This window comes from Moschus berezovskii, chromosome 1 (genome assembly GCF_049115385.1).
Source record: "Moschus berezovskii isolate FMDL1 chromosome 1, NW_MosBer_1.0, whole genome shotgun sequence".
In the NCBI taxonomy this organism is placed as follows: Eukaryota; Metazoa; Chordata; class Mammalia; order Artiodactyla; family Moschidae; genus Moschus; species Moschus berezovskii.
In genome coordinates this window covers 127,634,101-127,922,458 of record NC_142460.1, presented here as the reverse complement: position 1 = coordinate 127,922,458, position 288,358 = coordinate 127,634,101, and positions in this window count along the sequence as shown.

The following is a 288,358-nucleotide window of genomic DNA, read 5'->3' as shown; positions in this document are numbered from 1 at the left end:
CTCAGATGTGTTGCTTTTTATAGCTGAGTAATATTCCATTGTATACAGGTACCACAACTTCCTTATACATTCATCTGTCAATGAATACCTAGGTTGCTTCCATGTCCTAGCTATTGTAAACAGACATTTATCTAAAGATATGCATATGGCTAATAAACACACAATGTCACTCATTTTTAGAGAAATGCAAATCAAAAATATAATAAGGTATCATATCACACTGGTAAGAATGGGCATCATCAAAAAATCTACAAGCAAGAAATGATGAAGAGCCTGTGGAGAAAAGGGAACTCCCTTTTACTGTTGGTAGGAATGCAAATTGATACAGCCACTATGGACAACAGTACAGAGAGTCCTTCAAAAACCTAGGACTAAAACCACCATATGACCCAATAATCCCACTATTGGGCATATATCCTGAGGAAACCATAATTGAAAAAGATGCAAGTACCCCTGTTTTCATTGCAACACTATTTGCAGACTTTTTGATGATGGCCATTCTGACGGATGTGAGGCGATATCTCTTTGTAGTTTTGGCTTGTATTTCTCTAATAATTAGTGATATTGAGCATCTTTTCATGTGATTCTTGGCCATCTGTATGTCTTCTTTGGAGAAATGCCTATTTAGGTCTTCTGTCCATTTTATTATTATTATTTTATATTGAGTTTTATGAACTTTCTGTATATTTTGGAAATTAATCTTTTGTTGGTCTTATCATTTCCAAGTATATTCTCCCATTCTGTGAGTTGTCATTTTGTTTTGATTATGGTTTCCTTTGTTGTGCAAAAGTTTTTAAGTTTGATTGGATCCTATTTGTTTATTTTTGGTTTCATTTTTACAGATCCAATATTGCTGTGATTTCTGTCCAAGTGTATTCTGCCTTTAGTTTCCTCTAGGAGTTTTATAGTATCTGGACTTACATTAAAGTCTGTAATATATTTTAGTTTTGTTTTTTTTTAATATGGTAAAAGAAAAGCTTTTTATTTTATTCTTTTACATATAGCTGTAGTGTTTTCCCAGCACCACTTAATTAAGAGACTTCTTTTTCTCCTTTGTATATTCTCGCCTCATTTATTATAGATTAGTTGGCCATAGTGTATGGGTGCATTTCTGGGCTTTCTGTTCAGTTCCTTTGATCTATGTGTCTGTTTTTGTGTCTGTACCATATTGTTTTTATTATGGTAGCTTTGTAGTAGAGTCTAAAGTCAGGGAATGTGATTCCTCCAGCTCTGTTTCTTCTCAAGATTATTTTGGCTATTCAGGATCTTTTGTGATTCTAAGAAAATTCTTAAGTTTAAGTATTTCTTTACTTTTTGCTGTTGATGACTCTTTGCAATCACATGGACTGCAGCATATCAGGCTTCCCTGTCCTTCACTATCTCCTGGAGTCTGCTCAAACTCATGTCCATTGAGTCAGTGATGCCTTTAATATTCTTTACTGTTATAGACATTTTTTAGGTATATTTTGCTGTACTCTATTAGTTTTGATGAAATACTTTCTCTTTATTGTTTTCTATATAAAGTGTAGCTTTCATTTTTAAAATATTCTTTGGTTCAAGGTATACTTAAGATTAAGTTACTTAATTTTCAGGCAGTTGAATGTTTGAGGTTAAAAGTTATTCTTTTTTTCTATATTTTTGGAATATTAAAATATATTTTAATATTTTTAAAGTATTTAATACTTCAAAAATGTTAGTATTCATGCTAATGTGTATTCCTTATTTAGTAGATTCATTAAATAGATTTTTAAAATTTTATTCACTTCCTCTATATCCTTGGTTAGTTTTAGCAGCTAATACTAACAGATTTTGGAATAGTTATTAAAATGTTGCAACTATTTTATAGTCATCGTATTCCAATTGCACTTGTAATAGTGTTTGAATTAATATATTGGGCAGTTATTTTAGTGCTATTTTTTTCTTACATTGTTTATTTTATTTGTGAATTGAGCATTTTACCACTATAGAATATCCCTGTTTATCATATTCAGTGTTTTTATATATTCTTGGTTTATTTGGTAGTTTTTCTCCTCCATCACTTCCTTTTTTGTTGCTGTTCTGTCACTCAGTCATATCCAACTCTTTGAAACTCCATGGACTACAGCATGCCAGGCTTGCCTGTCCTTCACCATCTCCCTGAGCTTGCTCAAACTCACATCCACTGAGTCAGTGATGCCATCCAACCATCTTGTCCTCTGTCGTCTCCTTCTCCTCCTGCCTTCAATCTTTCCCAGCATCAGGATGTTTTCCAATGAGTCGGCTTTTCATGTCAGGTGGTCAAAGTATTGGAACTTCAGCTTTAACGTCGGTCTTCCCAATGAATATTCACGATTGATTTCTTTTATTATTGATTGGTTTGTTTTCTTGCAGTCCCAGGGATTCTTAAGAGTCTTCTCCAACACCACTGTTGGAAAGCACCAGTTCTTCAGCTCTCAGCATTATATATGGCCCAACTCTCACATCCATACATGACTACTGAAATAAACCAGAGCTTTGACTATATGGAACTTTGTCAGCAAATAATGCTTCTGCCTTTAATATACTGTCTAGGTTTGTCACAGCTTTTCTTCAAGGAGCAAGCATCTTCTAGTAACATGGCTTTAATCACTATCTGCAGTGATTTTGGAGACCAAGAAAATAAAGTCTGTTACAGTTTCCATTGTTTCCCCATCTATTTGCCATGAAGTGATGGGACTGTATGCCATGATCTTAGTTTTCTGAATGTTGAGTTTTAAGCCAACTTTTTCACTCTCCTCTTTCACCTTCATCAAGAGGCTTTTTAGTTCTTTTTTTCTACCATTAGGGAGGATTTATCTGCATATCTGAGGTTGTTGATATTTCTCCTGGGAATCTTGATTCCAGTTTGTACTTCCTCCAGTCCAGCATTTCTCATGATGTACTCTGGTGGCTCAGAGGTTAAAGCATCTGCCTCCAATGCGGGATACCCGGGTTCGATCCCTGGGTCGGGAAGATCCCCTGGAGAAGGAAACGGTAACCCACTCTAGTATTCTTGCCTGGAGAATCCCATGGATGGAGAAGCCTGGTAGGCTACAGTCCACGGGGTCGCATAGAGTTGGACACGACTGAGCAACGGAACGGAACTCTACATATAAGTTACATAAGCATGGTGACAATATACAGCCTTTGCCCACTCCTTTCCTGATTTTGAACCAGTCTGTTGTTCCATGACCAGTTCTAACTGTTGCTTCTTGACCTGCATACAGATTTCTCAGGAGGCAGGTCAGGTGGTCTGGTATTCCCATTTCTTTGAGAATTTTCCAGAGTTTGTTGTGATCCACACAGTCAAAGACTTAATGTAGTCAGTTAAGGAGGTGCATGTTTTTCTGGAACTCATCCTTTTTCTATGGTCCAACAGATATTGGCACTTTGATCTCTGGTTCCTGTTCTAAATCCAATTTGTACATCTGGAAGTTCACAATTCATATCCTGTTGAAGCCTAGCTTGGAGGATTTTGAGCATTATTTTGCTAGCATGTGAAACAAGTGCAGTTGTGTGATTGTTTGAGCATTCCTTGGCATTGCCCTTCTTTAAGATTGGAAAGACCCCTTTTTTTAGTTTTGTTAATTTATTCCTCATTTCTCTCTGCAAAATCTTATCCTTCATAAATTTCAGCCCAGACTTTCAATCTCCCTGGGCCTATTAATTAGGTCTCAAACATGAGCATCCTCTTGTTCAATTCATCTCTGGAATATTTCAATTCAGAAACAATATTTTTAATTTTCATAAAGCATCATTTAATGCTGTAATTATTTTTTTGTTCAAGATGTTAACTGTCTATTCATGTAATTACATTCTATTTGGAGAGGCCTTTATGATTTGTCTGTCTGCTTGCTTCTCTAACATGAAATTCCTCAGTAGCTGATTTATCAGAGCACCTCCTGCAGAAGCTGTCACCCTGTAGCACTCTAGATTCAGGTGGAATCTGCTGAACTTTTCAGCTCTCTGAAGTTCTCCTGTAGCCAGATCACCCCAAAGATGCTAATAGTTATTTAGCTCCTTTTCCATTCAGAGTTAGATTACAATTTATAATCAGGTTTAATAAAGGAAAAGAAAAATCCAGGTCAAAATTCAGCACTTGTCCTTCTCCCCCAGGCTGCACAGCACTGGCCTGTGTGCACCTGAAAGAAGGGGTGCTTAGTGTTCCACACGAAGGACACCATCTGCTTACCAAGCTGTCTGCCCAGAGGAGTTGCCTTATTTCTAATCATTCATTTAAAATAGGCATACCTTTTCCTAGTTTCTCAAAGGCAGACTGTAGCAGAGGCCTTTCTTCTGGAATCCACAAATTGCCATATACAATATTCAATCAACTTCTTTCTCTCTTTCTCTTGTTCTTGCTCAAGTTCACACTAATCTTTGATTCGACTTCTCAACCGCAAGTCTCTTGACTCACTTTAGAATCTGGGACTAGAAGGAATGGAAATCCTTTACCGGTTCTTGCCTTCTTGGTTTTGTCAGGGTAGAAAATCTTGCTTGAGCTCTCCAAACCTCTTCCTTTAGACCCCAGGGACGGCTTAGTTCAGTAAAAGTAAACATTAAATTAGAGTTGGGCAGGTATATGTGCTTTTTGGAATGATATTGCCCCATAATGCCATGGAGATTCTTTGGATTTCAAATTCTCAAAAACTATCAGATATGACATAGTGTATTTGAGTAAGTGCTCCCCACTCCCCACTCCAGCCTCATCTAGCACATCTCTTGCTCTCTGCCAGTCCAGACCCTTTGACCTACTTCTAGTACCTCATGTGCTCTGGACTTTCTTAGATCCCAAAGCTCTTCACACATTAGCTCTTTGTTCATGTTAATCCCTCCTCGTCCTGCAAGGCTTAGACCCGAAAACTTCTTACAGACAGGCTTTCCTGAAGATTTTAGCCATTCGATTCTGGTCTATTTCCCCTGGTATCTACAGAACCTGAAGCAGTGCTTAATCATTAGGAACCAATAACATTCCTTGTATGAACGAAACCACTAAGGCATTAAATATGAGTGGCTGGAAAATAAGAAGACTCAGAGATGATTCCTCAGTCAGACTGCTGATGTTCATGTCTTGGCTCTATCATGTTACAAAATGATAGTGGTGGGCAAGTTACCACCTTCATGTGCTTCAGATTCTTCACCTGTGAAATGCAGGCAATAAATATTTCCTCCATCATTGTGTTGTTGGTAGATTTAGCATGTGGAAGTACGTAAATTTCTTAGAATAACACCTGGCATATAATAGGTTCTCAATAAAATGAGCTATCAGACTTAGGAACACATAGATTCAAATATCACTCTATCCTGCATGACTTTAGACAGTTATTCATCTTCTCTGAGTTTGTTTTCACATCAATAAAATGTGATTAATAAATATGTGCTTGCTCAGTCTCTAAGTTTTATCTGACTCTTTGCAATCCCATGAACTGTAGCCCACCAGGCTTCTCTGTCCATAGGATTCTCCAGCCAAGAATATTGGGGTGAGTTGCCATTTCCTCCTCCAGGAGATCTTTTCCACCCAGGAATTGAACCTCATCTCCTGGGTCTCCTGCATTGGCAGGTAGATTCTTTATCACTGAGCCACCTGGGAAGCCGATTAATAAATATACTAAAACATTAAATGATAATATTCAGGGTGCAGTACCTATCATAGAGTAAGTGCCCAATTGTTGTTCAAGTTGCATTTTTCATTCCAGTTTCCAATTGTAGAAAGGTATGGCAGATTGCATGCATTTTTTTAATATAGGAAGAAAATGCAAGAGATACTTCTATTTCAAATTAAAATTTTATTTATAAAAAAATAAATGATTCTTGAGCACATTGATGCCCTCAGTGATTGTCTTACTGGTTGCCAAAACCCAGACTTTTAGGAAACTCCGTCCCAGAGAAGCCTTAAATACTGGCCAGAAAGAATGGAATTAAGGGACGGTGGGTAACATTCCATTCTGTTTATGGCCACACCGTTCTCAATGCATGTGATCTCAGAAGCTAAGCAGGGTTGGCTCTGGTTAGTATTTGAATGGGAGACTATTCTGGTGTATTATTATCAATTTCACTCTATCTTTGCAGAAAAATATTGGGAATTAGATGTATTATTAAGATAGTATTATTCCAATTATTATTATTATTGTTTATGGAAGTCATGGGAGTGCTTTTTATTTCCATTCTTACTTTCCAAATAATGAATTACTTTAAAGTCATCTTACATAGCTGCTGTGTTTTTAAAAATTTGTATCTTTGCATAATTCTGCTGAAATTACTGTCTTTTATAGATCATATGAATTCTCCTCAATGTTATCCTGTATGTATTTAATCTCACTTGCAATTTTGGTAGAACTTCATAAAATTGTTGTGTTATATTTTGCCATTGGTGTCTATTAACAATAGGTTTATTTTTTCTTTAAACATAGGTTTTAAAACTGAGATATTAAAAAAGAAGGAAGAAAAGGGATGAAAAGCATTTTCAATGTTTTCTGTGCACATTTGCACTGTGAAATAACTTGTAACAGACCCACACAACTAATTAGCAGATCTTTATTTTACTGCATTTCTGGCCAAGTCAGTATGACAGTAAATGGGAAACCATACCAATTAACAGGCCTGAGCAAGCACCTCATTTGACAAACATTTAATAAGCAATAAAAAAGGAACTTGGAAATTCTGAAACTCACTGATGGGAAAAAAGAGAGAGAGCTCTGTTGCTTATCTGGAATGAAGAAGGAACTCAATTAAACTAACAAGATGCAAGCTGTAAAAAAAACATGTTTTTCAGGGTTGAGCTGAATTTTAGTTTACCCAGCAACTTCCAGAGGTCACCTCATCCTTCCTTTCCTTCCCACTCTATATGAAAGCACATTGTGCATCCCACTGCCTGCTTTCTTTCTGAGAACTCTTTCCTGGGGGTGGCTATGGTGGATTCCTATTTAAAATGCTAATGAAGATAATGGTATTTCAAAACTCAGTTTTTTAAATTTCTAGTGATCATCTTTTTAATAGCTGCAAGGGCTGAAACTGTCTGTGCCCTTCCCTGTTTTCTTCCTCGTCCAAGCTAAGTCACTTCAGTCGTACCCAACACTTTGCACTCCTATGGGTAGGCTCCCAGGCTCCCCTGTCCAAGGGATTCTCCAGGCAAGAATACTGTAGTGGGTTGCTATGCCCAGGAGATACTACTGACCCAGGGAATGAACCTGATCTGCCAATCCTGTTCCAGGCAGCTCGCCAAACCTGAAATGAATTCACACCATTTGTATATTCTCCAGGCACTTCCTTATGAACCAGGCTTTCGATCCATGCTTTATCATTCATATTTCCAAAAGTCAACAATTTAAAAATTTTCATCAAGACTTCTGTCTTAAATATTAATATGTTTGTAAGAAATCTTAATTTTTTAGATAAATTATTGATAATAAATTTATTGTTAAATAAATAAATTTATGACAATTTATTTTTGTCTATAATTGATGTACTTAAAAATTTTATTATAGGAAATCTGAACCTAGATGACAAAGTACAAGCTCATTTTTCATATTAAAGTTTATTTTCTATCTACTGGAGACACAAAGCATTTTTACTACAAAATTTTAGTGCATCTTAAATATCATTCAATTTATTTTAAAATATTTTTATTAAGGCCAATATAACTAAATGCAATTATAATCTTTATAGTTTAACTGAGGTGACACTAAATAAAGTGAAGATGAATCAATATGTGACATTTAACTGATTGAAAATTCATTTACTCATTCAAATGAATTCATTTATTCATTGTCTTCAAGAAAATTAGAGATACCAAGGGAACATTTCATGCAAAGATGGGTACAATAAAAGACAGAAACAGTATGGACCTAGTAGAAGCCGAAGATATTAAGAAGAGGTGGCAAGAATACACAGAAGAACTACAGAAAAAAATCTTAGTGACCCAGATAACCACAATGGTGTGATCACTCACCTAGAGCCAGACATCCTGGAATGTGAAGTCAAGTGGGCCTAGGGAGAAACATTATGAGCAAAGGTGATGGAGGGGAAGGAATTTCAGTAGAGCTATTTCAAATGCTAAAAGATGATGCTGTGAAAGTGCTACATTCAATATGCCAGCAAATTTGGAAAACTCAGCAGTCTCCACAGGACTGGAAAAGGTCAGTTTTCATTCCAGTCCCAAAGAAGGTCAATAGCAATGAATGTTCAAATTACCATACAATTGCACTCATCTCACACGTCACCGAAGTAACACTCAAAATTCGTCAAGCCAGGCTTCAACAGTAAGTGAACTGTGAACCTCCAGATGTTCAAGCTGGCTTTAGAAAAGGCAGAGAAACCAGAGATCAAATTGCCAACACAATTGGATCATTAAAAAAACAAGAGAGTGCCAGAAAAATATCTATTTCAGCTTTATTGATTATGCCAAAGCATTTGACTGTGTGGATCACAATAAACTGTGGAAGATTCTCAAAGAAATGGGAATACCAGACCACCTGACCTGCCTCTTGAGAAACCTATATACAGGTCAGGAAGCAACAGTTAGAACTGGACATGGAACAACAGACTAATTCCAAAACGGGAAAGGAATATGTCAAGGCTGTATAATTTCACCCTGCTTGTTTAACTTATATGCAGAGTACATCATGAGAAATGCTAGGCTGGATGAAGCACAAGCTGGAATCAAGATTGCTGGGAGAAATATCAATAACCTCAGATACACAGATGACAACACCCTTAAGAAAGCAAAGGACTAAGGAGCCTCTTGATGAAAGTGAAAGAGGAGGGTGAAAAAGTTGGCCTAAAACTCAATATTCAAAAAACTGAGATCATGGCATCCAGCCCCATCACTTCATGGCAAATAGATAGGATAACAGTGGAAACAGTGACATATTTTATTTTCTTGGGCTCCAAAATCACTGCAGATGGTGACTGCAGCCATTAAATTAAAAGATGCTTGCTCCTTGGAACAAAAGCTATGATCAGCCTAGACAGTATATTAAAAAGCAGAGACATTGCTTTGCCCACAAAGGTCAGTCTAGTCAAAGCTATGGTTTTTCCAGTAGTCATGCGTGGATGTGAGTGTTGGACCATCAAGAAAGCTAAGCACCAAAGAATTGATGCTTTTGAGCTGTGGTATTGGAGAAGACTCTTGAGACTCCCTTGGACTGCAAGAAGATCAAACCAGTCAATCCTAGAGGAAATCTGTCCTGAATATTCATTGGAAAGACTGATGCTGAAGCTGAAACTCCAATACTTTGGCCAGCTGATGTGAAGAACTGGTCCATTGGAAAAGACCCTGATGATGGGAAAGATTGAAGGCAGGAGGAGAAGGCGATGACAGAGGATGAGATAGTTGGATCACATCACTGACTCTATGGACATGAGTTTGAGCAAGTTTCTGGGAGTTGGTGATGGGCAGGGAAACCTGGTGTGCTGCAGTCCATGGGGTCACAAGGGGTCAGCCATGACTGAGCAACTGAACCAAGCTGATCCAATTTCATGCAATTTAATTGAAAAGATAAATTTAATGTGCAGAGATCTAAGTTAGACTTTTTATTAAGGATGCATAGATTAGCTAACATATGACTACTGCCCTCTTCATGCTTAGAAAGACATGTAAGAAAGTAATTTAAAAGTGGTAACTTTGAGCTGTAAGTTTTAGTACAAATTAATGCTCTTTGCTCTTAGGCTTTTTATTGATTTTCCAGGTGTGAAACTGATCTCAAATTCATTAACATTAATATGAGAGAAACTACCTTCCTAAAAATCAAAACAGTATTACATTTTGAAGGCAAGAAATTCTCTTTACAGTGGATTGGAAATATTCCCAGAGCAAAGGACTCCAAATTAAACATTTTTTTTTTTTAGTGGAGAATGTATTCCTTTACTTTTATAAATTTATACTATTCACTAAAACTGCAAGAAATTATCTGTTCAGGGCAGTGCTAGGAGTTTGCAATTGGAAAGTTTAGAAATGTGTATACATCTACCAGTATCGATAAAAACAATAATTCTATCTTGTGGTACATAAACTGAGGTTTTTTCTTCTCTTTTGTTTGTGATATTGTTTTTCCCTTGTAATTCTGTTATACGCTAAGCTCTAGTTTATTTGTTCATGTTCACTAATGTTAAATATAAAATAAGTTCCTTGTAAATAAATGACATTAATGATGTCAGAAAGGAACAAAGGAGGTGATTAAAAAGAAGGAAGTTCTGTGATTGTCGTGATTTTCTACAATGCATTGTCAGGTAAAATGAAAACAATGGCATGATCACGTCACAACAATCTAAAGGGTCATGTATACATGGTGATGAGGTAACCAGTCCACCACGGCCAGAATCACTAATGCTATGTGAGGCAGCATTAGGCTCAGGAGAGCCCCTGAACCACAGAGAACTTTTCTGTATCAGAATGCTCACCGTAAAATAAACATGGGTATTTAGTAGCCATTTGAAGTATAAAGTTGTTACAAGGTCGCAACAGAAACTGCTTTATCATTAGAATAACAATTTGTATAGCCAGTCATAGTTTCACTGGCATCAGGGCCTAAGCAAGAACTTCTGCATTTGTTATTTATACCATTTTGGTTGAGGACGAAGCTATTTTTTTTTTTTTTTCTACCAATATAGAGGAATATATCTGAGCATTCTAGAGTTTTCAATTTTCATCAGAATAGTCAGTTATAGTAGCAAGTCATCCAAAAACATGCTCCAACTCAGATCTACCTTAGAGAATTACATTCTCATTGAATTTCCCTGGTTGGCTCAGACAGTAAAGAATCTGCCTGCAATGCTGGAGACCTGGATTCTATCCCTGGGTTGGGAAGATCCCCTGGAGAAGGGAATGGCTACCCACTCCAGTATTCTTGCCTGGAGCATTCCGTGGACAGATAGCCTGGTGAGCTATAGTCCATGGGGTCACAAAGAGTCGGACAGTACTGAGAAATTAACACCTTCACTTCACTTTCAGTTGAAGTAAGAGAAGATACAGATGCTCATTACTAGAGACAGTTTATGTTAAACAAAGAACTACCAAAATTATTATATTCTCATTGTTTACAGCAGCTTTGCAGTTGTGTTAATAACGCTTATAAGGCAAGTATGAGCATAGTTTCCAACCTTTGGATAACAAGAGGAAATAAAATGTTCAGGGACATAGTTTTTAATAATGCATACTTACCATTAACTGTGATAGGTCATCTGAATTAGATTCCAAAATATTTTACAAAGTTATTCATAACAAATCAATAGTAATTTCAAAGGTAACAGACAATTTAAAAATAAAATTTCAGAAAGTATATGATTGAATTCTTTACTTCAACTTTATAAGTTGATGATCACTTATTTTAAACATATTCTAACTCAAGTGACATGCTCTGAGTTTTAATTTACATCCTGAGTAATCATAGCTACAGATTTGTGAGCAAGAATGACTCAGCATGGGTGAGATATCTAACACACACAGAAAGATGAGTAATTAAAAAAGAGACATCTTAAAAGGTTGAATATCATTACTGAAGCATTGCATACAGAGAGAAAAGAAGGCAGAAAGCTGAGAGTTTGTTTTCTGTGAGATCATGCTGAGCTTGCGAGAACTTTGAGCAAAGTAAGCAAACATTTTCCAGTTGTAGTTAATTTGAAGAGTTTAAAATTTAAGCAAAGCTGAAATTGAAGACACATATCTCTGCCAAGTCTCATTAAAAGACTTTGGGGTGGGGTTTGATTTAAAATACTAGGGTGATTATCTTCATATCATACATATACAGTATATTATATAGAGTACAAGTATGATATATGTATCATATATATACAGTATGTGGTATAAAATTGCAGTATATAATCATCACAAAAGTACAGCATTGTATTAAAATTTTTGAAGACTTTATTTTTAATTTTTAATAGTACAAATTTACAGTGTTACAGATGTATAGCAAAGTGATTCAGGTGTGTATATGTGTGTATGTGTGTATGTATGCTTTACTAGATTTTCTTCTATTATGGGATATTACAAGATTTTGAGTATAGTTGTGCATGCAGTAGGTCCTTGTTGTTTATCTATTTTATATATGTGTATTGCATTTTATTTTCTTTCAGACTCTTTTCCATAAAACAGTCATATATCCCGTTCCTCCAGGTCTTAGTTAATTTGCAAAAAATAATTCTTGGGATACCTTCCAATAGAGCTGTTGGGAGGATTAAGGGATTTATAAAACATTTTTTAATATCATAGAATCTTCATATATGTGAGTTACAACAACAGACTGGTTCCAAATATGGAAAGGAGTATGTCCAGGCTGTATATTGTCACCTTGCCTATTTGACTTCTATGCAGAGTACACCATGAGAAACGCTGGGCTGGAGGAAGCACAAACTGGGATCAAGACTGCCGGGAGAAATATCAATAACCTCAGATATGCAGATGACACCACCCTTATGGCAGAAAGTGAAGAAGAACTAAAGAGTCTTTTGATGAAAGTGAAAGAGGAGAGTGAAAAAGACTGCCTAAAGCTCAATATTCAGAAAATTAAGATCATAGCATCCAGTCCCATCACTTCATGGCAAATAGATGGGGAAACAGTGACAGAGTTTATTTTGGGGGGCTCCAAAATCACTGCAGATGGTGACTTCAGCCATGAAATAAAAAGATGCTTACTCCTTGGAAGAAAAGTTATGACCAACCTAGACAGCATATTAAAAAGCAGAGACATTACTTTGACAACAATGGTCTGTCTAGTCAAGGCTATGGTTTTTCCAGTAGTCACCTATGGATGTGAGAGTTGGACTATAAAGAAAGCTGAGTGCTGAAGAATGGATGCTTTTGAACTGTGGTGCTGGAGAAGACTCTTGAGAGTCCCTTGGACTGCAAGGAGATCCAACCAGTCCATCCTAAAGGAGATCAGTCCTGGGTGTTCATTGGAAGGACTGATGCTGAAGCTGAAACTCCAATACTTTGGCTACCTGATGCAAAAAACTGACTTATTTGAAAAGACCATGATGCTGGGAAAGATTGAAGGTGGGAGGAGAAGGGGATGACAGAGGATGTGATGGTTGGGTGGCATCACCAACTCAATGGACGTGAATTTGAGTAAACTCCCGGAGTTGGTGATAGACAGGGAGGCCTGGCATGTTGCAGTCCATGGGGTTGCAAAGAGTGGGACATGATTGAGTGACTGAACTGAACTGAAAATATAGTTATTATATTAATGTTTGCAAGTTTGAAAAGATTCTTTTGTGTATTTGGCTAAAATAGCCCATGGGGATTGTAAAAAATTAAACTCATGAGAAACCTACATGTCTAAAGCTAATTAGAGAATTTGAAAAGTATTTAAAACCTGTCTTCTCTTACACATGTGAATTTATTGTATAATTTCATATTTATAGAAAGCTTCAAAATATTATTCATTAAATGTATCAAAAAAGTAACTGGAAAAACTTCTAGGGTTGAAAAAAATCTCTATTGAATATGGAAAAAAAATGTAATATACAGACCTCATTTGATAAGGATAACAGTGTTTTTAGTTAAAATTTTTCACATTAAATAAAATAGTGTAATATTTGTGACATGGTGTGAATAATTATTATATTTCCTGATATGAAAGAAACACCATACAAGTCTTACACAGATGTGTTATTTTGCTAGAGATTCTATAATAAAGTACCAGAAACTGTGTCCCTTAAACAAAAAGAATTTATTGTCTCAGTGCCTGAGGCTAAAAATCCAAGATCAAGGAGTTGGTTCCTTCTGAGGACTGTGAGGGAAAATTTGTTTTGCTCCTACTCTTAGCTTACGGTGGTTAACTGGCAATCCTTCATTGTTCTTTGAGTTGTAGAAACATCACCCTGATCTCTGCCTTCATTTTCACATGGCATTCCCCCTGCATGTCATATTTGATATGGACATTGACCCTATTTAGATTAAAACCCACCATAATAACATTTAAACTCAATTGTTCCTGTAAAGACCCTGATGTCTGAATGGAGTCACATTCTGAGGTGCTAGGGTTAAGACTTCAGTGTAAGAATTTGGAAAGGGATTTAACCCATAACAGCAGATTGACAATTTAAGGAGATTTATAATACTATAAAGTATTTCTTGTTGTTGGTTTGTCACTAAGTCATGTCTGACTTTTTTGCGATCCTGTGGATTGTAGCCCGCCAGCCTCCTCTGTCAATGGGATTTCCCAGGCAATAATACTAGGGTGGGTTGCCATTTCCTTCTCCAGGGGATCTTTCTGACCCAAAGTTCAAATTCACATCTCCTGCATGGCAGGCAGATTCTTTACCACTGAGCCACCAGGGAAGACCACTATAAAATATAACCAACAGTAAAATCATTTAAAAGGAATTGCCAGGATTTATTCACACAGTGGGTTGGCAAGCACAGAAATTCTAAATATGCTATTTTTGTCATTTTTACTTCTGAAAATATTTATGATTCTCTTTTAGTTAAAAATATTTTTGAGCATTTGCTTTGTATCATGAACAGTTTTTCGTACTTTGTTGATGTTCATTGTTCAGTCACTAAGTCATAACTGACTCTCTGAATTCTTGGACTGCAGCATACCGGGATTCTTTTTCCTTCACTATCTTTCAGAAGTCTCTTAAATTCATGTGCATTGAGTCTCTGATGCCATCCAACCATCTTATTCTCCATTGCCCTCTTCTCTTCCTGCTTTCAATCTTTCCCAGCATCAGGGTCTTTTCCAATATGCTGACTCTTCACAACAGATCACTTAAGCAATGGAATTTCATCTTTAGCATCAGTTTATCCAATGAATATTTAGGATCGATTTCCTTTAGGATTGACTGGTTTGATGTCTTTGCTGTCCAAGGGACTCTCAGGAGTCTTCTCCAGCACCACAATTTGAAAGGATCAATTCTTCAGCACTCACCTTTCTTTATGGTCCAACTCTCATATCTGTATAAGACCTACTGGAAAAACCATAGCTTTGACTATGTACAACTTTGTCAGCAGAGTGATGTCTTGCTTTTACTATACTGTCTAGGTTTATCATAGATTTTCTTCCAAGAAGCAAACATCTTTTAATTTTGTGGTTACAGTCACCATCTGCAGTGATTTTGGAGCCCAAGAAAATAAAATCCACCACTGCTTCCACTTTTCCCCATCTATTTGCCATGAAGTGATGAGACCCTATGCCACCATCTTAGTTTAATGAGTGCTGAGTCAGCTTTTTCACTGTCCTCTTTCACCCTCATCAAGAGGCTCTTTAGTTCCTCTTCACCTTCTGCATTAGTGTGGTATCATCTTCACATCTGAGGTCATTGATATTTATCCCAGGAATCTTGATTCCAGTTGTGATTCATCCAATCTGGCACTTCACATGATATACTTTACATGTAAGTTAAATAAGCAGGATGACCATATACAGCCTTGATATACTGCTTTCCATATTTTTAACAAATCCCTTGTCCCATGTCCAGTTCTGCTGATTCATGTTCTGCATACAGGTATTTCAGGAGGCAGGTAAGGTGGTCTGGTATTCCCATCTATTTAAGACTTTTCCACGTTTTTTTTGTGATCCACAAGAAATTGTGGCTTTAACACAGTCAATGAAGAAGTAGTTTTTTTTTTTTTTAATTCCATTGCTTTTTTTATGATCCAGCACATATTGGCCATTTAATCTCTGATTCTTCTGCATTTTCTAAATCTAGATTGTACACCAGGAGGTTCTTGATTCACATACTGCTGAAACCCAGCTTGAAGAATTTTTAACATTATGTTGCTGGCATGTGAAATGAGTACAATTGTATGATAGTTTGAATATTCTATGGCATTGCCCTTCTTTGGGATTGGAATGAAAACCGACTTTTTCCAGTCCTGTGGCCACTGCTGAGTTTTCCAAATTTGCTGGCATATTGACTGCAGCACTTTAACAGCATTATCTTTTAGGATTTTAAGTAGCTCAACTGGAATTCCATCACCTCCACTCGCTTTGTTCATCGTAATGATTCCTAAACTTCCTAAACTTCACACTCCAGGATATCTGGCTCTAGGTGAGTGGCTACACCATTCTGGTTATCCAAGTCATTAAGAACTTTTTTGTACAGTTTTTATGTGTATTCTTGCCACCACTTTTTAATTTCTTCTGCTTCTGTTAGGTCCTTGCAGTTTCTGTCCTTTATTGTACCCATCTTTGCATGAAATGTACCCTTTGTATCTTCAGTTTTCTTAAAGAGATCTCTAATCTTTCCAATTCTATTGTTTTCCTCTATTTATCTGCATTATTCACTTAAGAAGGCTCTCTTATCTCTCCTTGCTGTTCTCTGGAACTCTGCATTTGGTTGAGTATATCTTTCCCTTTCTTCCTTGCTTTTCACTTCTCTTCCTTTCTCAACTTTTTGTAAGGCCTCCTCAGACAACCATTTTGCTTTCGTGCATTTCTTTTTGTTAGGTATGGTTTTGGTCTCTTCCCTCTGTACAATGTTATGAACCCCTGTCCATAGTTCTTTAGGCATTCTGTCTACCAGATCTAATCCCTTGAATTTATTTGTCAATTTCACTGTATAATTATAAGAGATTTTATTTAGGTTATATGTGAATGGTGTAGTGATTTTCTCTACTGTCTTCATTGTAAGCCTGAATTTTTCAGTAAGGAGCTGATGATCTGAGCCACAGATCTCAGCTCCATGTCTTGTTTTTACTGACTGTATAGAGCTTCTCCATCTTCAACTGCAAAGAATATAATCAATCTTATTTCGGTATTGACCATCTGGGAATGTTCATGTGTAGAGTGGTCTCTTGTGTTGTTAGAAGAGGATCACACACACGCTATGACCAGTGTGTTCTCTTGGCAAAACTCTGTTAACTTTTGCCCTGCTTCCTTTGGTACTCCAAGGCCACACTTGCCTGTTACTCTAGGTATCTTTTGACTTCCTACTTTTGCATTCCAATTCCCTATGAATAAAAGGACATCTTTTTTTGGCTGTTAGTTCTAGAAGGTCTTGTAGGTCTTCATAGAACTATTCGACTTCAGCTTCTTTGGCATTACTGTCTGGGGCGTAGACTTAGATTACTGTGATGGTAAATTGTTTGTCTTGGAAATGAACTGAGATCATTCTGTCATTTTTGAGATTTCACCCAAGTACCATATTTTGGACTCTTGTTGACTGCAATGGCTACTCCACCTCTTCTAAAGGATTCTTGCCCACAGTAATAGATATAATGATCATCTGAATTAAATTTGCCCATTCCCATCCATTTTAGTTCACTGATTCCTAAAATGTATGTTCAGTCTTGTCATCTCCTGCCTGATCATGTCCAATTATCTTGATTCATGGATATAATATTCAAGGTTGCTGTGCAATATTGTTCTTTATAAAGCATCAGAATTTACTTTCACCAAAAGGCACATCCACAACAGGGTGCCGTTTCCACTTTGGCCCAGCTACTGCATTCTTTCTGGAGCTATTTATGCACCCTTCCCCAGTAGCTTGATAGACACCTACCGACCTGGGGGTTCATCTTCTGGTATCATATCTTTTTGACTTTTCATAGTGTTCATGGAATTCTTGAGGGAAGAATATTGAAGTGGTTTGCCATTCTATTCTCCAATGGACCACATTTTGTCAGAGCTCTCCATCATGATCCATCCATCTTGGGTGGCCCTACATGGCATGGTTCACAGCTTCATTGAGTGACACAAGACTATGACCCATGTGATCATTCTGCTTAGCTTTCTGCGATTGTGGTTTTCATTTTGGAGGCTGTGAGATTGTAGTTCTTGCTTCTTCTGCCTGCACTCTGATGAATGAGGATAAGAGGTTTGTGCAAGCTTCTTGGTGGGAGGTACTTTGGGAAATACTGGGTCTTGCTCTGGTGGGCAGGGCCATACTCATACAGCTTTAATCCAGTTTTCTGCTAATGGGTCAGGCTGTGCTTAGTTGTTTGACCTGAGGTGGCCCAGTCCTGGAGTTGACAGGCTCTATGGTAGGGCTAAAGTGGCAAATAAAAAATGTTTTTACCCTTATGGATGTTACAGTATGGTAGCAAATATTTGTTCTAGTTTTGAAGCTTTGAAGTTTTGCTAAAATTGAAAAATATGTATGAATTTTAATGGGTTTAAGATACTGATGCTACAGATCAATTGCCCATGCTATTTTGCAACTGACACAAAGGATTTTTAGTACATATGCTGTTTAAGAAAATTATATTCAGTAGGATGTAAAATAATGAAAGATGTGCTCTAATAATTTAGTTCTGGATTTGGCGATTCTTCTCTTGCTTTTATATGTGTTTATTGTGGGTTTTTTTGCCTTGCAAATTGAAATTAGGAAAAAATAGTATGCCTTGTCAGATTATATATAAAGCCACTGCATGTAGTGTTTTGTTGAAACTTACTATCTGAACAGAGTCTTAGGCATTTACTCTTAAACCTAAGAAATAAATGTGGAATGCATTTTTAATTCCCTGGTGAAGTTTTTATAATATTTCCATTCCTGCCTTTATGGAGCCTTCAAAGATGTATTTCACCTCACAGGCAATGATGGAACTCTTAATATTTCCTTCTAGTGCTAAAGCTGAGGCAAGACGAGGTATAGTAAGCTGGGCTGCTTGGGGAAATAGCATCATAAAACATGGAGGCTCAACTCCTGTTCTAGTCTGTGGTATTTTGAAAGACTCTATTATTATAGCACAACATGGTTGTACTTAACAATACTGAAATTCAGAGACACAAAGGAAAGAATGTAGAAAACAGTCAACTGGGGGATAAGGTTACTTTTCACTTTGTCTCAGCCTTACACATACTTAAGTATCATCTCTTTTTTACTTAATCTTCACACAAATATGTTTTGAATGACAGAACAATTAGAAAGAAACCAGATTGCAGTATCTGTATCTGTCACTATAACTACCCCCTGGCAGACATAGATTCCCTGCTGATTTTGCTGCAGTGTATTATCTGAGAAATAAGCTAAATCTTAACCTAGTTTTTTTTTTTTTCTTTTCTTTCTTTTTTAAGTGCAGCAGTACATTGGAAGAAATGCCTTCTTCATTCCATTTTGAAGGTTGCATTTTTCCCTACTCTATGATAGATAATTGATGGATAAAATCTACTTTGTTTGTTACAGAAAGTTGCTGTAAAAATCATGTAGGATGGCTGACATAGGCAACTATGTGCTGCCCAGTGGACTGTGTGAAATTAACTAGGAGTATCCAGATAATTTCAGAAAAAAAAAAAAAAAATGAAGACCAGTTCTACAGGACCATGAAAATACCAGTGCTCTTCCTGGATCACTAGCCTCGGTCCAATTTCCAAAAGCAAGTGCTCCATTGGCTGTTGTTGCTACAATGATGCCAAAGTATATTTTTATCTGCTTACATAATAGTCTATCAGCCCTGTATAGAGTTAAATAAAATTTATCTTTGTACAAATATGCATAACTCCCAATCCACTGCCATTAAAATTAAGTCCGCACTTTTGCTTGAATTGTATTAGATACAAATTCAGAAACTTCTAGCTTCAGGAAATAAGATGACCTTTTTTGTGCCTTAATTAGGTGTTTTGAATTTGTCATAGGTTTTAAGGAAAAAGTCATCTTCCTTATTTAGTACTAGCATGTTCCTTTTCCACTTCTCATCATGCTACAAATTAAGGCTAGTTTGCTTTTATTACTGAAAGGTTAAAGATCGAGTACTTTTACAGATAGCAAGAGCTATGGGTATGAAGACTGTTCATTAGACACTAGTATACACAATGAACATTTTTGACCCTGGCAGTAGTATGCCTACAGCTAAAGAGCTTTTCCCAGCCATCCAATTAAGAAGGCAGTGATTGCTTATAATTATGTATATCTGATGCATCACCAACCCTTTTATTCTTTAGTTGAAAATATTTGTTGTCTTAATGTCTTTCTATTGCTGTGAATTGAATGAGCTCTTATAACCTTGATCAATATTGCCTACCCCTTTCCAGAAAATGGCAAATAGAATTCCCAGGCACTTTATCATGCTGCAGAGGTCTCAGCTATCAGCTACAGCAAGAACATTAGTGTTCAGTTAATTGGTACAGATGGTCACAGCACTGATTCTACTGTTTCATTCAGCACAAATCAGGAGACTGGGGCTAGAAAGCAGATGTCAGACCAGGGGCTTTGTTGGTATTTGGTGGTATCGGTTTCAAATGCCATTCTCTCTCTCTCTCTCTTGCTCTCCCTTCCTTCTTACCAATTTCCATTTCCCGGTTCTCATGGACCTTTCATAAATTAAAAATAAAGAACTAACATGCTTTGAGACATAGAAAAGATTCAGCATTTTTTAAAAAAATGTGCATTGATTTCTAAATCACTGTTTTTGTTTCCAAATATTCTAGGTACAATAAAAAGAAATCAAGCACTTACAACTTGAAAAACACTGTGAGGATTAGTAAAAAAGCCCAAGTTATAAAATAAATGACCCCTAATTTTGGATGATAGATGTTGTAACATGGAGATTAGGAATATATATCTTAAAAGTAATGAAATATTCCAAAATATTCATTAAAGTTTAGAGTCTGTAATGTAAAAAAAAAAGAGAGAGAGATAATCATGATACATGGCAAAATGTCATCTATGGAAAAAGCTTAAAAAAAAAAAATGGATGAGAGATGCACTCTGCCTGAAAGTGCAACACAGTGATTCAATAAAAGAATTTTGAATCAGAGATGGAGGAAAATGGTTTGAGTTTTCAGGGGCAGAAATAGAAGGGCGAACCCATTAGATTTGTGAGGACAATGACAGGCAGAACAACTTGTCGGGAGCTGCTAGTTAATGTCATAGGAGCAACAACTGGAAAGTTTGGTTAGTGTTAGATTTAGGAGTTTAAACTTTTCCCTAAAATCATTAATGTTCCGGTTATTGGAAAATACTAGAGAAATAGAGACAGATAGAAACAGAGATGGTGAAGGATGGGGCTTATAGAAAGACTAAAAATTATGATAGGAAGCTGTAATTTTTTTTGTTTGTTTGGCGAAATTGTTTGGTTCAATTAGAGTTTAGAGACAATTTTCTGTAAAAGGCCAAGTAATAAGTATTTTAGGCGCTGTAGGCCATATCATCTGTCACAGCTGCTCATCTCTGCTATTATGACATGAAAGCAGCTATAGGCGATGAAAAATAAATGTCTGTATCCAATAAAATTCTTATTTATGGACACTAACATTTGAATCTCATAAAATGTCCATGTGTCATGGAATATTTTCTTTTGGGGATTATTTCATTCACTTTAAAATTTCAAAACCACTCTTCATTCATGGGCTATGTTAAAACAGGCAATGGGCCATACATTGCTGACCTAGATCTAAACAATGAAATGTTTCTTTTCTACTACCATTGAAACCTAAACTTCTAAGAAAATATAAGCTTTCTTCTTTTATAATAAAGCATTATTCATATAAAGCATGTTTTGTAATAAATATTAAGCAAACTTCCCTGGTGGCTGAGTCAGTAAAGAATCCAGCTGCAATCCTGGAGACCTGGGTTCAATCCCTGGGTTGGGCAGATTCTCTGGAGAAGGGAACGGCTACCCACTCCAGTATTCTGGCCTGGAGAATTCCATAGACAGAGGAGCCTGGCAGGCTATAATCCCTGGTGTCACAAAGAGTTAGACATGACTGAGTGACTTTCACTTTCACTTTTTTCCAACTTCTGAGTAAACTAACTTCCTTCATGTCTTCAATTTTATTCAAGTACTTTTTGCATAACCTTCATAAAATTACCAACTTATTTTATTGAATTTGTTTTCTATGTTGCATGTAGCCTGCATATAAACATGCTTACAATGGATGTACATTTTATTAAGGAAAAATCATGCAGAATAAGCCAAGTATGATCTCAATTAACTTCTACCTAGAACATAGTACTTGTTTTATATAGAAAGGATCATAATCCTGTAAAATAGCAACACATAGTAAAGAAAGACTCATCCTCACACCACTAGTATTTGTGATGTAGTTGTAATTAGTGTCACTTTTGTTTCTTTACATGGTTCAATTCAGAAAATCTGAAATGAGTCAATGAAAACAAACAAATGGTCTTTAAATTAGTTGACCCAGCCACTCATCCAAACAGCTCAACTCCTGCTAATCTCATGGGATAATGCTGCCAGTGTCTTGAAAGCTATTCTTACACAGAATCACTTCCTTTGTCACTCTGTTGTCAACCCAGGTAGCTGATAGCATCTTAACCCAGGGACTTCTATCAGATCTCATGTCTGCTAGCTGTCTGAAGCTGGATGAATTACTTAAAGTTTCTTTTTCTTCATTTGTTAAAAGGGGTTCAAGGGGTTCCAAAATTACTGCAGCCATGAAATTAAAAGACACTTACTCCTTGGAAGGAAAGTTATGACCAACCTAGACAGCACATTAAAAAGCAGAGACATTACTTTGTCAACAAAGGTCCATCTAGTCATACTTTGTCAACAAAGGTCCATCTAGTCATACTTTGTCAACAAAGGTCCATCTAGTCAAGGCTATGGTTTTCCAGTCATCATGTATGGATGTGAGAGTTGGACTATAAAGAAAGCTGAGCTCAGAAGAATTGATGCTTTTGAACTGTGGTGTTGGAGAAGACTCTTGAGAGTCCCTTGGACTTCAAGGAGATCCAAAGTCCATCCTAAAGGAGATCAGTCCTGGGTGTTCATTAGAAGGACTGATGTTGAAGCGGAAACTCCAGTACTTTGGCCACCTGATGCGAAGAGCTGACTCATTTGAAAAGATCCTGATGCTGGGAAAGATTGAAGGTGGGAGGAGAAGGGGACAACAGGATGAGATGGTTGGATGGCATCACCAACTCAATGGACATGAGTTTGAGTAAACTCTGGGAGTTGGTGATGGACAAGGAGGCCTGGTGTGCTGCGGTTCATGGGGTTGCAAAGAGTTGGACACAACTTAGCAACTGAACTGAACTGAACTGAAAATGGGGTTATTAATGACTACTGCATTGTCATTTTAAGAATTAAATGAGATAATACGTGCAAGGTGCTGCTGCTACTAAGTCACTTCAGTCGTGTCCGACTCTGTGTGACCCCATAGACAGAAGCCCACCAGGGTCCCCTGTCCCTGGGATTCTCCAGGCAAGAACACTGGAGTGGGTTGCCATTTCCTTCTCCAATGTGTGAAAGTGAAAAGTGAAAGTGAAGTCGCTCAGTAGTGTCCGACCCTTAGTGACCCCATGGACTGCAGCCTACCAGGCTCCTCCATCCATGGGATTTTCTAGGCAAGAGTACTGGAGTGGCTTGCCATTGCCTTCTCCGGCAAGGTGCTAGGCCTGGTATTTAATATGTGGTAAACATATAATAATTCTTCTCTGTTATTCCCCTTTATTCTGTTGTTGCCACTTAAGTCCATACTGATCTTTCTTAATGGGCAGGGAAGCCTGGCGTGCTGCGGTCCATGGGGTCACAAAGAATCAGACATGACTGAGTGACTGAACTGAACTGAACTATGTGTTCAAATCAAGCACTTCAATTTTTGCCATTGCTTTATTCTGCATCTGAAAATCTTAGATGCCCAGGTGCTTTGGGAAAAAGGCTATTTTTATTATGAGATAATAAAAGTGTAGTCATTGTTCATGATCTTACAGCATATTAAAATTTAAATGAAAATCATATATTCAAACAAGTCAATGACACCTTGAGTGTAGGATCCTTGTGTACAGACTCTGGGCTCAAGTCATGGCTCTGACACTCACTGAGGGATAATTACTCTCTCAGTTTTCTTACTTTTTAAATGAAAATGCTGGCAATAATTTCCCTGTCACAGGCCTTTTTGCCATTAGTCCCCAAGAAAATGTGAAAATTTGCTAGGGCTGCATGTCTATTCATTGCTTTGTGGGTAAAGGATAGTTTTAAACCTCTTCATTTGGACTATCTCCTTCTTTTCAGACTGAATGCGTTTCTCTCTCCCTTCATGGATATTAATTTTATTTAAATGTAACTATATAAAATATATCCCCTCAAAACAAGGAGATATATGTGACTACTGGATTGTTCCAGAAGTGTATGTGTATATCTCTGTATATACACACAGAGATACATAAGTAATATCAGATATGTTCTCCAGATTGTAAAGGCCTCAAAAATTTTTCAGTGCCTCATTCTTATGAATATTAGCATAAAAATGAAATCACGACATGGATTATAGAGTGGGTGTTCAGATGTTGTATTGTGGTACTGATTGCCATCTACTATGATTCTAGATGTTTTCAGGGGTTAGTTTATAGTGTGTGCACAGCTAGAAAATTATCATTCAGAATGACTCATGTTTTTATTCGTAGGTTAGTGTGAATATGTGATTTACTTGTGATTCTTTATTTTCAAGTAAGGTGAAATAGTGAAGTCAGCTCTTGGCTGGGTTTTGCACAGCAGAAAAAGCCTGGGATTGGTGATTCCAACCTACCAGTAATAATAATTTCCTCATGAGCAGGCAAGGGAAGAAGGCACTTAAGTTCATTAAAGGAATTAAAGTTTTGTAAAAATGCATTGAGTTTCCCTTGTGGCTAAGTCAGTAAAAATCCACTTGCCATGCAGGAGACCCAGGTTCTATCCCTGGGTCAAGAAAATCCCCTGCAGAAGGGAATGGCAACACCCTCCACTATTCTTGCCTGGGAAATCCCATGGGCAGAGGAGCCTGGCGGGTTACAGTCCATGGGGTTGCAAATAATCAGACACGACTTAGCCACTAAACCACCACCACCAAAAATGCATTGTGTATCCTTTCATGCTGTCATTTTCTTAGGTGTGTGGGCAACGCCATCATGTTCTTTGAGACATATAAGCATGCACTGCATTATATGTGTGTTCCTCATTTAAGAAATCTGAGACAATTTGGTGCGCTGAAATTTGGTGCACTAGTCATCCCTTTGGGGTCTCTGACGTTAACTCCTAATGAATACATGGTCCTGATTTTTAAAATTACCTTTGTTCTGAAAAGGACCTGGCAATTCACATAAACTAAAAATCAACAAGGGAAGAGAAGGTAGGATTCCTTTTATTCCTCTCATTTTCCTGCAGAGAAATGTTGACACTGAGCCAGCAGTGGAATCTACATTCCACTGCAAGACCTGATCCCTGGCTCTGGTAGACTTAGAAAAAGACCTCCCAGGAGGTACCCGAATTAATTCCTTGAAACTCATGAATGTTAGTGTACTTGAAAAAAGGATCTCTGCTGATGTGTTTCAGTTCAGGATCCTGAGATGTGATAATCCTGGAATATAAGGGTGGGACTTAGATTCAATGGCAAGTACCCTTATTAGAGAAAGGTCGAGTGAAGTTTGATACAGTTAGGAATAGACACAGAAAAAGAAAAATACTCTGTGAAGAGAGAGGAAGAGATAGGAGAAAAGAGAGAGGAAGAGAAAGAGTGGCCACAAGCCAAAAAAAAAAAAACCAAGGAATGCTGACAGTTACCAGGAACTGAAAGAGGAAAGGAAACATGCTCCCCTGAAGCCTTCTGAGGGAGGACAGAGCTGCATGATTTCCTTGATTTCAGACTTCTGGTTCCATAAAATGATGGGAGAATACATTTCTTTCATTTAAAGCTGCCCCATTTGTAGTATTGTATTACGGCAGCAATAGGGATCTGATACACTTCCACTGCTTTCTAATCTAACCAAACAAACTTGAAAGTCAAGTTTCATGTGCTTAAACAGTAAGGGGATGGATTGAAAACTTTCTTGGTGCCAGGCTGCCTGATTAAGATGGATTATTTATAGCCTTTGTCTGGATATGTCTAATGCCACCTTCTCAGCCATGGTATTAATCCCTCCCTGACAAAGGAAGTTAAGCTTTGACACACCCTCTCCTGCAAGGGAAAGCTAAAGGAATAACAAGATAGAAGGAAGGAATCACTGATATCAATGCTTCTTGTTTTATTCTTATTTCTGAAATGTTCTATGTATTCCATTCAAGCAAATACTTGGGAGGAGCAGTGCTCATGGAATAATAGATCAAATACTAGGTAAATTTGTGACTGAGAGGAGATATTTTATCAGTGTTACTTCAGTAGCTTATACCCTTTCCACCTGGAAATGCCTACTATCATCTGAGAAAAGGCCAGAGATACAGTTAGAACCTGTGTTGAACATTTGCCTGTTTGCTCTCAAATCCACTCTTATCTTCCTCGGTGTCTGATCTCTGTATCCCCAAATACTGGGCAATGCACACTATCTTTCCCAGGCTTCTTTCTGGCTGATACCATTGAAGTCAGTAGCAAAGCATTGGAGGATGGGAGGAAAGAAAAAGCCAGGACAATTTTCCCTCTCTTGACTTGGATAGAATTTCTCAAATAGTTACATTTGCTCCTTGTCCCATCTTCTGTCAAAGAGTTTTGCTCTCTTATATCACAGGTTCTAATCAGGGAGGTGTCAGTTTTCTTTTCTTCCAGCTTTGTGACTGGATGCTCATACTAACTGCCTCTATTAACTTACTGGATTGTGAATGATAGGAAATCAAAGGGAACAAATCACATTGACTCACCTTTGGTTTGAATTTAAAGAGAAACCAATCAGTCCTGACTGGTCATTTAGTTGTTCCAGGTTAAGATAATGATCATCATGGATGACTTTTTGAAAGAAATTTGATTTGTTTGTTCAGGGTCCCAAAGAGAGAGGTTAGGACTCAGGTGTATTAAATGGTATGCCCAGTTAATACAGGGCATGTCCAGGCTCAAATCTAAGCTTACTGTCCTTCAACACTTTATTCTTTCCCTTAATCCATCAGAAATACATGCTCTTCTCCCTCTTGTCTCAAAGGTATAACAGGATTATGGTATTTTGATATTTTAAATACTGGTGAGTTTTACATCATGTTTCTGATCTCTAATGCAGAAGAAAGTCTTGTTCTCTAATAGTATACACTGAAAAAGAATGCATTGAATTCTTCATTGTTAAGACAGACATAAGCTATATATTTTATATTAAATAAAAGGATTTATGATGTACTGAAATAAAATGATTCAAAACAAGGAGGTATTCTAGAGTTTAGAAATCTGCATAAAAGCAATAGGTCCATGATTTGAGAGGATACAAAAATTATCATAGAATTTCAAGTTAATATTAAGGTTGAAATTAAAATGTGAATATTTATTCATTGTTTTGATTCCATAAATGTTCTCAATGCTTATATCATTTCCCTCAGAAGCTCTTAATTCATGTAAGAAGTTATATTTTGTTATATTCTTACACATATATTTTAATGTTCAGCACAGCTTACATTTTATTTAATATGTTTAGAGTTTATGTAGCATTGCTAATATTGAATATTTATATTATGTTTACTATTTGTCCTCAAGTAGTAAATATACACCTAATAGACTATTATAAAAATATGACTAAACCCTTGATTTTATTTTTTTAAAATTTAAATTTATTTATTTTAATTGGAGGCTAATTACTTTACAATATTGTATTGATTTTACCATACATTGACATGAATCTGCCCCGGGTGTACATGTGTTCCCCATCTTGAACCCCCCCTCCCACCTCCCTCCCCATCCCATCCCTCTGGTTCAATTCAAATACAATGGTGTTATTTACAAAGTTATATAAAATGTGAATAATAAGAAATAATAATAGCCGTAAAATTAATAGGCATGTATTTCAAGTCCTAAAACAATGCCTTTCTAGGCAATTAAAATAGAGCAAAAATTTGAAAACATAAAAAAGAAACATATTAATTGCCAATGGCTTAATATTTTTTAAGGCAGGATTTGGTAATTCAAAATATTTTCAGAAAATAAAGATGTATTCAGGTGTAGATAATGTTTAAATATTTTTAAAATCCTCATATATATTGCCATTAATTTTTAAAATCACCATTAAAATGCCTTTGGTTTGAAGAGTTTCAAGGAATGAAAAGATGACTTTCTTTAGATTCTTATCAGTAATGTGGTATATAAATTGTGCTCTTTCATTAACAAGGAATGCAATTGTACATTGAGGTACCATTTTTAAAAACATTGTCTGACTTTTGCAAAGTACTTTCTGATTACAATTCTGTTTTCTATTTGTATACATTTCTGAGAATATTAAAGATTATTATATGAAAATATTTTATACAGATGAGAATGTTATATGCTATGCAACATTTTCTCTGTGATAGAGATTTATATGTGTGTGTAAATCTGTGAAAGAGCAAGAGGGATAAATCAAAGAAAATTTTCCAGAATAGTCTATACAACTTTAAAGTTGGAAGCAAAAAAAAAAAAAAAAATTAACTCCAGACTTCTCATTCTAAAAGTGAGATAACTGAAGCAGCAGTCTGATGTGCAAATAAGAGAGAAAGTATTCAGATCTATACCCAGCTATTTTTCTTTGTATTTACTGCTAGCTTTCTAATAGGCTATAGCTTTCTCATCTCATTTTCAAATTCTTATTATCCTCTCAAGAAACCTATGAGGCAGTTATTATTACCATTTTACAATTTTGAAAACTGTTCAGCTTAAACTTTATCTTTCTTAAATAACACTCTGAAATAAATGTTGTTTTTTTTTAACACAGGTAATCATAGCTATTATATCTTCAGTGCTTTCTATAAACCACACCTTGTGCTAATTCCTTTATATAATATTTAATCCTACCAAAGGTGTGAGTTGGATTTTAAAGTTACCATTTTTAAAGATGAAAAAGCAACAACAACAGCAAGAACTGGAGTTTAGGGAGATTAAAGTGAATCCTCACCTATTGTAAATTACAGAGATGTTTGAAACTAGGTCAATCTGACCAGAGAGGAAAGCATGAGATTAGATCTATTTCTAAACACTCTTGTAAATCTCTGTAGTTCCCTATTCATTCTGCATAACTGGTAAAAGATAAATACTGTCAGTCCCAACATTAACTTCTTTTTCTGTTTTTCTGAGAACTGAGACCTTTCATTACTACAGATAGCAATTACTCAAGTTGAACAATCTTATTCTGATTTAAGAAACTGGATTTTTAGTAGAGTAGTAGGAAATGTATTTTAAAAATACTGTGTATATCTGATTTACTCTAAGAGGTCTATGGTCATGAGGGCCAGATCATTTGTCATAACCCTATTTTATTTCATGGAAATAGGTTGTACAGCTAAATTCAATTCATCTATTTAGTAAATGCCTGCACTTTATTAAGAATGTAAATGATTAACTTCCATTCATCTTTTTGACATGGGAAAAGCTCTGAAATACCTGTTGATGGCAGATTAATATTATTATGGCTACATATGAAAAACAGCGGTTAGTTTAAATAAGAGGCAAAACACTACCCATAGCCTAACTAAAATTTACGAATGCAATTACATAACAACAAATCTATCAATAGACACTGAAAAAAAAGTGTCATAAATAAAGATTTATGCCATTACCCACCTGAATACATACCGAAAAAAAGCAGCAAAAATATTGGACATAATATCGTGCATTTTGTAACTAAAAAAGGGTCCTGAGTGCATTACAGATAGCAAATTCTCACAGAAACACAAACTGAAAGGATTTGCATCAAACTGAAAGGGAGTTTGGGAGACATATAAAGAAGTTATGAGCACATTGCAGTGAAGGAGGAAGTGAGGTAACTCAGCTAGTCCCAGTAATTTTTATCAGTGTAGAGTGATGAGAATCGGTCATGCTTCCAGAAGGACAATGAACAGCCTATTTCAATCCCAACATTGATGACTGACAGAAAAATGGGCTGGAAAAGATAAATCTGTGTGTCAAGCAGAAGTTGGAGCACAGCTAACTGGGCATGCAGGTCTTTTGCTGTCTTTTCTCATAAAACTGACTTATAACAGTTGGAGAGTAGCCACCAAAAAGACATGGAAGAACATGACAGCCCTGCCTGTATAGTAAGCAGCCATAGTGCTTAAGTGTCAAGCTTTATTTGATATGGATAGCCTACTGAATAAAGGGAGACTTTCTTATAGGAACACTAGCATTTCCTCATTGTTCTGAGGATAGGGGTAAGGTTGTTCTGGGAAAACTGAACCAAAATCTGGAAGGTGACTGGAAAGCCCCATGTGAAAAGTGTTAGTCACCAGTAGTGTCCGACTCCTTGTTACCCAATGGACTGTAGCCTGCCTGTCTCCTCTGTTTTCACTTCTCAGTATTCTCCATGCAAGAATACTAAAGTGGGTAGCCATTCCCTTCTCCAGGAGATCATGCTGACCCAGGGATGGAACCTGTTTTTCTCGCATTGCAGACAGATCCTTTACCTTCTGAGTCACCAGGGAGGCCTGAAAAGCCCCATACTTGTGAGCAAATGCAATCACTCCATGCCTTTATATATATATATAAGCAAATAATAAACCCTTTTTGATCCTGCTTTTCAGTCGTGTCCAACTCTGTGTGACCCCACAGACGGAAGCCCACCAGGCTCCCCCGTCCCTGGGATTCCCCAGGCAAGAACATTGGAGTGGGTTGCCATTTCCTTCTCTTTGGACACGTGGTGATGGACAGGGAGGCCTGGCGTGCTGTGATTCATGGGGTCGCGGAGAGTCGGACACGACTGAGCGACTGAACTGAACTGAACTGAAGTGACTTAGCAGCAGCATATCCTGCTTTTTATTATTTTTATTACTGTTATATATAATGAAAATCAGCTGATATATTCTTTAGGCTATTTACCTCTGCAATTCTAAGTGAAGTTGACCTGTGAATTTTCTTCTTTATATTGATATTTTCCAAATCCACTTTGCTAATCAAAGTAACAGTAGGTTTATAAAATAAGTAGGGTAATTTTTGCTCTTTACTCTTTGTTTTACCAACTTATATAAGATAGAAATTCTCTATGCCTTATGCTTTCAGGAAAATTCACTAATAAAACTATATCTGGATATCTTTTTGGTGTGTGAAGTGATCTTTGTTTACCATTTCAATGTATGATTTATTAATCTAGTTCTTATTCTTTTATATTTGAAATTTTACACCTATTTTTTTCCATTTACTATTGATGTATCTAACATTTTAATGTTGATTTTATTCCTTAATTGAGGTATAATTTATATAGAATAGGTATATCCATTTCAAGTATATAGCTTAGTGAGATGTGATAAGCACATGTTAAACACACACATAACCCCCATATAAACCACTTTCACCTTCAAGAAACCCTCAAACCAAAAAAATTATCTTGCTCCCATCCTTAGTCAGACCTGAAAAGAAAGTGAAAGTGAGGTCGCTCAGTTGTGTCCGACTCTTTGTGACCCCATGGACTGTAGCCTACCGGGTTCCTAAGTCCGTGGGGTTTTCCAGGCAAGAGTACTGGAGTGGGTTGCCATTTCCTTCTCCAAAATTCTCCCACCTCACACCCCTACCTAGGCCCCAGGCAACCACTGAACTGTTTTCTATCCCTAGCAAATTCATTTGTTTTTACTAGAGTTTCATATCAATTGTATCATATAGTAGGTATTCTTCTGTGTTTGGCTTCTCTCTCAGCATAATGATTTTGAGACTTATCTAGGCTGTGTATGTATCTGTATTTTCTTTCATTTTATGACTAAGTATTCCATTGAATGGATATAGCACAATTTATTCACCCTTTCACTTGATGGGCATTTAGGGTGTTGTAGATTTTTGGTCTATTAGGAATAAAACTGCTGTGAACATTACTATATAAGGATTTGTGTGTATCTTAGTCAACTCAGACTGCTAAAATAAAACACTGCAGACTGGGTGGCTTTTAAACCACAGGCATTACTTTTCACAGTTCTAGGAGCTGAGAAGTCTAAGTTCAAGGTGCTGGCTGTTTTGGTAGGTTCTTCATTAGGACCCTCTTCCTGGCTTGTAGACAGCCACATTTTCACTATGTGCTCTCATGTCCTCTCCTTGGTGCTAATGTTTGGGAAGAGAGGAAGCTCTGGTGTGTTTCCACTTCTTTTAAAGGGTATTTACTCCATCATGAGAGCTCCACTCTCATCACCTCATCTAAACTTGTTAGAAACTTAATTACCTCCCAAAGGCCCCACCTCCTAGAAACTTCATGTTGGAAGTTAGGGCTTCAACAAGGGGACACATTTAGCTCATAACATCATAGATATGCATTTTAATTTGGGAGGATAAATATCTCAAAGTGGAATTGCTAGAGTGTATATATGTATTTATGCATATTGTGCATCATAAGCCTATGTTTAGCTTTTTAGAAACTGCCAAATTGTTTTTCAAGTAGATGACCATTTTATATGTCCCACCCTCATCAATGAATCAACATTTTAGTTTCCTTGCATTTTGAACAATAATTTTATATATTATATATACATATATATAATATATACTTATATATTATATATTTCATATTATATATACTTATATATAATATATATACTTATATATATTATATTTTATAACTCATATATAATGTATTATATATATTATATGCTGCTGCTGCTGCTGCTGAGTCACTTCAGTCGTGTCCGACTCTGTGTGACCCCTTAGACAGAAGCCCACCAGGCTCCCCCATCCCTGGGATTCTCCAGGCAAGAACACTGGAGTGGGTTGCCATTTCCTTCTTCAATGTGTGAAAGTGAAAAGTGAAAGTGAAGTCGCTCAGTCGTGTCCGACCCTTAGCGATCCCACGGACTGCAGCCTACCAGGCTCCTCCATCCATGGGATTTTCTAGGCAAGAGTACTGGAGTGGCTTGCCATTGCCTTCTCCGATATATATTATATATTATTTACTAATTCTATATTTAAAATATTGAAAGATAATGTGATATTTGTGGTTTAGTTTATCTGTCAAAAATATAAACATTTGCTTGTTAAAAAAGAAAGAAAGCATTCTTTGAGAATTTCTAGTAGGTTAAATAGTTTTCTTTTTTTTAACTTAATTAGTTACCAGTATTATTTTTGTTTTATCAATTCTAATGGTGCATATTTCATCTCTGCCTACTATCCAATTACAAAGCCATCCATGAAGTTTGGTATTTGTTATAGCAATACCCTACTTCCTACTAACAAAATCTGTGTTAATTTCCTGTGGCTTCCATTATAAATTGCCATACACTGATTGATTTAAAATAATCGAAATTAATTTCCTCACAGTTCTGGAAGCTAGAAATATACCAACAGGTTGAATGTGCTGAAACAAGATGTCAACAAGTCTACATTTTGATCGGAGACTTTAGGGAAGACTATATGTCTTACTTCTTCTAACTTCTGGTGACTTTACTTATGGCCAAGTCACTCCAATCTTTGACTATATCTTCATATTGCATTCTGCTTATGTATGCATAATGTCCCTCCACCTCTCTCTTATGAAGATACTTAGGATGGACTTAGGACCCACCTGGATAATCCAATATAATCTCTATATATCAGTATCTTTAAATACAGCTCTTAGTACAAAGTTTCTGTTTCATTATAAGGGAACAGGGCTCGTTGGGACTGGATATCTTTTGGTGGCCATTTTTCCTTTTACTAGATATGCCAAGTTCAGTTTGGCAAACTGGCTGTCTGGGGTTCTCATTTAATTAAACATCAGTCAGTTCAGTTCAGTTCAGTCACTTGGTTGTGTCCGACTCTTTGCGACCCCATGAACCACAGCACGCCAGGTCTCCCTGTCCATCACCAACTCCCGGAGTTCACTCAAAATCATGTCCATCGAGTCGGTGATGCCATCCAGCCATCTCATTCTCTGTCGTCCCCATCTCCTCCTACCCCCAATCCCTCCTAGCATCAGACTCTTTTCCAGTGAGTCAACTCGTCGGTGGCCAAAGTATTGGAGTTTCAGCTTTAGCATCAGTCCTCCCAATGAACACCCAGGATTGATCTCCTTTAGAATGGACTGGTTGGATTTCCTTGCAGTCCAAGGGACTCTCAAGAGTCTTCTCCAGCACCACAGTTCAAAAGCATCAATTCTTCGGCGACCAGCTTTCTTCACAGTCCAACTCTCACATCCATACATGACCATGGGAAAAACCATAGCCTTGACTAGATGGACCTTTGTTGGCAAAGTAATGTCTCTGCTTTTTAATATGCTATCTAGGCTGGTCATAACTTTCCTTCCAAGGAGTAAGCGTCTTTTAATTTCCTGGCTGCAATCAGCATCTGCAATGATTTTGGAGCCCCCAAAAATAAAGTCTGACACTGTTTCCATTGTTTCCCCATCTATTTCCCATGAAGTGATGGGACCAGATGCCGTAATCTTCGTTTTCTGAATGTTGAGCTTCAAGCCAACTTTTTCACTCTCCTCTTTCACTTTTATCAAGAGGCTTTTGAGTTCCTCTTCACTTTCTGCCATAAGAGTGGTGTCATCTGTATATCTGAGGTTATTGATATTTCTCCCGGCAATCTTGATTCCAGCTTGCATCCAGCCCAGCGTTCCTCATGATGTACTCTGCATAGAAGTTAAATAAGCAGGGTGACAATATACAACCTTGACATACTCCTTTTCCTATTTGGAAAAAGTCTGTTGTTCCATGTCCAGTTCTGACTGTTGCTTCCTGACCTGCATACAGGTTTCTCAATGGGCAGGTCAGGTGGTCTGGTATTCCCATCTCTTTCAGAATGTTCCACAGTTTATTGTGATCGACACAGTCAAGGCTTTGGCATAGTCAATGAATAGAAATAGATGTTTTTCTGGAACTCTCTTGCTTTCTCCATGATCCAGCGGATGCTGGCAATTTGATCTCTGGTGCCTCTGCCTTTTCTAAAACCAGCTTGAACATCTGGAAGTTCACGATTCACATATTGCTGAGGCCTAGCTTTGAGAATTTTGAGCATGACTTTACTAGCCTGTGAGATGAGTGCAATTGTGCGGTAGTTTGAGCATTCTTTGGCATTCCCTTTCTTTGGGATTGGGATGAAGACTGACCTCTTCCAGTCCTGTGGCCATTGCTGAGGTTTCCAAAACATAGACTATTATAAAAGGAGAAAGTATGCTCTCAGAATTTTTGGAATGTGCATCCTTATCATTGTGATTCAGTTCAGTTCAGTTCAGTCGCTCAGTCGTGTCCGACTCTCTGTGACCCCATGAATCACAGCACGCCAGGCCTCCCTGTCCATCACCAGTTCCCGGAGTTCACTCAAACTCATGTCCACAGAGTCGGTGATGCCATCCAGCCATCTCATTCTCCGTCGTCCCCTTCTCCTCCCACCCCCAACCTTTCCCAGCATCAGAGTCTTTTCCAGTGAGTCAACTCGTCGCATGAGGTGGCCAAAGTATTGCAGTTTCAGCTTTAGCATCAGTCCCTCCAATAAACATCCAGGATTGATCTCCCTTAGGATGGACTGGTTGGATCTCCTTGGAGTATAAGGGACTCTCAAGAGTCTTCTCCAACACCACAGTTCAAAAGCATCAATTCTTCGGCGATCAACCTTCTTCACAGTTCAACTCTCACATCCATACATGACCACGGGAAAAACCATTGCCTTGACTAGACGGACCTTGGTTGGCAAAGTAATGTCTCTGCTTTTTAATATACTATTAAGGTTGGTCATAACTTTCCTTCCAAGGAGCAAGCGTCTTTTAATTTCATGGCTGCAATCAGCATCTGCAGTGATTTTGGAGCCCAAAAAATAAAGTCTGACACTGTTTCCACTGTTTTTCCATCTATTTCCCATGAAGTGATGGGACCAGATGCCATGATCTTTGTTTTCTGAATGTTGAGCTTCAAGCCAACTTTTCACTCTCCTCTTTCACTTTCATCAAGAGGCTTTTGAGTTCCTCTTCACTTTCTGCCATAAGGGTAGTGTCATCTGCATATCTGAGGTTATTGATATTTCTCCCAGCAATCTTGATTCCAGCTTGTGCTTCTTCCAGCCCAGCGTTCCTCATGATGTACTCTGCATATAAGTTAAATAAGCAAGGTGACAATATACAACCTTGACGTACACCTTTTCCTGTTTGGAACCAGTCTGTTGTTCCATGTCCAGTTCTAACTGTTGCTTCCTGACCTGCATACAGGTTTCTCAAGAGGCAGGTCAGGTGGTCTGGGATTCCCATCTCTTTCAGAATGTTCCACAGTTTATTGTGATCCACACAGTCAAAGGCTTTGGCATAGTCAATGAAGCAGAAATAGATGTTTTTCTGAAACTCTCTTGCTTTCTCCATGATCCAGCGGATGTTGGCAATTTGATCTCTGGTGCCTCTGCCTTTTCTAAAACCTGCTTGAACATCTGGGAGTTCACGATTCACATATTGCTGAAGCCTGGCTTGGAGAATTTTGAGCATGACTTTACTAGCGTGTGAGATGAGTGCAATTGTGCGGTAGTTTGAGCATTCTTTGGCATTGCCTTTCTTTGGGATTGGAATGAAGACTGACCTCTTCCAGTCCTGTGGCCAGCGCTGAGTTTTCCAAATTTGCTGGCATATTGTGATTAGCATATAGTAAATTCTCAAAACTTATAGCTCATTTTAATTGTTGTTTTAGCCATCAATTGGCATCTCCAAATAAAAACTACTATAAGTTGTATCTAAAATAAATTTAACTCATCAGATTATTAAGAATACATTTAATTCAGTCCTTTTGTAAACACAGCTTTAAATTTTATATAGTACTGTCTTATATTTAAAAAAATTTTTTTCAGTACTCAAAGTTATATGTTCTATTACATTATCTATTGAAACAACTACAGGGTAATGAGTCTTAACACTTAGGCTGTAGAAATTCAGATTTCTCTAAAACTTCAGAGGTTCTTTCAAAGACCGTTTGACAATTATGCTTTTGATTAACTGTCAAAAATATAAGCATCTGCTTGTTAAAAAAGAAAGGAAAAAATCTTTGAGAATTTCTAGAAGTTAAATAGTTTTCTTTTTATTTTAAGATGACATTAGCTTTATAGTAGTATGGAAGAAAATATGAAATTTAAATTCAGAAATATTTAAGGTCAGTTTGAATTTATTTTTATTGTGTTTGATATTTTAAAACTTTCCATTAAAGCTGTGGACATGCACAATATGCTCATTATATTTTTTTCAGATTCTACACTGTCACTCACCAATAAAGTGCTAAAAGGATTAAGAAACTGCATTTCTCAAGCACAATTATATTTAATTGATTAAGTTTTCTGGAAATTGTGTCTCTAAAAAATATATAAAATTTATTGTTTCTATCATTTATACCCATCAAAATAATTAGATTATAGTGGGCGAATTTAAAAAATATGTTTGTACATTTTCTATCATATTATTTTAAAGATTTATTGTAATTCACAAATGTAAATGTATCAATTCAACAAATACTAACTTCATGTACTATGTTGTAGGTATTCGGGATATAGTAGAAAATCACATAGGATATGACCTGTATCCTTGTTGAACTGACATTCTAGAAAAGAAGAAACATCAACAAATTTAATAATATTAAAAATAGTCTATTTTAGATAATGATAACTGAAGGAGGAAACAGACAGAACAGGCTCCATCTTGAAAGCAGGACTCCATCTTGGGCTGGGCTGTGAACTTTGAGCTATATGCCGAGTATCTACGGAAATGACATACCAACCAGAAAAGCAGACCCCCCGGATGGGAGAGCCCCAGGGCTCATACCTAGACTCTGTCGCCTAGAAGAATACCCTAATTATCTGTGTAACCAAATAGAATCATAAATTCAATTATGCTTATTGGAGTATGACCACTGGCCTATTGATAATCATCCGCTGTTAACTACCTGGGCTTAAGGCATACGAATCAGGGGTTAACTTTGATTCTATCTTTCTTTTCCTTTGTTCAGACTAGTTTCAGAGAATTTGGGGAGGTGGGTTTGAGCACATACACTTAGGTTATATAAGGTTTTCACAAAAGCTGGTCAGGGTCCTTGACTAAGAGGAGACTTTGCCTTGGGCCCACCGGTGTAATAATCTGCACTCCGCTATCTGCATTGTCCTTCTGAGTGAGTTTGTTTCCTGGAATGTGTGGCTACAACATAAGTATATGAGGAAAAATAAAATAGAGAATAAGGATGTGTGGTGATGGGAGATGACACTGCAATTTTCCATAATATGGTCAGAATGAAAAGACCTGAAGGAGCTGAGGGACAGTCTTGTGCTTATCTATGGTAGCACATTTACCTAAAAGGAGACATGAAGAGTTGTGTTTGAGAAACAGTGATAATGCCAGTGTGTCCCAACAGAGTTACAAGAGGTCAAGGCAGTGGTTGAAGATAAGTTCCAAGAATGGGGTCATCTTTGTTGCCTCATGTAGACCACAGTAAGGGTTATGTATTTTTGATCATGAATGAGCAAGATTTCGTTGGAGGGTTTTAAGCAGAAGAGCAACTTGGTCAGACTACATTTTAGAAGGATTACTCCCTGTGGAGATTGAACTGATTTGGGCAAGGATTGGGGGTGGGAGGATTTTGGGAATGATTGACATGGCAGACAAGTAGAAATCATTTAGGAAAAAAATTAATCAAATCAATCTTCTAAAGATGCCTATGATGATGAGTAAAATCTATAATGAGTAAAATGCATTTCAAGACTGACACTCTAGTGAATATAGAATTGAAATTTACCTTTTTATTAAACAGTATTTACAAAACTTTCTAGGTAATTACAAATTGAGATGACTGTGAAATTTGTTACATGCTTTTGGGCTTGATTTGAGAAGAATTACCTGCGGATGCTGATTGCAACCATGAAATAAAAAGACATTTACTCCTTGGAAGGAAAGTTATGACCAACCTAGATAGTATATTAAAAAGCAGAGACATTACTTTGCCAACAAAGGTCCGTCTAGTCAAGGCTATGGTTTTTCCCATGGTCATGTATGGATGTGAGAGTTGGACTGTGAAGAAAGCTGATCGCCGAAGAATTGATGCTTTTGAACTGTGGTGTTGGAGAAGACTCTTGAGAGTCCCTTGGACTGCAAGGAGATCCAACCAGTCCATTCTAAAGGAGATCAATCCTGGGTGTTCATTGGAAGGACTGATGCTAAAACTGAAACTCCAATACTTTGGCCGCCTCACGTGAAGAGTTGACTCACTGGAAAAGACTCTGATGCTGGGAAGGACTGGGGGCGGGAAGAGATGGGGACAACAGAGAATGAGATGGCTTGATGGCATCACCGACTTGATGGACATGAGTCTGAGTGAACTCTGGGAGTTGGTGATGGACAGGGAGGCCTGGTGTGCTGTGACTCATGGGGTCGCAAAGAGTCGGACACGACTGAGCAACTGAACTGAACTGAAGCTTAAAAAAATAAAACTAGCTATATTAGGAGATGGTTGAGTTGTTAGCTAGTAGGGTTCTATATTTGACTCTATTCAAAGTTATTTCCCCAAATAAGTCTTGAATGCCGTTCTGATACCAAAAGTCTCATAAATGCTTCTATTGCATGGCTCTTTATAATATCATTCAGAAAGATAATCTTATTTCAAGACTGTTACTGGTTCTTCTTTTGGATTTACTTGTCTATATTTGGACTGTCCAGAAAAGTTGCCACTAGTCACATATGGCTCTCGAACACTTGAATGGGGTCTAGTCCGAATTAAGATCTGTTTTAAGTGTAAAATACTAGATCTTGAATATTTAGTATGAAAAAGAATTTAAAATATTTCACTAAAAATTATTTTTATATTTGATTACATTTTTAAATGTAATTAATTACAGGTGAAAACATTTTGAATATACTGAATTAAATGAAATATATTACCAAAATTAATATCACTAGCTCCTTTTAACCCTTTTTTATGAGGTTATTAGAAAATTTAAAGGTACATATGTAGGTCAGATATTATTTCTGTTGGACAGCTTTGGTCTAGATGCTGGATGAGCTCTATGGTAGTTTTCAAATTATAGTACTGCTGTGGCTGCTGCTGTTAAGTGTCTTCAGTCGTGCCTGACTCTGTGCGACCCAAAGGTGGCAGTCCACTAGTCTCCTACGTCCCTGGGATTCTCAAGGCTAGAATGCAGGAGCAGGTTGCCATTTCCTTCTCCAATGCATGTGAAACCCCATGAACAGCAGCCCACCAGGCTCCTCTGTCCATGGAATTCTTTAGGCAAGAGTAGTGGAGTGGGTTGCCTTTTCCTTCTCTAATGTAAGAATAATAAGTAGGAAGGATGAAGTAAAAATAGATTTACTATATTTAGGGACTATCTATCTTGTAATGAATGTGGAATAAACAATTCATCTTGGGAATAAGATAAATTGCTCAATTTGTGATGTAGTGGCAAATGGATAACTGTGTGTAAAAAATCCAAATCTTAATCTATGAGAATCAGAGTTCTTCATGGTATATCAACATTTATGAAAAAAGAAATTTAAGAATGTAATGTCCCCAAGAAAGAAACTTGAAAGCCTAGAAGAATTTGGACTGAGAATAATTCCAGTATAACCTATGGCTGCAACAAATTGTCTTTTTTTTTTCCTTGCAATTTCTTTAGTATAAATATGTATTTATTTTTAATGCTTCATAATTTTTAGAAGTTACATCAATTATTTCAAAAAGAAACCATTCTATTTAAAACTATATTTTTAAGTAAATTCAACATTATGGCCTGAATGGGTCAAAATGTTCTATTGTTTTCCTTCTGTTTCATTTAACAAAATATTTATTTAAATAAACTTTAATAATATTTAAGGCCTCTTACATATACATATATATGTTTAAGACTATATTTTTTTATCTGTGCACACAGCTCACTTTAAGGTACAGTTAAAGGGAAGATGGAATTGAAAAATAATAACAAGAAACACAGTGTTTTATTTCAATACCATTACATTACAAATTAATAGAAAGACTTTAAAATATTAACTCTGCTTCTTATGCTTTCCTCTCATTTATTATTGGTTAGAATTGACAGAATCATAAATCCAAATGGCAGTTTATTAGATGAAAATTGATACTGGTTAACAAAAGTTATACTTGTTTCTAAATGGACCAATCAGTGGTAGACCTAAATTCATTACATTGGAATGTTGTCGAAGTTGAGTTGGGACATGAAAGCCAAATTCTGTCCAGAATCTTATTCTTATCTTACACTGGAGTGTGTCCAGTTGTTCTCAGCTCCTCAATGTCCCCAGTGAAAGTTTCCCACAAATATTTCCTCCTGCTGAACTCTTAGGTTTTAGAAAATCCTGAGATTCTGACTTCTGAAGATGTTGTACTCATCCTTTGTGCTTCTTATAGAAGTTCTGATTTCTAGTCCTGCTTAATATGAATCAGCTACTTCTTCAATATCTGTCTTTGCCCAAAATACAGATTTCAAAGTATCTTCAAATTCTGCTTTATAGTTTAATGATGGCTTTGCTGGCTCCTAAGTTAAGGTTCAGTTCTTGAGAATTCAGCCTGTGAAGTGAGACCTCTAGAAACATAATTGTATCCAGAAGAGCCATGATTAGGAGAGCTTGGATGAGGAGAAATAAGACTACTGTTCAATAGTAGTGATTCACTGTGTTTGGATAGAATTTTATTATTATAAAATTTTTTCACCTCTTTTGTCTTACTTGCACATATGTTTTCCACAAGCCTGTGGTCTAAACAGTACAGATTTAATTTTATAACATAGAGAATTTAACAGTGAAGTCTCAGAGTAGTTAAGCCCAAAGTCAGAACAGTCTTTAGTGATATTCTCTGAACTTGAATCATCCTCTTAGACTCTTAATTTAGTACTGTGTTCATCCTCTATGCTGCTGCTGCTGCTGCTAAGTCACTTCAGTCGTGTCTGACTCTGTGTGACCCCGTAGACGGAAGCCCACCAGGCTCCCCCATCCCTGGGATTCTCCAGGCAAGAACACTGGAGTGGGTTGCCATTTCCTTCTCCAATGTGTGAAAGTGAAAAGTGAAAGTGAAGTCGCTCAGTCGTGTCCGACCCTTAGCGACCCCATGGACTACAGCCTACCAGGCTCCTCCATCCATGGGATTTTCTAGGCAATAGTACTGGAGTGGCTTGCCATTGCCTTGCTCTACCAAAAATAGAGATAATATATCAATTTTTATTGTTATCATAAAATATTTGAAAGTTTCTCTATATAATATGAGAGTTCCCCTGGCTCAGGCAGTAAAGAATCTGTCTACAATGCAGGAGACTCAAGTTCGATCTCTGAATTGGGAAGATCCCCTGGAGAAGGGAATGGCAACTCACTCCAGTATTCTTACCTGGAGAATCCCAAAGACAGAGGAGCCCAATGGGCTACAGTCCATAGGGTCACAAAGAGTTGGAAATGACTGGGTGTCCAGTTGGTTTTTGGCTGTATAATGTAGTCCAGTTTTTTCAGCCTGTTGAGTCTCATGTCTGTTATCAATATTCACATGTTAATTGAGAAGATTTTAGCTAAGTGGACTAGCATTTTGGGGGAATTCTTACCTGATCCAGACAGAACAGTTGGCCAAATTAGTCATAGCCAAAACAAAGTGGAGAAATACATTTTCTAAGTGAGTAATGGGAAGTGTAACACTACTTTCCATTACAAAATGAGAAAAATAACTTTCAAATGAAAGCAACAAAAACATCGTATCATTTTTTCCCCTCAGTGTTTTGTTCAGAAAGACTCTCCCTTGGGATGTGTGACCTGTTTTAATACAATAGAGCTAACTGGGGGGCAAGTTATTACATAGACATAACTGACGAAGAGGTGTCAGTCACAACTAAAGCATTGAATAAGCACAATATAAGCAGAAATGTGGATTAGTATTCCTATCACCTGTAGAATTTTATAGTACTACTAGTAGGCATTTTGAACACTTTCTAGGTAGATCATTCTATCCAATGGTACCATCAAGGATGACAACATTGAGAGTACACTTCATGTTTTATTTCCAACCAAAGAACAAATCCAGTGACAGCACTGATGAAATCATATCAAATTGTCCAACAGTCCATCTCACTGTACATGTGGATCCAGCACAAGTAAAGGAACACATCCTGTCTTAGAGTGTTTCCTTCAATATGTATGAGTCAGACACAGGGGAAAATTTTAAACATGCTAAGCACTTTCTTTTGGTTCACAAGTCTAGATTGTAAGATTGATACTAAGTGATAAAGTAGTGAAATGTTACTAGTACAAGAAGTCTTCTTTAATACCATTCATTTCATACTCTTCCAATATAATATGTGAGATTATCTAAATTTTGAACTGGAAAATTTTATCTTGTATCAAAAAAGAGAAGTCGATCAAAAATACAGGTCCAAATGAAATTTTTAGCTTTAAATTTGGTGCAATACATAACAGGACATAAAGGACTTGTTTTATAACAAAGACACATGTATATGATCTGAGTCTTCTCCAAAGTCACATTTAAAATTCATATGCAAAAAAAGTCACAGTTCCTGCATTTTGAAATTTCTGAGACTAAGCATTTGTTATTTTATAATATGATAAAACTGTTTACATTTACATAAATATTTGAATTCTAATGATTATTTGAAAAAGGTGATTAGAACATATGGATCCCTGGAATCATATTCTAATAGGGCCACATTCATCTGGAAATGAGTTGTGAAGCCCCTTTCAACTGGATGTGTACCTCTCTATCATAAGGATCTGTCTTCATTTTTCTTATTTGTGCTTGCTATGTTCACTTTATTTTTCCACTTGTATCATAACTAATCCAGAAATTATATAAGGAGATTCTCATCTTTCAATATGTTTGATTCATGAGGCTTTGGTTAAAACACATTGAAATCTATAATTTTATGCTTTTTTTCCTCAATAGCTAAAATGCTTTGAAACTGAAGACAAGTAAACCCCATGAAATACTTAAATTATAGTATTAAATGCATGACTTTAAAAGTCAATATTTGACTTTTAAAATGAATTGGGTGAAAGAGAATGAAGAAATAATTGATATTAATTTACATGCTGTGAATGCAATGTGTTACTACAAAGCTTTAAAAGGCTTAACTTTGTCTAGAAAATACAGCTAAAGTTTATCAAACTATTATAGATGTTTCATTTATTTATAAAAATGGTCTCCCATTTATGGAAAAGAAGGGAAAGTGTAACTAATTTGCATTGAACTCATTCAATTTATATGCTGACGCTATTAAACGTAGATTCTGTGTTATTATGGCCTTGTCCCCTGGTCCTCAGATGCATAATCTCTGTTCTCCTTTTCTTTCGCTATGCTCAACAGGCTAACACTTCAGATTATACCACCTGAGTACGTAGTTCAATCAGTTCAGTTCAGTCGTTCAGTTGTGTTGGACTCTTTGCGACCTCATTCACTGCAGCACGCCAGGCCTTCCTGTAAATCATCAACTCCTAGTGCTTGCTCAAACTCATGTCCATGGAGTCAGTGATGCCATCCAACCATCTCATCCATCCTCTGTTGTCCCCTTGTCCTCCTTCCTTCAATACCACCTGAGATATGTTGCAAACTCGCTTTCCAACTGCAGTCTATTATTTTTTATAAAGTTATTAAAGATAAGGAGAGCATCATATTATATTATGACATTTGTCAAAAGTCCAAAATTTAGGAAGCAACATATTCCATTGGAAAAATCATGAATGCAAATGTATTGAGTTGGCCCTCTGTATCTATAGTATCCACATCTGCAAGACTCAACCAACCTTCAATCAAAAATATTCAGAAAAAAAAAATCCAGGAATTTCCCAAAAGCTAACCTTGAATTTGCCTTGCTGCACAAAGGCAACTATTTACATAGCTTTTACATTATATTAGGTATTTTAAGTAATCAAAATACATTATTTAATAGAAAGGACTTGAGCATCCACTAATTTTGGTGTGTAAAGGGACCCTGGAACCCATCTCCTTGTATTTACCAAAAGACATGACTGTGTATTTGGTTTCTGGGTGGCGCTAGTGGCAAAGAGTCCACCTGCCAGTGCAGGAGACACAGTTTTGATCCCTGGGCCAGGAGGAAACCCTGAAGTAGGGAATGGCAAACCATTTCAGTATTCTTGCCTAGGAAATTCCATGGGCAGAGGAACTGGCAGGCTACAGTCCATGGAACCACAAAGAGTCAGACACAACTGAGAAACTGAGAATACACATACCTGGTTATTGTGTTTGTTTCCTAAGGTTGCTGTAACAAAGAACTACAAACTGGATAGCTTAAAAATAGAGAAATTTCTTGGCCGCCATTTCTGGAGACTGGTCATTTGAAATGAAAGTATAGGCAGGGACACACTGTCTCTGAAGGTTCTAGGGAAGGATACTTCCTAGATTGTGATGGTTGCGAGCAGCTGTCCAAGTTTCTTCATTGGTAGATGTATCTGCAGTCTCTGCCTTCATCTTCACTTCATGGTCTCCCTGTACATCTTCACATCACTTTCCCTCTGTGTATGTCTGTGTCCAAATTTCCTTTTTCTTATAGTGACAGAAATCATTGAATTAGGCAACAACAGTGTAAAGGATCTGCCTGCTAACGCGGGAGATGGGGATTTGATCCCTGGGTCAGGAAGATTCTCCTGGAAGAGGAGGTGAAAACCCTCTCCGATATTCTCACCAGGGAAATCCCGTGGACAAAGAAGCCTGGCAGGCTACAGTCCATGGGATCCCAAAAGAATTGGACATGACTGAGCAACTGAACACATACACACACAATGCTCTTATTCAATATAACCTCATCTTAATTTGATTATAACTGCAAAGACTTTTTAAAAATAAGATCATATTCATTGGTTCCATGTGTACATGAATTATTGTTTTTAGAGGGAGCACTATTTAAATTCAGTACAATTACTAAATATTTAACACTGGATTTAGATTTTATACCTTAAATGTCTTATCTATCAAATGGGAACTAAAAATAAATGTCCCCATTTTTTCCGAACCAAATCACAACATGCATTCAACTTACTCCCTGGAAAAAGTTTCATTGAAAGAATCTCTGGAGTTGACAGTCCAAAAAATCAAAATCTGGTTTTCACCCTGTTTAATTCGGCACCATGGCCAGGCCTATGCCCCATTTTAAAATATATTCAAATCCTTTTCCTTGTTTTTCCTTAATATAGTCCAAAACATAAAACCTTTCTAAAATAATTTACAAATTATTGTAACAAAAATGGTTAGAGAAAATTGAATAGCTTACAAATCAACACATTATATAAATAAACTTGCACCTGTTTCCTGAATTACCATAGTTCCTATCTGATTTATTTTAACTTCATCAGAATTTAACTCTTTTTTCCAGTTCTATTTTTCGTCTCCTCTAGGAAACTTGTTGGAGGAATCTTATTCTCTAACACATTTTAGAGATTCAGTGACATCACGTTAATTCTCAACACATGATTCAGTACAAAGTGGAAAGCCTAAGTTCAGTTAATTGATCAGATAAGTAGTTTGGCTAACTTAATAAAAATAGGTTTACACTCCTCTAGGTACTTTGCATAGAAACAATCTCAGAGATTTTTCCTCTGATGCCTGTGTATTATGGAGTAGTAGTTGACAAATTTTGCTTATGTTCTGACTTACAAATCCTTTCTCAATTTCTGGCAATTGTACTTTCAAATGAAGTAGATATATTAATAAACATTCTTAGGATTAGTATAAAAAACAATGATGAATACATTATAGATTATCTTGTAAAGTATAAAACTAAAACAAATCAATTCAAATGTTTAAGTAAATTAGTTAAACTGAGATTTTATAACAAGTTGGGTAGCAGTGATAAATGTTATTTCTCATTCTTTTGCTTCAATAAAATAACAATGTACATAATATAGTAAAAATTACAAATATACAAATAAAGATTAACAAAAAGGTCATAGGATTCTTTTGGCAAAGGTGTATTTGTGGTGTTGTGTGTGTGTGTTTCTGCACACACACCTATCAAAATTTGATTTTTAGTTCTTGAGAATAATTAATCGAGACTAAATTATAAATTTAAAAAGTAAAAATAACTCAATTTCATGGGACTTCATTTTCAAGCCTTTTTAATATGTGGGCAGTGTATATAACTCTAAAAACAAATTAGTTCAGCAGTTAGTGTACACACACACACACACATATACACTTGTTGCTGAAGGTGAAAAGCCATTTCACTAGTTGAAGTAGGATGAGGATTGGCTATAATTGGAATATTTATTCCATATGATATGATTTGATAAAATAAGTCTCAGCTACATTTAATACGCAAAAAATTATATAGCAATTTTTCCTTAATGTTTAATGTGTTTTGAAAAATTTAGTACTTTTGGAAACAAATACTTTTGGTAACAGTTACATGTTAAAGAATCTACATCACCAATCCATACTTAGGCTATTTAGATATGGCTTCCTTCTAGATATTTAGTTGTTTTAGAAGTGAGAATTAAGAATATCTGAAAATAATTTATTGTATTTAAATATAGGGATTGGGGAGAAACATTTTTAGCATTCAGAGTTTCTCATCGATACTCTCATTACATTCATAGGAATTCTCCCTCAAGAATACTTATTAAAAATTGTCTGAAGGAAGACAGGGCCAATAAATACTTCCTTAGAGTATTTATTGAAAAGTGTCTGAAGAAGGAAAAGGAAATATTTTAAAGTAAATATTGTATTACACCACCCACTATCATATATATGTACTCCAAACTTACCAAAGCAGACAATAATGCCCCTTTTGCCATGTTAAACCATAAGAAAAGTTACTGAAGACAAGAAAGAAAATTGTAAATGTTTATAGCATTGTGGTCAGTCATTAAAGATAGTTCCCCTTTTTTTAGAGCCTGGAAAATATTCTTCTGAAAAAAGAATGGTATGATCTGAATTCATTGAGTGATAGACATTTCTTTTGTTAAGTGAGATGAAAGGCTATTAAGAAAACAGGTTTCTCAAAAAGATCAAAGTTAAACTGTATGAAGTTTGAAGACTTACCTTAAAACCAGTTCTTTGTTTAAATTTTTTTTGTTTTCATTACTATCCCTTGGAAAGTCTTACTTCTTACACTCAGAAATGCAGTTGTACATCCTGTGTTTCTTTATCCTGGTTTAAAGAATTTGGCTAAACTTGTCAATTACCTTATAGGATGTTGATCTGTAGCATTGCAATTATTTTTTTCCCTCATATGAATTGCTGTACAACCCAAGCATAGGTCAAAAGAATGATCATTTTTCAGTTTTAAATGAGTAATTAAAAACTGGACTTTACTGGATAGCTGTGCCAGAGAAAGGAACAGCTGGATTGAAATAACATACCATGAAATTGATTAGACTAGATGGAGTTTGGAAGGTTCTGAGAGACTGAGAGAACTTGGAGGGACTGAAAACCTGGGAACCCTGTGAGGTTGAAGAGCAGGTCTTTAGGGGTGACTATAAGAATGACCAAAAAAGAAACAGCAGACAGTTTTTGAAAAGTGGTATTTTTAAATATAACTTTTCAGAAATGGAATAATTTAGAATTAGCTGAAGTGCTTTAGTGTGATCATGAGATTGGTGGATAAAAGGGAACAGAGGAAATCACAGGGTCATAAATTGAGAAATTTAAGAAGCTAAGGAAGTAGGCCATTGTTTGAGTCATATCTGAATGAGTAATAGAGCTGTAGTAGGAATGTTATGAGCTAGAGCTGGAAGTTCTCTGAAAGAGAAGGAATGATTAGGAGGTCATTAGTGACAGTGACGAAGTGGAGTTCAGGCTGTCCTCATTGTCAGTGGAGGAAGATTTTAATATGTCATGCCAGAAGAGTCTGGAAAAAGCACTCAGGAAAAGTAGAACACTGATCCTTTCTTTGAAACCTGAGTCAAATGGCATGAATGTCTCCACTCTGGGAAGCCCTGGGAAAATCAGTGGCCCTAGGAAGGGACCAGGATCCATTTACAGCAAGAAGGTGAAGAGGTGTTCTCAGTTAAATAGTCAAGGTGGGATTTTGTATTTTTAATTATAAAAAACATTTTTCTTACAAGGAAACAAACATTTTAGGGAGCACATTAAAGGTTTAGAAGAAATGAGATTAGGTTGGGGAGAAGGAACTATAGATTAGTTTGAGGATAAACTTTTAGGAGAAGACAAATGACTGGGGAAGTTTGTATTTTGGACCATGGCTAAGATCTGTTGCATTTAGTGTCTGGTAACTGACTGATAAAGAGTAATCTCAGAAATACTCTGATAGGTAGAATGTGGCATAGGTAGGGAGTGGTTTATCATAGGGTAGAGACGTGTATGAATGCTCAGTTGCTAAGTCATATCCAAATCTTTTTGACCCCATGGACTGTAGCCTGCCAGGCTCCTCTGTCCATGGAATTTTCCAGACAAGAATACTAGAGTGAATTGGCATTTCCTATGCCGGGGATCTTCCTGATCCAGGGACTGAACCTATGTCTCTTGCATCTCTGTCACTGGTAATCAAGAGCATAGGTGCTCCAGGCACAGAGGGTAGGTAAAGCCACTCAAGTTACTACATATTCTCTGTGATTTGGGGATACATTCTGGGACCTTGGCTGTCTTGGAACCAATAAAGGAATTAGCAGAAAACCTGATAATCAGCTTCCTACTATTGGCACTGAGGTGAATGAAGCACCTGAGTTCAGAGGGCAGAGATTCTCCTTTGTCAGTTAAGAAATCTGTTTGCAAATGAATGTCACGAGTTTCCAGATTGGCTCTAAGTGCTGCTGGAGATACTTCTAGAAAGATGAACACCAAAAACTCCTTATTTTTCACCTAAAGTGCTCATCGTCTTCATGAGGAGATTTAGAAAAGCCAAGCCACAGTATCCTTAAAGGACAAATTATACTCACATGGTTGGCCCAGAGCTAAAAGAACTAACCTTCAGCTGAACTTACATAGAAAAATAATTGAGAGGAATTATAAACTAAGAAGAGATTCTTTATGAACAACAAAAGCTAAGTGTTCTTTTGTCAAATTTTCAAGTTTATACATATACTTTATACTAAGTATCTAGGGATTCATAGCCATAGAGTGAGAAAAATAAAAGAAATACTTGCTTCCTCAAAGAGATATCTCAATGTACTTACTTATAAATTGAGTGTACATAGTCACGTATATCTGAGGCTTACTCTAGCTCTGAAATGAATGATTCTTTTTGTGGAAGAAAATCAGACACAGTACCATTAACATACATCTTTATTTGAAAATGCCAGGCGTGAAGCTGACAAAAGGGCTGAGGGTCTAATTTGGGGAACTATGGCTGACTAATTTACAGGGCTTCAATAGTAGGAAGCCAGGTAAGATTAGGCTAGTTTTGAGTCTCGTTGGTCAGAGATAGTACTCAGAAGAGGAAGAAATTTGTTTTGCACGTCAACAGCCATTGTTTAGCTCTTTATCAAGGGCAAGAGGAAGGGGGATTTTGAGGCTAAGGTTATGGGCTGTTGGGAGGTAAGGAACAGCCGGAGGGGACAAAGACAACCAAGCACCACAGTGGGTGTTTCTCAGTACTCAGAGTCTCTCATTATTTTCTATTGACATTTTATGTCATTAAATTTAAAAAATAAATCAGCAGCTTCCCAGATGGTGCTAGTAGTATAGAACCTGCCAGCCAGTGCAGGAGACCCAGTCCCTGGGTTAGGAAAATCCCCTGGAGGAAGATATGGCAACAATCCCGTGAACAGAGGAGCCTGGTGGGCTATAGTCCATAGGATCGCAAAGAGTCAGACATGACTGAAGTGACTTAGCATGCACTCATAGCCTCAGGAATACTATACACCAAATGTGAAATTTTGGATTTGAGGCCCATTTGGAATTCAGTTTTCTTTATATTCTGGAAATAAGCCTTTGCTCTTTTGTGTAGTGTAGGTTCAGTGTCTGAGTCAATTATTCATTCACTGATGCATTTTTCATCCATTTACAAATATTTTTTGGAGATGTTCTTTGTGCCAGTCGGTTCTAGGCACTCAGTACACAGTAGAGAGAGAAAGATGTCACATACTTATCTCAGGACTTAAAGAAGTTCAAGTTATTGATGGCTCATTGCAGAAAGAATTTGGTGAGAGACAAATGTTATAAATAAGAAGTAGATTTGTTTAGATAGTCCCAAGAGTGTGGGCCATCAAAGACTGCAAGAGCCGCACAAGAGTATGAAGTTGTGAATTTTAATAGGAGTGGGTAATTTCATAGGCTAATGAGTGGGAGGAGTGTTCCAGATATTTGGGGGCAGGAGTGGGGATTTCCAGGAATTGGGCCACCACCCATTTTTGACCTTAATGGTTGACCTTGGAACTGTCATGGTGCTGTTGATGTATCATTCAGCTTGCTGATATGTTATGATGAGCATAAACTGAGGCTCAGCGTCTAGGAGAAATTTATTTCTTTGCCCTCTTGGACCTATTTGATTCTAATCAGTTTATGTCCTGTGTTACAGGGCTATGTCATTCTTTACAAGGTTGTGCACTGCCCACCTTCCTTCCTGTTTCATAAAAAGCTGTGTTTTTAAACTATTAGTTAATATCCTGTCAAACACAACAACCTAATAATTATCAAGCTATAATAAATAGCCAAGCCTAACAACAATTTATTGATAAATTTCAAGCAAGAAAGGATCTACAAATATGTAATCTGTTTCATGTATCTCTTCTTACCTCAAGGAGAGACTTAAACATTATGGAGTCAATGAAGTTGTTCCCTATGAGCTCAGTGGTGGCCAATTCTTTGTGACCCCATGAGTTGCACTGAAAAAATTGCTTAGTTGCAATATGAGTAGTTGAAACATAAAATTTGTAGTAAACAGACTTTTTTTATACCATAAGATTCCCTTAGTTTTCAAAAAAAATCTAGCATGTTAAATTTTGTTCTTCAATAACAGCTTTGAAAGAAAGTATACACAAAATCTGGGAATTTGAATGAGAGAGTCAATGGACCCTACAACCCTTTCTAAAGGTCTTATTCATCTTAGGAAGAAGGGGAAAAATCTTGTAAAAGACTGAATAGGACTGAAGGAGCTTTAACTTCCATGATGGATGCTCACTGACCTTGGCTGTTTTATAGGGGGTCACATTTTATTTTTGTACAGATAAACTGCTAACCAATATCTGCAAAGAATTGGAAGAAAAAATATTTCTCTGCATTTATCATGCTACTATAACCTTCCTACCAATCCTTGTCCACTGATGTGTTCTTTTTTCAGCTTAGAGCAGGACAGAAGTTCAGTGAAAAATTAATCCTATTTACCATAAGCTAGAGATTTAACATGAGAAGGAAATGGCAACCCACTCCAGTGTTCTTGCCTGGAGAATCCCAGGGAAGGGGGAGCCTGGTGGGCTTCCATCTATGGGGTCACACAGAGTCGGACACGACTGAGGTGACTTAGCAGCAGCAGCAGCAGAGATTTAACACAATGCAGACGCGAGAGACGCCGGCCCCGGCGGCGCAGACGCCAGAGAGAGACGCCGGCCCCGGCGGCGCAGACGCCAGAGAGAGACGCCGGCCCCGGCGGCGCAGACGCCAGAGAGAGACGCCGGCCCCGGCGGCGCAGACGCCAGAGAGAGACGCCGGCCCCGGCGGCGCAGACGCCAGAGAGAGACGCCGGCCCCGGCGGCGCAGGCGCAACCACCCAGGCAAAGAGGCGCAGCCGAGAGGAGCTACCCCACGCCTGAGGCCAGGGCCAGCGGCCGAGAAGAGCTGTCCCACATCCAACAGGTGGTGGCTGCGCGGGCACAGGAGGGCCGAGAGGAGCTACTCCACATTCAAGATCAGGAGGGACAGCCTTGAGGAGATACCCCTAGTCCAAGGTAAGGTACAGCAGCTGCACTTTGCTGGAGCGGCTGTGAAGAGATTTTCCAAGACCAAGGTGAGAGAAACCCAAATAAGACAGTAGGTATTGCGAGGGGGCATCAGAGAGCAGACACACTGAAATCATAATCACAGGAAACTAGTTGATCTGATCACATGGTCCACAGCCGAATGTGGTCCACTGGAGAAGGGAATGGCAAACCACTTCAGTATACTTGCCTTGAGAACCCCATGAACAGTATCAAAGGGCAAAATGATAGGCTACTGAATGAGGAATTCCCCAGGTCGGTAGGTGCCCAGTATGCTACTGGAGATCAGTGGAGAAGTAACTCTAGAAAGAATAAAGGGACAGAGCAAAAGGAAAACCAATACCCAGTTGTGGATGTGACCGATGATAGAAGCAAGGTCCGGTGCTGTAAAGAGCAATATTGCATAGGAACCTGGAATGTGAGGTCCATGAATCAAGGCAAATTGGAAGTGGTCCAACAGGAAATGGCGAGTGAACATAGACATTCTAGGAATCAGTGAATTAAAATGGACTGGAATGGGTGAATTTAACTCAGATGACCATTATATCTACTACTGTGGGCAGGAATCCCTTAGAAAAAATGGAGTAGCCATCATGGTCAACAAAAGAGTCCAAAATGCAGTACTTAGATGCAATCTTAAAAACGACAGAATGATTTCTGTTCGTTTCCAAGGCAAACCATTCAATATTACAGTAATCCAGGCCTATGCCCGAACCAGTAATGCTGAAGAAGCCGAAGTTCTATGAAGACCTACAAGACCTCTTAGAACTAACACCCAAAAAAGATGTCCTTCTCATTATAGGGGACTGGAATGCAAAAGTAGGAAGTCAAGAAACACCTGGAATAACAGGCAAATTTGGCCTTGAGCACGGAATGAAGCAGGGCAAAGGCTGAAAGAGTTTTGCCAAGAGAACGCTCTGGTCATAGCAAACACCCTCTTCCAACAACACAAGCAAAGACTCTACACATGGACATCACCAGGTGGTCAACACCGAAATCAGATTGATTATATTCTTTGCAGCCAAAGATGGAGAAGCTGTATACAGTTAGCAAAAACAAGACCAGGAGCTGACTGTGGCTCAGATCATGAACTTCTTATTGCGAAATTCAGACTTAAATTGAAGAAAGTAGGGAAAACCCCTAGACCATTCAGATATGACCTAAATCAAATCCCTTATGATTATACAGTGGAAGTGAGGAATAGATTTAAGGGACTAGATCTGATAGATAGAGTGCCTGATGAACTCTGGATGGAGGTTCATGACACTGTAAAGGAGACAGGGACCAAGACCATCCCCATGGTAAAGAAATGCAAAAAAGCAAAATAGCTGTCTGAGGAGGCCTTACAAATAGCTGTGAAAAGAAAAGAAGCGAAAAGCAAAGGAGAAAAGGAAAGATATAAACATCTGAATGCAGAGTTCTAAAGAATAGCAAGGAGAGATAAGAAAGCCTTCTTCAGTGATCAATGCAAAGAAATAGAGGAAAACAACAGAATAGGAAAAACAAGAGATCTTTTCAAGAAAATTAGAGATTCTAAGGGAACATTTCATGCAAAGATGGGCTAGATAAAGGACAGATGGTAAGGGCCTAACAGAAGCAGAAGATATTAAGAAGAGGTGGCAAGAATACACAGAAGAACTGTACAAAAAAGATCTTCACAACCAAGATAGTCATGATAATGTGATCACTGACCTAGACCCAGACATCTTGGAATGTGAAGTCAAGTGGGCATTAGAAAGCATCACTACGAACAAAGCTAGTGGTGGTGATGGAACTCCAGTTGAGCTAATTCAAATCTTGAAAAATGATGCTGCGAAAGTGCTGCACTCAATATGCCAGCAAATTTGGAAAACTCAGCAGTGGCCACAGGACTGGAAAAGGTCAGTCTTCATTCCAATCCCAAAGAAAGTGAATGCCAAAGAATGCTCAAACTACCACACAATTGCACTCATCTCACACGCTAGCAAAGTGATTCTCAAAATTCTCCAAGCCAGGCTTCACCAATATGTGAACCGTGAACTCCCAGATGTTCAAGCAGTTTTTAGAAAAGGCAGAGGCACCAGAGATCAAATTGCCAACATCCGCTGGATCATGAAGAAAGCAAGAGAGTTCCAGAAGAGCATCTATTTCTGCTTCATTGACTATGCCAAAGCCTTTGACTATGTGGATCACAATAAACTGTGGAAAATTCTGAAAGAGATGGGAATCCCAGACCACCTGACCTGCCTCTTGAGAAACCTGTATGCAGGTCAGGAAGCAACAGTCAGAACTGGACATGGTACAACAGACTGGTTCCAAATAGGAAAAGGAGTACGTCAAGGCTGTCTATTGTCACCTTGCTTATTTAACTTATATGCAGAGTACATCATGAGGAATGCTGGGCTGGAAGAAGCACAAGCTGGAATCAAGATTGCTGGAAGAAATATCAATAATCTCAGATATGCAGATGACACTACCCTTATGGCAGAAAGTGAAGAGGAACTCAAAAGCCTCTTGATGAAAGTGAAAGAGGAGAGTGAAAAGGTTGCCTGAAGCTCAACATTCAGAAAACAAAGATCATGGCATCTGGTCCCATCCCTTCATGGGAAATAGATGGAAAAACAGTGGAAACAGACTTTATTTTTTGGGGCTCCAAAATCACTGCAGATGCTGATTGCAGCCATGAAATTAAAAGACGCTTACTCCTTGGAAGGAAAGTTATGACCAACCTTGATAATATATTAAAAGCAGAGACATTACTTTGCCAACAAAGGTCCATCTAGTCAAGGCTATGGTTTTTCCCGTGGTCATGTATGGATGTGAGAGTTGGACTGTGAAGAAAGCTGATGGCCGAGGAATTGATGCTTTTGAACTGTGGTGCTGGAGAAGACTCTTGAGAGTCCCTTGGACTGCAAGGAGATCCAACCAGTCCATTCTAAGGGAGATCAATCCTGGGCGTTCATTGGAAGGACTGATGCTAAAGCTGAAACTGCAATACTTTGGCCACCTCATGCGACGAGTTGACTCACTGGAAAAGACTCTGATGCTGGGAAAGGTTGGGGGCTGGAGGAGAAGGGGACGACAGAGAATTAGATGGCTGGATGGCATCACTGACTCTGTGGACATGAGTTTGAGTGAACTCTGGAAGTTGGTGATGGACAGGGAGGCCTGGCGTGCTGTGATTCATGGGGTCGCGGAGAGTCGGACACGATTGAGTGACTGAACTGAACTGAACTGAACTGGAAATCTTAACTCATTCTTGAACCTAAGAGAAAAGGGATTTACAACATGTTTAACACATCGTTTATATGTTTTATATCAAACTGCTTATAGTGAAAATAAAAATTATACTGAATATTGAATCATTTGTATCCTATTAGCACTAAAACATTCCATAGTGGCGTTTCCTATGTTCAGTGTCTTCCTTTTTTTCTCCTTACTCCCTTCCCCTTTTAACTAATTGAATATAATGATTCTACCCCCTCCACTACCCCATGGATGACTTTGGTTCCAAAATTTATTTTCCTAATAGAGAGATGTACAAACAAAGGGTACTTTCAGGTAACCAATAAGATTTTCACTTGGGAAGATACAAACTCGGTCACCCTCTGAAAGCATTTCTTAGGGCCTGCAGAAAAAAGGTAAAGAGATTTGCATTAAACTGTGCACAGCAGTCTCTAAAATCTACCGATCTTAATGGAGTGGGTAAATAATTTGGTCCCCAACATAATTTTGATGGGAAAAGTTTGGCTCCATTTTGTTTTCAGGGACCAGCATTAGCAATGCCAGGAGCTATAAGAATAATTATATAATGTTAAAGACACAATTTGTCTTCTGATTAACTGCCAGTTGAATTCTATTACTCTTTATTAACTCTCAGAGCCAGATTAGACCCGACCTCAATGTATTTCCCTTGTGCATCTGTACAATGATTTTTCAGTGCTTGGCATTTCTTGGGTTTTCAGTTATATGGTGGTAGTAGTCCTTTCATGCAAATTTTTTTTTTTTTTCCTAAGAAGATATAAGCATATATATACATGTAAGCTTATATATAATGCCATAACATTATATAAACTTTCTCCTCTTTATGTCTCCTGCATTAGCTGGAAGGTTCTGTACCACTAGTGCCACTTAGAAAGCACATAAACCTTACTTGTATTTAAAATGATATAAAGGTTGAAAGACATTGAATTTCTGTTTGTTTCTGCTTGTTATACACTTCTATTTTCTTGATCTTATATTCAAGTTAATCTCTTTATGATAGTTTGCTAGTTCTATTATTATGTTGACTGTATAAAATTGATTTTTTACTCAAAACTAGGATAAGGCTTAAAATTAATTTGACAAATAATTCTTTAAGAATATATGATTTATGATACCAATAATTATAATTCCTGGTGCCTTCATTAGTACTTTTTGTATAATTTTACATAATACACATCCATTGCTTCTGTTTTTCTGTGTAGCGTAAGAATGACAGAGGCAAGAAGCAATGAGAAATGAGATGGGTAGTAACTTATTTCTTATCATCTTAGAATAAAAGAGCTGTTGATTTCTCTTGTTTATGATGTATTTTTCACATTATTTTGAAGTAATATTACTTACTAATTTATCAGTTCAATACAATTAACATTTATTGACCATACACTGAGTGCCATGTTACTTGTATTATAAGGAATGGCAAGTTCAGAAGTTCATGATCCATTCAGCAATTCTACTTCTGAGTATACAGTATATTTAGTATACTTATATAGTATATTTCTTTTCAAAGTAGATGAAAACAGGGTCTCCAAGTGATATCTGCACTCCCATGTTCATTGTAACATTATTCATGATAGCCAAGATATGGAAACAACCTATGCGTCCATCCATGGGTGAATGAATAAATAAATAAAATATGACATTGGCACACACATCCCTCCCCTCCCCCCAACACAAAGGAATATTATTCAGCAGGAGAAAGAAGAAAATTCTGTTATTTGTGACAACTTGGATGGACTTTGAGGGCATTATGCTAAGTGAAATGGCAGATGATAGACAAATATTCTGTGATATCACTTATAAAAAGAATCTATAAAAAGCCAAATTCTAAACGCAGAAAAGAATGGTAGTTACCAGCATCTGGGGGGAGGGGGTAGAAATTGTGAAATATTAATCAAAAAGCATAAGCTTCCAGTTATGAGATGAATAAGTTCTATGGATCTAATCTATATCATGGTAATTATTGTTAATAATGCTATATTCTATACTTGAAACTTTCTAAGAGAATAGATCTTAAATTTTCTCACTGCAAAAAAGAATGGTAATTATGTGATGTGATGAAGATGTTAGACAATGTATAATATATGTATATTTATAATATATGTATATCAAATCACATTGTATACCATAAACTTATACAGTGTGTTATGTCAATTATATCTCAGCAAAGCTGGGGAAAAAATTTCATGAACCAGTGGGGGATAGAAACTGAAACATAAGTGTTCTGATTTAACATAGATATATCTCAGTGATGAGGAGAAACATAAAACTATATGAAAGTACTCTGTAGGAAAAACTGAATTTTGCCTGTCAAGATTCTTGGAAGGATTCACAAAGAAAGGGAGGTTCAAATTGCTCCATATTTTTCACCCAGCTTGCCATGTTCTTCTTCAGATTAAAGGGTTTCCCGGGTAGCTCAACCTGTAAAAAAAAATTCTCCTGCAATGCAAGAGAACCCGGTTCGATTCCTGGGTCAGGAAGATCCCCTGGCGAAGGGATAGGCTACCCACTCCACTATTCTTGGGCTTGCCTGGTGGCTAAGATGGTAAAGAATCCACCTAAGAGATCCCACTGTTAGTCATGGGTGATTTGTCCTTTCAGTAAACACATGTGTTTTCTAGAGTCCAGTGACACACTTCTAAGAATGGCGTAGTATGAAATCTCAGATTCCTAGGAAAGATGATAATTAACTAAATTCAGTACTTCTCTAGGACCTAGACCAATAAAATAACCCTGACATAGTTGAACTGTCAGTAAGAAAGGAGTTGGAGACAAAATTCTATTTAGGAAAAAAATGCAGAGGATGAAGAAACCATTCCTCAGAGCTGACTTGCTTATGGAAGGTTTATTCCATTCCATAACATAAAGGGACCTAAAATCTCTCTGCCATTTGCCCTCAAAAGACATAATTAATTCATCCTTGTGTTACAAGAGTGATTTACCTTTGATAGATTAAGTTGCAGGATATTATCCCCAAGCAGAACCTATAGCCCAAGGTAAAGAAGTTCAGAAGAGCCTGGCCAGCTAACACATGTAGATCAATATTGTCCGACAGGGGATTCATGTTAGAATAATGTATTGGAAGAATGGTGGATGGGGCAATATTATGGAAGCATTTAAAGAAACATATGCTTTATGCAATAGATAAAGACTTGAGTGTTTATTTAAGGCCTTTGGAGCAATGGAAGTTGAGGCACAGAGAGCATACATATTGTTTTGCCTGGGAACATCCAACATTATGCATGTGGTACTGATGTAATTACTAATAATGGCCTCTTCCATTCTCAGAAGTATTTTGGTTTGGAGGATTAATTTTATGGTCAGTCTAGTTAGAATACTTCTCCTTGGGAGGCTGTTCATTTCTTTACATTTGCCTGTGGGTCATTTATTTTAAAGTGTTTGTAGCTAGTTTTCTATATAAAATTACGCAAGCTAGGATTAATATGAATAGAGATATTTCTGAAGTTTGTGCTGTTAGTTTGGTTCCAACTGCTTTGATGTATTTACTGAAAATGCTTAATTTCAAAGCACACACTGGCTTGTAGACTGTTTCTCAGAATAATAATTAGTCAAATTTGGAGAATAAATGGCCTCATTAGTTACTCCTTTAAGTATTTGCAATACAAATATCTATTTGTATTATAGATTTTTTCTGCTGCTAATAAATTTGTAGTTGATAAAAGAGAGATGTATGCTTGTTAACAGCATTTTCTGCCCTTAAATAAATACACTGAAGTGTTGGTGGCCCGAGGCTGAATGGAAATAGCCTTCAATGTCACATGGATTACAAAGAATGTAGTACAGTTTCTTTTCTCACCATGTAACTTCCTAGTGTAGTCAGAGGCATTCTTTTGTTATGCAAATGCCCTATTTAAAGACAACATGTATACAAAGGAAAGTGGTAGAAGGTCATTTCTAAGACTGGACAGATGGATGAAAAATTCCACAGAGTGCTTTGCCATGCACCTGGCATTATATGAATGACAGCCGATGATTAGAATCACAAAGAACTTACATTATCACAGGTGACAGTATGACTAATTGAAGAGGTTGCTTATTATAGAATTGGTCAGTTTCCGTTTAGCTATGCTTAGGATCCAAGGGCTGCAAAAAATGAATACACAGCACACAGTGTTTTCTTAGGGGAACTAAATGAAGGTGGGAGGAAGTCTTGCTGAGGGTGTAACAACTCACAGCAGGCTGAAGATGATTGCTGCTGAGAAGATGCTCAGAGCGTTGTTTCTAAGTTGCAGAGGAAATAAGAGATAACGGACCCTTAAGATATATTTTTATGTCATTTTTCTAACAACACTCGACCGCAGCATTTTTTGAAAGTACAAAAAAATATCCCATGAATTTGGACTTCATTATGATATGTATCATGGTTTTCTAGATAATAACATGCCATCAGGCATCTTGGCTGAATATTTTAGAAAGTCAACAGTGCAGCATGTAAGTATCTGTCCCTCAATCAGAGTAGTCTGAGATGTCACATCTTTCAGAAGGGGTTTGCCAAAGGCTTCCCCAGGATGCAGTCACTGCTGCCTTCCCTCCCCTTTATACTTTATTGAATCTATTAGGAGACAAACACGTCTCTCAGTCATCAGACTTCTTGCTGACAACAGCTGTCAGTCTGTCACTCTACTTCAGAGGGAGATACTGTAGGGTGTCATTTGGCAGGATTAGAAAGAAAGCTGGAAGAAACATATCTAAGGTAATTATTCTCACAAAAGAAATGGTGGTACAGCTATTATTATTTGAAAATAAATTCAAGAACTACCCAGGAAGTAAAGACTAGGATGATTCTGTCATAAATACTAATCACTGGTATTAGAAACCATGATGGATTCTCAAATATAGTCAAGAAAGTTAAAAAAAAAAAAAGTGGTTTGGGTCAATAATTGAACAGATATCCTGTTTCAAAATCCATTTATATTTAAAGACCAACATTCTCTTATCAAGTTGGTAAGGCTAGAATATTAAATATTCGTGTGTGAAATGCTTTAGAAAAGTAATTGACTTCAGGAAAACTTTGAAAATTAATCTTATATAGTAATTTAAAGCTTGCTAAGTAATAGATATGTCCAAGAGTGATGATTTTTAAAACAGCATTTTCAGAGATTCCTGTTGCTGGTACTTTTTATTGGCTCATCTTCTATTTATTCAGTAAATAATAAAATCAATCTCGATATAGGGTGTCTTATCATATTACCTATAAATAAGAAAGAAATTACTTTTAAAATGTATGTAATTGAATTTCTAACTTTTGCAACTGACATTCCATAAAACCAAACCATCCTATAACCAGATAGCTTTAATGCCAAGACACACACAGATATTTTAAACTATTGTGTTTAATTCTTGCTGTTTACCTGTGTTTTGTTTTACTTTTTATGAATCTGGTTTAGACAGATGAAATAAATAGATTAAGAAATATTAATTTTTCACATATGACAAAACAGTTCCTCCTGTATGAATCATGAAGGGGAGAGTGGATTGTAGGTATTTCTCCCTTTATTCTCATGGTTAAGATTTTTTAATTTTCTAGTTTTTTTTTTCTTATTTTTCATGATAATATAAAAATCACCCATGACCCTCAACAAGTAAATAATGTAAATTAATGAAAATGAAACCAAAACATACTGTGAAATGTGACTTTTTTGAAATAACCTTAAGACGGTATTTCTCATGGAACTATTCCTAGTATTTATGGCTTGATTATGATTTGAATATTTGTTATTAATACTATATTTACCTCAAAATAGATAAAGTATCGCTATTAGATATATTTACTATATTTACCTCAAAATAGATAAAATATCGCTAATATCGCTATAAATCTCATCTTATAATTCTAATTATTTCCAAAATCAGAAAGTAATGCCTAAACTGCATCAAATTACACATTTATGCTTTTTTTTTTAACCACAAGTGACTATTAATTTGATCTAATTTATGAAAGAATATGTCTCTGAAGTTTTATATACTTTTCTTTATGGGTGTATCTCCATATGTATGGATATCTATATGAGTATTTTTTGTGTGTCTATATCTCCTTTTAATCTGTTGATTTTTGTTGTTGTTAAGAAGCTTCCTACAAGATGATAGTTATAATGATGATAGTAAATAGTTTTTAACTTCACATGAGACTTGAGATTCCCTTATTTGCTGTATGTTATAGCTCCTTATTAAAACAGTACCTGTCAAAAGAAATGCATTCATTTATTTCTGGGGAAATCCAAAGTTGCCCACTTGTCCTCAAAGTTCTGCCTTAAAGACATTCTTCAAAATCAATTTCATTCATATTATCTTTAAAATACATTTCAACAAGGAATGATTTTAATTGAAGAATAAAAATAAATAAAATTACCCCCTCAAAAAGCTCTAAATGAGTAAATCAGAAGTCAAAATCACAGGGAAAGTGACACAAAGTTGCTTTTTAAAAGACCCCAGCTAATTCTAATATAAACTAGTATTTTGGAACTACTGTTCTAAAGAATGTTGCTTTTTTGTTTAATGTAAACTTCACATCAAATATGTAGCTAATACATTCAGAAATGTAATTTTATACTCATATCTCCATTTCATCTTTTTATTTTCCCTTCTGGTTTCTAGTTTTTCCTTGTATTCTATCTTAATAATAGCTGGATTTTTGGTTTTGCATTTTTATAACTATTTTTCTAAAGTTACTTTTCTGAAAGAAATTTTCTAAGTAAATTTGTCTAAGTTCCTATATATACTCATTTTTTTTTTTTTTTTAAAATGTGTTTTACTGAAGGAGAGTTGATTTACAATGTTGTGTTAGTTTCTACTATACAGTAAAGTGATTGAGTTATACACACGCATACACACACACATACATACATACATATATATATGTGGGGGCTTCCCAGGTGGCACTAGTGGTAAAGACCCTACCTGTCAATACAGTAGATATAAGAGACACAGGTTCTATCCCTGAGTCAAGAAGATACCCTGGAGGAGGGTATGGCAACACACTCCAGTATTGTTACCTGGAAAATTCCGTGGAGCCTGGTGGGCTACAGTTCATAGGTTACAGATTCAGATAAAACTAAAGCAACTTAACATGCACACAGCCAAAAAAAAAAGAAAAGGCCTTTGGTGAAAAGGCATTTCTTTAAGGGCTTCCCAAGTGGCACTCATGGTAAATAACCTTCCTGTCAATGAATGAGACATGAGACATGGTTTCTAACCCTGGGTCAGGAAGATCCCTGGAGGAGGACATGGCAACCCACTCCAGTATTCTTGCCTGGAAAATCCCACTGCCAGAGGACCCTGCCAGGCTATAGTCCATAATGTTGTATAGAGTCAGACAAGACTGAAATGACTTAGCATGCATTCATATATATGTAGAATTGTTTCATTTCTTATGGTTGAGTAGTATTACCTTCAGAGAAGGCAATGGCACCCCACTCCAGTACTCTTACCTGGAGAATCCCATGGACGGAGGAGCCTGGTAGGCTACAGTCCATGGGGTCGCTAAGAGTCGGACACAACTGAGCGACTTCTCTTTCACTTTTCACTTTCATGCACTGGAGAAGGAAATGGCAACCCTCTCCAGTATTCTTGCCTGGAGAACCCCAGGGACAGAGGAGCCTGTTGGGCTGCTCTCTATGGGGTCACACAGAGTCGGACATGACTGAAGTGAGTTAGCAGCAGCAGCAGCAGCAGCAGTATTACCTTATATAAATATACCACATCTTCTTTATCTGTTTATCAGCTGATGGACACTTAGGTTACTTCCATGTCTTGGCTATTGTAAACAGTCCCTCTATGAGCATTTCAGTGCATGTATCTTTTCAAATTATAGTTTGTCCAGATATACCTTCAGGAATGAGATTGCTGGATCATATGGCAACTATATTTTTTTGTTTTCTGAGAGACATCTGTACCGTTTCCATAATGGCTGGACTAATTTGCATTCCCACCAACAGAGGAAGAGGTTTTCCTTTTTCTCCATATCGTCTACGACATTTGCTATTTGTAGATTTTTTGATGATGGCTATTTGGACCACTGTGAAATGGTACCTTATTGTGGTTTTGATTTGAATTTCTCTAATAATTAGCAATGATGAGCCTCTTTCCATATATATACAGGCATTCATTTTTAGAGAGACATCTTTCATTCATTATTTTTCTTTCCCTAGCCTCTAGCTAGAAACTACCTCTAGTTATTTCATGGCTCTGTCTTTGGGTATATACTTGCCAATTGGGCTGGAGACGTGACACAGGTGCTCACAGTATCCTTAAATTGAAGCTACAGGTGAATTTCCTCTAATCCTTTAGTCCAGGTACCCACCGCTGGTCTAGATCATCTGGGTGTTGATATGAACAACCTCAGCTAATTCCTGACATTGGACAATAGAAATGTTAGTTACTCAGTCATGTCCGACTCTTGCAACCCCATTGACCTAACCCTAACCCTAACCCTCCAGGCTCCTCTGTCCATGGAATTCTCCAGGCAGGATTACTGGAGTGGGAGCCTTCTCGAGGAGATCTTCCTGACTCAGGAATTGAACCCAGGTCTCCTATATTGCAGGTGTATTCTTTACTGTCTGTGCCACCAGAGGTGGCATATAATAGAAGGTCTCACATGTATTTGTAATGATCTAGATCATTTATTTGAAGTTGAATTTTATGGGATGCTTTGGAATTGAGAAGGTATACTTCTATTAACATCTTACAAAATACCTATCTAGCAAGACCAATAATACGCTTGTGAAATTTGAAGTGTATTTTATGGCACAAAATATTAGCGGTATCAAGATGTGAGTCAATCATAAGCTTTCACGCTAACATTTTGCCCAAGAAGTTGACTTAACAAGTTGGAAAACAAACCATGAAATAGTGTAGTATATAAGTAATTCTTATTATAACAAATTATTATTTTTTATTTTAGAGGTCTATTTTAGAAGTAATTTTTACAATGAGATGATGGCTGTTACCTGTTTACCTTAGCAAAGGGTTAGGATAATTATATTTAATACTTTATATATGAATGCAACTGATCATTTTTCAAATCTTTAATTACTTGACAGTACTAATATCTAAAAAAGATTTGAATTTTATTTTTCACATTCTTTAGTACCTTTGATCATGTTATTCACTCGATGAGTAGTTGATAACATATCATGGGGTAATGTTGAAGTTAGGATTGCAAAACAATCTAGAATAAGAAATCTGCTGCATGTTTGATGGCAAGCATGAAGAAAGTGTTTGAAAATGTGGTGGGAAAGATTATATTCACTTTTCATCTGGTGGAAGATTTTCTTATTTCTTCCTTGACAAATAATCTGTTCTTTAATGATTATGACACTAGGATGTTTTTAAGTTCCCCTTTAAGAGTGAGCTTCATAAAAAGTGATTCTGTCTTAGGGGAAAAATATGAAAATATGTATTTTCGTATACATATATATTTCAGAATGAGAAGCAGAAAGAGAGGTTGTCAGAGAAACAATATATGAGCTGAACATGACTTTCAAATAGAACTTTGCAGGAATACTAAGTGTACAGTAAGAAGGGAGATGCTACTAGCCATATTTCAGTTCAAATGACAGTATTAAAATAGAACTCTGATAATGCAATCTATTTTTTGGGAAAATATTCTTTTGTGTTTTTTTTTCCTAAAAAAAAATATATATGTATATATATAGACTGAAGAGTTGGATTTCACAGGGAGGCCATTTAACAAATGGGCAAAGGAAAACACATATATCTGTCGATTGGTTTTGTCAGTTCTAAACCTTAAAAAGGATTCAGACATCTTAAGTTACAAAATTCACTTTTTATAATTTCAAAAGGAAAAATTACTAGGAATACACACTCTGTTAACAGATCTAGCATTAAAACTTTCCTTCAAAGTTGCTATAACCTAAAAGTAGATCTTTGAACTGAGGTTAACTGCTCTTCTTGCCTGCAGAAATGCATCAGATCATTTTCATGAGAAATGATTCTAAGTGTTTATCTAGAAATCTGCTAAGCCCAGATGTTTACAAGTATTAGATAGAAGTTCTTCTAAGTTACTTCCAGTCATTTGAGGGAAGAAACTGTTGTGAAGAAATTTATTCTCAGTACTCGACTTGATATAAATTAGGTTATGACAGTTTTATGGGCCTCTATGTACCCTGTATTCTTTGTAGACATTTTATCACTATAGCTTCATGGAGCAGGTAGTGATGTGGGAACTTGTAATCTTCTGGCTGAAAAAAGAGTAAAAATAGTGAATGAAATCAAATGCCTTTAGAATTATGGACAGAGGTTCATGACATTGTACAGAAGGCAGTGATCAAGATCATCCCCAAGAAAAAGAAATGCAGAAAGGCACAGTGGTTGTCTGAGGAGGCCTTACAAATAGCTGAGAAAAGAAGAAAAGCAAAAGGCAAAGGAGAAAAGGAAAGTTATACCCATTTGAATTCAGAGTTCCGAAGAATGGCAAGGAGAGATAAGAAAGCCTTCCTCAGTGATCAGTGCAAAGAAATAGAGGAAAACAATAGAATGGGAAAGACTGCTGCTGCTGCTAAGTCACTTCAGTCGTGTCCGACTCTGTGTGACCCCATAGATGGAAGCCCACCAGGCTCCCCCATCCCTGGGATTCTCCAGGCAAGAACACTGGAGTGGGTTGCCATTTCCTTCTCCAATGTGTGAAAGTGAAAAGGGAAAGTGAAGTCGCTCAGTCGTGCTTAGCGACCCCACGGACTGCAGCCTACCGGGCTCCTCCATCCATGGGATTTTCTAGGCAATAGTACTGGAGTGGCTTGCCATTGCCTTCTCTGTGGGAAAGACTAGAGATCTCTTTAAGAAAATTAGAGATACCAAGGGAACATTTCATGCAAAGATGGGCACAATAAAGGACAGAAATGGTTTGGACCTAACAGGGGCAGAAAATATTAGGAAGAGGTGGCAAGAATACACAGAAGAACTATACAAAAAATATCTTCATGTCCCAGATAACCATGATGGTGTGATCATTCACCTAGAGCCAGACATTCTTGAATGCGAAGTCAAGTTGGCCTTAGGAAGCATCACTACTAACAAACCTAAGGGAGGTGGTGGAATTCCAGTTGAGCTATTTCACATCCTAAAAGATGATGCTGTGAAAGTGCTGCACTCAATATGCCAGCAAATTTGGAAATCTCAGCAGTGGCCACAGGACCAGAAAAGGTCAGTTTTCACTCCAGTCCCAAAGAAAGGCAATGGAAAGATGTTCAATCTACCACACAATGGCACTCATCTCACATGCTAGCAAAGTAACACTCAAAATTCTGCAAGCCAGGGTTCAACAGTATGTGAACTGTGAACTTCCAGATGTTGCAGCTGGATTTAGAAAAGGCAGAGGAACCAGAGATCAAATTGTCAAAATCCAATGGATCATAGAAAAAAACAAAAGAGCTCCAGATAAACATCTATTTCTGCTTTATAGACTAGTCCAAACATTTGACTGTGTGGATCACAATAGACTGTGGAAAATTCTTAAAAGAGATGGGACTACCAGATCACCTTACCTGTCTCCTACGAAATGTGTATGCAGGTCAAGAAGCAGCAGTTAGAACTGGACATGAAACAAGAGACTGGTTCCAAACCGGGAAAGGAGTGGGTCTGGTCACCTTGCTTATTTAACTTATATGTAGAGTACATCATGCCAAATGCTGGGCTGGATGAAGCACAAGCTGGAATCAAGATTGCCAGGAGAAATATCAATAACTTCAGATATGCAGATTGCACCACCCTTATATCAGAAAATGAAGAAGAACTAAAGAGCCTCTTGATGAAAGTGAATGAAGGGAGTGAAAAAGTTGGCTTAAAATTCAACATTCAGAAAACTAAGATTGTGACATCCAGTCCCATCAGTTCACTTCAGTTCATTTCAATCTCTCAGTTGTGTTGACTCTTTGCAACCCCATGGACTCTAGCACGCCAGGCCTCCTTGTCCATCACCAACTCCTGGAGCTTACTCAAACTCATGCCCATTGAGTCAGGGATGTCATCCCATCTCATCCTCTCTCATCCTCTTCTCCTCCCACCTTCAATCTTTCCCATCATCAGGGTCTTTTCAAATGATTCAACTCTTCATATCAGGTGGCAAATGTGTTGGAGTTTCAGCTTAAACATCAGTCCTTCCAATGAATATTCAGGAATGATTTCCTAAGGCAAATAGATGGGGAAACAATGGAAACAGTGACAGACCTTATTTTGGGGGGCTCCAAAAACACTGCAGATGGTGACTGCAGTGATGAAATTAAAAGACTCTTGCTCCTTTGAAGAAAAGCTATGGCCAATCTACATAGCATTTTGAAAAGTAGTGACATTATTTTATTGACAAAGGTCTGTCTAGTCAAAGCTATAGTTTTTCCAGTAGTCATGTATGTATGTGAGAGTTGGAGCATTAAGAAAGTTGAATGCCAAAGAATTCATGCTTTTGAACTGTGATGTTGAAGACTCTTGATCCCCTTGGACAGCAAAGAGATCAAACCAGTCAATCTTTAAGGAAATCAGTCCTGAATATTCATTTGAAGGACTGATGCTGAAGCTGAAACTCCAATACTTTGGCCACCTGGTGCCAAGAACTGACTCATTGGAAAAGACCCTGATGCTGGGAAAGATTGAATGCAGCGGGAGAAGGGGAACTAAGATTCACTATAAGGCCTTACTTTATACACTATAAGGCCCTACTTTATACCAGTGAGAAAACATAGTAAGAAAAAACAAATTAAACCAAAATTTATGATCTTGTGAAGATTAATGTTGGAATGACTGCACCAACCCCAATTACTTTTTACCTATATACCCAGTATTTCTGTTCTCCGAGACTATGCACATGAAGTTTCACTGGGTTTATTGGCCTAGCACTGCCCGCCTTTCCAATTGAATGACTCTTTCTTATTCTCATGGCTCAGCTCATATGACCTTTAGGGGACTCCTCTTTTTATGACTCACTGCACCTTCTCCTGACTGGAGAAACCATAATCTTTTTCTGCTCCCGGGGTCCCCTACCCAGTACTGTGAGCAGTGTGAAGGCAGAGATCTTGCTTACTCACCTTTCTATCTTGAATATCAAACTCAGTACCAGGCACATAATTGATGCCCATATAGTGGCCCCAGAAGGAGAGAGTGAATACATGCACAGAGGATGCTTCTCTGGCATGTACTCTCAGGGTGAGACACCATCCCAGTCTTCACAGGTCAGAAAGGAGCTTGCAACTATTGAGGGAAACTCAAAGCACACATCACACTTCTACAGTGACATCAGTCTTTCTGTGCCAGGCTTTCTTTTTTTAAGTTCACTTTGAAGCTTTGGGTTTATGTTTTCCCAATTTTAATGGGAAGAGAAGGAGAGCATATGTTGGTTCCAGTTGCCTTGGTAGAATTGTATCCAGAGGCAAGACGGGCAATGTTAGACAAGCACATCTTTTCTCTCATCTTTCAAGTGTATAGTTAAGTGATTTCACCTTTTTGTGTTAGAAATTTTAGAAGGGCAGACACTTTTTGCCTTGCAGTGGTTGGGATCAATTCAAAACCAATCATTTATAACATAGAAGCATGGGCATGTTAGAAATGGCATTCGTTTTCTATTTCTTTACTTTATGACCCTAGACATAGTCAGACATTCAATACATTGTATCATTGGTCCTTTTGAATAGAAGTGAATTAAATTAATCACATGTCCTTCCCCCCACCTTGTAGAAACTGCATCAGAAATATATATTTGAGTATGTATGTGTGAGTGTGAATCAAGGAAAAGTGAGTGAAAGCAAGGGAGGGGGAAAGAGAGCTTTCTTACTTTTTTCTAATAGAGAAACCTGGCTACCAAAAAAGATCAAATGGGTGGTCAGAACCTTTAAAAGCTCTGTAGACTTGAATGCCCTCCATAATGACCTGTCCTCAGGGATGACTGGAAGATGGAAAACTAAAAGTAGAATTTTTGAAATCTAAAAAAAGACATGACTTTTGTTCATTGAAATAGTGAGTTGCAACCAGATTTGCCATGGCTATCAAGGGCCCCCTGTCAAATAGAGACTTGAAGTCCATATGCCACTGAGATTCTCTCCTCACCTGCTGTACTGTTTGGAGTCTGTACTGTGTTGAATGTCTATTGGAAAGCCATATAGCAGTGTATATGGCTTGGCATGTAAATCTTTTTTTTTTTTTTCCTAAGACTTATAGGCTATGGATCCTGCAGTTGTGAGACAATACTCTCCATCTTTAATTTCACAAACACATCCCCCAAGAAAGATTGTACAAATGTGGAGGGGGAAAGAGGCAAAGGATATGGGCATGTCACAGATGAGATGAGAATGTTACCAGTGCTGTTTCTGGGGTCTTAAATATCACTAACATCACCACTCTAGCCACGGTCTTAGGTGTAGACATTGGACAGTGTGAGAGAAAGCAACCAAACCCAGTGAAAAGCCATTTTAATAATGGAGCAAAATAATGTTGAGAGACTCAGGGATGGCTGATGCCACTTAAATGTTCAGAGTAGGAGATATTGAACAGAAGGACCTAGTATAGCATTTCATTTAACTGTTAGGAAGAAATCGAAGAAAACCACTATGAGTATTTATATTCTGTAAGTTAAGCTACACAAGAGTCATATAAGTGTACCCTATTTATTTAAATGCTTCAGCACTTTTTAAATTTTTTATTTATTAAATATAGAACATATATTTTTATTTGTTTGCCATTGTTGTTGATAGCTCAGTTGAAAATATGGTTGTAACAGATGTAGCCAACTCTAATTAGCTATTTAATTTTGGTAAACTCTGAGGTTCTACCTTTCTGAACCTCAGTTGTACTAAAGATTGAATGAGATTTTTTTAAACACTCAATTGTATGATAGACATAGAATAAGTGCTTAATAAAGAGTTAATTATAAAAAATAAAATTATCTGATAAATCTTTAAGCAAAAGATATTGAGCACTATAGTGCACTATCATCACTATTATAATAATCTACATAGACCTTGTCACAACTCCTACAAATTCCAGTACTCAAAGGCTGGAGTGGGTTGCCATTTCCTTCTCCAGGGGATCTTCCAGACCTAGGGATCAAACCTGTATTTCCTTCTTGTCAGCCAGATCCTTTACCACCTTGCCGTCTAGGAAGCCAATTAAGAGCACACTGGTATCCAAAATTAAGGCTTAAATCCACACAAAGGATCAGTTAAATAATTAGTTTTCCTCTTGAAAAAGATAACAAAGATTAGGCTGTTTAGAAATTCATCAAATACTATTTATTTTTTGATGCACAAAAATGTCAAAAATAATATCAAGAATAGATCAGTATCTGTTCCTCTATATGATGCTTCCTTTCTATGGCTACTCCAAGGACTATTTTGTAAACAAAAGGAAAGCTGTTTCAAAGAGTTTAAATGTTATAAAATTTGGATAGAAAAAATATCACCAAGATAGTATACTTTTTAGTGGATCTGATTAGAAGTCATCCTTTTTGTTATCTTTTTCAAGAGGAAAACTAATTATTTAACTGATCCTTTGTGTGGATTTAAGCCTTAATTTTGGATACCAGTGTGCTCTTAATTGGCTTCCTAGACGGCAAGGTGGTAAAGGATCTGGCTGACAAGAAGGAAATACAGGTTTGATCCCTAGGTCTGGAAGATCCCCTGGAGAAGGAAATGGCAACCCACTCCAGTATTCTTACTTGGAAAATTCCATGGACAGAGGAACCTGGTGGGCTACAGTCCATTGTTATTGTGCTCAATTCTGTCTGGCTTTTTGCAACCCCATGCACTGCCCCATGCCAGGCTTCCCTGTCCTTCACTAATCTCCTGGAGTCCATGGGGTCACAAAGAGTCGGACATGACTTAGTGACTAAACAACAACTAAAAAAGTATTCTTAATTATGTGAGACTCTTTGAGATCACTGACCCCCAAATCAGTCTCTTCTGGACTTCCTTTTGATTTCACATTCCCTATAAACTAGTTTGTCTATTTAAATAACTGTTCTTTTGTCATAATTGAGATTATGTGGGGAGATGTTTTCCCATTCCAGATGTTGGACTGTGTTTTACAGTATAGTTTCATGGTTTCCACTACTTACTAAAGTTTGAAAATATGGTCTAGATTCTTTACTTTAAAAAATTTTCACCTATACATTATTAATTTAAGGAATTATAATATCAATACTTCGTGGATGATAACCCTACATGCTTTTAGCCTCGTGGCATTGTCAGCATGATAATACGATAAAACTTCTTGCCAGTCCCATGAGACAGCTTTTGAAAGCTGTCAGGCTAAATGCAGGAAACTATTTTGTTTGCTGCATGAAACTCCAGCAAATGCTGACTGTGCATTGGCAGCATAGTGTGTGCTGGCATTGGCCTTCCCTCCTGGGTACAATGTTTTGAGCATTGCTGCCATTTAAATTCTTGAAATAGAATGGATCAGTTCCAAGTAGCATGATTGCTACAGGCATTACAAGTTTATTAGAGAGACTGGGGTTTGCCCTCAGTCCTCAAAGAACTTACCTAAGTCTTAAGCAATCTTTACTTGCACATAAGAGAATGATGTCTGTAGTATCCATTTATGCTGATAGTACTGTAGTAGCAAGAGGCAGAAGGCAACAGCATGTGTGCAAAAGGCAGGATTTAAACTTCCCAAATGAAGCTTAACATGATATTGCTAACAAAACGAGACAAAACCAGATAATTTTTTTCTTAACATGTTCATGTTTAAGCAATATGATATTAAGGGTTTTGCATGCATTTGATATATCTCTATTGTATGAAAGTGATCATGTGTCTTGCTCAGATTTTAAAAAGGCCATATTGAGATGCTTCATTCTGGCACAAGATGGCACTTTAACTTCAGAGATCCAGCATGATCTCTATGAGCTCTCTCATCGCAAATGGAAAACATGCTGTAGCTCATCCTCTGAAGCAGAAATCAGAGCTATAAACAGGCAAAGAAAAGCAGAGAGTAGTTTTCCAATGGAGAAACTGTTTGTAATATGATACAACTGAGTGTGTGTTGCAGGGAATGCATTCAGGCAGGGAAACTGGTGCAAGGATCTTTTGTTTAATGAGTCTGAAAAATGAAAGGTAAGTTAATGTTGTCTTCTGTATGAAAGAAAAGTACTCACAGAATTTTTCTTTTTTCTCATCAATACAATCTTCTTGAAAATGTCTAATATGTTTTATTGAGAATCCAAAAATCCAATTATTATGTTTGTATCATAGTATCTAATCAGTTATTTGTAGTCTTACTGTGGCCACTACTGCTATTCCTACTCTAGGGAGTGTGTGTGTATGCGTGTGTGTGTGTTTTCTTTTTACAAGGAGAGACAATTCTGATTCCTAGCTGACTCCTCTGGGAGTTGACTGTTTTCATTTACATGCATGTAAAGTTTCTGTATCAATGCACCCTATTACTAGATATCTTCATTGTCTAATACTATTTAGGCATCCTCTTGGGAAGCAGAATAGATTGGTGCTGAATTGAAGATGCACAAGCCTGTCAGAGTCACTCTTGCCCTTCTCCCTTTCATAGTTGGCAGAAAGCATTGCTGGCTCAAGGCATTCCTTGTTCTTCATTTCACAGAACGATTTTAGACGTGACATGTAAAATTTGGGGGGGAGGAAATTTATCCTATTCCTATGTCCAATAGTCTCCATTACAAATTATCTAATATTAAAAAAGGAAATGGTAAGGTAAAAAAGTTTAAAACCCTAGAATAATTGGGATTTTAATAAAATCTGTTCAGATTTTTGTTTCATTGTTTTTAAGAAATACAAAAAGCAGAAGTACATTAGTATCACAGATTAGAATTATTGAAAGACATATAACAGCCCCACAAATGAGCACCATCTTCTATTTGCATGATATATGTAAGTTTACTGATCATTTTCCTATGTATCTTTTTTTAGCTTCACATTTTTAGATTAATAATCACAAATTTCAACAACTGAATTCACTCTTGCAAATTCAAGCACAAGCAGTTTTTTTGAACGGTTTTATGTCATGTTGTTTGATAACACACAGACCCTGCAATAGCTGGGGGAACTAGGCTGGAATGTTACCCTCAGGACAAAGTCCTCAGCAGTAGTGCCCACCACACCACAGGGCTGTCAACACCTGCTGAGATACAGGGGGGCTACTCTGGAAGAAGCCGATACTTTTGGACACTGCTTGCATAGAGGATGTTTTATTCACACAGCTGTTACCTCTTCTTGCTTCATCCTGCATCCACATTTCAAAAAGTCAACTGGTGCTGGTAAAACTCAGATTATGTGACTGCAACCTAGTCACAAGGGAATCTGGGAAATAGAGTAGTTTCTTTCTCCTCTGGAAAAGTGAGTACACAGTATGAGAGCTTCACACATTGTAGCAAGATGGTTCAGTGGATTTGGGACAGGTGTAAACTCTAGGTGGCTAGACAAGGCTTTTATTATTCTGTTGCTTCAGAAGAAAGTAATTGGAACTCAAATTTTGAGGGTCAGTTCTCATAAAGAACACCAGATTAGTCCTGTAATAGTTTATATATTTAAATATTTAAATTATCTGTATTGTTAAGATCTCTGGGGGAACCTCACTATTACTGAGTTTATTTTTACATATTAGAAATACTCATTTTAAAATGAGAAAACTCAGTTTCATTTTAGTAGAGATGTGCTCATTATGTATCCCTTAGGCTAGAAAAATTTCTGGCATGGAGGCAAAATCAGTTGGCTCTAGCACCAGCAAAAATAATAAAAAATCAAACTTCTTGCCAAGATATTGGCCCTGGCATTTCAGGAGGAAGTTTTATTTTAGGAAAATAATTATTTTATATTAGATCTTGTATAGAGAAAAATACAATAGCCTAAAGTATGGCACAATTAAAATTCAAATGTTCTCCAGTGCTACTTATGAATTTCGGTTATTGTATACAAATCTTAAATTGTTGCAAACGTCTTTCATGATCTCTTCTGTACTCCTGCACAGGAATGCTTACTCTTGTCTTTCCCTCGCTTCCTGTCTGTGTCTGTGATATCAGTGTATTTTCTATTGCATTGTTTTATAGTCTCCCTGTGGTGGTTTCTATTGGCTAATATGAAGAGAAGCTTAGGAGTTACTCCTTGAATATGGTCAGTCATCGTACCTTCAGTAAGTTATATACTTCTATGGAGTATATGTCAGTATTTTTTGCAGACACCTCCACCTCTGTTTGTTCCTTGCATGAAAGCTAAGTCACTTCAGGCTTGTCTGACTCTGAAATCTTATCGACCTTGGCCCACCAGGCTCCTTTGTCCATGGGATTCTCCAGGCAAGAATACTGGAGTGGGTTGCTGTTCCCTCTTCCAGGGGTTCTTCCCAACCCAGGGATGGAACTCGCTTCTCTTATGTCTCCTGCTTTAGCAGGCTAGTTCTTTACAACTAGCACCACCAGGGGAGCCCAGTATTTGTTCCTTAAATACTGAATTTTTATGATTGGCAGGAACCCAGTGCAACAAATTTATGCCAACAGGAAGTGTTCCAATTCATGAATCTGGGGAGAATGTGAGAGTAGCTCTCAGTAGAGAAAAGAGCCTTGAGGATTTGAACACGGGTTCAGTGCTGCCCTAAATCTTTCTTGTCTCCTCTTGAGTTAATTTTGTGTACAGTCACATGGCAGAAAAAGTGACAATTGGCAGTCTCAGCCTCATCTCAAGTAAGTGGTCCTAGAAGAAAAAGAGTGTCTAATTCCTGAAAGGCAGATTACCACCCTCAGAGCACAATGTCATTGAACACACCTGGGTTGCTTGGCAGTGGACCAAAAATTAACAACAGTCTGGGGTTTTAGGATTTTCTGAGTCTGTATCAAACGACCACTCCTTTAAAACATCCCTGGGAAAACAAATATTGTGACTGACAATCCTACTAGGACCACAAAAATTGGAGGGAGTCTTTCCGAAATATAGGACTACTGTTCAGAACACAAATAGGATGAGTATACTACCGAGTTACCCAGTAGTCTGCTCTGTACCGTCTTATTCTGTAGAGTCTGGTGAGACTCCTCATACAATAAGTACATGCTTCACAGTCTCTAGTGAATTCCAGCTTTCACCAGTCTGGGACAACAAAAAATATAATAAATAATGCACATTTCAATAACTTCAAGATTTTGCCTGTCAGCTCAGAAAGTGTCTTTTTTTCCTCCATAGTTTGTTCAGAAAGAGTTTATAAAGGTCAGAGAGAAGCCATGTGGGTTACAGTAATTGAATACCTGGTAGATCGAAAGAAACATCAGAAGTGATAAGAATTGATTCTATTTCTGCTGCATTTCTCTGACTGTCTCCATGATTTTAAAGGCAGTTTATACATAAACATTTTTAATGTATTTTTTATTTTTAATTGGAGGAAAATTGCTTTACAATGTTGTGTTGGTAGGCTCAAGAGAGAGGGTGACATATGCATAATTATGGCTGAATTGTGTTGTTGTAGAGATAAACATTTTATAGTTCCCTTTCTCACAAACACAAGATTATATCACGTCTCCTCTATGCTCTTGGGACTTCCCTGCTGGATCAGATGGTAAAGAATCTGCCTTCAATGCAAGAGACCCAAGTTCAATCCCTGGGTTGAGAAGATCTCCTGGAGAAGGGAATGGCAACCCACTCCAGTACTCTTGCCTGAAGAATTCCATGGACATAAGAGCCTGGCAGGCTATAAGTTCATGGGGTTGCAAAGAGTCAGAAACCAGTGAGCAACTAATACTTCCACTTTATTTTTTTCTTTCACTTTGTCTATACTCCCTGTGTATGTGTGTGTGTGCACTTAGTCAGTCAGTAATGTCTGACTCTTGCAAAGCCTTGTGCTCCCAGATCATCACTTTAATTATTACTTTGAGGAAGATGGAGAGAACTTAAAGTCCTTAATATTCATTGTGATGTTTAGCACCTCCCCCTTCTCACCTATATAACTGATGAAAATAAGCATTAAGTAAACCAAAGACCCTAAAATGAAGTTGAAAAATAAATCATCATATATTCTCCCTTATATGTAATAATGTGAAAAGAGGCTTCTCATGAATGTATTTTATTAGATATGGTGTTCTATAATGCAGAAACAGTGGAAGAAACTCTTCATGAACACTGTCTAAAACCTAGAAGTTATAGAGTTACCATAAAACTTCATTTAAGAATATCCTAAAGAGCGGAGTCTGAATGACTCTTTAAGTTGAATGGAAAGACCCCATCAATTCAACATGACTAAGGGTCTGTATTGTTTCAGTGCTACTATTTGACCTGAAGATTATAGGCAGTCTCAGATTATTTAAGGGGTAAAGTATTTGAATTTCATCTTTGGAATATTTTTAGAGGAGTGGGCAGGAGAGTCTAAAAACGCCGTTCTTCTACACATTTGGGCTTCCCTTGTGGCTCGGCTGGTAAAGAATCTGCCTGCTGTGCAGGAGACCTTGGTTCGATCCCTGGGTTGGGAATATCCCCTGAAGAAGGGAACAGCTACCCACTCCAGTATTCTGGCCTGGAGAAATCCATGGACTGTATAGTCTGTGGGGATCACAAAGAGTCAGACACATCTGAGCAACTTTCATTTCAAACACATTTACTAGACAAAATCTTAACAGCTCATCTTCACTCGGCACAGCCATTTAGACACCTGTCCCAGTCTCAAGATATTCCAAGACATCAGTGTTCAGTGGTTGGTTAACATTTGACAAATATCTGCTCGGATCATTTAAAAAAAAAATTAAGATAGTATGTGTATTTTTTAGAAGATCAATATTTAAAGTTTGTATGAAAAATTCAAAGATTATATGAAAAAATTTTTGTTTTTCTGTCACTCAGTCATGTCTGACTCTTTGTGACCCTATGGACTGCAGCATGCCAGGCCTCCCTGTCCTTCACCGAACCTAAGAGCAAGCTATTGCAACTTGTTCACCATTAAATTCTTATCACTGAGCATAATATCTAGACCATAGATGAGTAGGGTTTTAGTAAATGTTTACTGAATGAACACATTACTTATTTTTAGTACTCAGACTCAGGGGTAGTGACTTGTGTCTCTGTAGTCTTTGTACTACCACTGATGTAGTCTTTTAAGTAGGTTGAAGTGAAAACATTTTTATATGACTCTCAAAAGAGTTGTAATAATCTTTGAGTGTGTGCTAAGTCACTTCAGTCATATCTAGCTCTTTGTGACCCCATCAACTGTAGCCCACCAGGTCCCTCTGTCCATGGGATTCTCCAGGCAAGAGTATCAGAGTGGGTTGCCATTTCCTTCTCCAGGAGATCTTCCCAACTCAGGGATCAAACCCATGTCTTTTCTGTCTCTTTAATTGACAGTCAGGTTCTTTACCACTAGCACCACGTGGAAAGCCCTTGTAATAATTGTTAAGGAGGGAGTCTCAAAAACATTCTAGTTTTCCTTCTTCCAGATGCATTCAGTTCAGTTCAGTTCAGTTCAGTTGCTCAGTCGTGTCCGACTCTCCGCGACCCCATGAATCACAGCACACCAGGCCTCCCTGTCCATCACCAACTCCCGGAGTTAGATGCATAGTAGAACTTAATTTTTCTGACCCCTTAGAATATTCGTAAGAAGGTGAGACTTGTTTTGTAATAAAACATAAATATAAGTGATATGTGTTATTTCCAAATGGTGGCATTAAGAGTTGCTAGCTTAATTTACCACACTGTTTTCCAAGTTAAAATGAACTTTATTATAGAAGCAGTAAAAATGTGATAAATCACTAAAGAATATTGATAGAAGAGATTCAATTATGAGTCAGACTTAGAGAAATAGACTTTTCAGACACAGTATTTATTAAACTCAAAATCACAGTTTGAAGTTGCTAATGGACTTTGTTATTTTTGTGTTCAGACATGAAAGTGAAAGGCGCTCAGTGTGTCTGACTCTTCGCGACCCCATGGGTATAGTCCATGGAATTCTCTAGGCCAGAATACTGGAGTGGGTAGCCTTTTCCTTCTCCAGGGCCCTCTCGCAACCCAGAGATCAAACCCAGGTCTTCCGCATTGCAGGCAGATTCTTTAGCATCTGAGCCACAGGGGAAGTCCAAGAATACTGGAGTGTGTAGCCTATCCCTTCTCCAGCAATCTTCCCAACCCAGGAATCAAACTGGGGTCTCCTGCATTGCAGGCAGATTCTTTACCAACTGAGCTATCAATTCAGACACGAGGAGTTACTTATTCTAAGGTCACAACAGCTTTTTTTTCAAATTGTTAAGTATTATGTTTACCATTTTAGAGTAACTTAAATTGTTGCCAGATTATAGATGACTATTTCATTATTTATAACATTTACATTAGCCATCATTTATAAAAACCTGGTCTCTTGCTATAATTCCTTAAATTTACAGCTTTGCAGAATTTTTTGTCTTTTGCTGTGTTTCTGCTTCTTTTCACCAAAAGGGAATAGGAAAATCTTCTGTTAATCAGGGTACTTCTTCAATTCTATGATCTTCAACCTTCAATAAGAAAAGAATTATCTGTATAAGTTTAAGCATGGGTACTTTCTGTTAATATATCTTTTCATTAAGCTCTCTCCTAGTGGCACTTTGCTCTTTACAAATAAGTAATCTGTTGTCATATAATGAAAAGAAGTGAAAGTCACTCAGTCGTGTCTGACTCTTTGTGACCCATGGACTGTAGCCTACCAGGCCCCTCTGTCCATGGAATTCTCCAGACAAGAATCCACTGGAGTGGGTTGCCATTTCCTTCTCCAGGAGATCTTCCCAACCCAGAGATTGAACCCAGGTCTCCCACATTGCAGGCAGGCTCTTTACCAACTGAGCCACCAGGGAAGCCCACTGTCATATAATGCATTCTTTAAAAAAGAAGCCTGATGATGTTCAATATACTTATTTTTAAATACTACGATAGGATACTTAAGAAAAGATTGTCATAAAACCTGTAAACTCACTCACCTTCATGTGGATCTGTAGAAAATCTGTGATATCAGGATTTTTTAAAACAATTTCTTGCTCATATGTAGTTATAACATTTGTTCTTCCCATGTTAATTTTATGTCCCTGATTAGACAAATCTAGAAGAGACTACTTTCTATATAATTTATATAAACTATATAATCTATTTTTATCAACTATATATGTGTATATTTATCTGTGTGTGTGAGTGAGGAAAAAAAACATATAAAAAATTGTTTCTCTCTGGCATATAAGAATTTAGTTTATTTACTTTGCCAAGTCTCCTTGATAATAAACCTCAGATCCAATTTGTGCCATACACTTTAGTTTTTGTCTCCCTAAGAAGTCATACAGCCTAGAAATTGGGAAATAGTTTTAGCTGTTAATTTTTAAAATGTTCATATGAGTCTTCAGATGTTAATAGAGCTCTCAGAGCAGAATTGTAAAATGCTTTGGAGAATGATTAAGGCCTGATCACCTTTAACATATTTTGTTGGTTGGTCGCCAAGTTTATTTCCAGGTTTCAAGATACATTCAGAGGTCTCATAAGACACAGTGGGCAATCATACTCATGGCTACACCTTATTACAGTGAAAAGACACAATGGAGAAAGACAGCAAGGGAAAAAGGTACATAGGGAAAAGTCCTTGAGAAACCAGGAACAAACTGTCAAAAGTCCTTTCCCAGTGGAGTCATACAGGATGTGCTTACCTCCATGAACAGGTTGTGACAACACATATGAAGTGCTTTTGTTTGTTTTATTTGCCTGTGTTGGGTTTGTTGCAGCATGCAAGATCATTGATGTACACCGTCTTCTCTAGTGTTGGCATGCAGGCTTAGTTACCTCCTGTCATGTGGGATCTTAATTCCTGTACCAGGGATCAAACTGCATTCCCTGCATTGGAAGACAGATTCTTATCCACTGGACCACCTTGGAAGTCTCATATGAAGTGTTTTCTATCAGATAAGCTCATTAGAGAATCAGTTCTGAAAGTTTTATAGGGTATAGTAGATAATTTTGGCCTATCACCTACCAAAATTTCAGACTCTCTGAAGGAAATTAAGTGCCAGTATGAATCACAGTTTATAGAGTTTACCCACAGTGAGACCTCCATCATTTACAGAAAGTTTCAGTTCAGTGTGGGTGACTGTTTACCAGTTAAGTTCTCAGACACAAACCAAGGGCCAACCCTTGAAGCAGGCCTATTGACAATAGTAGTCTCAGGCCTGTGGTGTCAACTGTTTTCCATACACACATTGTGTCCCTTTCCCTGATGTCAATCTCTTGTTTTATTTCCTGCTATGTTTGAATCTATGAGTTTGTCCTAAATTATTATTTTTCTAATTTGCCACACTCAATTATTTTTTGTCCTTAAAAGATACCTTCTGGGTACAGAGTTTCTTTTCTTTTCTTTTTTTTTTTTTTGCTTTTTCTTTGGGAAGAGGCATAGGGCTTTTTTAGTTTTTTGTTTGTTGTAAAATATTTATTTATTTGACTGCACTGGGTCTTAGTTGAAATACAGAGGATCTTTATGTGGCATCTTTAGTTGTGGCATGTGGTATCTAGTTCCCTGACTGGAGATTGCACCTGGGCTGCCTGCATTGAGAGTACAGACCACCAGAGGAGTCACCAGAGTTTCTTTTATTGTGTAATAAAAATGTTCTGAAATTATTGGTGCTAACTGCACAACTATACTAAAATTCATTGAGTGGTACATCTTATAAAGGTGAATTTTATGTTGGTTGACTTGCGTCTTAAACAATTTTTTGAAGACAACTTTACCTTCACATCTATTTTAAAAGTTTCCTTGTTTGTTTGGTTGTTTGTTACAGCAGTGCTTTTTTTAAACACCATTAGACTTCAGTTTGCCTTCAGTTCAATTCACTTCAGTCACCCAGTCATGTCCAACTCTTTGCGACCCCATGAATCACAGCACGCCAGGCCTCCCTGTCCATCACCAGCTCCCGGAGTTCACTCAAACTCATGTCCACAGAGTCAGTGATGCCATCCAGCCATCTCATTCTCTGTCGTCCCCTTCTCCTCCCACCCCCAACCTTTCCCAGCATCAGAGTCTTTTCCAGTGAGTCAACTCGTCTCATGAGGTGGCCAAAGTATTGGAGTTTCTGCTTTAGCATCAGTCCTTCCAATGAACATCCAGGACTGATCTCCTTTAGAACGGACTGGTTGGATCTCCTTGCAGTCCAAGGGACTCTCAAAAGTCTTCTCCAACACCACAGTTCAAAAACATCCATTCTTTGGCAATCAGCTTCCTTCACAGTCCAACTCTCACATCCATACATGACCACGGGAAAAACCATAGCCTTGACTAGATGGACCTTGGTTGGCAAAGTAATGTCTCTGCTTTTTAATATGCTATCTAGGTTGGTCATAACTTTCCTTCCAAGGAGTAAAGTTCCAGACTAAATGATTTTCAGTCCAAGACATTTCAGAGTGAAACATCGCCATAAAAACTTGACAGTAGGGGTATCTTCTGTTTGGCATGTACTTTATGCTTCACAAAGGAAGTGTATATACATTATTTAACTTCATTCCCCTCAACCACTCTGTGTTCATTATGCAATTGGAGGATCACAGTATGATAACCCTTTAGTACCACAACAGTTTATTGACTAGAATTTGTCAGTTAGAGAGGTCTTCTTAGTCTGATGTCAGGACATGTCTGCAACTTTGTACAGATTTGTGTGAATTACTTTGAAAAAGCAGTTCAACATTCTTCCAGGTGGTACAAGGACCAGGTTGTCCAGGCTGGTGAAAATAACACCGTATCCTCTGTCATTGTTTTGGTTATTAGTTACTGTAATGATAAATTAATGACTTAAAATAACCATCTGTTATGTTAGCTTGTATTTTTTGTGGTCAGGCATTTGGAAAGGGCTTGACTGGGTGACACTTCTGTTCCACATGGCATGACAGAATAAACTCAATGCTATTCAGCTGACAGCTGGGCTATTCTGGAAGGTTCCTGTCAGTTTCACTCAAATGCCTGGCATCTTGGTGTGGACAGAACAAAGACTGGATTCATTTGAGCCCTTCTTCTTCATGTGGTCTCAGGACCTCTCCATCAGGGCGGACAGACTTTATGTGTTAGTTTAAAGCTCCTAAAGAACAAAACAGAAACTGTCAGTCCCCTTGAAAGGTTGGACCAAGATATTCATAAGTGTTGTTTGGATTGTGCTGTACCAGCTAAAGCAGTTCCAGCCAGCCTAGATTTGAGGGGAGAGGACAGCCATCACCTTGTAATGCAAAGAGTGTCAAAGAATGTGTGGTCATGTTAAACCCACCACAGTTACTCACAGCTGATTTTGTGTCTTTGATTATGCTTACATTTTGGGTTGAAACTTAATATCTTCTAGTTCCTCAAGCATTCAAAAGCAGAATGAAATTTGATAGCCTAGCACTTTTCTAGCATATCATTAGTAAATAACAGCACAAACTGGCCAAGAAATGCCCCTGCACAATAGCTTTAAAAAAACCTTTCAGATTACCCACTGCTATCCTTTGTTGTTTTACCTAAACAATTTCTACTAGGCATTCATGAAAATACTTAGTTAAAATTTACAATAAAAAATTTAATGAATTTTTGTTTATGCTTGGGTTAAATATTAGACAGTTATCAAAGATCAGGTAAAATATACCTATTGTATCCAGGAGTTGCTCTCTCATAGTGAGGGCACTGTAGTGAGTAAGGTTAACACGTGACCGCTTTGGAGCCACATAGAATTTATATGATAAAGGATGAATATATTTTAAAGATGTGAGAAAAGTAAAATGTAGAGATTTAAAATCCATTAAAATGAGGTTCAAAAGAGAGAAAGTAAGACTTAAGTTATGTGGTGAACGTGGCAGCTATTTGTATAGAAAATTGTTCCGAAAAGTAGGTGTTAGAAGAAAGACAAATTTCATTTACTTTATACCTTTAACTACCAAATTTTCTCTGTGTGGTCTGAGGTCAAATACTGTGAGTTATTAATACTTTAAATATTTACATTCTCTAACTATCATGCTTAGTAAGTAGTGATGTGATCTTCACTTCTGTCTGATTTTAGGAGTTTTGAAAGCCTCAAAATCAGTGAATATTGTAGCTTTTGATATAGTAGCTCTTGACTATAAAATATTCTACATGTTATTTAAATATTGCTCAGTATTGATTAGTTATATAACTTCTTTAATATATATTAAACACATTGTGTGCAAAGGCTTATAAAATTAAGTTGAAATTGGAAATTTACAATGACTGTGTTTGTCACATAAATTGTTATCTTCTTCTCCTTCATTATTTTCTTTCCTGCTCTTTATTTTTGAAATAGAATTAGTCTTTTACAAAATCTTTGACCTTCTTCAAATAGTTTCCCGTCCTTTGGAGAGACCTAGACTTCATAGCTGAAACCTGGGACTATGAAATATGCACTTGCCTAAGGTGCCAGAGCTACTGTCACGTAGTGTCTGTTAACATTTAAAAATAAACATTGTCATGTCCGAACTAGTGGAAAAAATAGCAACCCCTGCTGTACTTCCAGCTCTCTTCTCTGTTTGCTGTCCAGAAGCTCTGCCTGGGGTTGAAACGCTGAGTGGTTCTCAGATATGTCTAAATGCATTCCTTGCTGTGAAGCAGGATGGAAACTAGACGCCTCTTATGGTCTGAATTTCCTTGCAACGTTATTCATTTTTTCAACTTTTTCTCCCAAAGGCTATAATAGAAAGTAAGCAAAGAAATAAAGCACATCTTGGGACAGGCAGCATGCTATAGACTTTAGTTGTCATCTCATTCACTATAACTCCTAATGAATCTATGACAATACAGTCTTTCTTGAAAAGTGACTATGTTCCATCCAAGTCTGACTTCCTCAGATTCTATTGTGGAATTCTACTTCATGCTCTATGTACCACTATTAAAAGCATTTTTATCTCATCTTTGTTCCAAATTCTTAGAATCCACTGAATTACAGTTTTTGGTAGTTGGTTATCTAGAAAGCAGAGATGCAGAGATGACATTTTCCAAAGAACTATATTGTGCATTTCAATAAAACAGTTTCTGATGTAAAAATATGGGTATTTTCTAAAGACTAAAAAGAAAAACAACTCACCAAGAGAATTATATATACCTTAAAGTATGATAAAAATAATGAGGCAAGTGTTAAAGTAATTAAAATCTCCATGTGTAAATTCAAACATCAGTTTAGTACAATGATAATTAATGCTGTGAAAGACAAATGAGATTATTAAATGTCTGATGATTATTGTTTTCGTGATTCCTAGTCCAAAGAAACAGCAACATATTTGGAATTATTTGTAAATCTTGAGAGTGTAAATATAAATTGCAATGTGCTTATATACTACTTTAGATAAGATGTTGGAAATATAGAGAAAGATAAATTAAGGAAAAAAGTAAATTTTAAGAGGAAAAGTACTGGAGGTTAGAAGAGCAGGACTTCCTTTCTGAATCTACCCTCCCTCCTCTCCTGCAATACCCACAACCAAGTTCAAAAGGGTGTGTCAAAGCTCCAGTTAAATTTCAGGCATGCATCTATATATAAAGAAGTATCTAATTAAGGGGTTAGTCAGCAGTGTGACTTTATGATGCCTGGAAAATAGCAAGGCTCTTTATCAATGCAGAAAATGTTGCTTACTGAGGAAATCAATATGGTATGAAACAAAAGGGAATGAAAGCCAGGTAGAGTTGCCAAGGATATGAAATTGGGCTAAGGTTAAGAGTATTCATTTGAATTTCAGAAATACAGAGAATTGAAAACTCACAGATATACTAGAAGTACAATAATAACAATGGGTTATTTTCATTCATTTAAAACTTGGAATGTAATTATTGGGTCAGGCATTGTGGAAACAAAGCCCTCAGTTCAGTCAGACAGTTCAGTTGCTCAGTCATGTCCAACTCTTTGCGACCCCATGAATCACAGCACAACAGGCCTCCCTGTCCATCACCAACTGCTGGAGTTCACTCAAACTCATGTACATCGAGTCGGTGATGCCATCCAGCCATCTCATTTTCTGTCATCCCCTTCTCCTCTGTCCCCAGTCCTTCCCAGCATCAGAGTCTTTTCCAGTGAGTCAACTCGTCGCATGAGGTGACCAAAGTATTGGAGTTTCAGCTTTAGCATCAGTCCTTCCAATGAACACCCAGGATTGATTTCCTTTAGAATGGACTGGTTGGATCTCCTTGCAGTCCAAGGGACTCTCAAGAGTCTTCTCCAGCACCACAGTTCAAAAGCATCAATTCTTCGGCAATCAGCTTTCTTCACAGTCCAACTCTCACATCCATACATGACCACTGGAAAAACCATAGCCTTGACTAGATGGAACTTTGTTGGCAAAGTAATGTCTCTGCTTTTTAAAATGCTATCTAGGTTGGTCATAACTTTCCTTCCAAGGAGTAAGCGTCTTTTAATTTCAGGGCTGCAATCAGCATCTGCAGTGATTTTGGAGCCCCCAAAAATAAAGTCTGACACTGTTTCCACTCTTTTCCCATCTGTTTCCCATGAAATGATGGGACCAATGCCACGATCTTTGTTTTCTGAATGTTGAGCTTCAAGCCAACTTTTTCATTCTCCTCTTTCACTTTCGTCAAGATGCTTTTGAGTTCCTCTTCACTTTCTGCCATAAGGATGGTGTCATCTCATATCTGAGGTTATTGATATTTCTCCCAGCAATCTTGATTCCAGCTTGTGCTTCTTCCAGCCCAGTGTTCCTCATGATGTACTCTGCATATAAGTTAAATAAGTAGGGTGACAATATACAGCCTTGACGTACTCCTTTTCCTATTTGGAACCAGTTCCATGTACAGTTCTGACTGTTGCTTTCTGACCTGCATACAGGTTTCTCAAGAGGCAGGTCAGGTGGTCTGGTATTCCCCTCTCTTTCAGAATGTTCCACAGTTTATTTTGATCCACACAGTCAAAGGCTTTGGCATAGTCAATGAAGCAGAAATAGATGTTTTTCTGGAACTCTCTTGCTTTCTCCATGATCCCGCGGATGTTGGCAATTTGATCTCTGGTTCCTCTGCCTTTTCTAAAACTTGCTTGAAAATCTGGGAGTTCACGGTTCACATATTGCTGAAGCCTGGCTTGGAGAATTTTGAGCATGACTTTACCAGCATGTGAGATGAGTGCAATTGTGCGGTAGTTTGAGCATTCTTTGGCATTCCCTTTCTTTGGGATTGGAATGAAGACTGACCTTTCCAGTCCTGTGGCCACTGCTGAGTTTTCCAAATTTGCTGGCATATTGAGTGCAGCACTTTCACAGCATCATCTTTCAAGATTTGAAATAGCTCAACTGGAATTCCATCACCTCCACTAGCTTTGTTCGTAGTGATGCTTTCTAAGGCCCACTTGACTTCACTTTCCAAGATATCTGGCTCTAGGTCAGTGATCACATTATCGTGACTATCTTGGTCATGAAGATCTTTTTTGTACAGTTCTTCTGTGTATTCTTGCCACCTCTTCTTAATATCTTCTGCTTCTGTTAGGTCCTTACCATCTGTCCTTTATCTAGCCCATCTTTGCATGAAATGTTCCCTTGGAATCTCTAATTTTCTTGAAGAGATCTCTTGTTTTTCCTATTCTGTTGTTTTCCTCTATATCTTTGCATTGATCGCTGAAGAAGGCTTTCTTATCTCTCCTTGCTATTCTTTGGAACTCTGCATTCAGATGCCTAGATCTTTCCTTTTCTCCTTTGCTTTTCGCTTCTCTTCTTTTCACAGCTATTTGTAAGACCTCCTCCGACAGCCATTTTGCTTTTTTGCATTTCTTTTCCATGGGGATGGTCTTGATCCCTGTCTCCTGTACAATGTCACGAACCTGCGTCCAGAGTTCATCAGGCACTCTATTTATCAGATCTAGTCGCTTAAATCTATTTCTCACTTCCACTGTATAATCATAAGGGATTTGATTTAGGTCATATCTGAATGGTCTAGTGGTTTTCCCTACTTTCTTCAATTTAAGTGTGAATTTGGCAATAAGGAGTTCATGATCTGAGCCACAGTCAGCTCCTGGTCTTGTTTTTGCTAACTGTATAGAGCCTCTCCATTTTTGCTGCAAAGAGTATAGTCAATCTGATTTCGGTGTTGACCATCTGGTGATGTCCATGTGTAGAGTATTCTCTTGTGCTGTTGGAAGAGGGTGTTTGATGTGATCAGTGCATCCTCTTGGCAAAACTCTTTTAGCCTTTGCCCTGCTTCATTCCGTGTTCCAAATCCAAATTTGCCCCTTACACTGGTGCTTCTTGACTTCCTACTTTTGCATTCCAGTCCTCTATAATGAGAAGGACATATTTTTTGGGTGTTAGTTCTAAAAGGTCTTTTAGGTCTTCATAGAACCGTTCAACTTCGGCTTCTTCAGCGTTACTGGTTGGGGCATAGGTCTGGATTACTATAATATTGAATGGTTTGCCTTGGAAACGAACAGAAATCATTCTGTCATTTTTAAGATTGTATCCAAATACTGCATTCCAAATACTTTTGTTGACCATGATGGCTACTCCATTTCTTCTAAGGGATTCCTGCCCACAGTAGTAGATATAATGGTCATCTGAGTTAAATTCACCCATTCCAGTCCATTTTAGTTCACTGATCTCTAGAATGTCTATGTTCACTCTTGACATCTCCTGTTTGACCACTTCCAATTTGCCTTGATTCATGGACCTAACATTCCAGGTTCCTGTGCAATATTGCTCTTTACAGCATCTGACCTTGCCTCTATCACCAGTCACATCCACAGCTGGGTATTGGTTTTGCTTTGGCTCCATCCCTTCATTCCTTCTAGAGTTATTTCTCCACTGATCTCCAGTAGCATAATGGGCACCTACTGACCTGTGGAATTCCTCATTCAGTAGCCTATCATTTTGCCTTTTTTCATGGGGTTCTCAAGGCAAGTATACTGAAGTGGTTTGCCATTCCCTTCTCCAGTGGACCACAATCGGCTGTGGTCCATGTGATCAGATCGACTAGTTTTCTGTGATTATGATTTCAGTGTATCTGCCCTCTGATGCCCCCTCAGAATACCTACTGTCTTATTTGGGTTTCTCTTACCTTGGTCGTGTGATATCTCTTCACAGCTGCTCCAGCAAAGTGCTGCCACTGCACCTTACCTTGGACTAGGGGTATCTCCTCAAGGCCGCCCCTCCTGACCTTGAACATGGAGTAGCTCCTCTTGGCCCTTCTGTGCCCGTGCAGCCACCGCCTATTGGGCTTGGGGTAGCTCCTCTCATCCGCTGGCCCTGGCCTCGGGCGTGGGGTAGCTCCTCTCGGCAGCGCTTCTTTGCGATCGGTTGCGCCGGAGCCCGCGTCTCTCGCGTCTGCACCACCCTGCTGCTGCTGCTAAGTCGCTTCAGTCATGTCCGCCTCTGTGCGACCCTATAGACTGCAGGCGACCAACCCTAGGGATACAGTAATAAAACAAAAAATGGTCCCTCCTCACTGAATTTTCTTTCCTTATGGGGGAGATATGCTCTGAAAAAAATATGTCGGGAAAAGTTGTAATTTTAATATATAAGACAAAATATAACAAGTTGTCTGAGACCATAAGGGAAGATTAATTTTTCATTTAACTATGGAGTTGAATCCCAAATTGACCAACAAGGACCTACTGTATAGCACAGGGAGTTCTGCTCAATATTATTGTTGTTATTCAATTGCAAACTCAAGTCTGACTCTCTGAGACCCCATGGATGCCAGGCTTCTATGTCCTTCACTATCTCCCAGAGTTTTATCAAATTCATGTCCATTGGTTTGGTGATGCCATCTAACCATATCATCCTTTCTCCTGTCATCAACCTTTGCCAGCATCAGGGTCTTTTCCCATGAGTCAGCTGTTCGCATCAAGTGGGCAAAATATTGAAGCTTCAGCATTAGTCCTTCCAATGGATATTAAGGGTTGATTTCATTTAAAATTGAGTGTTTTGATCTCCTTGCTTCCCAAAGAACTCTCAAGAGTCTTCTCCAGCACCATAATTCAAAAACATCAATTCTCTGGCTCTCAGCTTTCTTTACAGTCTCTTACATCCATTCATGACTACTGAAAAACCATAGCATAGCTTTAACTATATAGACCTTTGCTGGCAAGGTGATGTCTCTGCTTTTTAACAAGCTGGCTAGGTTCAGTATTATCTGACAATCTAAATGGGAAAAGAATTTGAAAAGGAATAAAGACATGTGTATGTATAGTTGAATCACTTTTCTGTTTACCTGAAACTATCACAACATTGTTAACTATGCTGCTGCTGCTGCTGCTGCTGCTAAGTAGCTTCAGTCGTGTCCGACTCTGTGCAACCCTATAGACGGCAGCCCACCAGACTCCTCCATCCCTGGGATTCTCCAGGCAAGAACACTGGAGTGGGTTGCCATTTCCTTCTCCTTGTTAACTATACTCCAAAGTAAATAAAAAGTTAAGGAAAAAAACACGAAGTTGGGTAAGAGAAGGGAGAGAAGTCCCTAGTGCTAGGAAAGATTGAGGACAAAAGGAAAAGAGGATGTCAGAGGATGAGATGGCTGGATGGCATCACTGATGCAATGCACGTGAACTTGGGCAAACTCTGGGAGATGCTGAGGGACAGAGAGGCCTGGAGCACTGCAGTCCATGGGATCATGAAGAATTGGACATGAATAGCAGACTGAACAACAAGGGAAGGTGAACTAGATAGTACTTGCTAATGGTACAAATTATGGGTTCCTTGCCTTTCAGGTGACAATGTCAAGGCCTAAGTCACATCCAATTGTTTCCCAGCTCCTCTGTAGAGCTCTTGTGTCTCCAACCCAGGCTTCCTGAATTCTGGTGAGTTGATTGTCTGGTCACTTTTATATTTGCAACAGACTTAAGAATAAAAAGAACATTACATCGTTGCTTGAAACCACAAATAAAATGTTATTTTTAATGGAGAAAGCTTTTCCAAGATACAACATCTGACTGCAGTAGAGAGGTTTTAGAAGGCTGCTGTATTTTTCTTTGCCTACTTCCTCATTCCTGTGATAAATGGCTTACTAATAATCCATGTGCATTTAGAAAATATTCAAATGTTGCTATTAAAATGTCACAGACATTGTGGCCTTCTGTCAAAAGTTAATTTCTAAGACATTTTTAAGGTCAACACAGCTGTTAAATTGTTTAAATAACCATCATTGCCCTGTTATATTAATCTAAGGTGCTAGTTGGTATAACATACCACCTTTCCAGTGATGCCTACCTCTATTTAAATTGGTAAGGTAATAGGTTTGAGGGATTCTGTAATGTATCCTAGCCTATAGGTTAAATTTTTGAATTAAATTGTGTCAATATTTATATATTTCTCCCTTAATATTTGAATCTCAAGGTTTCCATCATTACAAACCATATTTTTATACTTCTCTTCAGTATGTGTGATTAACATTTCCAGCTCAAGTGGAAATAGGAAATGGTCATGGCTAAATTGCTTCTTGTTAAGTCAGTTTCCATTACAGACTCTGTGTAGTAAAATTGGTGTGCTCAGTCATCTGAAGAAACAAGAACCACTGTATGGTTTTCATTCATTCTCATTCAGAGTTTTGATTTGATTAATCTTAAAGTGCCTGCGCACTGGTTTCAAAGTTTTTCCAAAGCTGGTTATAGTATCTTATAAGTCAGTGTGGCATAGAAATAAAATACACACTTTCAGATTATTTTAAAATATAGCATACAGATTAAAAAAAAAAAAAAACAACTTCTGTGACATAATTACTATTTATGTCAAATTCAGACATCTCTAAAACCCACAAATAAATGTAGCTAGATTTCCAAGTCAAGGAAATCCTTTGAAATGCACTTCAGGTACTCATGCCTGAAATATATTTGTTATGTTCTAAAGCTTTATTACTTAAATATACAACCTGAAAAAGCTGTTCTACTAATATTTAATCAGATTTTTTTTTTTTTTTATTGTCCTGGGTCTTTGTTGCTGTGCAAGGACTTTCTCTAGTTGCACTGAGCAGGGGCTGCTCTCTAGTTGAAGTTCATGGGCTTCACTTGTTTCAGAGCACAGGCACCAGAGCACATGGCTTCAGTAGTTGTGGCATATAGGCTTAGCTGGCTTGCGGCATGTTCAATCTTCCTGAACCAGGGATACAACCCATGTCCCCAGGATTTGCAGGATTTCTTAACCACTGGAACTCCAGTGAAGTCCAGAATGGTTCTGATTTAGTTATACAACTACCCTTCTTATTTCATCCCTTACTCACATATTTCTGTAACTGTGGCCCAAGCGTCAGTTTGCTAAACTAGATTAGCCCCAGTTCTGCTTTCTCACTTTCACCTCAATAGCTAAATGACTTTAGGCATTAACCTCCCTGAACCTTGATTACTTCATCTGGATCAGGAAGGAGTTAGATTGGAAGTAATAGGGAAAACCAGTAGACCATTAAGATATGACCTACATCAAATCCCTTACGATTATACAGTGGAAGTGAGAAATAGATTCAAGGGATTAGATCTGATGGACAGAATGCATGAAGAACTATGGACAGAGGTTAGTGACATTGTACAGGAGGCAGGGATCAAGACCATCCCCAAGAAAAAGAAATGCACAAAGGCAAAATAGTCCTCAAAGGAGGTCTTACAATTAGCTGTGAATAGAAGAGAAACCAAGGGAAAGGACAAAAGGAAAGACACCCATTTGAATGCAGAGTTCCAAAGAATAACAAGGATAGATAAGAAAGCCTTCCTCAATGATCAGTACAAAGAAATAGAGGAAAACAATAGAATGGGAAAGACTAGAGATCTCTTCAAGAAAATTAGAGATACCAAGGGAACATTTCATGCAAAGACAGGCTTAATAAAGCTCAGAAATGATATGGACATAACAGAAGCAGAAGATATTAAAAAGAGGTGGCAAGAATACACAGAATAACTTCACGACCCAGATAATCATGGTGGTGTGGTCACTTACTTGGAACCAAACATTCTGGAATGTGAAGTCAAGTGAGCCTTAGGAAGCATAACTATGAGCAAAGCTAGTGGAGGTGATGGAATTCCAGTTGAGCTATTTCAAATCCTAAATGATGATGCTGTGAAAGTGCTGCACTCACTACGCCAGCAAATTTGGAAAACTCAGCAGTGGCCACAGTGGAAAAGGTCAGTTTTCATTCTAATCCCAAATAAAGGCAATGCCAAAGAAAGTTCAAACTAATGCACAATTACACTCATCTCACACGCTAGTAATGCTCAAAATTCTCCAAGCCACGCTTCAACAATATATGAACTGTGAACTTCCAGATGTTCCAGCTGGATTTAGAAAAGCCAGAGAAACTGGAGATCAAATTGCCAACATCCACTGGATCATGGAAAAAGCAAGAGAGTTCCAGAAAAACATCTATTTCTACTTTATCACAACAAACTGTTGAAAATTCTTAAAGACATGGGAATACCAGACTACCTGACCTTCCTCTTGAGAAACATGTATGCAGGTCGTGAAGCAACAGTTAGAACTGGACATGGAACAACGGACTGGTTTCAAATAGGAAAAAGAGTTTGTCAAGGCTGTATATTGTCACCCTGCTTATTTAACTTCTATGCAAAGTACATCATGAGAAACGCTTGGCTGGAGGAGGCACAAGATGCAATCAAGATTGCCAGGAGAAATATCAATAACCTCACATATGCAGGTGACACCACTCTTATGGCAGAAAGTGAAGAAGAACTAAAGAGGCTCTTGATGAAAGTGAAAGAGGAGAGTGAAAAAAGTGGCTTAAAACTCAACATTCAGAAAAATACGATCATGGCATCTGGTCCCATCATGTCATGGGAAATAGATGGGGAAACAGTGAAAACAATGGCAGACTTTATTTTTGGGAGCTCCAAAATCACTGCAGATGGTGATTGCAGCCATGAAATTAAAAGACACTTACTCCTTTGAAGGAAAGTTATGACCAATATAGACAGCATATTAAAAATAAAGACATTACTTTACAAACAATGGTCTGTCTAGTCAAGGCTGTGGTTTTTCCAGTAATCATGTATGGATGTGAGAGTTGGACTATAAGAAAAGCTGAGGCGTGAAGAATTGATGCTTTTGAACTGTGGTGATGGAGAACACTCTTGAGAGTCCTTTGGACTGCAAGGCGATCCAACCAGTCCATCCTCAAGGAAATCAGTCCTGACTATTCATTGGAAGGACTGATGCTGAAGCTGAAACTCCAATACTTTGACTACCTAATGTGAAAAACTGACTCATTGAAGAAGACCCTGATGCTGGGAAAGATTGAAGGCAGGAGAAGAAGGGGATGACAGAGAATCGTTGGGTGGCATCACAGACTCAATGGACATGAGTTTGAGTAACCTCTGGGAGTTGGAGATAGACAGGGAGGCCTGGCGTGCTGTATAGTCCATGGGGTCACAAAGAGTTGGACACGACTGAGCAACTGAACTGAACTGAATCTATATTCTAACCTAATACTTACACTCTACAATGAGTTGTGTCCTTTTGGCTAATAGTGAAACTGTCTCAGATTCTCATTCTAAACAGTTTTTCTACTCATTAATGTGCATAAAATGAACAGGATATGACTGCATTTTGTCCTCTACCTTATTAAGTAATGTGACATTTCTACATTCTGAATATAGAAAATTTATATTTTGTCCAATCAAAACAATCAACATGCTCATATAAAACTAATTTGTTCCCATGAGTGATGGGATACGTGGGGGAGCCTGGGATTTTTAGTGGCTTCCCTGGTGGTTCAGTCAGTAATGAATCTACCTGCAATGCAAGAGATCTGAGTTCGATCCTGGGGTAGGGAAGATGTTTTGGGGAAGAGAATAGCAACCCACTCCAGTATTCTTGCCGGGAAATCCCATGGACAAGGGATCCTGGTGGGCTACATTCCTTGGGGTCCCAAAGAGTTTGACATGACTGAATGACTAGCCATTCATTTGCCTTCTCTACTCCAGAGACCAGACAGTTGAGCAATATATTAAGGAGCTAAGTGTAAATTGAAATACTCTGAGCTCTTCATTGCTCGTAAAGCTCTATCTAAGGATTTGGTATGGACCTGAAGTGTTATGCTTTCTCCCCTGAAATGTAACCATTGCCAAGAAGGGTTCTTGGAGCTTACTTAGGCAGACATGCGGAGAATAATAACTTGCAATGTTCTGTCTTATATTGTAGAATAGCCTGTTCCCAATGACATTATAGAGTGAGGCAAGAGTAAAGAAAAAGTGTGTGTGTGTGAGAGAAAGGATGGAAGGAGAGGGGAAACTGATTGTGTTAAAAGAAAACTCTGAAAGAACAAGTGACATTTCTTTTCATAAAAGCAAGAAGATGTAAGAATGGGCTGACTGGTGCTAAATAAGATCTTGCACCTCACTCCCACAATCTCCTGCCCTTGTATTATCACTAATAGGTTTATCTCATAGGCCACAAGCATAGATACATATGGCCTTCTACTTTCTAGCCACTAAACCTACTTTCCCTTCACATGGAGATTCTTCCTAACCCTTTACAAAGAAAACAAAAATCTCAATGTGAAACACTACCAAGGAGTCAGTGTGATTCTGGGACTTGTGGATTTTGGCAGATATAGTCAAATAGAGAGTATTTCACTTTATTGAGGTTGTGGTTTATATAAAAAATAGAGAAGATGCATTTTGCAGTAAATTTTCATTGGGGATTTAGGATTTCAAGACTAATACTCTAGTCTGTCTTCTGATAAGTATCTTTGGGGAATGGGTTTGATCATTCTAAGCACTGTAGTAACTGGATTAAGGACATCATCTGATGTACCCTTGCCTTTGACATCTGACAGCCTCACCCTGTTCCTCAACAAAGGGGTTAGCAAGAAGGCATATGATCTATGACAGGGGTTGTGTATACTTCCATAGGAAGTAGGCATAGGCTGACCCAGTGTCTCCACAATTTAACTGATTTGTTGTACCATCTGTTGAACAAGTCTAGTGATAAGTGCTATCAGGTTACGTTGGAGAGAATTGTAGACTCAAGCCATAGGGCTCACTACTCTAGGAGGCCAACCTCATGATTCACCAGGCTAATAAACTCTCATTAACAAATCTGAGGCTGGGGAAACATTCTGTTGGACCCATTAGAAGTTGGAGCCCTAGTTTCATGAGGTTCTTTAGCTATGCAAATCATGACTTGATAGAATGGCCAAGGTAAAGTGAAGTTATATTCAATTATATTTCAATGAACAGTGTTGTAGCACACTTGCTTGCAACAATGCCTGGCAAGTAATTAATTATAAGTGGAATGGTTTGTTTAATAGTAATTTTATATTTATATTTAATATATATTTATATTAATATATGTTTAATTCCATACATGTTAAATACATTGTTACATATTTAACATTAAAATTGTGCATTAAATTAAGCACACACACTGAAATTAGGACCAGAATCTTCATTATAGTGTATTATTAAAGTTAATATGTACATTGGTACCCAGAAAATGGAGGCCACCCCAGTGGTCTCGTCATGTCACAAATCTAAACTTTAGTCTAAGTCTACACTGACAGGAAGCACCTGTCAAGGAAACCTAACATACACCAATTGTAGTCTCTATTTCAACTTTAGCTAACTTGCCTTACCTTTGAAAATAGGACCTGCTGGCCTTATAAGGAAATTCCCCATCTCCTAGTTAATCTTGTCCTGTTTCCACAGTGCCTTTTCTAAAGCTCTGTAAAAATCTCTCTTGCCCCAAATCTCTTATGAACAATGGTCAACTGTTTGTAAGGTACTGCATGCCCCATTCTATGGATTGTGTTTCTTTGAATAAAGGACATCAAATTCATTGCTAGATCACTTTAGTTTTGTGACTTGACAATGCAGTTGACTGTTGATTAATGTGAGGGTTGATCCTTGTATAACTTACAGTTGGCTGGCCCTCCATATCCCCTGTTCTTCCACATCTGAGAATTGATCCAACCACAGATCCTATAGTAATGTAGTATTTACTTTTGAAAAATATCTAAAAGTGAACCCAAGCTGTTCAAATCCATATTGTTCAGGAGTCAACCATATATATAATGTATTACAATATAAGTATACAGTACAGATAATATTATTACTGTTGCCTAGATTTTTGTGGTTATTTCATTTTGTTGGTTTTTTTGGAGGGGGAATGACTTAGTAGATTAACTTTTCAGCAGCCACACACTATACTGATATATATTCAATACATTTTAGGTTTCCCTGGTGGCTCAGATGGTAAAGAATCTGCCTGCAATGCAGGAGACCTTGATTTGATCCCTGGGTTGGAGAGATACCTGGAGAAGGAAATGACTACCTATTCCAATATTCTTGCATGGAGAATCCCATGGAGAAAGGAGCCTGGTGGGCTACAGTCCACAGGGTAGCAAAAAGTTAACACAACTGAACAACTTTCACTTTCACTTTTCACCTTCAACGTATTTAGTCCCTTTTTTCTTCCTGATTTTTTTTTTCCTCCCATTATCTCAAAAGGTGCCTGTTTTCCTTAATGATACACAAGTATCATTTTGTCACTTGAACTAAATCATTAATCCTTTGGACTAAGACTCTATTATATCCCTTACTTTCTTGATCTATATTGTTTGAGTCTAAGTTTCAATTCACCTGTAGATTTCTGTCACTCTGAGTTCTATTTTCTTTATCACATTAAGAAAACAGTAAATAGACAAGGTCTTGTGCTCAACTGAATTATATTCTGAGTTGATATGACCAACAACTATAAATACAGGAAATACTGGTTAATTTATCACTCTCTTCTGAGATTAAAGGCATTCTTTTCCATTCATATTTTAGGGGGAAAAATGTTTCCTTTGATCCAATCTTTAGGCTGTTGTTCAGTTCCTAAGTCATTTCCGACTCTTTGACATCCCGTGGACTGTAGCCCACCAGGTTCCTCAGTCCTTCACTATCTCCTTGAGTTTGCTCAAATTCACGTCCATTGAGTCAGTGATGCTGAAAGTGAAAGTTGTGTCTGGTTGTTTGCCACATCATGGACTGTAACCCCACCAGGCTCCTCTGTTCTTGGAATTCTGGTGGCAAGAATACCGAGCATGTATCCATTCCCTTCTCCAAGGGATCTTCCTGACACAGAATCGAACCCAAGTGTCCTGCATTTAGCTTGGTAAATTATTATTTTTTTAATTAAGTATGAAAATTTATGACTCTCGGGACATCTGTCAAATCAAGTAGTTGAAACATTTATCTGATACTCTTCTAAGGCCTTAAACTTTGTTATTGACTAGGGTAGTTATATCATCTATATTAAGGATGAATTAGTCGATGAATTATTTAATACCAGAAACAATCTATTTGAATAGTTTTTGAAAGGTAAACATTTTCTTAAAGTCCAAAGGAAAATATTAAAAAAGCAAATAGAATGCTGTCAGTAAGAAAAAAAAAATCCTTAAAAATGTTCTCTTAAAATCTTTATTGAATCAGCAGTAAAACAAAAGCAAATATACAATATATATATATATGTACAAAATAAAGATGATGCAATTATCAATTTAATTATTGAATTTACTACTACCAGAGCTTCCCTAGTGGCTCAGACAGTAAAGAATCTGCCTGCAATGCAGGAGATCCAGGTTCAATCCCTGGGTCAGGAAGATGCCCTGGAGAAGGGAATGGCTACCCACTCCAGTATTCTTGTCTGGAGAATACCATGGACAGAGGAGTGTCATTCTCTTAAAATCTTTATTGAATTAGCAGTAAAACAAAGACATATATATGTACCATATAATGATGACACAATTGCCAATTTAATTTTTGAATTTACTACTGCCAAGAAGTAATTAATGAGCTTAGCCCAGAAGCAATACTAGAAGACTACAAACTTGTAGAGATGACAAAACACAAGTGATATATATTATTTTGAAAGACCATATGTTTGCATTTTAGTGCCTCTTGAAGATTATACTAGAATGATAGTCACATATGTACACAAAATGTGGATCTAAAGAACAGTGTGAATTAACTATATTGTTACACAATTAAATTTAAAGGATCATTTTCAAAGTCAGTTTATGTGTAATCCTTAGAGTCTTTAATTAGAGTATTAATTAGAGTATTTAATTATAAATGCATTATAATGATCAGTTCTTGAGACTAGTTGACAATGGCACTTCCATTTAAAGAGAGAAACATTTCAGATTGTTGCTTCCAAAAATTCTTTAGTTCACCTAATCACTGTTTAAAAATTAGACATGTAGCAATATGTGAGAACCTAAATTATATCATACTGATTAAATGAACAACCTTCTCAGTTGTAAAGAACACTGATTTTATTTTAAAGTGAGAGTGATAGAAGAACAATCTCCTATGTGGTTACAAATATAACAAAATACTGTAAGGTTGCTCATAATATGCTTGAGTTCCTTCATGTTCTTTTTTCAAGTAGGATTTATAGTATCAAACTGCAAAGACTTTAAGAAAATGTAAATTATATATTTAAATTATTGGTTTAAATTAATAGACTTTATGTTGTATTGAAACTGTCTTGATAGCATTAAAAATAATTCTGATCACTTTCTGTTTTAATAGTAAAATAAATATAAGCTACTTGGAAAATGCCAAATGTTATTTGCAATTAAATTATATTTTGACAAAAATACACTTATACTGTGATAAATAATTCACAGAAAATTTAATATCCTCATAAACATTGACATAAATGGCATATCCTGGTTTGCTGACAGCTTAGCCTTCAGTTAGAAAAAAAATATTGTTCTATTCTAAGAAATCAGGAAAATTTCATCCTTGCCCTGTCATCTTTTTTTTTCTTTATCTAATAATAATAGCAGTACCATTGAAGGACACAGTGTGGACACACACCATTATTCCCATCAATTAGAACAATTTCCATTTTCCTAACTTGAACTTTCAGAATGTTAAATTTATTTCAAATTCAATTATAAATGGCATAAAGTTACTGACTACAGTGGTGGTTGTTTTTGCAAAGACTTTTTGGGTTAAGGGTGACAGAAGTGTAACAGTAATGTTATTTTGCTTTTAAAAATATATATGGATCATGTCTAATTTTTTTATTATTCCACATATATGCATTAATATAGGATATTAATTTTTCCTTTCTGACTTACTTCACTCTGTATGGTAGTCTCTAGGTTCATCTGCATCTTTACAAATGATTCAGTTTTAGTCCTTTTATGACTAATATTTCATTGTATATATGTATATCTTCTTTGTCCATCCATCTATTGAATATTTAGTTTGCTACCATGTCCAGTAAATAGTGCTGTAGTGAATACTGGGGAGCATGTTTCATTTTGAATTATGATTTTCTTTGGGTATATGCCCAGATGTGGGATTGCCAGGTTATAGGTTAGTTCTGCTTTTAGTTTTATAAGGAAACTTCATACCATTCTCCCTGTTTGCTGTATCAATTTATATTTCCACCAATAGTGTAAGAGGGTACCCTTTTCTCCACACCCTCTCTAGCATTTATTGTTTGTATATTTTTTGATGATGATCATTCTGATGCATGTGAAGTGATATATCATTGTAGTTTTGATTTGCATTTCTCTAACAATTAATGATTTTGAGCATTTTTTCATGTGTTTGTTGGCCATTTGTGTATCTTCTTTAGAGAAATGTCTATTTAAGTCTTCAGCCTATATTTTGATTGGGTCATTTGTGTTTTTGATATGATCTTATTTGCAAAACAGAAATAGAGAAATAGATGTAGAGAACAAACACATGGACACTAAAATGGGATGAATTGGGGGGTTGGAATTGACATATATACACTCTTGATACTATGTATAAAATAGATAACTGATGAGAACCTATTGTACAGCTCAGGGAATTCTACTCAGTGCTCTGTAGTGAACTAAATGGAAAGGGGATTCAAATTAATGGGATTTTGTTTTTATATATATGGTTGATTCACTTTGCTGTACAGGAGAAATTAACACAACACTGGGATCATTTCTAAAAGTAGGTGGAGAGACCTAATCCTTATGTCCTTGGTGGAGAAACAGGGCAAAAAGGTAGAAGCTCGGTGTACTGGGAAAGTTTCTTTGGGTTGAAAATTAGATCAAAAATCTCAGCTTAGTAAAGCTATAGAAAGTAATGTAAAGTGTTTTGAAGGCTTCAGAGCAATAGCTAAGGAGCTCAAGGGAAGCCATGTAGAAGGTCCCAATTATCTTTTGAGTTGTCCTGAAGTTTTACCCACATAAACCAGATGTAACACAACACACAGATGATTAAAAAATGTATTAAAGCAGGTGACATATGAAAAACCATTGTAGAGCATGTTGCATATGTGGAAAACTGTCTGATCTAACCTCTAGCTAATATAGAAAAAGGAAAATCAGTGCTGCAGTGATAAAACTGGCAGCAACTGGATGTGTACATGGAGTATTCAGATGAAGTGACCTGTGCTGGGACAGAAATCTTGCAACCCCATCAACTTTCAAAAATGTTAAATTCAGGACAGAGAGTCATAGTATTATCTTTTTAAGACCAAAAAGAGATTTAAGGAACATATATTAATAGTATTTTTATAGTATTAAAATTTAATTATAAATTAATATAATTTTAAAATAAGTCAGGTAAATATTCCCTTTCTTAAAAATTCTAGGTATATTTTGTTTTATTTAAAAAATATTAGTACTCTTCATTTGGTCATACTTTGTATCATCAAATTCATTATATTGTTGTTTACTCTTAGAGTGAGTCTGGGAGTATTATTTTTTTGCTTTTTGACTGAGGAACTTGAAATCCAATCACGTTGTTATTTTTCCATAGCTTATTTAGCAAGATTTGTGAATAAATGCTTAGACAGGACTTTTAACTTTGATAATCAATGGATATGGAGAGCATTTTTTTTTTCATAAGGATTATTTTATTAAGGTATAATCACTAAAACTGAGGTCTGAGATGTAATATGTAAAGTGAGGAGGTCACACTTTCTGTCTTCCACTTCTTCCTTCTCTGGTGGAATCTATAGTTGAGCATAGGAAGGGGGCCTGTGGCATAGCTGAGCCATACAGACAGGCCTGGGATAGTCCCAGACTACAGGGTAGGGAGGAATGATATAATGACTCCCTGGAACAGCCCAGAGAAGGCCACAGGCTTGTATGATGCTGGTCTAGGCTTGTCATTAAAATCAGCTAGATAATCTTTGAAAATACCAATGCTGGGTTTCCCATACACTGAAATTCTCATTTAGTTTTTCTAATGGTAAAGAATTGGCTTTGGTGGCTCAGAGGTTAAAGCGTCTGCCTCCAATGAGGGAGACCCGGGTTCGATCCCTGGGCCGGGAAGATCCCCTGGAGAAGGAAACGGTAACCCACTCCAGTATTCTTGCCTGGAGAATCCCATGGATGGAGAAGCCTGGTATGCTACAGTCCACGGGGTCGCAAAGAGTCGGACACGACTGAGCAACGGAATGGAACGGAAACGGAATGGTAAAGAATATAGTTAGATCAGTCTTAGACCATCTGGCAGTGGTTGGTGTCTTTTATCACCTCAGTGACTCTAATGACCAACCGGTTTTGAGAACCAGGACTCTGAGAGGAGCCTTGCAGTTGACCAGGTCCAATAAGAAAGGAATGAGAGAGTAGCAGTAGTGTGAAGTGATTGGCTGTAAGTTCCTAGTTGCCAGGATCCAGTGTGCAAAAATCCAAATGTTCCTGTGTGCCCTGGTCCCAGAGGGTGGAATTATTGGTCAGACTTCTGTTTCACAGAAGTCATTCAGAGGATCTGCTCAGGCAGGGTCCTGATGACTGTGAGAATTGGCATGGTAGGAAATGAGAAATAGATGACTTTAAGCATCAAAAAGCAGGAGGAGTGGATCATGGCTTGAAGAACCCAGTTCCAGGCACCCACTTCTACTCAGACATAAAGAATGACACATGTGGACCCTGACACCCAGTGAACATAATGCCCAATGTACATAGATTTAGATACTTTCATTGATCCCTAGATAGAAACTTGTCTAGGAAGTTCAACCATGGAATTTAATGTGTGTGTCTCCATTTGTATTGGAAAAAAACAATCCTTTAATAGAGAACCTTAGAACCTAGAAATGCTGAGATTCACAAATGTAAAGCTTGTCCAATTATAGCCCCCTTTTTCCCTCTAAGCAGAGGCTAAGAAGAGAGGTTAGAAAGAAAAAGCTATATTTTCTATTGTGTTATATATATAGCATAATTTTACACAGCCATATTCCAAAATATAATTACTATAAATATATTTTTAATCTTGGAGTTGAGATTTTCTTATTGATAAAATTGAATATAAAACATGCTGAATTTTAAGTGCTGACAACTGGAAATAAAATAATTTTGGAGCCAGAAAGTACATCCTAGCTCTGCCATCTGCCAGCTACAGGACTTCAGTTATGTCAAACCTAGTTTCTGCATTTGTAAAGTATGAATGAATATGTTTAGTTAACAATTTTTTTTTAAATTAAATGTGCTAATACATATTGTAAAGATACTTTTATCAAAAGGAGACAGTATGTAAATGTTTAAATGTTTAAATTCAGTTCAGTTCAGTTGCTCAGTCATGTCCAACTCTTTGCGACCCTATAGACTAAAGCATCCTTTAGTCTAGGCCTCCCTCTCCATCACCAACTCCTGGAGTTTACCCAAACTCATGTCCATTGAGTCAGTGATGCCATCCAACCATCTCATCCTCTGTCATGCGCTTCTCCTCCAGCCTTCAAAAGCTCCCAGCATTAGGGTCTTTTTAAATGAGTCAGTTCTTCGCATCAGGTGGCCAAAGTATTCGAGTTTCAGCTTCAGCATCAGTGTATACTCAGGACTCATCTCCTTTAGGATGGACTGGCTGGGTCTCCTTGCAGTCCAAGGGACTCTCAAAAGTCTTCTCCAATACCACAGTTCAAAGCCATCAGTTTTTTGGTGCTCGGTTTTCTTTATAGTCTAACTATCACATCCGTAATGACTACTGGAAAAACCATAGCCTTGACTAGATGGACCTTTGTTGGCAAAGTAATGTGTCTGCTTTTTAATATGCAGTCTAGGTTGGTCAAAACTTTCCTTCCAACGTGTAAATGTCTTTTAATTTCATGGCTGCAATCACCATCTGATTTTGGAAAATCAAAAGTCTTTCACTGTTTCCATTGTTTCCCCATCTATTTGCCATGAAGTGATGGGACTGGATGCTATGATCTTATAGTTTTCTGAATGTTGAGCTTCAAGCCTACCTTTTCACTCTCCTCTTTCACTTTCATCAAGAGGCTTTTGAGTTACTCTTCACTTTCTGCCATAAGGGTAGTGTCATCTGCATATCTGAGGTTATTGATATTTGTCCTGTCAATCTTGATTCCAGCTTGTGCTTCATCCAGTATGGCATTTCACATGATGTACTCTGCATATAAGTTAAATAAGTATGGTGACAATATACAGCCTTGACATACTCCTTTTCCTATTTGGAACCGGTCTGTTGTTCATGTCCAGTTCTAAATGTTGATTCCTGACCTGCACACAAGTTTCTCAAGAGGCAGGTCAGGTGGTCTGGTATTCCCCCCTTCTTTCAGAAATTCCAGTTTGTTGTGATCCACACTGTCAAAGGCTTTGGCATAATCAATAAAGTAGAAATAAATGTTTTTCTGTAACTCTCTTGTTTTTTCAGTGATTCAGTGGATATTGGCAATTTGATCTCTGTTTCCTCTGCCTTTTCTAAAACCAGCTTGAACATCTGGAAGGTCACAGTTCACATATTGTTGAAGCCTGGCTTGGAAATTTTTGAGCATTACTTTATTGGCGTGTGAGATGAGTGCAATTGTGTGGTAGTTTGAGCTTTCTTTGACATTGCCTTTCTTTGGGATTGGAATGAAAACTGATCTTTTCCAGTCCTGTGGCCACTGCTGAATTATCCAAATTTGCTAGCATATTGAGTGCAGCACTTTCACAGCATCATCTTTTAGGATTTGAAATAGCTCAACTGGAATTCCGTCACTTCCACTAGTTTTGTTCATAGTGATGCTTCCTAAGGCCCACTTGACTTCACATTCCAGAATGTCTGGCTCTAGGTGAGTCATCACACCATCATGATCATCTGGGTAGTGAAGATCTTTTTTGTACAGTTCTTCTGTGTAGTTTTGCCACCTCTTCCTAATATCTTCTGCTTCTGTTAGGTCCATACGATTTCTGTCCTTTATTGTGCTCATCTTTGCATGAAATGTTCCCTTGGTATCTCTAATTTTAGATCTCTAGTCTTTCCCATTCTATTGTTTTCCTCTATTTCTTTGCACTGATCATTGAGGAAGGCTTTCTTATCTCTCCTTGTTATTCTTTGGATCTCTGCATTCAAATGGGTATGTCTTTCCTTTTCTCCTTTGCTTTGGGTTGTCTTCTATTCACAGCTAGACCTCCTCAGGCCTCCTCAGGAGCCTCCTCAGACGGCCATTTTGCTTTTTTTGCATTTCTTTTTCTTGGGGATTGTCTTGATCCCTGTCTCCTGTACAGTGTTTAAATTTTGTCATATGAAATGTTGCTTTTTCTTGCCAAAGAATAGGAAATGGTATATACCATACAGTTGTTGGTAAATTTTTACATCTTGCTTTGTTTCAGTGTAGTAAAATTCAAACTTCAGTTATGACTCATTCTACTGACCATGTAAAAATCAATAAGGCAGTTTTCTCTGGCTAACTTCTTTTGTCAGTTCCTGTCCAATATCCATACATTCCCTCACTCTTATAATCTATTTTCAAAAAATATGAAAAACTTCAAGAGGAGAATAAATTTATAGTATTCTGTGCTTCAATTCTTGTATGAAGGTACAATTTTAAAAAGAGATCAAACTAAAGATGAAGCAGGTTTTGGTGATCAAAATGATTTAATGAGTTTTTTATGTGATGTATGAGTTAATCATTTCTGTTAGATATTAAATAATATTTCTTTAGATCTTAATCAATATGTTCTATAAGGGCATTGATTTTTAAAGTAGAGTATTTTCTTTCCATTTAAGGGAGGGAAAAAATAAAGCTCTCCATAGAGATTTTGCTTAGGCCAGTGCTCTTATGAATGTATCAAATATACAATTCTAGAAAACAGTTTCAATTGACTATACTTGCCCACTCTTCCTTGATTGCATTAATAATGGTGGGCTCAGTAGTGCTGTCCATTAAAATCCATGGATGTACAGGGAGATGAAGGCTGAAGCTAACAGATTTGACAGAATTACTGGCCTCATTCCATTCTGCAATTAGCATAGAGATAGTTTACATTCAGGGATTCCACCTTTCCTTTCTCTTCCTGTGTCATTTACCAAATGAGACTGTATTTCCTTTAAAAGGCAAAAGGAAAGTCCAAATATTACTCACATGTCTACTTTGCTGATTAGTGACAGATTGTTCCACTACGCACAAAATATCAGAACTGGATATTTTCACCTTTAGTGCCAGAAAATTTTAGGAGAAGGGGGAAGTTAGAAGATAAGTATATTCAGCTTCTATTTGAAATATTAACTGACCCTCCCAGGTAATAAAAACTAATCCCCTTCAATAAATTGGATTCTAAGCAAACCTATATTATGATAGTCATATTGAAATGAACCTAAGGCAGCTACAAAATTCTGATCATGCATCTTTAATTTTAGGCATAAAATAGGCTGCAAAGTTTTCAGGAAGATACAGGATAACTTCTAGAGAACCAGGTAAACTTTAGAGTAGAAAAAAGCAAGGCTTATTATTTCCTCATGATAGAATGTTGATTGTGAATATGAAAATTTCATACTCTTAAAATTTGATCTTGCAATGGTACTTGCAAGTTGCTCATTTCTTACACCAAGAAGTATAATATTTGCTATTTGTAGATATGGTATTATATTAGCTCACACAAAAATCAATAATTTTAACATTCCTGAATCTTTGTTTGTAGAAGTGAGATGAATTCAGTGTGTCTCATTAAGGATTTACTTTTTCAGAGGGAAGATTAGGTAAATGCTTAACAGATTTAGAAAAAAATGAAAGTTAAGTTTCAAGATTACAGTGACTCTATTCTAAGACATTTGTAGATGCATTCTCCATATTTACCAAAATAGAGTATGTCGTGTAAATTATTATGGAATCAAAGATATTAGAACTAATCAAAGATAATAGAGAAGATGTTTATATATGATTCTGCATAATCTCCTCATTTAACTGACAAGTAATTATAAGTAAAAGGGTGAAATGACTTCACCTTTTACAGAATTTATCAGTGACAGCATTACATTTACATATTTTTTCCCTCTATTAATCATGATCTGCCATTTGGTTCCCTAAAAGCTAAAATATAAGAAATAATTGCTGGTGGTTAAAGAGTTCTGTTTGGGTGAAGGGAGAGAGCTAGATTGAGGTCATTATCGAAAAATTTACAGTTCTTTATACTGTTGCTCTATCTGCATGTCTTTGAAAATAAGCATTTAAAACATTTTGATTGCAGAGAAACTCCTGATGTAAAAATCAGCTACTAGTATGTAGGCAAATTAGTTAGCTTTTGCATATATGCTATAAATATCCTTCCCTTCAGTCTACTCCCCATTCCCTTCAACCCAGTTCCCAACAGCCATTATTGATACTGTGAATTCTCTTCCTGCTGCAGATAGCTATGGCCATAATACTTGACTCACAGCACTATTATTAATTTTAGTTTTTTCCCAATTATGCATTTCTTTTAGTTTTCATGTGACAAAGTACTGGGTTCCCCTTGCCTTTAGAAGGGAAACCAAAGAAACTCCCAGTTTATGGCCCCTGTGAAACATTATTATGTCTTGTGATTTTATTCATTTGTTTGTACATATATTCATTCATTCAGTTATGTAAGTCAGTCAGTTCAGTCACTCAGTCATATCCAACTCTTTGCAATCCCATGGAATGCAGAACTCCATGGCTCCCTGTCCATTAGCAACTCTGGGTATTTACTCAAACCCATGTCCATTAAGTCGGTGATGCCATCCAACAGTCTTATCCTCTGGTGTCCCCTTCTCCTGCCCTCAATCTTTCCCAGCACCAGGATCTTTACAAATGAGTGAGTTCTTCTCATCAGGGGGCCAAGGTTTGGAGTTTCAGCTTCAGCATAAGTCCTTCCAATGAATATTCAGGACTGATTTCCTTAGAGATGGAATGGTTGGATCTCCTTGCAGTCCAAATGACTCTCAAGAGTCTTTTCCAACACCACAGTTCAAAAGCACCAATTTTTTTAGCACTCAGCTTTCTTTATAGTCCAAATCTCACATCCATACATGACTAGTGGAAAAACCATAGCCTTGACTAGACGGACCATTGTTGGCAAAGTAATGTCGCTGCTTTTTAATATACTGTCTAGGTTGGTCATAACTTTTCTTCCAAGGAGCAAATGTCTTTTAATTTCATGGTGGCAGTCAACATCTGCAGTGATTTTGGAGCCTCAAGAAAATAAGGTCTGTCACTGTTTTCACTGTTTCCCCATCTATCTGCCATGAAGTGATGGGACCAGATGCCATGATTTTTCTTCTGAATGTTGAGTTTCAAGCCAACTTTTTCACTCTCCTCTTTCATTTGAATCAAGAGGCTCTTTGGTTGTTCTTCACTTTCTGCCATAAGGGTGGTGTCATCTGTGTATTGGTGGTTATTGATATTTCTCCCAGACATCTTGATTCCAGCTGTACTTCATCCAGACAAGCATTTCTCTTGATGTACCCTGCATATAAGTTCTATAAGCAGGGTGACAATATACAGCCTTGATGTACTCCTCTCTCTATTTAGAACAAGTCTGTTCCATGTCCAGTTCTAAATGTTGCTTCCTGACCTGCACACAGATTGCTCAAGAGGCAGGTCAGGTGTTCTGGTATTCCCATCTCTTTCAGAATTTTCAAAAGTTTGTTGTGATCCACATAGTCAAAGGCTTTGGTGTAGTCCATAAAGCAGAAATAGATATTCTTCTGGAATTCTCTTGCTTTTTTGATGATCCATTGAATGTTGGCAATTTGATCTCTGGTTCCTCTGCCTTTTCTAAATCCGCCTGGCTTGGAGAATTTTGAGCATTACTTTGTTAACCTGTGAGATGAGTGCAATTGTATGGCAGTTAGAGCATTCTTTGGCATTGCCATTCTTTGAGATTGGAATGAAAACTGACCTTTTCCAGTCCTGTGGCCACTGCTGAGTTTTCCAAATTTGCTGGCATATTGAGTGCAGCACTTTCACACCATCATCTTTCAGGATTTGAAATAGCTCAACTGGAATTCCATCACCTCCACTAGCTTTGTTCGTAGTGATGCTTTCTAAGGTCCACTTGACTTCACATTCCAGGATATCTGGCTCCAGGTGAGTGATCACGCCATCGTGATTATCTTCGTCGTGAAGATCTTTTTTTGTACAGTTCTTCTGTGTATTCTTGCCACCTCTTCTTAATATCTTCTGCTTCTGTTAGGTCCATACCATTTCTGTCCTTTATTGTACCCATCTTTCGATTAAATTTTTCCTTGGTATCTCTAATTTTCTTGAAGAGATCTCTAGGCTTTCCCATTCTAATGTTTTCCTCTATTTCTTTGCATTGATCACTGAGGAAGGCTTTCTTATCTCTCCTTGATATTCTTTGGAACTCTGCATTAAAATGGGTATATCTTTCCTTTTCTCCTTTGCCTTTCCCTTCTCTTTTTTTCACAGTTATTTGTAAGGCCTCCTCAGATAAGCATTTTACCTTTTTGCATTTCTTTTTCATGGAGATGGTCTTGATTATTGCCTCCTGTACAATGTCAGGAACCTCTGTCCATAGTTCTTCAGGTACTCTATCATATCTATTGCCTTGAATCTATTTCTCACTTCCACTGTATAATCACAAAGGATTTGATTTAGGTCATACTTAAATGGTCTAGTGGTTTTCTCTAGTTTCTTCAATTTAAGTCTGAATTTGGCAATAAGGATTTTATTACTGAGCCTCAGTCACCTCCAAGCCTTGTTTTTGCTGACTGTATAGAGCTTCTTCATCTTTGGCTGCAAATAATATAATCAGTCTCATTTCAGTATTGACTTTCTGGTGATGTCCATATGTAGTCTTCTCTTGTGTTGTTGGAAGAGGGTGTTTGCTATGACCAGTGCATTTTCCTGGCAAAACTCTATCAGCGTTTGCCCTGCTTCACTCTATACTCCAAGGCCAAATTTGTCTGTTATTACAGGTATCTCTTGACTTCCTACTTTTGCATTCCAGTCCCCTATAATGAAAAGGACATCTTTTGGGGGTGTTAGTTCTAGAACGTCTTGTAGGTCTTCATATATCTGTTCAACTTCTCCTTCTTCAGCATTACTGGTCAGGGCATCAACTTGGATTACAGTGATATTGAATGGTTTGTCTTGGAAATGAACAGAGATCATTCTGTCATTTTTGAGACTGCATCCAAGTACTGCACTTCAGACTCTTTTGTTGACCATGACGGCTACTCCATTTCTTCTAAGGGATTCTTGCCCACAGTAGTAGATATAATGGTCATCTGAGTTAAATTCACCCATTCCAGTCCATTTTAGTTCACTGATTCCTAGAATATTGATGTTCATTCTTGCCATCACCTGTTTGACCACTTCCAATTTGCTTTGATTCTTGGACCTAACATTCCAGGTTCCTATGCAATATTGCTCTTTAGAGCATAGGACTTTACTTCCATCACCAGTCATATCATCACCTGGGTTTTGTTTTTGCTTTGGCTCCATCTCTTCTTCTTTCTTGAGTTATTTCTCCACTGATCTCCAGTAGCATATTGGGCACCTACCAACCTGGGGAGTTAATCTTTCAGGGTCCTATTTTTTCTCTTTTCCTATTCAGTTATATATTTATATTTAAAAGTGATTAAGGAATAGAACTTGGGTTCGATTCCTGGGTCGGGAAGATCCCCTGGAGAAGGAAACGGTAACCCACTCCAGTATTCTTGCCTGGAGAATCCCATGGACGGAGAAGCCTGGTAGGCTACAGTCCACGGGATCGCATAGAGTCGGACACAACTGAGCGACAGAACGGAATGGACGGAAGGAATAGAACTTATGGCAATTAGATGGGGAAATACTGGGAGCTATGACAGATTTTATTTTCTTGGGCTCCAAAATCACTGTGGGTGGGGCCTGAAGCAGGGAAATTAAAAGACATTTGTTCCTTGGAAGAAAAGCTATAACATACCTAGAGAACATATAAAAAGCAGAGACATCACTTTGCCGACAAAGGTCCATACAGTCACATACAGTAGTGAGAATTGGACTATAAAGAAGTTTTTTCAGTAGTCATGTACATATGTGACTGTTGGAGTATAAAGAAGATTGAGCTCTGAAGAATTGATGTTTTTGAACTGTGGTGCTGGAGAAGACTCTTGAGAGTTCCGTAGACTGCAAGGAGATCCAACTAGTCCATCCTAAAGGAAATCAGTCCTGAAAATTCATTAGAAGGACTGATGATGAAGCTGATACTCCAATACTTTGGCCATCTGATGTGAAGAACTAACACGTTGGAAAAGACCCTGATGTTGGGAAAGATTGAAGGCAGGAGAAGAAGGAGACAACAGAGAGTACAATGGTTGGATGGCATCAAGGCATCATTAACTCGCTGGACATAAGTTTGAGCAAACTCTGGGAAATAGTGAAGGACAGGGAAGTCTGGCATGCTGCAGTCGATGGTGTCATAAAGGGTCAGACACCACTGAGTGCCTGGAAGTCAATAACAAAGAAATAGGACACTGATATCACAAGGTCTTTGAAAATTTCCATGTAAAATTTGTACATAATCAGATCCCACAGATTTTAATTCAAGGACAATCTCTAATTTAAATGTTATTATCATTCCCTAGTGGCTCAGTGGTAAAGAATCCACCTGCCAAGTCAGGAGATGCGAGAGGCATATGTCAATACCTGGGTCAGGAAGATCCCTTGCAGTAGGAAATGGCAACCCGTTCTGGTATTCTTGCCTGGAAAATTCCGTGGACAGAGGAGCCTGGTGGGTTATGGTCCATGGGCTCACAAAAGAGTCAGACATGACTGAGTGCCTGAGCAGGCACACACCATTCTGTTGCTTTCCTTTATAGTTTACTACATGTTTGGACTTCCCTGGTGGCTCATATGGTAAAGAGTCTGTCTGCAGTGCAGCAGACCTGGGTTCAATCAATCCCTTAGGAAGATCCCCTGGAGAAAGGAAATGGCTACCCACTCCAGTATTCTTGCCTAGAGAATTCCAAGGACAGAGAAGCCTGGCAGGGCAACCATCTGTGGGGTTGCAGAGTTGGTCTTGACTGTGTGACTAACACTTTCAGGTACTACTTGTTTTTGATTAGAAAAACACATACTGTTTATTTTGCAAGTTTGAAACTTTATATGAGTAGTGGCATACATTTAGTATTCCTGTGAGACTTATTTTATCACTCAACATTGTATTTTTGAGATGCAATTGTAATGAAGTATAGGACATAATATGTTCATTTATAATACCACATAGTCTTCTGTTTGTGGATATACCACTATTTGTTCTTCCATTCATGTTTCAAAATACATTTCAGTTCCCAGGTTCTTGTCATTACAAGTACTGCTGCTGTGGTCATTCTTGTACAGGTCTTAACAAGAACAAGGGTTTCTCTAGGTTATAGACTTGGTGTGGATTTGCTGGCTCAAAGTCTAATCTTATTATGTTTTGCTAGGTAATATGAAATTGTTTCCAAAGTGACTGTATCAAAGTTCTCTTTCATCCACAATGAACGAAAGTTTCTGGTGTTAATCCTGGCCTCATCTTATCATTGTCTAACCTTTTAAATTTTCCAACCTGATGGGTTTGTGATGATTCATTACTGTTGTTTTAAATGACATTACACTAAATTCTAACAATATTAATCATTGTTTTTATTGGCAATTCATATTTTCTATTCTGTGAAATATCTGTGCTATTTCACTTTCCCTTTTCTATTATTTTATTTCCTATAGATATACATGAGTTATCTATTTGCTGAACAAATGTTTGTGTATATGTAGCAAATAGATTCTCCTTATTTTTTCCCTAATTTGCAGCATTTAAATGGACAAATGGATTTTTAAAAATCACTGTTTAAGAAATTCGATATGCATGAACCGTTCTTCAGTTCAGTTCAGTTCAGTCGCTCAGTCATGTCTGACTCTGCGACCCCGTGAATCACAGCACGACGGGCCTCCCTGTCCATCACCAATTCCCGGAGTTCACTCAAACTCACGTCCATCGAGTTGGTGATGCCATCCAGCCATCTCATTCTCTGTCGTCTCCTTCTCCTGCCCCCAATCCTTCCCAGCATCAGAGTCTTTTCCAGTGAGTCAACTCGTCGCATGAGGTGGCCAAAGTATTGGAGTTTCAGCTTTAGCATTCTTAAGTATGTATTATTTTAAAAAGTTTCATATACATTTGAAAATAAGGGTGATTTAAAAAGGAAATAAACATTATCTATAAGAAAGTCTGTATTGATATCTTAGGGACAGCTTGAAACAGTTAACATTAAAATGTTTCATTTTGATAATATTTAAAAATTTTTACATTAACTATGCTCAATGTTTTGCATATCTTCCATGTTTGAAAAATGAACAGTTCCTACAATATGTATGCAAGAAAATTGTAGCCACATTTTTCTCTATGAAAACAGTAGTTGATATTCACCTGCTCCTTAAAGCCCCCTTTAAATTTGACTGCATTCTGTTAACTTCTCTAATGAGAGCAAACATGTTGGAAGAATGAGGGAATCTCTGGTTTTAGAAAATATACAAATGAAAGATTTCCAAGTCTGCAGCAGTCTCTTTTTGGGTAAATTTAGCTTTTACTTATTTCCATTGTTGTATAGGATTTCTCTCCACTCCCATCCATTCCCCACCCCCAACACACACACACACACACGCGTGTGTGTGTGTATATATATATATATATATATTTAAATAGTGAAGAATTTTTTCTGTTATTCAAATATGGAACTCTTATTAATTATAAACATTTTTCTCTAGCTTTTAAGGAAACTTCTGTGGTTTTCAGAGGAAAATATCTGATCATCACTTTATCTTTTATTTTGTAACTAATGTTTTATACCCAGAGATAAAAATGCTAACTCTTACTGATTTGGGATAAAAAGTAAATAACAATAAGGACACATAGCTGTCAAAGGGTGGTGATTTTCAGTCAGTGTTAAGCTTAGAAAGAATCAAACTTGTGACCTGAAGATGATAAACTTGAGTTGCCTTCACCCAGAAGCAATCCCATGTGTTCATTTCTTTATCATTTGAGTGTCTTGAACTGAGTTAGAAACAATCTATCATCTTTAAGTCAAAATGTGTCTTTCTTTTTAACTTATAAACTAAGAAAAATATTTTCAAAAAATATTTCTTTTTGTAAACAAAACCTTTTATCAGTTGAATTTTAGCTTATTTAGTTACTGGTATTCATCATTGTCATAAATTAGATGTTCAGGAAAAATATTTTCTTTATGAAAACATAGGAAAATAAAAGGCATAATGATTCAATTCTGTGAATCAGATATATAGTATACAATCCTTTGGTTAGAACACTATTTCTTGAATGACCTAGACCTATATACAAATTTTGGCTCCCCACATATCACCTTGATGATCTTTGGAAATTATTTAATTTATCTGAGTCTTGTTTCCTAATCAATAAAATAGAGTTAATATGGAATATCTTGCAGAGTGCTTTGGTCCATTAAACAGATGTGAAAGAACTGGAAGCTCTGGGGCAAGGAAGTATCCACATTCTGAATCAGTGGAAGGCTATGATTTATAGTTGGCCAGGAAACAATTGGGAACAAACTAAATGTCCCTCAGTAAGGGAGTGCATATCTAAAATATCAAACATATGTGCTACCTGCCAGATAAAATGGGAGACATTATTTCATATTAACACTGCTGCTGCTGCTAAGTTGCTTCAGTCATGTCCGACTCTGTGCGACCCCATAGACAGCAGCCCATCAGGCTCCGCCATCCCTGGGATTCTCCAGGCAAGAAGACTGGAGTGGGTTGCCATTTCCTTCTCCATCATATTAACTCTAGAGGCAAAATATAATATTAGATAGAAAAGCAAGTTAATAAGAGGAGTCACACAGAAACATACTCACAAGTATTCTTATTGTTTCTGAATATATTCATATCTGGCAAAAATATAAAATGAGAAACTGAAAAGATGCATGTTATACTGGTTATGTTAGTTTTCTCAGGGATAATAATGAAGAAATGAAACTGGGATGAGTACAAATGAGATCTCAGGTTTTTATGTAACTTCTTTTTTGGCTTGAAAGGTTTGAATCAAAAAATAGATGTTTGTGTATACAAATATAGATAAACATATATACACTGTGTATATATATGCATATATTTTACATATATGCACATATGTGTGTACATATATGTATTTATATGAAATGAGGAATTCTCAGGTGGCACTAGTGTAAAGAATTGGCCTGCCAATGCAGGAGACATAGAGATGTGGGTTTGATCCTTGGGTCAGGAAGATCCGCTGGAGGAAGGCATGTAAACCCACTTCAGTATACTTACCTGAAGAATCCCATGGACAGAGGAGCCTGGTGGGCTAGTCCATGGGGTCCCAAAGAGCTGGACACAATTGAAGTGACATGGCACACGTATGAAATAAAAGCCATAGGATGAAATAAGTGATTTCTTGGTTAAAATCTAAAAGCAATATTCCTAAAAAAAAAAAAAAAGTTATAATCCTGTTTCCTCTTTTTCCTCCCTTCCTCTCACTCCTCCTCTCCCCATTTTATATTTTTATTTTATAACTTTCTTTTTCAAAAAGATGGCATATGTTACTCTGTTTCCTTACATATATTCTTTCTAATCCTTTCTCTTATTTTGGCTGTGCTAGCTCTTCATTGCTGTGTGGACTTTTCTCTGGTTGCGGCCAGTGGGGGCTGCTCTTTGTTGTGGTCCATGGGCTTCTCATTTTCATGGCTTCTCTTATTGAAGAGCGAAGGCTCTAGGGCACGCAGACTTCAGTAGCTGCAATTTCCGGGCTCTAGAGCACAAACTTGGTCGTTATGGCACATGGGTTTAGTTGCTTCTCTGGCATGTGGGTTCTTCCAAGATCAGGGATCAAACATGTGTCTCCTGCACTGGCAGGAGGATTCTTTAACATTGAGCCACCAGGGAAGCTCCTTGAATCCATTCCTCTTAAGTTTTGTATAACATACTCTCATGTGAATTTCCCTCAATTTATGTATACCTTCCCTTAATAATAGAATTTCACTCTTGTGTACTGTGGTGCAACTGCTATGCTTGCCCGTATCTCCTAGAGGTCAGGTGGAGAAAACATTATTCTCTTTATCTTATAGCCTCCTCAACCATGCTGATTTCTCTGATGTCTTTATATCAGAATTCCACAAGGAAGTTTCAGTTCTTCTCCCAGTCTATCTTGAACCAATTCTCAATAGGCATTTGTCTCCTCAGGTCTGTCAAAGACACTATTAATACTATCCAGGGCACCAAGGCCCTTAATTTGCTAAATGTAAGAATCTATTCCATTTCATCTTCCTTACCGGAAACATTTGACACAGGTGATCACAAATATTCCTTTCTACATTTGGTTTCCAGAATACCATATTTTCCTCATTTTCCTTCTACTGAGCTGGCTCTTCCTTTTTATTCATTGAATCCCCCACATTTCCCAAAACTCTTAACTTTTAAGGATCAAGGTGCAGTAATTTATCACTTACTATTATTCACTTATTTGTTGAGTTTGTCTATTTTTCTTCATTTTGTATATCATCTGTATGCTGATGACTAGAGAATTTACATATCCAGTCTTGTTCTCTACAGAATCCTAGATATATTTATCTAATAGTATGTTCACTATTTCCATGTGGATGTCTAAAATATATCTTAAACTTATTATGCCTGATATCAAGCCCCTTGTCTCCCCTTTAAACTTCTTCCTCTGGTCATTCTCTTCATCTCAGTGAATGTCTAATCTTCCCTTTCAGATATTCAGGTCAGAAAACTTACATTCATCTTTGACTCTTCTTTTTCTCTTAAAAATCACATCAGCTAACCTGTTGACTTTCCTTTAAAATATACTCAAAACCCAGCCACTTCTCACCTATTGACTCTGTGAAGTTCTGAAACGGTTATCCCTCCTTTTTTTTATAACTTGTTTTCTTAGTTTGTGCCCAATACCTTAGGCAGAATGTTCTCTTTTTAAACATAGGTCAAATCATAGTGGGCTTCCCTGGTGGCTCAGCTGGTAAAGAGTCCGCCTGCAATGTGGGAGACCTGGGTTCAATCCCTGGGTTGGGAAGATCCCTGGAGAAGGGAACAGCTACCCACTCCAGTATTCTGGCATCGAGAAGTCCATGAGGTCACAAAGATTCAGACAGGACTGAGTGACTTTCAATTTTACTTTTCATTTTCAAATCATAGTATGCCTCTCCACGAAACTCTCCAGTTGTTTCCCATGTGAAGCAGTCAGTCAAACTCATGACCTTCAGGCTCCCCATGATCATCCCTCTTTATTTCTGTAACCTCATGTTTGCAATTTTTTTTTTTTCTCTCAGTATAACATCCTCACAATTCCTTCCACTAAACATGGTCCTTATATGACACCTTTGCATCAATTTTTTCTATCTAAAATATCCTCCTTACAAAAGTCATAGTATCCATCATACCTCCTTTGATTATCCTATTTAAAACTGCATATTCCAATCATCTGCCTTAATTTTTCATTAATACTTATTATTGATTCTCTTTATATCTGTATTTCTATGTGTATATTTATTTATTTATATTTTATCTCAACTCAATAACATGTCAGTTTTGGTTGGGATAACATCACATATTAGAAATTCAAACTTTTTTAATGCATAAAGAAGTGTCTAAGAGGTACAAATCTATCGACTTGGTCTAATTCTCTATAGAAGTAGAAGCTTGTTTAAATTCAAGGGATAAGAATATGCAAATTATACTAAAAAGAAGTAATCACAGAAATTAAACTGAAAAAATTATGAAGTAGCAGTTTTTATTAATAAGCATGTAGGGAAAAGGGCACTCATATATTGCTTGTCTGAATGTAGAATATTATAGTCTTTTTGGAAATCAATCTTATAACATTAGCTAACTTTAAAACTACTCACTGAATGTACATTTGCAGGACAATTGAATAAAAATACATACTATAATGATTTTAAAAATATGATTTAATATTATATGAGAGCCTATATAGATATTTAATAGGATTACTGAGAAAAATATCAAGAAAAACTACAGATAATTACCTCAAAGTAAGTTTAGGTTAAATAGATAGGAAAATTTTATAAGCATGACCACTTCTAATAAAAAATATGTACATTGAAACATGTATATTATCACATGTGAAACAAATAGCCAGTCCAGGTTCGATGCATGATACAGGATGCTTGGGGCTGGTGCACTGGGATGACCCAGAGGGATGATATGGGGAGGGAGGTGGGAGAGGGGTTCAAGATGGGGAACACATGTGCACCCGGGGGTGGATTCATGTCAATGTATGGCAAAACCAATACAATATTGTAAAGTAATTAGCCTCCAATTAAAATAAACAAAAAACTAAAAAAACTATGTAATCAGCAATTTAATATGAATGACTTTCAGTAAAAATGCCAAATTTCTAAAATAAACTCACATTAGCACTTTATTTCTATTTTCTATATCAATTAAAATTAATCTTTATAATTAGATCTTCAGCTTTATTTCAAATTTGTTTTCAGGAATTGATACCATTTTTGGTTTCTGAATCATGCACCTTTTCTCTGAGGCTTAATATTTAATCAGTCAGTGCTTAATTATCTGGAATTCCTAGATATCTAGATTTTCATAAAAGTAGTATTGAAGTTCTGGTATATTTCTAAATATCAAATGGAAACAATAGGTTTAATAGTAAAAGATCTATACCAGGTAACTGACTTGACAAATGTTGCTTAGAGTTCTTTTCCCGATACAGTGTTATATCATTGGTATAATTTTATTTACCTCAAAGCTATTGTTGACAAGCATATTTATTGCTGATTAAAATAATGTGAAGCTATTTCCACCTTTCATATGCTGCTGCTGCTAAGTCACTTCAGTCGTGTCCGACTCTGTGTGACCCCATAGATGGAAGCCCACCAGGCTCCCCCGTCCCTGGGATTCTCCAGGCAAGAACACTGGAGTGGGTTGCCATTTCCTTCTCCAATGTGCGAAAGTGAAAAGTGAAAGTGAAGTCACTCAGTCGTGTCTGACCCTTAGCGACCCCACGGACTGCAGCCTACCAGGCTCCTCCATCCATGGGATTTTCTAGGCAAGAGTACTGGAGTGGCTTGCCATTGCCTTCTCCGTTTCATATGCTAGTTGTGTCATAAGCTTCAGTTTAGAAAAAAATCCATATAAAACTTTTCTGCTTATTACATGTATAACATATAGTAGATACATAAATATATTTATTTATTTTTGATTGCACTGGGTCTTCGTTGCTGTGTCCAGGCTTTTCTCTTGTGGCAAGCTGGGCTACTTTTCTTTGCCGTGCACAGACTTCTCATTGTGGTGGCTTCTCTTGTTGCAAAGCACAGGCTCTAGGTGCGCCGGATTCAGAAGTTGTAGTGCGTGGGCTTAGTACTCATGGTGCACAGGCTTATTTGCTCCACAGCATGTGGAATCTTCCCAGACCAGGGAGCAAACCTGTGTCCCCTGCATTGTCAGGAGGATTCTTATGCCCTGCACCACCAGGGAAGATGTGTGTGTGTGTGTGTGTGTGTGTATGATGCTTATTCTTAACCTGTGACTTCTGGAGTTTTAAGGATTATGTTTCATGATCTGCTTTACTGAGACTGTTTCTCCAATAACTCAAATATAAGCAGAGGATTGTTAACTTTAAATGCAGTTCAATATATTCAGAGGCTGCTAACACATCGTATTATCTCAAAAGCATGAGAAAATATTTCAGAAATGACGGACTGCATGATTCAGATGTGGCATGATTTCACTCATGATTCTGAGTTTACTCCTTAAGAAAATAAAATTTTTTGTCACTTTAAGGATGACAACCATAGGTTTGATTTTAGTGTAAATGGCATTACTTTATAGAATGATGTTAAAGGAAATTCAGCAAATTCATCATTTATGCCCTTTGTTTTTCTTATTTCTCATCAGTAACTAGGCATAAAGACTGAAATGAAATATATCCTCATCAATCTCTCCCTGACAGGCCACTTTTATCTGTTGCATGCTGTGCTTGTATGCAATAGATCAGAGTATGTGAACTTGACACTTTCATCACAGGGTATGACTCCTCTTGAAATGGTGTCTACTCCAGTCACGAAACCATATACTAAGATTACAGCAACAGCTCCAATTCTGTGAGTTCACTACAGAGATAATTAACAAAGCTTTGTTCACCTTCAAAAAGGAAATTCTATCAACATTTGGGATAGAGGGTGAAAAACAATAGCATGAAACTCAGTTTACTTGGCACTCTGATAAGGATGATAATCGTGCTCTTTTTTCTTTGGAGAAATTAAAAGTGAAGTGATGGGATAAGTAAACACCTATAAACACCAACTTTCTTCTAAGCAGCTTAAGGCTTTTTGGTACTCAGTTATATCAAGCTTTATTTTATTGATCATCTACTCACCAGAGACTGAAAGATTCTGGCATACAAATACAAATAAGACTTGCCCTCACCTTGAGAGACCTAATAGTCAGACATGATTGATATTTACACAGATATTAACAGTTAGTTATAATACATTTTTGACTGACTTCCCTGGTGGCTCAGATGGTAAAGCGTCTGTCTACAATGCGGGAGACCTGGGTTCAATCCCTGGGTCAGGAAGATTCCCTGGAGAAGGAAATGGCAACCCTCTCCAGTACCCTTGCCTAGAAAACTCCATGGATGGAGGAGCCTGGTGCAGGCTACTGTCCATGGGGTCACAAAGAGTCGGACACAACTGAGCGACTTCACTCACTGAGAGTTGAAGTATACCATGTATTCTAGTAGGTACAGATATTAAGGAGTGATCATGGAAGGTCTTCTGTGAGATAGGAAGATTAAAGAGACACCTGAAGAAATCTCTCTGAACACTTACAAGTATGGTGCTTATACATTTCTGAAGTACTTAAATTATACTAATTTGTGACATCTCTTCCTCTCCTCCTCCCTACTTGATTTTAAGTGGTTGGTTACTGACTCTATGCCTTCTATCACACTTATCTAAAACCCCTGGACATCACTTGCTTCTGAAAAGGGCTTTTGAGCACGTTTCTGTCGTTTTAATCCTGAGATAGAATGTGACCAATGTATATCTTGTGCAGAAACTGCTCTTTTACTCTTGCAAGAGCTAATTATCAAACATTTAGGAATTTAGCAATCCAGTTTTGGGGACCTTAAAGGTACCATGGCAGTCATTTACACTGTGGAAGTTTGTATATGCTGGTAATCAACCCTGTTGTCCTTTCCCACAACTTATTTACTCATGCACCATTATACCAAATGGGCCCCAAGTTAGTAGCCTAGGTAGATAACATTTTGACATTCATCCAAACCAGTATTCTTAATTTTTTCGACATTAATCCAGTGGAGTCACTGAGTGTTAGAGTGAAAGAGAGAAAAGAGGGAAAATAATGTGTTCTTGACAAACTTGAGCTCTTCTGTATACAAAGGAATTTGATACTTTTCCAGACTTCCTTATACTACTGAGGGAGAGGGAGAGATGGAAGGGAGCACAGCGCTGCTTGCCATTTTGAAGCTTTTTGAAAGACAGCAGCAGCAGCAGCAAAAGATAATTTAACAAAATCCATGGGATCTAAAGTAGATCTCAAATTTTTCCTCCTAATCATATGGTTTCCTCTCTGAACAGGGCTCTGACATAGAGATTTGTCTCTATATTATTCCATTTCTTCTCCTCTACTTACCATCCAGTGGTACTTTATTCCCTTTATAATGCTGACCACCAGAAGCTTCCAACCTGGCTTTCTATTTAATTTATCTTTGTTAGGAGGTGCCCAAAAGTAGGTAGTGAGTCATACGGCCTGTCTGTTGAAGTGTGTTAACTGCTGGTGGCCTATTTAACTGATAAATATTCCAAGATAATCCATAATCTTGACGTACCATTTACAGTCATTTACACCATAAAAGTTGGTAGATGCTAGAAATCAACCCTATTATCCTTTCCCACAATTAATTTACTAGTGCACCATTATACCGCATGTGCCCAGAATTGGTAGCCTAGGTAGATAATATTTTGACATTTATTCAAACCATTGAAATGCCTCTGTTATTTCACCTTTTCCACGCTTCTTCTTAAGTGTTGCCAGGTAAAATATAGCACAATATTATTTCTTGTTTATCTGAAATTAAATTTTTATTGGATGTACTATACTTTAATTTTTTAAAACTGACAACCCTACTTCTCTCTAAGTTTTAGCCTGATGTTCAGACAGACAACAGAATTTTGGAAAGATTATAAGCTTTTTAGATTTATAATCAAAGAAAGTGACAGTGAGAAGGGAATGATCTTTCTAATCTACTACTTCTCTGTGGAAAGTTACCGAGGCTTATAGGCTCACCTCTAAAAATCCTATTTCAGAATGTGTTTTTAGTACACTTTAAGTTTGGAAAAGGAGAAAAGTTTGAGTTGGAAAACATAAACGTCTTTCTCAGGAAGAAAAGATATATCATAAACTTTCTAAAAATAAACAAGCTTGAAAACTGAAATAACTTAAACCTATATAAGTGTTTTATTTAGAAAGAAATTTTCTAAGTCTAATGTGTAATTTTAAAAGAAAGCCCATATATACTACACCTTCAAGTAACTATTTGATGTTTCAGTGTGTGAGGTTTTAGAACTGAAAAACATCTATTTCAGTGTCTGTAAACCTTGTTCTATGGAGCTGGTACTTTGCAGTGATTAGATTGCAGGCTTTAGGTCTGGTCTACCTCAGTGTGAATTCTATCTTCATTTCCTCTCCACTATGTGCTTTTGTACAATTCCTTAATTTTCTGGGTCACAGTTTTGTCATTTCCAAAGTGGCAATAACCAAAGTACCTTACTCAAAGAATTGTAATAAGAGGATAGTGTATATAAAGCACTTAGAATACTGCCTGTCATGATATAGGTACTCAATACCCAATCAAATGTTATTATTATCACCAGTATAATCATATGATAAAGGAGAGAATGAACATCAAACAACCAGCTGTGAAAATGGTTAACAAAGAGTGATTTTAAATGTTTACTATGTTCAAACACAGTGTAGTTTTCATGGTTTATGACAGTATTTATGCAGTGTATTCATGAAATAAATTGGAAAAGTCAGTATAAAGTGTTCCAGCTGTCTGCCTCTGACAGCCTTTGTGAAGTTTATCTTTTGTACTGGTTGCTAATAAATTGATGGAAAGCTGAAAGAGTGTCCTTTTCATGTTAAAATTTATATTCTTGATCAAATCAGTTTTATATTATCCTTGTCCTGTGCTCATGCTCTGTTGTGTCCAACTCTTTGTGACTCTTTGGACTGTAGCCTTCCAGGCTCGTCTGTCCATGGAATTTCTCAGGCAAGAATACTAGAGTGGGTTCTTCCTCCAGGGGATATTCCTGACCCAGGGATTGAATCCACATCTCCTGTGTTTCTTTCACTTCAGGAGGATTCTTTACCTGCTGAGCCGTCATGGAGGGTTCTTTAAATTATTTCTAAGGATTTATTGAAATATCCTCGTAGCTCAGCATATTGTTCTATCTTTAATAATATATTTAGAGAAAAAAAATGGATAGCAGTCCATAATATCAATTGTTTGTTGATTAAGACTATTGAAATTTGCTGTCAAATATGAATCATAAATTGACATAAGGATCAAATGGAGACTTTTTAACTGACACTTAAATTCACTATTACTTTGAAAGAATGGCTTTATAGAAAGCTAGCAAAACTGCTTTTGTTTATTATAATTTTCTGCTTTTAGCTCATACACCTTTTTCAGTGAATCCATTTCTTGCAGAATATGGTGTTTCTTATTTTCTGTTAGTTCATATACACGGTATACAAGCAAATGGAATTTTTTGTTTTTCTAATGGTCAAGACACAATCTCAGTAGCTTCTTAAACAATGCTAACAACCACAGTGATGTCTTGCATGGACATAATTAAATAACAAGCAGAGTGATATTTAACATAGGCCCTTTTATAAAAATGTGCTTCCCTGGTGGCTCAGTTGATAAAAAAAAAATCTGCCTGCAATGCAGGAGACCTGGATTTGTTTCCTGGGTTGGGAAGATCCCCTGGAGAAGGGAATGGCTACCCACTCCAGTATTCTGGCCCAGAAAATTCCATGGAGTGTATAGTACCTGAGGTCACAAAGAGTTGGACACAACAGAGTGGCTTTCACATTGATAAAAAAGGATACCCTTCTTTGGTAATCACTGGAAATATTTCTCCATGAATTGTGGAGAATGGCAAATGTGGTCTAACGCTTGTTATTTAGAAAAAATTTAAGTGACCCAACCTAATTTATTAACTAATTGTTGTTTTTTGGGGGGGGCAAAAGGAAATAAACCAAAAAGAAAGAAAAAGTATTGTTTATTCTAGCCAAAAATTGAGTGACTGCATCATTCAAATAAAGTCTATTAATCTTTTAATTAGAGAAGGAAATGGCAACCCACTCCAGTATTCTTGTCTGGAGAATTGCATAGACAGAGGAGCCTGGTAGGCTATAGTCCATGGGGTTGCAAGAGTCAGACACAACTTAGCAACTAAAACCACCATACTTTTTAATGAAACATCTTGAGTCAGTATTTAACAAACAATGTTTATTTCAATGCTGGTTTTCATTAACTATTTCTGTGTCTTCTTCCCATATGGCACTTTCCCACTTTTCATCCTAATTCCATTTGCTTCAGGTCAAAAGTCTCTGGTGAAATTTTATTTTTACTAATATTTCCCTCATATTCCATGCCATAGAAAACATATTTGGCCAACTTTGGTTTCTTATGGAGAAAATGTTTTACTACTTGATTGCCTTTTGGATTATTTTAATTATCCTTGTTTTTAAGATGCTAGTAGAATATTAACTTTTTTTCTAGAATATTTTAATCTATTCAGTTTTTAAAAATATATTTATTGCTGTATCTAGAAGATTATCTATTAGATATATGTTTTATTCATTGCATTTGCTGAAACTATTGAGTAAAACTGTATTTTTTAATTTGAATTTTTATTAGAATTTAGTCAGTCAATGTTGTGTTAGAGTCAGGTGTACAGCAAAGTGAGTCTGTGATGCATATACATATATCTATTCTTTTTCAAATTCTTTTCCTATTTAGGTTATATCAGAATATTGAACAGAGTTCTGTGTGCTATAGAGTGGGTTCTTATTGGTTATCTGTTTCACATATATCACTGTGTACATGTCAGTCCCAAACTCCCAATCTGACACCAACCATTCTTCTCCCCTTTAACCATAGGCTCATTCTTTAAGTCCATGAGGTTGTTTCTGTTTTGTAAATGAGTTCATTTATCATTTTTTTAGATTCTGTGTGTGAGTAGTGTCAGACTTACTTTACTCAATATGGCAATCTCTAGATTTATCCATGACGCTGCAAATGGCTATATTTCATTCCTTTTAATGCCCAAGCAACATTCCATTGTATATATGTACCACTTCTTCTTCATCCATCTATCAGTGAACATCTGGGTTTCTTCCATGTCTTTCTTAGCTATTGTAAATAGTGCTTCATTGAACACTGAGGGTGGGGATAGGCATTATCTTTCAAACCATGATTTTCTCTGTCCAGCAATGGGATTGATGGATCATATGTTAGCTCTATTTTTAGTTTTTTTGAGGAACCTCCCATACTTTTCTCCAGGGTGGCTGTACCAATTTACATTCCCATCTAACTACTTTTATCTGTGTTTTCTTGGTTTCGATTCCCTATTGTATTGTTGCTGCTTAATTTTGATTCAGTTCCCAGCAGGTGATTTTACCTGTGGGGCTTTGTTACAACATTTGCTGGTGACATTGTGGAATTAGGGTATCTGACTGCTCTGGGTCCTTCAGAATTTACTGTGAAATTCTTGGAGTGTGTGAATCTCCTCCCCATCAGTTGCTATTCTCAGATTGATGATTCAGGCTTTGCAATGAGTACCTCTTGACTCATTTAGAACATAGTCAGTCAGATGCTCCACTGCTTCCACTCACATAGTTGTGAGCACAGAACAGTTCCTGCTGTTACCAGTGTTTGTTATTTTGAAGCTAACCCAGTCATCTGGCTTTCTTTTTTGATGCTGTTTATGAATTTTTGTTTTGCTATCCTTGTTTTTCTATTTTTAAATGAAGAGCTATAGATGAATGAAAAAAAATGCTGGTATCTTTTCATCCCCTCCTCACCAAATTTAGTATTAGGATATCTAAAATGCATTCTTGTGATTTAAGAGAAGAAAGGAATGAGTGTGATTTTACTATCATATGTATTTTTAAAATATTGTGAAAAGTCATACATAGAAAGGTATAAAGAGTAATAAGTTAATATTATAATAATTCTCATCTGAAGAAATATATATTATAACACAATAATATCATTCTTATTAATCTTATTTCTGGAAATACTGCTAGCTTGACTTTTTTGTCATTCCCAAGCATTTTTTAATCCTTTTAATTTTGTATAAATGTGATGGTGTTGTTTAAATTTTTCTGCAAATTGATTTTTTAGCTTACTCATGTTTTTATTTGCTTTTATTGCCATTCAGTCCAGTTCAGTTCAGTTCAGTTGCTCAGTCATGTCCGACTCTTTGTGACCCCATGAATCACAGCACGCCAGGCTTCCCTGTCCATCACCAACTCCTGGAGTTCATTCAAACTCACATCCATCGAGTCGGTGATGCCATCCAGCCATCTCATTCTCTGTCTTCCCATTCTCCTCCCTCCCCCAATCCTTCCCAGCATCAGAGTCTTTTCCAGCAAGTCAACTTGTCGCATGAAGTGGCCAAAGTATTCTAGTTTCAGCTTTAGCATTAGAGTTTCATTTTTTCTATATACTTCAAGATATTCATTTTCTTGTTAGGTTTATAGAACTTTCTAACATTTGTTTTCCACAAGCTTTTACTTATCTTTTCATCTTTTCAGTGTTTTTACTTGTCATTCAAAATACTTGAATTTTAATGTGATCAACTTTATCAGTCTTTTCCTTTAAGATATCATTTTAGAATTTATAATTTCTTCTGAGGGTCTACCTACCCAGATATCATACAAATAATTTCCTACATGTCTTTTAGAAGTTTTAAAATTCACTTTTCATATTTACTTTTAATGTATTTGGAGTCATTTGTTGCATAACAGAAGATTTTAATTTTTTTTCTCCTCTATGAGTAAACAATTGTTGAAGCAACATTTAAATGTTCACCACTGATCAGTAGTACCATATCTTTCACAATACAAGATTTCATGTATATGTAGATCTGTTTCTGTGGTATTTAATTAGGTCCATTCATCTATTTGTTTGCGTGACAGTGTTACAATGTCATAATTATGATAGCTTAATAATTTTTCATTGCATTGTAGCACAAGACATATAACCATATTCCTTTCCTTCTAATTTGACTTGCCTGTTATTGACACTTTGTTCAATCCCATAAATCTTAGATGTGCTTTGAAGTCCACATCAATATTCAAAATTTTTTTTTTATTTTGACTGTAATTACACTGAATAATTAATGCATGGAGGACTTTTTAGGATATTATAAAAAGTTGAGTGATCTAGACATCTATATTAAAAAACCAAAGGTTATGCCATCTGGTCCCATCACTTAATGGCAAATAGATGAAGAAAAAAATGAAAACAGTGACAGATTTTATTTTCTTGGGCTCAAAAATCAGTGCAGATGGTGACTGTAGCCATGAAATTAAAAGATGCTTGCTCCTTGAAGAAAAGCTATAACAAATGTAGGCAGCATATTAAAAGTAGAAGCATCACTTTACTAACAAAGGTCTGTCTGGTCCAAGCTATGATTTTTCTAGTGGTCATGTATGGATGTGAGAGTTGGATCATAAAGAACTGAACACTGGAGAACTGATGCTTTTGAATTGTGGTGTTGGAGAAGACTCTTTTTTTTATTATTTTTTTATTTTTTGGTAGTGATTTTTTTAAAATTTATTTTAATTGGAGGCTAATTACTTTACATTATTGTATTGGTTTTGCCATACATTGACATGAATCTGCCCCGGGTGTACATGTGTTCCACATCTTGAACTCCCCTCCCACCTCCCTCCCCATCCCATCCCTCTGGTTCTTGAGAGTCCCTTGGACGGCAAGGAGATCAAACCAGTCAATCCTAAAGGAAATCAACCCTGAATATTCACTGGAAGGACTGATGCTGAAGCTGAAGCTCCAGTACTTTGGCCACCTGATGGGAAGAGCCAACTCATTGGAAAACACCCTGGTGCTGGAAAAGATTGAGGGCAGCAGGAAAAGAGGGCAACATAGGACGAGATGGTTGGATGGCATCATCAACCCAATGGACAGGAGTTTGAGTAAACTCAGGGAAATGGTGAAGGATAGGGAAGTCTGAGGTGCTGCAGTCCATGGGGTCGCAAAGAGTCAGACATGACTGAGTGACTGAACAGCAACAAACACATTAACAAGGCATATTTTCAATATAGTTAAATTTGTTCACATTGTGCCAAGACTTATTCAACTCCTTCTTCTTAATGCCTAATTATTCTTAGGGTTTGCACACTTTCAATTATTTAACATGTTAAACTCAATATCTGTCTGCATTTTTGTGGAGCCTATTGTGGGTTGCATCGTGTCTCTCAAATAAGCATGTTGAAATCATAACCTTCTATACCTGTGGATGCAACTTTATTTGGAAACCGTGTCTTTGCAGATGTAAGCATATTATGGTGAGGTCGTGCTGGATATGGATGAACCCTAAATCTCAAGAGCCAGTGACAGATGTCTTTATAATAAGAGGAAAGCGCGGGAGATAAAGACACAGAAGGAAGATGGACCTTGAAGGAGGAGGGAGAAGACAACAAGCCAGCATTGCCAAGGATTACCGGCATCCACCAGAGGCTAGGAATAAGCCAGATAGGATTCTTTGCTAGAGCCTTCAAAAGGAGCACATCCTGCTAACACTTTGATTGTCAGAGTTCTAGCTTCCTGAGCTGTGAGAGAACAGATGCCTGTCGTTTAGACCTGCCTGGTTTGTGGTATTAAATAGTTACGGCAGACCTAGGAAGCTAACACAGAGTCCTTTTTTCTTTTGCTTTTATGACGGTAGCCTTTGACTTATTGTATTATAAAAATGCTATGATTAATAACAAAATAAATTTCCATTTCATATTATTATTATTATATTTAATTAAGAATACATATTATGTATGACAAAAAGTGAAAGAGCACTGATGATATTTTCTGTGTGCCTACTGTTTTTTAACATCTGTAATAAGTACTCTTCTTGGATTACTTAATTTGCTAGTCAAGCTACCTTCAGTTCAGTTCAGTCACTCAGTTGTGTCCGACTCTTTGTGACCCCATGAATCACAGCATGCCAGGCCTCTCTGTTCATCACCAACTCCCAGAGTTCACTCAAACTCATGTCCATCAAGTCGGTGATGCCATCCAGCCATCTCATTCTCTATCGTCCCCTTTTCCTCCTGCCCCCAATCCCTCCCAGCATCAGAGTCTCTTCTAGTGAGTCAACTCTTCGCATGAGGTGGCCAAAGTATTAGAGTTTCAGCTTTAGCATCAGTCCTTCCAGTGAACATCCAGGACTGATCTCCTTTAGAATGGACAGGTTGGATCTCCTTGCAGTCCAAGGGACTCTCAAGAGTCGTCTCCAGCACCACAGTTCAAAAGCATCAATTCTGAGGCATTAATTCTAACTTACATTAGACTGAGTTTTTAAACACTTTACAGTAACTGCATTATTGTTACTCATGCTTAAAAGTTTAAATATTTAAAGATTTTCCTATACCTACAATATGTGAAAGTGGGCAGAAGCTTCTGGAGCTCTGTTTGCATGTTGCCATGCCCTTGAAAACTCAGGTCTTTGCAAACATAGAGTTAAAACAGACTTAAGGAGTATAATCTGTAAAAATAGTGAATTACTATACTGTACACCTGAAATGAACATAATACTCTAAGCCAACTGTTCTTCAGCTAATAACACAGACATCTTCATTTTACTAATAAGGAGAATGACACTTGTGGAAACAAAGTGCTTGTCCATAAGCCTTGGATCAGATCCTGACAGAACTCAGATCAATAGGAGTCCTGCTGGGAAGGAGAAGACCAGCCAACACTTTTTACAGCATAATTGATGCAGGCCATCTGGGCTTCATGTTTTTCTTCTCATAGGTAAACTAGGAAGCCCAGGCATTACTAAACAAACTATCCTGCAGCTACTAAGCAGTGTCATGAAGCTGTAAGTAATGTGCATTTTATGAAATAATACAGATGTTCTGCATTATAAATATTACTGAGACATTAAATGCCATGTTAAATAAAGTTGTATTAAAAAGATGATAACTGACAGTGAGAACACATATCTTAGTTATGAATAAAACACATTGTCTTTTACATATTATTTATCAGACCTTGAAAAATGCAGATTTATTGAGTCTGATGAGGAAATAATGAATTTGAACCAATGACTGAAAATTTTCTTTTACTCTTTTTCCTTGTAGCTAATATATGGAGATATACATTGATCTTAGGTCAGCACAGGTAAATATTTCCAATTATTAAAAAAAATTAAAACTCCTATACACATAGAGGCTTCACTGGTATATCAGACGGTAAAGAATCCACCTGCAATGTGGGAGACCTGGGTTCTATCCCTGGGTTGGGAAGATCCTCTGGAGAAGGGAAAAGCTACCCCTCCAGAATTCTGGCCTGTAGAATTCCATGGACAGAGTGCCTTGCAAGTTACAGTCGATGAAGTGGCAAAGAGTCAGACATGACTGAGCAAGCTTCACTTTCATGCACACAGAGCATCACAGTCTTGATTGTGTAACCTGGCTTCCCTAAGATGCATCTTAGACCTTCCAGCGTCTATTGGTTATAAATTTAATAAACTTCCACCTGTCGGAAATACATTAGCTAGAATGAGCTCATAAATGTCAGAATATCCCCTGTGGTCATATTTCCTGGAAATATGTTTTGTATGATAAATGGCAAGAGAAGAGTTAAAAATAAACCTTGAATATTTTGTAAGAAAACAAAATAAAATCAGGATTTATTGAGATATATGTCCAAACATTGGTTGCATTTAATGCTATGAATATATCAATCAACTTACAATAAGAACCATTGATTGTTATAGTGTCAAACTAACTGATACAGAAACTTTGCCTCAATAATCTAGAGTCATTTATATGGTATTCAAACATGGCTTGGCACAGCAATAAAGTGTTAGGGGAAAACTTAAAAGGAGAACATCTTTGTGACATCAAAGTAGGCAAGAGTTATTTAACTGGACACAAAAAAATTAGCTATGAATGAAAAATATGAAGTTGGACTGTTTCAAAATTAATAATTCCTGTCGTCAGTAACCATTCAGTTCAGTCTCTCAGTCGTGTCCGACTCTCTGCGCCCCCATGAATCACAGCATGCCAGGCCTCCCTGTCCATCACCAACTCCCGGAGTTCACTCAAACTCATGTACATAGAGTCAGTGATGCCATCCAGCCATCTCATTCTCGGTCGTCCCCTTCTCCTCCGGCCCCCAACCTTTCCCAGCATCAGAGTCTTTTCCAGTGAGTCAAGGAAACCTTGTTGAGGTCGCATGAGGTGGCCAAAGTATTGCAGTTTCAGCTTTAGCATCAGTCCTTCCAGTGAACACCCAGGATCGATCTCCCTTTAGATGGTAAATATTAAGATGTACTAATAAGATGTAGAGGAGAAAATATTTATATGTATATGAAAAATAGGCTCATCTAGAATACTTGAGGAAGTTTTAATACATAAGAAGAAAGATTAATAACACAACAGCAAAATGAGACAAGTTGAAAACACAATAATAAAAAAAATCCAAGTATTTAATAAAGATATGATTAACATCATTAGTCATTCAGTTCAGTTCAGTTCAGTCACTCAGTCATATCCAACTCTTTGTGACCCCATGAATCACGGTACGCCAGGCCTTCCTGTCCATCACCAACTCCTGGAGTTCACTCAAACTCATGTCCATTGAGCCGGTGATGCCATCCAGCCATCTCACCCTCTGTTGTCCCCTTCTCCTCCTGCCCCTAATCCCTCCCAGCATCAGAGTCTTTTCCAGTGAGTCAACTCGTTGCATGAGGTGGCCAAAATATTGGAGTTTCAGCTTTAGCATCAGTCCTTCCAATGAAAGGACTGATATCCTTTAGGATGGACTGGATGGATCTCCTTACAGTCCAAGGGACTCTCAAGAGTCTTCTCCAACACCACAGTTCAAAAACATCAGTTCTTCAGCAATCAGCTTTCTTCACAGTCCAACTCTCACATCCACACATGACCACTGGAAAAACCATAGCCTTGACTAGATGGACCTTGGTTGGCAAAGTATGTCTCTGCTTTTTAATATGCTGTCTAAGTTGGTCATAACTTTCCTTCCAAGGAATAAGCGTCTTTTAATTTCATGGCTGCAATCAGCATCTGCAGTGATTTTGGAGCTCAAAAAAATAAATTCTGACACCGTTTCCACTGTTTCCCATCTATTTGCCATGAAGTGATGGGACCAGATTCCAAACTTCCAATGTGATACCATAAGAATGACTAAAATGAAACAGAGAGGAAAGTCAAGGGCAGTCAAGATGTATAGCCAGCACAATTTTTCTACAATCCTGTGGGTGTAAAAATTACTACAGTAACAAAGGAAAGCTGTTAATTAGCACTTATTAAATCTGAATTGAATACTTCATGATGTAGCAGTTCTATACCTAAGTGTATACTCAGAAGAAATATATCTGAAGGCTTATTTAAAGATATGAGGTAGGATATTTATAGCAGCACTATTAATAATTGCGTCAAACTAGAACATGACTGAAGCAACTTAGCAGCAGCAGCAGCAGCGGCAATTACCAAGGTGCAGAGTAAGAGAGTAGTAGGTAAATTGTAATATAGTGACACAGTGAACTATTATTCAGGAATGAGAATTAATGACCTACAACTATAGAGAAAAACCTGGATGAATATTACAAAATACTCTTGAGTCAGATAAGTCAGATGTAAAACTTATATCCTATATAATTTAACTTATAAAGGTGAAGAAACTTAGGCAAGACTAATTTATGCTTTTATGTTCAGGATAATGGGAACTTTGCAGAGATGGTAATGACAGGAAAGGATCATTAAAGAGGCATCTAAAGCCCTGCTGCTGCTGCTAAGTCACTTCAGTCTTGTCTGACTCTGTGTGACCCCATAGGGAAGCCCACCAGGCTCCCCCGTCCCTGGGATTCTCCAGGCAAGAACACTAGAGTGGGTTGCCATTATTACTCTATTTCTTATTTTGGGTCCTGATTACATCAGTTCAGTTCAGTTCAGTTCAGTTCAGTTCAGTTCAGTCTCTCAGTCGTGTCCGACTCTTTGCGACCCCATGAATCACAGCACGCCAGGCCTCCCTGTCCATCACCAACTCCTGGAGTTCACTCAAACTCACGTCCATCGAGTTGGTGATGCCATCCAGCCATCTCATTCTCTGTTGTCCCCGTCTCCTCCTGCCCCCAATCCCTCCTAGCATCAGAGTCTTTTCCAGTGAGTCAACTCGGATTACATAGGTATGTTTAATTTGTGAAAAGTTACCATGCTGACTCTTAACGATGTTTGTACTTTCATTTTACATTACAATATAAGAAAATGTTAAAAATAAATGCTTTTCAATTGTCAGGAACTTATAAGCAACTCATTTTTCTGCTCCTAAATCACTTCTTATTTTCCTGCCTAACTGGTGGTCTATCATGGGATCTGCTTCCATTTTAGCGCTTGAACAGTGTTTTGTTCTCAGAGGTCACACATGTTGCCTGGAGCTCCTGCCATCTCCATGCAGTTTCTTTTTTCACCTGGAGCTGAATCCTGCTTCTAATAAACCTTGAACATCAGAATGATGTGCTCCCTACCAACACTGACATAAAGCCTCTCCAGTTTTGGCAATCTCTACTGCTCCTTTTTGGATACATGGGCACTGAGGTCTGGACCAGGCATGGGTTTTCTATGCCCCATCAAGATTTAATGACTTGAGCTTCAAATGTCCCCAAGAAGGAGACTGAGGAGAAAAACATAATTCCTTGATGAGTTTATTCTAGTCCTATGGAAGTTGCCTCCACACAGACTCAATGTATATCAACTCTGTAAGATATACCTTACAGAGGTGTGAAACCTCTTTAAGAAGAGACCCACTAGGTTAGTTATGTATTTTTCTGAAAAGTTGTCTGGTTAAGTTATGTTTGAAATTTAAATTATTAAGGAGATATTACTGCTTCTTGTATTGTTATTTAAGAGAAATAAAGATTTATAATTTTTGTGAAGTGGTAATATTTAAAGTTTAATTAGTTTTATAGAAAATATTTCAAGGCAGTATCAGATCTGATAAGTTTTCTTTCACAGTTCACCATATTTCTCATTTAAGAGGTACTTAATAGGCAGTAATGAATAGTTATATGAGAAAATTATTTTTTCTTGCTACTTATTTCAAACATGCTTTATCACATGCTAATTTTCTATCCCATGGGACCTTGGGTAGATCCCATAACATTTTGTTTACTTCTAGACATTAAAAACAATAAAAAATACAATAATATAAAATAAAATATTTGTTTCTATTAATTCAAATTTGGGACAAGTATAAATCAAAGCTTTGCTCTCACATTTATTTTCACTCTTCTCCTTGAACTTCAGCTCAAGCCTGATCTTTTTTTCCAGGGCTGTAGGGGAGAATTCTGTGATCTGTTTCAGACCCTCCATGTTCCATTTTATTCCTTGCCTCAGCTCCTCATTCCCAGCTTCTGGCTCATTTAGACGTGGCCTGGTAAAGCAGGATGAGAAGAAGAATTGCATATACTTCTCTACTTAGCTGACCCCTGTGATTCAATATTAGCTGGTGAGAAATAGATGTTCTAGTACTGGCTTTTTTGTGTAGACTTATTGGTACATCTTTTCAAAACTGTGAAAAGCTTTCTGAATTTCACTGTTCCCTGACATGGTGATACAATCTCTGGCTGACTTTATATTAATCAACCTACAGCCATTAACCTGTAGTGGAACTCAAGACAGATTCTTCTGGAACCCCTTTGGCCCCAGTAGGTACTTCTCTTGGGTAGTAGCCTTTTAAGATATGTCAATTCCAGCTACCTTTGTGGTATCTATCTGGCCTTAGGGAACTGAAGAAATATCTCTCCCTCACCCACCACTGCAGTGCAACTTATTTCCATTATTGTTCTCTCTCTCTTCCCCCACTCCCACACACTGTTAAAGGAAGCCTCCTGTTGATACTATTTTGGAGGAAAGTCATTACAGGTAACTTTGCCCTACTCCTACCTCTATATAAAGATTCTCTCAATAGTGCTCTTGAATTTTGTCCACCCTGGACAAGCTGAAGAGTTTAAGCAGATCAGTCAGCATGTTTTCAGTAGTAAGCTATGTGGGTCCCTCCTGGCAAGCATCCACAAACTCTGAAAGAGCTCTCTTGGTGCCTTCTTCACTTGCCTTGAGGTGGGATAGAGAAGAGGGGCATCCCCATACTCTCCACTATAGGGATGAAGAGTATTTTATATTCAGTGTTCCATACTCCTGGCAATTCCTTCATAACCATTCCCCATATTCCAGTGACTACATCCTTATCATGCTTGATGTACATTGGAGACAGGTACTAGTTATTAAACCTGATTTCCTTATTCTTAGTCCTGCATTTGTTTCTACCTTTGCTATTTAGAATTGTGTGCATTTGTATCTTATTCACTTCCGCTTTGAATCTTTCACAAAACTCTAAAAAAGTCCCAATTGACATATTTTTATGTATCTAATACTCTAGATAATATATTAAAAAGCAGAGACATTACTTTGCCAACCAAGGTCCGTCTAGTTAAGGCTATGGTTTTTCCCGTGGTCATGTATGGATGTGAGAGTTGGACTGTGAAGAAAGCTGATCGCCGAAGAATCGATGCTTTTGAACTGTGGTGTTGGAGAAGACTCTTGAGAGTCCCTTATACTGCAAGGAGATCCAACCAGTCCATTCTAAAGGAGATCAATCCTGGATGTTCATTGGAGGGACTGATGCTAAAGCTGAAACTGCAATACTTTGGCCACCTCATGCGACGAGTTGACTCACTGGAAAAGACTCTGATGCTGGGAAAGGTTGGGGGTGGGAGGAGAAGGGGACGACGGAGAATGAGATGGCTGGATGGCATCACTGACTCTGTGGACATGAGTTTGAGTGTACTCCGGGAGTTGGTGATGGACAGGGAGGCCTGGCGTGCTGTGATTCATGGGGTCGCGGAGAGTCGGACACGACTGAGCGACTGAACTGAACTGAACTGAATTGAATACTCTAGTACATATTTAGAACATATATTCCCTTAAGTCTAAAAACTGCATCTATGATTTTATAGGCTATTGTAGTCTAATGTGAATATGGTGTAAGCCACAAATGATATTTAAATCTTTCTAGAAAATGATCAAAACATTAGAAATGGATGAAATTAACCTAATAATATGATATTTAACCCTGCATATTCCATATATAATCATCTCAACACATGGTCATTATAAAAATGTTAGTGAGATATTTTATGTACTTTTTAAAAGTGTTCGAGTATTTAAAATCTGGTGACTATCTTATACTTACATCACCTCTCATTCCTGAGTACCTGTATTTCAAGTGCACACTAGCCACGTGCCCTAGCAGCTATCATATCGGACAGTGCAAACATCGTCAACTAACTTCTTAGGGGACGATCTAGGTCTTATTAATCTCATTATGCACATGAAGTAAATTGTTAAATATAAGATGAATGAAGACATGGATTAATTTATGAGTACCTATGAGAAAAGTTGGCTTCCCTGGTGGCTCAGAGGTTAAAGCATCTGCCTCCAATGCGGGAGACCCGGGTTCGATCCCTGGGTTGGGAAGATCCCCTGGAGAAGGAAATGGAAACCCACTCCAGTATTCTTGCCTGGAGAGTCTCATGGACGGAGGAGCCTAGTAGGCTACAGTCCACGGGGTCACAAAGAGTCAGGCATGACTGAGCAACTCCACTTTAACTTTCATGAGAAAAGTTAAAATATGTTATTGTGAAGAAAATTATGAGAAATGTTCATCCAAGATTTGGGGGGTTTCATTAACATGATGCAAGATAAATGTTTAGCTATTCCTGCATTAAATAATTAAAAATTAAAAACAGGAGAAAATAACATTGAATTAGGAATTATTGGATAAAGTACAGAGGAGTTGGCAGTTCCTTAAAATATGATTAAGAGTTTGAATTGAGCCACTTAAAGATAAGTTATTTTTAAATAAAAAGCAAACCAAGTAGAATATCACAGTAGTTCCTGTTATGGGCTTTCCTGATGATTCAGACCATAAAGAATCTGCCTGCAGTACAGGAGACATGAGTTCGATCCCTGGGTTGGGAAGATCCCCAGAAGAAAGGAATGGCAACCCACTCCAGTATTCTTGCCTGGAGAATCCCTATGAACAGAGGATCCTGGCAGATTACAGTCCATGGGGTCTCAAAGAGTCAGACATGACTGAGCAACTAGTATGTTAAACATGTTAGTGGTGATCCTGGACCTTCCCAGGGTCAGGATCCTGAGGACATCAATGCACCATCCTTCCCCTGTTGTCAGGTCATGCTAATTCTAGGTCAGGTTACTAGGAGGGAAAATCCAATATTTTAATTTAGTCCACAAACAGAAATGAGAAGCACACGGTAATGTATACTAAAAGTGTTTTTGGTAAGAAGAGCAGGGCACGATTTGCTTTTTCTTTCTCAGATTTGCTTTTTATTGACACAACTCTTCAGGATAAGACTTCCACTGTTTATATATTCTATTTCTGTTTCACTTAGTGGAATTTCTGAGTTAAACATAAATGTAGTTAAGTTTTAGTGCCAGACAAGCCTACCCACAGACAGTATTGACATTTATATTCTATTGAATCTGCAGGGGGCTATAAATGTTTTTACTGCCTTCCAGTGAAACTTGAAGGTATCCTATTGATATCAAATCAGATAATTTATAAGAATAGTAGTAACTTATAACCAGAATGAGTATACTGACTATTTTGAAAGTCTCCTTTGTTTTATCCAGAATAAAAGAAAATATATTTGTACAGAAAACATGAGATTTGGAGACTGGTATTCCTAAATTCAAATCCTAGTTGAACTTGTATCACCTTTGGCAAACTACTTAAGTGTTCTAAAGTCCATTATGAAAAGCTGTTGCTAGAATTTAAAATAAAACAGCAAGTGTTAATTAACAGACAGGAGCTAACTCAGTTATTGGCCATTTTGCTTCTTAAATATATATTAGTTTTCATTTGAGGTGAGGTAGTGATTGGGAGAAGGCAATGGCAACCCATTCCAGTACTCTTGCCTGGAAAATCCCTTGGATGGAGGAACCTGGTAGACTGTAGTCCATGGGGTCGCTAAGAGTCGGACAGGACTGAAGGACTTCACTTTCACTTTTCACTTTCATGCATTGGAGAAGGAAATGGCAACTCACTCCAGTGTTCTTGCCTTGAGAATCCCAGTTCCAATGGCGGAACCTGGTGGGCTGCCATCTCCAGGGTCGCACAGAGTCGGACACGACTGAAGCGACTTAGCAGCAGCAGCAGCAGCAGCAGTGATTGGGAAGTTTCCATGTTGGTATTGGCATTTAAACTGGTCTTTAGAGAGGGCGAGGGTGGGATGATTTGGGAGAATGGCATTGAAACGTGTATATTATCATATGTGAAATGAATCGCCAGTCCAGGTTCAATGCATGATACAGGATGCTTGGGGCTGGTACACTGAGATGAACCAGAGGGATGATACGGGGAGGGAGGTGGGAGGGGGGTTCAAGATGGGGAACACATGTACACCTGGGGCAGATTCATGTCAATGTATGGCAAAACCAATACAATAATGTAAAATAAAAAAATAAATAAATAAAAAAGGCACTTAGTTTATGGGAAGAAAAGAGTATGTGTAACTGTGATAGGCTGAACATGGCAGAGGGAAAAAAACAAACAAATAGATCTATTAAAAATGTTCTTGCTGAAATTATAGACTGCCAAATTAAAAAACTTAAAAATTCAACTGAACCTATTTATTTCCTCTCTTGCTCCTTATCTTTCTTAACCCCTTCATTAGTGATTTCTCAGTATAAATCTTGAACCACTTGTGAACAAAGCAAACAACTTTTAGTCTGTTATTTTTGGATGGAAGATTGCCATTGAGATTACAAATGAAAATGTTAAAGTGTTTGTTTATATTTCCTTGTTAAGGCTTTAATGATGTTGCCCTAATATATTTTCTATCCTTTACTATATATTGTAATTTCTAGACATTCTAGCGGTGCATCCTTGGATGAATAAATTGTTGACATTAAAATTATATATATATATAAATTATATATATATTAACTTATAAATATATTATATATAATTATATATATATTAAATTGTATATATATAAAATTTTAACATCAACATATATAACATCAACACATATCTATATGACAGTTATCAAGTAAGCATTAATATTGAAATAAAGATTTGGAGAAAAAAGCAAGCATATTTCTCCTAAATTAGTGGTATAAACTACTGTGATCCTAGGTTTGAGCACAAACTGATTCTAAATATATGGATTGTAAGGTGAAGGACTAAGTTTTAAGATGTGATTTCATTATCAGAGGTTGTATTGCATTATTTTTTTCCTGTATATGTATGTAGCATTCTGATATACTTTTAAAGAATCATATGCCATGCTTGTAGAACTACATTTTAGTTGATCACTTTGGGTTTAAAAATTTAGATTTGACGTCCTAGTAGAAAAAAAATAATGAGACTAAAGGTATAATATAAACTTATAGCCTACTTCATCGTTCTATCTTGTAATGTATTTTTTGCAAGGTAATGAAAATAGAATATTTGGAATTAGAATATTAAACTCAGTAGAAAGTACAATAGATGAAAGAGTGTTCGTATTTCCGTGGAAAATTGCATATATGATCCATTATCTCCTACAACTCCTCCCTCATAGAGCACTCATTCAATGGATGTATTTTATAGTTTTGTAAAACTTTTTTAGACTATAAGGTGTTCTGATACAGGAAGCAACTCTAAAGCCTTAGGCTAGAGCAGGATTAAGGTTATTGAAAATGAAAGAGCTGTGTAATATTTTTGGCCTTTGGGAAATTTCCAGACATTATATTGGTGATTTTCTTTTTAAAAATTTAATACTTCACAAATATACTGGGAACAAAAACAAAACAAAAACTTCATGCATCAAATGGAACATGTATAGTAAAGAATGGTGCTTATTTCATTTTCCAGCCAGAGGTTAAATCATCAGTGTCATAATGTACCAACACAGGTTATTTTCTAGCCAAAATATCTAAAACGACAACTTCTGAAGTACTATATTCTTTCATTTTCCTAGGTTTCATGGTTTATTAAAATAGTTGCAGCACATGTTTAGGCTATTTGATTTGGAGTTATGGACGGGGTAAATCAGAGCTCTCAAATATTTTAAGTCAGTACTGAGTATGACCTTAACACTTTCATATGCATCAGTATTCTCCATCCAGGATTCATGTTAGGAAGTTGCTAGAAGGAAAAAGAAAAATAAAACCCTGAACCAAAACCCTTATTATTCCTTTGCTGCAGGCCTCATTGTCCATTTCATATCAATCAAAGAAAGAAACTGCAGTTTTTCTTGTTTCAAATGTCTCTTTACCTGAAGAGTTTCCTCTGGCTATGCCTGGTCTATTAATTCTCTTGAAGAACACACTTTACTCTTTGCAAAACCTTCCAATAAGTCCTCTGTCTCACTGATCATGTTTAAAGACTTTCAGCTTGGCAAGGAAACATTTCTTCAGTTTATGCAGCAGCCACACCTTCATCATTTCATGCATTTTCCTGGAATACATTTTGTGTTTTCCACTGAATTTTCTTTCCATGCTCCATTCTACTTCTATTCTTCCCCCTTTAAAAAAAACACTTCACTTTAAGATGCATACATTAATAAACATTTAGTTTATAAAGTGTAAGAATAAATGGCTAATACATCCAAAATCATACTATCAATAATAATATTGTTAACATTAGTTCAAACATTTCCCTAAGCATATTTAGAGAATGTTAGCTGGTCAGATGGGCAAGCAGAAAAAGAAAGTCATGTATACAGTGGGAAAAGTATTATAGCTCTCCGGAATTTTTCCATTCTATTTAACACTATTGTTAATGAAACAATGTTTAAATGAGTTTTAAAAATAACTTTTGGTTTATGAAAAATATATAGTTACATAGTTATTCAGGCTTAATGAAGATATTCAGGTAGTCTTACACATGAAAGGTCTCAAGAAATAGAGACTTCCTGAACCTGAATTAAAATAACACCTACAATGAAATTATTTGTAAAATGTAATTGTTTTCATTGCCTTAACTGGAAATGTTAAGAACCATTACATCTTCTACTAAAGAAACATTAATCTGAAGTTCATAAATTCCTGAAAAAAAGTCCTGTTAAATTCTAATACTTGTTCATACACTTATGTATAATACAGTCATAATTCTCAAAATAAGAGAAGATAAACAATGACTTGGAGAAATCTGTGAAATGATAGCTTCTCAATGGTTGGACAGCTAGAAAGATTATTTCACAAGAATAATGCATTTAGTTTTAATTTTAATTAAATTTAATAGCATATTTAGCCACTTATGACTTGGCTAGATTTCATCAAGTTGTTTTTTGGTCCATGTTGTTTCTTTTGATTTATTTTGTTTTGTGTTATTCCAGAAGAGCTCACCAGAGTTATATTACTGAATTCTTTTAATGGTGAGAATATTTATTATTTTTCTTTCTAGTTAATAGTAGTTTGGATGGGTATCATATTCTGAGGTCAACTTTTCACAATTTCAAAATTTTTAGGAAATTCTACAAATATCCACAGATTTTTATTAATAGTTTTCTGATGATGGATAAGACAACAGTCTCCATTCCTCTCCCATTCTCCCCAACTACTACTTGTAGTCAATTATTTAGTTCTTTTAATAACTTAGTTTTCTCTGACAATCTGAATATTTAGATTTTCTTTCATTTCAGGAACTTTTTTTCTGATATTTGTCTTCGAATAATTTTGATTGTATTTTCTATTCTCTACCTCATGGAGGCCAATTATTTTTACTAATTATTATATTTTATCTCTAATTGTTTCATTCTGTATTTCACTGTTATTTCAAAACTTGTTTCTAAGTTACTACTTGAATTTCAAGCTATTGTTATTCTCCTACTCATGGTTTCCAACTCATTTTACTGTGAAAAATAGACTTCTAGTTTCCATTCTGCAGTATCAGGATAGAGCTTGGAAGTTGCCACTCCATCCAAACAAAAAATAAAAGGCTGAGCAAACTAAAAAATCAATGCTTCTTACTAGATTTGTCAGAGAAGAAATGTTATGGGGCTACCTGCTGTTCCCAAAATCTGAGACACAAAATTAGAGAATGGATAGAGAGCATCACAACTTACTGAAACAAACCAATGAACAGACACTTCCGTGGGAATCAGTGCCAGGGAGAGGAGATCTAAACAGTAGTTGACAGATTGCTAGAGGCTCAATGTGGACTACTCTGAGAGTTAAAACCTCAAAGGCAATGCAGTCATCAAGGAACCCTTACTTCTGTTTTACCTTCAGGATTTATATTTATTTTGTGGATATCAACAAACTAAGTCTGAATTTTAAATGGAAAGGCAAAAAACCCACATGAGCCAACGGGATATTTGAGAAGAACAAAATCAGAGGATTGACAACATCTGACATCAAGATTTTCTGTAAAGAGACATCTTGGGAAATAACTATTTCCCAGATATCCTGAAAAAATGATATTATGGGTGTGATTTCAGATTAGACGCTGTGACCTAATATAGAACTTAATGCTCCTGTAATGCATTTTTGCTTCTGTACTTGGCTTGCTGCTTGTAAAACCAAAGTTACTCCATTTTAAGATAAGGTTGTTTTTAAGTAAAGATTCCTAAAATTGTTTTTGAAAAAATAAAAATTAAAACATAAAATAATCAAGATAGCATGGTATCACAATAGAACAGACATATAGATCAATGGACTAGAATAAAGAGCCCAGGAATAGACCCACTGATCAAGATAAACTTTTTAACAAATGGTGCTGGTACAACCGGGCAAAATAAAGAAAGACTACATGCAGAATTTAGATTCTTCACAAAGATTAACTCACAACTGATCACAGACCCAAATGTATTTTAATACAAAACTATAAAATTCTTAAAAGATAAAATAGGAGAAAATCTTAATGATCTTCAGCAAAGTATGACTTTTTCAATGTAACATAAAAGGCATGATACATGAGAAAACAAAAAATGTAGAGCTCATTAAAATTTAAAACTTTTTCCCTATGAGAGTCAATGTCAAGAGAATGAGAAGATAAACTGCAGACTGAGAGAATATTTGCAAGAGATATGTCTGATAAGGGACTGTTTGCCAAAATATACAAATAGTTCTTAAGCTCAACAATAACAAAGAACCCAACTAAAATGTGGGCAAAAGAACTGAAAAGACACCTCATCACAAAGTTATACAACTAAAAAAACAAACATACGAAAAGGTATTTAATGTCATATGCACCCCACTTCAGTACTCTTGCCTGGAAAATCCCATGGACGGAGGAGCCTGGTAGGCAGGAGTCCATGGGGTCGCAAAGAGTTGGACACGACTGAGCGACTTCACTTTCACTTTTCACTTTCATGCATTGGAGAAGGAAATGGCAACTCACTCCAGTGTTCTTGCCTGGAGAATCCCAGGGACGGGGGACTCTGGTGAGCTGCCGTCTATGGGGTCGCACAGAGTTGGACACGACTGAAGCGACTTAGCAGCAGCAACAGCCATTAAATTGAAAACCAAAACAACCTAAAAATAATACTATAGACCTATTAAAATGATTAAAATCCAGAACACTGATAGCACCAAATGCTGAGGAGGATGGACAGGAACTCTCATTCATTTCCAATGAGAATGAAAATGCCACTTCAGAGAACAGTTTGGCAGTCTCTCATAAAGCTAAATATACTGTAACCATATGACCCAGCAATCATGCTCCTTGGTATTTACCCAAATGAATCAATAGCTTATGTCCACATCAAAAACTACACATGGGTTTTTATGGCAGCTTTATTCACAGTTGCCAAACTGGAGGCAATCAAGATGTCCTTCAGTGGATGTATATAAACAAACTGTGGTACACTCAGACAATGGAGTATTATTCAGCACTAAAGAGACATGTGCTAAGAAGCCCTGAAAAGACATGGAGGAAACTTACATAATATTACTGCCTGAAATAAGCCAATCTGAAAAGCTATTCACTGTATGATTTCAAAGTACCTATGTTATCCCAGATGTGGCAAAACTATGGAGACAATAAATAAAAAATAAAAAAATAAAAGATTTGTCCAGGATTTTGGGAAGAAAGGTATGAATAGTAGAAAACAGAGAATTTTTATGTTAGTGAAAACTATTCTGTTTTATACTCTAATGGATGATATATGTTACTATATAGTTGTCAAAACCCGTATAAGAAACATCAAAAGTAAACTTTAATGTAGACCATGGACTTCAAGTGATAGAGACACATCAATGAGGATTCATCAGTTTTAACAGATTTGTCAGTGTTCCCTGGGACATCAGTAGTGGGTGAGTTTGTGTGTGTGTGTGTGTGTGCTTGGGAACACTGTAATTCCCAATCAGTTTTGCTATGAACCTAAAACGTCTCTAAAAAGGTTTATTAACTAAAAATACAGATGCAAATAAAAGCTGTTTTTGATACCCAGGAATTGGCCTGGCATTGCTGCTTATTCTTTGATATTTCTAGGCGCTAGACCTGTATTGTCTGGCCTTGGTTTCTGCTACTGAAATTGAGCAATTTCACAGAACACCTACACTAGACAAGGTCACTATGTGACCATAATGGATCAACACAAAATCAAGATTACTCTGTAATCACATCTGAATGAAGGTAAAACATGCACTTTATTCATACTATAAAAGTGGCTAAATGTTTTACTATTTTGCTTAATATAAATGACTGATGTTTCCTTTCAGTTACATCTTTAGTCTCACTTCACTCTTTCTGTCTTGCTGATAAAAATTATGAAGGTAGTCACTGAATTATCCTGCTTTCTGACAGCATCCAATCCAGAGTAAAGTCTTGCTTTATTGAAGCCATTCTCCCAAAATACAGAACACAGATCAAATCCTATAATAAGTTTCAACATTCTCTTCATGGGACAGCCCATGGTTGCTCAAGGTGTGAGATCTCCATCATTGAATTCAACTTTGTTCAGCTACAATTGTATCTATGGTCATCTTTGAATGAACATCAATAATTATTCTTTTAATAGTATAAATATGATTTTCTTAGACTTTCCATCCCTCCTTTCCACCCTCTCTATATTTTCCAATTGTGTCTGGGTTTTCCTTAAATTCAGTTCATTTTCATATTATCCTAGAGCATAAAACATTTTGGGAAAAGATATTCCTATTCCTAAATCTGTATCTTATTCCAGACTAGAGTGTTTTTTATTTTTATTTTTTTACTATCTACTATGTGTCTCTTTTACTTATTTTCCTATACTCTGCTAAATTTCCCTTGGCATCTGTTTTTCAAGTTGATTATACTTTAATTGTCAGGACTATGCAACATTTAATTTGTGTAGTTAACATGAGTAAGTTATTGTTACCACTCAACCCATCTCATCTGAGGAATGTTTTTCTTCTTCTCACAACTAGTTTGACCATGCATGTGCGTGCTAACTTGCTTCAATCGTGTCCAAATCCTTGTGATCCTGTGAACTGTAGGCCTCCAGGCTCCTCTGTCCATGGGATTCTCCAGCCAAGAACATGAGTTGGTTGCCATGCCCTCCTCTAGGGGATCTCCCTGACCCAGGATTTGAACCCTTATCTGTTATTTCTCCTGCATTGGCAAGCAGGTTCTTTACCACTGGAGCCACCTTGGAAGCTCCAATTTGATCAATGAGTACTGTTGTATTTACTTTGTTGGAGACAAAGCCTCTTGATGAAAGTGAAAGAGGAGAGTGAAAAGGTTGGCTTGAAGCTCAACATTCAGAATACTAAGATCATGGCATCTGGTCCCAGCACTTCATGGGAAATAGATGGGGAAACAGTGGAAACAGTGTCAGACTTTATTTTTTGGAGCTCCAAAATCACTTCGGATGCTGATTGCAGTCATGAAATTAAAAGACGCTTACTCCTTGGAAGGAAATTTATGACCAACATAGATAGCATATGAAAAAGCAGAGACATTACTTTGCCAACCAAGGTCCATCTAGTCAAGGCTATGGTTTTTCCAGTGGTCATGTATGGATATGAGAGTTGGACTGTGAAGAAAGCTGATCGCTGAAGAATTGATGATTTTGAACTGTGGTGTTGGAGAAGACTCTTGAGAGTCCTTTGGACTGCAAGGAGATCCATCCAGTCCATCCTAAAGGTGATCAATCCTGGATGTTCATTGGAAGGACTGATGTTGAAGGTAAAGCTCCAATCCTTTGGCCACCTGATGTGAAGATTGGGGGGTGGGAGGAGAAGGGGACGACAGAAAATGAGATGGCTGGATGGCATCACTGACTCGATGGACATGAGTTTGAGTGAACTCCGGGAGTTGATAATGGACAGGGAGGCCTGGCGTGCTGTAATTCATGGGGTCGCAAAGAGTCGGACATGACTGAGCCACTGAACTGAACTGGACTGAAGTGTAGTACAACTTTGACAGATCCTGTTGCCATGTAAGAGGTGTCATTACATATGTAAGTCAGAATCCATTTCACCTAGCTAGAGTTTATTGTGCCATTATGTAGAATATATCTGGGTTTTAGATAGAGGTCTCATTTTAATAGTGATTCTTTAAAAATAGAAATTCCTTGCATTTTCCCTTTTTTGCTAAAATTATAGCCATCTGCAATGGTTGTCAGTTTTTTTTTTTTTGAAATTAGATGATACTAAGTGAGAGATATTAGGAACTTTTTCATACAATCTCTTTTTCCATCTGGAATAGAAATAGAATAGAGCCAGCAGACACTGAATCGTGTCTGAATCTTTTATTTCTTTTTATTTTTCTTTTTGTTGTTTTCTTCTTAACTAATTCTTCCCATTTTTGTGGTGTGAGAATTTCTTCTGCAATTTCTTCTGAATATTCTTCTGTTCTGTGATTTGTTTCTAAATATTACCTCAATACTGAAGGAGGGGTTATCTGCGATTCAGCTGTATGTGTTTCTGCCGATATGTCTTTTTACCTTCTGTCTTACAAGTTCAAATGAAACTTCTGTTAATTCCAACTCACTAAAATATATTTTTATTCTCATATCCTTTAAAAGTTTGTCATCCATGAAAATTTCCTGATTTTAGCTGAAATAATTTTTTTGCTCTGAAATCTCTGGCATGATATTTAAACAATTGCCCAAATATGAATTCTTTAGGAAGAAATGACAGTATCTTATAGGTCTGTATATTAGGGAAAACTTGCAAAAGATATGTAGTATATAGGTTATTCCAGAAAAAGCATTTGAAAAAGAAATTAACAGTGTGAACAAAATTATCAGGGACACAATGCAACCACTGAAATTGTTTAAATAGATATGCATTTCCTGAAAACTTAATAGTCTTCTTTCCTATCCATTTTATACTTTCTATTTTCATGATATAGCAGTGTTGATGTCCCAGTTGATAGCTTCTACTATATTTCTCCACAGCCATATATAAAATACAAAGTATAAAAACATACAAACATATTCATCCCACTTTCTCATGAATTGTTTTCATTAAAAAGGATTATTCATCACAGTTTTGTGGGGTTTTTTTTTTGCAAACTGTCTTTCTTATTAATCAATGCATCATGACTTCCTTCCACCCACTCATCAGGTTTAATTGATTTTACTAAATAGTTTTAAAGTATTTTATTTAGTCAATGAATATCTATAAACATTTTATTTCTCCAACATATTTTCTAAAAGCAAAATTGTTAGATCAAAGGGCACACACATTCATAATTCTAAAAGATATTGCAAGGTTAAATTCTAAACAGCAGTAGAATTTCCATGATTAATATATCATCAACGTACAGTATTTCTAAATCTTTTAAATCTCATGGGTGAAAAGTTGACATGTTACTGTACTAATAGTTTCTATTTCACATGTTTATTGATTCTTTGAAGATTTTTATATTGGATTATTTTTATTTCTGCTTTTAAAATCAGTATAAACCTTCTGCCTTTGACCTGTTACTCCTGGTATCTCTTGAATTCCTACTTTTGCATTCCAATCCATAGGAATTCCACTCCATAGGAATGTGAGAGTTGGACTCTAAAGAAAGCTGAGCACTGAATAATTGATACCCTTGAACTTGGTGTTGGAGAAGACTCTTGAGAGTCCCTTGAACTGCAAGGACATCCAATCAGTCCATCCTAAAGGAAATCAGTTCTGAATATTCATTGGAAGGACTGATGCTGAAGCTGAAACACCAATACTTTGGCCACCTGGTGCCAAGAACTGACTCATTTGAAAAGACCATGATGCTAGGAAAGATTGCAAGCAGGAGGGAGGAGAAGGGGATAATAGAGGATGAGGTGGTTGGATGGCATCACCAACTCGATAGACATGAGTTTGAGCAAGCTCCAGAAGTTGATGGACAGGGAAGCCTGGCATGCTGCAGTCCACGGGGTCACAAAGAGTCGGACATGACTGAGTGACTGAACTGAACTGAAACCTTCTGCATATTAATGTTAACCTTTATTTCTTATGTATGTTGTCCATGTTTCCCCAAGGCCACTGTTAATCTTTTTGCTTTTGAAAATTCATATTTAAATTTACTTTGCTTTTTAATAGTTTGTGGGTTTCTGGATCGGATGTAGTTCTAAATTCTGCCCTAAAATTTATTATTTGTATTATGCTTAAAATTTAATTTATGTAGTCTTATAATAATTATATGTGATACCAGGAACAGTTGCATTCACTGTTTCTATCTGATGCATAATCTCCGGGACTAGCACTATTTGCTCAATATACTATTCTTTTCCTAATGCATTGAAATGCTGAGTTAATTACTAATTGCCTCTCTTATACTAACAATTCTTTGTGGAATATTCTTCCATTATACTGATCTATTATTATTTTTATTATTACAGTGACCCCATCTCAACTTTTGTTTCAGGAGTTCTGTGGTTATATGCTTTTAGGTCTAAGGCTTTTTCTTCCCCACAAAATTTTGATCATTTTTAGATGTTTAAGCATATTAGAGAATATTTGACCTACTTGGTTAGGCGTCAGTAAGGTGAGCTTCAGTCCCATGAGTTCCATCATTCATGACTTTTCCATGGAAAGAACCTCTAATTATAGCAGCAGTAGGACACACTTTCAACATACGACATACACACTGAAAAGAATGAAAATATTTGAATAAGAAGAAAAAGAGAAAAGAAAGATTGTCAAGTACAGTACTAATGTCCTCCATGTATTTTTTTTTTTTTTTGTAACTTCACTTTAGAAGATACTCTTTTCACTTTGTAGGTGAAAAGTGGGGTTCATGATAGTTTAGTATGAGCCAAGACAACAGGGTTGCTTTTATACTGTTACACTTGGTCTCTGTCAATATGCTCAAACATACAAGTCAAACAGGCCTGAATGGTGTTGCTCGGGAGAATTGTTTACCTTTGTTAAATAATTAAATCTTTGTTGTTATATGCCCTGGAATATGCTACCTTGAGTTGTATGTGTGAGAAGCAGCTGGATTGCATAACAGCCCTAGCAATTCTGAACATCTCCCTTTTGGGATTTTTAGTGTGAATTGATTTGAAAATTACATCTCTCCCCATTAGTGAATTTCATATACACCACATGCTTGCCTCCATCTTAAGTCATGCATTCCTGACAAATGGCTGGGGGAAAAAAAAATGCAATCTAATTTTTATGATAGAGTAACAGAAACAGAAAAAAATATATTTTTAGATAGTCTAGGATGTCATTGTGATGACACTATATTGAAAGTTTGAACATAGTGTGACAATTTGATACATATACTTTCACAAAAATGATAAAAATGTTAGTATTTACTATTGATGGCATTCTAGAATAGCTCAATATTCTCATTCAATTTGTTTTTAAAATTTTTTTGAGAAAGGATTTCCTTATCTATATAACACATTTAATTATTACTGTAATAAAGGATAGTTGCATCTGAGATTGGCAGATAAATACCTTCAGTTTGAATCTTGGGTTTACTTGTTTTTGAGAATTTAGGTTTATAGTGATTAAGTACACTTACCAGCAAAATGTAGAAATACTTCTTACTTATATAATTAGAATCCCAGCATGAAATTATGTTTCCTGAGACTAGTATGCACTTATTTTTTAATAACATTTATAATTTTGCATTGATTCATAATAAGTATTAATACATTTCTCTATAAATTGGGAAAGCCATAAAAGTAGAGATCTTATGTCTATTCTCATCCTTGTCTTATTGCTTTACATAGGTATGCCACATAATAAGACCTCAAAATTTTTATGTTAAATCAATGAAAAATATATGAAAAGGGATTAGTGCAAGGCCTGATACATGATCAGTTCAGTTCAGTTCAGTCGCTCAGTCGTGTCTGACTCTTTGCAACCCCATGAACTGCAGCATGCCAGGCCTCCCTGTCCAACACCAACTCCCGGAGTCCACCCAAACCCATGTCCATTGAGTCGGTGATGCCATCCAACAATCTCATCTTCTGTCATCCCCTTCTCCACCTGCCCTCAATCTTGACCCAGCATCAGGGTCTTTTCAAATGAGTCATTTCTTCGCATCAGGTGGCCAAAGTATTGGAGTTTCCACTTCAACATCAGTCCTTCCAATGAACACTCGGGACTAATCTCCTTTAGGATGGACTGGTTGGATCTCCTTGAAGTCCAAGAGACTCTCAAGAGTCTTCTCCAACACCACAGTTCAAAAGCATCAATCCTTGGTGTTCAGCTTTCTCTATAGTCCAACTCTCACATCCATACATGACCACTGGAAAAACCATAGCCTTGACTAGACGGACCTTGGTTGGCAAAGTAACGTCTCTGCTTTTTAATATGCTATCTAGGTTGGTCATAACTTTCCTTCTAAGGAGTAAGTGTCTTTTAATTGCATGGCTGGAATCACCATCTGCAGTGATTTTGGATCCCAGAAAAATAAAGTCAACCACTGTTTCCACTGTTTCCCCATCAATTTCCCATGAAGTGATGGGACCAGATGCCATGATCTTTGTTTTCTGAATGTTGAGCTTTAAGCCAATTTTTTCACTCTCCTCTTTCATTTTCATCAAGAGGCTCTTTAGTTCTTCTTCACTTTCTGCCATAAGGTTGGTGTCATCTGCATATCTGAGGTTATTGATATTTTTCCCGGCAATCTTGATTCCAGCTTGTGCTTCTTCCAGCCCAGCATTTCTCATGATGTATTCTGCATATAAGTTAAATAAGCAGGGTGACAATATACAGCCTTGACGTACTCCTTTTCCTATTTGGAACCAGTCTGTTGTTCCTTGTCCAGTTCTAATTGTTGCTTCTTGACCTCCATACAGGTTTCTCAAGAGGCAGGTCAGGTGGTCTGTTATTCCCATCTCTTTCAGAATTTTCTACAGTTTATTGTGATCCACACAGTCAAAGACTTTGGTTGATAAAGCAGAAATAGATGTTTTTCTGTAACTCTCTTGATTTTTTGATGATCCCATGGATGTTGGCAATTTGATCTCTGGTTCCTCTGCCTTTTGTATTACTTATTAAAGAGAGTTATTCATATTAAAATTGTTTATAGCTCATAATATATTAAAATTTTGTCATTGAGATTATACATGACAGTACTTACACTGTGGGGGCAAATTTCTTTTAAGTCTTAAAATTTCAACTGAACTTAAATGAATGATGTAAAATAGAAAATGTGGTTAACCTAAAAACTGGTTTACTAGATTTTAGCCTGAATCCCCAAGGAGATTTATTTTCAATCTAATTGAGTTAAGGTTATTAAAAATGGCATTGCTTACATGATACTCTTAGGCCATTAACTATAGAGGTGCTAGAAGTCTGCCCAATAATATAATAAATGAGATCAGTTGAATGTCATAAGTGGTCTTTCTTGATATGGATATTTTAAATCATTGCAAACATAGTGATAATTACATTTCCTGAGACTACAAACTAACTTTCTATACTGACATCTGAAAACAAATCTTATATTTTATAGCAAAGTGCCAAGTGGCACTTGTTCTGTAAGTGTTCCCTGGAATAAGTAGTTAAACAGTATAAAGGTAAAATTGCAATGTCAAAAGATGTTTATTTTCCAAATGTTCATTCCTTTCCAATGAACAAGTCACAGTGCTATACACTAAGGGAACTCACCATTTTTTGACACAGGAAAAATACCTGTACTTCATCATGATTTCTTTTATTTTTTTTTGATACCAAGTTTCTTTTCATTAAGAATTCAATCAAGTTTTGACATTTTGAATGTCTGGGTCATTCTGAATCTCTCCAGAGCTTCTGCCATGGAATGGCTAAGTAATTCCACTTTTCAAATAATTGTTGTCAAAAAATAAGCAGTTTAATAGATCATTATTACGCAAATCTTCCTCAACAAACTCCTACTGTGTAATAAGCATTGCATGGCATCCAATGTTTCTGTTTGATCAAAATTAGTACTGAGTGGTGTTTCCATGGCAAATGTGAAACTAAGATCAACTGAAATCAATCTCTGATTTGAACATGACTCAACTCTTACTTGGTGAGAGAAAGAAATTCTAGATTCTGGTTTCTCTGAATCAGGTCAGCCTAGATAATTTTCACTGTTTCATAAAAAAATTAAAATCTCTAACAGCACATTGCTCAGATAACTCAGTTGATGGCAGAGCCCAGGATGATATCCAGTTTTCTCTAGTTGTAGTCTATTGCTCTAATAAGTACACAGCAGAGATGCTATTAATTAGCAACCTGACTCAAGCTCTTTTGTCAAGACAAATTATTTAAGTCAGATGTTCTGCTTTAAATAAGTTTACATTTACCAATGAGATATCAACAAATGCATGTGCATTTTTAGTTTCCAAAATTTGATATTAATATATTCTCCTTCTGACCAAAAAACGTTTTCCTATTTTTGTGAACTTACTGAAATCATTAAATGATTAGATGGCATAATACAAGCACAAATTAAACCTAGACTTAATTATCTAGTTTCCTTTTCTATTTAAAATAACAAATGTGTAATTCCTAGACTAATACTAATAGTAAATAAATATATGAAGACAAATATTTAAATCCTTATTTTTATTTCCATATTGGCCACTTATTACAACTGTAGTTAATTAATCCATACTTTAACTGGATTACTGATTGTTGAACTTTGTTTTTTTTTTAAATGCATGTTCTAAATGATAAATAAAGTCAAAGCAAACATAGTACAAGTTATAAGAAAATGTCAATTCATTTTCAAATCATTTCTAATCATTTGTAATTTCAAAGTTTGCCCATTTAAGTTTCCTTCAAAACATTTTGATCATATGGAATTAATACTCTTCATCTGTTTCTTGTGCTAATTTTCTCTTCCCACTGGAACTTAGAATGTCAAAATTGCTAATTTATTAATTTTCCTTAAAATTAAAGCTTAGATGAATGTTCTGGGCGTATTGTGGTTCCCTCATCATATATTCATTTTGTTCAAAACGTACACTCTTTGAACTTAAAAGCAAGGCCAAGTTATAATGAAATGTTTGGGGAATAATAAACAAAAAAATACAACCAGAGGCACTTTTCCTGTGCCCATTGTCTCCCCAGTGCCATTATTTAGTTCAATAATACTGAGTTTGGAGAAACCATGAGATATAACTGATACATATTTACTTTTAAGCCTAAGGCACCCAATGATTTACAGTGATGGGTCTCTGCCCATAATATTGCCATTGCTATTTTTAAGATCTGGTGCCAAACCAGGCAGAGGTCTGACCCTGCAGCCCTCATGACCCTGCTTTTATATCCATTTCTCAGCATAGTTCCGCAATATCATGGTCATCCCTTCCTATTCTTTACCCCAGACACGAGCTAGAGATAGGAACAGCTACCAGAGATGATCAATATTCTTGTAAATCCATGGAAAATAAGACTAATTTATTTTCTTACAAAATATATTTAACTGTTTAGGCTTATTCTCAAGAATTTGAGAACCATTTGTGCTTTTCAAGTTTTAAAAGAATAGTGTGTTAAATTTCTTGGATGTGCTATTTATTTTGTAGCCCATGGAAATAACATCAATGAATAATACTAAAAAACAGTCTGGCTGGTGAAGCTTAAAATTAATCTAGTAAATGTGATGATAAAGCTCATGAAAAATATAAATCGATGCAGTACACAGCCAAGAAGTATAATCTTGAAGGTAGAACTCCTTGTTTTCTTTCTGCTCTTTCTTTCATTAGTGAGGATACCTTTGCGTAAACACTGATATTTTGTTCCAAGGGAATTCAGGTTATAATTAGCCATTCCAGTGTAACTAGGCAGATGAAGTCAGTCCTCATAGTGTAAGTATGTCATACGTAATCTCAAAGGGGAAATTTTAATATAGTGTGGACTATAATGTGTTAGTCTTTAGTACAGACCAGAACCTGGTGGACCAGAGTCGATGAAAAGAAAGAGATAAAAAGAGAGAGCAGTATCCCTCAGCTTACGTGGAAAACCAATAAAGCCCATGCACAGGACTTGTACTGCTCACGAAGGCACAGGGCGTCCTCTCAAGGAGGTGTTGAAAGCCTGGGTAAGAGAGAGAGCTCAGCAGGTTTCCACGCTCTGAAGAGAATGAAGACAGAAAGAAGGATGCGAGGGACCCAAGTCTCTAGTCTAGTAAGGGTATTTCATTAGCAGAAATGCATGCTTATATATCTTTAGTAAAATGATTACTCAGCCATTACAAAGGATGAAACTCCATCAGTTGCAACACAATGGATACAAGGTTGCTGACGCTGAAAAGAATCACTGAAGGGAGCTACTGAAAGGGAGATCCAAACAGGTACCCTTTCCCATGATCTCAGTCCTAAGAACTGCGTGCAGCTCTACTCGTTCCCAGAATAGGAACTGATAAGGAACAGAGAATTCTTGAGAAATGGCACACAAAGGAAGAAAAATGCAACATATTGGATTCTTTAAAGTTGAACGTCCCCTGACAATAATGCACATTATAATTTACTTTTTTCATTGTGTCTTTCCTATTCAAAATCTGTGTTATCCATATCTTCAAATATCATGCTAATGTACATCATTATCTCTGAGGTATATAGGCATTTTCCTTAGGGTGGATTATTAAAACAATTGACTGGCTCTTCATAAGTACACAAAATTGCTTTAGCTGTTTTACTGCTCAACTTATTTGGATTAAATATTAAGTACTGTATGATGTCTTTGATTTTCTCTCTGGTGTCACATTTTTATTCTTTGGATAATTTCCTCATTATTTTTGGACATTTCAGGAAAGGCCAGAATTTTTCCAGGAATATTGAAGTGGCTTAGAATACTTAGCTACACTGGCACAAAGTCAAAACTGATTCAGGACTTAAAAGATGTGTGTGTTGAGGGTACAGGTGCGGAAGTTATTCCCAGAGTTGTTGGCTCATAGCCACCCATGAAGACTGCCTATATGGTTTATACTTTCTATGAACTTCCCAGGTGGTACTCGTGATAAAGAATCTGTCTGGGTACCTAAGAGATGGGGGTTTGATCTCTGTGTCAGGAAGATCCTCTGGTGGAGGGCATGACCACCCACCCAGTATCAGAGGAAAATGACAGGCCCTAGTCCATGGGGCTGCATGGGCTACAGCAAAAGACTTGTGCAGGTTTTGTTATAACCACGTGCAGGTTTTCTCGACTCTCATGTCTGGGGGAGACATCAAGTTTATTGTCAGTAAAAAGGAGAAATTCTCATTCTTTTTCTTAAAGAAACCCCCTATACTTTTTAATTAGAAAATTGTTTCTTCTTGTGCAGATTATTAAAATACCACTCCATGTAACCATAACTACATTTTCTCTCTTTTATTCTGTTTTTAATCATATTGTTTTAATCCAATTCACAGCTTTGCAAATGTGTGCTACCTGCTGAGACAAACTCAAAAATGTTCCTTCTTCTGATCACTTAGTAACAATTTAGATTCCTGTCATCTCTGACATCAAACTTGCATACAGACACACTTGCATACACATTTAACTTCTCTTGTAGAGCTGTTTTTTGTTTGTTTTTTGTTTTTGGCTGGGGTTATGTGTCTAGTTAAAAAATTTAAACTCTAAATCAATATTCCTCTTTTCCTCTCTCTTTCCCTCTCCCACTCTCATTTAAAAATATGTATAATTGTGATTTAGAGATACCTAGAGTGTTGGACTGTGAAGAAAACTGATCACCGAAGAATTGATGCTTTTGAACTGTGGTGTTGGAGAAGACTCTTGAGAGTCCCTTGGACTGCAAGGAGATCCAACCAGTCCATTCTAAAGGAGATCAATCCTGGGTGTTCATTGGAAGGACTGATGCTAAAGCTGAAACTGCAATACTTTGGCCACCTCATGCAACGAGTTGACTCACTGGAAAAGACTCTGATGCTAGGAAAGGTTGGGGACGGGAGGAGAAGGGGATGACAGAGAATGAGATGGCTGGATGGCATCACCGACTCTGTGGACATGAGTTTGAGTGAACTCCGGTAATTGGTGATGGACAGGGAGGCCTGGCGTGCTGTGATTCATGGGGTCGCGGAGAGTCGGACACGACTGAGCGACTGAACTGAACTGAACTGAAGTTTGTCCAATGTCACATAATCATTAAGTGCTAGAGCTTAGATAACAAATCTACATCTTGATGGCTGTTTTATTACCTAGAACTGAAACTTCAGCAATGCTATAAATTTCACACAGCATTTTCATTGATCTCCCCCCATCTGAGTTTCTACAAACTGTGAGTTACCTTTTCAGATGAAATAGGGGAGAAACTGGGGGTCACAGGTCCTTGAGCTGAGAGGAAGAGAAATCCCAGGATCAGGGAGAGGATTTAGAAGCAATATCAAGATGCCCTTTTATGTAGAGGCTATAACAACTGAGGAATTCACTTCTGAGAGATTCTTGCTGTTACTAATCTATTAATGAACAAATAACAGGGCGGGAGACCCTAGATTATATTAACAATGTGGTTGTCTTCTTCATGTTGGTTTTATTTTGTGTATTCAACCCATGGTTGGTGGGCTCAACAATGAGAAAACCTAGCTGATGAGATTGTCCTGTCCTCCTCATCCATCACTTTCACTTTTTGATGCTTTCTACATAAGTCATGTTATACCATGCACATGCCCTGGACTCTTGCTTCCGCTGAGATGGTGATATTCTCTATTCAGACTGCCTTATAATTCAGTTCAGTTCAGTTCAGTTTAGTCACTCAGTCGTGACCGACTCTTTGCGATCCCATGAATCCCAGCACGCCAGGCCTCCCTGTTCATCACCAACTCCCGGAATTCACTCAAACTTATGTCCATAGAGTCGGTGATGCCATCCAGCCATCTCATTCTCTGTCGTCCCCGTCTCCTCCCGCCCCCAATCCTTCCCAGCGTCAGAATCTTTTCCAGTGAGTCAACTCGTCGCATGAGGTGGCCTTATAATTAGATCTGTTATTTTGTCCCAAACTCATTCTACATTCTTACTGTAATAAATTAGTGTAAAAATCTATTGTAACAAATATTGATTGGGTGATTGTCCTATAACAGCTTCAAATTAGAAAGAAATTCTAGGAAAAAATGTTGTTCAAAATAGCAAGATGATAATTGCAATCATTATAACTAATATTTCTCAGGCTGTGTGGTATCAGGCACTCTGCTAAGTACTTTAACATTATCTTCTTTCGTCCTCATAAAAGTTCCATGAGTTACGTGTCTCATTATCATTTTTCCCTTTTTTTAGATACATAAATTCTTTGATATTTAAAGAGTTAGCATTGCCTTAAGCAGCATAAGAAGTAGTGGAGAAACTAAGAGTGATTTGTTGGATATCAAAGTCTGTGTCTGAACCATTGTACTATATAGGGTGGCAGGCACTATATGGTGAGACTTTACCTTCACTCCTGCTATCCAGGCCCATTCCAACTTTGTGGGGGTCAACTCTAATTCATGGTAATTCTATGGACCTCTTGTTATTTAAACTGGAACCATTATTGGTAATGTCAGATGATTATTCCTGTATTTCATCTGGTGTTAGGCACATGTGTTTAAGGTGTGCAGACAGTTTAGATGAAAAAGCATCATCAGTACCAGCAGCCTGGGTGCAGGGTTGTAATAAAGCATGTAATCAAAGGCAGAGGCTGTGTCACTGATGGAAATTCTAAATAACCTTGCCTCTCAAAGGCAGAAAATAATCATCCCATTAAGGCAGTTTGGGCTGCTGCATAATCTTCAACCAGCATAAATATATTCTGTGCCCATAAGTGTTTAATCTTTAAACACATCCCAGCTGACATAGTCATCTCACCCACCAAAAATACAGAAACTACCTTAAGATGCCACAAAGACAGCATGGAAGAATCAACTCCTGGCCCTGGATGTATTGAGTTCTGCTTGGCTAGCCTACTGCTTGCTGAGTAAAACAGTAAATGGACAAATCTGGCTGCCTGTCCTGCCCTGCCTGAGACCTTGTGGAAGCACAGCCACCTGAGAGCTATCTTCTCTGTGCAGGATTAGATTCTTCCTCCATTTTCCTGTACCATCTCCTAAGAAGATATTCAGAATCAATCACCTCTACTGCAAAGCCCTTTAATCCCTGAGATCTTTGGTAACTGACAGTTGTATGACAAGAAATAGGAGATGTCTTTCCCTCGACTCTTACTGGCAGTGTCTTTCTGAAGCTCTCTCTGGCCCCTCCTTGCCCTAAGCTGTTCCAGATATCAACCAAGTGGCAGTAACAGCCAATGTTGGATTAACTGCTCTGAGACTTGGAAAAGCACCCTGGTTTCAGGCCATCGTTGCAATGGCATTATCTGAACCACAGGCCACTACGTTAGTCGCTTCTTTATCACACTTTGCTGTTGCTTTTTCAGTGCACTCATCAGCCTGTCAAATCTTATTTTCCTGGTTCTGATGATTGCTGAGCCAGATCCAGAAGACAAATATTCCTGGGATTCTGTATTTTAGGAGGAAGAAAGATCAGCCCTGATAGACTGGTTGTTTCTCACCCATGAGATCTAGCCATGACACATACCAAATGGTATGTGTCCAGGCAGCTGTTCTCCCACTTGAGGCCACTGTTTTCTGTTGTACCACTGCTCACAAAGGTTTCTGGGTGCAGTAACTCTTTTTAAATTGATTGATATGTCCTGGCATCAAATGAAAAGCTAAGCTCTGCTTCTGTGACCCTTGGAACAGGCCTGTGTTGCAAACAACCACAGAACTTCAAAGCAGGATTTGGTTTGATGACCTGCTGACACTTTGCAGATGCAGAATGTCTGTCAGACCTCTCTTTGCAGGGCTTGAGTAAATACTGTCACTTGATTCTCTGGGCATTTATACTTCCGTATATTTGTAGGATCATTACTCTGTTTGGGTTCACCGTTTCCTTGCCCAATATTTCAGTCTGAAAGAATTTGAAGAATATTTCAAGTTAAGCAAAAATATTTACTATTCTACTTTAATAGCAGAAAGAGAAAAATTGACTCTAAAATTGTAAATTTTAACTATAGTATGAATTAAATGGCAACCCACTCCAGTGTACTTGCCTGGAGAATCCTAGGGATGGGGAGCCTGGTGGGCTGCTGTCTATGGGGTCTCACAGCGTCAGAAAGGACTGAAGTGACTTGGCATAGCATAGCATAGCATGAATTAAAAATAAATCATTTCAAAGTTTGGAAACAAGGTTAGAAATCAAGAGGTATGTTTTTAACTGTCTATTTTATATACCAGAGATATGCTCCTCCAAAATGCATTGTGAAATTTAGATACTTTTTGAGTTTGTTTATCCAGAGAAGAGGGATATGATACATATGGTCAATAGCAACTTTGTAAATTCCTCTGATGTCTTAAGTAATGAAATACACTCTCATCTATGTCAGACAGGACCATGCCTGTGATAGAGGAATTACTCCTTAAAGTTTCAAATTCACAATATAGTGCTTTGTCGTAAGTCCAAAACCAAAATAGGAGCCAAGGTTTTTACCCTCTCTGAATTTACAGTTTATTAAAAATAAAACTAGATGTGCAATATTGATAGTGAGCATTGGCTTTTCTTAAAGTGAATGTGTGTGTTTTCACACTCCTACCTGTGGTTGGGCGTGCATAATTTCATTCATCCTGCCGTTTACAGCTCAAAGGTTTCCAGGGACTACCATCTGCTTCTTAGGTATTATGGAATAGTATTATCTGGACATCATTTCAGCACCTGCCAAGGGTCAGAAGACCTGAATTCCCTTTCTGATCCTGCTACTTAATAATTTTGTGACCTTGGCCATATTGCTAAATTTATTTTAGGCAGGTTAATTTCATTCATTTTCACTGAGAGGAATAATTATTCTCTTTCTTCCATCTCTCTGCTGCTGCTAAGTCGCTTCAGTCGTGTCCAACTCTGTGCGACCCCATAGATGGCAGCCGACCAGGCTCCGCCATCCCTGGGATTCTCCAGGCAAGAACACTGGAGTGGGTTGCCATTTCCTTCTCCAATGTGTGAAAGTGAAAGTGAAACTGAAAAGTGAAAGTGAAGTCGCTCAGTCGTGTCCGACTAGTAGCGACCCCATGGACTGCAGCCTACCAGGCTCCTCTGTCCATGAGATTTTCTAGGCAAGAGTACTGGAGTGGCTATAATCATTCTTAGTGTTTTAGTTTATAGCATTAAATATGCTTCTGTTCTTATAACTGGGCAGACAGCTAGAAGAGACATTCTTTGTCTTTCACCATCAGTGAAGCTATCAGCAAACTTATCCCACTAACTGCATTCTTTCTCCCTTGCACCCAAGTTTATTTCTAGATGTGTTACGACTCCACTTTTACTGCTTACCACCTCTGCATTCTGATTAGTCACACCACACTGGACTCAGTTTATGCATCTGGATAAATCAGTTTATGCACTGGATCTGTGAAAAGTAAAAGTGAAAGATCTGTGAACTTGGTTGCTTTTTGGCCACCGTACTTCTAGCAAGAATCTGCTCTTCTATTAGGTGAAAGCTAGGTTGTTGTTGCTGATGCACACTCTAAAGACCATGGGTTTTGCTTTGATGATTGCTCCCTGGTCCTCCCTGTCACATAAAGAAAAAAAAAAAACAAAACAGTAGTATGTAGTCCGATGCTTGCTTCATGTGCCTCCCACTTTTAGTTCTGGGGCTTTCCTGACAGAGTTTAGGCAATATAAACAGCAAGGGTGCTTGCCACCCACAAATCCCAGTTTATTTGTTATTTCATGTGTTCTATCCTGCCCAACTCTTTGCAACCCCATGGACTGTAGCCCCCCAGGCTCCTCTGTCCTTGATATTTTCCAGGCAAGAATACTTTGCCATTTTCTCCTTCAGGGGATCTTCCCAATCCATAGATTGAACCCACATCTCTTGCATCTCCTTCATTGGCAGGCAGATTCTTTACCACTGAGCCACAGGGGAAGCCCGTGATCCCACTGCAAGTCCATAAACCTTCAGGCAACAGGGGGCAGATAGGAACTTCACTGACTTGTGCAGGACCCTAGATGCTAATTTTACTGTGTTGGGCCCAGGCTTCTGCAACAGTGGTTTGGGGAAACTGGTACAATTCAGAATCTTGGGAGAGTTGAAGTCTTGAATAATAGGATACAGAAACCTACAGATACATTCTTCTCCTTCCCCTTCTTCAGACTAGATGGTGTATAGTTCCTCTATGACCTTTAGGAAGGTATACTTCAAAAAAAACAGAAAGGGGTGCTTGCCCTTGTGACTTAGCTAGTAATTTTGCTTCTCAGGTCTTCTCTTCCCCATTCCCTTTTCCTTTAGCTTCTTGCTGTCCTGAAATTTACTCTCAAATAACATACTCATATTTTTTTTCTGGTATCAGTTTTTTTGTGCACTTGGACTATGACATATATTAATTCTGATATTTTAAGCCTTAATTCCATTTTTTATGTCTTCTAGCTCATTTTTCAAATCCTTTGGTTTTACTATACACATTTCAGTAATCATGTTGTTTATAAGAAAAATACATATATTCAAATGACTAAATCTAGATTAACTACAATTAAATATAGTTGAAAAAGTATGTTTTCATATAAGGGTCATAGCTATTCATTTCTATTCATACAATGTTTATAAGAAGCTAAATAAAACAACAATCATAAATTCACAGGGAGTTAAATATTACATAGTTTATTTGAACCACTCTGTTACTTCCTATTATGGCTAGTGGTAAAGCATCTGACTGCCAATGCAGGAGACATGGATCCAGTCCCTGATCCAGGAAGATCCCCTAGAGGAGAACATGGCAACTCACTCTTGTATTCTTGCCTAGGAAATCCCATGGACGTAGGAGTCTGGCAGGTTACAGTGTGTGGGGTCACAAAGAGTCAGTCACAACTTAGCGACTGAACAACGACAGCAACAACAAAAAGCCATTTGACATTCTCAAATTGCTGTTTGAGCAACTTCTTTGAAGTGGAATTTACTATCATAAAAGGCATGTACATTCCATACTTGTGTATCTGTCATTTAAAAAATTAATTTGTTAATTCAAGCTTTTGTACCTCTGCTAAACACTCTGTTAAGCACATTAAATGAATAAAAAAGCTTGATATTTTCCCTCAAAGGAGAAAAGTAATTAAAATTCACTATACTACTGCTTAAATCCAATAGCACATCATTTTCTCTAATATTTAATTATATAAACAAATGCAGGGCTTCCATGGTGGCTCAGACGTTAAAGAGTCTGTCTATAATGCATGAGACCCGGGTTCGATCCCATGGTCAGGAAGATCCCCTGGAGAAGGGAATGGCTACCCACTCCATTATTCTTTCCTGGAGGACTCCATGGACAGAGGAGCCTGGCAGGCTGTAGTCCTTTTGATCACAGAGAGTCAGACACAGTTAAGTGACCAAGTTGGACACAACTGAGCAACAGCTAAGCACGCAACTAAATGTATGTATGTATTCTTATAAAATATACATATATAAAATCTCTATGTATATCATGTATGAATAAAAGATGATCTCTCTTATTTCAGATAAAATGTAAATTGAAATTCTACACGTGTGTGTGTATGTGGAACATATGGACACACACATACATAGTATAGTGGTTTGTGCCTATGTGGTGTGCCTTCAGTGACAGTAATTGTGAAAGGAATTAAAGTGTTTCTTGAAAAGGCCACAATCCTAATTTGTTTCTTCATGACTGTCAGAGTTTAACATAGTGCTCACATAAAGTAGATACTGAACAAATATTTGTTGTCTGACTGGGTTTCTCGCGAGAAAAGCTATTCAGGCAGAGGAGTTATATCAGAGATTCCCTGCTACACTGACACACATCGACACCTCAAGAAACTGAAGGTGAAAAATGTGAAGGTGATTTAAAGTTGCTATTTCTAGATTGATAATAGAGAATTCACTTGAATTTTTTCACAAAAGTCAAGATAATTGATGAAAGACTTTGTTCCTATCTGCTGTATATAATCTATTAGAGGAAAAATTACAATGTAATTTTTCTGTGCATTTTTTCCATTACTCTAAGGCTTTTTCTTAAATAAAATATTCATTTGTTTTTAGCTGTGCTGGATTTTTATTGTTGTGTTCAGGTTTTCTTTAGTTTCAGCAATTTGGGGCTCCTCTCTGCTTGTAGTGCAAGAGCTTCTCATCCCTGTGGCTTTTCCTGTTGTAGAGCACAAGCTCTAGGTGCATGGGCTTCAGTAATTGTGGCTGTCAGGCCCAGAGTATGAGCTCATTGGTTGTGGTGCACTGGCTTAGGCGCTTTGCAGCATGTGTGATCTTCCCAGACCAGGAATCAAACCACGATCCCCTGCACTGCAATGTGGATTCTTAACCACTGGACCAAGGCTTTGGATGAGAGTATTATAATTACTGATATGAGCAGCTCTAACTGGAATTTTTGTATCCAGGGAACAAAATATATATCTTTACTTAAAAAAAAATATAGTGGCTCTGTGAGCGTTTCTTTATTTATTATTAATTATTTTAGGGTTCTTTCTACAGAAATCATCAGATTTGAGCCTTTATGCACTCAGCCTATATGTCTTCTTAAATGGGCTTTATGCTTCTAATTATGTAGAATCCTTTCTTTTGTTTGGAATTCTCTTTAGGTAGATTATTTTAATCAGGGATATTCTTTAATATAAAAAATATTGATATCTCTTAAATGACTGGGGTGAATGGGAGGAGTGTATACACCAGACTAACATCAGAATCTCAAACATATACTTACATCAAATGACCACAGCAAGTGCTTTTTTAAGTGGTGATGGACACTACACTACATGTTTTCTGGTCTCTCTTTTCCTTGACACTCATTAAGATAATTTTGTTCTTTTTTTGAGAGAGAATATGTCTTAAGCTCTTTTTCTCTAAGACTGAAGAATTTCATTAAAAGGTAAATAGGGTCCCCTGTTATATTCTGTATTATAATATGTTTTCTTCAGATGCTGTGAATAATTTGCAACAGAGTAACCAAGTACTTATTAGAATTGCTCATTTTGAGACCTCTCACAAATGAACTAATGCCAACTCAGGATGAACCAACTATTAGGATTATCAAACATAAAGTTTAAAGCAGCTTTAACCATGCCCTGTAATGTAAAAGTATAATTTTTTTAAATAAGTGGCAAGACGTATTTTAGGAGGGAAATAGGAATTATAAAAGAGAAACAAATGACAGTTTTAGAACTGGAAAGCACAATCTCTGAAGTAAAGTTCATGCTGAAAGGGCTCAATAGCAGAGTAGCAGTAACAGAGAAAAGAGTAAACTTCACGATAAATCACCAGAAATCATCCAAGCTGGAGGATGGAGGGAAAAACAGACAACGAGTAAATAGAGCCTCAGTTACCACTGAGATAGTATACACATTTATAGTACTTTTATTCTTGGAGTTACAGAAGGAGAAAAGAAGAATATCAATACAGAAAAAAAAAAATTTAAGATAACAACTAACTCCTCCAAAGTTTTCCCAGGTGGCTCAGTGGTAAAGAATCAACCTGCAATGCAGGAGATGTGGGTTCAATTCTAGGGTCAGGAACATCCCCTGGAGAAGGAAATGGCAACCCATTCCAATATTCTTGCCTGGGGGATCCCACAGAGAGAGGATCCTGGTGGTCTACAGTCCATGGGGTTGCAAAGAGTCAGACACGACTTAGAGACTGAGCATATATGCACCCAACTCCTCCAAAATGACAAATTTCCACATTCAAGAAAATTAGTGAATATCTAACAAGATAAAATCAAAGAAAACCACTCAGATAAATCATATGCATACTATAAATCAAAGTTTAAGGGAAAAATCTTGAAAATAGTAAAAATATTTATACATTGGTACAACAATTCAAATGACTGAGGATTCTCATTAAAAATATCTATAGTAAAGCAACCTCTTCACAGTTTTGAAAGAAAAGAAGTGTGAATCCAGGATTCCATATACACCAAAAATATCCTTGAGTAATGATAGCCAGATAAAGATCTTGTACATGAAAGAAAATAAGAGAATTCAATGCTAGCATGTTCATTCTATTAGAAATGCTAAAGGAATTTATTCAAGTTGAAGGGACATTTCTTTTATACCAGAAGGATTCCACGGTGTCTCACAGGCTGTTCTTCTGGTTACTTTGCATATTTTGAGAGTGGATGACCACACTCCTCCATATTATATATTTCCTGACATATTCCATCTTGTCCCTTTTTTGAGTTCTCTATGTAAAGTACTTCTTTGCTAGGTCTGCATATTTACATAGGCTTTCCTTTAGGATTCACTGGTTTAATATCTTTGCAGTCCAAGGGGTATTACTAGGACTGAAATCCTTAGCACATATATAATACATGAATAAATGAATGAAATATTTCACCTAGACCTAGAACAAATGAGGACCAGGAGTAAACCAAATTTACAGTTGGGTTGTAGAGCAGCCATCAGAAAAGAAAGCTTAAAAAGGAGTGGTCTTGATTAATGAGTGTCAAGGAAAAGAGAGACCAGAAAACATCTATGTATCAGACATTGACTGGCTGCCTAGCTGTAATGAGCTAGGTTAGCAGTTAGCCCTCAATGTGTTTTGTTACAGTGTGCTCCAGTTTTTTATCTGAGGTCCCCTACTCATGGGTTGACCCCATTGAGTAAGATCCAGGAGATGGTTCAAGGGCCTTGGCTTTCATGCCCAAAAGGGATTTCCTCTAATGTGCAGTTTTTATTGTATCTTCCTAGGCAGGCAGCAGTGTCTTCAGGGCAGCATCTCAGTGGAACAGCACCTCTTTCCCAATACTGCTTCCTCTGTTTTCTTCTAAAATGCTTCTTCCCAATAAGCCCTCTGAGCTTCTAACTCTGTCTTAACATCTGCTTCTTACAGCACATGTTTAATTTGAATATACTTAGCAGATGCCAAGGATTAAATTCAACCCTGTTTTCTGAGTTTTACTTTTCCTAATTTCTCACCTCAGTTGCACCTTTGAATAATAATTTATTTGATCTAGTGCTCATTGATACTGCAATAGTTTGTTATGTGAAATTGTCACTCAAGTATGAAAGAAGGTGTTAAAGATATTTGGAAACAAATGACAGTGTAACATTTTAATAGCTTTTTGTGTTCTATATTTTCCTTCAATCTGCAGATAAGATATTACTTAGCATAACTTGAACTGTATTTTATTAAACAAGAAAAATTTTATTAAAATAGTATTTCCTCTTGAATATGGTAAGAAATTACCAGTTAAAATTTTTTTTAATGATATATGTGTGTGTGTATATATATATATAAATATACACATTAGCAATCAGAAAAAGTAGAAAAACAACTTTTTAGTTCAGTTTGGTTTAGTCGCTCAGTCGTTTCCAACTCTTTGTGACCCCATGAATCACAGCACGCCAGGCCTCCCTGTCCATCACCAACTCCCGGAGTTCACCCAAACTCATGTGCATCGAGTCGGTGATGCCATCAAGGCACCTCATCCTCTGTCATCCCCTTCTGCTCCTGTCCCCAGTCCCTCCCAGCATAAGGGTCTTTTCCAATGAGTCAACTCTTCGTATGAGGTGGCCAAAGTATTGGAGTTTCAGCTTCAGCATCAGTCCTTCCAATGAACACCCAGGACTGATCTCCTTTAGGGTGGACTGGTTGGACCTCCTTGCAGTCCAAGGGACTCTCAAAAGAGTTTTCTCCAACACCACAGTTCAAAAACATCAATTCTTTGGCTCTCAGCTTTCTTCACAGTCCAACTCTCACATCCATATATGACCCTTGTAAAAACCATAGCCTTGACTAAGTCAATGAAACTAAGCCATGCCGTGTGGGGCCACCCAAGACGGCAGGTCATGGTGGAGAGGTCTGACAGAATGTGGTCCACTGGAGAAGGGAATGGAAAACCACTTCAGTATTCTTGCCTTGAGAACCTCATGACCAGTATGAAAAGGGAAAAAGATAGGATACCGAAAGAGGAACTACCCAGGTCAGTAGGTGTGCAATATGCTACTAGAGATCAGTGGAGAAATAACTCCAGAAAGAATGAAGGGATGGAGCCAAAGCTAAAACAATACCCAGTTGTGGATGGGACTGGTGATAAAAGCAAGGTCCGGTGCTGTAAAGAGCAATATTGCATAGGAACCTGGAATGTTAGGTCCATGAATCAAGGCAAATTGGAAGTGGTGAAACAGGAGATGGCAAGAGTGAACGTCAACATTCTAGGAATCAGTGAACTAAAATGGATTGGAATGGGTGAATTTAACTCAGATGACCATTATATCTACTACTGTGGGCAAGTATACCTTAGAAGAAATAGAGTAGCCATAATGGTCAACAAAAGAGTCCAAAGCGCAGTACTTGGATGCAGTCTCAACAACGACAGAATGATCTCTGTTCGTTTCCAAGGCAAACCATTCATTATCATGGTAATCAAAGCCTATGCCCCAACCAGAAATGCTGAAGAAGCTGAAGTTGAACAGTTCTATGAAGACCTACAAGACCTTTTAGAACTAACACCCCCCCCAAAAAAAAAAACAAAAAACAACTTTTAGTGGATTTTATTTTCACATGAAATAGTAAACTAAATGTCAGGCTAGAAAATATTAAAAGCTCAAATACCACTAAATCAAAATTAAAACTGAGTCTAAAAATATTTGGAAAAAATAATAATCAACTAAAAAGTGCCTTTTTTAATCATTAAATAGATCTATTCATTTAGACATTTAATTTTTGTTAGTTTATCTATTAATATTATATAATTTATAATGTTTCCAAATTATGTTATGCATGTCAGATTTAGCAAATAATATGAATTGTCTCTCAATAAATATTACTGAACTAAAGCTTGATGAATACATGTATACTTGATTCAGGCTAGGAGATAAATAGCAAAATGTTTACAATTACATGAATATATAATAATTTCTCTGGATGTATTGGCTTATGCTACTTGCATTTAAAATGAAATATTTGCACTTTTAGGTCCCTGGTATTCAGATATTGATTATACTTTGAAGAGAGACTCTAGATAAAGAAATCATAAAGTTATTTTATTATAATTAAATAGAATTTTCTTTCAATTTTGAAATACCAAATTATTTAATATGCTAAAATTATGATATATGATAAACAAGTATTATTTAAATAATAGTTTTCAAAATGAATTAATCCATTTATAGTTTTTTTTTTTTAAATAACAAGGTACATTTGATGAATTTTGATTATCATTAAACACTTGATGAAATGTTATTGCTTTATAATACAATATATTGTCTCATAAAGGGGGATTATTTTAATGCATAAAAGTCTCTAAAAATAAAGTTTTATTCACTGTGCTAAATTTAATAAAATTAAATGCTTGCATACATCAAGACATTTAAAGCACTTTTCCCTTTATTTCAACCTCTTATATCTTACTTCATTGTATTTAGCACATTTACTTATGGTGAATTTGCTGTAACTACCACTGTATCCAGGAAAAAAATCTTAATTATCTGTGTATAATTATGCATTCTAAGTATGATTCTAAGCATTTTATTGGAGTTTTTAGACACAGTAGGATTTTAGAAAATTATGAGTTCAGGGTCATTTAACTTTTTGTTTTTGAACTCATTAACACCTTCCTAGAATTTGCCTTGAAAAATAGCCTTTCTTGGTCTAAAGCAAGGACACCCTGCCAGGTAAAGGTGTATGCATGTGTGTGCATGTACCCTTCTAATCACACACAAGCTAAAACTCACATTTTCCAAAATTTACACTGAATTATATGCATCATTATTTGGCTTTCTTAATGCTAAAGCCAAAGCCAAAAATTAGCTTTTGGTTAAATGTTAAGATTGAAGACAATATTCAACTCAGTTGCATTGTAAAATTTATATCTAAATGTAAGTTGCAGTCAAACTATTTGAATGACATTAATGTGAGAGTTATTCAATGAAACATGAATTTCTAAATTGCTTGGACACATGAAAATAAAACGAAATAGAAAGTATCAGAGAACAAGTTCCAGACTGGATAATGTCAGAAACAGTTACTTTATATTGTGGATTTTCTATTTTCCAGATATGATGTCAGGTACTTTTATACACTGTTCCTAATTATCCAAAATATTCCAAAATGCATATATGAGAATATATGAGAAAACTGAAGGTTACAAACTTTTATACTTGTTCAGGTCAGTTCAGTTCAGTCGCTCAGTCGTGTCCGACTCTTTGCCACCCCATGAATCACAGCATGCCAGTCCTCCCTGTCCATCACCAATTCCTAGAGTTCACTCAAACTCATGTCATTGAGTCGGTGATGCCATCCAGCCATCTCATCCTCCGTTGTCCCCTTCTCCTCCTGTCCCCAATCCCTCCCAGCATCAGAGTCTTTTCCAGTGAGTCAACTCTTCGCAGGAGGTGGCCAAGGTATTGGATTTTCAGCTTTAGTATCAGTCCTTCCAATGAACACCCAGGACTGATCTCCTTTAGGATGGACTGGCTGGATCTTCTTGTGGTCCAAGGGACTCTCAAGAGTCTTCTCCAACACCACAGTTCAAAAGCATCAATTCTTCGGTGATCAGCTTTCTTCTCAGTCCAACTCTCACATCCATACATGACCACTGGAAAAACCATAGCCTTGACTAGACGGACCTTTGTTGGCAAAGTAATGTCTCTGCTTTTTAATATGCTATCTAGGTTACATGGTCTAAATTTCACAAAATGGAAAAATCTCAAGTTCACATAAAATTGATTGTAAACTCCTTGTAATTCAGATGTGATAAAGCATTTAAAATTTAAGGATAAGAAGAAAGAATTTGGGGAAAAAAAACACAACAGAAGTAACCCCCATATCATCTTTTCCACTGAGCTCAGTTGAAAATGAAGAAGATCTGTTTAGTATCTCTGGGTCCATGATTTCTTCAAAAAGCCTTCAGGGGAGTTTGCTTCCTAGTCTCTTCTAGCATTTGAAGGCCCCAGACATTGCTTGGTTTATGGGAGAATTAACTCTAATCATCGCCTCTGTCTTCATATGGTTTTCTTCTCTCCATGTGTCTATTTTTCTCTCTGTCCACTCTGTTGACCTCATTGTAACCTTATTATACCTGCAAAGAGTCTGTTTCTAAATAAGATCATATTCATAAATACCTAGGTAGGGGAAGGGACAGGTCAGGATTTCAAAATATGTCTTTTGGGTGTACATTTTAACCCATAAAACTACTAAAATACAGGTCTCAATATGCACTTTCAAAAGCACAGACATTCACCATCCTCTCAACCAGTTATATATTTAAACAACTATAAAGAAAAATAGCACACAATGAATCTGCCCTTATTTTCAGTATTTCTAGAAAACATGAGAATGACTTTAAAATCTGACACATCAATCAAAATTACCTAGGGACCTTTTAAATGTGTGTGTCTCTGTGTGTGTGTGTGTGTGTGTGTGTGTATGTGTATCTGTCTTCCAGAAGACACTCTCTCTTTCTCTCTCTCTGACTGATTGATTGCTGAAATCACCACAGGATTTCTGATCAGGATTTCCAGATAGCAATATTATAAAGAAATTTCCCAGATGATTCGATTTGTCAAAACAGGTTTGAAATCCATAGCCTTAAAAGGACTTCAACTTATTTAAGGAGATGTGTGTCTTAAATGTAAGGCAAAGTGTAGCTTCTTTGATGTGTTCTTGAAATAACCCTGCTGAGCTGAAAGTGGTGAAACTGGATCACTGACTTCAGGCACAGTTGAGAGAGAACTAAAGATTGTTAAATGCAAATATCCTGCATCCTATGATTTCCAAGCTCCAGTTTTTCACAAATACATTTTACACAAATATCCTAGGAAAGTAGTAACACTGTTTGAAGAAATTAGAAATGCCAACTAAATAGATTTCTTCTTTCTTAAAATAGTTTAGAATCAATTTCATTATGAAGATTATTTTATTTGTTGTTGTTCAGTTGCAAAGTTGTGGCCCACTCTTTGCAATCCCTTGGATTGTTGCAAACAACACTTCCCTGTTCTTCACTCTCTTACAGAAGTTGCTCAAACTCATGTCCATTGAGTCAGTGATAGTATTCAACCATCTCATCCTCAGTCACCACCTTCTCCTCCTGTACTCAATCTTTCCCAGCATCAGGGACTTTTCCAATGAGTCAGCTCTTCGCATCAGGTGGCTGCAGTCTCAGAGCTTCAGCATCAGTCCTTCCAATGTATATTCAAGGATGCTTTCTTTTAGGATTGACTGGCTTGATTGCCTTGCAGTCCAAGGGACTCTCAAGAGTCTTCTTCAGCACTGAAATTCAAAACCATCAATTCTTTGGCACTCAGCCTTCCTTATGGTCCAGCTTTCACATGCATACACACTACTGGAAAAACTGTAGCTTTGACCATACGGTTCTTTGTTGGCAAAGTGATGTCTTTGCTTTTAAATACTCTCTCTAGGTTTGTCATAGCTTTCTTTCCAATGAGCAAGCATCTTTTAATTTCATAGCTGCAGTCACTGTCGGAGAAGGCAATGGCAACCCACTCTAGTACTCTTGCCTGGAAAATCCCATGGATGGAGGAGCCTGGTAGGCTGCAGTCCATGGGGTTGTGAAGAGTCAGACACGACTGAGCGACTTCAGTTTCATTTTTCACTTTCATGCATTGGAGAAGGAAATGGCAACCCACTCCAGTGTTCTTGCCTGGAGAATCCCTGGGACGGCGGAGCCTGGTGGGCTGCCGTCTATGGGGTCTCACAGAGTCGGACACGACTGAAGCGACTTAGCAGCAGCAGCAGTCACCCTCCATAGTGACTCATTTTAAATATTAATTATATAGAAATACATGAATGAAAATTTTTAAATCTCAAGAAAGAAGAGCTCACCTATAGATATATACTGTAATTGATACGATGTATCTATGTATCAATATATAGATATATATCAGTTCAGTTCAGTCGCTCATTTGTGTCCGACTCTTTGCCACCCCATGGACTGCAGCACACCAGGCTTCCCTGTCCATCACCAATGCCCAGAGCTTGCTCAAACTCATGTCCACTGAGTCAGTGATGCAAGCCAGCCATCTCATCCTTTGTCATCCCCTTCTCCTCCTGCCTTCAATCTTACCAGCATTAGGGTTTTTTCTAATGATTTGGCTCTTCACATCAGGTGGCCAAAGTACTGAAGCCTCAGCTTCAGCATCAGTCCTTCCAATGAATATTCAGGACTGATTTCCTGTAGGATGGACTGATTGGATCTCCTTGCAGTCCAAGGGACACTCAAGAGTCTTCTGCAACACCACAGTTCAAAAGTACCAATTCTTTAGTGCTCAGCTTTCTTTATAGTCCAACTCTCACATCCGTACATGACTACTGGAAAAACCATAGCTTTAACTAGAAGGACCTTTGTTGGCAAAGTGTTGTCTGTGCTTTTCAATATGCTGTCCAGGTTGGTCACAACTTTTCATCCAAGGAGTAAGCATCTTTTGATTTCACAGCTGCAGTCACTATCTGCAGTGATTTTGGAGCCCAAGAAAATAAAGTCTGTTACTGTTTCCATCGTTTCTCCATTTATTTGCCATAGAATGATGGGACTGGATGCCATGTTTTTAGTTTTTTGAATGTTGAGTACAAACTATATATTGTATATTTTTAAAGATTTTGAATACAATTTATATATTGTATATTTATATCTATAACTATAAATCTTTGAATAGTATAGATCTATATATGTCAATGAAAAGCTAATCTGTTGATCTAAGAAAGAAATAGAAAATTTTATTCAAGTCAAAATTGAGGATTATAATCCAGGAAGAGCATCTCAGAAAACTCTGAGAACTGTTCTGTGCATTAGAAGTCAAGTAAGTTTTTTGAGATAGAGGCCTGCATATCAAATGACATGTTATTGACAGTTTACATAATCCAAATCTGTGTCATCATGGTGGGTCATGTGACTCCTTACAAGATGAAGAAAGAATTCTATCTTTTTAAAAGTTGTCTTATTGATGCTAGGAGAATGTTGTTCTTTGTGGATGTGTTGGTATTCCTGCCCATGTGCAGATGGGGAGTTCTGTTTGATGTATAATGAAGATATACAGTGTACAGTGGGGAGCAGAGAGAGGAAGCCAAAGGAAAGTGGAGACTTTTTGTTTAAAAAATCTCTTTTTGTGTCATGAAATATGAATTTTATTGCCCATATCTATATCTGTAAATGTAAATATAAATATAAACATAGATATATACTATATATAGATACATTTATATGTGTGTGCGGTAGTTGTTCACACTAAGTAGGTAGTTGTGTGGTAGTCTGACTCTTTGCGACACCATGGACTATAGCTCACAAAGCTATTCTGTCCATGGTATTAGGCAAGAATACTAGAGTGGGTAGCCATTTCCTTCTTCAGGGGATCTTTCCAACCCAGGGATTGAACCTGAGTCTAATGCATGGCAGGTAGATTTTTTACCATCTAAGCAACAAGAGAAGCCCAGAGACATCTATTTCTATAAATAGATATAGTATTATATTTTACATATAGCTTTGATTATTTGCTTTAACTCTTAAAATGTGTCTTGGAGATCTTTCTAAATCTATTTAGATTTATTTCATTTGCTATAACCCCTTCCTAGTATTTCTTTAACCAGCTGATTACTTATACAATTTGCTCATAAAATAATGATGCTGTAATAAATTTTCTTGTGTTTCATGATACATAAATGTTAATATTTCTCTGTGCTATGTAAATTAGATATCAAAATTTTTGACCATTTTTAAATTTTAAGAAAAACTAATGTTTTACATTTAGTTTTATACTAGTTTTACATTTGGTTTCCCTGGTGGCTCAGATGGTAAAGTGTCTGCCTGAAATGAGGGAGACCCAGGTTCAATCCCTGGGTTGGGAAGATCCCCTGGAAAAGGAAATGGCAACCCTCTCAAGTACCCTTGCCTGGAAAATCCCATAGACAGAGGAGTCTGTTAGGTTACAGTCCATGGGGTCGCAAAGAATCGACACAACTGAAAGACTTCACTTTTTTAACGAAATGACTCCCTTCCAAGAATGTGATATCTCCAGTCACAGTTTCACAGGGTATGAGACTAGTGATTTCTTAAGAATTCACCAGTATTGGACATTATCAATTTATTTATTTTGACAATTTGAAAGTTAAAAAGCATATTTCCCCTAAACCTCACCTGTACTAGGTATTACCAACCTATTCAGTTTTGAAGCATGGGTGTGAAAAATATTTCATTGTCATTTTAGTATTCCTCATTTTTCTATGAAATAATGTTTTTGGTCATGTATGTTTCTCTACCATGAATTGATTGGCTTTTATCTTTTTCATATTTTTCTTAAACTCGTTAGTATTTCTTTATTAATTTTTAGATGTTCTTCATAAATTTTATTTTTTACCATATTTTGAGTAAGTATTGTAAATGCCCTCATAGTTTACTGCATCATTGTTAAAAATAAGTTAAATTTATTAATATTCATAATTTTTATTTCTGCATGAACTATAACTATAGAAAACTTAATCAGAATTAACTTTATTGAAGTTAAAAATATAAATGATTCTAGAAAAAAAGCAAATAAGATGACTATCCTAGAATAAATGAAAATAATATAAATAATTTTTGGCCTCAGACTAATTCAGGCCCTGGAAAGAATTTTCAGAGAATGGGACTGAGGCCCAAATGAATTTCAAGATAATTTGAACAGGTGTTTTTATACACCTGCTCTCATTTGTAATGGCCAAGAGACAAGACCTGTGATTCTAACTTTGCCTTGTAATTTATGCCCATTGGTCTTAGAGATGCAAATACATTGAACTCCCTCAAGTTGAAATTTAACAGTTCAAACATTCAAAGCAATTAAAACTTATAGTTTAAAAATAGCAGTAGTAAATAAGACCTGTAGTGATATTTAAATGGTTCTCTTAGGATTTAAATCACTGTGCACTTGGATTTTGAATAACCGATTTATATATGCTAAAAAATACATTTTTATCTTAAAACTCTTGTCCTCATTTGGAGAAGGCAATGGCAACCCACTCCAGTACTCTTGCCTGGAAAATCCCATGGAGGGAGGAGCCTGGTAGGCTGCAGTCCATGGGGTCATTAAAGAGTCAGACACGACTGAGCGACTTCACATTCACTTTTCACTTTCATGCATTGGAGAAGGAGATGGCAACCCACTCCTGTGTTCTTGCCTGGAGAATCCTAGTGACGGGGGAGCCTGGTGGGCTGCCATCTATGGGGTCGCACAGAGTTGGACACGACTGGAGCGACTTAGCAACAGCAGCAGCATGTGCATTGGTTGGTCAACCTGTGCTAATGTAATATAGAAGAGGAAATGTTCACTAAGATAACTGTATATTTTTATCTGAGATAACTGAGATAACTATTTAAAAAATATCCAGTGATTTTTTTAGGACTTTAAAAGAACTACAAATTATGGAACAAAAATTAATTTTCTTCATATTTAAAATTCAGCACTTTAGATAGAAATATGGTCTTGAGCAGAAATGGATATATTTTATGAATGCCAAATCTGCCATGTAAGCATTATTTAACTTTCTAAGTATTTTTCCCTTTATTTTAAAATGAAAATGATAATGACTTACAGTCTTGGGTAATTTTGATAATTTATTAAAAACAATGTTAAGCAATTAGAACAATGGCTGTTGATAAATACGTATTTATTGATCTCTTTCATAATTGATCATCATATTTTTCTGCTATAATAGTTAAAAGACAATTTACTTTGGAAACCATTTCCATTAATTAGAAAATTCTGTTTGGTCATTGACTGTCTTCTGATGAACCAAAGCTAAGGGTTAGGAACAACAACAAAAGCAAAAAAACTTGAACGTGATTGATTAAATTGATCTGAATTCTAAAATCAAGTATAATTTTTATAAGAGATAAATTCATGTTGCTTCATTTAGTTTTTATTCTGTTTCATTGGCTTTGGCAGAATTAAGATGCTTTACTTTGTTGTGTGTGTGTGTGTGTGCTCAGTTATGTCTGATTTTTTGCAACCCCATGGACTGTGACCTGCCAGGCTCCTCTGTCCATGGGATTTCTCAGGCAAGAATAGTGAAGTGGGTTGCCATTTCCTTCTCTACGTGATCTTCCCACCCAGGGATTGAACCTGCATCTCTTGAGTCTCCTCCATTGGCAGGCAGATTCTTTACCACTGTGCCACCTGGGAAGCCTTTTACTCTGTTGTAAATAACTAGTTATAGTAATTAACCTAACTATAGAAACATATTAATTGAAAAATCAATATATAAGTAGCTTTCAACTTTCCTCTAAATCCTTAAATTTCAAAGTGACAAAAACATCCCTCTTAGGTGGATAGAACAATTTGGATCATTTCTGAATAAAAACTGCTGAGGAATTATAAAACTGAAACAGATAGTTGAGAACTAGGATAAAGCATATTGCAAGTCTGCATTTGATCTTAATTAGTAACTGAAGTATCAAAACTGAGTTGTATATGGTTTCTCTTTTATTCTTCTATTTATTTTTTCTTTTGTTCTCTTTTATTTATATTTTCAAAATAAGCTTGTTTGTTTGTTTGTTTCCAAGAGGTTATACTCTTTCCATAGAGTATACAGTAGAAATAATTTTGGAGATATGACTGTGTTAGAATAGAGAAAATGACTTCCTTCAGAAGGAAGTCAGAGTCTATTAATAGATGCCTCTGACTTCCTTATGAAGTAATCCCTCAGCAGTAACTTAATTTGTGAGATCTCGGCTATCCAAGAAGGCAATAACCTTCTTTCAGTCACTTACTCCAAAGCTGTGCTCCATCCCCTCTGAGGCCTGGGGAAGATAATTTTACTATGTATACAATGTCTTGCATCTCACTTTCAATTACTTCACTCCTCCAGGGAGGTTTGCAAACTTGAACAACATGACTATTAGGTGCCTCGTTGAAATCTGTGGAGGGCTGCAGGGACTTTTACTAGTTAAAAGAAGTAGAGAAAGAAGATTGTGGAATAATGTGCTATTATAAGAAGCCTGAATTGAAAACATACCAATGTAAAGAATCATAGGACAACATAACACCAATTTGAATTAAAAAAAAAAATTGTTGAGACTGAAGGTGATTTCTGAAAACTCTGGAGAAATTCTGTATCAGGAAAATAGATGTCTGTATTTTAGGATTAGGAGAAAAAGAGTTTTAAAATGAGACTTCTGATTATTTCACTGATTTCTATCTTTTATTGCTAGTAGGAAAAGTAAGTGGTAAGGGAACTGCAAATTTTGGGAAGTAAAAAAATGAATTTGCATTTACATGGCTCCCCAGTAAGGCAGTTTCAGGGAAAGTTTGTGTTGCTTGCTGTTCACCTACTTTGGTTCTGTAAAGTGATATGATTCTTCTTTGAAAAAGTATTTGCGAGTGTCATGTTTTATAGTCTCTTCCTTCATGTACAGTCTTCTGTGGTTTTGCTCTTCATCTGACATCATCTTTGCTTTGAAAGGGAAAATGCAGCAGGGGCTCCTTAGAACTGGAAGGGTAAAAATATTGACATGGAGAATCTCAGCAAGAATTCTTGCTTTTGGGCAAACTAGGATTTTTATAATATTGTCATGATTTATTCGAGTGAGAGTGGAGACTAAAATAGAAGTCTGACTTCAGGAGATATAGAAAAATAAGAGGTAACGTATCATTTAGAGTCCAGATGGGAGACATGTGTCATAATCATTTTTTTTAAATGAGTGGAGTTTATTAAAGGAATTATTTAGGAAGATATGGCTAAGATTTAATGGGAAATATCAAAGGTTGACCTCAACCTTACCCAGAGCTTTGACTACCCTTATGCTTCAGATGCAACTGGATGAACAGTCACCGAAGCTGATAAAGAAGTGCTGTGACTTGAACAGATACTTTGCCTTTCCTGACAGAAGCCATGGCCTTTGGTAGAAAGACATGGCTAAACTCTGATGAGCCTTCAGGGAGGGAGGATGTGGGAATAAATTTTTTCCTGTTCTTCCATCTCTAGCAAATGACACCCCACAGTTGAACCAAATTGGAAACCAGAAGGCAAAAGAGCTTTTTGGTGAAGTCCCTGGAATTAGTTCCACATGGCACAGAGTCTACTGGTCAGCAGTGGCAAGTGCATCTCAAGGGCCCACAGAAAATATCCAGGATATACAAACTAAATATCTAGAATATACAGCCAGGATATGCAATTGTCTCAGAAATATTTTTTCCATGCTAGATATCTTTGCAGACATTGAGAACACAAAGGTGAGAAAGTAGCCACAGTCTTTGCTCTCTTCAGATCTCATATTCTAGTGCATATTTTTAATATAATGTATGGGCTTCCTTGATGGCTCAAACAGTAAAAAATCTGGCTGCCATGCAGGAGACACAGGTTTGATCTTTGGGTTGGGAAGATTTCATGGAGAAGGGAATGGCTGCCCATTCCATCCAGTATTCTTGCCTGGAGAATTTCATAGCCAGAGGAGCCTGGCAGGCTATAGTCCATGTGGTCGTGAAGAGTTAGACATGACTGAGTAACTAACAAACCACAACAATACAGCATGGCTACTTATGTGTCTGTGCACATGTGTATCATTGATAGATATATGTGCATGAAGCTACATAAAATCTTAGAATATGTACACTCCTGTTTTACTTTTTACCCCAAATATTCTGGAGACAGAAAAATTCATGTTTTCTAGATGCAAATTGGGAGTATTCCAGCTAGAATATAATCAGGAAATTCATGTTCAATTTGATTTTAATTGTTTTATTCTAAACTTGCAAGCAAAACTTCTGTAATCTAAAAGGGAAGATACTGAGGAGAGAGAAATTTTCAGATTATGCCATCACAAGATTGAAAAGCAAAACAGGTTATGGAGGCAACTTTGCTCTGGCCTCTACTGTCAAGATGAAGATCCCCAGGGCTCCGAGGGGAGCCACATGGTGATAAGAGCTGATTACTAAGGAGAGGTAGAAGGAGCAGATAAAAGGATTGCTGAGCACATTTTGACCAGAACCAGGATTCTACCTGTGGCCCATCCTTTGTTGTTCAAGTGAACATGTGGCATTCTCCTTGTGTAATACAGAAGTCATTTTTATAGTTGCTGGATGAGGATTTTTATCACTTCACTGGGAGCATGCCGCCTATGGGTCCTGATCAGTAACTAGCAGAAAAATAATCTCATGCCCTCTGAACTTTTGCTTGATACCAATCAACTCTAACCCATGTTAACAGTCCAGAATATTTCTCAGCCTCTTCTCAATTTTCTAAAACTTCAGTTGAGGTTCTTGAAGTACTCATAGAGAAGACAGTACAAGAAAAGTTTTAGCTGGACAATGCACGCAGATATTTGAGACAGGTATGTTGGGGGCGGGGGGAAGACGGGGACGACAGAGAATGAGAGGGCTGGATGGCATCACCAGCTCGATGGACATGAGTTTGAGTGAACTCTGGGAGTTGGTGATGGACAGGGAGGCCTGGCGTGCTGTGATTCACGGGGTCGCAAAGAGTCAGACATGACTGAGCAACTGAACTGAACTGAATGTAAGAAGTTAGACAGGTATGTTAGGGGGTATATGTGTTGGTCAAATATCTACTGATGTTGATTACCTAGGACACCTGAAGTTCTGAAATTGCAACCATACATATAATTCAGTTACTTGAACTTGTTTGAAATTTTCCTTTTTTAATAGTTGTCATATTCCTTTAAACAGACTCATTATTTTCTTCATATGAATATTTTGATATTAACTAAAAATAATAATTATCTCTTATGTACATATTTTTCAGGATTTATTGAAAACAAATCCTTAAGATTCCAGTAGCTATATGGAAAGAGATTTTTGGAGAAGTCAAGACTAAATTCATATTCTGACTTTGATCACTGCTACCTTTGCAAATTGAGGTAAGTTACTTCACTTTCAGAACTTTCTTTTTTTTTTTTATGTTTGAGCTCTTTACCCATTTTATTTATTTATTTTTAATTGATGGATAATTACTTTACAGAATTTTGTTGTTTTCTGTTAAACCTGAATGTGAATCAGTCATATACATACATATATCCCTCCTTTTTGAAACTCCTTCCCATCTCCCTTCCCATCCCACCCCTCTACGTTGATACAGAGCCCCTGTTTGAGTTTTCTGAGCAATACAGCAAATTCCCATTGGCCATCTATTTTACATATGGTAACGTGTTTCCATGTTACCCTTTCCATACAGCTCAACTACTCCTCCCCTTTCCCCATGTCCATAAGTCTATTCTCTGTTTCTTCATTGCTGCCCTGCAAATAAATTCTTCAGTAACATTTTTTCTAGATTCTGTATATATGCATTCAGTTCAGTTCAGTTCAGTCGCTCAGTTGTGTCCGACTCTTTGCAATCCCATGAATCGCAGCACGCTAGGCCTCCCTGTCCATCACCAACACCCGAAGTTCACTCAAACTCATGTCCATCTAGTCGGTGTTGCCATCCAGCCATCTCATTCTCTGTCATCCCCTTCTCCTCCTGCACCAATCCCTCCCAGCATCATAGTCTTTTCCAGTGAGTCAACTCTTAGCATGAGGTGGCCAAAGTATTGGAGTTTCAGCTTTAGCATCAGTCCTTCCAATGAACACCCAGTATTGATCTCCTTTAGAATGGACTGGGTGGATCTCCTTGCAGTCCAAGAGACTCTCAAGAGTATTCTCCAGCACCATAGTTCAAAAGCATCCATTCTTCGGTGATCAGCCTTCTTCACAGTCCAACTCTCACATCCATACACGACCACTGGAAAAACCATAGCCTTGACTAGACGGACCTTTGTTGGCAAAGTAATGTCTCTGCTTTTTAATATACTCTCTAGGTTGGTCATAACTTTCCTTCCAAGGAGTAAGCGTCTTTTAATTTCCTAGCTGCAATCAGCATCCACAGTGATTTTGGAGCCCCAAAAATATATGCATTAGTATACAATATTTATCTTTCTCTTTCTAACTTACCTCACTCTGCATAATAGGCTCTAGGTTCATCCACAGCATTAGAACTGACTCAAATGTGTTCCTTTTTATGGCTGAGTAATATTCTACTGTGTATATGTAACATAACTTCTTTATCCATTCATCTGTCAATAGACATCTAGGTGGGGTCCATGTTCTAAGTATTGTAAATAGTGCTGAAATGAACAATGGGATACTTATGTCGTTTTCAATTTTGGTTTCCTCAGGGTATATGCCTAGGAGTGGGATTGCTGAGTCATATGGTGGTTTTATTCCCAGTTTTTTTAAGGAGTCTCCATACCATTTTCCATAGTGGCTGTATCAATTTACATTCCCACCAAAAGTGCAAGAGCGTTCCCTTTTTTCCACACCCTCTCCAGCATTTATTGTTTGTAGACTTTTTGATGATGGCCATTCTGACTGGTGTTAGGTGATATCTCATTGTAGTTTTGATTTGCACTTCTCTAATAATGAGCAATGTCGAGCATCTTTTCATGTGTTTATTAGCCATCTGTCTGTCTTCTTTGGAGAAATGTCTGTTTAGGTCTTTTTCCCATTCTTTGATTGGGTTGTTTGTTTTCCTGGTATTGAGTTGTTTGAGCTGCTTGTATATTTTGGAAATTAATCCTTTGCCAGTTGTTTCATTTACTATTATTTTCTCCCATTCTGAGGGTTTTCTTTTCACCTTGCTTGTAGTTTTCTTTGCTGTGCAAAAGATTTTAAGTTTAATCAGGTTCCACTTGTTTACTTTTGTTTTTATTTCCGTTACTTTAGGAGGTGGGTCATAAAGGATCTTGCTTTGATTTATGTCATCAAGTGTTCTGCCTATGTTTTTTTAAAGAGTTTTATAGGTTCTGGTCTTATATTTACGTCTTTAATCCATTTTGAGCTTATCTTTGTGTGGTGTTAGGAAGTGTTCTAATTTCATTCTTTCACATGTAGCTGTCCAGTTTTCCAAGCACTGTTTATTGAAGAGACTGTCTTTGCCTCATTGTATATTCTTGCCTCCTTTGTCAAAAATAAGGTACCCATGGGTGCATGGGTTTATTTCTGGGCTTTCTATCTTGTTCCATTGGTCTATATTTTTGTTTTTGTGCCAGTAATATACTGTCTTGATGACTGTAGCTTTGTAACATAATCTGAAGTCAGGAAGGTTGATTTCTCCAGCTCCACTCTTCTTTCTCAAGACTGCTTTGGCTACTTGGGGTCTTTTGTGTTTCCATATGAATTGTGAAACATTCGTTCCAGTTCTGTGAAAAATGCCATTGGTAATTTGATAGGGATTGCACTGAATCTGAGATTGCATTTGGTAGTATAGTCATTTTCACAATATTGAGTCTTACTACTCAGGAATATGAAATATCTCCAACTGTTTATGCAGTCTTTGATTTCTTTCATTATTGTCTTATAATTTTGTGTGTATAATTCTTTTGTCTCCTGAGGTAAGTTTATTCCTAGATATTTTATTCTTTTTTTGCAATGGTTAATGGGATTGATTCCTTAATTTATCTTTCTGAGTTTTCATTGTTAGTACATAGAAATTCAAGTTATTTCTGTGTATTGATTTTGTATTTTTAAATTAATGGTAATAATGACAAAAGGGTGATAATATTTCCAAAGGATATTAGAAGCATTAACATGTACATGAATATCTCCTAATCCTGCTCAAATACTGCTCTTTTTCCTTTTTATTTACCATCACCAATTTGGTAATATTGTCTTGAGTTCCATCAGAAAGACTGATCAATGGTAAAATTTCCAGTATTTACCAAGTTTCAGACTACCAGTAAATGTATTCTGTCATCCGTAAAGCACTCAGCAAGTTAGACATACTATAGCTTGAATGGAAACAATGTGTCCTACATATTGTGCTGCTCTTGCCTTTGTTCACCCCTTGAAAATAGAAAATATTGCCCACATCCCACTGTGAACATTTTTCTCTAAGATTCCTTTGAGATGCAAACTAAAGATGCCCAGACACTTTCCACTTATTGTTAGATTAATGATGCTTTTTAACAGGCAGTTTTGAAAAAAGTCAAAGCCTAAAATGAAATTTGTGCCTCCCCACCCGTGTCTGAAGAGGGGGATGCAAATGTAAAATACAGCAAAGTGAAAATGAAGTCACTCACTCGTGTCTGACTCTGCGACCTTGTGGACTGTAGCCTACCAGTCTTCTCCATCCATGGGATTCTCCAGGCAAGAATACTGGAGTGGGTTGCCATTTCCTTCTCCAGGGGATCTTGCCAACCCAGGGATCGAACCCAGGTCTCCCTCATTGGAGGCAGATGCTTTAACCTCTGAGCCACCAGGAAAGCACAAAATACAGCAAAGAGGACTTCAAATCTAAAATGACTTAAACAGATAAACAGAAGGAAAAGACAGAATCTTTGCTTTGTCATGGGCTTCCCTGGTGGCTCAGAGGTTAAAGAGTCTGCCTCCAATGCGGTAGACCGGGGTTCGATCCCTGGGTTGGGAAGATCCCCTGGAGAAGGAAATGGCAACCCACTCCAGTATTCTTGCCTGGAGAATCCCATGGACGGAGAAGCCTGGTAGGCTACAGTCCACGGGGTTGCAAAGAGTCAGATACGACTGAGCGACTTCACTTTCACTTTGACTTGCTTTGTCATTAATTTTCCATCAATATGATAGATAATTTATTCCACAAAAACTCTATTGTGAAACCTAGTTGTACCATTGTCATGAGAATTGTGACATTAATGATGCAAAAAATTACCTTATAAGTACTGTTATGTACGGATATTGGTAAATAGTGCTAGGAATCACAATGAAGCATTAAACTCTAAGTTAAATAATAAGAGAAATATATGTAATACATTATTAAAAATATTGATTTCCCAAAAACTTATGAGGCACTTACTTCAGATTCTTCAAGAGCAAACAAATCACTAAGTTGTCCTCCCAGTACAATATTTCTGAGGTTATTTTTAGATAGCTGAGACTATCAAATTCATTATATTATATTAGATCTGAAGAATGCTTATTTTTCAGTTAATTATTATTGACAAGCCCACTTTTAGAAGAACTAAGATAGGGAAACAAATGATGATTATAATGTAATATGATTAAAATATTTAGATAAGAATGTTATTTTAAACAGAAGAGCTAATAAAGTTGATATTTAAATTATTTGAAAGAAAAAGGGATGAGAGAGCTAATTTTCAGATACTTAACATACAGTAATTTATACACATATTCTTTTATGCATACATACTGACTCAGGCACACACACTTGTACCTATATATGTAAAGGTGTAGCTAAGTAAAATTTAAATGGTTTAAAGAAAGTCATTAATTCATTTGCTGCTGCTGCTGCTGCTAAGTAGCGTCAGTCGTGTCTGACTCTGTGCGACCCCATAGACGGCAGCCCAACAGGCTCCTCCATCCCTGGGATTCTCCGGGTAAGAATACTGGAGTGGGTTGCCATTTCCTTCTCCAAATTAATTCATTTAGCTCAGCAAAAAGAACAGATAACTAATATGCATCTGGTTTGAATGTACTTTAATCTTGGAAGATGTTATCATTGTGACAGGCTGCATGAAGCCTGGACAGGATCTTCCTGCATATTTCTTTGCAACTTACAGTTAATCTATGATTGTGTCAAAAAATGTTTTCTCAAATAGGACAATGTTATGCTAATCTTTTTTTTTTTTTCAGTAAAAAGGGCATTTTGAGGGAAATTGTGCTGTCGTTTTTAAGATATGTGTATGCTGGCCCAGCGGTGCAGACGCAAGGGACGCCGACCCCGCAACCGGAGGCGCAGCCGTGAGGTGCTACCCCACGCCTGAGGCCAGGACCAGTGGCGGAGAGGAGCTATTCCACGTTCAAGGTCAGGAGGGGCGGCCTTGAGGAGATACCCCTCATCCAAGGTAAGGTGCCGCAGCTGCGCTTTCTTGGAGCAGCTGTGAAGAGATATCCCAAGCCCAAGGTAAGAGAAACCCAAATAAGACAGTAGGTATTGCGAGGGGGCATCAGAGGGCAGACACACTGAAATCATAATCACAGGAAACTAGTCGATCTGATCACATGGACCACAGCCAAATGTGGTCCACTGGAGAAGGGAATGGCAAACCACTTCAGTTTACTTGCCTTGAGAACCCCATGAACAGTATCAAAGGGCAAAAATGATAGGATACTGAATGAGGAATTCCCCAGGTCGGTAGGTGCCCAGTATGCTACTGGAGATCAGTGGAGAAATAACTCTAGAAGGAATGAAGGAATGGAGCAAAAGCAAAACCAATACCCAGTTGTGGATGTGACCGGTGATAGAAGCAAGGTCCGGTGCTGTAAAGAGCAATATTGCATAGGAACCTGGAATGTTAGGTCCATGAATCAAGGCACATTGGAAGTCAAACAGGAGATGGCAAGAGTGAACATAGATATTCTAGGAATCAGTGAATTAAAATGGACTGGAATGGGTGAATTTAACTCAGATGACCATTATATCTAGTACTGTGGGCAGGAATCCCTTAGAAGAAATGGAGTAGCCATCATGGTCAACAAAAGAGTCCGAAATGCAGTACTTGGATGCAATCTTAAAAACGACAGAATGATTTCTGTTCGTTTCCAAGGCAAGCCATTCAATACTAGAGTAATCCAGGCCTATGCCCCAACCAGTAACGCTGAAGAAGCTGAAGTTGAATGGTTCTATGAAGACCTACAAGACCTCTTAAAACTAACACCCAAAAAAGATGTCCTTTTCATTATAGGGGACTGGAATGCAAAAGTAGGAAGTCAAGAAACACCTGGAGTAACAGGCAAATTTGGTCTTAGCAGGGAATGAAGCAGGGCAAAGGCTAATAGAGTTTTGCCAAGAGAACGCACTGGTCATAGCAAACACCCTCTTCCAACAACACAAGAGAAGACTCTACACATGGACATCACCAGATGGTCAACACCGAAATCAGATTGATTATATTCTTTGCAGCCAAAGATGGAGAAGCTGTATACAGTCAGCAAAAACAAGACCAGGAGCTGACTGTGGCTCAGATCATGAATTCCTATTGCCAAATTCAGAAATAAATTGAAGAAAGTAGGGAAAACCATTAGACCATTCAGATATGACCTAAATCAAATCACTTATGATTATACAGTGGAAGTGAGAAATAGATCTAAGGGACTAGATATGATAGATAGAGTGCCAGATGAACTCTGGACGCAGGTTCGTGACATTGGAAAGGAGACAGGGACCAAGACCATCCCCATGGAAAAGAAATGCAAAAAAGCAAAATGGCTGTCTGAGGAGGCCTTACAAATAGCTGTGAAAAGAAGAGAAGTGAAAAGCAAAGGAGAAAAGGAAAGATATAAACATGTGAATGCAGAGTTGCAAAGAATAGCAAGGAGAAATAAGAAAGCCTTCCTCAGTGATCAATGCAAAGAAATAGAGGAAAACAACAGAATGGGAAAGACAAGAGATCTATTCAAGAAAATTAGAGATTCCAAGGGAACATTTCATGGAAAGATGAAGTCGATAAAGGACAGAGATGGTATGGACCTAACAGAAGCAGAAGATATTAAGAAGAGGTGGCAAGAATACACAGAAGAACTGTACAAAAAAGATCTTCACAACCAAGATAGTCACGATAATGGGAACACTGACCTAGAGCCAGACATCTTGGAATGTGAAGTCAAGTGGGCTTTAGAAAGCATCACTACGAACAAAGCCAGAGGAGGTGATGGAATTCCAGTTGAGCTATTTCAAATCTTGAAAGATGATGCTGTGAAAGTGCTGCACTCAATATGCAAGCAACTTTGGAAAACCCAGCAGTGGCCACAGATTTGGAAAAGGTCAATCTTCATTCCAATCCCAAAGGCAATGCCAAAGAATGCTCAAACTACCACACAATTGCACTCATCTCACATGCTAGTAAAGTCATGCTCAAAATTCTCCAAGCCAGGCTTCAGCAATATGTGAACCGTGAACTCCCAGATGTTCAAGCAAGTTTTAGAAAAGGCAGAGGCACCAGAGATCAAATTGCCAACATCCGCTGGATCATGGAGAAAGCAAGAAAGTTCCAGAAAAACATCTATTTCTGCTTCCTTGACTATGCCAAAGCCTTTGACTGTGTGGATCACAATCAACTGTGGAAAATTCTGAAAGAAAGGGGAATCCCAGTCCACCTGACCTGCTCTTGAGAAACCTGAATGCAGGTCAGGAAGCAACAGTCAGAACTGTACATGGAACAACAGACTGGTTCCAAATAGGAAAATGAGTACGTCAAGGCTGTATATTGTCACCTTGCTTATTTAACTTCTATGCAGAGTACATCATGAGGAACGCTGGGCTGGAAGAAGCACAAGCTGGAATCAAGATTGCTGGGAGAAATATCAATAACCTCAGATATGCAGATGACACTACCCTTATGGCAGAAAGTGAAGAGGAACTCAAAAGCCTCTTGTTGAAAGTGAAAGAGGAGAGTAAAAGGTTGGCTTGAAGCTCAACATTCAGAAAACAAAGATCATGGCATCTGGTCCCATCACTTCATGAGAAATAGATGGAAAAACATTGGAATAGTGTCAGACTTTATTTTTTTGGGCTCCAAAATCACTGCAGATGCTGATTGCAGCCATGAAATAAAAGATGCTTACTCCTTGAAAGGAAAGTTATGACCAACCTTGATAATATATTGAAAAGCAGAGACATTTCTTTGCCAACCAAGGTCCGTCTAGTCAAGGCTATGGTTTTTCCCATGGTCAAGTATGGATGTGAGAGTTGGACTGTGAAGAAAGCTGATCGCCGAAGAATTGATGCTTTTGAACTGTGGTGTTGGAGAAGACTCTTGAGAGTCCCTTGTACTGCAAGGAGATCCAATCAGTCCATTTTAAAGGAGATCAGTCCTGGGTGTTCATTGGAAGGACTGATGCTAAAGCTAAAACTCCAATACTTTGGCCACCTCATGTGACGAGTTGACTCACTAGAAAAGACTCTGATGCTGGGAAAGGTTGGGGGCGGGAGGAGAAGGGGACGACCGAGAATGAGATGGCTGGATGGCATCACCGACTCTGTGGACATGAGTTTGAGTGAACTCCGGGAGTTGGTGATCGACAGGGAAGCCTGGCGTGCTGTGATTCATGGGGTCGCGGAGAGTCGGACACGACTGAGCGACTGAACTGAACTGATGTATGTGAAAGTTGCTCAGTTGTGTCCGACTTTTTGCGACCCCATGGACCATAGAGTCCATGGAATTCTCCAGGCCAAATACTGAAGTAGGTAGCCTTTCCCTTCTCCAGGCGATCTTCCCAACCCAGGGATCGAACCGAGGTCTCTGACATTGCGGGTGGAATCTTTACCAGCTTAGTCACAAGGGAAGCCCAAGGATACTGGAGTGGGTAGCCTATCCCTTCTCCAGGGTATCTTCTCGACCCAGGAACTTAACCGGGGTTTCCTACGTTGCAGGTGGATTCTTTACTGACTGAGATAACAGGGAAGCCCGGTTTTTTGGTGAGCTGTGCTAAATGTGAGCTTAAAATGTGTAAGTGATTACAGAAACTAAATTTTACCCTAGGATTTAAAATGGGAAATAAAATATTGATGGGAATTTTAAAATCCCTTCCTCTTCTATAGAAATTGAAAATAATTTTTATTCATTTACCTGAGTTTGATTGTTATAATCATCTAGAATCTTATGTGGGAAGCAGTGTAGAAAGAAATGAGACTTCTTTGTTTCTGAAGCCACAGGTGAAACATTTCTTTAGAGAAAATTTAAAATGGGATTATGAATCACTTGTTCAAAGTTTCCTCTTTGAAAATAAAGTCCATTTTGATTATGTGACAATTAAATGAAAGTTTTCTTTTGACTTCACTAAGCATTTTAATTATAGATGTGAACTTAAAATGTCTCAATACCCTCATCAGAAATTCAGGGCCATAATGAACTATTCCAAATGTTATTTTCATATGCTTTAGCAATACGCAATATTTGTTATAATTAGTTTGCAAATTAATAGAAACAGTGAAATATTCCTTCAAATGATCTGATAAAAGATATGACACATAACAGAGATATCCGTTCCGTTCCGTCGCTCAGTCGTGTCCGACTCTATTACAATTATTAAAGAATGTAATATGAAATTTAAAAAAGAATGAATTGAAGTTGCAAAGATTCAACATACTAATTTTCTAAGTAAAAATTGACAAACTAAAATTTTGTCAATGTACAAACACAGGTATAATTATTTGAATTCAATATGGTCTGTCCATATAAAGTAGAGATTGTAAACCTGGTGAATTAATGGTTTTTCAACCTGTACCTGAAAGTAGCAGGGCTTCCATGATATGCTATAAGAATAATTTAAGTATAATTTAATAATTAGGCTTCCCTGGTAGCTCAATTGGTAAAGTATCTGCCTGCAATGCAGGAGACCCTGGTTCAATTTCTGGGTCGGGATGATCCGCTGGAGAAGGGATAAGCTACACACTCCAGTATTCTTTGGCTTCCCTGGTGGCTCAGCTGGTAAAGAATCCACTTACAAATTGAAACCTGGTAGAGACTGTTCAGTTCAGTTCAGTTCATTTCAGTTCATTTCCATTTAGTCGTTCAGTTGTGTCTAACTGTTTATGACCCCATGGGCTGCATCATGCAGGGTTTTCCTGTCCATCACCACCTGTCAGAATTTGCTCAAACTCATGTCCATCGAGTTGTTGATGCCATCCAACCATCTCATCCTGTGTCATCCCCTTCTCATCCTGCCTTCAATCTTTCGCAGCAACAGGGTCTTTTCCAATGAGTAAGTTCTTCCCATCAGGTGGCCAAAGTATTGGAGCTTCAGCATCAGTCCTTCCAATGAATATTCAGGACTGATTTCCTTTAGGATGCACTGGTTGATCTCCTTGCAATCCAAGGGACTCTCAAGGGTCTTCTCCAACACCACAGTTCAAAAGCATCAATTCGTTAGCACTCAGCATTCTTTATGGTCCAACTAATTATTCTGGTTTAAACAGAAATTTCAGCTTATAAATTTGATTATTGTTGTTATTCAGTTGTTAAGTTGTGTCTGACTCTCTGTGATATCATGGGCTGCAGCACACCTGGCTCCTCTGCCCTCCACTGTTGCTTAGAGTGTGTTTAAATTAATGACCATTGAATCTGTGATGCCATCCAACCGTCTTATCCTATGTCGACCACGTCTCCTCCTGCCTTCAGTATTTCCCAGCATCAGAGTCTTTTCCAATGACTTGGATCTTTGCATCATGTGGCCAAAGTATTGAAACTTCAGCTTCATCCGTCCTTTCAATGTGTGTTCAGGGTTCCTTTCCCTTAAGATTGACTTGTTTGATCTCCTTTCTGTCTAAGGAACTCTTAAGAGTCTTCTCCAGCACCACAGTTTGAAAGCATTAGTTCTTTGGTGCTCAGTCTTCTTTATGGTCCAGCTATTACATCCGTGTAATCCAAGGCAAATTTGGCCTTGGAGCACAGAATGAAGCAGATCAAAGGCTAATAGAGTTTTGTCAAGAGAATGCACTGGTCATAGCAAACACCCTCTTCCAACAACACAAGAGAAGACTCTACACATGGACATCACCAGATGGTCAACACCGAAATCAGATTGATTACATTCTTTACAGCCAAAGATGGAGAAGCTGTATACAGTTAGCAAAAACAAGACCAGGAGCTGACTGTGGCTCAGATCATGAACTTCTTATTGCCAAATTCAGAATTAAATTGAAGAAAGTAGGGAAAACCACTAGACCATTCAGATATGACCTAAATCAAATCCCTTATGATTATACAATGGAAGTGAGAAATAGATTTAAGGGACTAGATCTGATAGATAGAGTTCCTGATGAACTCTGGACAGAGGTTCGTGACATTGTAAAGGAGACAGGGACCAAGACCATCCCCATGGAAAAGAAATGCAAAAAAGCAAAATGGCTGTCTGAGGAGGCCTTACAAATAGCTGTGAAAAGAAGAGAAGAAAAAAGCAAAGGAGAAAAGGTAAGATATAAGCATGTGAATGCAGAGTTGCAAAGAATAGCAAGGAGAGATAAGAAAGCCTTCCTCAGTGATCAATGCAAAGAAATAGAGGAAAATAACAGTAGGAAAAACAAGAGATCTCGTCAAGAAAATTAGAGATTCCAAGGAAACATTTCATGCAAAGATGGGCTCGATAAAGGACAGAGATGGTATGGACCTAACAGAAGCAGAAGATATTAAGAACAGGTGGCAAGAATACACAGAAGAACTGTACAAAAAAGATCTTCACGACCAAGATGGTAACGATAACGTGATCACTGACCTAGAGCCAGGCATCTTGGAATGTGAAGTCAAGTGGGCCTTAGAAAGCATCACTACGAACAAAGCTAATGGTGGTGATGGAATTCCAGTTGAGCTATTTCAATTCTTGAAAGATGATGCTGTGAAAGTGCTGCACTCAATATGCCAGCAAATGTGGAAAACTCAGCAGTGGCCACAGGACTGGAAAAGGTCAGTCTTCATTCCAATCCCAAAGAAAGGCAATGCCAAAGAATGCTCAAACTACCGTACAATTGCACTCATCTCACACGCTAGTAAAGTCATGCTCAAAATTCTCCAAACCAGGCTTCAGCAATATGTGAACCGTGAACTCCCAGATGTTCAAGCAGGTTTTAGAAAAGGCAGAGGCACCAGAGATCAAATTACCAACATCTTCTGGATCATGGAGAAAGCAAGAGAGTTCCAGAAAACATCTATTTCTGCTTCCTTGACTATGCCAAAGCCTTTGACTGTGTGGATCACAATAAACTGTGGAACATTCTGAAATAGATGGGAATCCCAGACCACCTGACCTGCATCTTGAGAAACCTGTATGCAGGTCAGGAAGCAGCAGTCAGAACTGTACAAGGAACAACAGACTGGTTCCAAATAGGAAAATGAGTACGTCAAGGCTGTATATTGTCACCTTGCTTATTTAACTTCTATGCAGAGTACATCATGAGGAACGCTGGGCTGGAAGAAGCACAAGCTGGAATCAAGATTGCTGGGAGAAATATCAATAACCTCAGATATGCAGATGACACTACCCTTATGGCAGAAAGTGAAGAGGAACTCAAAAGCCTCTTGTTGAAAGTGAAAGAGGAGAGTGAAAAGGTTGGCTTGAAGCTCAACATTCAGAAAACAAAGATCATGGCATCTGGTCCCATCACTTCATGGGAAATAGATGGAAAAACAGTGGAAACAGTGTCAGACTTTGTTTTTTTGGGCTCCAAAATCACTGCAGATGCTGATTGCAGCCATGAAATAAAAGACGCTTACTCCTTGGACGGAAAATTATGACCAACCTTGATAATATATTGAGAAGCAGAGACATTACTTTGCCAACCAAGGTCCGTCTAGTCAAGGCTATGGTTTTTCCCGTGGTCATGTATGGATGTGAGAGTTGGACTGTGAAGAAAGCTGATCGCCGAAGAATTGATGCTTTTGAACTGTGGTGTTGGAGAAGACTCTTGAGAGTCCCTTGTACTGCAAGAAGATCCAACCAGTCCATTCTAAGGGAGATCAATCCTGGGTGTTCATTGGAAGGACTGATGCTAAAGCTGAAGCTGCAATACTTTGGCCACCTCATGCGATGAGTTGACTCACTAGAAAAGACTCTGATGCTGGGAAAGGTTGGGGGCGGGAGGAGAAGGGGACGACCGATAAGGAGATGGCTGGATGGCATCACCGACTCTGTGGACATGAGTTTGAGTGAACTCCGGGAGTTGGTGATGGACAGGGAGGCCTGGCGTGCTGTGATTCATGGGGTCACAGAGAGTCAGACACGACTGAGCGACTGAACTGAACTGAACTGATTACATCCGTGTGTTACTACTGGAAAAACCATAGCTTTCACTACATGAACCTTTGTTGGCAAAGTCATGTCTCTGCTTTTTTAAATATGCTATCTACGTTTGTCAAAGCTTTTCTTCAATGAGCAAGTGTCTTTTAATATCATGGCTGGAGTCACCATACACAGTAATTTTGTAGCCCAAGAAAATAAAATCTGTCACTTCTGCTTTTTCCACCTTCTGTTGTCCATGAAATGATAGGATCGGATGCCAAAATCTTAGTTTTTTAATGTAGAGTTCCCAGCCAGCTTTTTCACTCTCCTTTTCACCCTCATCAAGAAGCTTTTTTGTTTGTTTTAGCTTTCTGCCATTAGAATGGTGTCATCTGCATATATGCGGCTGTTAATATCTCTCCCAGCAATCTTGATTCCAGCTTGTAATTCATCCAGCCTGGTATTTCATATGATGTACTGTGTATATAAATTATATAAGCATGGGATAATAGGCATCCTTGACATACTCCTTTTCTTATTTTGAATCAGTCACTTGTTCCATGCCCAGTTCTAATTGTTGCTTTTGACCCACATACAAATTTCTCAGGAGGTAAGTAAGGATGTAGTCTGATAGTCCCATCTCTTTAAGAATTTTCCACAGTTTGTTGTGATCCACACAGTAAACGGCCTTAGTTTAGTCAGTGAAGCAGAAGTAGATGTTTTTCTGGAACTCCATTGCTTTTTCTATAATCCACCAAATATTGGCAATTTGATCTCTGGTTCCTCTGCCCTTTCTAAACCCAGCTGGAAATTCTCAGTTCATGTACTACTTAAGTCTAGCTTGAATGATTTTGAGCATAACCTTGATAGCATGTGAAATGAGCATAATTTTACAACAGCTTGAACATTCTTTGTCATTGCCCTTCTTTGAAATTGGAATAAAAACTGAACTTTTTCAGTCCTGTGGCCACTGCTATTTTCCCAATTTGCTGACATATTGAATGCAACACTTGAACAGCATCATCTTTTAGAATTTTAATAGCTCAGCTGGAATTCTGCCTCTTCCACTAGCTTTGTTCGTAAAATTTGATTGTGTCGCTTGCACTTTCTCTTAGTTTCTCTGTGGGATTTTCAGTTTACCCTGACTTAAAATAGAATAGGATTTCTGCACATAAATGGTATTTGGACAACTTTGGGAACTTATGTAGACATTTATATGGAAGAAGAGTTTGAAAGAACAGCAATTGAACTGCTGAGATAATTCCTGTCAGCTGCAGGGCTCAGAACTGGCTTGTGTCCATCAGAAGCATTCTGGTCCTGTGGTCTCACTGAAGGCAGACTTCTGCATATTATCTTTGATCAAGTTATGCTTCAATGATTTTGGCCAAAGACAGAACATTTTAGTAATGCTCAGAACTTTACTGTTGCACTTGCAACATGAGTTCCCCATCTTGAACTCCCTCCCACCTCCCTCCCCATATCATCCCTCTTGGTCATCCCAGTGCACCAGCCCCGAGCATATATTGAAATAAATAGCCACTATAACATATTCCACTGGCTTAGTCTTCTAGGGCTGCCTTCTTAAAAAAATGTGTGTGTATATATATGTATATATATATATATACATTTTTTTTTTTCTCACAGTTCTGAAGTCTGACTATATGATATAAGGGTGCCAACATAGTCAGTTTCTCATGATGGTTATCTTCCTGGCTCACAGATGGCCACCTTCTATCTGTGTTCTATATGGTAGAGAAAAAAAGCAAACTATCTGGTATGTTTTCTTATAAGGACACTATGGCCAGAAGCATTTTTAAGAATCTATTTGAGTTCCTGGGCTTCCCTGGTGGTTCAGATGGTAAAGAATCTGCCTGCAAGGCAGGAGACCTGGGTTTTATGCTTGGGTCAGGAAGATCCCCTGGAAAAGGGAATGGTTACATACTTCAGTATTTTTGCCTGGAGAATCCCATGGACAGAGGAGCCTCGTGGGCTACTGTCCATGGAGTCACAAAGAGTCGGATAAAACTGAGTGACCAATAAGAAAGGCCCCATGACACTCCAGATTTTCAGTTCAGTTTAGTTCAGTTCAGTCGCTCAGTCGTGTCTGACTCTCCGCGACCCCATGAATCACAGCACGCCAGGCCTCCCTGTCCATCACCAACTCCCGGAGTACACTCAAACTCATGTCCACAGAGTCGGTGATGCCATCCAGCCATCTCATTCTCGGTCGTCCCCTTCTCCTCCCGCCCTCAACCTTTCCCAGCATCAGAGTCTTTTCCAGTGGGTCAACTCGTCGCATGAGGTGGCCAAAGTATTGCAGTTTCAGCTTCAGCATCAGTCCCTCCAATGAACATCCAGGATTGGTCTCCTTTAGAATGGACTGGTTGGATCTCCTTGCAGTATAAGGGACTCTCAAGAGTCTTCTCCAACACCACAGTTCAAAAGCATCGATTCTTCGATGATCAGATTTTATGTGACCTTAATTGTCTCCCAAATATCCTATCTCCAAATACTATTTCAATGGGGGTTAGAGCTTCATTATATGAATTTAGAGCGAACACAAAAATTCAGCCCATAACATCTATCACAATAGGAGTTTTTTTTAAGACATATTTTTAACAAAAGTTTGACAGTTTAAAGAGACCTGAGAGGTAAAATGCACAGTGTTTGTTGCATTGGACATCTTTCCTAAGTGCACCTAGAGAACGCACTGGTCATAGCAAAATCCTTTTTCAACAACAGAAGAGAAGACTCTACACATGGACATCAAGAGATGGCGAACACCGAAATAAGATTGATTATATGCTTTGCAGCCAAAGATGGAGAAGCTCTATACAGTCAGCAAAAACAAGATCGGGAGCTGACTGTGGCTCAGATCATGAACTCCTTATTGCCAAATTCAGACTTAAATAAAGTGGGAAAAACCACTAGACCATTCATGTATGACCTAGATCAAATCCCTTATGATTATACAGTGGAAGTGAGAAATAGATTTAAGTGACTAGATCTGATAGGCAGAGTGCCTGATGAACGATGGATGGAGGTTCCTGACATTTTGCAGGAGACAGGAATCAAGACAATCCCCAAGAAAAAGAAATGCAAAAAAGCAAAATGGCTGTCTGAGGAGACCTTACAAATATCTGTGAAAAGAAGAGAAGCAAAAAGCAAAGGAGAAAAGGAAAGATATTCCCATTTGAATGCAGAGTTCCAAAGAATAGCAAGGAGAGATAAGAAAACCTTTCTCAGCAATCAATGCAAAGAAATAGAGGAAAACAATAGAATGGGAAAGACTAGAGATCTCTTCAAGAAAATGAGAGATACCAAGGGAATATTTCATGCAAAGATAGGCTGAATAAAGGACAAAAATGGTATGGAAGCAGAAGATATTTAGAAGATGTTGCAAGAATACACAGAAGAACTATACAAAAAAGATCTTCATGACTAAGATAACTGTGATGGTGTGATCACTCACCTAGAGCCAGACATCTTGGAATGCGAAGTCAAGTGGGCCTTAGGAGGCATCACTACAAACAAAGCTAGATATATTGATGGAATTCCAGTTGATCTATTTCAAATGCTAAAAGATGATGCTGTGAAAGTGCTGCATTCAATATGCCAGCAAATTTGCAAAACTCAGCAGTGGCCACAGGACTGGAAAAGGTCCGTTTTCATTCCAATCCCAAAGAAAGGCAATGCCAAAGAATGCTCAAAGTATCCCACAATTGCATTCATCTCACATGCTAGTAAAGTAATGCTCAAAATCCTCCAAGGTGGGCTTCAGCAATACATGAACCGTGACCTTCCATTGTTCAAGCTGGTTTTAGAAAAGGCAGAGGAACCTGTGATCAAATTGCCAACATCCGCTGGATCATCGAAGAGCAAGAGAGTTCCAGAAAAACATCTATTTCTGCTTTATTATCTATACCAAAGCCTTTGACCATGTGGATAACAATAAACTGTGGAAAATTCTGAGAGACATGGGAATACCAGACCACCTGACCTGCCTCTTGAGAAACCTGTATGCAGGTCAGGAAGCAACAGTTAGAACTAGACATGGAACAACAGACTGGTTCCAAATAGGAAAAGGAGTTCATCAAGGCTGTATATTGTCACCCTGATTATTTAACCTGTATGCAAAGTACATCATGAGAAACGCTAGTCTAGAGGAAGCACAAGCTGGACTCAAGATTGCTGGGAGAGATAGCAATATCTCGGATATGCAGAAGACACCATCCTTATGGCAGAAAATGCAGAAGAACAAACACCCTCATGATGAAAGTGAAAGAGGACAGTAAAAATGTTGACTTTCAGAAAACTCGACATTCAGAAAACGAAGATCATGGCATCTGATCCCATCACTTCATGGCAAATAGATGGTGAAACAGTTGAAACAGTGTCTGACTTTATTTTGGGGGGCTCCAAAATCACTGAAGATGGTGATTGCAGCCAAGAAATTAGAAGAAGCTTACTCCTTGGAAGGAAAGTTATGACCAACCTAGACAGCATATTAAAAAGCAGAGACATTCCTTTGTCAACAAAGGTCCATCTAGTCAAGGCTATTGTTTTTCCAGTAGTCATGTATGGGTTTGAGAGTTGGACTATAAAGAAAGCTGAGCACAGAAGAATTGATGTTTTTGAACTGTGGTGTTGGAGAAGACTCTTGAGAGTCCCTTGGACTGCAAAGAGAGCCAACCAGTCCATCCTAAAAGAAATCAGTCCTGGGTGTTCATTGGAAGGACTGATGTTGAAGTGGAAACTCCAATCCTTTGGCAACCTGAGGCAAACAGCTGACTCATTTGGAAAGACCCTGGTGCTGGGAAAGATTGAAGGTGAGAGCAGAAGGGGACAACAGAGGATGAGATGGTTGGATGGCATCACCAACTCAATGGTCATGAGTTTGAGTGAACTCCAGGAGTTGGTGATGGACAGGGAGGCCAGGCATGCTTCAGTCCATGGGATTGTGTCTGCAAAGAGTCGAACACAATCGAGTACCTGAACTGAGTGCAAATATGCTGGAGGTAATGAGGATAATGGTGACCTCCATGAAAATGTCCCATGCATATAATGCTACATTCAGTGCCCCCAACCCTGCAGCAGGCCACCACCAACCCATGCCTCTGCTGGGGACTCCTGGACACCCACAGGCATGTCTGGGACAGTCTCCTGTGCTGTCACTGCTCCTTTCTCCTGGGTCTTGGTGCGCAAGGTTCTGTTATGCCTTCCAAGAATCTATTTCCCAGTCCTGTGTAAGTTCTGGCAGCTCTATGATGGGAATAATGGCATCCTCCTCAAAGATGGCTTATGCCATACCCAAGTCTGCTGCACCCAGAGCCCCTGTCCCCGTGGCAGACCATTGCCAACCCATACCTCCATATGAGACACTCAGCCACAGTTCTGCCTCAGTCTCTTTGGGGTCCCTGGGTCCTGGTGCACCCAAGGTTTATTTGAGCCCTCTGAGCATCTCTGGCGGGAATGGAGTTTGATTCTAAATCCTAATTTGCCCCTCCTGCAATCTTGCTGGGGCTTCTCTTTGCCCTTGGATGCCCACCTGATGCCCTTCGCATCAGGTGGCCAAAGTATTGGAGTTTCAGCTTCAACATCAGTCCTTCCAGTGAACACCCAGGACTGATTTCCTTTAGGATGGACTGGTTGGATCTCTTTGTAGTTCAAGTGACTCTCAAGAGTCTTCTCCAACACCACAGTGCAAAAGCAACAATTCATTGGAGCTCAGCTTTCTTTATAGTCCAACTCTCACATTGATACTGACTGCTAGAAAAACTGTAACTTTGACTAGATGGACCTTTGTTGGCAAAGTAATGTCTCTGCTTTTTAATATGCTGTCTATGTCTATCGGTCATAACATTTCTTCTAAGAAAAAAATCTCATGGCTGCAGTCACCATCTTCAGGGATTTTGGAGCCCAGAAAAATAGTCTGCACTGTTTCCATTACTTCCCCATCTATTTGCCATGAAGTGATGGGACCAGATACCATTATCTTAGTTTTCTGAATGTTGAGTTTTCTAGTGAAAGACGACATTTTTGCTCTCCTCTTTCACTTTCATCAAGAGGCTTTTTAGTTCCTCTTCACTTTCTGCCATAAGGGAGGTGTAATCTGCATATCCGAGGTTATTGATATTTCTTCCGACAAGCTTGATTCCAGCTTGTGCTACATCCACCCCAGCATTTCTCATGATGTACTCTGCATATAAGTTAAATAAGCAAGGTGACAATATACATCCTGGACATACTCCTTTTCCTATTTGGAGCCAGTCTGTTGTTCCATGTCCAGTTCTAACTGTTGCTTCCTGACCTGCATACAGATTTCTCAAGAGGCAGGTCAGGTGGTCTTGGATGCCCACCTGATTCCCTTCACATCAGATGGCCAAAGGTGGCCAAACTCTTTCAGAATTTTCCACAGCTTATTGTGATCCACACAGTCAAAGTCTTTGGCATAGTCAATAAAGCAGAAGTAGATATTTTCTGGAACTGTCTTGCTTTGTCAATGATCCAGCAGATGTTGGCAATTTGATATCTGGTTCCTCTGCCTTTTCTAAAGCCAGCTTGGACATCTGGAAGTTCACAGTTCATGCACTGTTGAAGCCTGGATTGGAGAATTTTGAGCATTATTTCGCTGATGTGTGAGATGAGTGCAATTGTGCGATAGTTTGAACATTCTTTGGCATTGCCTTTCTTAGGGATTGGAATGTAAACTAACCTTTTCCAGTCCTGTGTCCACTGCTGAGTTTTCCTAATTTGGTGGCATATTGAGTGTAGCATTTTCATAGCATCATCTTTTAGGCTTGAAATAGCTCAACTGGAATTCCATCACCTCCACTAGCTTTGTTCATAGTGATGCTTCCTAAGGCCCACTTCCTAAGACCTTGCCTTCCAGGATGTCTGGCTCTAGGTGATTGCTCACACCATCATAGTTATCTGGGTCCTGAAGATCTTTTTTTTATAGTTCTTCTGTGTATTCTTGCCACCTTTTCTTAGTACCTTCTGCTTCTGTTAGGTCCATACCATTTCTGTCCTTTATTGTGCCCATCTTTGCATGTAATAAAAAAAAATTACTGTTAATTAAGGAAAACCAGACATCTCAAGTTAAGGAATTTGTCACTTTTCTATATATGGGACTCTGCATACTCTGGGCTCATTGAAATCATTCCTTTGATATGCATCTCAGCTATCTGGAGCCACTATCCTGTAATTCTCATCCTGAGTTTCCTCAGGGTATATCGTCAGAGTGTAACAAGGGAATAATTTGAGTAACAGACCATAGAGAATTTCATTAGCAGGGACTACCCTTCTTTCATTCCCCATTGCTCCATGCTAACTAAAGTCTCTATGGTCAGGTATTCAGACTCCTCTCATATTACTTTGTAAATCCAAAACCAGCTCCAACAGTTGCTTTTTTCTTTTTTCGCCTGATTATACAAGGTTAGTCATAATACTCTTATAGCTCTTGTTAATGACTGAATTGTGAATGGGCATATGGCCAGTTCTGGCCAGTGATAGCAGAGGCAATACCTTCTGTTGTACTTCAAAGGATCATATCATCAGTCATAAAACCATGAAATCAAAACACAACTTTCTGCTTCTTTATATGGTATTCTTCTTGGAAACATCTGCTATTATCTTAGCCCAAAGATGACAGAGTTAATCTGGAGAGGATAGATATAGAGAATCATAGAAAAGTAGAGCCGCAACATGGAGTTGCACTAAATCTGAAGCCTATTCTCCCTATTAATTTTTTTTCATATGAAATAATAGGTTATATTGACCTTGCGTGCCTTACAAGAAATATTCAAGAAAACTCCTTCAGGGAGAAGGAGATGATATAGGTCAGAAACTTGTATCTAGATTTAAACAGATAAACAGACAAACAAAACCTGGAGTATTGGAGAAGGAACAAATGAGGTTAATTTTTGTTAATTTAAAAGATTACTGAGATAATAGTGACATGGATGCATTGGGTGATAATCACACATGGATAAGAGAAATCAATGATAGCAAAGTCATGATAGATGGGAGATAAGACATGAGGATACACTGTTAAAAGCCTACCAATACTATGCACAAAATAATATAGTGTTTTATGAGATGGGCTTAGATTAGTTTAAGCAAGATTATTGCAAATTCTGGTTTGCTCATTAACAGTTTTTCAAAGAGATATAATAAATATGCAAATAGAAGAATAAAAAGACTCATATATTGATATTAATTAAAACCAGGGAAGTCAGGAAAATAAGAGGGAAAGTAGCAAAGAACAACTACAACAAATTGGAAACAGATACAAACTTGATAGATATTATTAATCCAACTATATCACTAATTACTCTAAATGTGAAAAGTTGAATTGAACCAATTAAAAGACAGAGATATCATCAGAGTGCATAAAAGACTTAATTATATGCTGTCTGCAAGAAACACACTTTACTCAGATAGTTTAAAAGTAGGGGATGGTACGCCATGCTAACACAAATCAAAAACTAGACAAGCTACAAAATTGAGACAAAGCCAACTTCAGAACAAGGAAATTTCTCAGGAATAAAGAGAAACATCAGATAGTGTGATAAAGGGGTTAATGTTCCAAGAAGACGTAACAGTTCCTAATGTCTGAGCACTGAACAGCATACTTTTAACATTTGCTGTTACTGTTTAGCCATAAATTGTGTCCTATTCTTTTGTGACCCCATGGACTGTAACGCACCAGGCTCCTTTGTCCATGGGATTTCCCAGGCAATAATACTGGAGTGGGTTGCCATTTCTGTCTCCAGGGGATCTTCCAGACCCAGGTATTGAACCATGTGTCCTGTGTTGGCAGGTGAGTTCTTTATCACTGAGACACTGAGGCAAAATCTGACAGAACTGTTAAAAAGAAAAAGTCCATTATTATAGTTGAAGACTTCAATAGGCTTCTCTCAGTAACTGATGATCAAAGCATACAGAAAATCTTTACAGATATAGTTGACCTGAGTGGTGATATTAATAAACTTCTAATTGAAAATAATCATGACTTTTCCCTGCTTTCCAGTAATTATATAATTTCTTTAAAAATGTACTATAATGGAAAAATTATCTAGCATGATGGTAGGAATCATTGTATACCAGCTAGGATATTCTTATATTTTACTTGATACAAATTCTACTTCACAGAGTTTTTTGATTGTTTTTGTTGAAGTTTGATAGTTGAATACATATCAACTCAAAGTTGAGCTCCCTCAAATATGCTAAAAATTGTATATATTCCACATTGATAATTGAACCATGTATTTGCTTTGATATCTTTCCCTTTGTCCTAGTAGTTACCTAGTAAGATTAATGATTGTTGATAAAAATTATAGAGTGATTTTATTCTTATCCCAGGGGATGGTCATGAGATACATGTAACTTAGGTAACATTTTCTGCCTTAACAAAAATTGCTGAGGTTTTAGGTTTTTGTATCATTCAGCCTGAAAAATACAAAATATTAACCAAATTTGTTTCAGAAAAATAAAAATTATTTAATAAAAAATCCCTTAAAGATTCAAAATAAGAATTTTGATATAATTAATATTATCAGTTATGCTAATATAGCAGAATAAAACTAGATATGACTATGGTTAATAATTAATACTTTATAGTATCAATCAGTATTGGTATAGAGCCAAATATCTTGATAGTTATATTTTTTCCTGGCCAGGGAAATTTCTGATTAATTGAGAGATTCCATGATGTAAAATACTCGAGGGATCCAATGCTACTTTTTCAATCCATCTAACAGTTATCTATGTGGCACCATGGAGGACTTGTCAAACAAATATTATTTGTCATAATGGAGCAGATGTTAAGTTAACACATCTTAATGATTAATTGGCAAAAATTTAAGGGAATTAAAGTCCTTAAGGATGATTGTTGTCCACTACTGATGCCAATAGAATTGTGAGCAACTTACTGCTTATTGGATGACTAGTTAATTACATCATAATCTGAAGTATATATATTTTCTCTCTTTCCATTGTAGTGTCTAAATGATAGATACCTATAATTACGAGGTTAACACATACTATTCTAAATTACATCTTTTAGTCATAAGGTTTGACTAAAATCTTCTTTCTTAAATCTAAATGTACCAAGATATCTAACTGGAATATCAATGTTATGCTACTTGTCTTAGTTTCTGTTCTAAGAAAAAGCATATACAGACATTTTGTTTGAGGAGAAATTGGCTTTTGTCTAACAGTTTATATTTAGTTGATCAATCTTCCTGTTCCCCAAACCTCTTGCCTGGAATTACTGACCTTTTTCATCTTCTTTACTCCTTTGTGTCTATTCCATGCTGCCTGAATGACACAAACAAGCTCCTATTAGGCGTCTACTTAACTATCTTTCTGGTTCTTAGCTGCTTTTCTTATTGGTTGCCTAGTTATATTTGTAATGATTTTGATTTACTTCTCTGATGTGCATATTCAGTATTGAGGTCTTTCTTTTCAAATGCCCAGGTTTTATCTCCTCTTAAACTCAGCTGTTCATCTGTGCTCCACTTACCATTACTCATATAAGTTCTTTCTCCAGCTTCACCTTAACAGTTTTCAAACCTTTATAGATTTCTATTCTTCATCTGTATTATTCTTCTATTTTAATTCTGGGATCATTAGATTCTGTAGCCTAGAGTTTTAAGTCTGAAAGTACTCAGGATAAGATGGCAACTTTATCTTTTCAGGAATTACTTGTGAGTTTATTAAATATTTCCCCTTATCATTATTCTTTCCTTGAGAACCCAAGGGCAACTTCTATTCTCTGCCTGCCCACACTGAAATAGAAATATATACCCTAGCATTTTCTGGCCTAAGCATACAATAGACAAATTTCAAAGTGTGCTCGCCTGAAATAGATGAAATTAGAGCTGGAAGAAAGTAGAGGAAGAGGAGAGGGTTGACCTGGATTGGTGAAGAAGCAGTGGAGACAGAAATGGAAAGGAACCTTGCATCTTGAAGACAGGGAGCTGAGAAGGATACAGCATCAGTCTCTCCTGAGTACTGTCTGCCTGAACATACTTAGTCCTCTTAGGACAACATTTGAATGATTTTTCAATTTGAGAGAAAATGACAGCATAAAGGAAAGTCTTATTTTCTGACTGAAATAGAACTTCTCAGTTAGGAATTATCTTTTGGGTCAAGCAGTGGTCGACATACCCCTTATGTTATAATAAAATTCATTTCTACATTTTATTATAAATAAACTGGAAGTAGAGAAAGAAATCACATGTTTTCAAAACAAAACCAGCTTCCCTTATTGGCTTCCACTTCCAAGTTTTCTCATGAGTTGAATGAATATGTTTTCCATTAGGTATTTCTGTTTGAGGACTACTGTTATCTATCTTTGAATTTTAATATTCACTATGGAAACTTATATTGCTTACTTTCCTAACAGATTCAAGGAAAACAAAAACTTTTAAGATGTTTTATGTTCTTGGGGCCCTGAAAAGAATAAATATAATTTAAATGACTGCAGTATGAACTTTCTTATAGAATTTTAAATTTATACTTATACAAAATAAGATTGGGAACAGTTAAAAATTATTAAACAGTTACTATTTCTTAATAATATAAAATATTTTCAGAAAACAAAAGCATGACTTTGTGTTTTATTTTAGCTTAATAAAATAAAATAAATAATCTTACATGCATATATTGATACAAACATAGTTTCATTTAAAAATGAAATTGGAATTTTAGTAAATGAAAAATGAATGCAAGTATTAATTAAGCCTACAACCCACTATATTTTTGGGGCTTTCCTGCTGGCACTATTGGTAAAGAACCCACCTGCCAAGGAAGAAGACACAGGTTCAATCCCTGGGTCGGGAAGATCCCCTGGAGGAGGACATGGCAACCCACTCCAGTATTCTTGCCTGGAGAATCCCATGGACAGAGGAGCCTGGTGGGCTACAGTGCATAGGGCCATAAAGAGTCAGACATGGCTGAAGCGAATTCTCAATGATGTATCCACTATATTTTATTTAATGCCCTATAAAGATATATTTGTTTAAATATTGTTTCTTAGTAGATTAGAAAAATAAAGCTGTTGAATATTAAGTCATTTAAATTTAATATCTTAGAACACATTTTCTGAGTAGAACAATTCATAGATGTTTATAATCATATATGATTGGCAAAAATAATACATATAAAATTTTATTTTGCCCCTGAAACAGAAACATATTTCTTAAGAGTATTATTATTCTGTACAGAATTCTTAGTATATTTTTAAATTGCGACTTTAATTTGAGATTTGTTTTTTATAATTGCATTATTACTACAATAAACATTAAATTTATTTTTGAGAGATGAACGTTCACTGAAATTATGAGATGTTTTATGTATAAATTGCACACAGTTAATCATCTGCAATCTAGTTTATAATTAAAGAACAATTAGGAAACATTTCTTAGTGCTAATTTTATCTTTTAAATACAATTACTAACCTTTATAAATGAACTAATTTAGGAAATCAACCAGCAAATGTTTTTTCATTTTTCTAGGCATCAATACTTTCTGTATCATTACTGTGAAAATAATAGTGATTTCGAAGGACAACATTACTCTTATTGTATTAGAAATTCAGATGACATTCACAGGTATTAAAGTACTTCAATCAAAATGATATAATTCAGGTTGAAACTAAATTTAAATGGTAAAGATAATTATTTAAGTGTCTCTAAAATATGTCTTTTAGGTTAGTTAGTGTGATAAGGAAAATGAGAGAGAAAATGAAATAACGGGAAAGAGTGGGGAGGGAGAAGGACAAATGGAAGACACTCTGTAAGCAGGGAGTGAAATATTTTATAATTTTTTCAAGTTTTATTGACTTTTTCAGTTTAGAGTATACAGTGGAATACTTGAAATGGTAGATTAGAGCTTGGGAAAATAAATTGACTTTAGTGATACACGTGAGCTCTACTAATGTTATGTTGCTGCTGCTAAGTCGCTTTAGTCATGTCCGACTCTGTGTGACCCCATAGATGGCAGCCCACCAGGCTCCCCCGTCCCTGGGAGTCTCCAGGCAGGAACACTGGAGTGGGTTGCCATTTCCTTCTCCAAATGTTATATGAGTAGATAAAAGGAAGAATATATGGAAAGAAAATATAAAAACACCAAAAATAATCTTTAAGGAAGAACATATGTGCAACAGTAAATTAAAGAAGTAAAGCTGTTGAGTAGTACAGTGTTGCTGAGACTAAAAGAAGAAAGTGTTTCAAGAATAAAGAGTGTGTGGCCAAACTATGAAAGAGTTTAAAAACCCAGAAAAAAATAGCTTGGTTTCATATTTTTGAGGAAATGGAACCTAAGAGAGGCACACAAATCACTTCTGAGAGTAAAATATATATTTGTAAATCCTTACATTAGGAAATGCTAAATCGCTTCAGTCATATCTGACATTTTGTGACCCTGTGGATTGCAGCCCACCAAGGTTCCTCTTCCTTGGAGTTTTCCAGGCAAGAATACTGGAGCAGATTGCCATTTCCTCCTCTAGGGGATCTTCCTGACCCAGAGATCTAAACCTCCTCTCATGTCTCCTGCACTGGCAGGCAAGTTCTTTACCACTAGCACCATCTGTGAAGCCCACATTAGAAAATAATAATTTCCTCAAATCATTATCCTAAGTTTTCACTTCCAAAACCTATTTAGAAAAAACAACAAAACACCTGTACTTTTGCCAAACATCCTTCCTGTTTCTTTTTGGGGCAATATCTTCCAACTGGGGAAACTACCACTATTTCTGTATTTTTAGGAAAACCAATCAAGTATTTCCTACGCCGACTTGCCAGGAGTGGAAATGAATATGTAACCATGAATATGTAACCATGTATGTAACCATGTATCAAATGAATATGTGATATCAGTCAGATGCTTTAACTAGGAATAATAAATAGTACAATATCTATTGTAATATAAACTGACAAAAACCAGTGGAGATACCTGAGTGAACTATTCTTTGTTTCCTTGTTATGTACTGCCCTAGACCTCTTCTGCATGTCATCAATCTTGAATCATACAATTCAGAGTTTTCAGAATTGACTTGCCCCATACCTTTTCAATGCAGGGAGACCCCGGTTCAATCCCTGGGTTGGGAAGATCGCCTGGAGAAGGAAATGGCAACCCACCCCAGTACTCTTGCCTGGAAAATCCCATGGATGGAGGAGCCTGGCAGGCTACAGTCCATGGAGTCGCAAAGAGTCTCACACAACTAAGCCAATTCACTTCATATTTTTCAATAAAAACTAACTGAAATAAAAATCAAATCTATATAACTTCACACAATAGAATTGATGAGAATGTTTCCTATCTTTTATGAGACTATGAAAGTAGTATATGAAATATTTAGGAATAAAAAAGGTCTGTCTAGTCAAGGCTATGGTTTTTCTAGCAGTCATGTATGGATGTGAGAGTTGGACTATAAAGAAAGCTAAGTTCCGAAGAATTGATGCTTTTGAACTGTGATGCTGGAGAAGACTCTTGAGAGTCCCTTAGACTGCAAAGAGATCCAAGCAGTCCATCCTAAAGGAGATAAATCCTGGGTGTTCATGGAAGGACTGATGTTGAAGCTGAAACTCCAATACTTTAGGCACCTGACGTGAAGAGCTGACTCATTGGAAAAGACTCTGATGCTGGGAAAGATTGAAGGCTGGATGAGAAGGGGATGACAGAGGATGAGATGGTTGGGTAGCATCACCAACTTAATGGAGATGAGTTTGGGTAAACTCCATGAATTGGAGATGGAAAGAGGGGCTTGGCATGCTGCAGTTCATGGGGTCACAAAGAGTCAGACATGACTGAGTGGCTGAACTGAACTGAACTTTGCAAGAAAGGGTAGGATCTGAATGAGAACACTGAAAACATTTATCATTGTTTAATGAAAAGCTTCAAATCTATATATTGCACTGTGAAACATACACATTTACTGAACAGAACTACTACTCAAAATGACAGATTCCTCAAATTAATTTAATTTTTAAATTTATTTGAAAATTTCAAACATGAACATAATCAAAAAGAAAATATCAAACATCTATGCTGTCACTATTTTAAATTAATCATTTTCAGTGATTTTGCATATTAGTTTATAGGTATATTTTTTCCTTGTCTTATTTTATGAATGGCAATCTTTCTGTTATTTTTTAATGCTATATGCATTGAAAAAAACTTAGATGAAGAAAATTATATGAATATGAAATTGATTTAAAATAAAAAAACCTAATATTGAACTATCCACTGATTTTCTTCAATTAGGTAAGCCCATTCCAGGAATATTTCCATGAATATAACCAAAGATAAAAAGGAATGAATAAGTTGATTATAATGTAAAACATTAACATTTTAATAAAAATGGTAATATACTACTGATGGTATCATGATTGAAATATTATATTTACCGTTTCATGTACTTTTGTGTTTTTTTCTTGTTTTTGTCTTATACTTGGAGAAAAGATACAAAAGTGAAACTTACTGTTCCATTTCAAAAATTATTTCTTAACAGAAAAGATATTACTTTTTGAAAAATCACTCTAAGACTGAAAAATGCTTATAAAAAGCATTGGGAGATTTGAATGGCAATGCTATTTGCAGTCCCTTGCTTTATTTTAAAGAAAATATTTGACTTCCTTCTTTGAAAGATGAGAACACAACAGCAAAGTAAAAGGCAACAGGATCATACTTATCAGTAACTACCTTAAATGTAAATAGGTTGAATGCCCTAAGCAAAAGACAAAGACTGGCTGAATGGATACAAAACCAAGATGCCTATATATGCTGTCTACAAGAGACCCACCTCAAACCAAGGGACACGTAAAGACTGAAAGTGAAGGGCTGGAAAAATATATTTCATGCAAACAGAGACCAAAAGAAAGCAGGAGTAGCAATACTCATATCCAATAAAATAGAGTTTGAAATAAAGGCTGTGAAAAGAGACAAAGAAGGACACCACATAATGATCAAAGGATCAATCCAAGAAGATATAACAATTATGAATATATATGCACCCAACATAGGAGCACTGCAATATGTAAGGCAAATGCTTACAAATATGAAAGGGAAAATTAACAGTAACACAATAATAGTGGGAGACTTTAATACCCTACTTCACCTATGGATAGATCAACTAAACAGAAAATTAGCAAGGAAACACAAACTTTAAATGATGCAATGGACCAGTTAGACCTAATTGATATCCATAGGACATTTCACCCCAAAACAGTGAATTTCACCTTTTTCTCAAGTGCACACAGAACCTTCTCCAGGGTAAATCACATCCTGGGCAATAAATCTAGCCTTGGTAAATTCAAAAGAATTGAAATCATCTCAAACATTTTTTCTGATCATGTGCGGTAAAATTAGATGTCAACTATAGGAAAAAATGTCTATGCTTTTTAATATGCTATCTAGGTTCGTCATAATTTTCCTTCCAAGGAGTAAGCGTCTTTTAATTTCCTGGCTGCAATCAGCATCCACAGTGATTCTGAAGCCCAAAAAAATAAAGTCTGACACTGTTTCCCCATCTATTTCCCATGAAGTGATGGGACCAGATGCCATGATCTTTGTTTTCTGAATGTTGAGCTTCAAGCCAACATTTTCATTCTCCTCTTTCACTTTCATCAAGAGGCTTTTGAGTTCCTCTTCACTTTCTGCCATACATGAGTTTGAGTGAACTCCAGGAGTTGGTGATGGACAGGGAGGCCTGGCGTGCTGTGATTCATGGGGTCGCAAAGAGTCGGACACGACTGAGCGACTGAACTGAACTGAACTGACAGGAAAAAAAAAAAAACAACTATTAAAAATATAAACATATGGAGGCTAAACAACATGTGTCCGAATAACCAAAAAATCATAGAAAAAAATCAAAAAAGAAATCAAAATATGCATAGAAACGAATGAAAATTAAAACGCAACAACCCAAAACCTATGGGATTCAATAAAAGCTGTGCTAAGAGGAATATTCATAGCAATAAAAGCTTACCTCAAGAAACAAGATAATAAATATAATAAATAAGTATATACATTTAATAATATATAAATATAATAAATAAAAATATAAATTTATTTATGTATAATAAATAATCTAAATCTACACTTAAAGCAACTAGTAAAAGAAGAAATGAATAACCCCATGGTTAGTAGAAGGAAAGAAATCATAAAAATTAGGGCAGAAATAAATGCAAAAGAAACAAAAGAGACCATAGCAAAAATCAACAAAACCAAAAGCTGGTTCTTTGATAAGATAAATAAAATTGACAAGCCATTAGCCAGACTCATCAAGAAACAAAGGAAGAAGAATCAAATTAACAAAATTAGAAATGAAAATGGAGAAATCACAACAGACAACACAGAAATCAGAGGATCATAAGAGACTACTATCAGAAACTATATGCCAATAAAATGGACAACTTGGAAGAAATGGACAGATTCTCAGAAAAATAGAACTTTCCAAAACTGAATCAGTAAGAAATAGAAAATCTTAGCAGACCCATTACCAGCATGGAAATTGAAACTGTAATCAGAAATCTTCCAACAAACAAAAGCCCAGGACCAGATGGTTTCACAGATGAATTCTACCAAAAATTTAGAGAAGAGCTAACACCTATCTACTCAAACTCTTCCAGAAATTTTCAGAGGAAGGTAAACTTCCAAACTCATTTTATGAGGCCACCATTACCCTAAACCAAAACCTGAAAAAGATGCCACAAAAAAGAAAACTACGGGCCAATATCACTCAGGAACATAGATGCACAAATCCTTAACAAAATTCTAGCAAACAGAATCCAACAGCATATTAAAAAGTTTATACAGCATGACCAAGGGGGCTTTATCCCAGGAATGCAAGGATTCTTCAACATTCGCAAATCAATCAATGTGCTACACCACATTAACAAATTGAAAGATAAAAACCATATGATTATCTCAATAGATACAGAGAAAGCCTTTGACAAAATTCAACACCCATTTATGATAAAATTCTCCAGGAAGCAGACATAGAAAGAACATACCTCAACATAATGAAAACCATAGATGATAAATCCATAGCAAACATTATCCTCAAAGGTGAAAAATTGAAAGCATTTCCCCTAAAGTCAGGAACAAGACAAAGGTGCCCATTCTCACCACTACTATTCAACATAGTTTTGGAAGTTTTAGCCAAAAAAATCAGAGCAGAAAAAGACATAAAAGGAATCCAGATTTGAAAAGAAGAAGTAAAACTCTCACTGTTTGCAGATGACATGATCCTCTACAAAGCAAAACCTAAAGACTCCACCAGAAAATTACTAGAGCTAATCAATGAATATAGTAAAGTTGCAGGTTATAAAATTAACACACAGAAATCCCTTGCATTCCTATACACTAACCATGAGAGAACAGAAAGAGAAGTCAAGGAAACAATTCCATTCACCATAGCAACGAAAATAATAAAATACTAAGAATAAATCTACCTAAAGAAACAAAAGACTTATGTTTAGATAACTATAAAACATTGATGAAAGAAATCAAAGATGATAACATATAGATGGAGAAATATACCATGTTCATTGGTTAAGAAGAATCAATATAGTGAAAATGAGTATACTTCCTAAAGCAATCTATAGATTCAATATAATACCTATAAGCTACCAACGGTAATTTTCAGAGAAGTAGAACAAATAATTTCACAATTTGTATGGAAATACATAAAACCTAAAATAGCTAAAGCAATCTTGAGAAAGAAAACTGGAACTAGAGGAATCAACCTGCCTGATTTCAGACTCTACTACAAAGCTACAGTCTTCAAGACAGTATGGTACTGGCACGAAGACAGAAATATAGATCAATGGAACAAACTAGAAGGCCCAGAGATAAATCCACACACTCTGTGGACACCTTATCTTTGACAAAGGTGGCAAGAATATTCAATAGAGAAAAGACAAACTCTTTAACAAGTGGTGCTGGGAAAACTGGTCTACCACTTTTAAAACAATGAAACTAGAACACTTTCTAACACCATACACAAAAATAAACTCAAAATGGATTGAAGATCTAAACGTAAGACCAGAAACTATGAAACTCCTAGAGGAAAACATAGGCAAAACACTCTCTGACATAAATCACAGCAGGATCCTCTATGACCCACCTCCCAGAGTAATGGAAATAAAAGCAAAAATAAACAAATGGGACCTAATTTAACTTAAAAGCTTTTGCACAACGAAGGAAACTATAAACAAGGTGAAAAGGCAGCCTTCAGAATGGGAGAAAATAATAGCAAACGAAGCAACTGACAAAGAATTAATCTCAAAAATATACAAGCAGCTCCTGCAGCTCAACTCCATAAAAATAAACGACACAATAAAAAAATGGGCCAAAGACCTAAACGGTCATTTCTCCAAAGAAGACATACAGGTGGCTAACAAACACATTAAAAGATGCTCAACTTCACTCATTATCAGAGAAATGCAAATCAAAACCACAACGAGGTACCATCTCACACCAGTCAGAATGACTGCTATCCAAAAGTCTACAAACAAATGCTGAAGAGGGTGCTGAGAAAAGGGAACCCTCTTACACTGTTGGTGGGAATGCAAACTAGTACAGCCACTATGGAGAACAGTGTGGAGATTCCTTAAAAAACTGGAAATGGAACTGCAATACGGCCCAGCAATCCCACTGCTGGGCATACACATCAAGGAAACCAGAATTTAAAGAGACACGTGTGCCCCAGTGTTCATTGTAGCACTGTTTACAATAGCCAGGACATGGAAGCAACCTAGATGAAGCAACCAGGATGTCCATTGGCAGACTAGTGGATAAGAAAGTTGTGATACGTATACACAATGAAATATTACTCAGCTATTAAAAAGAATGCATTTGAATCAGTTCTAATGAGGTGGATGAAACTGGAGCTTATTATACAGAGTGAAGTAAGTCAGAAAGAAAATCACCAATACAGTATATTAACACATATATATGGAATTTAGAAAGATGGTAACAATGACCCTATATGCGAGATAGAAAAAGTGACACAGATGTAAAGAACAGACTTTTGGACTCTGTGGCAGAGGGTGAGGGTGGGATGATTTGAGAGGATAGTATTGAAACATGTATATTATCATATGTGAAATAGATCGCCAGTCCAGGTTCAGGGTGCTCAGGGTTGGTGCACTGGGATGACTTTGAGGGAAGGGATGGGGAGGAAGGGGTCTCAGGATGAGGAACTAATGTACAACCATGGCTGATTCATTTCAATGTATGGCAAAAAGCACTCAAATATTATAAAGTAATTGGCCTCCAATTAAAATAAATAAATAAATTTTAAAAAAAGATGAGAACATTAACACTTTTACTCTTCTTTCCAAGTTTGCTCATCACTGATCTTTGTTAACCTTGTTATAATATTTATACTATGCACATTTATTATATTAAATTAAGCTTGCTAACTTTAATCCCTAGTACTATATTTAAGTTGGAGAAGGAAAACGCAACCCACTCCAGTACTCTTGCCTGGTAAATTCCATGGACTGAGGAGCCTGGTAAGCTACAGTCCATTGGGTCACAAAGAGTCAGACACGACTGAGTGACTTCACTTCACTTCACTATATTTAAGTAAACTCAGGGCTTACATGATTTCTAAAAACTTTGTTCATTCTCCTCTAAACTGCCTGGATACTCAGTATTAACTGTTGTTTTTCTTTTTTCTTTTTTTCCCAAGAAAGGCCAGTAGGTATTATCTTTTATACATATTTGAAGATATTTGGCTATTGATTCACATTTAAGTGACAGATTTTCTGCTTATGTAATAAAGTTTCTTGAAATATAAAGAAGCAAGAAAAAAATTCAAATATTATTACTTATATAGCTTGATGATGTTTTACCAAAAAAAAAAAAAAAGGGTAATAAATATCTAAATGACATCTTTTACAGCAATCCAGAAGTTCCCCATTCACCTTTCAGTCCACACCTGCACCTATTGAAGATAAACACAGTCTTCACATAACAGTGCATGTTTAACTGTTTTGCTTATTTTTGAAATTTTAAAAGTTAATCATATAGCATATACCCTTTTGTATGGCTGGATGGCATCACTGACTCTGTGGACATGAGTTTGAGTGTACTCCGGGAGTTGGTGATGGACAGGGAGGCCTGGCGTGCTGTGATTCATGGGGTCGTGGAGAGTCGGACACGACTGAGCGACTGAACTGAACTGAACTGAACTGATCTGCCTTTTTGTTCTCAATATTCTGTTTGTGAGATTATTCCATACTGCTGCATGGAGTATATATATTCTCATTACTTCACAGTGTTCCATTCCATGAATATTATATAATTTTATTAATAATTCAGCTGTTTTTGATTATGTGCATTATTAATAGTTTGGGGCTTTTATGAATCATGTAGCCAGAAATGTTTCTGCACATATCTTTTAGTGATCATATGTTAACCATAAGAGTAAGATAACTCTTTGGTCATAGAGTATCTATCTAACTTGGTACTGTAAAACATTTTCTAAATTAGATGAACTAGTTTATTCTTATTTGTGAATTCAAAGTTGTAGGTTTTTTTTTTTTTTAAGTTTAACTATTCTCTTGTTAAGGGTACCATCCATAATAATTTGCATTTACAAATCCCAAACTCCTCTCCCTTGACAACCATGTCTGTTCTTTATGTCTGTTAGTCTGTTTATGTTGTTTAGATAATTTCACTTATGTCATATTTAGATTCCACATGTAAGTGATATCATGTGGTATTTCTCCTCCTCTTTTTTAAAAAAATTTAAATTAACATTAACTTTATTTTTTTTTATATTCACATGGTAAGTTATTTATTTAAATCAGGGTAATTTAGTGGGTTACACTGTATGTCAAGAGCCACACTACAATGCCATAAAACATCTCATAAATCACAAAAGAATAAAGGGATGGCAAAGGAAATCTTAAGAGACATTGTAACAGCACATTTGGCAGGACAGATTGTTGAATTCTGAACAGACCAGAATGATGCAGTTTTTGCCAACAATAATAGGGAGGAAAAATACTTTCCACGGTAAATCCAAGTACTAAAAGAGTGGAGCTGTATGGCTATTAAAGAGCCCATGGAGACAACTTGAAAGCATGCTTTATATCTTGTATATTACATTATTAGAGATACTTACAAAGATTCACAGATATCTACAAACTATCAGGTTTATGATAATGGGTAAGGTAAATTATTTTTAACTTATATATGTCTCAAGGAACTTCACACAGCAATATTTCCAGAGTCTAAAATTTTAACAATCTATCAGTTAGCTTTGGTTGTGGTACCAAACAACCCCAATAGTTCAATGACTTATAAGAACAAATGTTTATTTATTTATTTATTTTACAATATTTTATGACATTTCATTTATTTATTTATTTTTTCTGTTACTGTTGTGGTACCTGGCACCATTTTTTTAATCACGTTTCTCAATCATCATCTGGAAAGAAAACATTCTAGAATAACGTCATTGAAAATAGATCTGGAGAACAGTGTGGAGATTCCTTAAAAAACTGGAAATAGAACTGCCGTATGATCCAGCAATCACACTCCTGGGCATACACACCAAGGAAACCAGAATTGAAAGAGACACATGCACTCCAATGTTCATCGCAGCACTGTTTATAATAGCCAGGACATGGAAGCAACCTAGATGTCCATCTGCAGACGAATGGAAAAGAAAGCTTTGGTACATATACACAATGGAGTATTACTCAGCCATTAAAAAGAATGCATTTGAATCAGTTCTAATGAGGTGGATGAAACTGGAGCCTATTATACAGAGTGAAGTAAGTCAGAAAGAAAAACACCAATACAATATACTAACTCATATATATGGAATTTAGAAAGATGGTAATGATAACCCTGTATATGAGACAGCAAAAGAAACACAGGTGTATAGAACAGTCTTTTGGACTCTGTGGGAGAGGGCGAGAGTGGCATGATTTGGGAGAACGGCATTGAAAGATGTATATTATCATATGTGAAATAAAAGGTGCATTTCTGTACCAGAGCTGTGTCATAACCATCCTTTGGGCCCTCTGCTGGAAAAGTAGAATCAAGTCTCAAATAATGCCTTTTTAATTATATCCTCTAGTATTATAGATGTAGGACAGTACTGTATCATACCTCTGTGAATGTAAAATATCTTGTACCTGCTTTATGATATGTAGCAGTGTCCTTCTCTTTTTAACTTACTTTACTTAGTATGATAATGTCTAGGTCTATCCATGTTACTTCAAATAGCGACTGAGTGACTGAACATTACTTTATTCTTCACTAAGTAATATTCCAATGTATATATGTATCACTTCCTTATCTGTTCATCAATTGATAATCATTTAGATTGATTCCATGTCTTGGCTATAGTAAATAGTGCTGCTATGAACATAGGGATGTATGTATCTTTTCAAATTATAGTTTTCTCCAGATATATGCCAATGAGTAGGATTGCTAGATTATATGACAACTCTTTTTTTTAGCTTTAGAGGAACCTCCATTCTGTTTTCCATAGTAGCTACACCAACTTACATCCCGACAAACAGTGGAGAGGAGCTTCCATTCCTTCACACCCTCTCCAGCACTTGTTATTTGTTTACTTTTTACTGGTAGGTATTCTGACTGCTCTGAAATGAAATCTTATTGTAGCTTTGATTTCCATTTATCTAATAATTGGTAATAATTAGTGTCTTTTCAAATGCTTATTGGCCATTTCTATGTCTGGAAAATGTCTATATAGGTATTCTGCCATTTTTTTAATTGCTTTTGTTGTTGTTGCTATTGAGTTCTATAAACTGTTTAAATAATTTTTAAAGTAAGCCCTTGTCAGTCAAATAATTTGCTTTCTTATCATTATTTTAATAAACAGTATAAAAATAAAAACATGCATATATACATTCTTATTATAACTTATTAGAGCCTAATATCAATGCCTCTCACCATTTCACAAACAAAGTAAAAATCTAGAATATTGTATCTTTGTTGTTGTTCAGTTGCTCAGTCGTGTCCAACTTTTTGCGACCCCATGGACTGCAGCACACCAGGCTTCCCTGTCCTTCACAATCTCCCAGAGCTTGGTGCAAACTCATCTCCATTGAGTCAGGGATGCCATCCAACCATCTCATCCTCTGTTGTAAAGTTCTCCTCCTGCCTTCAATCTTCCCTAGCATCAGAGTCTTTCCTAATGAGTTGGCTCTTCACAACAGGAGGCCAAAGTATTGCAGCTTCAGTGTCAGTCCTTCCAATGAATATTCAAGCTTGATTTCATTTAAGATTGACTGCTTTGATCTCCTTGCAGTCCAAGGGACTCTCAAGAGATTTCTCCAACACCACAGTTCAAAAGCATCAATTCTTTAGCAGCACTCAGCTTTCTTTATGGTCCAACTCTCACATCCAGTGATTTTGGAGCCCAAGAAAATAAAATGTATCACTGTTTCCATTGTTTGCCATGAAGTGATGGGACCAGATGTCATGATCTTATGTTTGACATGTTAGTTTCAAGCCAGCTTTTGCACTCTCCTCTTTTACCTTCATCAAGAGGCTCTTTAGTTCCTCTTTGCTTTCTACTGTAAGGGTGGTGTCATGTGCCTATCTGAGGTTATTGATATTTCTCCTGGCAATCTTGATTCCAGCTTGTGCTTCATCCAGACTGGCATTTCGAGTGATGTACACTGCAAATAAGTTAAATAAGTAAGGTGTCAATATATATCTTTGAAATACTCCTTCCCCATATTTTTATCAGTCCATTATTCCATATCTGGTTCAAACTCTTGATTCTAGACCTGCATAAGGTTTCACAGGAGGCAGGTAAGGCAGTCTGGTATTCCCACCTCTTTAAGAATTTTCCACAGTTTGTTGTGATCCACACAGTCAAAAGCTTTCACATAGTCAATGGAGCAGAATATTTTGTATTCTGGTATTTTTATTCCGATATTTTTCTGGAAGTCTCTTGCTTTTTCTATGATCCAATGGATGTTGGCAAGTTGGTCTCTGGTTCCTCTGCTTTTTCTAAATCCAACTTGAACATCTGGAATTTCTCAGTTCACTTGAACTTGCTGAAGCCTCTCTTGAAGAATTTTCAGTATTGTGCATTTATTATGTTTTTTAATACAACATATACTTTAAATCTCATAAGAATATTACATGTGTATATATGTGTGTGTGCCTCTATATGTGTGTGCTCTACTTAATTTATTTCTGAATGTATGCTTTTCCATCTGCTATCATTTTCCTTATGACTAAAGAACTTCCTACAAAATTTTTATTATTTTGTTTATTGGAGTTCTCCAAGTTCTATATACCAATTTTATTTTTCTAAATTTTTATATTTTGTTTCTTATATTTTCCTTTATTTAATAACGGGATTTTAGGCTTGTGATGATTTATTTTCCGCAGTATATTAGAAAAAACTCTTTTGTTTAAGCTTTCTTTTGTAATATTGTGTTTTATTTTTGCTCATTTGAAACTACTGTGTCTTGCCTTACACTTTGCCCCTTTTAGTATTTCTTTTAGAGCTTGTTACAAATGTAATCCTTGTTCTTTGGTGGTGTGCTCAGTCAGTCAGTCAGTCAGTTCAGTCACTCAGTCGTGTCTGACTCTTTGCGACCCCATGAATCACAGCACGCCAGGCCTCCCTGTCCATCACCAACTCCCGGAGTTCACTCAAACTCATGTCCATCAAGTCGGTGATACCATCCAGCCATCTCATTCTCTGTCTCCTCCCACCCCCAATCCCTCCCAGCATCAGAGTCTTTTCCAGTGAGTCAACTCGTTGCATGAGGTGGCCAAAGAATTGGAGTTTCAGCTTTAGCATCAGTCCTTCCAATGAACACCCAGGATTGATCTCCTTTAGAATGGACTGGTTGGATCTCCTTGCAGTCCAACAGACTCTCAAGAGTCTTCTCCAGCACCACAGTTCAAAAACATCAATTCTTCGGTGATCAGCTTTCTTCACAGTCCAACTCTCACATCCATACATGACCACGGGAAAAACCATAGCCTTGACTAGACGGACCTTTGTTGGCAAAGTAATGTCTCTGCTTTTTAATATGCTATCTAGGTTGGTCATAACTTCCCTTCCAAGGAGTAAGCGTCTTTTAATTTCCTGGCTGCAATAAGTCATATCTAATTAAATGAGCCTTATGCTTAGGTGACACTCTAATTATGGCTTTGGCTACAAAATTGATTTATTTAATGATAAAAGATAAAGACAGGGCAGACTCTTAATGAAAATATACACACACTTGTATATTTAGGTAAAAAAGTTCAGTAAAATATTTGTTTAGATAATTTGAATATTCTTTGATTCAATAAGAGTCAGGAACCATTCAAAAAATATTTCCATTAATTTATATAATATAGTATACTAGAGTAGTTTTCCAGCTTTTTGATGTTAGTACAATTATTACAATCCTAAATATTTTTAAACTATTTAAAATTCAAAATTTATTTTGCAGATTAGCATACATATGGCATAACATTTTATAGCCACATATGTCACTTTTGTACCTTATGAAAGTGGAAAAAATGAAAATAGTCCCAAATGTAACCCAAGAATTTGGCTATTCTACAACATATAAAATAAGAACTGATATCTTAAAACACTATATAATTTATTATATATGTTTATGGATTTTATAAAGATATATATTTTATATATAAATAAATGAACATCATATATATTACATAAAATATAAATACATATTCAGTTCAGTTCAGTTCAGTCGCTCAGTCATGTCCGACTCTCCGCGACCCCATGAATCACAGCACGCCAGGCCTGCCTGTCCATCACCAACTCCCGGAGTACACTCAAACTCATGTCCAATATTACACAAATATAAATACATGTAACTGTATATGTTAAATATACAGCTATATTCTATAAATATATATATATAAATTATGCTTAGTAACTGAAGCATCAATGTTTTAGCTTACTTGGAAGTGGAAGTGAAGTCGCTTAGTCATGTTCAACTCTTTGTGACCCTGTGGACTGTAACCTATCAGGCCACTCTGACCATGGGATTTTCCAGCCAAGAATGCTGGATGAGGGTTGCCGTTTTCTTCTTCAGGATATCTTCCCAACCCAGGGATCAATCCTGGGTCTACTACATTGCAGGCAGACACTTTACCATCTGAGCCACCAGTGAAGCCCCTTAGCTTACTTAAATATTATCAAAAGATTATTATATTCAATAAGTGGTGCTATATTAAAAAATGGACAATTCCATGTAAAAGAATGAAATTAGAAAATTGCCTAACACCACATACAAAAACATTCAGAAAACTCAGATCATGGTATCCGGTCCCATCACTTCATAGTAAATAGTTAGGGAAACAGTGGAAATAGTGGCTGACTTTATTATTTTGGACTCCAAAATCACTTCGATGGTAATTGCAGCCATGAAAGTAAAAGATGCTTGCTCCTTGGAAGGAAGTTATGACCAACCTAGAGAGCATATTAAAAAGCAGAGACATTCCTTTATCAACAAATGTCTGTCTAATCAAGGCTATGGATTTTCCAGTGGTCATGTATGGATGTGAGAGTTGGACTGTGAAGAAAACTGATCGCCGAAGAATTGATGCTTTTGAACTGTGGTGTTGGAGAAGACTCATGAGAGTCCCTTGGACTGCAAGGAGATCCAACCAGTCCATCCTAAAGGAGACTACTCCTGGATGTTCATTGGAAGGACCAATGTTGAAGCTGAAACTCCAATACTTTGGCCACCTATGCGAAGACCCGACTCATTTGAAAAGACCCTGATGCTGGGAAAGATTGAGGGCAGGAGGAAGAGGGGATGACAGAGGATGAGATTGTTGGATGGCATCACTGACTCAATGGATATGAATTTGGGTGACCCCGGGAGTTGGTGATAGACAAGGAGGCCTGGCATGCTTCGGTTCATGGGGTTGCAAAGAGTCGGACAGAACTGAGCGACTAAACTGAACTGAACATACAAAAATAAACTAAAAATGAATTAAAGACCTAGATGTAAAACTAGAAACCAAAGAAACTCCATGAGAGAACATAGGGACAACAAACGTTGACATAAATTGTGAAAATATATATTTGAATTTGTCTCCTAAAGGAAATAAAAGTAAAAATAAACAATGGTACCTAATTAAAATTAAAAGTTTTTATATAGCAGAAGAAACAGTTTTAAAAACAAAGACAGCCAACTGAATAGGATAAAATATTTACAAATTATATGACTGATTATGGTTTAATATTCAAAATATAGAAATAGCTCATATAACTCAACAGCAAAAAAAAAAAATTAATTCAAAATTGGGCAGTAGTTCTGACAATTTTTCCAAGGAAGAAATGCAGATTCCCAACAAGCATATGAAATGCTCAACATTGCTAATCATCAGGGAAATTCAAATCAAAACCACAGTGAGATGTCACCTTACTGTCAGAATGGCTATAATCAAAACGAACACAAATAGCAAATATTGATGTTAAAGTAGAGAAAAGGAATTCCTCAGACACTGTTGATGGAAATGTAAATTTGTTCAACCACTGTGGAAAACAGCATTCAGGTTTCTCTAAAAAACAAAAATAGAATTACCCAAAAATTTCACTTCTGGTATATATCTAGAAAAAAACTCACTAATTTAAAATGATACATGTACCCCAGTAGTAACTGTTGCTTAGTAGCTTTAGTAGTGTCTGATTCTGAGACCTTATGGACTCTAAGCGCACGAGGCTCCTCTGTTCATGGAATTTTCCAGGAAACAGTAATGGAGTGGGTTGCCATGCCCTCCTCCAGGGGATCTTCCCAATCTAGTAGTCACAGCAACATGATTTACAGTTGCCAAGGTAACTAAGCATTACCTTGGAGCATTCTAAGTGTCCATCAACAGAGGAATTGATAAAGATGATGTGGTATATACATACAATAGAATACTACTAAGCCATAAAAAGAATGAAATCTTGCCATTTGCAGCAACATGAATGGATTTTGAGGGCATTGTGCAAAGTTAAATAAGTCATACAGAGAAAGACAAATATTATATAATATCACTTATATGTGAAATCTAACAAGAAATACAGCAAAATAATGATTATAACAAAAAGAAGCAGACTCACAGACATAGAGAACAAATTAGAGGTTACTACTGCTAGAGGGGGAGAAGGCGATGGCACCCCACTCCAGTACTCTTGCCTGGAAAATCCCATGGACAGAGGAGCCTGGTAGGCTGCAGTCCATGGGGTCATGAAGAGTCGGACACCACTGAGCGACTTCACTTTCACTTTTCACTTTCATGCATTGGAGAAGGAAATGGCAACCCGCTCCAGTATTCTTGCCTGGAGAATCCCAGGGATGGGGGAGCCTGGTGGGCTGCTGTCTATGGTGTCACACAGAGTCGGACGTAGCAGCAGCAGCAGCAGTGCTAGAGGGAAGGTGGGAGAGACAGAACAGGGGTAAGGAATTAAAGGTACAAACGATTATATCTAAAATAAGCTCAAGAATATACTGTAAAACAAAGGGAATATAGTTAATATTTCATAATATCTATCAGTTTAGTTCAGTCACTCAGTTGTGTCTGACTCTTTGCAACCCCATGGACTGCACCATGCCAGGTCTCTCTGTCCAACACCAAATCGTGGATTTTACTAAAGCACATGTCCATTAAGTCAGTGATGGCATCCAACAATCTCATCCTCTGTTGTCCCCCTCTCCTCCCGCTTTCAGTCTTTCCCAGCTTCAGGGTCTTTTCTAATGAGTTAGTTTTTTTGCACCAGGTGGCCAAAGTATTGGAGTTTCAGCTTCAGCATCAGTCCTTCCAATGAATATTCAGGACTGATTTCCTTTAGGGTGGACTGGTTAGATCTCCTTGGCATCCAAGGGACTCTCAAGAGTCTTCTCCAACACCAAAGTTCAAAATCATCAATTCTTTGGCACTCAGCTTTCTCTATAGTCCCACTCTCATGTCCATACATGACTACCGGAAAAACCATAGCTTTGACTAAACGTACCTTTGTTGGTAAAGTAATGTTTCTGCTTTTTAATATGGTGTCTAGGTTGGTCATCACTTTCCTTCCGAGGAGCAAGCGTCTTTTAATTTCATGACTGCAGTCACCAACTGCAGTGATTTTGGAGCCCCTCAAAGTCAGCCACTGTTTCCACTGTTTCCCATCTATTCACCATGATGGGACCAGATACCATGATTCTAGTTTTCTGAATGTTAAGTTTTAAGCCAACTTTTTCACTTTCTTTTTTCACTTTCATCAAGAGGCTCTTTAGTTCTTCACTTTCTGCCGTAAGGGTGGTGTCATCTGCATATCTGAGGTTATTGATATTTCTCCTGGCTGTCTTGATTCCACCTTGTGCTTCATCCAGTCCAGCATTTCTCATGATGAACTCTGCATATAAGTTATATAAGCACAGTGACAATATACAGCCTTGATGTAGTCCTTTCCTGATTTGGAACCAGTCTGTTGTTCCATGTCCAGTTCTAACTGTTGCTTCCTGACCTGGATACAGATTTCTCAAGAGGCAGGTCAGGTGGCCTAGTATTCCCATCTCTTTCAGAATTTTCCACAGTTTATTGTGATCCACACAGTCAAAGGCTTTGGCATAGTCAATAAAGCAGAAAGAGATGTTTTTCTGGAACTCTTGCTTTTTCGATGATCCAGCAGATGTTGGCAATTTGATCTCTGGTTCCTCTGCCTTTCCTAAAACCATTTTGAACATCTGAAAGTTCTTGGTTCATGTACTGTTGATGCCTGACTTGGAGAATTTTGAGCATTACTTGTGTGATGAGTGCAATTTTGTAGTAGCTTGAACATTCTTTGGCTTTGCCTTTCTTTGGGATTGGAATGAAAGCTGACCTTTTCCAGTCCTCTGGCCACTGCTGAGTTTTCTAAATTTGCTGGCATATTGAGTTCAGCATTTTCATAGCATCAACTATAAATGCAGTATAACTTTTAAAAATTATGGATCACTATATTGTACCCCTGTTACTTATATAATATTGTGCATTTCTAACTGAATAAAAAGGAAAAGAAAAAGTTTACTTCTTAATTTTAGTCCAAATTTTTATATTAACTAAGGAGTGATCTTAGAAATTTTCTAGTGAACATACTACAAACCATAATTACTATTATAAAGACATTTTGCAGAATAATGACTCAATCTTATTGAACATATAGTTCTACATTTTCACCATCCTACATGTTATAAACTTTATATACATACTACACACTGATAAACATAAGGAAAAAATATTTTCTAAATCAAAATTATTAATATGTCCTGGGTTATCAGGAAACTTATTTGAACTTGCATTTTCATATAAAGAAGTTATTGAAGTTAAAATCTTCTAAGAAAGTAGTTTTTATACATCTTATACTGTAAAAGCCTTAAATATTAAAGTTTAATATTTTTAAATTAAAATATCTCCAAATCAGTTTATTTTCTTTTTTTTTTTTTGAAATATTAGACCTCTACCACCTCTATTGTTTACAAAGCATTTAATACAAAACTACTTGAATTTGAGCCTTTATAATCTAATTTAGTAATAATTTCTCAAGTTAGGATAATGTTTCAACTCACAAGATAAAATGATAAAGGCTCACATCAATTCAGACATAGGGACACAGGACTTATGACACTACCTTTTTTAAACCTCCATAGCAGATCAAAATAATTACAGTAACATAACTTTTTTATCCAGATTTCGAAGATGATTTTCCCTTCCAGGAGGCAAGGGAATTTTTTTCCCAATTGACTTGTTCTCCCATATAGAAAAGCAATTTTAAAAGAACATCAAGTAGGATTCTCTAGTAGCTTTCACCCAAGAGATAACATACATCCATCATTCATTCAACACAGACCAGACCACTAAGTAATCAGCTGATAAAAGCCGAATCCTAATTTGTGCTGCCACCAGATAGAAATAATTTCTCAATCCTAAACAAACCAGAACTACAACGAAACTTGGACTAGAACTGGAAACAAAATGTAAAACAACCCAAAATAAGGAAAAATAACAGAAACAGAGAGTCAAGGACTTAATAGTCCTAATGCCCCTTGGGAATTACTCTGGGAGCCCGGATGAGATGAGCTATCAAGTACTGTTCTCAGGTGATTCAGTGTAATCTTTTCTGGCAGGCAAGTCTACTCTGCAGAATTTACTAAAGTGTTGAAGTGTAATATTCTAGAGTTAAAAGCAAGACTCCTTATATAAGTATAGAATAAGCATATTTCAACTATTTTATTAACCTCATTCATAAATAAGGGAACAAATAAAATAATACTGATTCAAATGTTAATTCGAGGAAGAGAGATTTATATCATCAAAGGATTCTTGAAAAGTATTTGATAATAGAAATAAAACTGTCAAATGTCCTATAAGCCTTAGAAGTGAAACCTTGAGTCCTTTAGGCTTATCTTTTCCACCTGACAGAAACCTGTAAGTTAACATTTAATTTCAAAGTTACAGGGATCTAATAGAATAGTAAATAGCAAAATAAAACACAGGTGCATTCTCCTAGATAATTAAATAATCTAGAGTGAACCTGTTAAACAATGACATTGAGAGGACATGCTGTCATCTGCTTGCTTTATTTCCAAGTTGTGGATATTTATTCACTTAACAAAAGTAATGGTAAAAAGAATCTTGCCACACATAAAAGGCTTAAGCAAGGTCACTTAAACACAGAAAGCAATTCATTTTAACTTTCACAATTGGCATATTATATTACATAAGTGAAAATAGTGTACCTAGTGCCAACTTTTTTCATTAAAAATGTAAATCACTAGTTATGTCAAAATGTACACTACAACTAATTTTGCACAATTACATGTACTCTTTGTCCATTTCCTTGACTCAGTAAAATGGCACAAAAAAACCAGGTTGGGTTTTATGCCTACCTTACTGATTATAGTCTATTTTGAGCCAAAGTATAAGAAAGATAACAGCTTACTGTGTTGTATTTTAAGGACCTAGATTAATTACACAACTGTAAAAATAAGCAGCTTAGATATAATCAAAATATGTGACCATGTCCATCTGTGAATCTCTGTGCTAAAGAATTATGTAATCAGTTGAATTTCAGAAGAGATACCACCTTTAGATCATATTTAAACAGAACCAAATTTCCCAAATTGAGAAAAAAACCCTGAGCAGATTAAAAATAACTTTCTATACCCAACACATCTCTTTCCATACACATAAATGGCATTTTAAACACCTGCTGTTGTGAATGATCTTATTATCATTAACAGACTAATCTAGGAATGGCAGAGCTTCCTGTTCAAATAGTCCACCTGTTTTTAATTAGTTGAACCATCAGTGTCTACCTATAGCAAGCCGTTTGGAGTTATAATGGCAGCTGCTGTAAGGGCAGAACTTTCATTTAACCCAATCACATGTTTCATTTTCCAGTCCTATCTATTACATATATAGTCTGTTTCCCACTATGCAATAGCAAAAAAGGTGTTTCCAGTGAGATTCCATATGGTTTTAGGATAATTTATATTTTATGCAATATTTTAAAAGATTCTTTAAAATATAGAAAGAATAGGAACTATTCACTTGTGAGATAACTTTTATATTTATTCCATTGATTTCTATTGTATGGCATTTCCAGATCTAAACAGATGATAAGGCAAAAGAATTTTGGAAAGAAAATTATCTCAAAAATTTTTAAGTGGATACATGTTTTGAATATACAATCTTAATGAATAAAAAAATGATTAAAAGGAAGCAAAATTTTAAAAGCAAATAAAAATCTCCATGAGAGTATCCATCCATTGGATATATGGGCTATTTTGGATCTGCTGCATTGGCAGGCAGATTCTTTATCACTGAGCAGGAGATACCAGAGACATGGGTTTGATCCCTGGGTCTGGAAGATACCGCGGTGTAGGAAATGGCAACCCACTCCAGTATTCTTGCCTGGAAAATTCCATGGACAGAGGAGCCTGTGGGCTAAAGTCCATGGAGTTCAGGGTCTGACATGATTGATCATGCGTGCACCTCACCACTTGGTTATCCTGCTGTGCAAGACCATGAAAGAAAGAGAATTAGCTCTAGGAAGACATGTGAAGCCAATCAAAGTTTTATGTAGTTTGCTGCAGAAAGGGAGGGCATACTTCTGAGGACTCTTGAGAGGCTCTGGAAAGGGAGTTAGCTGTGTGGTGGATGGTTCTAAATGGGGATTAGGAAAGTGAGGAGCAGTTCTAGACTGGATAAGTTTGAGTAATGACTGTGTGTCTGCTGTTAGCAATACTGTTCAGAGGTGCTGACACAGAAATAATATTTAAAGTTGTAGAAGTGGATGAGATAATTTCCATGGAGAATGACTGATGATAACAAGGAGATTTCTGAAGACTAACCTCTGGAGCATTTCATAGTGAGAAAAAGACATCTAGTAAAGTAACAGAAAAACCAATACACTGATGTCCTGAAGACAGAAGTAAGAAGTTTTTGTTAAAAAATAATAATTTCATTGTTGTCTGTGAATATTGATGGAGTCTGACTCTGGAGCTTTATCAAAGTAGGTAAGAGTAAGAACATAGTAGATAGGAATTTGGCTACAGGAAACAAAAAATGGCTTTTTTTTTGTTTTAATTAGTTGAACTATCAATGTCTACCTATAGCAAACCGTTTGGAGTTATAATGGCAGCTGCTGTAAGGGCAGAACTTTCATTTAACCCAATCACATGTTTCATTTTCTCCTATATTTTCTGTTGTTTCATTTTCTAAAGAATGATAAACACTTTCATTCATGCTTAAGACTTTTAAATTTTTCCTCATTCAGTTATAACAGTTATAACCATGAGGTTTCTGTTGTTATTCAATCCATATGCTATTTTTCAGTATATTGTTCCAAGTTATATGATTACTAATTGAATTGCAGAGCTCAGACTACTGTTTCTGTTTTTAGTTGTGGCTTTTATAACTATATTTAACTGAAATTGCAAACCAATAGTATATCATCTCTGGCAGCATATTAAAACTATGTGTGGAAATTTTTTTTAAGTAATTAATTTATTTTTTATTGGAGGCAAATTATTTTACAATATTATATTGGTTGGTTTTGCCATATATTGACATGAATTCGCCCCGGGTTTACATAAGTTCCCCCTCCTGAACCCCCCTCCCACCTCCCTCCTCCCTTTATCCTCCCTCTGGGTCATCCCTGCAAGCCAGCCCAGAGCATCCTATAATATGCATCGACCCTGAACTAGTGATTCGTTTCACATATGACAACATACTTGTTTCAATGCCATTCTCCCAAATCATCCCACCCTCACCCTCTCCCACAGAGTCCCAAAGACTGTTCTATACATCTGTGTCTCTTTTGCTGTCTCGTATACAGGGTTATCATTTACATCTTTCTAAATTCCATGTTGGTGGGAATGCAAACTAGTACAGCCACTATGGAGAACAGTGTGGAGATTCCTCAAAAAACTGGAAATAGAACTGCCATATGATCCAGCAATCGCACTCCTGGGCATACACACCGAGGAAACCAGAATTGAAAGAGACACATGTACTCCAATGTTCATCGCAGCACTGTTTATAATAGCCAGGACATGGAAGCAACCTAGATGTCCATCTGCAGACGAATCGATAAGAAAGCTTTGGTACATACACACAGTGGAGTATTATTCAGCCATTAAAAAGAATACATTTGAATCAGTTCTAATGAGGTGGATGAAACTGGAGCCTATTATACAGAGTGAAGTAAGCCAGAAAGAAAAACACCAATACAGTATACTAACGTATATATATGGAATTTAGAAAGATGCAAATGATAACCCTGTATATGAGACAGCAAAAGAGACACAGATGTATAGAACAGTCTTTGGGACTCTGTGGGAGAGGGTGAGGGTGGTCAGCCACTTGTAAAAAAATGAAACTAGAACACTTCCTAACACCATACACAAAAATAAAATCAAAATGGATTAAAGAGCTAAATGTAAGACCAGAAACTATAAAACTCCTAGAGGAGAACGTAGGCAAAACACTCTCCGACATAAATCACAGCAGCATCCTCCATGACCCACCTCCCAGAATATTGGAAATAAAAGAAAAAATAAACAAATGGGACCTAATTAAAATCAAAAGCTTCTGCACATCAAAGGAAACTATAAGCAAGGTGAAAAGACAGCCTTCAGAATGGGAGAAAATAATAGCAAATGAAGCAACTGATAAAGGATTAATCTCCAAAATATACAAGCAGCTCCTGCAGCTCAATTCCAGAAAAATAAATGATCCAATCAAAAAATGGGCCAAAGAACTAAACAGACAATTCTCCAAAGAAGACATAAAGATGGCTAACAAACACATGAAAAAATGCTCAACATCCCTCATAATCAGAGAGATGCAAATCAAAACCACAATGAGATACCATTTCACACCAGTCAGAATGGCTGCTATCCAAAAGTCCACATGCAATAAAAGTGTGGAAATTTTAAATTGGGGAACTGGCCTCACAATCAGGAGTTCTGTATTAATTCTATCAATTCATTGATTTAATTGGATGAACTTGAGTACATCCACGGTCCAAAACACAGATCTAGATGTTTCTGCAAAACATCTACAAAAATGGTAAGTTGGACTATCTGATTTTCTAGGGTTCAGTTCAAGAAGACAACCTTAGAGTTTCTGAACCAGAATTTCATAGAATGGAGTTCATTAATCTTGAATTTTAAATAGCTTCTTGCATTAATTTTAATCTAATAAAGATTGAAAACCAACAGTGTAGCGGACTGATTCCCAAACACTGCCACTGTTGAACATTAGAAGAGAAGATTTTTAAAATTTTGATGCCCAGGTCACACTGCATATCAATTAAATTGAATGGTTAGGGATGGAAATCAGGCATTAGTAGGTTATAAAGCTTCACAGCAAAATTTGGAGACCACTGACTTAATGATGCAAGCTCAGAAGAAAAGTGATACAGATTTTATAAATTAATAAAGATGAAATTATCACATTTGAAACATGAAACTACTGTTTGACATTTTTGACCTATATAATGACAGTTTCATACAGTTCAAATTAAAATACAATAGCTTCCATGAATATTCTGCAGAACCAATGTTTTTACTTTTCACTGAATAGACTATACCTTTTGGAGAATATAGACAGTAAGATTTGCAGAAAGAAGAATAACTTACATAGAATCCGTTGTTTTTAACCTGATTTTTTGGGAAGTCTTGAAGTTTGGTAGAGCAATTTGATGTTATTATACCACCTTTTCCATATGCAGGTGAAAACAATGTCTGTTATCTTTATCTTTTATCTTTCTCTTTTCCAGAGTTTGAATTTGCTTGTTGAAGTTTAAGTAACTGCTCTGGTTAGTTGGGACATTCTGAACAGTTTGTCCTGTGATTTAAAAATATATATTCCAAAGTTGAATTCATGACACATAAACTAATTGAGCCCAGGAAAATTGAAAATGAGAATTGGTTTAGCCAAATGTTATATAAATTTGTCCCTCCGTGTCCTTTTGGTAACAAATCCAAACTTGATACTCCTGCTGCAAACCAGCACTAAACTGGTTAACATAATAAAGATGATTTTATCTTAAAAAAAAAAAAAGTCTCTCCGCCAGAAGCCTTTAGCTCTCCGATAGGCTGGCCCAGGTTCATTTTTTCCTGGCTATGAAGCAAAGGAAGTTGCATTTGTTGTATGGAAGGTACTGGTAGGGCAGGGATGAAATAAATCTAAATTGGAAATATCATAGGCCCATTAAGCATAAATTAGGTTTATGTATTTTTTTTTATTTTTAAGTGATTTCAACTATTAACTATAATACTGAATTAATAAATGAAAATATGTTAACAGAAGAAATGTAAGACTTAATTTGACTGTAACCCTCAAAAAGTGTCTATGAAAAACTGTAATACCTGCATATTTTATGTAAAGGCTTATTTTCTTTATTGGCATTTAATGGTTCACTATAAATTCTCATCAACACATGTATACTTTTAGATACGCTACCTGAGCCTGAATTATGTCTTTAATTTTTTTCCGTATGAATAATGAGATGCAGAAATACAAGCAAATGGGAAAAAAAGGATGGGGAATCCAACTGTTTAATGATTTAAAGTACACTTTATATAACCCTTGTCCCCTCCTTCAACGATTCTGAGCTTTTTTATTTGACTCAGGCTATTTTTGTTCATTACTTTGTTTCAATAACTTTGGAATCCTATTCAGTCAAATTCAATTTTTATTACATCCTTTTTACACATGAATATGGTATTTTCTGTTCATACAGGTAAAACATTTAAACAGTCATTCCAAATGTGAGGTGTGCATAGAAGCACTGCTTCATTTAGTTCAATGTATTTTTCTTTAAAAAGATTTGAGACTTGTTTAATGTCATAATATATATAATGTATTGTTTTTAGATAATACTAGGAGGCACTTTAGGAGAAGGCAATGGCACCCCACTCCAGTACTCTTGCCTGGAAAATCCCATGGACGGAGGAGCCTGGTGGGCTGCAGTCTATGGGGGTCGCTAAGAGTCGGGCACGACTGAGCGACTTCACTTTCTCTTTTCACTCTCATGCATTGGAGAAGGCAATGGCAACCCACTCCAGTATTCTTGCCTGGAGAATCCCAGGGATGGAGGAGCCTAGTTGGCTGCCGTCTATGGGGTCGCACAGAGTCGGACACGACTGACGCGACTTAGCAGCAGCAGCAGCAGCAGCAGGAGGCACTTTATAAAGCATTTTTTTACATATTATATCATTTAATCATTTAACAGTTGTGTAATAAGATGGTTATTAGCTCTGTAAGACTCCAGTTAAGACTGGAAGTCAAATCTTCATTCTTAGTCCAGGTGTATCCTGTAAGTTCCAAACCCAGCTTTGCACATATGTTTACATGACTTGAATGGCTATGCTTTCCCACCATGAGAGAAAATAGAACATTTATGAGATGAGTATAGGGAGATTCCAGACATAAATTGATGATTGGAGATGTATAACTTGAGGTAAAAAAAGATAATTTAGTAAATTTTTATTTTTAAAAAGTCTGAAAAAGACCCAAATGTTAAATCTAAATCTTTTAGTGACAGTAACTCCTGTGTACATGTGTAGCAATTCAGCATAAACTGTTTTATTTAGTATGTCTGTTTGATCTGTACAGTGGCTGATGTGCTATAGTCAATCAGAAAAGAACCTTAAGTCATATACTATTACGTGAATTGGGTCAACGAAATAGTTCTGAATTAGGAGCTCATTTTTGATATCCTGATATGGACATTAAAGGCAGAGAGAGAGAATGCTAACTTTATCTGGATCATAGACCTAGTTTACTCTTGTTTTGCCAAAACTTTAAACATGTAGCATCTGGACAAAATAAAACTTGCTGTGAGGCTTCATCTGGCTATAAGGAGAAGCATCTTGAGGAGTTGGCAAATGCTGTCCTATTCCTTCATTAGCAACACCTGCCTTTTCTGTATCATTGAACTTGTGGATGTCAAATAATCTTGAAATCTTCTTCATTTCTGGGATCAGATGTTATAGTAACACACACTTGGAGAGGCCAAGCAAAAAACCTTGCTTAGAAGGCATCTTTCTCAGGTGATACAAGTTACCTAAAAAAAAAAAATTAAAAACACTCTATCAGTGCTTGTAAGATGGTTTGTATCTGTGTTATGAAGGTATAGCTCTGACTTTCTACTAAAGTCATTTTTGCTCTAAACAACTTAATATTATGAATTTTTGGAGAAAAAGGTCTTTCACAGACTGTGAGTAGATTTGAAAGAAGGTAATTTATGAGATTTAAAAGAAGATCAGTCCATGCAAATAGAATAGCTCTATTTATGTTCTTTTTTTCCCCCGTTGCACTAATACATAACTTCTCTATATGATAAAGACTTAAATAGAGGTCACTTCCTCCAGTGATGTGTGGAAACATGACTTCTATGTTCTTTTATTCATTCATATATTTATTTGTTCGTTCATCCAGTATTTACATAGTGCCTGCAATAGACTAGTACTATGCTAGTGGCTAGAAATATATATATATATATTTGAAAAAGACCTTTATTAACCATGACCAATTCAGTTTGCATTCAAGAAAGGAAAAACTGACTGTGGGTACATAATAAAACAATTCCTGATTAATAACTACTATTAAGAAGTTAATAAAGATTAGTTTGTGAAAAGATGATTATTAAAGGCCCTTCTGAAATATGACATTTGTGTTGAAGTCTACGTGAGATTCAAGTCACCTTATGCAAGAATTGAGGCATAAGGTTAGAGTTCCTGAGGAGAATAAGGATTTCTTCTTTATGAAGAATTGAGAGGAAGTTAGCGAAGGTATAATATGATGGAAAGGGAGATAAGGGCTATACTGGCAAATGAAATTGGACAGATGTTTAGAGACCATCATGATGGGTGGTATAAACCTGGTCAAAGCATTTGTGTTTCATTGTGAAAGCAATAAGGAGTCATTGAAGTTTGTTTGTTTGTTTTAAAGAAGTGAAATTAGTTGATTTATATTATGAAAATGCTACCATGGTTGCTGTGTGGGCAATTAACTCTTTGGCTCATGAATGGGCCAGGGAAACATATTAGGAAGCTATTCAATAGTTTAGATGAGACATGTTGGTGATGGTAGTGGAAATAGAAGAGAATGGATGTGACATGTACATTTGGGGGAAAATTGAAGGAATAGGAAAAGCATTTACTAAGGGGGGTAATAAGCCTTTAGCAAAAGAGAATTCTTAAAATTGAATGTCAAAATTTGAGTATTAAAAATGAGTATCTTAAAATTTGACTTCCAGAACTAGAAAATGATTTATGTAGTATTCAGCACTTTCCACAGTAGGGAAAGGCTAGATAAATAAGGATGGGAAGCAGAGAAAAAGTTCCAGTGATGCTGCAGTTTTGAGATTATCCCAAGGTGTTCAGAGTTGAGTCAGTTTGAGGGCTCAGAACTGAGCTTAAGGGCAGCACAAAATAGAGAGGATGATGTGATTAGTACTTGAAAGTAGTCACCAGGATAGAGAAGCAGCAAAGTATTGTGCCAGAAAATTCAAGAGAGCAAAATGTTTCCTTGTAGATGGAGTGGTCAGTTGCCTCAAAAGCTCAGACAGTAAAGAATCCACCTGCAGTGCATGAGATCCAGGTTCGATCTCTGAGTCTGGAAGATCCCCTGGAGAAGAGAATGGCAACCCACTACAGTATTCTTGCCTGGAGAATTCCAAGGCGGGAGCCTGGCAGACTACAGTCCACAGGGTTTCAGAGACAGACACGAATGAGCAACAAACACTAAAGATGAAAGCCTGTGTTTAATAAATACAATTCGTTAGTGTAATTTAAAAAAAAAAACTTATTTCACTGTTTGACTTAATTATAAAATACCTCATTAGATACTATAGTAAAGTGTCTTGCTTAGAAATTCTGCAGAAAAAGAAACATAAAGGCTTGATCAGATATTAATCTAAGAAGCTTCCCTTATGTATAATAGTGCAGTTACATGATAACCACGTTGAGGCAAATTAATTTTCTAACCAAATTTCAGAGATTAAAAGAGAAAACAAATTGTTATATAATAGTATAATATCTTTGTCAAATAATTTCATTAAGAAAAATCATATCATAGGGAAGGAAAATCATAGCTTATTCCCTTGTTCCCTTGCTATGCAGGACAAAAGAGAAATGGAAATGATATGAGATTTTCAAGCTCTGTTATTATGTGAGATATAAGATAGAAATGAGGATTGCATATGGGTATTAAAAGACACACTCACAACTGCTGAAGATTTAGCTTCAAAGAAAGGGAACTTATCTATAATTTCAGATCAAGAATAGGTTTTTAATTATATTTTATGCATTTGTTCTATGAATTTTAAATGCACTAATAGAGTTCTTGATAGTCTACTGAAAAATCTGGCATTTTTTGAAGATGTCCATTGAAACTCTCCCTTGATTAGTATCATGTAACCACAAGACTGTGAATCAAACCATAAATCTTCAGCATGTTTAATTTAAAACAAAATTTGTTCTTGGTAAAGAATAGAAAGTGCAACTTTCATTTCTATATAGTGTTGTGCATAATTTATAACAACCTTAAGGCAGTTACAGCACCTGAAATTAAATAGGAAATAAAATTACTCCCTGAGGTTGAAGCTAGACATGCATTTAAAAATGAGTACACAAATAGTTTATACTATTATTGTGTATATTACTCAGGAGCTGTGACCTCATTGCAAATCATCTACTATATTTCTCAGACAATATATTACTTTAATCTCTTTGAGTGTAATGCTTCTACTATATCTTTTTGTTACTCTTAGATATTTTGCATGGAAAATATGACAAGTTGCTATTATAGCACATATCTTGGTTCCGTGTAATGTGGCTGAAGTAGTAGATCTATTGGGAATGTTATAAAATATCATTACTACAAATTTTTAGTCAATAAAGAACATGTGGTGAAGACGTTTTTGTTGTTTTGTGGTAATGTTGGTGGGTTCCATAATTTAACAAATATCAAAAATGTCTAATATATGCCAGGTACCCATCTAGGTTAAAGGCATCTATTAATATTTAGTAAGCAAAATAGACAGATAGACTCACCTTTATTGAAATTATTGACCTATATATGTTAACTTAAGAAAAATATTTGAATAAAAAATAAAATCAAGAAAATAGGTGGAATAAACCTTTCAGTGTCTGATTCATCTTTTCCTGTCTGTGTACACAATCCAATATAGACATCCCATGGATGAATACTATACATATTAAGGTCTACTTTAAGTGCCGACAGGAAAACAAATCTAGATCTTACAGCTTATTGTATAGGTTTATTATGTGCCAAAACCTGTGCTGAGAGAAATGTTGATGAACATGACCACTTGTGCATGTATTTTACAGGCTGAAAAGGGTAAACCTGACAATCCTTTCACACACACACGTTAGTTTGATGGAGCAAAGATACGTGGTAACTGAAAGATATAAGGAGTTGGGGAACTCTGTGTGTGTGTGTGTTTAGTCACTCAGTTGTGTCCAACTTTCTGTGACCCTTTGGACTATAGGCTAAGTTCCTCTGTCCATGGAATTCTCCAGACCAGAACCTCCAGTGAATCTTCCCGACCCAGGGATCCAACCTGCATGTCCTGTGTCTCCTGAATTGCAGGCAGATTTTTACCTGCTGAGCTACAGGGGAAGCACTAGTAACTTAAAAGTCTTGAGTACAACTCTTCCATGTGTCCCAACTTTACCTCTGTTCTGATTCAAATATAACCTTTTTTGAACCCTCCTCTCCATATTCTGCTCTCTCTATATTGCTTTGTGCTTTATTTTGTCTCAGGCAAGTCCCCATTGCTTTTATCCTTCTAAAAAAATTTCTATTGTTCCCTCTGGAACTGGGCTGAACAGTGAAACAAAAACTGCTGCATCCCCAAGCCCTTCAAATATATTTCCTCTGATTCCTAACATTCTTAAGGAAATATGCTTATTGTCCTAAACTCCACCAATGTCAGGTATGGCAGATGGGATCTCGAATCATGCTATTAGATCATTCAGAGTCTAAAACCTATTTATCTAGGTTGCCTGGCTATACTACCAGCTTCTCAATTCCTTTTCTAATTCACTGGAGACAAGAAGACATTAGTTGCATTACTCTGCAGCTTTTGAAGTGTCTGAGAAACGTCTGTGACACGCTGAAAGCTTAAAAATCTTAATTCTTTGACTTAATCATTCTTAATAACATTCAGACATTTATAATGAATGGAAACTGTGGTCCTCAGTCTGCAGCTTCCACTTGCTTCTCTTTGTGAGTTTGCTATACCATCATTCACCCTGCTGTCTAAGCAGATACCTGGTGCCTCTTTGATACTTCTCTTTCATCTTCTCACATTCAATAATACAGTTCCTAAATATATTTTAAATCTAAGCATTTATTTCCATTTATTCATTGTTCCTACACTAGACCATGCCACTGTCATCACTAGTTTTGGTAAGGCTACTATTAAAAATACTAAAGAAAGGAAATTGATTAGTTAGTAATATTAGTTACCAGTCCTTCTATTGTGTTGAAAATGTTGGGCTTTATGTGATTTTTTTTTTTTCCAAAAGTTAGTCTTTGGGGGTATTATCATGGTTTTCTGTCTTCCAGGAAAGCACCATATATAACTTGATAGTAATTACTTTCACCTGCAGAGGTTACCAAAATATTTTCAAAGTGTTTTTCCAAGTTGCTTAAACAGAGATGAGCAATTATGAAACCTTTAGCATTTGTATTCTCCAACATAATAAAATATAATTTTTTCTTTTTGCTCAAGAAGCATATTGTTTATTGTCTTTCACAAAGCTATTCCTATTTAACTGAACAATAACTTGAAGTATATGCCAGACAATCCCAAGATTCAATTTTATGCTATCAGGAATGTAAAAATGTTGGTATCTGTATCAAATCATTCTAGATGTTCAGATCAAAGTCAACCTAAAAATTATGAGCTACAAATTATGTTAAGACTTTTACCTAGATAAGTCTGTGACTATATAGCATTCACGAATTTGCAAAGTGTGGGTTACAATTGAGGAGGTGGCCACTCAAATTTTAAAATATGATAGAGATCTCAGCCTTAATTGCTCCACATGTGGCTGTTTTGCTTTTGGCACCGAGTACAATGCACCTTTTTGCAGGCTCTGTTACTGCTTCAAGAAGAGTGATAGTAACTGCTTTTCTATCTCTGTTATATTACAAAGCCCCAAAAATGTCATCATATATAGGTATTTTGCCAATAACTCTTTCTTCTTTCTCTCCAAGCACAGAATTTGTCATTAAATTGCTATCGGTTTTGCAAACTTCTTGGCATAATAAGACCATTTTTTCCCTAAGAGTAGTGATTTCCTGTGGTTTTGAGCTCTTCCTCTTAAAAAAAATCCATCAATTTGTGTTGTTAAGCATCATTGTGTCCTTGTGCTTCTAGGGGAAAAAAGCTCAACATATATAAGAGATTACTATATTTTGTTAAAAATGATGAAAAACCTTAATTTGTTGGTTTCACATTACAGTTTGACTAAGTTTTATTAAAAAAAAAAATTAACTGTATCCTGGAGCCAAACAGATAGTCCCAATTTTTATTTTTTTTTAATTTTATTTTTTATTTTTTGTAATTAATTTATTTTTTATTGAAGGCAAATTATTTTACAATATTATATTGGTTGGTTTTGCCATACAAAAAAGCCAATTTGCAGATATTTCTCATCATATTTAGTCAAATTTCATTTTTCACTACATGTGCAAAACCACTTACTTGACCTGAAATACTGTACTATGTTATTAACGCCAAAATATGTCTCAGGAGTAAAAATTATTGCCCAAGATCACAGAGCCAGAATATGACAGAGGATGGAATGAAACCCAGGTCCCTGAATAGTGTCATTGTTTTTCCCTCAGTTCTGCTGTCCAGCATCCTAAAGGATTAAAGAGTTCTCTTAAATCTCATCATAAATATTGCATGGATAATAAATTCAAAAACTTGACAGAAGATTTTATTTTATTTTTTAATTTTTATTGGAGGCTAATTATTTTACAATATTATATTGGTTGGTTTTGCCATACATTGACATGAATCTAAGATTTTAGATATAATCTATAGTACTTATACTCAAAAGGATCAAAGCTATTGAAAATTTAGCTTGTTTGCAGTGATAGATATATTAAAATATCATTTTTAGCACTAAGAAAATCTTTTAAGGTGATATGTTACAGAAGTGCTGCAATTTTAGATTTTACATTTTTACTCAGGACATAATCTTTACTGTCAACTGTTATGTAACAGTCTCTAAAATTATTTTTTTTTAATTTTAAGACAGTATTCTTTGACTCAAACAATATTATGAAATTATTGTTAACATGTTATTTAATATTTTTTTCTCCCCATATAAATATAAATTGTAAAATCTTTGATAGGAAAACGGGACTACTTTTACACACTTCCATGTTATCTTCCTCTCCTGAGTGAGAAGTTTACAGATACAGTTCATTTTCAACCTTTTAGGAAGTTGGTGATCTCTTGAAAAAGGTAGTTCTTTAGAACAAGCAAATCATTGTTACTCTATTTTACAGATTGAATAATATTTTGTATAATTTCCACTTTGATTATTCAATGATCTTTTCAATAAATAGTCAAGTATATAAACATTAGTTTATCTTAGACAATACATATCAAAGAAATTAGGTTTCTAGAGTACACTTAAATGTGGTAAAATATTTTAAGATTTATTTGATTTTTTAATTTTTATTAAGAATTGAATATTCTTAGGTATTTCCCCTTGTGAAATAAAGTTTTTGAAAAATACAGATAGATACCAACTCTCATATCACTCTCTATACCTCTTTTGTGAAACAAAATTTTCAATAAATGTTCAATATATATGTTCTACAGAATGAATACATATACCGCACCATATATATTTATGTATATCTCTCTTCTACCTGGCCTGTTAATGAAATCCTTAACTTTTCTCTTGCATCCAAATGATCATAGAGTTCTTCACACATATTAGATATTTGGAAACTTAAGAATGAGTATATGTGAATAGAAATGTTGTAAGATATGTTCTCATTACCCATCACTTCACATTCATATTTTATTATTTAATAACCAATTTCATATTCAAGGAGACTGAAAGATATGTTTCATACTAGACTTCTTATTTAAATTAGATTGCAATTTAGACAATTTAAACATTTTACAGGAAAAAAGATATGTATAAGTCACATTAGTAAGAGAAAAATCATTCATTACTGGATGAATATGATTTTTCTTCCCTCAATTTTTTTTTCTTTGTTTGTACTAATTAGTCACTGTTTCTAAAACTGGTACTGAATTAGATGTAGAATGAAGCTAATAAAATTTGTTAACAAAAATATTCTAAATATTCTCTAACCCAACTATCAAGTTTAAAAGAGAAAATTAACCCAGTTTATGAACACAGTAAAATAGTCATGACACCAACCACATACTTGTACACATTTCTGAGACATTGTTCTAGTATGGTATTGGCCTGACAAGTTCATAACATTACATTTTATCTATTGACTACAATTTTTCATGTAAAATTATATTTTGGGGTTGCACTTTCTTTCATTTCTACATAAAATTCTACTTTTCTATTGCTTCTTTAGCTTTTCTTTTATTAATATATAGTTTAACTTATATGTGAATTTTTTCTCTAGTAAGTATTGCAATGCCTATTTTATTTATACAACTTTGTATGATACTTTCAGACTAATAAAAATTTAATAGGAAAATGCACTTGAAATTTCCAGAACAGATAACATTTTTAACACCACTATTGAAATCTTTGACATATAAAAATAGTGCATATTTAAGGTGTACAACTTGATATCTTGATTTATGCATACATTGTGAAAAGATCACCATAGTTGAGCTAAATAACTTATCCATTAATTCCACATAGTTATCATTGCATGTGTGTGTGTTAAGCAGATTTATTTTAAAATGTATCCTTTTAGCAAATTTCATATATGAAATGTGGCTTTAAGTAACACATACAAAATATCCAATTTTTTATAACTTAATTGTGTCTTACTTACTCTGTCTAAATTTTATACATTTTGTTTTTTTTGTGATTTCTGGATTTTTAATTTAGATTTTGCTGTATGAATTATGCTTTCTGTAATTTAGCCTTAGATATTTTGATCATTAGGTAAATTGTTTTTAATGTTTCTAGTTTTACTTAAGATCTAAAAAATTCCTATAGCTATTGCTGTGAAATGACCTAAACCAGTTTGATCATGCACAATTCTTAGGTTCTTTTCAATAGATAAAATTATCTACCAAAAAGTTTAAGCATGGGTAATCTTACCAGCAGAAATTTTTCCTCACACACAGGCATTTATTAAGTATTTCTTTGCATGTGACAGAAAGTAAAGAAGAATGAAAGGACCTCTTGATCAAAGTGAAAGAGGAGAGTGAAAAAGTTGGCTTAAAGCTCAACATTCAGAAAACTAAGATCAAGACATCCGGTCGCATCACCTCATGGCAAATAGATGGGGAAACAGTGGCTGACTTTCTTTTTCTGGGTCCAAGATCACTGCAGATGGTGATTGCAGCCATGAAATTAAAAGACGCTTACTCCTTCGAAAGAAAGTTATGACCAACCTAGTTCAGTTCAGTTCATTTCAGTCCCTCAGCCATGTCTGACTCTTTGCGACCCCATGAACCACACCATGGCAGGCCTCCCTGTCCATCACCAACTCCTGGAGTCCACCCAAACCCATGTCATCCAACCGTCTCATCCTCTGATGTCACCTTCTCCTCCTGCCCTCAGTCTTTCCCAGCATCCAGGTCTTTTCAAATGAGTCAGCTCTTCACATCAGGTGGCTCCCCAGTTAGGACTTGCTTTAACTTGGATTATAAAAAGCTTAGACATTACTTTGCCAACAAAGGTCCGTCTAGTCAAGGCTATGGTTTTTCCAGTGGTCATGTATGGCTGTGAGAGTTGGACTGTGAAGAAAGCTGAGCGCCAAAGAATTGATGCTTTTGAACTGTGGTGTTGGAGAAGACTCTTGAGAGTCCCTTGGACTGCAAGGAGATCCAATCAGTCCATCCTAACGGAGATCAATCCTGGGTGTTCATTGGAAGGATTGATGCTAAAGCTGAAACTCCAATACTTTGGCCACCTTGCGTGAAGAGTTGACTCATTGGAAAAGACTCTGATGCTGGGAAGGATTTGGGGCAGGAGGAGAAGGGGGCGACAGAGGATGAGGTGGCTGGATGGCATCACTGACTCGTTGCATATGAGTTTGGGTGAACTCTGGGAGTTGTTGACGGACAGGGAGGCCTGGTGTGCTGTGATTCATGGGGTCGCAAAGAGTCGGACACGACTGAGTGACTGAATTGAACTGAACTGAACTAAACTTGGAGTAGGCATCATGCAGCTGGAGACCTGTGCAAGGAGTTGGGTGATTCCTAAAGCAGAGGTTGCATCGTTGGCTGGGTTCTCATACCCTATTTGGCGTGGAGTGTTGTTCTACAGTATTTTATCTAACTAACAAATCTTGAATGCTTCTGATTTCAACAGTGAACATAGAATTCCAAATTTGATTACTGCTAATTGCACTAATGATAGATCATTTCTGATATTAATCATTCTATTGGGCTATTTAATAGCAAAGCCTCTGGTTGATAGCTCAGACCCTTGTGGTGTGCTTAATATTTAACTGTAACATTATATTATCTATTCTGAAATAGTTTAAATCAGATAAATATAGCCTAACAGCTGTAATTGTCTTTTAAAAATTGGAAGTAAATTTGTAGAATAAATAATCAGAAAAGTAAGTCTTCTAAGACTTCTTTTGTGCTTATCCTCCTTGTGTTTTTTGTTTATGTCTGTTTCCCTAGCCTTGATGGGAAGCAGTATATCTAGCCTCTGTATTTAGACACCAATCACTTATGTGCAGTGTTCCTAGCCCTTTCATTGTCACTCCTGTGATACCATCTTCCCACCTTTAAGTCACAGCTAGAAGTTCGTTTGTGCAGAGTCCCTAGCTGACATTTTAGTGCCTAGCAAATATTTTCCTAGTGATTCTACAGAACTGAGCTAGATGTTTTAAATTAATTTTCTTTTATGATATTAATTTTCCTGCTGCCAGTTCCTGTCATACTTATTTTTCTTATTTGTGAAGTAACTGGAATGTGAATAAAGTTTGTCTTTTATTTGTGCTAGTTTATATGTGATATTTAAACAACCGAAACTACGTTTATAATAGGGAAATGGTTAAATAATCACTCCATAGACTTTTTTTCTCTTAATTCATTGATGCCATAACTTCTATTTCCTGTCTGATCCTCATTACCTCTAATATTTTCTTCCTTTTGCATTTTTCCATTGAATTCTTATTTTCTTTCAGCTTACTTTGTTCAGGTTCTTTTTATTGCCTTACTCAAATGTCTAATCCTTGTTTATTTGCTCATATTTAAGACAAAGAACAAAAAGCCTGTTGGAAGTTCTGTTAGAAATCTTACCATCTGCTGTCTCCACTTAACTAGTGTGTTTCATAGAATTGTTGATCTAAGTATGCTTGGGTATTTTCCATAGGAGTTATAATATTCCCCTGAAAATAATTTTGCAATTTTTCTCTAAATAGTATATAATTTGATTAACTGATTATTATTTGATTAATGGTAGAGGAGAAAGTCTAGTTGTCTCACCATGCTTTACTTGATAGTAAGCTTTGAAAAGCATTATAAATTATATCTGTTTAAATTTATGCAGTATCTCTCAGTGCAATAGTTCAGATTATCTACCTTACTATAGCAGCAGTATAGTATATTATCTGTTAAAATATTGAAATTGATACAATTTGATTATTTAATAATATACCAATTTCAGCAAGATTTAATAAGTCAATATAAATCATTTATTGCACAGTAATGAATGAGAATTTTGATGTCCAGATAACACAATTTTGGCACCAGGAATGTAGATCTATCTTCATATTAAACTGTTACTCTTAGTGGGGAGGTCCTTAAAATATTGTGCATGTTGTAGGTCTCAAGAAAAAAGTCTGATTTTGAAATAATTCATGTTTATTATTCACAACAATTTCTTTTTTTCCATTTAGATAGAAAATCATTTTTCTATATATTTCAAGACTATCTAGGTAATTATACCAATTATTTATCTAGAAAGGAATACAAATTCCTTTGTAATTGATTTCTTTCCACTTTATTCATTAACTGAGTCCATAATTATACATTAATTTTATGCTTAATATATGCAGGACATTTTGCTTCTTGCTAGGCTTTCAAAAAATGCAATATGATCTAAATACTTGAGGTACAATAATTAAATACCAATTGCATGATCACAAATAAAACCTCATAGAAGAATATCTGTAGAAAAAAAAAGCACATTATTAAAAATTCTTTTCTATTCTTTAAAACCATAGTTGACATCTCAAAGCCCCACTGCCACTAAAGTATCATATCTTTCTCTATCATAGGTGTTTTTTGATTAAGTACATAACACAGTAAGCTGAATTGAAATTTTAAAGCCACAATATTAACCTTCATCAAGGGAATTATTTATGATGAGATTACTTGCTATATTTCTCTGTTTTTAAAATAGAAAATACCTGGTAATTTCAGGAACAGAAGAATAAAAATCACAGAGGAGCTAAATCAACAAATAAGTTTGATCCACATTATTATATGTTCAAATATCTCATATTAGTGAGGTTTTCATGAGACAAAAGTAAGGGTGACTGTATTTCAAGTTCATTTTTTCCATAAAATAAAAGTAAATGCTATGAGAGGAAATATATTAATAAATTTAACAATTCAGTTAGAAATGTTAACAAAGCACAAGGGGATTATGTAACCTTGAAGCTCCAGGCATTTGCCAAATTTTGATGTAGATACTGAATTTCCCACCTAACGCTTGCTGAAAAAATCAACTCAATGACATATTAATGTCAACAAGCTTTCAATATGACTCCAGTAGACAGCTGAATTATAGTGATCTGAGATATAAGGAAAAATGTCAATTTTCTAGGAAATTTTGAGAAACAATTAATTAATTGAAAATAGTCTTCTGTGGTCTTGAACTATCAGTTGAAGCATGACAATCAGGAAAGTGAGAGTATTTATTAAAAGAACAAAGAAGAGTGTGTGTAAAGACAATGATGTTTCAATGCTTCAAACGAGTGTTGAATATTCCCTTTGAGCAAATACTCAAAGTTTTCTGGCTGAAACTTCAGGTCTGCAAAGAGGAGCAGTTGTAAGCACAATTAGAGAGGTGGGTGTATTCTGAAGACTTTTAAATATAAAGCTCAAGAGATCTGTATTCAATAGGCACTCTGCAGCTGTGTGGACTACAACATGATCTGCGTGTATTTTGCAGAAAATAACTCATTTTGCATAAAATTGTGTTAGAGATGATGAACAAGAATAGAGATATGAGCTTCAAGGAATCCAGGCTCTAAATTAGGATTGGGAAAAAGATAATGAAACACTGATAGAGGAGGTAACATTGGGAATTGGAAAGGAAATGGCAATTTTGGAAGTATTTCTAAGCTATAAGGTAGTGATTGAATGCTAAGATGCTGTAGCTATCAATTAGGCATGAGTCCTACTTTATTTTATTGAAATTTGCTGGGGCTATCTCCTGGGAAATATCATAGATAAGTAAAGAATGCATTACAATTATTTCTTTATTCTCTTCTGATATTTGTTCATCATTGGCTCATTTTTTCTCTATCACACTGGTAGAGGTCTTTTTCAGACTTCTTGGATTAGGGAAAGCCATTAGAAAGTCGTTAAATTCTCTAGACTAGAGATGCTACTTTATAAAATATGAGCATTCAGCAAACAGGGAAATTATTAAAAATATCTTTGCAAAGATTTTATTGAAGTAACTTCCATATTTTATCATCCTTCAGAATCAATTTCCTTCCCAATTGAATTTCTTATAAGGGAATTTAGAGGGTTACTTCTAAAGAGACCTTGGGGAAAATAGAAAGTGAAAAAGTATCAAAGTGATTATTTTTAGCAAAATAATAAAAAGGAATTACACTGAACATAACTTTGTAAAGAATGTCTCAACTATCTCTCTAAATTATGTTGATGCTTTGTAGCTGGTCTGTTTCTATTTGTCTCTTTTGTACCAGCAGGGAGCAAAAATAATGACTCATTCTATTGAAATCATATGCAAGTGAAAAGTTTACAAGAATCTAAACTTTTGAGCTAAAGTCACATTCTTCTGATATTTAAAGCTTGGTGGTTTGGTGGTTTAGTCATGCTCGACTCTTGTGACCCCATGGACTGTAACCTACCAGGCTCCTCTGTCCATGGGGTTTTCCAGGCAAGAATACTGGAGTGGTTTCCATTAAGCTAAATATACAAATTAAAGGGCACTTTTGTTACTTTAAAATTGAAGTGAAAGTGAAAGTCACTCAGTTGTGTTCGACTCTCTGTGATCCCATGGACTATACAGTCCATGGAATTCTCAAGGCCAGAATACAAGAGTGGGTAGCCTTTCCCTTCTCCAGGGTAACTTCTTTCTAAAATTGAAAGAGAAAACCATTAATGACAGTCTGTTTAACTTCTGGTTGATGCTGTATTTGAAATATAATAAAATATATTTGTCTCAGTCTTGAATCTCTACTGTAAAATACAATAAATATTTTACATACTCAGTACTGTATTTTACTGTTTTTCTTATCAGCCCTTTTGAGACACTATGTTTTTGAATCAGAGTTACCACAATGTCTTAATTGATAATGCATACAAAGTCCCAAATTACTCAACTTTTCTGGCTAACTACTTGCAATATAACTGTTAGGTACTATGTAAATATTTCCTTATAAGATCTGGAGTTACCTTATAGGGTGATCTGTGATTGAAAGACTCATTTTAGTATATTTTGACTCTTGGAAAATGGATGTTGTTAGCAAGGTATTATCATTCTACTTAATTCTTATAAGGATAACTATTGATTGTCTTATCTAGAGGATGAAATGTATGGTTTCATCTGTCTGGGGAGAGAGTAGACATGAAAATGGATAGGGTGAAGCCTGCAAGCTGTATGAGACTAACTCATTGTCTTTTTACCTAGATGGCATTAATGTGTATATACAGAATGAGATTCTCAGTAGCTAGGAGAAGTTGATTCATAGCTTATGAAAGCAGTTCCACTAACAGGAACTAAAGAACCAAGATGTTTTACAGGTGAAAGTATTAGACTTTTGTGACAATATTGGAGACTTCTTGGGTTAGTCTGAATAGGACAGGTTACAAGGAGCCTAAGAGCAGAAATTTCAAGGTTTCAAACAGGACAGATATTATTCATCACATTGATACTAACACTTCTACACTACTTTGATTTTAGTATTTTGTTATTTTATACATTCAAGCCAGCTTAGCTTCACACATAAAATATACTAGTTAGGGTAATTGATGCTGTCTTCTGTAACAACTCTAAAATCTCATTATATTAATACAGTAAAAAGCTCATTTGCAAATTTCAATGCAGTTATTCCTGGTTAAGATGACCCTCTTCCAGGGAGTGACCATGCAATCTAAAATCTTGCCATTTGGAGATACTGCCCCTCTATATGTGACCTTCAGGGTCCCCAAGAAAGGGAAGTGAAAGATCACGCTTAAGAGACTTCTTTTTATCATACAGTATCAGATACAGAGAAGGCATACATAATTATATGTTGTATTCCTCCTATAATATACTAGTTGCAATTATTTTTGTGCCCTATCTAAATGCAAGGAGGCAGGGTAATATTGTCTTCTATGTTTAGCAGGAAAATGAGATGGTCTTTCAAACAAATATTGTCCCGCTGGCAACAAGGGACTTGTGTCCAGGTTGCAGATGGTAAGAGGTAAAACTAACACCTGAGAGTTAGCACCCCTGTGGCAAATATGTAGTAAAGTGGACACAAGTCTAAAGAGAATGTAAAGAAACAAAACTAGAGATTTTTTAGTTTTTCTGCTCTAAACTTTGAGCATTCATTTAAGGACAGTTTTACATAAAAGTCTAACCTTTTGTTTGTTTATTTCTTGCTTTTTTTGGGAGGCTTTGTAGTTCTTGAATCACTTTATCTTCCAAGGGAATAATAATTTCTTAATAAAATTAAAGGGCATGCTTACAAAGTAAGTTTTTCCATGAAGTGTTATTATACATGAAAATGTTTTACAATGGAAACATTTATATTTGATTCACAATATTTATATCAAATTTTGGGGGTTAGGTTTATTTTTCAAATAATATTTTCAATGGCTTGCATAATCTTTTTTATTTGTCGGCTGTGCTATTCACTTTTTAAGATTAATGTATTTAAAGATGTCCAAGTTATATCACTTAATATCATTTTGATTATCTTTTAGATTTAAAATATGACATTGTGTTAATTAAAGTACCAGAAAAGTTAAAGGAACTTTAATGATTCCATAGGGATATCTATGTTCAATAATTTTTAATAGAAGATCACATGTGTTCTCAGAGCAAACCACAGATAACATATTTTTAAATTTAAACACAGAAGAAACAATGTAATCAACATAATCGTGAACTTTAAATTAGACTAATTTTTCATTTTAGAAATAGTTCATAATTTTTATCATGAAAGATTTAATTGCTTGTAGTCTGTAATATTAAAGTAAACTTTAAGTGCTTATGAGTCATTGCTGATCTCTTTGGGATATTTGGTACAATGATTTTTGTAGATTTGGGTCATTTTTCTGATGACTTTTACTACTCATATTGGTAATTGTGATGGCAATTTTATGTGTTAACCAGACAGACACAGGGTGTCCATCATTCTGGGTGTAACAACGAGTTTCTGGATGAACTCTGGATGAAAGTTATTGAAGTTTTAATAAGTATACTGAGTAAAGCAGATTGTTCTCCCTAAAATGGATAAGTTTCATCCATTCACTTGAAGACCTGAATGAAACAAAAGGGCTAAGAAAAAGGGTATTTCACATGGCTGACAAAATTCTTTACCTCTGAGCCCACCTTACTGGTTGCTTTTAAGGTACCTGGTGAAACAAAAGAATGAACTCAGGGTTGGAATTGCCAGCTCAGGTGCCAGTAAATGACCTGAAGACTCCTATATGTGTCCTGAAGGAAACCCTTATCTCCTGTAACCACAGGGTGAGATGACTGAAGACCAAATGAAGAATCTCATCCTGTGACTGGGGTTAAACTTTCAGCATAAATTGGACTCCTAGTCTCACAGGATATTACTGTTAAAGTGAGTAACACCTCATTCCTGAAGGGATTGCAGACATTAGTGCTACCTTCAAGGATTCAGAGGTAGCAATTCCCATTATATCTACATTCTGCAAACTTATTTGACCTGTGCAGAAGATAACTGGATATTGGAGAATGACACTGGATAACTGAAGTTTAACCAGGTGGTGATTTCAATTGCAGATGTTATTTCATTGGCTTAGCAAATTTACACATTTCCTGGCACCTGGTATTCAACTCTTGATTTGACCAGTAACTTTTTATCCATCCTACTACATAAGACCAACCCAAAATCAATTTGCTTTCGTCTGGCAAGACCAACACTACACCTTCACTGACCTACCTCAGGAGTATATCAATTCTCCAGGTTGATGTTGTAATTTAGTTCGCAGGGAACTTGATCTCCCTTCACTCCCATAGACTGTCACACTGGTCCATTACACTGATGACGTTATGCTTACTGGACCTAGTGAGTGAGAAAAGCAAGTACTTTGATTTATTGTTCAGATATTTGCATGCCAGAAGATGGAAAATAAATCTGACAAATTCAGGAACTTTTTACCTTAGAGAAATTTCTAAGGGCTCAGTGGATGAAAGGGGAGCATATGGGGATAGCTCTTCTAAGGTAAAGGCTAAGCTGTTGCATCTGGCCCCTTCTATAATCAAAAAAGAGGTACAATGCCTAGTGGGCATCTTCAGATTTGGGAGGCAATATATTCCTTACCTGGTTGTGCACTCCATTTCACTGCTGAGTGACCTCAGAAGCTGCTAGATTTGATTGGATCCCAGAAAAGAGAAAGCTCTGCTACAGGGCCAGGCTGGTGTACAAGCTGCTCTGTCCTTGGGTCACATGATGCTCCAGATCCAACGTTATTCAAAGTGTCAGTGGCAGATAGAGATACTGCTTGAAGCCTTTGGCAGGTTTTAGATGTGAACCACAGAGCAGGCATTTAGATTTTGTAGCAAAGCCCTGCCATCCTCTGTAGATAAATACTCTTTTGAAAAACAGCTGTTGGCCTAATATTGGAACTTAGTAGTAAGAAACTGAATTCTTGACCACTGATGATCAAATTATTATGTGAACTGAGCATCTCATCATGAATTGAGTGTTAACTGACCCACCAAACCAGTTTGGCATGCATAGCAACACTCCATCATCAAATGTAAGCAGTTTATACTTGACCAGGCCTGACCAGGCCCTGAAGGCACAAGTAAGTTACATGAAGAAGTGGTTCAAATGCATTTCTGATTCACATTTCTGATTCGCCTCCTTCCCTCACCCAGCCTGCATCTATGGCCTCACCATGGAAATTCCCCACAATCAATTAATAAAGGAAGAGAAGACTCAAATCTGACTTCCAGATGGTTCTGCAGGATATACTGGCACTACAGGATAGTGGACAGTGATAGCTCCACAGCCCCTTTCTGGGACACTCCTGTAAAACTCTGGTGAACAGAAATCCTCCAAGTAGGCAGGATTATAAGCAGCACACCTTGATGTCCACTTTGCTTACAAGGAGAAATTGCCAGACATGTATTTATATGCCCATTTAGAGCTGGGGCAAATGGTTTGGTTGGATAGGTAATGACCTGAAAGGAACATAATTGAAAAATATGATGACAAGGTAATTTGGAGAAGAGATGTATGGATGGTCTAAATGGACCAAAAAATACTGATATTTCTGTTCTACTCACCAAAGTGTCAACTTTAATGACCAAATGAATAGGGTGACATCTTCTGTAATTACCAGACACCCTCTTTCTCCAGTCACTCCTGTCATCAGCCAATGGGCCTATGAACAAAGTGGCCCTGGTAGCATAGATGGAAATTATGCATGGTCTCAACAACATGGACTTCCATGCACTACAACCTGCCTGTGAATATTGTTTAGTGCTCAATCTACCAGCTGCAGATAGAAACACTGAGTTCCAAGTAGCATCTCTCACCAGGGTTATGAACTGACTGTTTATTAAAGATTAATTATGTTGGACCAAGTCCATCATGGAAAGAAAGGGTAGCAGTTTGTCCTTACAAGAACAGATGCTTGTTCTGAATAAGAAGTTGTCCTGTATAGTGCTTCTGCCAAAACCACCATCCATTGATTAACTGGAAGTTGTATCAACTTTTATGAATTTACACATAGCACTGCTTCTGATGAGAGAATTCATTTTGTAGCAAAAGAAGTTCAGCAAGAGGCTCATGTTCATGTAATTCACTTCTGATAACATTTTCCACCAACTTGAAGCAACTGTTTGATAGAAGAGTGGACTGGCTTTTTGAATATTCAATTACACTGTGACTTGGTAGCAATACCTTATAGAGCTGGGACAGGGTTCTTCAGAAATCCATGTATGATCTGAGTCAGTGCCCTATAGATAGGATTCATGGATCCAGGAAGAAGGGATGGGAATGGAAGTGGCACCACTCACTATCACCCCTAATAATCCAGTGGCAAAAATTTTGTTTCCTGTTCCCACAAGCTTATGCTCTGCTAGCCTAGAGGTCTTAGTTCTAAATGCAGAAGTGTCTCTAAAGGGAGACACAACAATGATCACATTGAACCAAAAGCTAATGTTTCTGTCCAATAACTCTAAGTTCCTTATGCCTCTGAATCAATGAGCAAAGAAGGTCTAAGTTACTGTACTGGCTGGGGTGATTGATCCTTGTTACTAAGGGGAAATCTGACCGCTACTTCACGAGGAAGGTAATAAAGAGTACATCTGGAAAACAGATTTCTTACAGTGTCTCTTAGCATTGCCATGATTAAAGTCACTAGAAATTACAACCCCAAACATGCAAGACTGCAAATCATCTAAGCCCTTCAGCAATGAACATTTTGGTTTCTCAGGTAAAAGAACCACAACCAGCAGAGGTGCTTGCTGGGTCAAAGGAATAAAGAATGGGTATAGAAGAAGGCAGTTATAAATACAAATTGGGATCATATGATCAGTTATAGTGGAGAAAGAAATGGCAACCTACTCCAATATTCTTGCCTAGAGAATCATGTGGACAGAGGAGCCTGGTGGGCTGCTGTCCATAGGGTCGCACAGAGTGAGACACGACTGAAGTGACTTAGCAGCAGCAGATCAGTTATAGAAACTTGGACTGTAAATGTCACAAGTATTTTTTCTGTGTGGTTTTCTTTTAGTGAATATGTTCAGTTCAGTTCAGTCACTCAGTCATGTCTGACTCTGTGTGACCCCATGAATTGCAGCACGCCAGGCCTCCCTGTCCATCACCAACTCCTGGAGTTTACCCAAACTCATGTCCATTGAGTCGTTGATGCTATCCAGCCATCTCATCCTTTGTCCTCCCCTTCTCCTCCTATCCCCAATCCTTCCCAGCATCAGGGTCTTTTCCAATGAGTCGACTCTTTGCATGAGGTGGACAAAGTATTGGAGTTTCATCTGTATCATCAGTCCTCCCAAAGAACACCCAGGACTGTCTCCTTTCGAATGGACTGGTTGGATCGCCTTGCAGTCCAAGAGACTCTCAAGAGTCTTCTCCAGCACCACAGTTCAAAAGCATCAATTCTTCAGCGATCAGCTTTCTTCACAGTCCAACTCTCACATCCATACATGACCACTGGAAAAACCATAGCCTTGACTAGATGGACCTTTGTTGGCAAAGTAATTTCTCTGCTTTTTAATATGCTATCTATGTTGGTCATAACTTTCCTTCCAAGGAATAATGATTATTTGTTTTATTTACTGTAGAATATATGCTGAGTTGTCAGAAATGGCTCACATGAGCACCACAAAATAATTAAGATGCATAAAACCATGTAGAAGAGTAACAATCTCTACCAACCTAAGATGTTACCAATGCCAATCTACCTTTGGCACTTTGAAATACATGTTCTTACAAATTTTGTGAACTAAGAACACTGGACTGGAAGAAGCACAAGCTGGAATCAAGATTGCTGGGAGAAATATCAATAACCTCAGATATGCAGATAACACCACCCTTATGGCAGAAAGAGAAGAGGAACTCAAAGGCCTCTTGATAAAAGTGAAAAAGAGCAGAGTGAAAAGGTTGGCTTGAAGCTCAACATCCAGAAAACGAAGATCATGGCATCTGGTCCCATCACTTCTTGGGAAATAGATGGGGAAACAGTGGAAACAGTGTCAGACTTTATTTTTTTGGGCTCCAAAATCACTGTGAATGCTGATTGCAGCCATGAAATTAAAAAACGCTTACTCCTTGGAAGGAAAGTTATGACCAGCCTAAATAGCATTTTAAAAAGCAGAGACATTACTTTGCCAACCAAGGTCCCTCTAGTCAAGGCTATGGTTTTTCCCGTGGTCATGTATGGATATGAGAGTTGGACTGTGAAGAAAGCTGATGGCCGAAGAATTGATGCTTTTGAACTGTGGTGTTGGAGAAGACTCTTGAGAGTCCCTTGGACTGCAAGGAGATCCAACCAGTCCATTCTAGAGGAGATCAATCCTGAGTGTTCATTGGAAGGACTTATTCTAAAGCTGAAACTCCAATACTTTGGCCACCTCATGCGACGAGTTGACTCACTGGAAAAGACTCTGATGTTGGGAGCGATTGGGGGTAGGAGGAGACGGGGACGACGGAGAATGAGGTGGCTGGATGGCATCACCGACTCGATGGACATGAGTTTGAGTGAACTCCGGGAGATTGTGATGGACAGGGAGGCCTGGCATGCTGTGGTTCATGGGGTTGCTAAGAGTCGGACACGACTGAGCGACTGAACTGAACTGAAGACCAAGATAATGTTATAATAATTAGACTCATGCCCAATGCAGTTTGATAAGAATTTATTATATACAAATCTCTTACAGCATAAGAATCTGTATTAGTTTCTTTTAAAAGAACTCAGCTACTTAGAACCTTTAAAATGATTTTTTGTTTTCATTCTTTCATGTTTTAGGAGGAATTAAAAAAAAAAAGAAAGATGAAATGAGGAGAACACACTACTCCTGTAATACTAAATGATCATTTTGAAAAGAGGTTTACTGATAGATATCTAGAACTCTAGTAAAACTGTATGCTTTATCTCACCAATCTACTGTGATGAAGGAAAAGTATAGTGTTACCATCCATAACTTTGATATTTAAATATTATCAAAAGTAACATAAATATATATTAAAATGTCAAAATAACTTATGTGTACAACAGAAGATTTTATAAATTAAATAGGCACAATTTGTTGAGAATGGAAATTAATCCTGGACCCCTCCAACATATGTTCCAGCAATTTCTCTCCATGTTATCGTCCAAAGGAAAAAAAAAAATTCTTACATGTAATTGAGTGGACATGTCTAAAAATGTTTATTGAAATATTATCTGTGAAACAAGAGAAAGTATACTCAATGAAAGCATAAATTTTTGTCTGTCACACAGCTGTATATCCTATGACAAGGGACACAAGAAAGTCATGAATATTTGTAATATAAACTATATTTAACTATTTGAAAATATTACTATGTTAGGGTTAGTGTTACTGATATTTTTTAACTATGGTAAAAAAATACATATACATGAAATCCAAATAATACATTTTCAAATGTATTAGTACAGTATAAGTTAACTGTGTGTTCATTGTTGTGAAGCAGAGCTCTAGAACTTCTTCATCTTACATGACTGAAACTCATTTTCTCCTTTAAGCCCGTGGCAGCAGGCATTCTATTCTCTGCTTCTATAAGTTTGACTACAGGAGATAGCCTTTGTAAGTGGAGTCATTCAGTATTTATCTTTCTTGCTTATTTCACATAGCATAATAGTTCATTCATGTTGTAGCATATAACAGGATTTCCTCCTTTAAAGCAGAATAATACTCTGTTTTGTATATCTACCACATTTTCCTTATCTTCTCATCTGTAGGTGGATATTTAGGTTATTTTCACTTCTCGGGAATTGTACATAATGCTGGAATGAAAATGAAAGTGCAAATATCTCTTCAAAATCCTTCATTTAAAAAAATAAATACCCAGAAGTTGGATTTCTGAGTCACATAGTACTTCTACTTTTGTTTTTTTTAATTTTTTTAAAGAGCCTCTGATGTTTTCCATAGCAGTTGCACCATTTGACTTTGCCACCAACAGTACACAAGTGTTCCAATTGCTCAATATCCTTGCCAACACATGTTAGTTTCTGTTTTGGGGGAATTTTTTTTTTTATACTGTAGTCCTAAAGGGTGTGAGATATTTTGATTTTGCCTTTGCCTGATGATTAGCGATGTTGAGCAGCTTTTCATGTACCTGTTGATGATTTGTATATCTTCTAGGGAAATATCTATTCAAGCACTCTCATTTTTTAATGAGTTATTTTGTCTTTTGCCATTGAGTTATAGGAGTACATTACATATTTTGGAAATTAAGCTTTAATTAGTGTTATGATTTGCAAATATTTTCTCTCATTCCTAAGATTGCCTTTTCATTCAGTTGATTGTTTGCTATGCAAAAGCTTTTTAGTTTCATGTAGTCCCATATGACTATTTTTTTTTTTTTGGTTTTGTATTTTATTTTATTTTTTTAATTTATTTTTTTTTAATTTTACAATATTATATTGGTTGGTTTTGCCATACATTGACATGAATTCGCCCCAGGTGTACATGAGTTCCCCCTCCTGAACCCCCCTCTCACCTCCCTCCTCCCTTAATCCTCCCTCTGGGTCATCCCTGCACACCAGCCCGGAGTATCCTCTAACATGCATTGACCCTAAACTGCTGATTCGCTTCACACATGACAACATACATGTTTCAATGTCATTCTCTCAAATCATCCCACCCTCACCCTCTCCCACAAAGTCCCAAAGACTGTTCGATACAACTGTGTCTCTTTTGCTGTTTTGCTGCCATATGACTATTGTTACTTTAATTGCTTAAGTTTGGTGACATATCCAGGAAATCATTAATAAGACCAATACGTATTAGGTGGGATTCTCTAGAGAAACAGAACCAATACATTGAATGGGTGTATGGATGAACGGGTAAATGGATGAATAGGTTGATATAGATTTATGAGATATTGACTCATGCAATTATGAAGGCTGAGAAGTTCCACAATTTGCATTCTGTAAGCTGGAGAGTTACAGAAACTCATCATACAGTCTGAGTCCAAGGGTGTGTGACATGGGGAACCAGTGATGTAAGGCTCTGTTCAAGGACAGTTAAAAATGATATAAAATTCTCTAGCATGAAAAAATTCCTCCTCTCTTCTCTCTGCCTTTTGCTCTATACAGTGCTCAACCCACATTGGGTAGTGCAAGCTGCTTTACTGATTTCTCTAATCCAGCTGTTAATCTCATCAGGAAACACCTTCATAGGCCCAAGAAAAAAACATAAGGATAGCCATGGCTACTCCAATTTGATATATAATTAATATTCATACCATGTTATGAAGCTTTTCCTTTTTTTTTTTATGTCTCAGGTCCTAATTTAAGAACGTGATTCATGGGGTCGCGGAGAGTCGCACATGACTGAGACTGAACTGAACTGAACTGAATCCATTTTGAGTTTTTTTGTGTGTGTAAAGTATGAGTTCAATCTCATTCTTTTGTATTTGATGATCTAGTTTTCTAAGCACCATTCTGTGAAGAAATGAACCTTTCTCCCGTGCGCAGTCTTGGTACGTTTCTGGAGGATCATTTAATCATATTCACATGTCTGCTTCTGGCTATTCTTTTCCGTTTATTTTTATATTTATTTTTATTTTGGCTTTGTAATAAGTTTTGGACTCAGGAAGTGTAAAGTCTTGTTTTTTTTGTTTGTTTGTTTCATCTTCTTTTGACTATTCAGGATGTTTTATGGTTCATGTGAATTTTAGGGAAGTTTTATCTATTTTTGCAAAAAAATGACATTGACATCTTCATATAGATTGTTTTTAATTAACCACTTTTTAAAACATAGGTATTTTAAAAATACTTGGTCTTTCAATCCATGAATACAGGTGTCTTTCCATTTATTTGTGTGTTTTTACATTTCTTTCAATGTTTTATAGTTTTCAATGTACAAGTCTCTCACCTCGATTAAGTTAGTTGCTGTTTTTTTTTAATTCCTATTGTAAATAGAATTGTTTTCATAATGTCCTTTGTTGCTAGTGTACAGAAATGTAACTGATTTTTGTATGTTGATTTTGTTAGCACTAGAAGTTTTCTTGTGGAATCTTTCAGTTCAGTTCAGTTCATTTCAGTCGCTCAGTCGCGTCCTACTCTCCGCGACCCCATGAATCACAGCACGCCAGGTTGTAAAATATAAGATAATGTTATTTGAGAACAGAGATAGTTCTACTGCCTTCTTTAAAGATATGAATGTCTTTTCTTCTTTTTCTTGCCTAATTGCTCTAGTACAACTACCACTACTATGTTAAATATGCTAAATAGGCATCCTTGTTTTGTTCCTGATTTACCAGAAAAACTTTTAGTTTTTCACCATGAAGTATAATGTTAGCTATAGGCTTTTCATATATGACCTTTATGATGTAATGTCCTTAATTCCTAGTTTAAGTATTTTGATCATAAATGGATGTTGAATGTTGTCAAATGCTGTTCTGCATTAAGGTGGTTGTATGGATTTTGTTGTTCATTCTTCTGTTTTGCTGTATCACATTCATTGATTTTTTTTTGTATGTTGAACTCTATATCTTAACTTAGATAGTTGTATTGTCCTTTGAATGTGCACTTGAATTCAGTTTGTTAGTATTTGTTGAGAATTGTTGTATCAATATTTATCATAGATATTAGCCTATTTTTGTTGTGGTTGTTTTACTGTAGTTTCTTATTTGGCTTTGGTATCAGGGTAATGCTGGCCACATAACATGAGTTCGGAAGTGTTCCCTTTACCTCAGTTTTTGAGAGTTTGGCATTAATTCTTTAAATGTTTGATAGAATTCTCTAATGAACATATCTGGTCATAGGCATTTCTTTGTTGAAAGGTTGTAAATACTGATTCAATTTTCTCACTAGTTATAAGTCTGTTCAGGTATTCTGTTTCTTCATGAGTCATTCTTTAAAAAATGTATAATTCTATGAAGCTCTTTCTTCTGGATCTTTCAGTTTGTTGGCATAAAATTTTTCATAGTTGTCACTTATGATCCTTTTTATCTCTGTGGCATTAGTTGCATTTTCTCATTTTTTATTTCTGACTTTATTTAAATATTTTACTCTTCATTTAAATATTTTACATCTTCAAATTAGAAGATGCTTCCTCCTTGGAAGGAAAGTTATGATCAACCTAGATAGCATATTAAAAAGCAGAGACATTACTTTGCCAACAAAGGTCCGTCTAGTCAAGGCTATTGTTTTTCCAGTAGTCATGTATGGATGTGAGAGCTGGACTATAATGAAAGCTGAGTGCCGAAGAATTGATGCTTTTGAACTCTGGAGGTGGAGAAGACTCTTGAGAATCCTTTGGACTGCAAGGAAATCCAACCAGTCCATCCTAAAGAAAATCAGTCCTGAATATTCATTGGAAGGACTGATGTTGAAGCTGAAATTCCAATATTTTGGCCACCTCACGCAAAGAGCTGACTCATTTGAAAAGACCCTGATGCTGGGAAAGATTGAGGGCAGTAGGAAAAGGGGACGATAGAGGATGAGATAGTTGGATGGCATCATCGACTCAATGGACATGAGTTTGGGTAAACCCCGGGAGTTGGTGATGGACAGGGAGGCCTGGGATACTGCAGTTCATGGGGTCTCAGAGTTGGACATGGCTGAGCGACTGAACTGATACTGATACTCCTCATTAGTCTGGGTAAAGCCTAGTAAAGTTTGTTGATACTTTGAGAAATCCTAATTTTTTAAGAAATCTCCAGACCGTTTTCCATAGTGGCTGGATCTATTTACATTCCCACCAACAGTGGAAGAGTGTTCCCTTTTCTCCACACCCTCTCCAGCATTTATTGTTTGTAGACTTTTTGATGATGGCCATTCTGACCTGTGTGAGGTGATATCTCATTGTGGTTTTGATTTACATTTTTCTAATAACAAGCAATGTTGAGCATCTTTTCTTGTGTTTGTTAGCCATCTGTATGTCTTCTTTGGAGAAATGTCTGTTTAGGTCTTTTTCCTACTCTTTGATTGGGTTTTAGTTTTCCAGGTATTGAGTTGTATGAGCTGCTTATATATTTTCAAAATCAATCCTCTGTCAGTTGTGTCATTTGCTATTATTTTCTCCCATTCTGAGGGTTGTCTTTTCACCTTACTTGTAGTTTCCTTTGTTGTGCAAAAGCTCTCAAGTTTAATCACGTCCCACTTGTTTGCTTTTGTTTTTGGTTCTGTTACTGTAGGAGGTGGTCACAGAGGTTTTGCTTTGATTTGTGTCACCGAGTGTTCTGCCTGTGTTTTCCTCTAAGAGTTTTATAGTTTCTGGTCCTATATTTATGTCTTTAATCCATGTTGAGTTTATCTTTGTGTATGGTGTTAGGAAGTGTTCTAATTACATTATTTTACATGTAGCTGTCCAGTTTTCCCAGCACCATTTATTGAAGAGGCTGTCTTTGCCCCATTGTAAATTCTTGCCTCCTTTGTCAAAAATAAGGTACCCGTACGTGCATGGGTTTATTTCTGGGCTTTCTATCTTGTTCCATTGGTCTATATTTCTGTTTTTGTGCCAGCACCATGCTGTCTTAATGACTGTAGCTTTGTAATATAATCTGAAGTCAGGAAGGTTGATACCTGAAAAATAAACTCAGTTTCATGTATTTTTAAATAAAAACATTTTTTTTTCTATTTCATTTAATTCTTCTCTAATCTTTATTATTTCATTCCTTCTGCTAAGTTTTGGCTTCAGTCAGTTCAGTTCAGTTCAGTTGCTCAGTCGTGTCCAACTCTCCACGACCCCATGAATCACAGCACGCCAGGCCTCCCTGTCCATCACCAACTCCCGGAGTTCACTCAAACTCATGTCCACAGAGTCGGTGATGCCATCCAGCCATCTCATTCTCTGTCGTCCCCTTCTCCTAGGTCTTCTTTATTCCTTGAAGTGTAAAATGAAATTATTTGAGACCTTTCCTATTTTTAAAATGTTGGCATTTATTCAAAATTTTCTTCTTAGTACTTTTTGTTGTTGTTGTTTATCCTATAATATTGGATGGATTATGTTTTTGTGTCTCAAAACATTTTATAATTTATTTTTCTGTTTCTTCTTTGACTCATTGATTGTTCAAAGTGTAGTGTTTAATTTCGGATCTTTATGAATTTTTGAGCTTCTCCTCTGCTATTGATTTTAGTTTCATTTCACTGCAGTTGTAAGAGAAACTTGATATGATTTCAATCCTCTTGGATTTGTAGGGGCTTCTTTTGTGACTTAACATATGACTCATTCTGGAGAATGTTCTGTGTGCATTTGAGAATATGAATTCTGCTCCTATAGGATGAAATGTTTCAGTGTACCTGTTAGATCCATTTGGTCTATGCTGCTGCTGCTGCTGCTGCTGAGTCACTTCAGTCGTGTCCGACTCTGTGCAACCCCAAAGACAGAAGCCCACCAGGCTCCCCCTTCCCTGGGATTCTCCAGGCAAGAACACTGGAGTGGGTTGCCATTTCCTTCTCCAATGTGTGAAAGTGAAAAGTGAAAGTGATGTCGCTCAGTCGTGTCCGACCCTTAGCGACCCTATGGACTGCAGCCCACCAGGCTGCTGCTGAGTACTATAGTGTTGCTCAATTCCTCCGTTTCTTTGTTGATCTTTAGTCTCACTGATGTATCCATTATTGACAGGGGGGTTTTGAAATCTCTCACTGTTACTGCATTGCTCTGTTTTTTGGTTCAATTTTGTCAATGTTTGCTTCATATGTTTGTGATGTCTGATATTGGATGTGTGTGCATGTGTATCATTCTTGTGAATGGACCCTTTTATCATTAAATTCCATTGTTTGTTTGTTTCTTACAGCCATTCCCTGTTCTCTTTTAGTCACCATCTTTATGAAATATCTTTTCCCATTCTTTCACTTTATTTCTTGTATGTCCATAAATCTAAACAGTGTTTCTTTTAGGTTAGACAATATATAGTAAGATCCTGTTTATTTACCCATTCAGCATATCTGTGTATTTTTAAGCAAGACTTTTAATTCATGTAGGTTTAGAGTAATTATTGACTGGAAAAGACTTACTATTGTTATTTTGTTATTTTCTGTATGTGTTCTTTCATTTTCCCCCTTCTTTCCTTTCTTGTTGCCTCTTTTGTGTTTTGTTGATTATTTGTAGTGACATGTTTTGATTCCCTTCTCATTTTACTTTTTGTATATATAAAGTTTTATTTGTAGTTATCATTGCAATTGCATCAAACATCCTAAAGTTATAGCAATCTATTTTAAATTGAGCAACTTCAATGTCATATATAAACCATAATCTTATATTTCTGACCTCTTGCTATTTTGTCATTGTTGATACAGAGGGATTCTTGTGAATGCCATCAATTTCCTACCAGTTTCAGTGTGGCTGATTTTGTGCTTGCCTGAGTGGAGGAGTCTCTTAACTGGCTCCTGGATTTCTTACAAGGGGAATCATATTGATGGATATTGATGGATCAATGTCTAAGTGGGAGAAGGATAGTTTGGAGTTTCCCATGCTGAATTTGGAGTTTCCCATCTTGCAAAATTATGCTCTGGTTCACTTTTAAATGAAACGATAACCTCATAAATTTCAGATTAACATGCATACTGTATGTATGATTATATTGTGCTTTTAAGAGAATATATTTGTATGTTTTTGTATACATATTAAGTATATATAAACATATGTATGTATATGTAATCAGGTTAAATAAAATACACTGTTTAAACTATTTTTGCCTTTTCTCTTAACTTTTTAAAATGTGGCTAATAGAAAATTTGAAATTACATGTCACTTACATTTGTTACTCTTATGTTTCTATTAGACAGTGTTATTACTGCTGCTGCTGCTGCTGCTAAGTCATTTCAGTCGTGTCCGACTCTGTGTGACTCCATAGACGGAAGCCCACCAGGCTCCCCCGTCCCTGGAATTCTCCAGGCAAGAACATTGGAGTGGGTTGCCATTTCCTTCTCCAAAGTGTGAAAGTGAAAAGTGAAAGTGAAGTCACTCAGTCGAGTCTGACCCTTAGCGACCCCAAGGACTGCAGCCCACCAGGCTCCTCCATCCATGGGATTTTCTAGGCAAGAGTACTGATGTGGCTTGCCATTGCCTTCTCAGAGTACTATTACAGATCCTTCAAATTCAGTGTACCCGTATTATACTCATATTTTCTGTCTTTACTGTAGGAATGCAAATTCCTCCTGAAGGAATCTTTATTTTATTTATAAATTATCACTAAAAACAAAACAAAAAAAGCTGTACACTCAGATAGCTTAATGAAACTCTCTTGTGTGTTTATACCACTAAGACCTCTCTAATACTCACATTCTCTAGAGAAAAATAATTAAAAATTTAAACTTTTTAAAAGGAGGAGTTGTCCTCTTATTGCCTTGTACTAATTCCTTTACTTTTTCTCCTCCTTACCCATGGTCATAAGTACTCAAATGTCTCTTATATCCCTTCCTTTTCTTTGGCTAATGGTGATTCTCATTCATTAAAGGACAAGATGTGGTATGCAAGACTTGAGCTAACTTGCATTAGAAAGTTCCTAGTGAGCAGCGGAATATAATAAACTTTAAGCAAATGAAAGTTCTATTCTTTTGCAGTGCACAACATCTGCATTTCTTTTCCTGAAATATATATGAAATACCTGCCTCTATGATGGTTTTGAAGTACAATTGACCCTTGAATAACACAGGGATTAATCTTAGGATAATATAAAGTCCACTCTCTGTATCCACAGTTCCTCTGAACCCATAGGTTCAACCACAGATCATAAGTACTACAGTATTTACAACCAAAAAATATCCACATATAAGTGTGATTGAAACCCACATTGTTCAAGGGTCAACTGTATTAAGGCAAAGTGGCAAGAGAAGGCAGGAGGACAAGGTCTTGAAAAGCATAGCTATGTTACATATTTTAATCACTAATCTCAAATATACTAACACTTAAACCAATTCCTTCTTTTTTAAATTTTTACCATGGTTCTATTTCTCATTATCTCTCCTTAATTAACTTTCCTCCTTCAGTTTTCACTCCTTCCTTAATCCATTAACATTTCCTATCAGATTCTAAGACATTATTCAAAATATAAATGTAAATGATTTAAAATATAAATATAAAATATAAATGATTTAGACTTTAGCTCATGCCACTGTTTAAATCTTTCATGGATCCCTATAGTCTTACATACAGAATCCCACAAGAACAAAAAAGTAGCAAATATGATATGACCACAGCCTAGTTATACAACCTTACTTCTTACCACATCTCTACCATTCCTTCCTACATAAACTCTCTGCTTTAGTCAGAGTAGAATCTAAACACTTTCACAGGTGTGTCATGCCCTCTTTCATCTTTGTCCATGTTACTTCAAAACATTGTTTCCTTATTCTGGTTTTCTAACTTTTCTTCCTCTTCTGAAGTCATCTTAAATCTGATTCCCTCAAAGCAAATTAGAAGTTATTATTTTGTGACTTCAAATCTGTATTTGTTTTACAATAATCCATCTGTCTCTTTTCCAGAGATTTGCATCCAAATTTACATGTGTGATTTAGTGTTTAATGGAGAGGAACAGTCTAAGTCATTTAAGAACTCATGGTTTCAGGGATAAGAAGGAATTGACTTGAGTGGTTTACTTTTCGATTAGATGATTGAGTTTTGGCATGTTTTGCCTCTAGGCAGAACTGGCTTTTCTTTTGTCATTCAAACCTTTGTGATATATAGAATTATCCTGCTTCACTTTTTAACATTATGCAAGATTCTGCCCAGAGAAATCACTGACTTTGTTTAGAAAGATCTTGAGATTTTACAAGGGTTATAAGTGCTATATGAAGTTGCCTTTGACACTTACTCTGCCCCTCCTTCGGAGTCACTTAAAGTTACAGTCTGAGGGGAAGATTTGTGACTTCTGTTCTAAATCAAAATGTGTGTTATTTTTGACCTTGACTAGGAAATATTCTTTAACCTTTCCTTAGGAGGAAAAGACAGGGATACTTGATGTGGTCTATGATGTGTATATATATCCAAGAAAGGAATTCAGTTGTAAGTGTTTTTCTAGTAAAACCAACTAAATTTTGAACACATTTTCCATTTGATTTTTTTTCCGTTTATATAGCAGTTAGTTTTGATAATAAATCTGAAGAGCTATGAAACTGAAAGTCAATGCTGGACCTGGAGTGCACATACAGTTAGAACTCAATTTTTTTATGGAGGGAAAACAGGTAGCTAAGAAGTTATTATAGATTATAATTGATTATTTTAAATTTATGATAGATCTCTACATTGTAAAACTAAGTCAAAAACTGAAAAATTATTCCATGTTACAAATTTAAAGACTAAGGCAATGAAATAAGTGCAACCGTTAAGGCTGAGGTGGATCTCAGTCCTGAAAAATAAACATGTATTTTTCCCTTTGCAACAAAAGGGATTAATAGGACAATTAGTAAAATTTACAGGCAGCCTCTAAATTAGATATATCACATAACTGATAAATTTTTGATTTTGATAATTGTATTATGGTTGTGTAAAAATTATGCACATATATGATTTGATATATTTAGAGGTAAAAGTGCTACATGATTGTAACTAACAAATGTTTCAGAAAACTATATGTTTAGGTGTGTATACTGAAGGAGTCTTTAGGCCTAGAAAAATAAAACAACTGTCTCAAAGGCCCTTGCTAAATCATCTAGCTTTGGAAAAAACAAAGCAGAACTTTAGGTCCCTTCCTGATGCTCCAGGCCTGTTGTATCCATCTGGGACTTATCACCCCCTGTCCAGAAATCTTCCACCCCCTACACCTGCCCAGAAGTCGTATCACTTCCTGCCCAACTACAAATGCGATATCAGCTAAAGAATATCCAAAACATCTCACCTGATTAACGTTTCTCTTATTGCTTCCAAAAACCTCCCTATAAATATGGGGCCTCCCTGATCCCTCTCAGTGCTCAGCCTGGTCCCTAGGCTGACTGTCGCCCCTCCTTGCCTGAATAAAGGTAACTTACTTCTATTGAGGTCATCTGTACTTTTCTGCCTCGGACCCACCTATACCTTATATGCAGAGAAATAATTATAAAATAATGAAAATGTAAAACCAGTAGCACTGAAAAAGCTGAAGTGGAACGGTTCTATGAAGACCTACAAGACCTTTTAGAACTAACACCCAAAAGAGATGTCCTTTTCATTATAGGGGACTGGAATGCAAAAGTAGGAAGTCAAGAAACACCTGGAATAACAGGCAAATTTGGCCTTGGAGCACGGAATGAAGAAGGGCAAAGAGTTTTCTCAAGAGAACACACTGGTCATAGCAAACACCCTCTTCCAACAACACAAGAGAAGACACTACACATGGACATCACCAGATGGTCAACACCAAAATCAGATTGATTATATTCTTTGCAGCCAAAGATGGAGAAGCTGTATACAGTTAGCAAAATAAGACCAGGAGCTGACTGTGGCTCAGATCATGAACTCCTTTTTGCCAAATTCAGACTGAAATTGAAGAAAGTAGGGAAAACCACTAGACCATTCAGATATGACCTAAATCAAATCCCTTATGATTATACAGTGGAAGTGAGGAATAGATTTAAGGGACTAGATCTGATAGATAGAGTGCCTGATGAACTCTGGACGCAGGTTCGTGACATTGTACAGGAGACAGGGACCAAGACCATCCCCATGGAAAAGAAATGCAAAAAAGCAAAATGGCTGTCTGAGGAGACCTTACAAGTAGCTGTGAAAAGAAGAGAAGGGAAAAGCAAAGGAGAAAAGGAAAGATATAAGCATCTGAATGCAGAGTTCCAAAGAATAGCAAGGAGAGATAAGAAAGCCTTCCTCAGTAATCAATGCAAAGAAATAGAGGAAAACAACAGAGTAGGAAAAACAAGAGATCTCTTCAAGAAACTTAGAGATTCCAAGGGAACATTATGTGCAAAGATGGGCTCGATAAAGGACAGAAATGGTATGTACCTAACAGAAGCAGAAGATATTAAGAAGAGGTGGCAAGAATACACAGAAGAACTGTACAAAAAAGATCTTCACTACCAAGATAGTCACAATAACGTGATCACTGACCTAGAGCCAGACATCTTGGAATGTGAAGTCAAGTGGGCCTTAGAAAGCATCACTACGAACAAAGCTAGTGGAGGTGATGGAATTCCAGTTGAGCTATTTCAAATCTTGAAAGATGATGCTGTGAAAGTGCTGCACTCAATATGCCAGCAGATTTGGAAAACTCAGCAGTGGCCACAGGACTGGAAAAGGTCAGTCTTCATTCCAATCCCAAAGAAAGGGAATTCCAAAGAATGCTCAAACTACCACACAATTGCACTCATCTCACACGCTAGTAAAGACATGCGCAAAATTCTCCAAGCCAGGCTTCAGCAATATGTGAATCGTGAAATCCCAGATGTTCAAGCAGGTTTTAGAAAAGGCAGAGGCACCAGAGATCAAATTGCCCACATCCGCTGGATCATGGAGAAAGCAAGAGAGTTCCAGAAAAACATCTATTTCTGCTTCATTGACTATGCCAAAGCCTTTGACTGTGTAGATCACAATAAACTGTGGAAAATTCTGAAAGAGATGGGAATCCCAGACCACCTGACCTGCCTCTTGAGAAACCTGTATGCAGGTCAGGAAGTAACCGTCAGAACTGGACATGGAACAACAGACTGATTCCAAATAGGAAAAGGAGTGCGTCAAGGCTGTATACTGTCACCTTGCTTATTTAACTTCTATGCAGAGTACATCATGAGGAACGCTGGGCTGGAAGAAGCACAAGCTGGAATCAAGTTTGCTGGGAGAAATATCAATAATCTCAGATATGCTGATGACACTACCCTTATGGCAGAAAGTGAAGAGGAACTCAAAAGCCTCCTGATGAAAGTGAAAGAAGAGAGTGAAAAAGTTGGCTTGAAGCTCAACATTCAGAAAACAAAGATCATGGCATCTGGTCCCATCACTTCATGAGAAATAGATGGAAAAACAGTGGAAACAGTGTCAGACTTTATTTTTTGGGGCTCCAAAATCACTGCAGATGCTGATTGCAGCCATGAAATTAAAAGACACTTACTCCTTGGAAGGAAAGTTATGACCAACCTTGATAATATATTAAAAAACGGAGACATTACTTTGCCAACCAAGGTCCGTCTAGTCAAGGCTATTGCTTTTCCCGTGGTCATGTATGGAAGTGAGAGTTGGACTTTGAAGAAAGCTGATCGCCGAAGAATTGATGCTTTTGAAGTGTGGTGTTGGAGAAGACTCTTGAGAGTCCCTCAGACTGCAAGGAGACCCAACCAGTCCATTCTAAAGGAGATCAGTCCTGGGTGTTCATTGGAAGGACTGATGCTAAACCTGAAACTGCAATACTTTGGCCACCTCATGTGATGAGTTGACTCACTGGAAAAGACTGATGCTGGGAAATGTTTGGGGCGGGAGGAGACGGGAACTACCGAGAATTAGATGGCTGGATGGCATCACCGACTCTGTGGACATGAGTTTGAGTGAACTCCGGGAGTTGGTGATGGACAGGGAGGCCTGGCGTGCTGTGATTCATGGGGTCGCGGAGAGTTGGACACGACTGAGCGACTGAACTGAACTGAAAAGAACTGAAAACATTAACATTGGGGAGTTTGAGGGAAAGGTGAATAGATGTCCTTTTTTTGCAATTTTATATAACAAAATTTGGATAAAATGTTGCAAATAAGTTGAATGTATGAAAGGTATGTAAAATTTAATAACAAGGCACAGCATTGTTTGAAGTAAATTTAATATTATTTGTTTCTTGTTAAATGCTGTTTTATATACTTTTCGATGACATTGAGGTTCATGACATTGTACAGACCAGTGATCAAGACCATCCCCAAGAATTCAGTTCAGTTCAGTTCAGTCGCTCAGTCGTGTCCGACTCTCCGCGACCCCATGAATCACAGCACGCCAGGCCTCCCTGTCCATCACCAACTCCCGGAGTTCACTCAAACTCATGTCCACAGAGTCGGTGATGCCATCCAGCCATCTCATTCTCCGTCGTCCCCTTCTCCTCCCGCCCCCAACCTTTCCCAGCATCAGAGTCTTTTCCAGTGAGTCAACTCGTCGCATGAGGTGGCCAAAGTATTGCAGTTTCAGCTTTAGCATCAGTCCCTCCAATGAACATCCAGGATTGATCTCCTCTAGAATGGACTGGTTGGATCTCCTTGCAGGATAAGGGACTCTCAAGAGTCTTCTCCCCAAGAATAAGAAATGCAAAAAAGGCAAACTGGTTGTCTGAGGAGACCTTACAAATAGCTGAGAAAAGAAGAGAAGCCAAGGCAAAGGAGAAAAGGAAAGATACACGCATTTGAATGCAGAGTTCCAAAGAGTACCAAGGAGAGATAAGAAAGCCTTCTTCAGTGATCAGGGCAAAGAAATAGAGGAAAACAATAGAATGGGAAAGACTAGAGATCTCTTCAAGAAAATTAGAGATACAAAGGGAAAATTTCATGAAAAGATGGACAAAATAAAGGACAGAAATGATATGGATCTAACAGAAGCAGAAGATATTAAGAAGAAGTGGCAAGAATACACAGAAGAACTGTACAAAAAAGATATTTATACCCAGATGGTCATGATCGTGTGATCCCTCACCTAGAGCCAGACATGCTGGAATGTGAAGTCAAGTGGGCCTTAGGAAGCATCACTATGAACAAAGCTAGTGAAGGTGATGGAATTCCAGTTGAGCTATTTCAAATCCTAAAGGATGATGCTGTGAAAGGGCTACACTCAATAGGCCAGCAAGTTTGGAAAGCTCAGCAGTGGCCACAGGAATGGAAAAGGTCAGTTTTCATTCTAATACCAAAGAAAGGCAATGCCAAAGAATGTACACTACACAATTGCACACCGCTCAAATGCTAGTAAAGTAATGCTAAACATTCTGCAAGCCAGGCTTCAACAGTACATGAACCATGAACTTCCAGATATTCAAGCTGGATTTAGAAAAGGCAGAGGAACTAGAGATCAAATTGCCAACATCTGTTGGATCATTGAGAAAGTAAGAGAGTTCCAGAAAAACATTTACTTCTGCTTTATTGACTGTGCCAAATCCTTTGACTATGTAGATCACAACAAACTTTGGAAAATTCTGAAAGAGATGGGAATACCAGACCACCTGACCTGCCTCCTGAAAAATGTGTATTCAGGTCAAGAAGCAACAGTTAGAACTGGACATGGAAAAACAGACTATTTCCAGATATGGAAAGGAGTACATTAAGGCTTTATATTGTCACCCTGCTTATTTAACTTATATGCAGAATACATTGTGTGAAATTCTGGGCTGGATGAAGCACAAGCTGGAATCCAAATAGCTGGAAGAAATATCAATAACCTCCAGTATTCTTGCCTGGAGAATCCCAGGGATGGGAGAGCTGGGTGGGCTGCTATCTATGGGGTTGCACAGAGTCAGACACGACTGAAGTGACTTAGCAGCAGCAGCAGCAGATATGCAGATGACACCACCCTTATGGCAGAAAGTGAAGAACTGAAGAGTCTTTTGATGAAAGTGAAAGAGTAGAGTGAAAAAGTTGGCTTAAAACTCAAGATTCAGAAAACTATGATTGTGGCATCCAGTCCCATCACTTCATGGCAAATTGATGGGGAAACAATGAAAGCAGTGACAGACTTTATTTTCTTGGGTACAAAATTACTACAATGGTGAGTGCAGCCATGAAATTAAAATATGCTTGCCCCTTGGAAGAAAAGCTATGACCAACCTAGAGAGCATATTAAAAAGCAGAGATATTACTTTGCAACAAAATCCACTTAGTCAAAGCTATGATTTTTCCAGTAGTCATGTATGGTTGTGAGAGTTGGACTATAAAGAAAGCTGAGCACCAAAGAATTGATGCTTTTGAACTCAGGTGGTGGAGAAGATTCTTGAGAGTCTCTTGGACCGCAAGGAGACCCAACCAGTCCATCCTAAAGGAAATCAGTCATGAATATTCATTGGAAAGACTGATGTTGAAGCTGAAACTCCAGTACTTTGTCCACCTTATGTGAAGAAGTGACTCATTGGAAAAAACCCTGATGCTGGGAAAGACTGAAGGTGGGAGGAGAAGGGGACGATGGAGGATGATCTGTTTGGATGGCAACACTGATGCAACGGATATGAGTTTGAGTAAGCTCTGGGAGTTGGTGATGGACAGAGAAGCCTGGCATGCTGCTGTCCATGGGGTTGCAAAGAATCGGACATGAATGAGCAACTGAACTGATACACTTTTTTATTTTTTAGATTAATTTTTTTAGGAAACTTGTATTCTACTCTTCTATCAAAACAATGATCTATCATATCATATTGTATCATATCATATCATTTAGGTATCATCTCTGACAGCTCATCTCATGTTTTAGTTAACTATAATAATGTCTCAGGTCAGCTGTAGTATATTGTTAGCTGCTCAGTCATGTACTCTTTGTGACTCCCATGGACAGATTCTCTTCCCAGAGGATCTTCCCAATCCAGGAAGTGAACTCAGGTCTCCTGCAATGCAGGCAGATTCTTGGTGAAAGATCACATCAAATATCTCCTTCCTTGTTTGTTAAATGAGTTTCTGTGTTTATCTGAGTGTGTAGTGTAGGAGGATTGATACTGAATACCCCACAAAGTTAGCATAGAACACTGCAAATAAGGCTAAAGAACAGAGGACCTGAACATTCAATTTTGTTCAGTTATAGCAGTGTGAAAAGTTTTGAACTGTTCATTGAAGCAATATGAAATATTTTTCTGTTAAACTCAACTTTAATCTTACAGAGGACCTTGATTTTGTAAATTAATAAAATTGTATATATTGATTTATAAATTAATTTATTAAATACAAATTAGTAAAAATAAAAATATTAATTACAAATTACAATTTTCTTAGGCATCACTATTATTAATACCACCTGTATAAACAGTCAGATAAACATATTGTAATATTATATTTGTATATAGGAAAAGTTACTCCAAATGAATCCATCCATTGATAATAGATATGTCAGTTATGGGTTTGTTTTTATTGGAAATGATGTCTACTCTCAATACTTAACACTATAATACAGCAATATAACTCATGCAAATGAAAAGTTAAAATGCATTCATACATGCTCAATCACATCAGTCATGTCCCACTCTTTGTGATACCAAGAACCATAGCTTTCCAGGCTCCTCTGTCCTTGGGATTTTCCTAGCTCTTATTGCAGTGGATTGCCATGTCCTCTCCAGAAGATCTTCCCAACCCAAAGATCAAACTCTTGTGTCTCTTGCATCATCTGTTTGGCAGGTGGATTCTTTACAGTTGAGAAACCAGGGAAGTAGAATATGAATAGATATATTTAGGTTAAGAAATAAATGTTTTTAGATTTAAAATGAAGGCAAATAATGGATGCAGAATTGAGTGATTATGCAGAAAATAATACTACATTGAGAACAGCAAAAAAAAGATGTTGTAAGAATGTTGCAAATTTACTGTAGAAGAGAAAAATACAGCTATTTGTTATATAAAAATTCTATAGTAATAAAGTGAATGATATTCATTATAATTTCATCTTATATATATTGAATTTGATGCTTTTCTTTCATCAATTAAAATTCTGTTGGCTTGAAATAAAAATTTAAACAATTTTTTAAAAAGAACCTGAGCTTGTAACTTTGACCAGCTTTTATTTTTGCACAAAAAGAAAGTCAGTTTTAAATGAAGAAATGGCAAAATAATTTTGCTGAAATTTTGTTAGGGATGATGAGGGACAGACTAAATGTTGCACAAAACATTAAATTTCTTCAATTAGCTAACAAACAATTGATTGCAGGATATAATAATTTTCTAATATCTAAGATGAGCTGGTCAAAATTCAGGAACTTGCACATACTTTTTTCTAGCTTTAAATCAGTCAGATAATGTGGTTAAATGAGACACTGCCCAGCTAGTACCTTGAGTTGTCTCAAGGATTTCCAAATTTATGAAGAAATACTATAAATTTGCTTTTGTATTTTGAAATACAAAATTTGTGCCATAGTAGTTTTTACATATGTCATCTATCAAGGAATTTTAGATAGATGTGAACAAAATTTTCTATCTTGACAAGTGGTACTCCGTTAGGCCAAAAATGAGAATTTATTGGGATTTCCAAACAAGAGTTTAACATTCCTCTTCCAGTTTTATTCTACTCTGTGATATATTTTGAATATATTCGTGCTCAGTTATCTGCAGCAGACTCTTATAAAAGTGTAATGGACATGGTTGTTTAAATCTTTCAGTGTGTATATGCAAATGTCATGAATCATCACCAGTTTATGGATGTTTAGAGATAAATAGAAGACAATGAATTTAATGATCTTGTGTTCTTTGTCAATGCACATTTGTTGTCATTGAAGAGTTTTACAAACAGTTGCTTGCTCTGTGAATTCCAATTCAAAATTTCCTTGAAACAAAAGGAATTCTTGCCAAATATTCAACAATCAAGACAAAAAAATTAATGTGATTTGTTTTCTCACCAATATCACTTTGCATACAAATGAGCTCTAAAAAGAAGAAAGGTCTATTGAGACCTAGATAAATAATTTGACAATTTGTGTTCAAAAGGAAATATTCAGAATATAAATCAATAATAATGATTTATTTTATTAATTTAGATTTGTATGCAGATTTTAATTTTGAATGAAATAATTCTTTAATTGTAATTAGCAACATTATATTAATTTTTAATCATGATATACTTAGGACTTTTATTCAATTCATACATTTTATATCAACATTTTTTAAATTCAGTGTTTATGATACTAAACTGACATCAGTTTCTGTCTGAGAGGTGTAGTTTAGAAACTGATATACTTTTGTCTCACAGTCAAATCTATTCTTCTAAAAATTTTTTTTTTTAAAAAAGCATTCTTATAAAAGTGAGTGGGAAAACTAAAGGAAAATAATTGTTGGTATTTTTATCAGGCATTAAAAGTATGTTTGGGAGAGGACAGGAAGATGGCAGAGGAATAGGACAGGGTGACCACTTTCTCCCCCAAAAATTCAGCAAAAGAACATTTGAACGCTGAATAAATCCCACAAAACAACTTCTGAATGCTGGCAGAGGACATCAGGCACCCAGAAAAGCAGCCTTCGAAAGGAGGTAGGAAAGAGTATAAAAGATAAAAAGAGAGACAAAAGAGGGAGGGAAGGAGCTCCATCCCGGGAAGGGAGGCTTAATTAAAAAAAATATATATATATAGAGAGAGAAGTTTCCAAACACCTGGAAATACTCACTGGCGAGTCTGTGGCGAGCCTTGGAACTTCAGAGGGCAACATAATCAGGGGAATAAAAGAAATAAATAATTAAAACCCACAGACTAAGTGCCCAGAGGAAACTCCCAGCAGAGAAGCGGCACAGACGCCTGCACCCCCCACTAGGAAGAGGGGGCTGGGCAGGGAGGTGCAGGCGGCATCGCTTAGAGAGAGGACCGGGCCTGAACACCCCGAGGGCAATCTGAGGGCGCTAACCCAAGACAGCTAAGCAGACTGTGGGATAGCAACCCCGTGAAAAGCCTGTGAGAAGGCGAAAAGCCCCAACCTAAGACTCCACCAGCCCCGCTCACAGAACAAAGAACTGAGCAGAGTGAGCCAGCTGCAGACAGCCCATTCCCCATCCCCCACCGGGACAGGCAGGGGAGGGCAACCACGGCCCCAGAGAGGCTTCCCATACCAAGCTGCAGGCAAGCTTCATTGCTAACCAAGACTTCTTGGATTCCAGCTGGTCGATATCCACCTGAGAAGGTGTGCCAGTTGTACACCCAGAAAACCGAGCGACAGGGACTGGGGAGGCGATAAGTCGCAGCAACCACACTCGCCAAACACCTGGTCACCTGAGCTGCTCAGGCTGGGGAAGGCACAAAACGCAGGCCCCACCAAGTCTGCGCCTTTGTGGAGTACCCGAGTACCTGAACCTGAGTCGCTCAGACCTGGGAAGTGCATACAACACAGCACCGGGCGTGGACAGTTCCTGGCAGAGCAACCTAGAGCCTGAGCAGCATAAACAGGGAAAGCACACATGCCGCGAGCGGGAACAATCCCAGTGTAGCCGAGACACTGCAAGCACTCCCCACAGAGGCCAGTGATATTTGTTAGCAGCGTTCCTCCCTCCCCACAGCACATCTGAACAGGTGAGCCTATAAAAATGTCCACCACTGCCCCCTTGTGTCAGGACAGGAATTAGACACTGAAGAGACCAGCAAACAGAAGAGCTTAAACAGAGGAACCGCCTTGGAAGTGACAGACGGAGAAGTCTTGAGCCTAATGCAAGAATAAGTCTGAAAACCAGAGGCAGAGGCTTAAGTCCAAATCTTAAGAACACCAGAGATCTCCTGTTCCAGGGAACATTAATTGATAGGAGCTCATCAAATGCTTCCATACGTACACTGAAACCAGGCACCACCCAGGGGTCAACAAGTTTCAGAGAAAGACATACTATGCAAATTCACCAGCAACACAGGAGAATAGACCTGAATTTCAATATACAGGCTGCACAAAGTCACTCCATACCCATTGACATCTCAAACTCATTACTGGACACTTCATTGCACTCCAGAGAAAAGAAATCCAGCTCCACCCACCAGAACACCGACACAAGCTTCCCTAACCAGGGAACTTTGACAAGCCACCCGTCCAACCCCACACACAGCGAGGAAACTACATAATAAAGACAACTCCACAAACTATCAGAAGATGGAAAGGCCACCCTAAGCACAGCAATATAAGCAGGATGAAGAGGCAGAGAAATACCCAGCAAGTAAAGGAACAGAATAAATGCCCACCAACACAAACAAAAGAGGAAGATATAGGGAACCTACCTGATAAAAAATTTAGAATTTTAATTATGAAAATGATTCAAAATCTGGAAAGCAAAATGGAGTTACAGATAAATAACCTGGAGAAAAGGATTGAGAAGATGCAAGAAAGGTTTAATAAGGATTTAGGGGAAATAAAAAATAGTCAATGTGCAATGAATAATGCAATAGATGAGTTTAGAAACACTCTGGAGGGAACAAACAGTAGAATAACAGAGGCAGAAGACAGGATAAGCGAGTTAGAAGATAGAATTGTAGAAATAAATGAAACAGAGAAGGAAAAGGAAAATGAATTAAAAGAAATGAGGACAATATTAGAGACATCTGGGACAATGTTAAACACCCCAACATTCGAATCATAGGAGTCCCAGAAGAAGAAGACAAAAAGAAAGACCATGAGAGAATACTTGAGGAGATAATAGTTGAAAACTTCCCTAAAATGGGGAAGGAAATAATCACCAAAGTCGAAGAAACCCAGAGAGTCCCCAACAGGATAAACCCAAGATGAAATACTCCAAGACACATGTTAATCAAATTAACAAAGATCAAACACAAAGAACAAATATTAAAAGCAGCAAGGGAAAAGCAACAAATAACACACCAGGTGATTCCCATAAGGAAAACAGCTGATCTTTCAACAGAAACTCTCAGGCCAGGAGGGAATGGCAAGACATACTTAAAGTGAGAAAGAAAGTAGCCTGCAGACCAGATTACTATACCCAGTAAGGATCTCATTCAAATATGAAGGAGAAATCAAAAGCTTTACAGACAAGCAAAAGCTGAGAGAATTCAGCATCACCAAACCAGCTCTCCAACAAATGCTAAAGGGTCTTCTTTAGACAAAAAACACAGAAAGGGGGTATAAACTCGAACCCAAAGCAATAAAGAAAATGGTAATGGGATCATACTTATCAATAATCACCTTAATTGTAAATGGGTCGAATGTCCCCCAAAAGACAAAAGCTGGCTGAATGGATACAAAAACAAGACCCCCATATATGTTGTCTACAAGAGACCCACCTCAAAACGAGGGTCACATACAGACTGAAATTGAAGGGCTGGAAAAAGATATTCCACACAAATAGAGACCAAAAGAAAACAGGAGTAGCAATACTCATACCAGATAAAATAGATTAAAAAAAATGATGTGAAAAGAGACAAAAAAGGACACTACATAATGATCAAAGGATCAACACAAGAAGAAAATATAACAATTATAAATATTTATGCACCCAACATAGGAGCACCACAATATGTAAGACAATTACTAACACGTATGAAAAGGGAAATTAACAACAATGCAATAATAGTGGGAGACATTAATATCCCACTCACACATATGGATAGATCAACTAAACAGAAAATTAACAAGGAAACACAAACTTTAAATGATCCAATAGAACAATTAGATATAATAGATCTCTATAGGATATTTCACCCCAAAAGAATGAATTTCATTTTTTCTCAAGCACACATGGAACCTATTCCAGGATAGAGCACATCCTGAGCCATAAATCTAGACTTGGAAAATTCAAAAAAAATTGAAATCATTTCAAGTATATTTTCTGACCACAATGCAGTACGATTAGATCTCAATTACAGGAGAAAAAAAAAAAAAAACTATTAAAAATGCAACATATGGAGGCTGAAAAACACGCTGTTGAATAACGAACAAATCATAGAAGAAATCAAAAGAGAAATCAAAATATGCATCGAAATGAATGAAAAAGAAAACAAAACAACCCAAAACCTCTGGGACCCTGTAAAAGCAGTGCTAAAGGGAAGGTTCATAGCAATACAGGAATACCTCAAGAAACAAGAATAAAGTCAACAAAATAGCATAATTCTACATGTAAGAAACTAGAAAAGGAAGAAATGAAGAACCCCAGGGTTAATAGAAGGAAAGAAATCTTAAAAATTAGGGCAGAAATAAATGCAAAAGAAAAAAAAGAGACCATAGCAAAAATCAACATAGCCAAAAGCTGGGTCTTTGAGAAGGTAAATAAAATTGACAAACCACTAGCCAGACTCATCAAGAAACAAAGGGAGAAAAAAACAAATCAATAAAATTAGAAATGAAAATGGAGAGATCACAACGGACAACACAGAAATACAAAGGATTATTAGAAAATACTATCAGCAATTATATGGCAATAAAATGGAAAACTTGGAAGAAATGGACAAATTCTTAGAAAAGTACAACTTTCCAAAACTGAACCAGGAAGAAATAGAAAATTTTAACAGACACATCATAAGCATGGAAATAGAAGCTGTAATCAGAAATTTTCCAGCGAACAAAAGCCGAGGTACAGACGGCTTCACAGCTGAATTCAACTAAAAATTTAGAGAAAAGCTAACACTTATTCTACTCAGACTCTTCCAGAAAATTGGTGAGGAAGGGAAAATTCGAAGCTGATTCTATAAGGCCAGTTCAGTTCAGTCGCTCAGTCGTGTCCGATTCTCTGCGACCCCATGAATCACAGCACGCCAGGCCTCCCTGTCCATTACCAACTCCCAGAGTTCACTCAAACTCATGTCCATCGAGTCGGTGATGCCATCCAGCCATCTCATTCTCAGTCGTCCCCTTCTCCTCCCGCCCCCAACCTTTCCCAGCATCAGAGATTTTTCCAGTGTCAACTCATCACATGAGGTGGCCAAAGTATTGCAGTTTCAGCTTTAGCATCCACCATCACCCTAATCCCAAAACCTAGTAAAGATCCCACAAAAAAAGAAAACTACAGGCCAATATCACTGATGAACTTAGATGCAAAATTCCTTAACAAATTTCTAGCAATCAGAATCCAACAACACATTAAAAAGATCATACATCATGACGAAGTGGGCTTTATCCCAGGAATGGAAGTATTCTTCAATATCTGCAAATCAATCAATGTAATACACTACATTAACAAAGTGAAAAATAAAAATCATATGATTATCTCAATAGATGCAGAGAAAGCCTTCGACAAATTTCAACATCCATTGCTGATAAAAACCCTCCAGAAGATGGGAATAGAAGGGACATACCTCAACACAATAAAACTATATATGGCAAACCCACAGCAAACATTATCCTCAATGGTGAAAAACTAAAAGCATTTCCCCTAAAGTCAGGAACAAGAAAAGGGTGCCCACTCTCACTGCTACTATTCAACATAGTTCTGGAAGTTTTGGACACAGCAATCAGAACAGAAAAAGATATAAAAGGAATACAAATTGGAAAAGAAGAAGTAAAACTTTCACTGTTCGCTGATGACATGATCCTATACACAGAAAACCCTAAAGATTTTACCAGAAAACTACTAGAGCTAATCAATGAATAAAGTAAAGGTGCAGGATATAAAATCAACACACAGAAATCTCTTGCATTCCTATACACTGATAATGAGAAAATAGAGAAATTAAGGAAACTATTCCATTCACTGTTTCAATGAAAATAATTAAATACTTAGGAAGATATCTACTTAAGGAAACAAAAACCTGTACATAGAAAACTATAAATCACCGGTGAAAGTAATCAAAGACGACACTGATAGATGGAGAAATATACCGTGTTCACGGATGGGAAGAATAAATATTGTGAAAATGAGTAAACTACCCAAAGTAATTTATACATTCAATGCAATCCCTATTAAGCTGCCAATGATATTTTTCACAGCACAGGACTGGAAAAGGTCAGTCTTCACTCCGATCCCAAAGAAAGGCAATGCCAAAGAATGCTCAAACTACCGCACAATTGCACTCATCTCACACGCTAGTAAAGTCATGCTCAAAATTCTCCAAGCTAGGCCTCAGCAATATGTGAACCGTGAACTTCCAGATGTTCAAGCAGGTTATAGAAAAGGCAGAGGCACCAGAGATCAAATTGCCAACATCCGCTGGATCATGGAGAAAGCACGAGAGTTCCAGAAGAGCATCTATTTCTCCTTCATTGACTATGCCAAAACCTTTGACTGTGTGGATCACAATAAACTGTGGAACATTCTGAAAGAGATGGGAATCCCAGACCACCTGACCTGCCTCTTGAGAAACCTGTATGCAGTTCAGGAAGCAACAGTTAGAACTGGACATGGAACAACAGACTGGTTCCAAATAGGAAAAGGAGTACGTCAAGGTTGTATATTGTCACCCTACTTATTTAACTTCTATGCAGAGTACATCATGAGGAACGCTGGGCTGGAAGAAGCACAAGCTGGAATCAAGATTGCCGGGAGAAATCTCAATAACCTCAGATGTGCAGATGACACCACCCTTATGGCAGAAAGTGAAGAGGAACTCAAAAGCCTCTTGATGAAAGTGAAAGAGGAGAGTGAAAAGTTTGGCTTGAAGCTCAACATTCGGAAAACGAAGATCATGGCATCTGGTCCCATCACTTCATGGGAAATAGATGGGGAAACAGTGGAAACAGTGTCAGACTTTATTTTTTTGGGCTCCAAAATCACTGCAGATGCTGATTGCAGCCATGAAATTAAAAGACGCTTACTCCTTTGAAGGAAAGTTATGACCAACCTAGATTGCATATTAAAAAGCAGAGACATTACTTTGCCAACAAAGGTCCGTCTAGTCAAGGCTATGGTTTTTCCCGTGGTCATGTATGGATGTGAGAGTTGGACTGTGAAGAAAGCTGATCGCTGAAGAATTGATGCTTTTGAAGTGTGGTGCTGGAGAAGACTCTTGAGAGTCCCTTGGACTGCAAGGAGATCCAACCAGTCCATCCTAAAGGAGATCAATCCTGGGTATTCATTAGAAGGACTGATGCTATAGCTGAAACTCCAATAATTTGGCCACCTCATGCGACGAGTTGACTCACTGGAAAAGAGTCTGATGCTAAGAGGGATTGGGGGTGGGAGGAGACGGGGACGACAGAGAATGAGATGGCTGGATGGCATCACCGACTCGATGGACATGAGTTTGAGGGAACTCTGGGAGTTGGTGATGGACAGGGAGGCCTGGCGTGCTGTGATTCATGGGGTCGCAGAGAATCGGACAGGACTGAGCGACTGAACTGAACTGAACTGAAGATTTTTAGCACTCAAAGGTAATTAGTAACTCAATGAGTCATTTTTCAAGTAGAAAATAGCCACGTATATTTCAAGTCCAAAGAATCTAGGCAAAACAAAACAAACAAACAAAAAAACTCTATACTTAATTTTTTACTTCCTATGGAAAGAATCTCAATTTAATAGATTTGTCTGACAAATACTATCTGATTACTGTTTTACAAAGGGACTATGTCTGACAAGATACAATCCTTTAACTATCAGAAAGTCTTTAAGTGTTGGCAAGCATATTAATAGGAAATATTTTGAAAATAAAATATACAACCTAAATATGAAACAGAATATATTACTTCATTTTTTATTTTTTGTTTAAGTTACTGAGAATAAGCTGATGATGTGGATGCAGACAATTTTGTTTGAAGAATATGGGAAAAAGGGTACAGCATAATTGACTAACATATCGACTGCTATATATAACAGAGTTGAAACCTGAGGGAGCACCTATTTTTCATTCTCTTTGGAAAACACTTTTTTTTTAAAGCTAAATTTTTAAAAATTTATTTATTTTAATTGGAGATTAATTACTTTACAATATTGTATTGGTCTTGCCATACATTGATATGAATCTGCCCCGGGTGTACATGCGTTCCCCATTTTGAACACCCCTCCCACCTCCCTCCCCATACCATCCCTCTGGCTCATTCCAGTGCACCAGCCACAAGCATCCTGTATCATGCATCAAACCTGGGCTGGCGATTTGTTTCACATATGATAATATACATGTTTCATTGCCATTCTGCCAAATCATCCCACCTTCACCCTCTCCCACAGAGTCCGAAAGACTGTTCTATACATCTGTGTCTCTTTTGCTGTCTAGTGTAGAGGGTTATCGTTATCATCTATCTAAATTCCATATATATGCGTTAGTATCAGTTCAGTTCAGTCGCTCAGTCGTGTCCGACTCTCCGCGACCCCATGAATCACAGCACGCCAGGCCTCCCTGTCCATCACCAACTCCCAGAGTTCACTCAAACTCATGTAAACAGAGTCGGTGATTTCATCCAGCCATCTCATTCTCAGTCGTCCCCTTCTCCTCCCGCCCCCAACCCTTCCCAGCATCAGAGTCTTTTCCAGTGAGTCAACTCGTCGCATGAGGTGGCCAAAGTATTGCAGTTTCAGCTTTAGCATCAGTCCCTCCAATGAACATCCAGGATCGATCTCCCTTAGAATGGACTGGTTGGATCTCCTTGCGGTACAAGGGACTCTCAAGAGTCTTCTCCAACACCACAGTTCAAAAGCATCAATTCTTCGGCGATCAGCTTTCTTCACAGTCCAGCTCTCACATCCATACATGACCATGGGAAAAACCATAGCCTTGACTAGATGGACCTTTGTTAGCAAAGTAATGTCTCTGCTTTTTAGTATATTATCAAGGTTGGTCATAACTTTCCTTCCAAGGAGTAAGCGTCTTTTAATTTCATGGCTGCAATCAGCATCTGCAGTGATTTTGTAGCCCCCCAAAATAAAGTCTGACACTGTTTCCACTGTTTTTCCATCTATTTCCCATGAAGTGATGGGACCAGATGCCATGATCTTTGTTTTCTGAATGTTGACTGTATTGGTATTTTTCTTTCTGGCTTACTTCACTCTGTATAATAATCTCCAGTTTCATCCACCTCATTAGAACTGATTCAAATGTATTCTTTTTAATTGCTGAGTAATACTTCATTGTGTGTATGTACCACAGCTTTCTTATCCATTCGTCTGCAAATGGACACCTAGATTGCTTCCATGTCCTGACTATTATAAACAGTGCTGCGATGAACATTGGAGTACATGTGTCTCTCTCAATTCTGGTTTCTTCGGTGTGTGTGCCCAGGAGTGGAATTGCTGAGTCGTATGGCAGTTTTATTTCAAGTTTTTAAAGGAATCTCCACACCGTTCTCCAAAGTAGCTGTACTAGTTTGCATTCCCACCAACAGTGTAAGAGGGTTCCCTTTTCTCCACACCTTTTCCAGCATTTATTGCTTATAGACTTTTGGATAACAGCCATTCTGACTGGCGTGAAATGATACCTCACTGTGGTTTTGATTTGCATTTCTCTGATTATGAGTGATGTTGAGCATATTTTCATGTGTTAGCCATCTGTATATCTTCTTTGGAGAAATGTCTGTTTAGTTCTTTGGCCCACTTTTTGATTGGGTCGTTTATTTTTCTGGAATTGAGCTGCACGAGTTGCTTGTATATTTTTGAGATTAATTCTTTGTAAGTTGCTTCATTTGCTATTATTTTCTCCCATTCTGAAGGCATCTTTTCACCTTGCTTATAGTTTCCTTTGCTGTGCAGAAGCTTTTAATTTTAATTAGGTCTCTTTTTTTTTTTTTTGTTTTTATTTCCAATATTCTGGGAGGTGGGTCATGGAGGATCCTGCTGAGATTTATGTCAGAGAGTGTTTCGCCTATGTTCTCCTCTAGGAGTTTTATAGTTTCTAGGCTTACGTTTAGATCTTTAATCCATTTTGAGTTTATTTTTGTGTATGGTGTTAGGGAGTGTTCTAGTTTCAGTCTTTTACAAGTGGTTGACCAGTTTTCCCAACACCACTTGTGAAAGAGATCGTCTTTTCTCCATTTTATATTCTTGCCACCTTTGTCAAAGATAAGGTGTCCATAGGTGCATGGATTTATCTCTGGACTTTCTATTTTGTTCCATTGATCTGTATTTCTGTCTTTATGCCAGTAACATACTGTCTTGATGACTGTTGCTTTGTAGTAGAGCCTGAAGTCTCTCAGGTTGATTCCCCCAGTTCCATTCTTCTTCTTCAAGATTGCTTTGGCTATTCGAGTTTTTTATTTTTTTATTTTTTTGTATTTCCATACATATTGTGAAATTATTTGTTCTAGCTCTGTGAAAAATATCTTTGGTAGCTTGATAGGGATTGCATTGAACCTATAAATTACTTTGGGTAATATACTCATTTTCACAATATTTATTCTCCCAATCCACGAACACAGTATATTTCTCCATCTATTAATGTCCTCTCTGATTTCTTTCACCAGTGATTTATATTTTTCTATATATAGGTCTTTTGTTTCTTTAGGTAGATATATTCCTAAGTATCTTATTCTTTTCACTGTGATGGTGAATGGAATTGTTTCCTTAATTTCTCTTTCTAGTTTCTCATTATCAGTGTATAGGAGTGCAAGGGATTTCTGTGTGTTGATTTTATATCCTGCAACATTAGTATATTCATTGATTAGATCTAGTAATTTTCTGGTAGAATCTTTAGGGTTTTCTGTGTAGCGGATCATTTCGTCTGCAAACAGTGAGAGTTTTACTTCTTTTCCAATTTGGATTCCTTTTATGTCTTTCTGCTCTGATTGCTGTGGCCAAAACTTCCAAAACTATGTTGAATGGCAGTGGTGGGAGTGGGCACCCTTTTCTTGTTCCTGACTTTAGGGGAAACACTTTCAGTTTTTCACCATTGAGGATGTTTTCTGTGGGTTTGTCATATATAGCTTTTATTACATTGAGGAATGTTTCTTCTATTCCCACCTTCTGGAGGGTTTTGATCATAAATGGATGTTGAATTTTGTCATAGGCTTTCTCTGCATCTATTGAGATAATCATACGGTTTTTATTTTTCATTTTGTTAATGTGGTGTATTACATTGATTGATTTGTGTATATTGAAGAATCCTTGCATCCTTGGGATAAAGCCCACTTGGTCATGATCTGTGATCTTTTCCATGTGTTGTTGGATTCTGATAGCTAGAATTTTGTTAAGGATTTTTACATCTATGTTCATGAATGATATTGGCCTATAGTTCTCTTTTTTTCTGGCATCTTTGTCAGATTTTGGTATTAGGGTGATGGTGGCCTCATAGAATGAGTTTGGAAGTTTACCTTCCTCAACAATATTCTGGAAGAGTGTGAGGAGGATAGGTGTTAGCTCTTCTCTAAATTTTTGGTAGAATTCAGCTGTGAAGCCATCTGGACCTGGCTTTTGTTTGCTGGAAGATTCCTGATTACAATTTCAATTTCCGTGCTTGTGATGGGTCTGTTAAGATTTTCTATTTCTTCCTGGTTCAGTTTTGGAAAGTTGTACCTTTCTAAGAATTTGTTCATTTATTCCAAGTTGTCCATTTTATTGGCATATAGTTGCTGATAGTAGTCTCTTATGATCCTTCGTATTTCTGTGTTGTCTGTCGTGATCTCTCCATTTTCATTTCTAATTTTATTGATTTGGTTTTTCTCCCTTTGTTTCTTGATGAGTCTGGCTAGTGATTTGTCAATTATATTTACCCTCTCAATGAACCAGCTTTTGGTTTTATTGATTTTTGCTATGGTCTCTTTTGTTTCTTTTGCATTTATTTCTGCTGTAATTTTAAAGATTTCTTTCCTTCTACTCACCCTGGGTTCTTCATTTCTTCCTTTTCTAGTTGCTTTAGGTGTAGAGTTAGGTTATTTAGTTGACTTCTTTCTTGTTTCTTGAGGTATGCCTGTATTGCTATGAACCTTCCCCTTAGCACTGCTTTTACAGTGTCCCACAGGTTTTGGGTTGTTTTGTTTTCATTTTCATCCATTTCTATGCATATTTTAAATTTCTTTTTCGATTTCTTCTATGATCTTTTGGTTATTCACCAGCATGTTGTTCAGCTTCCATATGCTGGAATTTTAAATAGTTTTTCTCCCATAATTGAGATCTAGTCTTACTGCATTGTGGTCAGAAAAGATGCTTGGAAAGATTTCAATTTTTTTTTAATTTACAAAGGGCAGATTTATGTCCCAGGATGTGATCTATCCTGAAGAAGGTTCCATGTGCACTTGAGAAGAAGGTGAAATTCATTGTTTTGGGGTGAAATGTCCTATAGATATCAATCACGTCTATCTGGTCTATTGGATCATTTAGCGTTTGTATTTCCTTGTTAATTTTCTGTTTAGTTAATCTATCCGTAGGTGAGAGTGGGGTATTAAAGTCTCCCACTATTATTGTGTTATTGTTAATTTCCCCTTTCATACTTGTTAGCATTTGTCTTACTTATTGCGGTGCTCCTATGTTTGGTGCATATATATTTATAATTGTTATATCTTCCTCTCAGATTGATCCTTTGATCATTAAGTAGTGTCCTTCTTTGTCTCATTTCACAGCCTTTGTTTTAAAGTCTATTTTATCTGATATGAATATTGCTACTCCTGCTTTCTTTTGGTCTCTATTTGCATGGAATATCTTTTTCCAGCCCTTCACTTTCAATCTGTATGTGTCCCTCGTTTTGAGGTGGGTCTCTTGTAGACAACATATATAAAGGTCTTGTTTTTGTATCCATTCAGTCAGTCTTAGTCTTTTGGTTGGGACATTTAACCCATTTACATTTAAGGTAATTATTGATAAGTATGATCCCATTGCCATTTACTTTATTGTTTTAGGTTTGAGTTTATACACTCTTTATGTATTTCCTGTATAGAGAAGGTCCTTTAGCATTTGTTGGAGAGCTGGTTTGGAGATGCTGAATTCTCTCAGCTTTTGCTTGTCTGTAAAGCTTTTGATTTCTCCTTCATATTTGCGTGAGCTCCTTGCTGGGTACAGTAATCTGGTCTGTAGGTTATTTTCTTTCAACACTTTAATTATGCCCTGTCTTTCCCTCCTGGCCTGAAGAGTTTCTATTGAAAGATCAGCTGTTATTCTTATGGGGATTCCCTTGTTTGTTGTTTTTCCCTTGCTGCTTTTAATATTTGTTCTTTGTGTTTAATCTTTGTTAATTTGATTAATATGTGTCTTGGGGTATTTTGCCTTTGGTTTATCCTGTTTGGGACTCTCTGGGTTTCTTGGACTTGGGTGATTATTTCCTTTCCTATTTTAGGGAAATTTTCAACTATTATCTCCTCGAGTATTGTCTCATGGTCTTTCTTTTTGTCTTCTTCTGGGACTCCTATGATTCTTATGTTGGGGCACTTAACATTGTCCCAGAGGTCTCTGAGATTGTCCTCATTTCTTTTAATTCGTTTTGCTTTTTTCCTCTCCGTTTCATTTATTTCTACCATTCTATGTGCTAGCTCACTTATCCTATCTTCTGCCCCCATTATTCTACTGTTGATTCCCTCCAGAGTGTTTTTGATCTTATCTATTGCATTTTTCCTTGTATATTGACTTTTTGTTTCTTCTAGATCCTTGTTAAACCTTTCTTGCATCTTCTCAATCCTTGTCTCCAGGTTATTTATCTGTAACTCCAATTTGTTTTCAAGATTTTAGATCATTTTCACCATCATTATTCAGAATTCTTTATCGGGTAGGTTCCCTATCTCTTCCTCTTTTGTTTGTGTTGTTGGGCATTTATCCTGTTCCTTTACTTGCTGGGCATTTCTCTGCCTCTTCATCTTGCTTATATTGCTGTGTTTGGGGTGGCCTTTCCGTCTTCTGGCAGCTTTTGGAGTCCTCTTTATTGTGAAGTGTCCTCGCTGTGGGTGAGGTTGGACGGGTGGCTTGTCAAGGTTCCCTGGTTAGGGAAGGTTGTGTCAGTGTTCTGGTGGGTGGAGCTGGATTTCTTTTCTTTGGAGTGCAATGAAGTGTCCAGTAATGAGTTATGAGATGTCAATTGGTTTGGATGACTTTGGGCAGCCTGTATATTGAAGCTCAGGACTATTTTCCTGTGTTGCTGGAGATTTTGTGTGGTATATCTTGCTCTGGAACTTGTTGACCCTTGGATGGTGCTTGGTTTCAGTGTAGGTATGGAGGCGTTTGATAAGCTCCTATTGATTAATGTTTACTGGAGTCAGGAGTTCTCTGGTGTTCTCAGGATTTTGACTTAAGCCTCCTGCCTCTGGTTTTCAGTCTTATTCTTGCAGTAGCTGCAAGACTTCTCCATCTGTCACTTCCAAGGTGGTTCCCTCTGTTTTTGCTTCTTCTGTTTGCTGGTCTCTTCAGTGTCTAATTTCCACCAAGACACTAGGGTGCAGTAGTGGACACTTTTTAAGGCTCACTTGTTCAATTGTGCTGTGGGGAGGGAGGAATGCTGCAAATAACACTGGCGTCTGTGAGGAGTGCTTGCAGTGTCTCAGTCACACTGGGTTTGCCCCTGATCACAGCGTGTGTGCTGTCCCAGTCTACACCGCACAGGTTCTAGGATGCTCTGCCCGGAACTGTCTGTGGCCAGCGCTGGGTTGCTTTCACTTCCCAGGTCTAAGCCGCTCAGTTTCAGGTACTTGGGTACTCCACAAAGGCACAGACTCAGTTGGGCCTGCGTTTTTGTGTCCTTCTCCAGTCCGAGCAACTCAGGTGACCAGGTGTTTGGAAGCGTGGTCGCTGGGACTTATCAACTCCCTGGTCCCTGTCGCTTGGTTTTCTGGGCGTACAAGTGGTGTGCCTTCTCTGGCAATTGTCGACTGGCCAGAAACCCAAGAAGTCTTGGTTAGCAACGAAACCTGTTTGTAGTCTGGTATCGGATGCCTCTCTGGGGCCGTGATTGTCCCCTTCTGGCTCTGGCTGCCCTCACCTGCCTGTCTCTGGCGGGGAATGTGGGATGAGCCATCCGCAGCCGGCTAACTCTAGTCTGCCCTTTGTTCTGTGAGTGAGTCTGGTGGAGTCTTAGGTTAGGTCTTTTAGCCTTTTTGTGGGGTAGCTATCCCACAGTCTGCTTTGTTATCTCAAGTTAGCTCCCTCAGATTGCCCTCGGGACACTCAGGCCCGGTCTTTACTCTAAGCGATGCAGTCCGTGCCTCCCTGCCCATCCCCTGCTTGCTAGTGGAGGATGTGGGCATCTGTTCAGTTTCTCCGTTGGGAGTTACCCTTGGGCATGTAATCTGTGGGTTTTGATTATTTATTTATTTTTCCTCCCGGTTATGTTTCCCTCTGAGTTTCCAAGGCTCGCCACAGACCCACCAGTGAGAGTGTTTCCTGGTGTTTGGAAATTTCTCTCTTTTTTAAGCCTCCCTTCCTAGGATGGATCTCCGTCCCTACCTCTTTTGCCTCTCTTTTTATCTTTTATATTATTTCCTACCTTATTTCGAAGACAATGGACTGCTTTTCTGGGTGCCTGATGTCTTCTGCCAGCATTCAGAAGTCATTTTGTGGAATTTACTCAGCGTTCAAATATTCTTTTGATGAATTTGTGGGGGAGAAAGTGGTCTCCCCATCTTATTCCTCTGCCATCTTCCTCCCTACCCTTGGAAAACACTTACATTTAATTACTAATTCTTATCATTCCAATAAGATCTTTCCTATTTGGTGTTCAAGGGCTAATGCCTCTGACACCTCTTCCAAAAGAACAAACAGAGGATTCTCTGCTTTTTGAAAATTTGCTTTGTGACACCGCTTTTATGAGAAACCTACATTAGTACCCATTTTAACTAACTGAAAGAAATGTGAAGAGAATATTCACAGAGAGCAAAAATCCCATTGTTTTGTTTTGCAGTGAACCTTTTAAATGTGAAGTTCCAGGGTTCAAGTGTCTGTCTGGGCGCAGTCCTAGGCTTTTGGTATCCAGGTCTGACTCCACCTCCGCATGTATTTCCGCGGGGGAAATGTGTAAGTGACTCTCATGCAAAGGCTGAGCTGAATACACGCAACCTCTACATTAGAAAGGAGGGAGCTAACGTTTAAGAAAAATCTTAAGGTACCTGGCTTGGTACCAGAACAAACAAGTCT